The sequence below is a fragment of the Vidua macroura genome, chromosome 6 (assembly GCF_024509145.1).
Source record: "Vidua macroura isolate BioBank_ID:100142 chromosome 6, ASM2450914v1, whole genome shotgun sequence".
NCBI lineage: Eukaryota > Metazoa > Chordata > Aves > Passeriformes > Viduidae > Vidua > Vidua macroura.
Genome location: NC_071576.1, coordinates 14,609,922 through 14,898,279, shown reverse-complemented (window position 1 = coordinate 14,898,279; position 288,358 = coordinate 14,609,922). Strand labels below are relative to the sequence as shown.

The window sequence follows — 288,358 nt, the reverse complement described above, 5'->3', positions numbered from 1 at the left end:
TAGTGACAGCAACATTACCCATTTTCATCACTAATTTGGTGCTCTATCTGAAAGGTTATCTACTTGTGTATCTTTAAATATTGCAAAACCTATGACAGGTGTCATGTGAAGTTCCTGTGTATATTCATTTTGTAACATACATAAGACAAAACTTTTAAAAGTTTGGGGTAACTTTCAGAATCTTTGTAACTCAACCAATTTTCCAATAGACACATATATTCTGAATCTGCCCAAAGCAGGTAGTGCACTGTTTCGGTTTCTTTTGATTGAAAAATATTTTCTTTGCAAAGACATCTTAAGGCATCAGTCATCAGATGACTAATGCTTTAGTCTAGCCATTAGAGTTTAAATCCCACTAATTTTAGGTTTTCCTAACCTCAGCCTGCCCTTTTTCAGCAGAAGGAGACTGGCCCATGTTGAAACATTAACAGGATCCAGGGAAACCAGAGAGTAACTTTAAATATTTTGTACAAATATTCCCTAGTCTATACTCTGGCCCCAACAACTGGATTCCTAATTCTAAAATGATTTAAACATGAGCATCAAGTTCTGGAAAGAGCTATGTTGAAAGAAATCTGGTGCACAGAATGCCTCGACTTCAGAACTGCCTGTGGTTAACAAAAGCATTAGCTTGACATGCCATTTGCTTGCTATGTCCTTTAAGAGGGAGTGATATACAAACAATCTTCAATCTGTGTCTTAAATTTTCTGGGCTATATTCCACACTTGGTTGTGTTGCATGTTGTGCAGTCAAAAACAAGGCTCAAGGAGGAAAATTGAAACATTCACTCTTAAGCAATCCAGGAGTTAGACTGTGCACAGTAATTCCACCAGCACACTTATTCTGAAATCATTGAACTGGTGCTGTCTCTCCATTAAAATCCAGATGAGAAAATCTAGCCATTGCAAATGTAATACCTTTAATTCTGAAAATGCATTTGAATTTTCTGCCTGCATGTAGAGCAACTCTGTGCTGAGAGTGACTGCCATAATATACTCTTCATAAAGAGAAAGAACCATGGGACATAAAGTTGCATAATTCTTGTATTTCCTGTCCTGTGGGTTGCTTGAGTCCCATTGACCTGTCCGTCCTATACAACTTCCCTCTCACCCTCCCTGTGCTCTGTTAGTCCTGCTGCTGTCTATCTGTCACTTGAAACTGAGGGCTGATTTCAAACACCCTCAAGCCTGACTGGTAAAACACACGCTTTTCTCTGATGTGTCATTCACAATATTCATTTAGAAGGATTTAAGCGGAGCCTTGCTCTTACAGATTGAAGGAAAGTAAAAATACAGGAAGAGTCTACTGTTTTGGCACTTGGCTGCATTTTGCAGAGTGGTGCAGAGTGATGCACTGATAAGAAAAAATGCATGCTACCAGAAACAACTCAGAGGTTTTTCTGTTAAAACCACTCATTGCTCTGTGGCACTCTATAAACAGGGCAGAGTAAGGGACAGTAAAAGGCATTCAGAAAAGGAAAACACATTTGATATTCATGCCATCCTATACAGGACTTTAATATATAAAAACATGCAAATATATATAGCAATCACTACATTTCAGGCAAGAAGCAAGTGTCAGTGCATTCAAATTTATAGCACTAACAATCCACTCAAACAGCAACCACCACAGATTTCCTCGGATATGTCTGACTTCGTGTAATCATGCTGTGCTTACAATACACACAAACTCAGAATGCCAGCTGCAGAAACTCACAGATGCAGGCAGTAATCCTCAAGGGCTAGAGCGAGCAATGTGACTTCAGATACGATCACTTCTACAGCACTGGTCTATAAAATCTGCATTTTTTTTGCAAGATTAAAATGTGATTTGATGTTCCCAGAGGCAAGTAGGAAAGTTTGTGCCACTGCCTAGCCAAGGTGAGAGCTGAGCTGACCTCTTCCCCTCTCTTGTAGCTTTGTTTTCTAGGACTGCTCTGAAGCAGGGTAGGTGACCCCTGAGTGACAGGGAAGCTGCAGCAGCTCAAGCCCCTAAACAAGCTACACTGGCAACAAACAGACAGAGAGAGAATTTCAGCAAATCTACATTAGCTTTGGTTTTAACAGGAGTTGGATTAGGTTTTAATTCAGATTACATTGCAAATACCTTCCTGTGGGATAACTGGCTAATTGCAAGTCTGGATGAAAACCACAGGACCTCGAGGGTAATTAAAACTCTCAGGAAAGCAGTACTTACTCTTAGGGAAATTACCTTGCTGTTGACACTGGGTGCAAACCACAGGTCCTCCTATTTCTCCTTCCACATGGCATTAAAATTGGTTGGCAAACATGAAAAGAGCTGAACACTTTTATACCTTTACAGAAAGTTCTGCTAGACATCCTCCTGTTCAGGGTCCAAAGTGTCACTTTTGTTACTGAATTCTTGTTCTGTACTGACCTTTTAGACCACAGCTACAGTTGTGGTGGTACAACACGTTCTCCAGTAATGTTTTCTGCCCCAAGCAAGTTGTAGATTATCAATATAATGTTAGTGTGATTTAGTTTTAAATACTATTTTGAGATAGCCTTTGCACTAGCTAAGTGCTATGAACCACTGATAGCTGGTTTAATTATGTTGGTTCTAGCTGAATTCAACTGAATTAAGAAAGATTCAAATCAAATTTGAACCAGCCCCTCCAGAAAGGAGAGAAATAACACTGGGCCCATACAAGGTTTTAGATCAGTTCGATTAATCTAGCATAGAAACAACCCTAAAATAATTTAGTTGTCAAGCAAATTGGGGAAAAGTATTTTTTATACATTTTAGAGAAAAGCTTTTGAGGGTTATTCTCTGCCAAGGTATCAGTGGATTACTTCTAAATGCTGAAAGTATTTAGAGCTACCTTTTATGAGAAGTGGGCCAAAATTGAAAGAACAGATCTGAACTCTTGAATTTGTGGGTTGGAATGTAATTCTCACACCTATTTATCCAGCCTTGCCAGACTTATTACCACTACTTGAGCCCTAGGAGTGAACCTACTTTTACAGCTTTGTTTCCTGATCAGATGCAAAATTGCAATCCATGTATTTTATAGTTTGGCACTAGGCAGAGCCAAAACCTTGAAGAGCACCATTCCACTCAAGCAAGACCAAGTATTCTCATCACAATCACCTAATATCTCAGGTCTTTTCTTTTGGTTTTGGGTTGTTTGTTTTTTTGGTTTTTTTTGGTTTTTTTTTTTTTTTTTTTTGTTTTTTTTTGAAGATGCTTGTGGGATTTTAACATGATGTAAGTGAAGCACAGCTTAATGCAGAGCCAGCACCAGGATCTTCAAACTCTGTCTCTGTTCCTCTCAGTAGCTGCAACTAGTCTGGAAAACTAGTTGATCTAGTGCCAATTGCTCAGGCAAACAAGCAGTGTTAGCAGTATTTGATTTCTGAGCTTTTTTTTTTTATTATTATTTTTAAACTAGCAATGCATCCCACACACCTTCCAGAAGTTAATTATTAAGTCATCAATTTTTTTTTCCCAAAATATATGCACAGACACAAAAGTAATTCTTACACTCTTAAAAACCACAGAAATTAGAGTGTGTAGGACTTTAAACTGCTTGAGAGACATGTGGGAAAAAAGAATACACACTCACTGTGAATAAAAGTGAGTTGCTAACCAATACAAACAAATGTAACCTAATCTATCTACAGCAGCACCCTACTGAACACCTTTGCCTCCTATTATACAATTCTGCCACAGCAATAAAATCAACTGTCTGCAACAGTTTTAGTTCGTTGTATGGTTAATACCAATAATGTACTCAAAATTGATGTTTAACAGAGTGAACTGATTTGTTAGAGTGTTAACAGCCACAGACTTTAACTAATAAACAGATCATTAACTGCTGGTAATAAACAACTTGCCAGGATCATTTATTATTTAAGAACATACTTTGTCTTAAGAAAAGATGGCCCACTTAATTCTATCTATGACACCTTTCTGGCTCCCATTCAAAGTGGGAGGCACAGATGAAGCCACAGAGAAACTATGCTGCACACACTAGATCAAAATTAATGAAAGAATGCTGGTTTTCATGAGAAAGTACTCACAAGAAATATATTAATTCCTTGCACTACTTAATAATATAGCCAGCATTTTTACCAAGCTCTTGTTTTTAATACTGAATCTAAAGGAATCTCTTTTCTACTTCTGATAAAAAACTTATTCATCCTTCTTTTACCATATGGGATGCCACTGCAGCAAACTTTTCCTTCTGGAAGTAGTTCTGAATGGGAGATACAATTAAGTATATAAAGAGGTTTCATAACGGAAGAAGAACGAAGTTAAAGGAAAATAAAACATGTAAATTTTGTTACAAAAGAGGAACAGAAAAAGCTATCTTGCTTTTTCATTCTCAAAAAACCTTTTAAAAAGCTGAAAAGTTGCAAATACACTACCTAATTACTCTAGATGATGACTGGAGATTTGGAAGGAACAAAAGAAAGTCCTTGTCTCCCCACGGCTTCTAAGACATTCCTTGTGTAATAAAAGGAAGACAATCACACAATATCACACAATAAGATACACTTTGCATATTGGAGTGTTCTAAATTTGTCAGTATTTGAAGTTCAACAGGGTGGTGCCACTATAGTTTCCTTTTGGTTCTCACTTCTGAAAGAGGTGATGTGGCACGATGCACATCTGATTGAAAAGCAGAGACACCTTCTAAGACTGATTATTACAATACATTTAAGTTACCAAAGCAGCCAGATGAAGATTTCCTAATCTTCTCCCTACATTGTTTCAATGACCTGGTAAGTCAAGCCCACAAAAATACAACCATATGTTCTGAATAAGAGTGAGAGATGAGGAGCTCAGTGACAGTTTGCTGACATCCAGATTTTAGAACAAGAATCACAAAATATCAATTTATTTTCTAGTATCTTAGAGCCACCAACAAAAACTATGAGATTGTTTTTTCTAGGCACTATGTAAATAAACTGCACAAATACTCCAAAGAAGTTACAGGCTGAATGCAAATGCAGTCTCAAGACTGCAGTGTCAACCTTTAACAGCCCTGCTGAAATGTGCATATAACACTTCAGTTGCAGACAGTTGCAGGATGGCTTCTTTATGCCAGATCCTTACAAGTGAAGAAATGTCATTTGAAGAAAATTTTTCGTTCCATTTTTTTTACATCCCCTTGCAAGCTCAGGAGAAGGCATTTTTAATATAATTGTTACAATAATTCTGACCTTAAACTAATATAAATTAGCTATTACTCGCAGTAAGAAAAAAATCCTGTATTTGCATGCTGGTTGGAAAAATGCTTCTATTTAATTGCTTGGGAAGAACCAATTTATTTATAGACATACTGTGCAGAAGGAAATTTGGCTCTCCTACTATATAATAAGATGCATGGCACTCTGCCAGGACGCTGGCTATCCCCGGACATTTGGTGTTCCATATACCAAGAATGTGGAATTGTACTGCCTATAAACAGAGAAGGCTTTTTTCCAAGGATACTGTAAAACATGTTTTTTCTTGAATGAAAAAATGAAAAATTAATGCAATGGTGATGAAGTTGCAAGAGCAGAAACTCTCTTTTTTTGTATTTATCACCAGTTGCATTAGTCAGCTAATGAGCAGTTAAAACAGATTACTTGTTACTCTTCCTTATCCCATTTAGGGAAGATGCCAAAAAAACCTCCTGTTTTGTGGGTTTTGAATATAATTCTTCTAAATCAGGGTATTACACAAATATTTCCACACAGCAGGATGACTCACATAAATAAGTAATGCAAGACTGGGATTTACTAATCTGTCAGCGACAGTGTATCCAATTAATTCCTCTGTTTATTTAGGTAGGAGTTTTTTGCACTTTATTATCTTCAGGCTGTTTGACCACAGGGGAGAGAAGGCCTTGGGAGGGGGAGTGGAAATAGATTTTTGAAGGGGAGCCATAATTAGCTCAATTCTTGGATTGAGCTCAGGAATGTTGTTACTGCTAAATAGCTCCTTAAATGGAGTATTTATAAACTCCAGGCAAAGCTGTAATATTAGAAGAGAAGAAAACCCAAAATCAAATATATTTAGATGTACAAGCCATAGGTTAATGCCCTGGCATGATGACATAATCCAGCTCAAGGGATGGGGAATGAAGAAACTTATTCCTGATGGCAAATCAGTGCATTGCACACGGCCCTGTTGGAGCCCATGGAGGGGATCTGGAAACCTTAGAATTTGGATCCACCCTGAAGGTCCCTTAAATAGTACCTGGCTCTCATGGAGGGGCCACACAGGTCCTTCCCAATGACCCATGTGCACAGCCAGATGGAATCTGCTCTGCCCTGCAGCCACAGCAATACTGGGGTTTCATTTGCCCACCTCTTCCCCTCCCTCCTGCCCTCCCCATACAGCTTTCCTACAGGGGATTCTACCCAAATGGGTGGAAATGAGAGGCATTTGCTCATGAGTGGCTAGGCTGCTTTCTGGCTCATTTTCCAGTCCTCTGGCAGCAGGCAATGGGGCTGAGCTCTGCCTCAGGGTATCTTCTAGCTGCCCTATCTGACCATAAAAACCTATTTAACATCACGCCACACAGCCATGCCCTATCATGCCCTAGACTCAGCCCCATTTATTCAAAGCAGACTTATTTTTTTTATCACACACAGACTACATGGTCCAAACCAACTCCCCTGGAAGATATTTGGACTTCAACAGGGACAAATTCAGGGCAAAGCAAAATAAATCATTAAGCTATGATGCAGAGGATTTGTGCCAGGCCTCCACACAAGACTAAGTTTAATCATTGCAGATCAGGGTATTTGGGGACAACATCTATTTTGTAACTTCATAAAAAAATTAAATAAGTGAGCCATGGCTTGTCCAAAATCTCAACTTATTTTCCACATTTAAGAATTTTTCAAATAAGAACTTTGCTTGCAATGTAATATCCCAATGAAGATTGTTAAATGCTTTTCCAAGGCTATATGATCTTTATTAAAAAATTATAACAGTGTTTACTGGACACAGGGAGAAAAGAAATAATCTCTTCTTCAGATCAAGTTCTTGAAAGCTTTCAATAGTGCTTTCAATAAATCTTACAAATTCTCTCTCAATTTCCACATAACATATCCTGTCCAAACACAGAGACAGTTGTCTCCTAGAGGTGCTGCAGTGCATTTATAAATTACAGCAATACTGTTTTCTTGGCAAATCCATTTCAAATACAATAAAAAACTTAATGGTATTAACCTCTTGGAAACGTACTTGGAAAGTTTAGTACAATGGAGCAAAACCCAGTGTGTTAATATATTAAGAGTGCAAAACAAAATAAGGGGAAATGAAAAACAAAGAAATAGATAAGCAGTAGACATAGAGACAAAATCAAAAGAGCAGAGAAATAGAGAATCAATGTTTGCACCTTGATGCAAGTGGCTGTGTAAGGCTTTGATCCCAAAGTGTGCAAGCCATGCTCCACACAGAGCCTGCAGGCAGGACTTCAAAGGGACCCTGTGATGCTGGAGCCCCTGAGTCCCCACAAGGGATAGCTGGGACAACCAGAGACTCTGTGGTTGAATCCCAGCATGGGAAAGAGCTTCCTCCTGGTCACACCAAACAGATAATCTTAAAAGCTTTTGCCTGTCTTTGCTGCAGGAGTTGGTCTGACCAGCACACAGAGGACTCTGGTGGCAGCCTGGCACACGCTACATCTTCACTGCCCCCAGCGGCCAGCGTTGCTGGGACCCCCATCACACCTTCCACACCTTTACTGGAGCCAGTGGGGACACAGAAGTGCAACTTTCCTTTTCCGAAATATATGTACGTGCAGGTGCATTTATGTATAGAGTCACAGAGTACTCTGAGTTGGAATGGACCCACAAGGATCATCAAAGTCCAACTCCTAGCACAGCACCATCCCCAAATGTCACACCATGTACCTGAGAGCATTGTCCAAAAGCTTCATGAGCTCTGTCAGGCTGGTGCTGTGACCACTGCCCCGGGGAGCCTGTTGCAGTGCCCAGTCACCCTCTGAGTGTGCATGCACATGTGTATCTGTGAGTGGTTTTATGTGTATGCCTATGGATTTGTGTATATGTGTGTCTATATAGATATACATATGAGGAAGTTTTCTACTACAATATTCCCTTTGACCATTTTTTTAAGATACAAAACTCATGGGGGAAGGAGGAAGAAGGGTGATGGGAATTGAAAGTCAGCTTCTTAACTGATGTTGTGAAACTTGATGAGTACAAAGAACATGGCATTTCTGACTTCCTCTGAGGAGCTATTGTAATAAATACAGTAGGTAGACCTTTGTGTATACCAGAGAAAATTATCAAAACCCTGTAGCCAGCTCTGTTTGGTTTGGCATTGCCTATACTACAATTCCAGTTTTAAAAACAAGCTATAATTATATTGGTATAAAAGAAAAACAGTAGAAAAGAAGAGATACATTTTGTTTGAAACCAATTCTACTCAGATATTTGAATTTCTCTATTTCTAGCAAGAAATTATTCTTAAGCCTTTTTTTTTTATTATTATTATTATTATTCCAGTACATCCCCTTCACTTGCTTAGTTCCTAAAGCAAATTAAAAAAAAATCAGAACTGCATGACTGGAATCCACCACATAGCTGTAAAACCTTTATCTGATATAGATACATGAGTATAAATAGAATGTGGCAGGATCATGAGCTGAGTTAAATATTGATTGGTAAAATATAAACATACACAGTTGAATAAATGTTGAAATAACACACTGTAGTAATTTCTGGATTTTTCAATCAAAAGTTATTTCCGAACTGTTTTAGTATTTGAAGACAAACACATTCCTGCATGTTTATCATTTGCAAGCATGTGCTTTTTTTGTGCTTCTTGCTGGTTGTTATTCCTCCTGGATGACAAACCACCTGTACATGGTATTGCTTTTATTCTCTTATTGGGGAACAGAAAACAAGTCCTGCAGGAACCAATAACAAGAGGGTTTTTTTGGGTTTTTTTTTTTTTTTTTGGGTGGTAAGGGGGCCAACCCTTTCATTAACACAGGTGATTGTGATCACATTTTGCTGAACAGGAATTAAAACATTTCAAAGCATCCTTCAAGTGAATATATTCATCACCCCTCCCACCTATTTCTTAGCTATTCCTATGCACTCTGTGCACACAGCCAAAATTAAAAGGTTTTCCTATCATGGTGCATGACTATTGAATTTTTCTATTAAAAAAACAATCTGCAAGCACAGATTAAGTATCAATTATCAAAATTATTTTATGAAAAATTCTGCTAGTACTTCTATATTTTATATTGTTAGATAGAGAAATATACCTGGGCTGTTCCCCTCTGGTTTTATGGATACTTCTGTGCAGTCCAGTCAGTAGTATATGACTTAAATCTGAAGCAGCAAACATAAAGATCTAAAAAATTATGTTTTGTAGTTATAGTTGTAAGTGCGCACAGATATCTAAACACATATAACTATTTAATATATTTAAATCTATTAAATATTTTTTAATCCAGAATCTTTATAGCAGGTCTACTGTCAGCATCAAAACTCAGAAATTCTTGGTCAGAACCTAAGACAGTTAAGTTTAACTTAAAAACTGAATTTAAAAGTATTTGGCCTTTACCTTTGCTCTAAGTCTTTAGGGCTCCAACTTGCAAAATTTTCTCTCCCACTGCAAGATCTACAGGCATTGCTTTTCAATGAGAGCTGAGAATCACAGGTAATGAAATATCTCCAGGAGCTGGCTCTTTATGGGAAAACACTAAACATCATGAGACTTGTAATAAAATGATGAATGTTGGAAGCACTGTTGTAGTTTTGTTTTCAGAATATGATTCTTGAAAAACACAAAATAATTCATGCTAAACCAATTTTTCTTATTAATACCTCTACATTTGGTACTTACACTGGTAGGCTGAGATTTATCTGTCTGTTTTTTTCATAACTGAGCAATTTACCTAGCCATGACAGCAAACCTCAGTTGCTAAAAACTAATTATAAATCAAAGATTGAGGAAGGGAAATGGACTATTTTTATGAAATATTATTCTTGTTCCATCTTGCTATGGCTTTGATCTGACTTTTCATTCTGAAGTCTTACCTTATGTGACCCTTATATGGTAGAAGCACAGCATTTCTTCTAAAAGGAGAAAAGTGCTTTGTGGGTGGCAATATTTTCCCAGAAAGGGAAAAAGTTGCAAGCATCAAGCCAGGAAGGAAGGAAAAGACATCACACATTTGGAGCTCTACAGGCAATAAATTTATTGTCAATAGTCAGGTTCAAATAGCATCATCCAGGGAAAAGTTCCCAACAGAACCACAGTGTGGATGAGAAAATAATTTTGGTCAGTCATGTTCTGACATTTTTATGAATTTAATTTAAGGTGACAAGAAGAGACCTAGTAAAAATGGCTGAATGCCTACCAAAGGGAAAAAACAAATAACCTAAAAGAAAATGAAACACTTTTTTTTCAGAAGGAAGTCTTTCATGGCTGTTGGTGTATTTCTATGTTCCAAGCTAAAAGTATTCATACCAATTTTCAGTAGTGGGACAATAAGAAAAAACAGTCACAGAAACATTCTGAATAGTCTGATCGGAATTACTTTTAGATTAAGAGTGACATTGAAGTCTGAACTGAAAACTGAACAAGGTAATTTGGACTCTCAGTTTGATAAAGTTCTTTTGTGATTTTGGGCAAGTCAAGTGATTTAGTATCACTTGATCAAGTTTAGATTTATTTTTAAGCCCAAATTTGCAAACAGAGATAACATACTTCTGCATAGAGAAGAAATCTGATGCCTTCAGAAGGGCATCCAGCCTTCTTTACCAGCATTGCCTTTGTGTCCTTAAAGGAAGCTGTACTTCGAAAAATTTTATTTCCCTTGTCCTTCCTTTTTCTCCCCTCTCCTATTGATACATATTTAATGGGATTTTGCAGGAAGGAAAAGATCCTAAGTGGTGTATTTGAGATAAGGGGCACTCCTTTGGCAAGGAATGATAACCACATGCTGGGCTGTGTTAGTGAGTGCAGTGTGCAGCTCTGGGTGTGATTATTCTCCCTGAGGCAACAAGTGTGATCAAACAGAGGGTGCTGTGTCCAGTTTGATGACCAGCAGTATGAGAAAGAATTGGAAATAGTTGAATGGAGGGCCAACAATATTATTAAGGAGATGAAGCACATGATGTACTTGGAGAGGTTAAAGAAATGGATTTATTTAACCTAGAGAGAAGAAAGCTTATAGGAAATCTGTTTCCTTTAGCTTCGTCATAAAAGAGATGGAGAAAGAGGTACAAGAGATGGAGAAGAGGTCAAAAGGCAGCAAAGAAATTGCAACAAGAGAAATTTCAGTTAGAAAAAAAAAAACAAACCTGTTGCCCAGAGAGATTGAGGCATCTGCATACCTGGAGAACTTGATAAAACCTGAGCAACAAAATAAGCCTTGCTTTGAGTAGGGATGTAGATCAGATATGATTATGATTAATAAAATCTTCTTTTCATCCTCAAGATAGATGTTGGTTGTTTGCTGAGGGTTTTGTTTTTATTTCTATACCATTAGAACAAATTAATTTCCACAATTTTTTTCTCCTTTGGAATTATCATGATGGTATTTGTTTTAAGTGTTTCTACTGAATTTATTGTGCAACCTTCACTGCAGTCCAGGGTGTGATTACGGTTTTTACAAATACACATAAGCAAGCTTTAAACTACAGTGCTCAAGATCTACTAGCTGATTAGTTCCATCAACACAGAACTACTAACCTTCAAATATTTGGAGTAATTCATGATACTAGGTTTTGCAAATGGTTTGTATTGCATGTTACCAAGACTATGCATATTACCTAAGATATCTGGTTTGTAATCACACCTTTTCACTGACAGGTGTTAACAAAATTTTCTGGCACTACCTTCAATAAAGGTCTCCCATGAAAAGTGCCTAGAAAATGGGTTCCTGTCTATTTGTGCAGAAGCAGGCCCTTAGGTATCAGGAACAAATAGGTATCTGGTCTTGTTATAAAGCACAGGCAGTGCTGAATCTTTGTGTGGAGCCTTCAGTTTTGCTTGCTAATTCCAGAGGCAGCATATGCTGGGTACTTACTCAACAGTCCAGTTGCCATCATGACACTGCTGTTCTGCCTTCTCTAAGGTATCAAAAGGTATCAGAGGTACCTTCTCAGGACACTTGGAAAGCTCTTAGAGAAGGCACAATAGCCACTGAGGATCTGACATTCCCCAAATCAGATATGTCCTTCAGGAATAATGTCCTTAAAATTTTGAGAAAAATTAACAAAGAAAAATAAATTAAAGCATCTGAAGAACTTGTGATCCCCTCACTAAGAAGCAGAGATTATCTCAGGAACATGGTAGGGATTGCTCTGGACTACCCAGCCTACCACATTGGTATTTTTATTGCTGAAGTGATATACAACCTCTAGATATAGCTGTCCTTTGGTTTCCACTGGATAGAGCACTGGATTTGCATCTTTACAGCTTCAGTGGGTGAGGTCTGAGGTGCTTTTGAGCTCCTAGGTAAGCATCAAATGCATCACTTTTGTAGTAGGACATTGACCTGTGACTTTTGCAGTGACTGCTCTGGAGGAGGCCACACACCCAACCAGAGGCCAGCACTGCTCCCAGTGATATCAGCACAGTAATGTCAGACAATCTGCAGCTCCCCATCTGGAACCAGAGCTCTTGTCAAACAGCTGCCAAGTCCCTGTGGCCTGCTGGTGGGTCAGTCACCCACAGATCTGAATTCATTGCTGTGTGTACCTGCACACAGGATTCTCCCCTAGTGATTTAGCCTGAGCAAGAAGCCATTCGAAATCTGAAGTCATGACAGAGATGGGTTCAAAAACTGTCAGATGAACCAACTGAAATTATCTGGTGGACAGAAATTACTGGTATCATGAGAAGCTGTTAAAGCCCCTTGTGAGCACATGCTGGATCTAGGAGGAAAATCTGGCTCAATCTCTCACAGATTGGCTAGCATCATTTCACACCAATTTTACCAAAAGTGACTGTGAATTCTTGATTTAGTTGGGGCCAATTTTAGGGCAAGGACTTGCAGTGCATTGCAATTGTATGAGCCACACTGAACTCTGGTCAAGGCATCAAGTTTCTGAGAGTTGTAGACAAAACCTGAGTTATGCTGATCAGACTGGATTTTCTCTTTTTTCTGACTAGCTGTCCAGAATTTTCTGAGTGAATGAATAGCCAGTCATTTTCTCAAGTGAATAAGTCAAAGCAGATTCTAAGACGCTCCACTTTAGAAATTACTATGATCACTAGATATAAAAAAAACTCTTTTCTTGGTAAATAGTGGCTTTTCTTAGAGGCATAATTCTGAATATCATTTTACTCTTGGTGATGATTAAATTTTCAGATTTCGACACCTTAACAATTGACCTTGATCAAGGTTCTGAATTGCCCGTCATGTGAAAAGAGCTTTAGACACCAAGCAATTATTTGGTGATAGCCATCAGGATAAATATTCACTGAAAAGAAAAATAGAATGAGTGCACATCTCAAATAGCAAGTGCAAAAAATATAATCAAAGTCAAAACTTAATTTGCATGTGTCCACAACTCTGCACTATAACTTTTCCCACCACAATTTCCCTGTATTGGAACATAGCAAAGGTAAAATTTAAGACTTCAAAATAAAATTACATCTTTTCAATAGCTATCATAAAAAGATGAGGAGATGAAATCTAATGTCAAATTAAATTAAAATACATTATAGTACAAATTCCATTTGCATTTTGCACATTTTAATACCTTGACTGTTTACAAGCTAAAGAGACAACATTCCACTTAGATACAGCTACTTCTGAAATCTGAGAAAAAGCACAATGCATTTGCTTCTTCTCATAAGCAGCTAGAGCCAGGATATCTGTTAAATTTGTTTTATTGGAAGAAAGCTGATTATAGATTTCATGTCCCTTTCTTTGTTAAAGGAAGGTTTATGACATCTCAAACTGAAACTCTTCAAGGTGAAACAGAAACTCTGAAACCACTTAGAAGAATTCATACAAATACTAGTTCAGCCCATGTGTCAAAGAGGCTTTCAAATATTCAGCCTAACAGCAGGAAAAGAAGAAAATATCACTCATTGGACATTATAGATCATTACAATATCTCTCCATAGATCAGTAGAAAGCATCCCCCTCTTGCAAGCAACAGCATATGGAATTAGAAATATGCTTTCATATTTAAATATGAGAAAGGCTTTTCTCATAATGTCTTCTTGCATTTCAATTGAAAAGGGCAACATCTCTGCTTATCTCTTTCACTGTGCAGGAAGTTTAATGAGTCTGGTGCCATATCTGAATTGTCATTTGCTAAGTGAAAAACTCAGCAGTACGTAATAAAACGTTCATACTTCTTGTGGCAGTGAGGAAAATCTCAAGTGCATGTCTCAAATATTTTGTGCAGTGACACATAAGAATAGATACAGCTTAAAGAGGGGTAAACTCCTTGTGTCAGTGAGTTGCTGCTTGCACCCTCTGACCTAAGAGGACAGACTAACATCATGAAGGGAGGGGCTGGGCCGCAGGGTCAGCCAGCATGGATGAGTTAATGTGCATTGTGGTCAGGGGACACTAGATTCCTTTAGTTCCACCCCATCTGCAAGAGACCACAGAGCAAAACCAAGCAAGTCTCACTCCTGCCGGAGAAGAAAAGAGCAATTATATAATTCTATGCAATGGAGTTCTCTATATTGACATAGCAGCACATAGCTCCGCTCAAAGTCCAGCACTGGAAGTCAGAAAAGTGAAGAACACGACAACATGTACATCCACACCCACTAACATGTGTGCATGCCTACAGATAGAGAGTATGCACCCACCACTGAGCTCCCTGCAGTGCTGAGGACACCTGTCCTAGAAAGATGAGGACAAGCACTTTAGCAGGTCCTGTAGGGACTGGAAAAGGGGGAATGTTTTAGACTTAGACAGTGATTTAGATTAGATGTAAGGAAAACGTTTTTTTACAATAAGAGTGATGAAACACTGGAACAGGTTACCAGAAAGGTGACAGATGCCCTGTCTCTGGGAACATTCAAAGTCAGGCTGGATGAGGCTCTGAGCAACCTCATCGTGTTGAAGATGCTCACTGCAGAAGGGTTGGAGATGTTTTTAAAGGTCCCTTCCAACTGACTCTAGTCCATGATTATATGCTTAGGTGAAGAGCAGGCTGTCTCAAGCCTCACACCTGTCGAGGTCTTTGGTACCTCCCCTTAGGTTGCAAAGGAACACTGTTTGGTACTGAGCTTCCTGTGCACATGCTGCACTCATTCTCTGAAAATAACATCATTTCTACAATGCCCCGCTTTCTTTCATCCCCCAGCAAAGACTGATATACTTGTGTAGAATCAGGCCTACCTGCTTCTTTTGGGAGGCCATGTTGCATATCTTCACCCTAAACTGCATCAGTATGACCAGGAAAGTCCATCATTTTAGGTCTCATTTTCTTGATGAGCTCCTTATATTCTGCAATGACAAAAACAAGTGATTACAACTACCCAAAAGGAGGTTGTAGCAAGGTGGGGGTTGGTCTCTTCTCCCAAGCAGCAAGCAATAGGACAAGAAGAAATTGCCTCACGTTATGCCAGGGGAGGTTTGGGTTGGATATCAGGAAAAATTTTGTCTTGGAGAGGGTGGTCAAGCATTCAAGCATTGAGCATGCTGCCCAGGGAGGTGTTGGATTCACCAGACTGAAAGTGTTCCAAAAATGTGTGGATGTGGTCCTTAGGAACATGTTTTAGTGGTGGACCTGGCAGTGCTGGGTCAAGAGCTGTACTTAGAGGTCTTTTTCAATTTTAATAATTCTATAATTCTCTATCTGTTGACACCAGTAAATAATATTTTCTCAAAGGCTCATCTTCAGTTCAGCTTTTTACTTTAAGCCCTTTTCCCTAAGCAATGATTTCAATTAAGCTGAGGTGTTTTCACTATGATTCATAGACCTACCCTTTGCCTGGGACTCTGAAAATGTCTTTTCAAGGTGTTTTTTTTAATTATCTCCCTTAGTCTAAAGACCAGCTCTGGATGACTGCATCTCTTCCTGTGAAACTGCAACATCATGACTGCAGCCAGTCATCCTGGCATTCCTGTGCTCCAAAGGTGTGCTCCTGAGCAAATCTATTTTCTAGAATGCTACGTGAGCCAGTGCTTTGCTGAGTTATTCTTCCCCTTCACAATGGTAAGACATTGCTATTTTCCTTTTCTGCAGTAATTCAACCAATACTCAGTGGTTACCCTTTCTCCTTGTCACCCAAGGCACTCCCAACAGAGTAATTTCCTCTTCACTTCTCTGGGCAACTCATATGCTTTCCTTTGAGTTCTTTTGGCTTGGATTCAAATAATGTGACCAAGAACAAAGACTTTTTTTGAAGATGAAGGATGAGAACGCTTTGCACTAATGTAGTTTTTTTTCTAAAACCTCATCATAATAGGCTACCTAATTAACATAACTCATGGTTTTTAGATCCCACACAAATCCTTTCTAACAATGTTTTGCCTGCTGTCAGCTGAGTTGCCCTTTGCAATAAAGTATCTCACTTATCAGTCCCAAGCAGTGAAAAAAGTTTTAGTGAAGTTTATCTGCAGGACCATATACAGCCACCAAACACACAAACTAATATTTATGCTTTGCATATGTTAAATCTTATCATCCATCTGTATTTATTCTCACTTTTCCCTAATGATTTGTTGTACTTGTAGGTTTAATCCACTTAATCTCTGTCTCTCAGAGTATGTGACAATAAAATAAGGACACAAGGACAACAATACAACCTACTACATGGTCTTTAAGACTTATGGAGAATTCCTGAAAGTGGGAATTTTTCTGCAGAAAAAATTGCAGGATCTGCTTATGATATTTAGCTGGATCCTCCACTATGCTAGCAATGTGCTCAGTTAAACTCTGTAAAGTTGCACCATTACAGGATACATTCAAGTTCAAGAGTTTGTCCTTCTAAACTGATTTGTTAGAGTTTGTTTTTGTTCGTTTTCACCAGTCATGAGAATTGTTTCTAAACATTAAAAAGTATGTATACTAACTTTTAATTTAAAACACTCCTGCAGAAAAAGTGCCCAAGGAAAATAGCTGCTCCATGCACAATAGTGACACAGTGACTTACAATGACTAATTAATGAGAACACCTGGAGTATCTTTCAGAGCTAAACTGGAAACAAAATACTGGAGATTAGGTTTTCAAGCTACTGGTGGTCCCAACTAATCTCTTTCAGGTGTAAACCACAGTGTACGTGGAAAGCAAATTCTGACTCATTCCTGCGAGACAGGAGGTCTTCGGGCTAATAATTGCAGTATGTAGTTTCCATAAAATTTACGAGGTTGGCTTTAAATTTTAGTAGTGGCAGGCCTGCAATAAATGCCAATGAGGTCCATCAAAATGAGTATTTGTGTGTGTCCTCATAAAAATAGATCAACCTTTTTAACAGACTCCATGCAGAGGAATTTGTATAATTACAACACATATCTACAGCTTTAGAGTCCTTTCCACACCAAAACCAACATGCTAAGTCATAAATGCAGAGGAAAAATAAACACAGGAACATAATAAAAGAGATTTGGTTGGGTTAAGTCGCTCTGTCTCAGCTGCCATGTTGTAGCTAACAGAATTTCCACAAGGGGTGGGCAAAAGGATTATTTTCCCTGTTTGTCAGCTCTCCCCTCACCTTTGCCTCTTGCACTCTTGGGGATGGCAAACAAGTCTGCTCACATAAAGGAAAGGAAAGGGACAACCAAAAAGGAAGAAGGGTCCCACCACACATACATACATTAATTTCCAGACCATGCATTAACTCTTATCATGCTGGTCTTGATGGAAGTGCTCAACAAGGAATGAGAGATGCTAGGCATCCCAAAAGAAGGGACAAATTAAATTTACAACTTGTGCATTGTGTCTATAACTCACCAGTTCCATGGTCACAGTTGAATTGTCAACTCCAACTAATAAAATATGGTTTATGTCTGAGATTCCCCACTATGCCAAGTTTCCACAGAGTTCAGCTGAAGTGGAAAGGCAGTTATGATTCGCTGATTCTCTCCCCAGCCCAGCCACAGCTCTCATCCTCATGAATTATCCACCAGCAGGGAAGAACTGGAGTGTTATGTGTCACATACACTCCTCATCCAAGACTACCTCTGCTGCCAGGGACAAGACCCACAGAGCATGGAAGCAGGGGTGCCTGGAAGGATGAGGGGAAGAAGCCAGGGAAAATGCTACTTGGAGGCCTGGATGCATTTTAGGATAGTGCTCTTCCTAATAAGAGTGGGACAGGGGTTTATAAGTGTTTATACACCTAAAAGCACAGATGGGCATTTTGTGAGATTTTCAAAAATTCCTATTACTTTTATAGGAGTTAGAAGATGTTAAAAGAACAAGAGGCACTTCTCTACACCTTTAGTTTTCAAGTATTTTTTAAGGGTCTGGTCTAAAAATCAGTCAGTGCTTTCCAAATTTGCCTTGTTTTTAAGCAATTTCCATTGCCATAGTATTGCATTGTTTTAAATGGACTTAATGGATTCCACTTTTGTGTAACAGCCAGAAAACAGAGACCATGTGTGGGACACAGTTTGATTTATTTTAGGCATCTGAAAATGAAGGGTCAGAGTCTCAGTTAGTTGCTGATCTACCTACTGAGAAAGCAGACACATTGGAAAGGGATGAGTCTACCCCTGGAGGTTCCCGTTTCTCTCCCTTGACCACAGAGGGAGCAGAAGCTCAGATTAGACCTCTAATTCATAACAGCTGAAGCCAGATGAGATGAATTCCTCCTCCTCCTCCTCCAGCGACTCAGCCAAAGGCACATAGAAAACAATGGGAGAGCAATACACTGAATTCAGCCTCCCAAACCTCTAGACAGGGTTTAATCACTGTACTGAGCTTCCCTGAGAGGAGATATTGGAAACTCTTGCCAAAACAAATCCAATTGGTACACAACAGAAAGCAATGAAAGCTGTGCTGACCAATAAGTACAGAGTTGGGAGCTGGAGGGAACAAAAGGGTCATACCCAAGCTTAAAGGCTTTCCCCACAAATTAACCAGCTCACAAGAGCCGTGGCACCACAGATATGCAGAGGCTGCAGCCACCCAGGGAAGGACAGAGCAGCAGGACTGCCTGGGCATGGGACCTGACAACGGGAACCCAAAAGCAAAACTAGTTTCAGCCAACCAGCTGTGCTAGTTTTCTCATCTCTCTACCCTGATCAAGGTCAAAAAACACACATATTTCTCTTAAAAATGTAACTGTTAATAACAAGGAAGAATAACTGGCAATACTTCAAAATCCTAGTGAAAGCTGAAGTCTTGCAACACAGCACAATGCTAAATCTCAGTGAGGCACATGAAGGAATAGCTCTTAAAAACAGTGCAGAAAAATAGTATTTGTATTAAAATTTTCTGTTTCATTTGAGGTTTTAATCTTTTTTTCATTTCAACAATTTGCTACTCATTCTTATGAGGAAATTGCTCTCCCACTAATGAACTCTGAACCTTATGACAAAAAGGATTTTAGATAAACTTATGAGGAAATGTTCTTTCTTGAAAGATTTCTTACACTGACTTCCAGTTTTTAAATAATAAAAAATAACCAACAGCACAACTTCCCACTATAAAACCAGATGATTCAAAAAGTAATTGCTTCAAAAGTCATAGTAGAAAGATGTAAACTACTTCTAGTGGCTATGAAAGGCAAGTGAAGCCTTTTAAAGAGTCTCCTAATTATGCACTGTTTCTTGCTCTCCTTGCACAGTAGATCTTGTCATTACACCCCCCAGGCTCCTCCCCCCTCATGCCTTTTAAATGACATTTGAGAATAAAAAAAAGTTAAACATCTACAACAGACACAAACTTTTGCCTTAATGATAAAGTCCTAGTTGGTGCCAGTCTGGCCAGGCCTTTACTCCAGCCATGGCTTGTCACATCCCAGGCAGAGCCCAGGCACAGGCTGCAGACATGTCCTTCAAGACTGGGGTCTGACAGCAGCTAGATGACTTTGTCAATAAATTTATTATGATCTTCTGAATGTTATTATGGTAACACTGATTCTGAGATGCTCAGTGTGATGTGCAATTACTCTTATTCCAATCACAAGGCCACCAACAAGCAATTTGATGTTATTTGTGTTTCAGTTTTCCTTGTGCTCCTATACAGCTTTTATGCTGTTGGTCATGTAGTACCCCATCAATGCCTCTTCAAGGTGCAAACCCCTGTCTCCAGTGCAACCTTGCAAACAGCTGGAAAATTAATTCATCTTTTAACTTTCTGCAGGACAGTTTGCTACACAAAAGCTTCAGCAGAGTTTGTGCTAGCTATTGTCAACATAAAAATGGGCAGTACCCCAGAGGGTTTATGAAAAATTAGACAAAATGCTGTCAAGTAGACAAAATAGCATTTCACTTTCAGACCCAAATAGCTAAACAAATGGTATGGTCTTGTGGGTTTTTCCATAAGAAGGAGCTGGCACTCGTCAGGTGTTTCCTTGACCGACCTGAGGAACATATAGCACCATGCTTTGAGAGGCAGCTTTGGGAGCTCTCAGACTGTTGCCCGGTTAGCACTTCACTGAAAACCTTGTTCTTTTTCTCTGCTTCTCACAGACCTTACCCTGACACTCATTTTGGCTGACAAAGCTCTGAATAACTTTGCCTCTTTTCCTAGGTTATTTTCCCTGCTTCTCCTTCCCAGACACGAACTGTCAGCAGCACCTTAGACCAGCCCCAAGTGATGTTTCAGCAACCTTTGTTCACATCTGTTTCTGAGAAGCCCTTAACTTCTGCCACCATGGCAGTAGTGTTTGAAGCAAAGCTTATCACAGAGCAGGATTTTAGCCCCAGTGTCTGTCACCAGCAAGACAATGCCCTGGTGTCTTTAGCCTGAGCAAACTGGATGGTAGGGGAGGGTGAATTCTCCCCTATTTCACTCCCTTGTTAACCTACCTTTTCATAATTAATAATAGAATTCTGGGGCAAGGGGGCATATCCTATGTGTGTGTAGAGAACGAATCTACTTTAATTGCTATATATCTAGAACAGATTTGGCTTAATTAAATAACAGTGTTGTAACTTTCACATCTCTGCACCAGCGTAGCCAGTTGTGAGCTGCAGTGATTTCTGTACATGAAAAACCATCACTTCTCAGTACCATTGCTCCTTTAAAGTGAAATTTTCTTTCCAGCATATTCTGGAGCTTACTGGTAACTCAATAAAACAGCTTGCTGTGTCTCCAGATCCTAAATTTATTTTTTTCTTTTATGTACTCATACAAGTAACTAAATATTTTTCTGAATTTTTGATTTAAATGCCATGTCTTTTTCAGGAAATTTGAAATCTTTTGAAAGATGCCTGGCAATAAGCCTGACAAGAGCCAGCATATTGTGTCTATAGAGCAAGGCAGAGAGGTCAAGTGCTTCCACTATCAGGGAAAACCTAGGTAAGAAGGAGCCAAATGCCAACACTCCAGCACTGGGTTTCCCCTAGAGCTGCCATCATAGTGCCAATGCCTATGGCCCTTTTAGTCCCACAGACTTTGCATGTGAAATGGTGTAACAGGGGAAGGAGGAAGAGAAGAGACCGGGTGTCACGTCTAACAGGTTGTACCCACAAAGATGTCAGCACCGCTCTCTCACAGCCTGGACTGCATTTTAGCAAGTGAGCCAAGGATGAAAGTTTTTCTGTTCCCACTGGAAACCCTCAGAGCCATCCATTCACCCTATCATATGTTCACTATCAGAAACTGCTCTTCAAAGCTGAGCAAAAACTACCGTGCTGCATATAATTGACAAAGTTAATTGTATGCAGCATATTTCCTCTACCATAAATATTCCCAAACACCATTTGTTTCTGGATTTCACTGTTCTCTTAACTAAAGAACAGCTACATTATTGTTTCATCTGTAGCCCAACTGTTTTCTTTACATTTTACCACTAAATTGAATCTACTGCCAGTAATCTAATTTACATTTAAAATGCACAATATGCCAACATGACCAGACTTCAATAAAATTTTTACTAAAACTCATAAATGCCTTGATTCTGGTGTTTATAGAAATTTTAGACTGTTCATTCCCTGAATGTTATGTCGCTAGCATCCTGAAATCATTCCCATATGAAGTAAGAAACATTCTTAGATTCATGCTGTGTCAGGAAATACAAAATATAATGTCACTCACCATTGCTCTCAAAATCAAAGATTTGTTATCTCCCAACAAAATGGTTTGGATGGCGTGTCCAACCTGCAGTAGCATGGCATATTAGCTCCACTCACCTGCTTTTGTTATTGATACAGCACATCTTGTTCCCTGCATTTCAGATTACAAAGATTTCTTACCATCCTTACTTAATATATTTTTTCTTCTTGTGCACACAAGTGCTTGGTTTTAAAATATTGCAGAATTCTTCAGGTGTCTTATGAGCACTCTCCACCACCACTGAATCTCCATCACCACTGAACCCAGAGGCATCTTTCCTGAGTACCTACCTGACAGTACCAGAAAGGTCATTTCCTAGAGGTTTAGATTACATTTCTCAGTTGGATACTGATTGCCAAATTTGTAATTTTAGCAAAACAAAAATTATCAGAGGCTCAGGTAAAACTGGAACAAGATTTCAGGGTGGTCTTCCTTTTTTTGTTTGCTTGGGGTTTTTTTTGGTTTGAGGTTTTTTAATGTGAAAATGGATTATGTAGTAGACACAGCTCATTTTTGTACTTACTAAACATTTTGATTTCTTTTTCTAAACAATATTTTCAGGGGTATTAGGCTAAGTTGAGTTTTTAAAAGAAAAAATTGAAAGCAAAGAATACATTTGCTTCCTATTAAAACTCTTTTTTCTCTTGCTTTGAAACAAAAGTGGTGGGATGTGTGCAGGCAGGCACATGTTCATACAAAGGGAATGAAAAGGGTTGACTTTTTTGAGTCAAACCCTCATTACAGCCCCAAGCCTGTATGAGTTCAAGAAGCATTTGGACAATGCTTTCAGACACATGGTGTGACTCCTGACTCGATAATCCTGATGAGTCCTTTCTAACTCAGAAAATTCTATGATTTTATTATTTTCCTTTTTTGTTTTGTTTTGTTTTCATTATTTTACTTCAGCAATCAAGCTAGCTATAAATCACTTCTGAAATTCTACTCACGGTACTTATTTATATCCTTCAGCTAATCTTTGATTGTCCAAATCCATTCTTGTTTGATTGTCTGTGCTTGTCAGAAATTCACAAGCTACAGCAGTATGAGGATCAGTGGCCACCTCTTCAGAGCAGTCATAGCTTCAGTCACTGTTCATAAGCTGTTCTACAGTGTGGAGATCCTGATCCAAAGACATTGACAATTTATTTATTGTAGAATCATAGGATCAGGGACCCTAGAGATCTTCCAGCCCCTCTGCCACTGGCAGAAATACCTGTGACTAGATCAGGTTGCTCTGGGCCACATCCAGGCTGGCCTTGAACACTTCCAGGGATGGGACACCCACAACTTTTTCTGGGTAACTTCTTGTAGTGTCCTACCACCCTCACAGTAAAAAATTGTTTACTAATATCTAATCTAAAGCTCTAATCTTTTAGTTCACAACCATTCTTCCTTGTCCTATCACTATCTACCCATGTAAAACATCCTCTCCCCCTTTTTTATAAGCACCTTTTAAGTAATTAAGTCTCATTTTGCAGTTAGGGCCAAATACGGATTCTTGCCTCCTTACTATTGGCTGAGAGATCACACTGGGCCATATTTTACTTTACATGTTATCTCATCTTGAAAAGTTAGGATTTATATGCTGTTATTACCGTGTGGAAGGGGAAAGGATAATCAAGAGTTTGTCTAATTCTGAGTGGCAAAAAGCTGAAGAGATGTGAACTAAGACACAGGCTCCTCTGTGCTTCGATAGTGAGATTATAGTTGCTTTAGGTAGAAGACAAGGTTGCAGCTGTCTCTTTCAGGGATAAATCAGACTCCTCTAGATATATTTGCTATTTCACATCTAAATGCATATAATCAGCTGGCAGGAAACTGTCTGTACATTATATTGCTTTGAAATATCAGTTCAATTATAATTGTGCTTTCACATATTTGAGCTGAGCATTGGATTCTAAGGGGTCAAATTCTCCAATTGGGTGCATGCATCTAAAATACACAGCTTGGTTCTGAATAAAGAAAAAAGTGAAGACAGTATACCATTGCTCAAGCTGTATTCTTCTCTCAGGAAATTTTAATGGGATTTTTGTGTACAATAGGATTGTTGTACTCCAGGGTGCAACTATTTATGTAAATATAATCATGCTATTTATGTAAGAAATTCAAAAGTTTACAGTAAGAATCAAGAACAATTTCATCCTGAAGGAGTAATCATTTAATTGAGAATGCAGAGTTAAGGTTTAATATTTCCTTTTTTCCTTTTCCAAGTGGTTTTTGCTAGCATTCTTACTACACTCAGAGTTACATAAAGTAAATATACATTGTATCCAAGTCAAAACTGCTGGGCCAACAGAAAGCAATACCCCACACCTGCTGAGAAAATCTCCCTCCCTTCTCAGTGCCTTATTTCTGCAAAAGCCTTTGCTGGGACGTGGAAGCCCTTGATTGTCCTGTCTGATAAGCAAGCACCACAGCCTTTCTGAAAACTGAAGCACTTTGCTCAGTGCTGGGAGAGCAACACAAGACACGTAAATTCTTGTTTAGATTTACCCAGGAGATGGCGATTTGGGGGGCTTCGGCCAATTTTTAAAATTTTAAATTAATACTTCAAGTGTATGCTCTTATCCATCTAGCCTATGCAACAACAGCATGAACCTGATCCTGTTTATCTGAATCACAGTGTGAACATGACACAACATACGGGGTCCATTTGCTCAAAACCCTTCACTTGCTCCATTCACACCCTGGGGACCAAGCTGCCCTGCTGTGGTCTATGTTCCCTCTGCAGGATGTTGGTGGTGATGTCCCTGCATCTTAAAATGGTACCCTGAACAGAGGATTGACAACGGGACATGGCTGGCTACAAAATGGAGACCTTCAAGTGTCTGGGGAGCATAGCAAGGCAAAAAAACTTGAGGGTGTTAAACCAAAAGAAAAAGTTCCTTGCTTTCTAACCATCTGCAGACTTCAGTCTTGATATAAGTTTTCCAAACAATGCATTGAGGAAATATTACAGTAAAAGTTTTAAGAAGAAGTGTGATAATCCCACCAAGGGACAGAGACAGACAATTCTTGAAAACAGAGAATTAAACTTAGAGGAGGACTCTATAGTTGTCCATTTACTAAGGGGTTCTTGAGAGAAAATTGAGTGAACTTAATGCATTTAATAGAAATGCATCATTAGAAAAAAACTCTTTTTCGAGGATCTAGACTCCCACTTGGGCATGAGTATTAGTAGTAGAAGCACCTGCTGAAGATGACTCCAGCATTAATAAACTATTGGTTGAAGGACAACATGTGACAGAAATGTACAATAAGATTGGTTTGGAATTTTTTGCACAGACTGTGAACCCTAGCAGAAACATTTCCTAAAAAAAACTATAGCAATAGTCTAAATTTCTGGGTAAATTTAACTAAATGACACGTTTCAGTACAGTCAGCTTGAAAAGTCAGATGTCCAAACTCAAAGTGCATAGGTCTCATTTACGAGCCTGGGAAATGGTAACTTTGGAGGGATTTGGGGAACATTGTGGATATTCAGAAAAACAATCTCCACCACTGACTCTAAAGGGCTAGTCCTCTGGAATGAATAGTGGTGGGGCAACTGAATCAGAGGTTGTAAAATCTTTTGCCTGGGCACCCAGACAGGACAAAGTTATCCAAGCTACTTCTGTCAAATACCCATGCAGGCCACACACATATGATAACAGGCTTTGTCAGTTTTGAAGAGGAAAACTGTACAAGATGAATCCTGACATTTAAATCTCAAAATGAGACACCTGTTCACCTTGTGAAGGGATGCAAACTCTGCAAGGGAAAACGGATACGGGAATGTCACCATGCTGTGGGAGGCCTTCTAACACTGGAAACTGAAAACCAAGATTAGAAGGTTGGGTTTGGATTTTTTTTCCTAAAATATATGCTGTAGCTCAGCTGGCGTTGTTACTGGTCTTGGAACGGCAGTCAAGCAGTCACAGCGCATTATCACAGCGGTCTCCTTTGGCTAGGGAAATCTCTGAAGACAAGCAAAACACAGACAACGTGCCAGAGGCTTATTTTGTTTAAAACCCAACAATTTCAATATAAATATCCCATAATTAATTTGACTTATAGCATAGCACACCTCCTTGTCCTGCTGTCAGTCTATCCTAGGGCCAGGGGCAGAGACACTGGCATGCCCAGCATCCCATTCCACTCCAACACACTTTCCCATCTTGACAGAAGAGCTTCCAGCATCAAAGCCTCAGACTGGGGCCATTTAATTGAGCCAACAATTTTATATTATTATGAATTCTATGACTGCTGTTTAACCTGCAGACTGAGAAATTCACCATGAGAGTCAGAGCAAGATTTAGAATTGTTGTCTGTGAAAAGCTGGTATCCTAAGGAGGTAGAAAAGTCTGTCCAGGTCATTGGTGTTAATGAGCCTGACATACAACTAAGCACTACTGGCTCTATCCAGCAGAGGGAAGCAGCAAAAAGAGAGCTATATTGGTTGGTTTATAATTTTAGCAATCATATAATAGAATAACTAGTTACTGCCTAAAGAAATATATTCATAAAAAGTAGCTACAGCTGAAGTCCCATCAGGCAGATGTGTTCACTTCTATCCAGTGACTAAGATCATGTAAAAGTGGGACATTTCATTAAACAGAGATGCTTCCTCTGAACCTGTTGAACATTTTAATATAACCTCAAAACACTGCAGGGAACAAATAATCCCTGAAGATGATACTAAACCTACACTTTTTACCTGCCCCTGTAAAACTGAATGAAAAAGTAACAGTACCACTATTGTGATTCACACATAATTGAGTGTGCCAACTAATAGTCTTTAATATCCACTGCTGACAGGATGGAATTAACTGCATTTTTCCCTGTCCAACTTTCATTTTTTTCCTTGTGGTGTAAGCCAGTATCTAATCCCATCCTTATATAATTTTGGCTATATTAACTCAATTGAGGAGAAAGTACTTAGCCTAAAGCACGTTAGGGTGAGACCTTGAAATAACAATGTTTACACAAGCTAAAGATGTCTTTTATTGAAGCTCTCCACTGATGCTTGCCAACAAAAGCTTTTCATGTGCAAAAGAATCAATACTGAATTATAGTTAAGCCATGTAATAATTATCCTCATTAGACGTAACCAGAGCATGGATAGGATGAATTCAGTTATAAACTCTGCTAATACTCAGGAAGCATATTCTATATGTAATTTAATAATCTTGGAAATAAATACACAAGTCTTTCTGTCTTTTAGCACAAGATCTATTTAAAGTGGAGAGGCAATTCACAGTGAGAAGACCAATTTTTTTCATTATTTGTTTTTTACTTAATCTGGGGGAAGTTTTTGAATGTGGTATTTATGTAGGTAACAGGGCTTCCTGAGAGCAAGAGAGCTGGGACATGCTGGCCACCACACCTCAGGTGTATCATCCTGGTGGGAAGATGGGCATGGGTAGGAACTTCTATCCTGAGCAGGGAGTGCAGATCTGGGTTGGCATTGTCTTTCTCTTCTGCTGAAGTAGGTGGGAGACTCCCCATGGAAAGATGCCTTGGTTGCACTGAAGTTTCATCTTTTCTGTCCCCAGCTCATAATTCCCTTTTCTTTTTGACTTATCCCTGACAATTTTTGGAGATCCTTTGAGTGCTTTTATTAAGGTGGTTTTAGCACAAATTTCTAACATTCAGATTCTGGCTAGAGGCTGCCAAACCACTTCCCAGGCAATTTCTGCCCATGCTCTTGGCAACACAGGGGTAAGGGACCACTCCTCCCATCCCAGTCCCAGACCAGCTGCCCTCCCTTCCTTCCCCCAGTTCTACCATTCACTGTCTGCATGTTTTTCAATTGACATTCTAGGCAGGTGACCTTAAAAACTTCATCTCAAAACATATATTGAGGGAGGAGGATGGTAGAAAGCCTTTTTATTTACCTGTTTTACAATAACTCAACAAGGTGAGCAGAAACAGGACAGAGGGATGGTGATCCTCTGGCCTGTTTTTGCTTTCAGCACCCTCATATTGGCAAGCATGGGAACCATCTCATTGTGTTATTCACCCTGTGAAACCCCTTGATTCCACTGTGGGAAGTATGGCTGCTCTTTGCCCTGGGATTTTCTCTCCCAGGACTGGAAACCTGGCTTGTCAGCCTGAGCTAAGCATCAAACCTAAGCACAGGCTGGAGTCCCAGAATCAGCTGGGGCTTTGATTCTCTCTGAACAGTTTTCTTGCAACGTCTCTGACTTTGCTGTTTCTTCTGTTACAAGGGATAATATTACTTCCCTATCACTGAATTAACCAGCTGTGTCTGAAAGCATGAAAACATCACGTTTTTCTCTCCAACATTTAAACCTGATTACATTCTGTGAACCAGACTATCCAGAAAATTAGCTTTTGGAGGTTGAGAAACTTTGAGAGACAGGAGGCTCCTTCAGTGCTGCTTTGATGAGTCCTCAGGAGAGTCCAGCAGACCAAGGGGAGAGAGCAGCAAATCATGTCAGCTCCCATCCAAACCCCACCTCATCTGTCCCAAGCCTGCAAGCGCTGAACACAGCAACAGGCGTGCCAGTGAGAGGTCCATGGCAAAGGATACTGGGTGGTGAGACTTTCTGTACATAATTATTTCTAAATAAAGGGGCCAAAAAATGGCAGCAGCACATGCTCACTAGGAGCTACAGAATTAATTCCACAGATGGCACAGTCCATGGGCAAGAACCTGTTGTTTTTTATAAGTCAGCCTCCATTTGAGGCAGTGGCAAAAATCCCATAATCACAAAGAAATGAAATTCTGCTCCTTTCTAGGGATGCAACACTGATGTAACTATCAAAGCTGGTGACAGTATACCAATGTGGCAATAATACAACTCTAAGCCTACCAAGGTAAAAGAAAGCAGACAGGATGTGAAAAAAAAAAAAATTGGTTAACGGATTTATTTTTCCAAAGATTATTTATTTACTTTTGGCAAATTGCAGAGTTATTCAAAGAAGACTGATTTTTAACTATTGACATGGCTCACAGTGAAAAAATAATCAGCATTTCTCAGAATATTAGGAAAAAGGCCTATGGTCCGTAGAAAAGTCATATTCAAAACAACTGGTGTAAGAATGTGTTTGTGTAGAATGAACATTTTTAAGCAATGAGGCCAGAACACTAAATTTAATGTCCCATATTTTAAGTTTTCATTGCAACAGATTTTGTAGTTACATTCAAAGTTATCAAATTTGAGGAATGATATAAATAAGACCTAACCTCCATGCTATTAAATTAAGCTGCTGCCAACATTATTATTGGGAGTAAAATTACCTTGATTGCTATCAGCTATAATCAAATATAGGAAAAGCTTGGAATGCTGATATGTTCCACAGTAGTATGTTCTGAAACAGTCATTAGAAAACAAAGCTCTGACATGACATATCTATTTAAAATTATATTCCACAGTAGCAGATAAATAGCATAATGAATTCTCAGGTTGCTGCAGCCTATGTGTTTAAGCTCAAGTTATTATTTTATTTCCATTTGTCTTTTTGAACAGTTTAATGTTGTAAGTAAGCCACAGCTCAATATACTGAATTATTTACAAGCCTGCGGAGTGCAGATGCCTAACACAGCAGTTCTGGAGAAATCTCTCCCAGCTCTAGCCAGGACATGCATGCTAAAACAGAGAGGGCAGTGCTCCAGCGCCCAGATCAGCCTCGTCCATCCAAGTCCTGCCTGAGGACAGGGTGAATCTCTGCTCACAGCCTGAGGGTTCATTCTTTCCATGAGGAGCCACTCCAAAGCACCAGCAATGAAAGGCAGAGCAGTGCAGAGCAGAGCAAAGCTGCACAGCTTGAAGGGAAAAATTGGTGTGTGAGCAGACCCCTGGGGTGGCTGCTCAGTCACCACGTAGTCAGGCTTCAGGCAAAAAGTGCACACAGACCTTGGGCTAAGCCTGAGGTTTGTTCCACTTGTGGCTTTCATAGAAACCGAGAGAACATGGGCTGAGACCATAAACACAGCTGGATACCAAGGGCTGTTCCTTCCCTGGCAGGAACACCACAGCATAGTCTTCCCCTAGCCCCAGGACATCCCCCTCCCCTCCTCACTGGGACACTTCCCCCCAGGATCTCTGAAGGCACAGAGCAAGAGCCAGGACACGCTGGGGATGTTCGAGTTCATTCCACACTCACCCTACAAGGGAAATCACAGGGCTGGGTCACTTCCCAGCTCTGCAAAGTCACACTACTGAAGTAACAGGGGAGACAAAAAAAAAGTCTTCATAAAACAAATCCTACAGGATTTCCTCACAGTAATCCTCTACCCAGAGTGAGGTACCTGCATTGCTTTAGTCACCTGCTGTTTTGAGGGGCGTAACTGCTGGAAGAACAGAAGGGCAGACTTAGTTATTTCCCCCACGTATTCTGGAGAAACAAAGGGTTGCCTCCAGATACCCTGTCTTACGTAGAAGTGGAAGCTAAAATTCTCCCCAAGGCTTATGCTTTGTCATTGAATTTCAGAAAGAAGCAGAATTAACTGCTTCTTGCACATGGATTACACTACAGACAGCTTTTTGCCCCTGCAAATCTTACTGTAAAACTGCTGCAGTGACAGCTGGGATTTTCAGAGGGGTTGCATGAGACAGTGCCTCGAAATGCCTTGGAAAACCTCAGTCTAAATATCAACTAATTTGATGTGAAAAAAAAAGTCCTTTACAAGATATGCTTGTGCCAATTATGCTCTATAATCTCACCTCCAGAGGTAAAATAACTTTCCTTTCCCAGATTATACTCAATGTATGCCATAAAATTTTCATCAGATAGTGGAAATTCAACATACTATGAGACAACATATATGTCAGAGTGACCCAAATTCGGTCTCAGAATAATTCCACAATAGTAGTTTGAGATAGAATTAGAAACAGCAGGTATTTTTAATAGTTATTGCTGTTTACTAAGAGTAATCAAGAATGTTGAAAGAACAAGTGTTATTTTATATGTGTTAAGGGAAGTGATAGATAAAATGTTACTTCTAAATTAATTTTATCAGTTGACCCTCTTCAAAATTATAAAAGGTTGAAACACGAAGTTGCATTTTAAGGATCCAGCAGGTCTTGGGCACAAGGTACAGTGGGAGCAGCTGGACCCTCCTTGCCAGCGGTGGTGTGGGAGGGGCCGGCTCCCTGCCCCACGGCACCCCCAGCCCTGCAGCCCGGGCATGCTGGCAGCTCCTGACAGCTCCTGACAGGGGGTTGGACAGGCTGCAGGCAGCGCAGCCTTCTGGCCCTGCTCACCCAGCTGGACCCAGCTGATCAGCTCACAGCACCCAAGCAGCCAGTCCCACTGCTGTAAAGGATGGGCAGAGATGGGGGAGCGGCCAATGGCAGTATGTTCTTTGCACTACTTCATATTAATAGATTTTCTTTGCATTTTGAAAAGGCAGCTTATATCTGATCTCATCACATGAAGGACAAAATATGCCACTTTCAGTTATGTCACTGCATGCTATGTAGGAAAGCACAGACAGTAACAGAGCCACAGCCAAGCATCGAGTGCATCTGCATTCTTTGTCTGCAGCCCAGGCTTTTCCTGCCTCGCAGTGACAGGATCAGGGAAGAATTTTCTGTGACTAATTAGGTTTTAACTTGCCAGAGAGAACATGGACATTGGCAGTCTATGGTATAATAGTGAAGCAAAGTTTGAACTAGATTGAACTTAATTTCCTTTTCACTGAAAGGAAAGAAAGATTAATGAAATATCCCCAAATCCATCCTGTTAGCTTTTATTAAATCAGCAAATGAAATTTAACCTCCAATTCTGTTATAAAATCTTTTCCTGTAGATTAAGTTTCTGCAAACATAAATGAAATAGACATACTCTTCCCTGCAACATTTTAGATATGAAAATTACATTACTTCAATCAACATCAGTGTTACTTTAGGCAAATGCCATATTAAGAAACAATTATTTCTTGTGTTTCTTTTCACAATGTTACCTAGATTTTATGAAATGGCAGAACTTTGCTAGTCCTTTCTGAAAATCACTTGCTGATATTCCAACATATCCTTGTTCTTTCGGCCAATAGGACAGTTAACTCCTCAGGAATACAGTGCTTTCTTTTATTAGTGTTATACTTTTTGTCTGAGAGACTCTAAGCCATGCTCCTCTCCCACCTTTTTACTGTTTTTGGAGTCTAGTAATTGCATTAACAGCCTGCCTTACCACTCTTCTCCTAAACTTCTCACTGAAATCTTCTCCCAACTTCTCACAGAGTGACAACAGGAATACCCAGCACCCTTCACCTCAGCAGATGGGGACAGGCACTCAGGTGCTCTTTCAGGAGAATCAGTAAAGTGTGGTCTCTAAACTTGCTTCTGGTCATAACCTTGAAGGACCAGAGGAGGTCACATTGGTCTGGAGCATGCATAACTGCATGGCCAGGTCTATACCTTAGAAGCTATTTACCTGCAAATGTTAAAACAAATGAGTTGGGAAGTGGGGCTCTGCTATTTCTCACTGGTGAGTAAGGCAGAGCTGTAAAAATGAGTGTAATGAGCACATGCTGCATGGGGACTGCCTCTGTCCTGCTGCCTGCACACCAGGCCCTCATCCTGCTGGGGGGTCAGACAAGAGGCTCTGAGGGCTCTGGTGTGCTGCTGCAAAGGGCAGAGCCATGCAGAACCTTGCCTCTGAAAATGGGGTCCTGTACTACCCCCAGGTGAGTGTTTCCACCATGCCAAATGAGCCCAGCCAACTCCAAGGCTTTGGCAAGCACAGGGCTCTGCAGGGGGAGAGGCGTCGCTGCCATAGAAGTTAAAACATTAACACTGTTTACGTCAAAGCGCCAGCGCTTGGTACTGCACAAGACAATATGAAACTGTATGAAATATTTGCAATGATTGCCAAGAAAGCAGACGCTGCCAATACTCCAGAGCACATCCTCTGGAACTGATTACTTCTAATCCTTTAGAAAATGTATAAATAAAATGATGCCAAGACGGATGGACAAGCCAGGGCACCTACTCATGTTTCTAACGTACTGCTTTCCCTCCACCCCTTTCCCTTCTGTGTACAAAATGCTCTCCTTTTTTAGTAACTTAAGTTGACAATCATCAAAAGAAATCAAAATGTATATAAACGAACATTCTGAAGCATGTCACAGTATGTCAGAAACTATAGAAATCTACTAGAAGTCTGCAAAACTAGTATTTAAATCTTTTAGTAATGCTTTAGTAGAATGATTATTTAACTTACTAGCAAGAATGCATTTAACAGGAACACCAGAGGCGTTTACCCTTAGTATTAGCTGCTCAATCACATAGTCTAATCCCAGAGGCCTAATCTGTGTGTTAGTGGGAACACAGCAATTATCTACATTCATTAGAAATTAGAAAGGGGGAAGGTGGAGAGAAAATCTCAATGGGTAGATAATTAGTTTCACATACTCTCATTGTTTGCATGCGGCCAAATCCATATTGCCATTGAAGTCAAAGGAGCTTTTACTAGCCTGTCCTGCCTTTTCTTGCTGTCCAGACCACCAGCTATGATCATCAGAACTGCTTGTCTTAGGCAAGGAGACACAAGCTTGTTCTAGCCTTAAATATATTAGAATGGTCTTTCTTTCTCATAAGTGTCTAGTAAGCTAGAGTAAGTGGCTTTCAATAGCCTGCTTGTTGGTAGCTGCAGCTGGTGGCTGCTTTGGGTTCTTTATTTTGTGCTTAACACAATACTGCTTTAGAACAGATGGATTTAGCAAAGCTTGCTAAGATACTAAATAAGAGTAGGGTGTTCCTAAAGCAGCTGGACACAAATTGAGTAAACATATAATGGAAGACCGGTTCTTTCATTCTCCATTCCCTAATAAAGATGTAATGATTTATCATATAGCTGGAGAACTGACATTCCTCTCAATGAAAAGGTAGTGTTACGCCTCACTATGAGTCATTTATGTCTGATCCCAGGCAGGGGGAGAGAACAGGCTACTCTTGCAGCCTGATTTCTGCAAGCTCATTATAATTACAGCTGTCCTCAAGCTGAAGAATTCGGACATATTTCATGTCTCCAAAATTTTACTGTAGCTCTTTGCAGCAGTAGTTCAGTGTTCATTCTCAGTCAGCGTAGCAATAAGATGTTCTGTGGTATTTTGTACCCTTATAATCCTATTTTACTAATGACAGAAATTGGTGAAATCAGTTTTATTGAGGGTCTTTGGACTTCTCCAGTCATTCCAAGTGACCAGGAAACTGTGCAAGTTCCATCTACAAATATCTATTCTAAGTTCAGGTCAGAGATTGCTATTTAGAGATGTTCTGTCTTCATTAATTCACACAGATATAAATCTTGGGTGATTTCTAGCATGAAAAGCATGGCAAATGCTTGCAATTCTCTTTGCTTTGAGAACATACATTGAAATAAATCTTACTTGCTGGTTAACTGACAAAGTCTGTATATAAGCAGCAAAAATGCTGCTTGAGCACAACTGATCCTGAGTCTGAGCCATGAAATGGGAAAATTACCTCCTTATGATATTCATCTTCTCTGCTCAGTGAACTTTGAAGGCCTCTACTACACAAGGTAAAGGACAAGTGCTGTGATGAGAGGAGTTTAGAACCAAGCAGGTTCTAAACCTAAACAAAACTATGTTCAAGGAAGTGTTTAATGCTGGCTGCATTGTGACTGCAGAAATGGAAGTGTCTGCAGAGACCTGGAAGTGTCTCTGAAGTCATTAAGTGACTTTTGAGGATAGAACTCCAGCTTCTAAATCCATCCATAAGAGAAAGTAGGGAGAGATGGAGGAAACAAAAGGTTGCAGAATGTTGCTGCGCTGCACAGAAGCTGAAGGATCACTTCCCTGGGTACTGCACTGCCCAGCAGGGCCCTCTGCTGTGTGAAACCTTTGTACACATCTCATCTCCAAGTGCTTGGTGACAAAAAAATGTAAAAGAGGAAGAACCAGAACAAATTCTAAATTTGAGTTCATTTTCAGAAGGAGATCAGGGGGATTTTTTAAAATGCGTGTAGGATCACAAGATAATTTGGTTTGGAAGAGACCTCAGGAAGTTATCTAATCCAGCCTCCTAGTAACATCCTTACTACACAGACATGTATCCCCTTTTACAGAGAGAAACTCCTTGTAATAGGGAAGCAAATAATTAAAAGAAGTGTTACCCAAGAATTACCTTTTCCTGGTGTGATGTTTCTACAATTAAAACAGGCAGTAAAAGGCCATTCTGTGATGACAAAGAGGTGCAAAAGTGTCAAAGTCAGGGACTGAAACAAAAATGTATTGGGGTGAATGGTTTGTAACTGAGTAATCAATTCATAAAGAAAAATCTGAGTGATGTAATTTCGGAAGACCTTTAGTAGGAAGCTACTGGAAACAGAGCCACCAAGTAGGAAAACAAACTCTTTCCAAGGAGCTCAAAAGCAGATACCATCTGCATGGCAGAAAACAGAAATTGAATATGCTTCCTGGATAAATGTGAAGAGCTCAGTGAGAGCTCCTTTCCAAAATGTGTGTTCTTCCTCACTTTCTGGGTGGTGGCGGTTCTGCTTTCTCATGTATCAACTCAGCCTCAGACAGAAACTCGTTATTATGTAAAATACAACATGCAAACTCAGAATCTAAAACCCTATAATCTTAAAATCCAGCATATGGAAAATGTAAATGGGCGGTGTGGTGTGAGAAGCCGTTTTCATCTCCTTCTGCCAGCAGTTGATGCCCAGAAGAAAAAAAAGAAAGCTTTGTTTATGTGCCACCAAAACAATTTCCATAGAGCCATTATGTGTCTCAAGCCAGGCCACCGATTGTTTTATTCAGCAACCTTTCAAAGCACAACTTCAACAGTGCAAGGAAATGAATTTAAATAATTTTTAAAAAATAGTTTTGTTCTTTCTATGGACATGGATACAAGCCCACAGGCACCCATCTTGTCTCTACTGCCATCTTGTAACAAAAGCTTATTCATATGTGAGGTGGGAGTGAACTGGGGTGAATCCTGGTTCCTTCTCCTGACGGTGTCTCAACCTTAAGTGAAGGCAACAGGGGAGGGGATGACAATTTTCAAAAACCACGAATCTGAGCAGGGCATGGGGGTCACCTCTGAAAGAGCTTTGGTCACAGCTAAACAATGGCCAGGGAGAGGTTCTGGGAGCAGTGCAGGTGGTCCTGCTGCATGGGACCCAGGGCCACGGGGCACAGAAAGACGGCAGCATACGGTGGATTTAGAGGAGCCTGTGGGGCCAGGGACTGGCACCTTGGGCAGAAGGAAGGAATTTTGCAGGACAGCTGGAGAGAACTTGGTGGAGACAGCGAAGGGTCTTGGAGTTAAGGTAAGAGACACCTCTCTTTATGAGGAACCTCTATCCCTGGTACACAAATCTGCCCTAAACAGTAGCATTATGAGACAGCTATTGTTTCAAGAGGATTTAAACTGCAGCTGCTCAACATATTTAAGTAAATTCTGTTGTAAGCATACAAAGTAGTATACTTCAGCCAATATACTACCACAAAGAGCCTGGGCTCTAGCAGTAAAGACACTGGTGCAAAAAGCAGTTAAAAGTATCCATAAAATTACAAATGCAGGAGCCTCAGACTTAGGCTGTTACAAGACACGAAGCATTACAGGACACAGACCAGGATTACAAATATTGTTGCTGTAGCTATGACAACATTTGATAATCAATCTCATTTCATGTTTAAAAATCTCTCATAGGTTTTTAATTAAACTTTAGAGGATCCAAATGATAGGTTTTGCTGTTGAACAGTGTATGTTTACCATGAGATTAATTCTGGTTGATTGATGTGCGCTCAAGCCAGTTCAGAAATATGCTGCTCACAAGGCATGCAAAATCTGCTTGTACTGTAGCATACCTCAGCCACAATTAGCTGTCATGAATTTCTTTTAATGGAAGGGATACCTACTTTAATAATCTTTATAGTGGCAGGTGAACCGGTTTAGCAATTATTACATTTCACTCAAACCTTTGTCCATATTAAGATTTTAACAAATTTTGAAATTAGCCTAAGAAAATGAGACTTGTGCAGTCATACTGTTTCTGTGTTTATTTGTGTATGTTTGCATGTCCTGCCTTGCACATTTTGATCCCCTTTGCACTTGACAGAGGTTAGAGGTCTCTAAAACACCACTTTTCTGTGTTTCATGCAAACAGGCAATCTGGAGAACCAACACTCGACTATTTTCCTCAGTGTAAGAAAAGTTGCCTTATTAGATACCAGAAAATCTACATATGAAAGATAATATAAACATCCTCAGTCACAAGAAATATTTCATAGGAATATAGGGCATTTCAGGTGGGCAGTGCCCCCAGAAGGGGTCTTCTACAATATGCGAGGCAAAGTCATGGAGTCAGAACAGATTGCTCAGCGCTTTGCCCAGACAAGCCTGGAGAACCTCTGAGGACACTCCAAGCAACCTGTCCTACCCAAAAATGCTTTCCTGCGCCCAGTCTGGACCCCTCTGGTTTCAATGTACACTGTTGCCTCACGTCTTCCCACCCTGCAGTGCTGAGCACAGCCTGGCTTCATCTTCTCCATGACCTCCCTGCAGGTACCAGGGGTTGCTGTGTGGTCCCCTGAAGGTGTCTTCTGGCTGAACAAGCCCTGGTTCCACAGCCTCTCCTCAGTGGGTCTGTGCCCAGCTCGCTGGCCACCATCTCTACAGGCCTTTTCCCACAGAGCTGCTCTGCCAGGCAGTGCCAGCCTGGATCTCTGCCAGGGGTCTGCCTTGCCAGGGGCAGTGCCTTGTCTTTGCCTTTGACTGAAATGCCAGGAACCTTATGAAATACAAGCCACTGGCCGCCCTGCTGCTGGTCAGAGCCTGGCCACGTGGGATAGTCCAGCTGTGCTATGCTGCAGCTGGAGCCTGGTGGCTTCCCAGCACACCAAGACAGGACATCTGCTCCCAGACAGAATGTTAACTAGGCTGGCTCTCATCTCTGTGGTCAGAGCCACAGCATGGGACCATTTTAATGTCTCCTTACTTTAAACATATTTTGAAGGCAAAATTTTGCCTTCACTGCTTGGCAGAAGCTAGGAAATGGACTGACACAAGGCTCATCCCTTGCCAGCCTGCATTTGCAGGACAGGACACACACTAAGATGATTTTCACCATGAGCAGCATGTATTGCCCAGAGATGCAGGACAAGAGAGGAAAGAAACAAGTTCCAGATTCAGAGTAAACCAAAGGAAACATGCAGGTAAGTAAGTGCCAAAAGTTAACCCAAGTTCAGGCAGCAAGTGGATAAAAGAGAAAAATTCACAGACCCCATATGAGAACATTTCTGTTTCATGAAATCCCTGATCCAAAAATCATTGGTAGATGAGATTTTGTTCTGCAAAATACTTTTGCCTTGTTTGTGTACATGTTCTCCCTCCTAGACATCTGAGGCTGGCTGCCACACAGATGGGATACTAAACAGGATAGATACCTATGATTGGCCTGACAGTGTGATTGTGCCTAAACTAAACCAACACACAGGATTCACACAGACAGGACACCTTGAATTATCCATGCCACTGAGGAGTCCTTTCATGTCCTCCCATGCCATCTATTTTCTCTCCATCTCCCAGGAACTGTGACCATGCAGGCAGCCTCCCAGACCTTGTCCCATGATCAAACCACGCAGCACAAGATCAAACCCCTATCCATGTAGCTGGGGTTAAAGCTTCATTCCCATTTAGGCAGTAATTTAGGCCATAAAGATCCCAGAAGCTACACAGTTTCAAATGGAACCAGAAGCCTGGGTGTTCAGTGGGCTAGTTCTCACTCTATCAATGGTTTCTTTAAATACATGTAGCAATGACTTGCTGAAAAACTAGACTATTTGACATTGTTTTGAAGTTCAAGCTGTCTTCAAGGCCCTTACCTTCAATTCACATGTTGTAAGCCTTTCGAGTCTGGTATTAATAATAAATATTATTCCAAGCATCCTTATTTTTTGCTTAATTTAATTACAGAAAATGTAATAGCCTTATGAAAACAATAGATGAGTTTTCAAACCTAATTAACATGATACAAGTGCACAGGTCACTAAAATGGTTGTTTTATCTGGAAGCCTTCCATGCAAACAGATAAAAACAAAACTACATTTAATTCAGCAACTTCGCTGTAAAGTTAAATCAAAGATGACTACTTCTTGCCTAGGGCTGCAGCCTTCCTGGTAATAAATGCCTTCCTCTTGTTATTATTTTAGAAAAATAGAAAGAGATATGAGAACCCTATCACAGAATTTAAAGTATGTCCAAGTCAGCCATGACCAAGGCTTAACTGTTAGAGCAGACCTCTATCACCAAGGAGAAAATCAACCCAGATGTATCGTATTATTTTATTATTCTTACAGCAAATTTTATGTTTAAGGTAAACCCATGCATTTCTCCCCCTCCTCCACCTTGGTATACCTTCTATGCCACCCCTCAATACCCCAGGGTTGATTCTACAATTTACTTGTGTCTATAATATAAGTTAGCAAGAGCTGTACATCCAGTGAGGAAAAAAATATAACCCTAAGATTTTACTCTCATTTTACATTTTCTTGAATATTGTTTTTCCCTGAAGGAAAAAAAAAATAAAAAACAAAGTAAGTTTGATAATGGCTGAAGAGCCATTTGTAATTCAGGACTGGAGACCTGCATTCAACAAGTGGTTTATTACTCCCAGTTGAAGAGAATTGATTCCCTCATTTCTTGGAAAAGGGAAAAAAATTGCTCTGGTGTCCAGGATGTCGCATATCTGCCTACCCACAGGCATTTTTGTCTGTCCATCAGCCAAGGAGAAAAATTGCCCACTGGCAAACAGACAGTGCAGTTTGATAGACAGCAAGGCTGATACATCCAAGGACTAAAGCAGGCAAATATTTTGTCTATGGCAGTTGAAGGAGTTCCTGCCTGCCACAGCCTTGCACAGTGATCCTGCTCCTGCACAGCTGATGAGTCCACATCTGAATGCATGGCCATGCTGCCCATCATGTCCTGGGAGAGCTGAGCTGGACAGCCCTCAGCCTCAGAGGGGATTCTCTCGGGGTTTCCAAGTGTTGTGTCAGAACAGAGGGCCAAGAACAAGGCTGGAGCAGAAACTGAGCGAAGCGAACACCTGAAGTCTTGCCTACCTTTGGTGCAGTTTGGCAACCCAGCTTGATGATCGTGTGAATGTGCAACTCCACCCTCTTCTCCAGGAGCTTCAGAAGAGGTCAGAGGGGTATGTGAAGATGTTAAAATCCTCATGTCTGTATTCTCCATGTCTCCATAACCCTCATGTTCATAACTTTCTCTGTGCAACAGTCCTTTAGCAGATTTTTAGAAACGGGCTCACAGATTTGTGAGCATACAGCCAGTATCATAACACAAAGGCTATATCCATCCTTAAACTAAAACCATCACATTTTTATTCAAAGAGGGGTTCCAAATTTAATGCTGTTTTCCTGCTTTGTTCAAACTCTTAAAACATTGAAACATGCTACTCATTAAAATCATTACCTCTGAAATTGTCTCTAAAAAAAACCACCCTGTTTATTTCTATACCTCAAAAACAGGACTTTCATTATTTTTAAAATTCCATGAAACATCTACACCTAATTCATAATTAAATGACCTTTTCACAAGACTCAATAAGCACAAGAGCAGGTTCTGGATAAGTACAGAATTGCACAGTGAAACCAAGTAATTTGGGTTTCCCCTAAGAAAGGCTAGTCATGTGGCCAGCAGCTGTGACAGAGCAGTATCCCTATATGCTGTGAAATGTAGTAATAATTACCTTTTCCTGTGCTCCCCAATAAAATAACAAATAAATTGTAATTTAGAAGAAAAAGAAAGTTAGTGTTCCTTTGCAAAGATTAAAAAACAGTGAAGATTCAGGAAATAGAAAAGAATTTGAAGAATGAATGAAAGAAAAAATACTTCAAATAGACAAAAAAAGCTTTTGTACAATCATATGCATGCACAGAGCACAGATGCACAGAGCAGCTTGCAGTTTAGAATTACTAGGAACAATTAAAATGAAACAATAACAAATGTGTGGTCCAAAAGCTAGACAATCCCCTTTCCTCCCCTCTTCCATCTCTCTCAGCCTGCAGCCAATCCAATGACCACAAAGAGGCTTGTGCCCTGCAGGCAGGTAAAGTTATGAAACATGGGAGAGAAAGCCACCCCAAGTTCACACCAAAATGCATCTCACTGCAGGTTTCCCAGAACAAGCCCAGCAGGGATTTTGTGGTCAGCATCAACACTGCTAAAGATAGGTATTACTTTCATTTGCCCTCCTGAGGTACACCCTTCTTGAGTCTAGAGAAAAAGCAGCAACCCATCCTTGTCACACACAGGAGAAATGGTAGAGAATGTTTGGACTGATTGAATAATTAGAAGCAATAAGGAATAGTTATCAACACCAGGAGACTCCTCTGGAACAAGGAAAGAAAGATGTGACAAGAGCTACTAGCTGGAAGAGGAGACAGAACGAGTGATGACAGGACCTAAAATGGTTTGCAGTTGCTTCTGGGCTGCTGCAGCTACTCTTTGCTATATTTAAAGAGCCAATGGCCAGAACAGCCTTTTGGAAAAATATTCCCCTCACCAAGGTGCTTCTGCACTAGAGATGTTGCTGTTCATCAGGGGAAGGAGGCCTTGGGAATCCATTTTAAACTAAAGGGCTGCTACTCTGCAATAATATAACCAGTGATGAACCCCAGCAGATTTATCTTGTCATTTTTTTTTCTCTAAGCAGCATAGTTTGAAGAAACAGCTCCTAAATTTTGGGTACAGAGAGCTACAGATGTATTGTCATACATCACCAGTGGCACTTTCCCAGCCCGGTCCTGTGCCAGTCCCGAGGTGTTTGTAAACTTCACTCAGCACTTTTCTGTGGTACTCTCTGGCAAGATCTTCATTTCCACTGAGCACCCCAGATCCACATGGCAGCTCTGGAAGCACATAGCTTTTAGCTCTGGAGTCCCTCAATCAGTTCCCACTGTGGTCAGTAGGGCAGGTGCTATCACATATACACAGAGCAGGACTTTACAATCTTGCATGGAGCAGTTTGCTCCTTCATCAGGACAAAAAATGTGTGAGATGAAAGCATGTGTTCCTCTGCCTATGGCACATCCTCATTTCTACTGGGCATGTGTGAAACTGAAATATGAACACAACAGGGCCACAGCTTTTCTTCCCTTGTACCACTTCAGTTAGAATAAATCCCAAGGCAGCTTGGTTTTGGCAGTTTCCTCTTCTCTCCACTAATTTTTCTATTTATTTTCCTAATCAAAATCTCTGAGGCTGGAACAGCAGGAAGGAGTGAGAACTGTGGCAGTTCCAAATCTCAGCTAGCGATGAGGAAGCAAAGTGTAGGGTGAATGCTGTTTGCTATAATCCATGCCTGCCCAACACCCATAAAAGTTCAAGGATTCAAGCTGTGACCTGTTCTGCTGAAATTTTAAACTGGGGTGGCATGCTAAAGCAGCATGAAGGGCTTGAATTTGACAGCAAAGAAACTTTAGAGAAATTTAAAGAAATTTCTTATGAAGGTTGTGCTCAAGATGGCAGAAACCTCATTCTTTTGGCCGTCTTCCCAAGAGGAACTGGCTAAATTAAGGCCCCTTTCAGTTGTGGATATAACCCTAAACCAAAAACCACAGGGATCAGATTCAAAATCTGCCTGCCTGAAATTGAGGCAGCTGTAATTCAAAGCTGGAATTCAAAGACTTTCAAAAGGAAGGTTCGGGCTTGCAAAGGAAAACCTAAATTTGTCAAACTCAAACAAACACACCTCAGCAGCGAACTCTGAGCCCATCCTCTGCCTTTCTAGGCCTGCATTCCTCAGGCCCCTCTGAAAACACAGAGTAGTCTTATTATTCAAGTGCTTGCTTGCATGGAGACAAGAAGTTTGGAAGGAATTGATTGTGGGTGTCATTTTTCTTTCCAGAGACCAGCACTGCCCAGGCAGCAGTGGCAGGTGGACGGTGCACTGCAGAGCCGCAGGGATGCCCCTCAGCTTGCTCAGGCACTGGCAGTGAGCATCCTCTAATCAGAGTGCTTCATGGGGAGCTCAGCTGCTGAACTTCTCCCTGAAGTCTACAGGTTGTAGCACAGACAAGAAGTGTTCTCACTCTCCTGAACTCTATAAATTAACAGTGAATTCGACCCAGATTTCTTAGTCTTGTTCATCAGGCATAGCTGGACAGAAGAGAAGGGAAACAAAAACAAAACAAAACAAGACAGTAAAAAAAAAACCCTCTTGCTGCAGCTTTGTTAAAAATGTACTTTGGAAGCAGTTTAGGAAAGGGCATGTGGCTGCCCTTACAGCCCCCTAGGGATGCTGTGCTTGTGGGAAGTGCAGTGATGTTGGATGAAGTCTGCATAGCTCTAAATCTGCTGCAAACACCCTGCTGGGTCACAGCCAGGTGAGAACCAGGGCCGAGGTACAGAGTTGAAGGCCACATCTTTATATGCACACAGGAGAGCATGGAGTCCTCTTTTTATAATCTCAAACTGATGGCTCTGACATCGAATGTACTGCACCCTTATTTTTCTTAAACCAAAGTACTTGCACTCCAGAAGGCTGAAAATATATCTCAGTTGTAAGTCTTCATTTTGCCCTATGGAGACCATTACTAACAGCAGTTAGGGATGGACCTGCCCCAAACCTGCTGTGTGTATTTCAAACACACCCCAGGCTCTCTTTCCAGAGCTGCAGATGCAAGCAGGGTGAGAATATGGGTTCAGCCTCTATTTCAACTTGGACTCATTCCCTGCATTTCCACTTGAATCTCTTTCTAATTTTAACTACATCCATTATAACATTTAGGGTTTGCTTTGCCTTTTTTAAAATAGTGAGACTCAGCCCCACAGACAGCCTTTGACATGCCTGAGTTAATGTGAAAGGTATTTATGTCTCTGCAGACAAGGTTGAAAAGGCCAAATGCAGCTGCTGAAACTCTCACCCAGCGTGAAGGGAGTGGTGCTTCAGTGACCAAGTGACTTTAATACAGGACCTGCAGTCCAACAACCTGTTGCAATTCTCTTTAGCCTGTTCTGATCACAGAAGAGCACCCAGGGCAGCACCAGCTCCTTAAGGGAATCACAGAAATCAAGTGGCCAACATGCAGCATCATTAAATGAACAAGCATGAGGGAACATCCCTTCTGGGGACTGTATTATGATCATTCCCCCTACCCAAATTCCCTAGGGCTGCAAGACTGCACCAATAATGATTCAGTCTAATTAGAAATCTGAGGCAGAAAATTACTTAAAATATTTTATTTTTTTAATGCAAGTACGTGCACTAAACACATCCAACATGCACAGGAAACTACAAAGAACTTTATATTCTTCATATTGTCTGTGCAAAGTGTTACAGAGACTTTGCTAGGATACTTCCCAGCAATTTATAAAACAAATGAAAATACTTGTAAAAAGAAACCCCAGTCCTGAATAAGAAATATGATCCATTATTATACAGCTCAGTAAATGCAGTACATATATACAGTAAATATAAAGTGAATGTACCCATGTACTGTCCAGTAACCACTCAATATGGTCTGATTGATCTCCTAACTTTTCTCACATCTCTTATCTTCTGAGACCATGTCTTTAGGGCAGGGGCCACCTCTTTGCTCTGAATTTTTTCAGTCCCTTGCAGTTCCTGTTCACTCCTAAGCACTACAGTATTGCTATTGCATAATATTGAACTACAATATTGTTATCGAGTAATATAAACACAGATACTTATTTAGTCTGAAAAACATATATTAGTACCATCTGGCCTGAAAAACTGTGACTCTACTACAACTAAAATACATTAATTTGCCCACATGTAAAAGCACTGATGCGAGCAAAATTCTGAAACTGGCTTCAATTTCCTTTAGTACTACATTGACCTCTCCCTTCAGCCACTGGCTTCAAGTTCTCAGGCCCAAAACTTTAATGTACTTTGTCCTCTTCAGTTCCTGGAGCTTCAGCTGTCACACAGATAGTAAGTGTTGTGTCAGGAAACAAGTTTGCTTTCCCAGTTTATAATATTCTAGACAAACTGAGAAATGTCCTGGACTGAGGTCTCAAGCACTTCCACACTTTGGAAATTCAGTCTTGTGTCTTCAGATGTGATTTCTTGACACCAGGTGGTAATTGTATGTATTTCCATACATACAGACTGTGTGCTACTTCCCTTAAAGATAAAGGCTACACAATTTTTCTAGGTGGTCTGGGCATCTCTGCTTGTATGTAACACATACCACACACTCAGCTTAAGTCAAAAGGCATTACCTGTCATACACACCAACCTGCAGGACATCTAGAACTTACAATTCTTAGTAAAAAAAAAAAAAAAAAAAAGGGTATAAATTAGATTTTTATAAGGAAATAACAGGAACACAGTCAGCAACTTTAATGGGACCTTCATCTCTGTCACACCTATTGAGGAACGAGTTATAAATGTCACATTTCTTTGTTTTAGAGGACATTATGAGGCCATGAGAAGTGATCCAGGACTTGGCTGCATAAAGCAGTGGATTAAATTATATCTCAGTTAAAAGTTTTACTCTAAAAATAGGGTGTGAGAAGTGCTGAGAATTGATAGTGGTCCAGAAGTTTTGCTGATGTTGATTCAGAAGTTTTGGAAAGAATCTGGGCTAAACCCACCTCATGTAAAGAGCAACCATACCTTAAGCTCGAGCTGTAGCCTCTGCAGGGACTGGAGCCACCTTGTGCTCAACATCACAGAGCTGGGTGCTGGCAGCTTCTGCAGTTCAGATAATCAGGAACAGTGGGAAGCTGAGCCATGTGAGTGTTTCAGCACCATACATTTCATCTATGCATTAGAAATTATCATGTGGTCAATAGGACCATGACATGGTACCCCTTCATTCATCTGTGGAATGTATGTGTGCATCCAAAACAGGAGTTTCTAAAATCTGAATTACTGGAATTACTCCAGTTTCATACCAGAGAAACTGAGCAAATAATCTAGGCCTTCCTATCCCAATCTCCCAGGGAGATGAGAGTAATGCTGGGCCTGAGAAATCCACTGTATTGAATAATCCAGGAAGTGGTCAAGTAACTACATCTACACCTTTGTTTCTTAATTTATTGCTTCTATTCTTGTAGTCTGTTTGTATTCTGACCCTTTCTGTCTCTGAAATTATAGATAAATATTAGCACTTTTTTAAGCAACAGGAATATCCTATCTAAAAACCTGGCAAAATTGTAATTTCTTAACCTCCGGGAAACATTTTTGCTGTAATGTCAAAATACTTAAACACATCAGTTCCAAATAACTTCACTTGTACTGTCAGTTTTTCCTGTTGGACACATGAAGTCTTGGGGAACACATGAGCAGTTGTGGTGTTGGGATCTGTGATATTTAAATGCTCCTGAGTTTGTAGAAAGTCTCTTTCAGCCCCACTGCCAAAGAAGGAATCGTAATTCGTCTGTGCTGGTTTTCAAGGTTGTTTATTTCTTCTTATCTAAAATATTTTCTCTCTGCAGCAGGTCTGTCTTGCAGGACAGCGTGCGGGGCTCTGCCCCTTAGTGGGATGTTACAAACATTATATACTAGAAACTACGTGTGCTATATTTACAGTAACGTGCCAATATCTGTCACCCATGTTCAACATGTGTGTCCCCAGCCTAAACCAACAGAAAAAAGCCAACACCACAGTGAAACATGGAGGGCATGAAGAAGAAGAAAAAGGACAAGGCACGCCCAGTTTCCTCCATCTTGCCTCCTTTGAACCCCTTATCTAGAATCCTAAAATTCTACTTTTGCACCCGTGCCACACTAATTACTACTTATAGCAAACACTCAGAGCTTGTAATTCATCCTGTAAGACTGAAAACTTTTCCATGGACAGAGGTCAGAGACAGTGTCTCTTGGGGCTCTGTACAGGGGGGCTCCTGACCCCTGCCAGGGTCCCAGACCTTCCAGGGCAGCCAGAGGGATGCCCAGGATTCCCACATTGTGGTACTATAGTACAATGGCATAATCTAGCCTAAAGGAAGGAAATATTTTTGTGCTGAAAATCAGTGTGTTGTTTAAGGTCTACCAAAGGCAGCAATGATCAGTCCATTGAGGATTTACATTTGGAAGGCAGTGAAAAGAAGGCATTGGCACAGAGCCTATATGGCAATGTGGCTTTTCTGCACATCAGCAGGTACCCGCTGCTGATGCATATGGGGTTTGCTTGGCCTCAAGGGATTTCAAGGCTGCTGTGGATGGATGGTGTGTGTAGGCAGGTTGGTGGTGAAGGGAGGTGCCAAACCTGGGCTGTGGAGTGCAGAGCCACAGAGCTTCCTGCTGCCTGGCCAGAACTCTCTGGACAACTCATCTGCTGCAGAGCTTCCCTTCAGAAGACGAATAATTGCAAATCATGGAAAGGTTTCCTAATAAAGGAAAGGAAATAAATCCATCAACCTCTCTTCTGTCTGGTTTAGAAGAGTCTCATGGCACTTGTTAAAGTTTGTGGCTGAAATGGGACTGTAGGTAGGTTTTGATTTAATCTTGGCTCTGCTGAAGTAGATGACAAAAAACTCACTGAACTTGAGGAGGGGAAAGATTAATACATTAAACCCCTTGTCCCTTAGCAGTTCTGTTTTGCAGATGACAAAGTATCAGTACTTGCCTGACTCACAGGCAAGCAAATTCTTGCTGACTGCAGTTCATTTTCTAGAGTAGGTAGAAAGACTTGCTGCTCTGCCATGTGCCTCCCAGCTCCTCCTTAAAATCTACCATGAACTCCGCCGTGCCAAGTTTTGAAGGTCTTAGTGCGGAAAGTGAAAATAATTCACACTGGTCCTAATTTCCCATTAGAGCAGTTTTCCTCCTCTGGATCACTGTGGAGGCAGCCTGGCCTAGTGGGCATCTTAAAGCTCCTGTACTGGTAAAACCGACCTTGGCAGCCTCCCTTGCCTTGTCCTCATTTTACAGGGCAAGCAGCAAGCAGAAGAGGTTCATGCTTTTTCCAGTCATGCTTTTCATCAGCAATAGGGGAGTTGCCAACACTGTCTGCTCACCATTTTGTGCTCTATGACCACAGATACCAAGTCACTCAATTGCTTTTTTCACCAGTAGTAGACTCCTTTTTTGAAGAATATTAGAAATACCTGCTGGATAAGCTGAGTTGTTAGTAGGTCATGGAATTCTGTAATATTCCATGCACCAGTTGGTATCTTTAACCCAAGGATTTTCAGACTTTGGCACCACAAGCACTAACTTATTTTTTCAGACTTTCTTTCATGATATTTGGAAAAGCCTTTTTATAAGACTTGCCTTGAATGTATTGTCTTAATTCTCTATTTGGGTACAGTCCCAGTGGATAGTATTTTCCAGTACATACAGAAGGGGCCGAAATGACTTTTAATTCAATAAGCTCAAAAAACCCTGTATAGATTCTACTGAAGAACAAAATTCCATAAACTGAGTCTTAATTTTCATTGTATTCAGAAAAAGAAATATATTTTTCAATATTAAAAAGTCCTGAGTTGATCAAATTGTTGAGTATTTCTTTCTGGATAAGTGGTAGTGAGTAGAGATCTCTGACAGTTTTATATTAAATGCAGGTGGCTCTGTGAATGCTATTCCTGTCTGATACACTACATTAACCATAACCTGCAATTTCTTCCAAAAGAACTGGAATGAATTAAATTGTTTAATAAAACCTTACTTACCTGGATAAACTCATTTCTAGTTTGCATTTACGTTCCCCTAATACATCTTACTAGATTAGTATTTGTAACATAAAAAGCTAGAAGTGTTTACTTAGAAAACCAAACATCGAGTATAATTCTGATAATTGTCCAAGATTTTCCTTTTTAAGATGGACTTTTCTTTCATACCTTTACTTGTTATATTCTGAATTGCTAAATTAATTTAGCATGAATTAATAACTTCATTCCCACTTCACAGCTAAATTCAAGACTCAAACACAAATCCTTCTGCATAATTTACATTCCAATGCAACTCCATTGAGTCTGCCTATAAACATGGATTTGGGCATTAAAGACATCAAGAGATTTGGGGATGGACATACTTGGATGCAATTTTTTTTTCTTGTTGCTGTTGTTCAGTTTAAAGCAAATCCATAGAGTGGGAAATAAAATGCATCATCACAGATCTATACCTTAACAAGACCACCTCTTATTGAAAGCAAGGATTTTAACACAGAAGCAATGCAAAGCAGCCACATTTTATCAGGAGTACAAACCAAAAATATTATTTCACTTGGTGCATGGTGAATACAGTAAAGTTAAAAATTTTGCTTTTCCAAAATTTATTTTAAATGCTGGAAGTATGACTGGGAGAAGATAACAGCTTTATTTTGTTTTCATGGTTAAAGCAAGCCATAAAATTCTTTGTAACTGAGTGTTGTTGAGGCAAAAAATGCAGCCCCATGATTCCAAGTGTAGCATCATTTATATCCATAAGCAGATTAAATTTTAAAAGTTCTCTCAATACCACTGACCAGAGGAACAATGTCATTGTTAGAAAACACACGCACTGGTTACCTTATAATCAAATTTTCACTGCCCTTTCTGACAGGTTTTTAAGTTACTTAAGGGATCTATTTATATGTGGAAGCATCAACATCATGCAGTAAATCCAACCACAACTCAGTCACATATTTTATTAAGTTTAAGTTCAGTGAAAGTGCAGAGTAAACTAGGGCCCTATGTCTCTCAGTTACATCTGATTTGCGGTTGCTATAAAAAGGCCCACATGCCGCTCTTTCAGATGTGTTTTGGATTGAAAATAGGATTAATGTGCTAAAGTGTGATTAGAATGGTTAAACACGATTAATTGGAACAGACTTGTATTGCCAAGGGAGCTCCGCTGTTACTGGCCAGCCTCCAGTTTACCAAGTGAACAAAGCAGGCCAACTGTCCAAGTTTTTCCATGTCTTTGCTTATGTGCCTTTTCCTTTGCATTTTCTCATAGCCAGCTTGTCTCAGAGCAGATTAAATACAGCTGAGAATGTTGGTCTAGGTCTGCAGCAAGGATCCTCGGGGAATAAGCAGGAACCTCAGGCCCAGACTTGGCTTTTCCAGTGCTGGTTGAAAACTGCCATGCACCTAGGGCAAGGGTCCAGGTGGATCGACTAGGGAGTGGGAGTAATTTGGGGTTTTTAAAATGATCTATTAAACCCCTGAACTTTAATCAAGCTGCTACCATACTGACAGCTGTGATTTACTCACACATGGCTGCGAGGGGTAAAAGGGGCAAGGACTGCAGAGCTCAGGCACTTGTCCCCAGCTTCAGTGCACATGCATGGGCCACACGTGCATGTCCCCCCCCCCCCCCCCCCTCAAATTAGCACACTGGTGTGCTTTTGTTATGGGCAAATTCATATGTATCTGTGCCATAGAAAATCTATTTCATTTTTTTAGTAGATACTTGGCTGGACATTCAGAAAATGCTGCCCCTCTCCACTAACTGCCCTTCCCTCCCCCCTTGCCTTTTCCAAGCACAGATTAAGGATTTAAAGCTTAGGTAATCAAAGCTTTAAACTGATCCTGCCTGGAGAAGTCAAAATGGTTTAGTATATTGTTCTAAAAACAGAAATACCTCAGTGGTTTATTGCATGAAGATATTAAACTTTGCACAAATTAAACTCAGGAGTGCAGACATTTTGAGCTAAATTCCTGGCTATAAGCAACTAAAACCTTCACAGCAATTAAAACCATGTTTGATTTTTTTTAATAACTCCAGGCACAATTCAAATCACAAAGGGATTGACTTTCTCAATAACGAAATCATTGGACAGCTTGTGGAGTAATGGCATTCTATCTGGGAATGGGCTTGGAAAACACATATGCATACACAATCTCTGAGACAGCATGCATGTATGTATACAACTGTCTTTCAATATTTAGTACCCTTCTTTAAAAACTATCTAACCACTAGGAACAGAAGAGTAACCATATATTTATCCTCTGGGATTTGAGATCCTGAAGCAATTATTAGAGAAAAAAAATGGAAGATAAATTCAGGGATATTTCTTGCTGCACTCTAGTTCATTTACGTGACTGTACATAAATTTCCATCTCTCTGAACAATGCAAACAGAGAGGCAAACAGCATGTGCTATCTTTGCTCATAATTTACAAACTTGCCTTGGAGTCAGTTCACTGTCACTTTCCCCTCAGGGGCTCAACAACAACCTCTTCCCTTGCTGCCTTCTGGCTTTCCCTTCCCTGCCTTCCTACCTCATACATAATACTCCGTTGCATTGGGTAGGTGATACTGCTTCAGGTGCAAAATGGATGTCCTTCAATTTTTCATTTGAAAGGGTGGTAGCACATAAAATCAGACCTTAATTTCTGTTAGAAGGCACCTTGAAGATTATGCTATGGGTTCTTTTACTAGAGCAAGTTTATCAAAGCCCCATCCAGCCTGGCCTTAAACACTGCCAGGGCTGGGGCACCCACACCTTCTCTGGCCACCCTCTTCCAGTGCCTCACGACCCACATAGTGAGGAATTTCTTCCTAATATCTAATCTAAACCTAGCTTCTTCCAAGGTACATCATAGTATGCCAGAAAAAAAAGGGAGACTCTTGACAAGCCTCTTCACAAGCTTTCTACCTTCCCTTCATGTAAACACAGCAACTTCCTCTAGTGCTGGGCAGTACACACTGGTGGCAGCAAATACCTTGCAGAGGTTTGATTTTAAGCTGCTCCACATGTTAAGAACTCCACATGAGTTCTAAGGTTTTCTTGTATAATTAGATGATCAGCACCTTTAAAAATTAACTGCATCTGCAGAAGAGTTAATTACTGTTAACAGCAGCAATTGCAGAAGTCTGACACACCGTAAGCTCGGTAGCTATCCAGGGGGTCCTGCTAACCTGTTGTCTCCATGCTTGCAATGAGTGACCCATCCCAATAAAGATACTCTCAGAGTTTCCTTTTGTAAATGCTGGACAGTTATTAATGCCTTCCTGGCAAGCTGGGATTACATCTTTCACTGAGCAGAGTTCAAGGTGTGCCTCTGCAGTTTATCAAGCCTGCTGCACACACAGGTACTCCCAGCAGCCCTCCCTCTTTGAACATGAATGTAGTCAAACTTGTTAGCCCCAAACCCAGAGCACAGAGCTGAGCATCCACCAGGAGAAGAACACATCCAGTATCGAAGGCCAATCTGCCCTGCCAAAAATGCCAGTTGAAAGGAAGCTCCCAAAGCCCTCTGCGTGGACAGTCCTTTGGAGTAGTCCAGTTTGTCTCTGAAGCAATGAAGTCATTATCCAGGTGCTTTGAAAACCTCTCATAAGGACATGCTTCAATCAAAACACACTCAGTTAAAAATGCTCCTTTCTTTTGTGGTTGCAGAGGCTGTTTCTCCCTCCAGTGCATGGATGTGGATGAGATGTGGTTCAGCAAAAATAGGAGCAGCCTGTGCTTCACAGGTTCTGCCAATTCAAGTGGTGGCAAATAAAAGCTTCTGCTCCATACCTGGCCAAGCTATCTACCCAAGTTATGGTACCCATGAAAAGATGGGAATATCAAGCAGCTTTCCTGTTCAGAAGCCTTCAGTGTTCACAGCCTAGTATACAAACAAGAATATCAACATCTATTTCAGTTTATATTACTGGGCTGGTCTGGGAACTGTCTCAAAACTCTCATCAGGTGTAGCTGTTCTGGCTGACAAAGGCACCATTCAACTGAGTTCCTCAGTCAGCACAGCCTAACCTGACAGTGATTGTGAGCACTGAGAGGGCATTGTGTCTTTTAAGACTTCCCTGGAAAGGAAGCATAGGTGACGTCACATAGAGAACCTCAGGTGATCTGAGTTATACAGCTGTGTGGATGCCCCATCTTGGTTAAGAGCAAATATTTCAGTAACATCTCCCAGACAACTATTGTACTTCCAACTCATCAGAAGACAAAATGTTTTAAACTACTGTGGCAACAAGCTAAAAAGGGTTCTAGGAAGAGAAATTCCACTGTCGGATGGGTCTTCTAGTTCCTCACCAAGGAAAGTTGGATGTGGCAAAGTCATCAGATCATAACAGTATCTGTAGCAGTTCCAAAGGTCCAGGCAGACCCATGTCCTATCTTTAGCACCAACTAGTTACATTTTTCATAACCAAAAAGTTTGCAAAGACACTTTTTAATTGAAATTGGATTTTTGCATTCTTTGTGTAATACACTAAGAAAGCACAAGGTACAACCTGCCCTCCACACCACCACTGTGTATTGGCAGCTGCTAGGGCTAAGAAGCAGAAAGCTGCTGCTATGGGTCCCAGGGTGCCCAGTGTAAGTCATGTGACCATCCACACATTCTGTGTTTTAATCATACATTTGGAGACCTTGCCTTAGGGGAGGTTTCCATTTTTGCTATTTTGTCAGATATGATCAGTGTTTAGTGCATGTGCTGACACATATGACACTGCTTCCAGATTTGTGTAGAACAAAACCATAACTCTCTGAGAGAAGGCTGTTCATTTGTGTACTTAGGGATGCTGTAAGCCTTGCTTTAGTTATCCAGCCTCAGTTTAGCGGAACTAATCTATCATCTCCTCACCAAACATGAGACATGTCAGCAGAGAACCTGAAGCTGAACTATAAGTGTTCCTACAAGAAAATAGAGCAGAGACATGTAGATGGAGGGGACAGAGATACAGGAATGTATGTGGAAGCAGAATTGGGACCCAGCCTATTTATAGCACCAAGTTAAGGCAATTCAGAAGTTACAGCCTGAGTAGGACACCTGGGTCTTTGCATGGCCATTGATTTTTTTGTGACCTATGGAAGCTACTTAGCTTTCCTTAGCCGTACATCCATAAAGCTGGGGTTACTAGTGTGACCTTGCACAACACAGTGAGAATAATTGCCCAGAGACGTAAATGAATGATGGTAGCAGCTATTGTGCAAGTAGAATTGATACATCACATTTATTTTTCTACTAACACTTCCCAAAATAATACATTAACATTTATAATTCACTTTCCTGAAGTTTTCTCTTGCATAATGTGCAGCACTATAAAATCTTTACAGGCTGATCACCATTACATGCATATTTACAGTGAAGGAAAGAGAGCTGGAACAAAATCCCGAAGGACTGGATGCAATAAGGAGCTGAATGCTCAAACCTTGTTCAAGGAAAGCAAAAGCACTGGTCACACTGAAGCCAGTGAGTCCTTCCTTTGATTTCAATAACATGCTTAAGTGTTTTGTCAGAAGGGGGCCAAGAGCCCTCAGCACCTAGCAGGGCTCCACACTCCCTGTGTTGCCTGAAGCCGTGCAGTGAAGCAGCAGCAAAGTGGTCATATTGTGGGAATATCTTCTCTGGCTTCCTGAATAGGACAACTGAGAAATTAAAGCTAAGAACGAGAGTCTGTCCCAGGTTTTACACAAAGCTCTGTGCACTCCAGAGAAGAATTTGGAGAGCTTAGTTACTGCTAGCTAAATACATATTCAGAGCAAAATTCTTTTCTGCATGCACCTGGTTTGCATGAATGCCAGGCTTGTGTATGCAAGGGAGGTGTGTGCACAACTGAAAAGAGAAGTCAGAATAAAAATTATCCCTAATTTCATATGGCTCAGCAAGGGGAAAAGAGCAGTTCTACACAGACAGGTGTACATGACTTTCTTTAGATTCAAAATCTGAATAGGACACTGAGTTCTGAATATGGTCTCTCTGGTTAACTGGAGTGAGCCCTTTCAACTTGAGAGTGATTCTTGTCCCTTTCAGCAACACAGAAGGAATAGATTGCCCACTCTATCTCTTAAAACAGAGGGAGGAAAACAATCAGTCATCAATTCTTTGATTTTTCTGTGTAGTCCTGCTAAATCCTCCCACTTTTGGCTAAATCATACCCTTTTGGGGAGTAGAGGACTATCATGACACATGTGGAAAACACGCAGAGCTGGAGAGCAACATTTGGAGATGAGGAGAGCTGACCCTGGGACCAGCAGTCCTTGGAGCCGCTGACAGCCCCAGTCAGGCATCCTCTCCTCCAGGGCTCCCCAGAGCAGAGTCAGGTCCTTGAATGGGGCTGAATGTGACGTGCAGGCATTCAGCAGCTTTTCATACATCTTTATCTCTTCTGTTGTAAGATTCAGTGCACTACACAGATTTATGGGAATTCTTTCCATGTTCACAACTTATAAGTATTAATAACCCGTCCAAGTTGGAAAATAATACACCATTCCTAACTCTATTAACTACAGAAAATCTGGCTTCAGTTAAAATAAGATCCCCTTTAGCAATGCCCAATATCCAATAAATATTATATATAAAAAAAGCCAGGCCGCATCTTATCTGACGTACAGTAACAGCAATGTTTTTGCCTGAGGCACTGCAAACTTCAGGCTTAAGAAGTCAAAATGACAGGGTACAGATGATCACTTGAAAGTTATAAATTTTAACCTAAAGAGTTACCTTTAAGTCTTTTATTTTTTATCTAATAATGATTGCAGACAGGCAAATTCAGCAGGCTCACAAATCTAAAAAAGAGATATTAAAGTTGTAGATAACATTCAAAAACTATTTTCTTAATACTTGTGGTTCTGCCACTGACTTGCAAGGAAAAATGGCATTAACATTTCTGTCACTGCTATATAAAAGTGACTCTGAGCTTTCCAAACAAGCTGTTCCATCCACTTAGTGGTGGTTTGAAAACTACTTGCCTTCGAAGTTAAGACTAAATCCTTTGGTCCTTACTCTGACAAAACTCCTGTTGCTGTTATTGAAGGTCTTTCATTCAGTTAAGTCTTCTAGTTTCAGGTTAAGGTCTTCTGAGATACTTAAATGACAGATTTACATGTTTTCAGTAGATATTTGGTACTTGAATACCTAGGTCTGGTAGATAAAAACTACATTAGTGTGTTACACTATCTCAGTATCTTTTGGGATTAAATAAGCCAAGAGATGTCCTCAGAGTTATTCAGTGAGTCTTGAAGCTGGAAGTGCTTCAGACCAGCACAGCCTAACTAAAGCTATAACTCTCACCCCGCTTTGAACTAGCAGAAGTGACTTGCAGCATACCCTACCTTAGCAGAAGTCACTTGCAGTCAGTCAGCTGCCAAATCTGTCGTATTGAAGGCTCTTGGAGAATGCAAATTCCTCCAAATATTTACTGAGAGGAGCCTGTCTCTGGCCTCAGAAGTTCAATTAACCTGATAGACAGTTAATTAAAAGTTAAAATCAAATATTGTCTCAGGTACTCCTCAGATGCCCCTCACCGAGTCCTGTGACTGTTACCACATTTCAGCCTTTTCTCTTCCCCTTTGCTCAGGGAACCTGCAATGCCAGCCCCAAGGACAGTGCTGGGGCAATGGCCCATCCAGGAGCTGTGTCACAGACCAGTCACAGAATCCATCAGTAGCTATGATTACTATTTGCTCCATTTCTGACATCCTCAAGAATTTGCAGCATACATTCATTCATTCATTCATTCATTCATTCATTCATTCATTCATTCATTCATTCTGCCACTTTCTTGTTTTACTTTGTGTATTAGTCTATAGGCTAGATGCCATTTTGAAGAGTTAGGACCAAAATTACACAAAATTTGCTTTTATTTGAGAGTGTGGATGAAACTTTTTAAAAAAGGAAACAAGCTAGTGATGCTATTCATGGCAGATCATGGACCCTTCTGCATCTATGGATGTTGAATCCAGAACATTATTTGATTACATTTTTGTTAATAACTTTGCAGCACTGGCTATCTCATTATTGCTTATTTTAAGGAGATTTTTTTCTGATTAGAGAAAGTCAGAAAACTATCTATTCAGCAAACTTCTGTTATTTATCATCTTTGTCTGAGGGAGCAGTCTAGCAAGCTTAGAATGGCTGAAAATTAAAGTCAATTGAGAAACTGAAAGGTTTCACATGCATACCAGAAAGGAAACTCATTTTCAGAATGAGATCTGGACAGTTATCTCACTGTGAACATGACCTCATGAATTTGGCAGCTCCCAACTTTCAGCAGACTTTGAACTCTTTGGTGGATCAGTGGCCTAATCTTTGACTTTCTTTTCTTTGCAAGAGTGAGGAGGAACCCTCAATAAATTCTCAGGATTTTGCAAGAAACTGTCTAATCACTCATTCATCAGACTTATAAAGAGCTTAAAACTGCTGGGGGTTTTATCCAGTTAATGTCTATTCTTTACCCATTTTGTTTCTGATTCTTTTTCTCTGTTTTTTTATCAGTTTTGTTTCAGTTTTGTTTTTTTTTGTTTGTTTGTTTGTTTCTGTTGGGTTTGTTTGGTTGTTTTTTTGTTCTTTTTTTTTTGTCTTTTTTTTCTGTAAGTTGAGTGAGGAATTTTTTAGGGTCCCCATGAATTCAAAGAGAATAGCACTTTGACCCTAGAGACACCATCTTGGCCAGATTTCACTACAGCTGAAGTCCCCAGGGCCAACATTTTTAGTTGAATGATGTCCATTTGAAGTATCAGTCCTGTCACTGGCTTTAGCAGTGACAGATTTGCACAAGTTACAGCAGGGAAGTGGGCCTCCACAGGTACTGCACACATTGCTCCCCCAGTGGTGCTGGGCTTTTCTGCTGGTCCAAAGCTTTCAGACTTAATGAGAAGCAAGTTTAGGATACCCTGGCATGGGCTCAGACACACCACACTTTTCCCATATGAAATCTGGCAAAGAGAAAAGCCTTATGATGCTATCTTTCCACCTTTGCACCATATAAGCAGCAGCCTAGAAAAACTGGTATTTTTCCATATGACAAATGGCAGATTTCCAGTGAATATCCTAAAATTTTGGTTGGTATTTCCTCTCACAGGTGTGCCACTTGGGAAAATAAGAAAAGCCTCTTGCAGCTTTTCTGTGATGTTGTGGCAATGGGATACAACTGCCCCTCCTGTATGCCCCACAGCCAGTTCTGCTACACTGCATTGGTCACTCACACATTTCAGGGCTGCTGGGCATCGTGGATAGAGGTCCTCACACCCCCAGCCACTAAGGGTCATCATTTTAACCAAGGGAGCAGGAGATTTGAGGGGAAAATGATTCCACTGTAAATTGGATGTTCTAGAGTGTCTTGGGAAAGAGCCTGACATCAAGTTACAGGCAGGGCCAGGGCATGGTGGGGGTTGAAGAGAATCTGTTTTCCTCTTAAAGTGTTTGAGGACAGAAACAAAGGGCTAAATGGGAGTCTGTCAGGGTGGAGAAAGCTCTTCTTTTTATTTCCCATTATAGCTTTCATCTGTGAAAGAGGTTTGTCCAAACTCATTACTTTCTGAGCAGCAGCAGTCACAGTTAAGGAAAAGATATTGTGAAAACTGTAAAAATTGAAAAATATATTTTTTCATTGAAAAGTCTGAACTAATGGCTTATTTGGGTCTCAATAAAACTGACATAAATCTGTAAAAGACATGAAAAGCAGTAAGAACGGAGTTTGCTTTGATCAATAAATCTTCTGACATTTGTATTTCTAAGTTATCCTAGACAGTTACAGCAGATTTTGAAAGTCATGAAAGGCTCCTTTCACAAGAAGGGTTTGGATTGTCATTTCCTTCAAATAGCTTCCTTTCGCAACCAAATGAAGTTTTAAAGAGTGTCTTTAATTATGACAGTTATTATTGTTATGGAGGCCGGACGTGTTTCCTGTTGAAAATGGCAGGGAAGTATTTTATAGTTTTCAGTTTGGACTCAGGGAGTGTATCTGCAGAGTATTTTAGGAGTAGGACAGAGCTGGCTAAGCCCAGTGACTGCCTGGAGCCAAGGCTGGTGTGGGGCTGGTAGCAGAGAGATGTTCTGGCACAACCCATGCCTCAAGCTCCATGCTTGAGGATATCCCACCTCCAGGGATATCAAAGATATCCCACCTTCAGCCCCACACTGACCACAAAGCCCAGGGCCCCTTCTGCAAGAGCTCGAAGAGCACCTGCTCCCAGAAATACCCCCTTTGTAGAAAACGTGGGTTAAAGATGGCTCCCTCCATCCTTGTCCAGTCCTGGTTTTCCCTTGGGAAGGAAAGCAGTAGCTTTCACATTAATTTTGGGACTCAGACTAATAGTATTTAACTCACATACTAGTTCCATTGAAGTGAGCTGAAATTATTCACTTGTGCACAGATCAAATCTCTTGAGAAGCTGTAGAAAAAATAAAGTCATGCTCTTAATAAATGCTAGAAACATACAGACTCCTTAAGCACAGCCATTTTTAGTAATTAATTTGCTATAGATGTAGCTAGCTGATTTAAAGAGTCAGATTTATTCTGATTAAAGCATTTACTTCTATGTCAGCAGAAGGAAAATTTACTGCCTCAGGAAAACATAAATGTCAAATGTGTGCTTGAATATACAGAGTATGGTAGATAGAAAGAAGATGATGTTTTCACAGGTCATGTGCTTAAAGGTCAGCAGGGTTAAAGAGTACTTTTTGTGTTGTTTTAAAGCTGCCATACATGAAGAAGGAGCTGTGCAGCTGAAGGGAAAATGGCAAGACGGAATGTGCTCTAATGTCCACGGGAAGAGCACCAGGCACTCAAAAGAGGCACGTGCATACAAACAATCGCTGAATTGGTCTCAAGACCCATAAAGAAGACTTTTATATAAAATTGTTCTGGTGCCAGAACTACTGCTTTTCTGTTCCGATGCACATTGGCACTTTTGCTTTTCTGCCAACAGTAACCATAGGTACTCTTCTCTTCACAGACTTGCACACCATACTTGTGTGAAAAATTGCTACATCCAAATCAACTCTTATCCAGGGAGAATTCCAGTCTCCGGAAGACTAAGCCAGGAATATTTCACCTGCACAAATGCAGTGGGGACATTGGAGAGAAATTACTGAAATAAGTTGAAACCAACTTCTTACAGCCAGAAATTCCTGTTGGAACTATGGGAGCAGTCCTGGAACCTAGCTGTAGGTACTGAGTGCCATCCTGGACCCCTAAGGGTGCCCAGGACACTAGCAGAAGACCAGCAGCAATGACAGAGGGCTCCTGCAAGAGACTTGTGTCCTTATGGAGTGGTGTCTGGAAGCCACTTGTATCTGGGGACCTGAATGTCTCCCTAAATAACTCTAAGAATGGGAATTTTTAAAGCAGAAATTAGTACAGAGCCTATGACATCCAGGCAACTATAGACAGAAACGTTAATGGGACAATGATTTCCTGGATTTTGTGTTTTGGAGACCAGATCTCACTTTCCCACCACAAGTGCTGTCAGAGACTGAAATCCTGCTCTGTATTCTCTGTAACTTCAGGCCTTATCCCATCTAAGCTGCTGCTGCTGGCTCTGGTCAGTTCTGAGGCCTCTCACCCAGCCCCTCAAAGAGGTGCTTCAGGATGAGGCCACTAGCCTGTGTTTACATTGCCTGGTAATGCCATCAAACATTCTGCTTCCAGTCATTAGCAATCCATCCCTCCTGCCTTTCCTCTCCCTGAGGAAGTGCTCACAGAACCTGTCTCATGGATTGCTGTTTTTTCATTATTGTTGTAGTCTCCCCAGTTTATCTTGCTCTTCCATGAAACAACAAACCACAGATACGGTTTCAACCTAACAGCCTTTTTGCAAGAAACTAACCATCCAGGAGCAGGAGCACATCCTTCCCACATTCTTCAAAAATTCACTTAACATGATTCATTGCTTTATTCTTTGCTTGAAGCATGTTTCATTTACATTAATAATATTTTACCTTTCACTTACAAATTCAAACACAAAAGTGGCTGCCATTCTCCAAATAATCATATACATAAAATATTACAAGACCATCACTTTCCAAAGGTCAAATTCTCTTCTTTCCCTTAATTAGGATTCAAGACTTTCATCAATAAGCTGTTGCAGCAGCAGTATAGCTCTTTTGTGTTCATTAATTCACATCTCTGCTTTTTCACTTTGCAAAGAGGAAAAAGGAAATGGTTTTAAGTGGGATAAGTACATTTTTTTCTAAACAAAATAAAAAAGGAAGTTCCAAATATGGAGGAAACAGAAATTATCTGATTCAGTAAGAATTTAAACACAGTTTTGAAAAGTTAGTTTTTAAAAAGTTTATCACACAGTCCTCCACACTGGTGTCAGCATCTGATGTGCTGTGTCTCATGTGCCTGAATATGCAAGTCAGAGTTCCTTTTTAATACATTTCCAGTCAAGAAATGGGTCTTACACCTAAAATGGCAATAGCAATATCTTAACTTCTAGGTATTTTTTAATGTTCTTGCAAGAGCAGACTTCATTTTGTGACTGTTTAAAATAAAGTGTAATTTTTTATTATGAAACTATACCCTAACTTTTTAGATAATACCTGAAAGGCAGTAAATCTGGAGTGAAAAAGGTGTGTTAAGTCAGCCAACCTGTCTGAGAGGACAAAGATAGACATAGTGAGCAGCGTGAATTCCTGTAACATGATTTTGCTACATCTAAATATAAAAAAGTCTCACCTAACAGGAACCAAACCTTTTGTGTCCCACAAGAACCTTCCCAAGGGGCCAGAGAAAAAGTTTATAAATGTGCTCTTGCAAAAAATGTCTGTTTAAAAATTAAAATTCAGTAACGGGGAAAAGAACAACAGTCCCCACAAAATATAATACCTTACCATTAATAAATTTTCTTTATGAAATTCCTATTTTTCTGATTTTATTTATATATGTCTCTAATATTTCCTCTAAGCTGGCTGTGCTACAAATAAAGGGAGCTTTTGTGCTTTGGTTACATACCTGGACTTCAGGATCTGGGCTAGATGCCCACCTCTGTTGGAAATCCTCTCTGTGTCCCTGAGCAGGTGAATCCACGCCTCCCATGTCTTCATCAGTCATTTGCAGGATACATGGATTTTCCTGACACATGTTTCCTGTGTAACACCACTGCCACATCTGAGGAAAAAGTGTCTATAAAGTGGGACTTGGACCTTGTCAACAGTTCAGGGCACATTAGCCCTTTATCTTCCAGCCTTGCAGACACTGGTACCCTCAAAAAGCAAAGTTCTTGCTGGTGAGGTGATGGCTGCAGCTTCCTAACGCCGATGCCAGCGCTTTGTCTGGGAGGTGCTGAGGGCCTCAAGGCGCAGAAGGCTTCTCAGGCAGTACCCTGGAATTTTGGCTCCCCAGTGCCACTTCCATTTCGAGGTTTTCAGTCCTGCTGAAGAGATGACTCAGCTGCCTGTGCAGCTGTATCAAACCATGTCATTTTACAGCCCAATGTAAACCAGCTCTGTCTTCAATTTACTTTCATATGCCAGCCAAAAATGGTGCCAGTTCTGATGCAAGTCAGAGTTCTGAGTCATTGTCTCATTAATTTCTAGATACAGGTTTTAGGTGCTTTAAAACTTTCCTCAAAATCCAATACCCCCAGATTCCCAGTCACTTTAACATGTCTTCTTTGAAGTCCTTCCAGTTTTTCTAGATATTTTTGGTAGTAGGGTGCCCCGCACTGAATGTAATTTTGCTTCCCTATATATTTTCTAAATCCTAACTCTTAAAGCATTAGGGGTTTATGTGTGTGTGTATATATTGTATTATATATTATAGTATATCATATAATATATAATGTGAAGAATTTGCCTTCATATGAGTGATACCAATTTTATTGGAAGAGAAATATTAGCAGGATTTGATTTTGAGTCACCAGCTGTTTTTTCTTTAGGGTTATTTCTTTTTTATTGGTGTCCCAGTGAGTGACTAAAATGTAAACTAAGACTTAACAAAACACCAGGATGATTCATACAAGCATAAAATTATATTGGTCCAAATTTTTCTGAACTCTCTCCAGAATGCTTTGAGTTTACTGGACAGATTTCAGGTTGCCATCACAAAAGTGCAAAACCAGACTGAACACTCTCAGATATCAAAGCTGCCAGTGCCGTTTCTCCAATCAAGAGAAATGCCAAGCTTGGACAGAGGATAAACAACAGCAATGGTTACAGTAAAAGTTCAGTTTGCAAATCTGAGCAAATCTTTACTCCAGGTCAGTGATATTAATGATGGAGCCTCAGCTGATTTCAGTGGGAATTTGCCCTTATATTCACAGACAAGGAGTGTTTATATCAGCAGATATCCTCTAAACTGCAATGGCTAACATGCATTGACTCAGCAGATGCGAGCGCCTCTGTAAGAAAGCTGTGCCAACATGTGTAATGGTGGGAAGGCTTAAGCAGAGCTATTTCAGAGAGTTGAAGAAATGCAGAAAAGTTTTACATGAGATATGAACTTCAATTCTGAATACCACAGACTCCTTGATGATTCTGGGCAACCTGCTTAGTCTGTCCCTGGATTCTCCATCAAAATGGAAGTCTTCCTCACATTTTCCTAAGAGGAGAGCCATAGAACCCACCAGTGACTGGTCACCTACCGTGACCTTCTTGATTGTTGTAATAACAGTAATTGATTTCAGTGTCTTTGTTTCTGTGACAATTTGTCAGCTTTTTTTTTTTCTTGTTTGGACATAAACTTTCCCGGAAGTGGACAGCTTTTTTGCCAAGTGAGACAACAGCAAAGACCCCTTGCTTGTAGCTCACTTCCAGCTGGAGGTTAGAGGATCCACAACTCCACAAAGAAAATGCCAGTGAAAGCATTTTGAGTGTGGAAACGTGCCTGGAAAGCAGAGACTGCCCCTGAGCTCCATTCACAGTCAGAACAGGCCTCATGTCCTCACACCAAGTGGCATGCTGCTGCTAGCCTGGAGCTGGTCTCAGCTGTGCTTTGTGGGTACCAGGCAGTGAACGGTGAATCAAAACCATTCACCACAGCACGGACCTGCAGTTTTCCCATGCTGCCCAACACACCCAGAATAAAAACAGCTTGCTATAAACTTCTTATATGAACCTGGAAAAGGACTTAACAAACTTAACAATGTGTTTTAAGATAATAATATTTCATTTTCCAATTAGCTAAAAAAAAATTTCTCTGCTGTCCCACACCTTGTGAAACAGCCTACCTTAAAAGTTCACACTACTTTTGCACTGGTGTAAATAACAGCAGAGAGTAATTTAAAAAAAAAAAAAAAAAAAAAAATCACTCTTTTCCAGGCTGAAAACAGACAAAATTCCATCCTTCCATTAAACAGCCATGACTGTTAGAATGCATTCAAATCACCTCCCCAACCCAGTAAAGGGCTGCATGGAGCCTGTTGTTCAGGCTGAAAGTCTTTGTCTCTACTAGAGATAACAGATGCTGCTGGTAACATCCCGAAGATCAGTCAGTGGTGAGGCTAGCTATGTTTTTTGAACACAGGATTTGAAGGTTTTAAGCAATTGCATCTTAAAAATCCAACTTTCCTTTGTAAGCTACACAGTTACATACTATTGCAACCCACTCTGAAACTATTAAGCTAAAGGCAAGAAATAGGAAAACATGAGGACTTTTGAATAGTGAGAATTTGCACAGGGAATCAAAGAGGTTTCAAGTTCACTTAGTGCAGATGTTTCTATAATTGAGACACACTAGAAAAATGCATTAATGCACAAATCAGTCTTTCCTACAGTTATCTGAACCATAAAAAAATGTCCATAGCCAGGATATAATTCCCTATTAAATCCTATAGGATACTTTAAAAAAATAACATAGGTTCTTTTTTTCCTATTAAACTCTTCAGGACTTTTTCAGTAGGGGAGTCCACAGGGAGCACAAACAAACCTAAAATCTGTTGACCAATTCACCCCATAACCCCTTTTCATACACTTGCCCACAGATACTAAGGATCTGAATTTTAATGAGGCCAGCTAAGTGCAGCTGGTGACCTGAAAGATTTATTACTCCCATTTAAACCAGTAAGACTTCCTTTGGAACAGGCTCGAGCTCCCTTTACTGTATGTGCCCAGCCATCCATCCAACCAAGCACAGACTCCTGCATGCAAAGGCAGGAACTTGCACCTACACATTTGCTGCTGATGCAAAACACGCAGCCTCACAGGCAGAGGGAGAACGTGGAGTCTCACAGGCTTTTGACTTCTCAAAACTGTAATGGTTGAAGCATTCAAAGGAAAGAAAATGTCTAGGACAGATCTGAGGCAACCTGACAAGAACGTTTTTTCTGATCTTTCTAAGCATGACATAATCGTCTACTTTAAGTGTCCAACACACATAAATAGAGCTGGCGTGTTCTTCTCAGCAATAAACTGTAGTTCCCTAAAACTGGGAGGGACCAGCTGTACCCTGCTGTAACATCCTTCAGGAAAGTTGTCTTGGATGGAAGTCTAAACCCACAAGAGTGACTCCTACCTCTGCACATGTTTGTTCCCCTCAGGCACACAGCCTCCTGCTGTTATGCTAAATTTAAACAAAGATCTCCCAACCTCAAATCCAGAGGTCAATTAAGATTATCAGGTGCGGGTTCCCAAACATACCTGCTTGTCCGGGAATGCTTCTCTAAAAGAACAGCAAGCGCTACTTTTTTTTTTTTTTTTTTTTTTTATCCAGACTTGCCTTGATTGCCGTGATGGCTTAAAATAAGATATAAACAAGAAAGAAATTGTGTATCTCTTTACCTCAGCCCAGCAGGAGGCAGATAGGTAAGTATGAATAACAAATTACCTTGCAGTGGTTTCCACTAATCAGCCTCAGGCCTGGGCTGGTTTAGCGTGAAACCATTCTTGGCCTTTTTTGACAGTGCCGGTTCAGGCGTTGGGCAGAGGACTCTACCCCCTAATTAAGAACCTGAAACAAATTGAAAACAGCTGTGAATAATTAGACAATTTAAGTGCTGTTAAGAAGGAATAATTTTTGTAGCTATCGTAATAAATCTTATGCTGTCTGAACCCATACATTTTATGTGAATTTTTTTCTGCTGGTGGGTTAGTGCATTACTCACAAAAGAAACAGTATCCCTTTTGTTTTGATTGGGCCTGCTTAATAACAAAAGAGCATATCACTATAAGTGGAAGTGTGATGACAAAGAGAATAGCCTTTACTTTCCTTAATTTTCAATCGTTGTGGTTCAGATCCTGTGTCAGATTCCTGGCATGTGAGTTCGGTGAAAAAAAAAAAGAATTCTTGATTTGCACTGTAAATAATACCTGAACCCAAGCTACTTAACGTTTTTTAGGTTTCTCTGGAAAAATACATGTCAGAAAAATACTTAAAAATTCAGCAACTGAATTTTAGCTTTATGTATCAGATAAGGTCTTGAAGTATTAGCTAAGACTAGGGAAATCTATTTTTCTCTGAAATTTTCCACCTTCTTTTTCAATCTTCCTACTTGTGTGGAATCTGGTTGAAGTGTTTCACAGAAAGTAATTTACGGATGGGGAGCTTTCATCATGCACTGCCAAACTATTCAGGGCCTGATTCAACAATGCATAACTGGCTCTATTATAAATTAGTGCTATGAACACCTAAATTTATATTTAATTTTTGTGTAGTGTATAGCTTTTCTGAAGGCAATGTATCTGCTCATTCACTTAATGACAACACCATTCTTAAGTCTTTGTAGGATCCAGGCTTTGCTTGAATGATGGAATTACTTGTAAATGGGATATGGAAGGAACTTGATTATTTAGAAGCACACTTCGTCTTTATTGCTGTCTTAGAATAGCATACATTCCTCTGTCATTTTGGTGGACTTACATCACATAATTCCAATCTGGACACAGATTCTGAACACCCAGTTTTTTGAGGATTCATAAGGTGCTCTTTTGCTTTTCTTACATTTTCAGAGAAAAGAAAACAGAGCTCACTGTGCCAGCCATATGTTCACAGTGTTGCAAACCAGCCAGCAGAAATGACACGGTGAGGAAATTCCTGGTGCAAAGTACTTGGTTCTGCACTCCAATGGCCTAGACTTAAGTACAAAGAAGGGAAACAAGGCCTCAGAAAATGAACCTTATGAAGGTGGTGGGAATGGGAGTAAGAGTTGAGATCTATCTTCTCCCTAGCTCATAAGGTGAGGTCCTAGGACAACTCTCGCTGTTCCACATCTGCCTGCACATGAGGTCTGTGGCAGTGGTTCCTGTACCTGAAGCTCTCCCCATCCTTGACACTATTTAGCTAAGGCCCTGGGGGGCATTTCTTCAACTCTGAATTAGCCTTTTTATGGCTTATGCCCGAAGTAGTATGACTTCATCAGGATGTTGCTACGGGATGACTCCTTACCGAGATTTCCATGACCCTACTTCTGTCCTTACATTTGGATAATCTGCATATGGAAACAGTGGCCTCATTGGGTTCAAGTGTGTATGAGGAGCTGAAATTTAAATTTCAGATGTTCTATCATCTGACTAGATGTAAGAACTATTAATCTGCTTTGTACTAAAATGCATTTTTTGAACTTGTTTTGAAAAATCCAGGATGCCACAAAAGCAGGGCAACTGTGCTGAACCAGGGCAAATATTTCACTGAAGTAAATCACTGAAGTTATTTACAACTTTCAAATTCCTTTAGAAAAAAAAAAAAAAAAGAGAAATAATGATTTAGGTACAAATAATACTTTAGAAATAATAGCTCTATAAATACACTATCCTTAATTTTCCACCCTTCATTTTTAATTCGCCTACTTGCAAGTGCATGTATTAATTTTTTTCAAGAACAAAGGATGAATATCTTCCCCAGAAAAGAGATGCAGCACTGATAAGGATGGAATTAATATATTTCCTCTGCATCCAGCAGGAGCAGCAGAAATACCAGCAGAAACATACCTATCTATTCATAGGTGCTTCTCCTCTTTCCTCCCTGACTGCTGCTCTCTTTGGAGAACTAGTGACTAACTAAGATTTCCCGTGGTTTCCTAATTTTGGCCTAGGATGCAGCAGGAGTTTACAGTAGCCAAAAGAAGAATTTGATGTTTCAACAATACAGCCTTTGGCAACATTGACTTAAAGAAGAATTTGGGCAATATTCTCAGGCACGTGGGGTTTCTTGGAGTGTCCTGTGCAGGGCCAGAGTTGGACTTCATGATCCTGACTGGTCCCTTCCAACTTGTCATATTCTATGATTCTGTGATAATCAGTTTAGGCAGGAGTCATCAGTCACATCCATGCTTGGGGCTTGCTGTTAACCCCCGGGATGACTTCTGGATGGGTCAGTGCAAGTCTTTGGGGGCAAACAGCCAGATACAGAGGGAAGCAGATGCAAATTAAAACCAGCTCCTTTGGTTCCTGTTGGCCTTGATGGAGTTGTGGCAGGGAAGGAGCAGTTTTGGTCACCAAAAGAAATGCCTGTGTGTCTCCCACCAGCAGCACCTCTTGCCCTCAGCTTCTCATTCCATAAAATGCAGCTAATAGTTCCTTACCCTGTACATGGCTGCAAGCTTAATCGACTGAGGTTTATAAGGTGCTTTAGGAGCCTTGACTGCAAGTTGCTGCAGACTTGCTAACTACATTATTTCAAAATAAAATAAACACATTTTATACAATCAAAAGGAAAAGGGGAAAAAAAATACACCACCCCTTCTCCCCTCCAAGTCAGCTTCTCAGAATTTCTCCAGCATAAGTTACACTGAGCTCCTTGCTCACGGTTTCACAAATAGACATAGCTGGTTGGCCAAGAGATTTTTTTACCCTGGTGTTTATAATTCCAATTGGTGTAAAATTTCCTGATGGTTAACACATCCCGTTACAGACACTTTTGAATGAATGACTCATTCCCAAATAATTGACTAGCTTTGTAATTTGGGAAGTAAAAATCACATTTATGAGTCCCTGGGGGGAAGGCCTATAATGTTGTGCATAAAAAGTAGATAAATCATAAAACCTGATTTTTTTTTTTCATTTGTAAAAGCTTCCATTAGCCTTTGTGTGCACATTAAAGCAATGTCCTCTAAATGTGTGCAGCTGCTTTAAATCACTGGTGCACTTTAAAATCAAGTCTTTTTATATCGTGATGTTAAAATTACATGTTGGTTACTGTAATTCTGTCTTGTTTTTTGTGGGACATCCTTGGATCAGATCTGCTTCTGGGAAAACCTCTCCCTTTGCACTAAGTTTTCTAATCCCTGTAAGCAGAAGCCTAAGCATTTTGCAGCCAGAGGAAATGGTGTTTATCAGGTAAACAAGGAAGACAAACAGAAAGGACCAGTCAGTGCCAGTGCAAATACGGCCCCATCCTCACTTAGCAGATGCATGAATTTCAGACTGAGGTTTCAAATAAATGTGCAATGTGATTTTAATGGGATTTGACAAGGGTATTTAATGGCTGCAAGGCAAATCTATTATTATCTACAGAATATCTAGTTACAAATGCAACCCCCCAAAGGTGGTACTGAAACTACATAAAATTTAAACTCCTGAATGAAATGGCCATGCCACTTGCCTTGCCTTTGCAGTCTAAAAGTCCCATGCACCTTTATCCTAGCAAGGCCTTTTCCCACATTTTCAGAGTACTGTAAATTAGTTTAGTATGCTTGAAAGAACCTGTAATTGTAACTGCTCTTGTTGACACATCAGCTTGATGCCACACAGAGCACGACTGGGACCATATCCTTTGGTTTTGCAGCTACAGTGCATTTCAAGTGCTTGACAGGTCCAGCGCTAAGATGTTCTGAATTAGATTTGAATTACAACCGCTAAATGCCCTTGTCAAAGCTTGTTATGCCTGAAACTAGCCATATACATTTAACTGACTATTCCTATGGAAGATATACTGCTTAAACAAAGACATACTCCAAAGTTTCATACAGAATTGTCAAAATATAATTGAGTTAAAAAAACAACTAAAGCATAAGAAGAGCAATCTTTACTGCCTTTTCCCCTCTTTTCCTTCTTTGAAATAAATCCAAAGGACAATTTAGTGGAATCTTAGTATAAAATAAAAAGAGTGTTTGCAGTTCCTGCAGAGACATTGAAATTTATACAAACAGCAGATTCATCCATACATTGATCCTAGTGTCAGGAAAGGCCATAGCAGAACTTTAGGATCTTACCCTGTGAAAAACATTTTACATCACGTTGCTGGCATCGGAGAGTATCTGGTGCTTCAGGAAGAAAATGAACTAAAGCTAGCACATCGATGAGAATCAGGATCAAGCCTTGAATTCCGGACTCCAAATTCACGCTTCATCAAATAAGGGAAGCACAATATTTATACATCTAGACATGTGTGTGGAAGCATATACCTCAATGCCCATATGCAGTATGTAATGCACGTATGCAATGTTTATACAATTTAATAGAAACATAATAGAAACTTCCTTCTAACTCACAGATGCGTTTGTGATCACATACTGGTTGTACAAGGCCATAATCATACCTTCTTAGGCTGGAAAATAGCAACCAAAGAGCACAAATCTGATTTTGACAGTGTTTGAAACTCAGTTGGTGCCATGGAGATGTCAGTAGCTCACAGGGCCTGCAGTGTGCTGCTGGTTGTTAAACCATGACACTGGCTGTGTGATTGCTGGAGTGCCCTGCTGAGGCTCACCTGGCTGCAAGGAAATTGCTGGTTGTGAGCACCGCAATGGGCAAAGGAGACGGCCTAAAGCTGAAGGCTGAGAGAAAAGAGTGAGGGCTTCCTGCAGCCTAGCTGACTCTCTCAAACCCTTTCTGAGCACAAGAAGCAGGACAGATTTGCTTAACCTAAATCCACCAAAGCTCAGGCAGCACAGAAGAGGAGGAGCAGGCTATTCCAACTGTTGAAGAGAAATCAACCACAGGCCCGCATGTGTATGTGAGTTAACATCATCAGCTTCTCTTCCAAATTCTCCTGCATGAATGAAACAAAACATCTTGGGAAAATATCTGTTGCTTCATCAAAGATTTCCTGGTTGAATTTGAAAGTCACATACTTCTGGAAGTTTTCTAGGCTGGAGGGCAGGTCTACTATGATGTGCTCCCGGGTCTGTATTTGCTGACCCGACTGCAGACAGTGCCCTCGCTTGCTGCTCCTCCCTTTCTCACAATGGGGTCTGTGAGCACACAGCATTTTGGAAGGGCTTTCTTGTCATTCCCCAAAAGGGAGCCAGCACATGGCAAAGGCATATGTTCTGAAGGATCCCATGCCCTTCCACCCACAGTAGATGTAGATGTAGACTCAACATCAGTCCTGTTTTTCCACAATGAGGATAAAGGTCCTTCCTGTGTGTGCCTTGGCCTTTAGGTCATAGCTCTTCTGGTGAAGAGACTATCCACCCCTGGAGAGTGAAGGAAACACCCGGCACAACGGCATGCCATTTCACCCGGGGCCTCTAGAAGGTACTGTAAGACAAACAGAGAATAATCCTGCTTTACAATGGATAAGGGCTAGACAAAGACCAGGACACTGCTCAGGGCTGTGTTCCCATCTCTGGTGGAGCTGTGGTGCAAACAGATTGGGAACACACAACTAAGATTTCTCCCATCTGAAGCTGCCCTAAGCATTACCTCAAAAGATGAATTCTCCAGCAGCAGCCACTACAAAAAGGTTTCTAACCCCATTCCAAGAGCAAAATGTGGCTTGAACTGGTCAAAACCTGCTGACAGCCTTAAGCAGCATGAGAAACCTGTTTCATGATGGCAGTTGGTTATTTTAAAACCGAGCTGAAAGATTAATGGTGAGATTTTCAAAAAATGTAGGCTCTCAATGACAGGAACTGACAATTTGCTCATGCAATTTCCCATCGCTGTGTGTGCAGTAGGGAGGAACGGGTGGGCAAAATGACACACAGCCATTCTGTGCCTACACTTTTTCTGGAAATCCTAGCCCTGAAAAGGCAATAAGCAAATAAGAAAAGCATTTATATTAAAGGCAGAAAGACTTAGGCTAAGTAATACATTTATATTCTTTGTTAATTTTTTTATTCAATTAAAAGGCACATGCTGATTATTTTTAGCAGTGTCCCCCTGATACAATTCAGATGTAAATCACATTTCTGTAGTCAGCTGCTGCTGTTTAAGCAGAAATATTTTGACACTATAATTATAGGGTTGAAACTATGCTTTACATTAGTGTATAAAACACTCATTAAATTAAAATTCCTCCATGAAATCATGAAAATAAACAGTCTGTCTGAACTAGCATCAACAAATTCACAGGATGCTTCTGCGTTTTCTCAGGGCTGGCCTTCAAGTGACTGTGTTACAAGGCCCTTATTTAACCGTGAAGTGTTAAAGGTTCACATTCTTTTGAAGGTCCCATTCTGCTTATTTTTAAAATTATTGCTTTAATTGTTTTTACAACTTGTAAGATTTTAAAGCTATTAAGCCTCAAAGTTGTGGGAAAAATTAAAATTGTGATTATTACAACTTGCATAAGCCTGTGAGATGCCTGTGGCACTGCATTTTTTTCCAAGGTGGATTAAATAAAAGGTGTCCGTGGCACCATATGGGGCATGTCACATTAGTCTATTATGGCTGAGAAGCAGGATACATAATGTATACACAGCACCTTGAGGGATGGAAAAAAACCCAAAACTTGGGATGGTAATGTGTTAGGGGATCCTTCTTGTCCTCTCCTTTGCTCCACACCATCTCCTTGCCTTTCATTTCCCTCCCATCCTTCATGAACCTGATAGTCCTGAAGACAGCAGGTCCAACACAGGTCTGTGCCTCGGAGCAGGCAGAAGTTTCTGGCAGGATGTGCCAGGACAAGAGCATCGCAGTGAGGTTCAGCCACATTGCAGGAGTGGGAATGAGGGAAAGAGTGCCTTAGCCCTGCCCTACTAACAAGGGGATTCATTTGCTAGTCTGTTTTCATTTGCTTTGCTCCCCAAGGATAAGAAGTCAAAAAGAGAGGTCATTGACCATGGGAAGAGACAGTCTGCTCTGGCCTGATGGTCTCCTTAGAGGGACCCACTGATGGGCAATTGCATCAGTCCAGGTTCCTCCACCACCCACCATGGGCAAAGCTTCCTGGGTGGGACCACGGTCAAGACCCCTGAGCCTCACAGGCATTCCCTGAGAATGCTGGAAAATCTGCATATATTGGCACACTAATCCCTATAAGTCCTGACTGAGTTTTGTTTGTTTTCTCTTCATCTGTACAGTGTCACTGGTCTTCACAGTGCACTGAGCAAGCTGTGGCTGTGCTGGGCTTGGGAGTGAATGCACGGGATCTTCAAGATGCAGATGATGTAATCACAGCGGTCTGAGACATTTTTGCTACATCTTTATTCCACTGAAATCCACAATTATGGTTGACTTTTCCTTGATTGAAGATATTCCAGAAAGATGGACTGCAATGGTAATTGCACCATTTTATCTTAAGATATGAATCTGAGACTGATCCCTCTGGTCTTACGAAATTACAGTCAACATGTTATTTTCTCCATTTATGCATGAAACGTATATGCAATGGTGGTTGCTGCAATGTATATTTAGCCTTAACTTGTCAGAGCCATCAGCTAGAAAATATTCAAGCCCTTCAACCATTTTATTAATCGGGATTATGCACAAGAAAATCTGTTTCAGAGTGTAAGTTTTAGTACACATTGTAATTTAATAGCAAAGATTTTTTTTAATGCTGCAGTTGTTTTCTTTCAGCTGCCGCATGGATGATTGTTTCTTCTGTCCAGTATTACTAGCATTATGGTTAGCCCTCCTCTACCACAGGATGACATTTTCCGAGCTAGATAGGAATAACCTTCTTTTCAGACCCTAGATATTACAACCCAGTGAATTAAATTAAAGAAAGTAAAACATTTTACCACTGGAAAACATTAATATATTATTCTGGCTTCACATTATCATGATACTTGTGGGGTATGTTCAGTGTGATTTTGAGAAATCCCACTAATAGCAGCAGACGTTATCCTTCTATTTTTTTTCCAGATCATTCCACAAAATACATTTAGTTTGCAAATTAGATAACAAATTTAATTTTTTTACTTAATATGTTTATTCAGATGAATTATGGGAACTCTTGGTCACTGCATTTTCAGGTTCTAAACAGAATCTCATGATGATTCCTTCAGATTTTTAAACACTTCATGCAGTTTCATTGTTGAACGAGGAAAGAAAGCCCAGAAAGAAGCCCAGAGAAACATTTCTTGGCTAATACAGGCTTCTTCAGGAGAAGGACAAAAAAATTTTAAAAATTCTAGAAAAAAAAGAAAAACTAGTCAAAAAATATTTCTAGTAAGTTATTAAAATTATCCAAGTAAGTAAGTAAGTAAGTTATTAAAAATATCCAACATTAAATTTCTCAAACACGTTACTTTTACTGCCTCTGTTTGGATTACCACAGGATAGGTGTTAATGAACCCTTCTACATAGTTATGGTTTGCTTTCTGTTGATATTTTCTAGTGTCTGCTCACCACTCTTTTTTCTTAAAAACATCACTGTTAGCAAAGTTCCTCTCTACAACAGTCACAGAAGACAAACAGCTGAAGTGAGCTCAGGACTTGTTTTAAGAAAAATATTTTTCTAGAAATTTTTTGCTGGGACTATCTCTTATTAAAGACATTACATACATAAAATTTAGTGAGAAGTAAATGATGACACATTTGTGTAAGGGTGAATGTAAACTCTGAGGGCAGAGTGACTTAAAACAGTACCTAGTGATGGCAGCATAAACAGACATTAGTAAACACTTGCCATGACCAATGCCCAAATGAATCAGATTACTCTGCAGTATATATGTTTACAGAAATAGTCATTTTGATGAATTTAAGGCACCTAAGATATTAGTCTTACATTTCTGAGCTGTGTGACTGCCCACTGATGTCAGAGAATTTTAACTGCCTGGTCCTACCTCTTTGGGCACAGCTTTTGGAATATTTTTGAGTAACTCCACATACACAACTCCATAATCTCCATTTTCTCCTCCCTCTTGATAACCAGCTGTGAGGCAGGAATAAACAACTCAAGCCTTGGAAGCATACCCTTAACTGCCACTGTGTCCCCAGGGGTTTGGAAGGCGCTGGTTGCAGGGAAGGTGCTAGGCAGTAACTCCTGAGCATGAAGGATAAAACCCCCGGGGCAGCACCCACAAAGGGGCATCTGGCTGCCCTTCTACCAGCAGGCTTTTGGCAACTGGTTGTTAATGGCCATCTTCACCTCAGCTGCCTGTCCAATGATGAGGTTAGAGCATTAACACTCAGACTGACACAGAAAAAATTCGATGGAAACATTACTTGGCCTTGCAGGCAGCTAGAACTCCCCCTCTCCACCACGTCCGCCTCCCTCAGCCTCTCACTCACATGTCCCCAGGCACACTTGCAGCCTCTGATCGCTTTATTGGTTCCAGGGGAAGAACATTACTTGTTCTTTGCACAGACCTCTCTGCCTTCCCCTACCTCTCTCTTTCTTCCCATCCTCAATTCCTGAATATGTTAGTACTACTAAGTAAGCAGCACATCAAATGGTTTTGAAGCTTCCTCTGGCAAAACCATAAAATCTGCACTGGTAAAATATATGTATATTTCTGTCCCAGATTCCCAATCTGTTTCCTTTAAATCCAATAAAATTTATATCATAGGGCTTAAGGGCAGAGAGCTTCATACAATTGAAACTGATTCAGTAAATGCAAAACATAAAAATAAAGTATTGGCATTCAGTATTCCTATGTTTCAATACTGCTTTGATATTTCACTATGAAACTTAAACTGGGCTGGGGTTTTATGCATTCTTTTTCCCCCTCTTTTGTTCCCCCACTTTTTCCTTTGAATTTCATCTCTTTAATCACTGGACCATGGATCAGAAATTCTCACAACTTGTTTGTGGATGGCCAGAGTCTAAAGCAACAGCTTGTTTAGGAGTTATTTCACCATCTGTTCTTGCTTTTTCCATTAGATGGCTGGTTTTACACAGAGATTCATTTTATCGTTCTCTCTGTAGTGCATCATCTTGTTTCACTCATATACTCACACAATCACTCACTTATCTTTCTGTTTGTGCACAATACCTATTTGTACAGGGAGTGAACATACTTCAACAGGCAATATTCTCCACTAACTTTCACCAGGACCACATGTAACTCATGGGAGCCAGGGCTGGGATTTCCTAAAATTGTATAATAGATCCAAAGTTCTGGTGGCTGAAAGGGGCTGTTATGATTATCTAGTCTGACTTTTGATATAACAAAGGCCATAAAACAACAAAGACCAAGAAGCAATTCCTGAGCCAAACAAAAACCCTTTGGCTAAGCTGGAAAATGTTAACAGAGATCTCAAGTTTGGGTAATCCACTACAGCTTTGGAGAAGTTGTTCCAGCAGTCAGAGGTAGCTGGCCTCTTTTTGTGAAGAAAACCTCACTGCCTTCTAAAGTTTCCCTTTGCAGACACTGATTTGTATTCCCTCTGCACTGATAAAATCAAGACCTATCTGATACCCAAAATTTTCTCCCCATAACGGATTCTGGGTGTGCTGGTGGCCCCCAGAGGAGAGAGCAGGCACCCAGGCTAGCCTTCTGAGCAGTAGTGAGCTGTTGGAGTTGTTCCTCTTTCATCTGCAACCATACTCAGTTTCTGTCTGACAAAATAAATAGGTTGCATTGCTTTCAATTTTTGCTATAAAACAGGTTTTGAAGACCTTATCAGCTCATACATTTCTGAATATTTCTCAGTCATAATCCTGCAACAGACCTGCAAGAAATAGTGTTGCAAAATACTCTCAGTTCTGGGCTGAGGAAGCTTTTTCAGCATCAAGGTGAATCATCTGATTCCTGTCTGGATCACAGCAAGGCATGTGCTCTGCTGTCTGAAAGCAGATGACCATGTGCATGAGCCACACGCTTCTGATCACTTCACCTGCATAGGAAAATGCAGATTAGACTCCACATGACACATGAATTTGATCCCACCTTAGCAGAGAAAGTTGGAATAACTAACTCTTTAAATTTCTTCCCAGCCCTGTTTCTCATGTGTCTAAAATACATTTAATTCACAAGGCTGTGTAATTAATGTTTATTTTCCTACCATCACCTGCATTCAATGAGTTAAACATCTCCCTAAGGCTTCCCCAGGCAATTTCAAACAGGCATTTTAAATACTTATATAGATAAACTCAAAAAATCTTTTCTTTCCTCCAAAACCTGGGATTCTATACCAATATGAAAGTTTCTTGACAACTTCTCCTTTCAACATTTAATATAATATAGTGACACCATTTCCACAAGTAAAACTACCATAAGCTGAGGGGCTGACAACTCACAGCTTGAAAAGTGAGCGACTGGAGCCTGGCAGTGCTGGGAGTTTGACTGGAGCTGGAGCATGGCAGGGTCAGCCAGTACTTGCCCCAGCCTTGGGCTAAAGAAGGAATTAGACATAAAAACCTGAATGGTTTTAACTTTAGGAAAACTATTTTTGACACAGCTGTTTATCTATTACTTGGTAAAATTTTCCACCCAAAAATTGGCATTTGTCAATGTGCTTTTTCCAGAACATCTAGTCTTAGCTTCTCAAGAAGGTCTTTGAAAGGGGAAAATTTGTGCTGTTCACTGAGGAAAGCAAAAAAATAATCAGAAAACTTTATAATTTCTTTTTCTTGATAATCTCTTTACATTCCTTGTTTATTTAATCTTATGAACTATCCTTGAAGTTGAAGAGCAGCACCCGGACTATGATTTCCTCTCCTGCAGATGATGTGTCACCTTTCTTGTCATACTTGGTGGCTCATGGAATTTTTCAGGGTTTTATCTGATGTAGTTATTTTCAGAAATTCATTTTTTCCTGTATACAGAGACATTTTGCAACAGGGGTCTGAAAGAGACAGAATTCAACTGGAGTATCACAAAATCTGAAGCATCCTTATAATGGCCAAATAGCTGAGCCCTGATTATTGGGAAGGAGCCCTGGATAATTCAGCCTGTTCTCTGGGGCGACTGCCATTTTAAGTCATATCATGCCTGTTTGTTAGTGCAAATTGCTTAACACATCCAACTCTTTGAAGACAGCAAGAAATCAGTTTAACAAGCATTCATTATTCTGAAATCACATATTAAAGAGAGTAACATTTGCAAAAGTACCACAACTATTAAGGGAGAAGAACTTATATGAGGTATAACCTTACTGTGGAGCGGGTAACAGAAGCATTAATAGGGAAAACCTAAGTGGAAACACTTGACAAAATAAATTAAAGCACAGCCTTCCCCTGAAAAGTGACTAAAAATGGCATCCTAGGGTCCCATGTTTATTATGTGTTACCAAGTCCAGATCAGATTTGCTCAGTGTACAAATAAGGGGTGAAATTCTAGCTGGGTTGAATTCAACTAGAGCTTTGCAGATTACTTCAATGGGGCCAGGATTTCATCCGAGGAAACCTTTTTTTTTCCTTTTTGAGCAGTCTGTGGAGACTTGGCTTGGAAGATCACAAGACTGGTTGAAACGTGAAACAGAAAAATCCTAAAAAATTTTAAAATTGTTTCCATTTTGTAGGGATGAAAATAGGCCAGTGTTTCATTTCTGTGTTTTATAGCTGAAGATTTTGCATATGGTGTTTTTTATCAATCTTCTTATCAAGGATATCACTGACATGTTTATTGGCATTCTTTTCTGCCAGAAACACAGAATTTGGAAAAATGAAAAATCTAAATGATCATGCTGGCATTGATCTTGATATGCTTGTCAGTAGAAATGTCAAAAAAAAAAAAAAAAAAAAAGAAGCCAAATAATGATGTGAAAAAGTCCACTTTTTTTCTAATGATCTTTGTCTTGAGGAAAATTGAGCTTTTTGAAAGAGAGGAGGAGAGAATAGCTTTCCCAAAACACGGAATCACATTCCCCAGTGGTTTGTGTATGTGGACTGGTTTTATGGGTGCCTTGGGTGATTTCTCAACCTGCAGCCCATGAAAGCTGGTGGCTGCTTGCCCTGAGTGCTTTAAGATGTTGTAGAAGCCTGTGGAGAAGGATGGCCCACTGTGCTTCTCTCCTCTCTGGCACTGATGTGGCTGTGGCTCGGGCTGGGGAAGGAAGTTTGTTTTGCCATTTCCCATGCTGTACTCTTTCTGTGGTTAAAAAGAGGCTCCAGACTCCAGAGCTGTCAATCTGGCACTTTTCACTAGCACTTAAAAACAATTTCAGAATCTATTAAAAAAATGAGATCCCAAACCTGCTGTATGCAAACAGACAACGGCAAGAGCCATATCAAGGGCTTTGATTGCAGGCAAGGCTGGCTGGAAAGAGCTGGTGCTGTGCGGATATTGCATTTTATTCTTGATAGCACAGGACCTCGCTGGGCTTCTGTCATGTTTAAACTGTCTGTTTCCATCAGGGAAAGGTCTTACAAGCACAAAACACATGGTCAGCCTTTCAGCCCTGTTTCAAATTTCTGCAACACAATAAATCCGTTTGTTTTTATTTCTTCTTTCTGTAAACATTTCTCCATCTAACATAGTAACTGCTGTTTATACAGTGCAGTAAAAGCACAGGTCAGAGCACAATAAGATTATAGTCTTACTTCAATATGTCCAATCCACAATAAAATAAAACCTTACAAAATATCCAGAGGAACAGTTTGGGGTTCTCTTCATATTAATGTATGTCGTATGGGAGGGTTGTATTGGGGCATAATATTTTCCACAGCTGTCAGGACTTATTTAAAAGGCAATATCCTTTTTCTGGGATTTTATTTAGGTTCTGTTTATACCATGTGTAGGATTGTTAATCCCATGATGTATGACTCAGTGGTGTATGATTACTTAAAGGTAATATGTACAAAATGAGCTAAATATTTTGGGATAGATCCTTGGGATTAAACACACCGGGCTCACAATAGAGGGGCAGTATGATAAGGTGGGGATGGAAAGGTAACTGCAATCTGCTTTTGTGTCATGTGCCTGGCCCAAAGGCAAACAACATCAGTCCTGCTCAAGTGCATTCCCCATTCTCTGTGGCCCCTGTGCTCCCTTCCACGGGGAGGCTCAGATGCTTTGAAGGTCTTGAATCCTTTTCCACAACTCTCTGTGCTACATCCCTCTGGGAAGGAAGGTGCATTTATCCCCCTGCCCTGGCTCTGTTCCATTCACTGGGGCATGCCTGAAGAGGCAGAAATCCTAAAAGGCCAGCTACCTCAACTTTCATGGGTGAGTTAACCATGAAGGTTGATACAGCATTCTGGGGGCTATTTGAGAAGAAATACAAAATATATAGTATGTCTTCAGGTTTAGAGAACAAGAAACGTGGGTTCATTTAATGGACAGCATGAATATCCTGAGATGTGTTTCCGATCAGCTGAGAGTTCTTTGAGATGGAAAACAGAGGCATACCTAAATCCACTGAGCTAAACTTGTCCCAGGTGTGAATTCACTGGCCTTACACCAGGAATGTGTTTAGCCCGGTGACTCCACAGGTACTTATTTTTGCCATTTAGTCATGTTCTTTCCAAATAAATGGAAATGAAAGGACACATTAAAATGCCATAAAGGAGCTGTACTCTTAGGTTGCTAATTTTCTCAGTGTGTTTGGTAACCAGCTTGTTTGGTTAGAGAATTTGCAGAGACACCAACTTCAGTACTCCCAAACTCTGGGTACCCCTGGAAAAAGATGAAATATGAAGAAAGATAGACTTGTTAAGGTACCAATAAGCACCAGAGCAAAAAGGTGCAACAAGGCCAGAGCCTCGTAAGTATTTAAGTGCCTGGAAAAGAAGACAGACTCCCAAGGGGATTGTTTTACAGTGCCCATATGCCTGACTCCCCCAGGTCATGCAAGGGTGGTTGAGATGGAAAGGAAGAGCTCAGACATCTGAGTAAGATGCCAGGCCAAGATGATTTAGCAGCTGAGATCCAGGTAAGTGTTTTTGCCTTTTTAATGCATAATATAGTCAGCTTTTGAATTCTCTTGAAGGACAGGACCTTAAAAGGACTTTGTTGCTGGGTGTATCACCAGGAGACATCAATGTGAAACCTTGAAATCTCTGAAACCTTGGCTCATCCCACCTCTGGGCACCGCTCTAATCTTACACAGCTGCATAAAACTACCAGGAGCAACCTGCACTACTGTACAATGTTCAAGGTCTCCTACCAGAAAGGACACTGAGAGAGGTGTCTCACCAATACAAGGCTGCTCAGGAGGCTGGGAGGAGGCTCCAGCCCCAGCCACGGGCAGGCAAATACAACAAGACAACAGTAAAGTAGGAGAGGGGGTGACCCGCCCCCCAGCAGAACGGGCCTGCTTTGCTTGAGATTTAGGAGGCCACCTGGAGAAATGCTGGGGGGGGGGCTGGAGGGTACAGTCCCCTGCATTGCTGCTTGTCCTCGCTGCTGGGTTGATGCACAGAGCAACATGGGGACAGAGGGAGAGAAAGCAGCTGGGAAGGGTCCATGAAATATTGGGAGAGCCAGTATGGGACAGCATAGGACCAGGACACTCAGCTGTTTTACCTCAGCATGAGGGAGTTGGGAAGTTTCTGTTTCAGAGAAAATAGATAGGTTTGAGGCGCTTTCATCACTTAAAGCCAGATTCAGAAGTATTTACTTATCCCTAGGTAGAGATCTGAAATCTGATTAGAGGGAAAGGCTGGAAAGTATTCAGTGCAGCACAGCTGTGGCAGGCTGTATTTGTACATTCCCCAGGTGGAAGCTCATGTTCAAACTTTGCTCTTACCATGGAATCAAGTATTAGTTTGGGTTGGAAGGCACCTTTGAGATCATCTAGTTCCAACCTTCTTGCCATGGGCAGGGACAGTTTCCACTAGACTAAGTTGCTCCAAGCCCTGTCTGGTCTGGCCTTGGACACTTCCAGGGATGGGACATCCACAGCTTCTCTGAGACAACCTGTGCCAGTGTCTGATCACCCTCATAGTGAAGAATTTCTTCCTAATATTGGATTTAAATCAGTTTTCTGCAACAATTAACTCTTTTCAAGCTCAAAGAGGCTGTACGGCAGCCTTGGCACCACAGTTGAGGGCAGGAACTGAGAGGAGGTTGTGAAGAACTGTGGGGAGAAGTGGGGAGATGTCTAGGACAGCAGGAAGGGTGCTGAAAGTACTCCCTAGGCTGAGCTAGGTGATCCAGGCAGTCATTTCACCACCACACCACTGCACACACTTACAGACAGTCTTCCACCAGCAGTGCAAACAGCAGCCTTGGTTACAGCTGAGCAATGATGGAAAACAGTTCTTAATGGGATGAATTTGGTAACTGCAATTTTCCTCCAAACTGTCACTTGAGACTTATTCAGCAGGGAAATGGCTCCTGGGGAGAGTGGCAGAGTTTTTCTCACACAGGATGTTAAACACAGCAAGATGCTACTCAAACATCTGTAGGTGAGATTCCAACCAGCACACATTGTGCTGGTCACTGGCAAACCAGGGGGCATCTGCTGGTTCCTGACACAACCTCTTCTTCCCTCTAATTCCCAGATGCTACCCTGCATTTAAAAAAAATTAAGAAGCAAAATGGGTAGTAAAATTACTTTTCTCATGTCAAAGTATTTGCTGGAAAATTACAGGGAGACAACGTGATCCCAGAGAGGGGGAAATAGGCAGTGAAATGCATCCTTCCTGTGCAGGAACAGCAATGAATCCTCACAAAATTGGGACGGTGACTTCAAAATAATCTGTGTGTTTCATTCACTTAAAAATGCAGGGCAACTGCTGCCTGCTCTCCTGCTTTTCAACCTTGAATAATGAGCTTGCTTCTAGTTCCAAAGTTTTCTGTGTCACCATGACATCTAGAAATTTACATTTCTTCATTCAGCAGTTAAGAAATATTATTGTTCAGGCTTTCCTTTTTTTTTTTTGTTTTTTCCCTACCAACACAGTGGGGCACTATGCAATATATTGGATATCATGATGTTGGGTAGCTTTTGACATTGTGTCTCCACTGATGTACAGCCACAGTTAGAAAAAAAATTGAGAAATCTTATGTACACTTCATAATCTGACAGACCTATCCCATTTATCATTTCTATGGGCCAAATCCTGAAGATATTTATTAGCTATGGATCAGATTCTTGTTTATTTTTCAGTGCAGATAAAAGACCTTGTCTCAGAGCAGGACCTTCTGCTGGATGCTGTACAAGCCTTCCTTTTAGTTTAGGGAAAAGAACATTTACACAGTGTTTTCCAGGCAAACATTGCCTTGCTCTGCCCATGCTCATAGCAGACTGAATGCAATGGGGCTGTGTTAGCACAGTGTGGTATCTGTGCTAATCTACATTTCAAATAATTAATAGGGCTTCAGCAACCATAAGTTCTGGTCAAGACAGGCCATAGCAAGAGAAAGTTTGTGTTTGTACAGTGAGAGGTTAAACCACTTCAGAAAATGGACAGAGCAGGCTCAGATATAGGCAAGCTCCACAAGCAGCTTGCAGAAGCTGTTTAAGTTGGTGAAAGATGCAAGATTTTCTGCTGCAATTTAATATTTTTTACACATAACAGAGGTTGAAGACCATCTGAAGCCATAGATGTGTCTGGTGAAAACCATGGAAATTAATGGAAGTTTTGTCTAACCTTCCTGTAAGCACTATTTGATGATGAAGGCAAAGCTAGAGTAGTACCTGGTGTAGCTAACTCTTGTGGTTAGCTCTTTGGAATTCCATCACCACCAAAACCACATGGTTTCTACAAAAACCCCAACACTTCCTCATGCCCCATGTTCCCCTTCCCACTTTACTCTGGAGCTGACTGACCTCTGAAGAGGAACTTGCCTGGAGAGCTGATATTTGGAAGCCGACACTGTGACCATGTTTTAGGCCCAGTCAGAAGATGCAGTCTCCAATTTTCTGCATTGTGCAGCACAGAAAGAAAATTAAGCTTCAATGCTGGCATTCTTGAAGCAAAGAGGTTCCATGGTGTGCCTGGTATCCAAGGGCAGGGGCTTTCCTCTAATTCTCATTACTTGTGACAAGCTCTGCTTGCATGTAAATAACTCCTGCACACAATAATGCTATTACCCAGTAGTGTCTTTTTCTTGCCTTTCAATATCATTGTCAAGTTTATTTACATGGCCCCTTGCTCTTCAGTTAACACCCTTCCAGACATACTATTTTCTTGCTCTATAATTATCTAGCCATTGTAAAGCTGAATTGGCAGACACTATATTGTAATTCTGGCACTTTTAGTCTAATTGGGGATAACTACATCAAGAAAAGATGGTCAGTGGCAAATGAACACTTTTTTACCCTGAAAAATAATAGTTAGCTGCTGCTTCAATCATTTTTTTTTTGACAGCTCAACATTTTTATATTTTTTGAATATATATTTCTACAAGGAGAAAGCTATTACTAATACACCATACAAGCATGTCCTGTCCATAAATCTACTTTTTTTTTATCATGGTACAGCTTCACAACTCAAAACAGTGTGGGTGGATTTCTGCTTTAATTTCAGTAGGCATGTCAAGCAAGAACTACAGCCTCTCCACCTGGTGAAGCAGGACCAAGAACTGCTAGATATCCTGTGGGCCACTAAAGGGGTCATGGAACAGCTTAATGGACAAATCAGAGAAATCACAGACTTCTGGGCTCAAGAGAAACATGTGATAACAGCAATGTGAAACTCTGGGACTGCTGCCCCTGGGATTAAAGAGGTTTTTCTACACTTTGCAAAGCATTTCATCTCATTCATGACATATGGGAAGTCAGACAAGTCTTGTGAGATATTAAATATGCAATACCTTGTGGTGACAAATGTACACTGCTGAACAGAGGGTAACAGGGGCCATGTTTTGGGGCAGCTTGTTTTGTCATCTCTTTGTGGGGGTCAATGTGAGCATGGAGCTCAGTGCTGGGACATTCCAGTGCAAACATTCTCCATGACCTATCCAGCATCCCAGCCAACACAGATTCCCATGGGCTGTCAGAAGGGACTTCAGATCCTCCAGAAAACTTCTTATGATACCACAAGGCCCACTGGGAGACAAGAGACCTCCTGCCCCTCCAAAGTCTTTCTTCTCACCTCAGGTCAGCTTCAAAATCCCTTTGGTCTGTGGGAACCCAAAGCATTCTCAATGAAGCACTCTTCATTTCACTCTTGTGTTGATATCTAGTGCAGTGCAAGAATAAAATAACTCAAACCTTTTATAGGCCTTTAATTTAAGAGTTTCAACCTACACATTTGTACCTCTACTAAATATCTCGCTTATTCCATCTCCAAATTTCTGCATTATCCATCCATTCAATACACCCTATACCAAATATTTTGCCCTGTCATCTCCTTGTAAAGAGCGGGTGTCAAATACACGGCCACTTCATTGGATGCAGCTAGGGAAATAGTTTAGTCTTCCCAGTGGTGTAATTAGAGAAATCATCCCACCTAGCTGGTCAGCTCGAGCCACACACCTAATCAGCGGGGCTGGAAGCAGGAAACTTGTGATGCACTGGACTGAAGGGGAAGGACATGCAGCACATGTAGTCATACATGGAGAATTCATGTTTTTGGCACCTGTGCTCTCAAAGATCCTACAGTGGGACTCAGTCTGAGAAAAGTGGCTCTGAATACTGGGGAGCTGTTAAAAGGCCTGTGATGGACTCTCCTGGTAACTCCTCCAGGGAAGGCAAACCTGTGAGCTCAGCTGTGGTTGTATACATTGTGTCCCTGGTTGATAAAATTGCTATCATACTTTGAGCAGCAACACTCCAGCTGCAGCCACAAGCAAAGAGTCTTGCCCACCCAAACAAGAAGAAAGTTATCCATGAAACTTCTTTTGGGACAGTATTTGTACAGTACAGTTCAAAAAGCACTATGCCGCATTGTATCCCAGCACATGCTGCTACAAACCTTGAGCCAAAAGGATCTGATAACCCAAAGACTGGAGTTTTCTCCTTTCCTCATTTTCTTGAAGTTTCTTTTTTGTCCTACTTAAATTTGTGCTGCATGTCAAAAACCCCAAATTCTCCAAAACAACAATTGTCTGTTGTGACAATACTCTTAACTCAGTAACAAGCCTGGAATTTAATTAAAATCTCTTATTTCAGTCCTTCTATGTACAAGTTAGTAATCCTTGAACTTTTCATGAACTTTTTCAAAGAGCCAGGCACTTTGGCAGAGGAAAGAATGGAGATGAGTAAACTTGAGAAGTGCATTGGCATCATTGTTCTTGCTGTGTCTTCAGTTCTTGAAAGGGAGACAAGAAAAGGAACTTGACCAATATTGACAGACAACACTCATTTTTGCTGTGTCCCGTGGTGGCAGGGCAGAAATTGTTTCTTGCCTTTTTTATTTTGTACTAGGACTTTAATGGGCTTTCTTATTTTTCTTCTTCATCTCCATGGGGAAGAATATTTCTTTTCCTTTTCATTTTATTTCCATTTGCCTCACCAAAGGAACTCTTCATAGAAAAAAGAGAAAACTACAACAGAATTGTTCATCCTAATGTGTTTCTAGCATGGTTCCACATTTATAGATGAGACTTAGCTGTGCTTCTCTAATGTGCTTTAATTAAGTCAAAGTGCAAAATCCCACCATATCCAATAGAAACCTTTGGCTTGGAAGTGTGACTGGAGGCATCAAGGGAAACAAAGAATTCAGTGGAACAAGGTAGTCAGTGCACTAATTAGTGACCAACATCTGCATTAGAAGTCTGAAAAATGTGATTTTGAGCCTGCGTCTGAAGGGGCATGAACTGTTCTTTCCTTTGTGCTCAGACACGTGTACCTGTCCCTCGCTGTGCTCACAGCAGGACTCAAGGAGGTGAGGCCATTGGATGAGGGAACTGATCTGACTGACCTAAGGAAACACAAAGCAAAAGGATAGCAAAATCCAGTACAATCAGTATGTCTCTGGGATGACGAGGAGGCAACAGCTTGCTGTAAAACTACACCCAGTATATGGAAAATAACATTTAAAACATCTGATCTATGATTATTTAATGCTACGCATCAGCAGAATATCCTGTTAGCATAGAATAAATTCACTCCAGAATTCTCCTGCCTCAGCTCACCAGAAAATTTGTATGTTTAAGTTCTCAAACTCAAACACAAACATGTTTCTTTGAAGAGTGAAGTCTGCTTGTAATTCATAAAAAGTGTTCTTGTATTATGGGTTTTAATATTTATTTTAACTTTCTGAAGAACCAGAAGAAAAGGCTCATTTATCAATGGTGCATTTCAGCAGGAGAAATTTGCTTCTGCAGGAGTGTCTGTCAGCTGTTCTTAGGAGGAGAAAGGCAGCAGGTTTCCAAAGCTTTACCTATTTGTACCAGAGGTCTCATTTAGGTCAGGGTACCTTGCTTGCTGAAATGGGCTGCAATGAGATTTCCAAGCTGACACTACTAAAATGTTGTAACAGAAAGAAAAACTATCTGACTTGTGAACTGAAATGAGAGTTTTGATAACTGCAGAAGTAAAATAATACATCCTATTCATCAGTGATGTTCAGATGGGTCACAGTGTAAAACACATTTCAGAATCATTGATTAGACATCTGCCAGAGAAAGGCAAGCAAACCTCATAGAGAAGATATTTTTCAATCAGTAGTACTCATAACACTGCACATGGAATCTGTTCCATTACAAACAGCTCTGTTTCCTCTGCTGAAGGTATAGTGGAAACATCTCATTTTTATTTAGCTGATCAGACAACCATTTCTTTACAAAGTGGAGTGTGCTATAAAACATGCAGAATGAGGTCTTTAAGAAGTTATACATTTTCTTGGACAGTTTTTAATTTTAGACGTCTGACTCTTATTACTGTCCAGTCAGAGCTTGCTGGCACTTGGGGTGTGCCAGCTTCCTTAGTGTTTGAAGTGACAACTACATGAACTGTGACATTTTAAAAGCATGATGTCTGCTAGGCATGTCTCAAAAGTTGTATGTGTTTGTTAAGTCCATAAATCTTCATGTCTACTTGTTGCATTACAGTTTTAAATTCAGATTCCAACTTTTGCTTCTTTTTGCCAAAAAAAATGTATATGCCAGTGTTTAATATTTCACTGCAAATTTATTAAAACTGGGAGAACTAATGTAGATTAAGACTCTCAGACAGAGGTGGTGTCTATACTGCAGCCTGGAGGTGTGACTGTTACTTGAGCAGAGAGCAGAAGCAGCTTTTATCTGGCTTGCTGGGTACTGATAACAGTGCAGTGATGGCAGCAGAAGGCTGAGTAGCCCATGGAGATCTGTTGTGCACCTGTCCATCATTCCCAAGCGCTCTGAGGCTGCTGGCTTCAAGCTGGGTTGGAGAGTTTTCATGAGCTGCAATCCTCTTTGGGTTTCTACACATGGACAGACAAAAGCAAAAGCAAACTATGTTAGAACTTCTAATATACAATATTAGTACTTTGGACTTCCTTACTGTGCAGTGACCACACACTGGAACAGAATATCCAGAGGCTGTGGAGTCTCCCTCACTGGAGGTATTCAAGAACTGTATGGACACATTCTGTGATTCTGTGTCTCTTGCTGAGCCCATCCGATTAGAGGTACTTCAGATGTCTTTTGGAAGAGGAGAGTAAGGGAGCAGCAGAGGCTCTGAGATGTCTCAGGACCTGCTGGGTGAAAAGCTGTGAGGAGGCAGGAAGAAGAAGGTATAAGAAATGTGCCTGGGGCCATAATATCTTGTATATAGACTGTTCACTCTACTCCATCGTATGGGACTGGGCCAAGCAAGCTCAGAACAACCAAGAGGAGGCGCCTTCTTATCCAGAAGGTGAGACAACATAGGATGGCACTGCTACAGCATGTAGTGATGGCCAAAATATAAAAAGAATTCAAGAAGGAATAAAAGTTTTAAGAAGTGTGTATTAATCCCTGTGGTGGGGACATAACCTGAAGCTCCACTAGGAATCCACAAGATATGAAGCCTCATGATTAGATGGTTTACCAGGAAGGATAACTCTTCACTAACTCCATTGCTTATGCTCTTTCCTCAGATACCTACAGACAGCTGCAAAGGTCCCTCCTGGCAGGGCAGCCTTCCAGTCTGATCTGTTCTGACAGTTGTATGTAGTTCACCCCCTGAACAGACTGGTTTTCTCCATGTATATGTTTTCATTTCTAGTGAACAGCTTGCCAGTGAGACAAAGTGACAATGAACCATTCCTATAATGACAATCTACAAGAGTGACAGATCTGGGATACAATAAAATATTGTTTTTACATTGTTTGAATGAGCAGTTATTTTCCAGAGCACAGAAAGAAGGAGGGTGAGTGCTGCTCTAATAGCTCTAGAGTACATCTGCAACACTGTATATTTAATAGGAAATGTGCTTGACAGAGTGGATCAGACCAGTGGTCTACAGTCTTCATCAGTAGTTATTCCCAGAGAGTTCACAGGAATGTGAGAGACATCCCACAACAGACCACTAGAAAATAATCTATTCATAAGAAAACCATCTTCTTAACTCACTTTGTTTAATGATGTCCTCCCTACTTTGAAGGCTGATACCTTTTCCACTTTGAACCTCTTATTATTCATATAAATTCCTAACCCTGCAGAGCAGTTGGCCTCAGTAATACTTCCTGGCAGAAAGTTCCACAGGTTAATTATGTGCTAATTATTTCCCATGTTCCCTTTAAAATACCTGCATCCAAGTCAAAGAAAATGCTCACCTCCCTCTGGTTTCAGTAGACTCAGGGGCTCTCGGCCTTGGCAGTTGGGGGTGGCACTGACAAGGTGGTAAGGAATCCAGCTATACATGCAGTTTACATTAAATGGAGCGTACTCCAGCTGCCCTCGTTTTTGATAGAGATCTGAGAGCTGCAGAGATTTAAGGTTCCCCACAGTGATCCATCACGGCTCTAGACGCAAACAGAGCTGCATTCTGGGATGTGCAGCTCCCCATGGAGCATTTTTCCACTCCAACAAAGAAGTCATTGTGTGTGTGTTTGTGCGCGTGCGTGTGCGCGGTGCGCGGGGAGCAGGGAGCTAGCCACAGCACACAGACTGCTACCTGTAGAAGTACTGAATAAATTGCTTCTGTCCCATCCTCAAGGTAAAGTGCTAAATGTTCCCTTGTGTCTGACGTGAGGATGCTGAGCTGGTGCTTTGATTCGTGCCTTCCAGTGAAGGTCCAGTGCAGGTCCAGTTTCCCACCGCACCTATTCTGACCCATTGTCAACCTGAAAGAAATGGCCCAGCTCTCCCTCACCTGTCCACTGTCAACCTTTCTAACGAGTTCCTTGTGCTGGGACCACAGGACCACTCTCTATACTGACACATCAGGTCACTGGGTAACCTGAGCACCAGGGCAGCAGCTGGTCCTGGTGACGCTGCCATGGCTGGTGTGATGGGAGACACAGGTTGGGAGTACACAGCCGGAGGTCTCACAGAAGCTCACAGCCAGGGGCACGGGAGATTGGTGTCAGCTCCTGAAATTTTTATGCAGTAGGTCAGATGAGGAACCTGATCCAGCTTAAAGCTAACATGACCTTAAAACAGCAAAATACCTAAAGACGGGTTGTGATAAGAATAGTTCCCTTGCCCATCTCAGTGTGCAGGCTGCAAACACTGCTGCTGGGGTGGCAGGGGCAGGAACACAGTGCTGGGAGGGCAGGAAAGCAAGGCTGGATGTCAATCTACACAGTGATTAGATTACAGGGATTGAAAAATGATAATCTTTTTCACCTTTTAGTCCTTTCAATTTGGGAAACTCTAAACATGCTACCGACACAGCCAGCAGCCTTGGGTTTGCACAGCATGTTGTGCACAGATGCCGGCCCGTCAGTGAGGCTGAGTGCTCCCAGCACAGGCTGCGCTGATCCCATGTGCCCTCCACAGCACAGGGGCAGGATGTGAACGGGAACATGAGATCCAGCAGGAGTCCAGATAAGGGGAGACTTGCAAAGAAAAGGAAAACAAGCAGCACAAGAGAGTTTAGGGACAGAAATCAGAAAAGAACGAGGTGAGCAAGAAGCAGATTTGCTTTCCAGGGTACTCAAGTTTATCACAAGAGCTCTGAAACATCTTATGTTCGCTTGTTCTCTCCCTCTGGGGACAGTAGCTGCTCAGACATGGTGGGAGGTGACATCTGATAGCCTGGAACCTCTCCCCCAGGTCTGAGACTAGACCAACACAATGGCCCTGCTAGACAGGATGGGCATTTTTTTGCAGACCAGAACACCAAAGCTATTATAACTGTGCTTAATGTCACCAGAGTTTCAGTCTTATCTTAATGGATAGGCTGGCCCTATTTTTAGAATCAGTCAGGAATCTAAGATCAGCTCAAAACCCAGTTTCCTCCAGCACCCAGGTTACATTGCTCTGACTTTGAGGAAAGAGAATTAACCCAGAGTCTGAAATTTCAAAATAGAAACACATGAACAGGGATATTTTAGGATATAATTTTCACAGGTCATGGAGTGCTTGATGGATGTGTCTGATGTCTGTCAGAACTGCTGGCTCCTGATCCAGTAGCCATTTCCTTCCATATTTCCAGATGCGGAATATTATTTTCCATAGTCTTAGTGATACATTAAGGATGGCAGCAAAGGGACAAGGACCTATTGGTGCTTTCCTAGGGAATGGCACAATGACAAATTTACCCATTCCAGCCTTAAAGACAAAATCTGAAAACCTGGCCTTCATTCTTTCCCTCTGTAAATGTTGGGTTTTCCTAGCAAGCCAAAAATCATAGCACCTAAATACTTGGGAGAGAGCAGTCATCAAGAACAGAATAAGCACTTTTGCTACACCTTGGCATTAGCAGTGACTGCACTGTTTTCTTTAGAAGCTTCCGAGTGGTAGGAAAGTGGATATAAAAAAAGAAGAAATAGTTAGAAATTGTACAATATTCAAGCAGACTGTAATAATGTTAAATACCATTTTAAAGCCCCTAAACTACTTTAAAAACAACAAAAAAGGGACTGATTTACAATCTGCTTCACAGCTGAAGGGTGGAGTCCAGTAGGAATATTTGCCTTTGGATATGCTATTAAAATAACAAACGTATATTAATCCAGTCTTGAACCTAACTGCCAACATTTTGAGTGTATCCGTCTGTTAACAGTATAGCAGAACAGTCAAAACAGACTTTATTTTAAAAAGGAATAAAAAGATGAAGGCACCACTAAGACAGAAGTCAGTTATTCATTATAATACTTTTTGCAGCAGTGCTTCACTTCAGAAGCTGGAGAGCTGGTGGTTTTCATTGCTTTGTCATCAGATGTTTTTTCATGCAAGTCATAGAGGAACAAGTCATGTACACACCCACTTACCGTGTATATATATATATATATATATATAGTATACATATACATATATCTGTATATAATATACTTACATATATATCTGTATATATACAGATAAATATGAACTGAAGACTGAATTAGTAAACTTTTTTACTTGGGAAAGTGGCATGAGGTATAGACGCAAGTCCCAATGCACAGAGAAAATCTTATTTTGACCACGGCTCATGGGCACCGTGATAGAATTAGGTCACCAATCATGTACCCTCTTGTGACCAGCTTATCACAATGTCAATAGCTCATGGGCATGAAGGAAGAGAGCAACTACCTTCAAAGCCATTGAACAGAACAAGCCAAGCATGTTTGAATTGAAGTATTACATGGTGGGGCACAATCATGACTGGCAAGCAAAAGGGGGAAGAGCTACCTAATACCAGCAGTTCCCGCATTACACTGCCCTGTAGGAAGAGATGAACTGCCAGAGCAAAGTGACTGTGAGAGACAGAACAGCTCAGCAACATCTCTGCAAAACTCAGCTGATCAGCTCATGGTGCTAACAGCCTTGCTCAAAATTGCTAACAGATTGCAATTGTTCACCCCACATAGAATATTGGGAGTGAGCCGAGATGTCTCTTATGGAAACCATTACAGAGCAAACCACTGGGCCCTATCTTGTCTGCATAAACGAACAGAGCTTGACTGAATCAGCAAAGGTTCCCTTTTAACATGAGCAAAGAATGTGGCCCCCCTGCTTCAAGCCCTCAAAACATGCCAAAACTGTCACCTTTAAGGTCTAAGTGATCAAGATTTGCTCTTTACTTCCCTAACAGTTCTTTCACCAAGTCCCTCAACACAGAAGAGCAAAATAAATTGAAATATTCCAACCCATACTTGAACAAAAATTAAATAATAAAAAAGACAGAATTGCGGCAAGAGAACAGGTTGTGCTTGATTTTTGGTACCAAACTCTGCCTCAGTGAGAAGTTTGATTTTTGTCTGTTTCGCAGGTAGTTATAGACAACATGGTGGAGACACAGCACCAGTACCTGGCAGATAACACAAGGCACATGTCAGGAGGAAAACACCTTTCTGTGATGTGCTGGGATCTTGAAGAACCATGCTGCTTATTGCCCTCACCATTGCCAGTAGTTTGTGACTAAATAATAGCATCCAGAGATGTCAGTAATAGCTTTTCACTGTAGGGATTACTCTAAAAATTAGTGAAGAAACTTCCCTTCACCACGTAACTTCAAACACAAAAAGCAGAAGTCTAAGGGCATAAGCATAGGCAATTCTAAAATAAAACAATTTTTTATAACAAACAGCTCCCCTAGACACCTGTCCCAAAAAGTACTTGTTGGGAATCCCTCATTGTTCATGGAAGAATAGGAACATTTTGGGTTGAAGACAAGTGCTGTCACCATTCTTTTGTTTTGCTTCACTGTACTGAAAAGCATCCCTCCACCTCAGCGCCATTCTCCAGTTATCTTTCTTCTGGTACGTCCATGGTAAATTCAGGATGACACTAACACCCCAGCTATCTCGGTCAGTCAGCTCCAAAATGACAGCTCTCATTTTAAGGACAAAAGTTTATAATTATGCGATAATTATCTGAGACTTGAGCTTCTGGGTACTATCCTTATGTAAAGCAAAAGAAAATGCTGGTGAGCTCCTGAGCACAATGAAGCCAGTGGGTCTGATGAATCAATGGACTGAGGCCAACAGGATGGGGTTCAGGCCAATTGCTGAATTTGGCCTCAACAACCCCAGGCAGTGGCACAGGCTGGAAAGCTGCCTGGGGGAAAAGGACCTGGGACTGCAGGTTGACAGTGGTTGAACATGAGCCAGCTGTGCCCAGGTGGCCAAGAAGACCAATGGCATCCTGGCCTGTGTCAGCAGGACCAGGGCAGGGATTGTCCTCCTGTACTCAGCACTGGTGAGGCCACACCTCAAATCCTGTGTTCACTTCTGGGCTCCTCACGACAAGAAGGACATTGAGGGGCTGGAGCACTGAGGGCAACAGAGCTGCGGAAGGGTCCAGAACACAAATCCTATGAGGAGCAGCTGAGGGAACTGGGGCGTTTAGCTTGGAGGAAAGGAGGCTCAGAAAGGACCCTGCTACTTTCTACAGCTACATGAAAAGAGCTTCTAGCCAGGAGTGGATTGGTGTCTTTTCCCAGGCAACAAGTGATAGGACAAGAGGATATAGTCTCAAACCATAGGAGGTTTAGATATCAGGAAGAATTTGTTCTCTGAAGGAGTTGTGTATTAGGCTGTCCAGGAAGTGGTGGAATCATCATCCCTGGAGGTACTTAAGAAATGACTGGACATGGCACTTAGTGCTATGGTCTACTTGACAAGGAGGTGATCAATCCAAGATTGAACCTGATGATCTTGGAGGCCTTTTCCAACCTAAATCATTTTGTGATTCTGTGACTTTCACCACCAGTATCAAAGGATCAGAATTTCAATCCATACTCTAGCTCAATCTGTAAACTTGGCTGGGCAAACTACTTAAGCAACCGTTTAACAATTTATTGCTTTTGGGAGAGTTACTTATTTTCCCCTGCCTTTGTTTTCTCCTCTTTTAGAACACTCAGAGCTTTATAAACCATAATTGGCAAATTTTGAAAGAACTTAGAAATCTTGATATAACAGCACTCTACAGGTGCATGGTGTATTTATTCTTAACACTTCAGGCCAGCAGTCCTCAACCTAGGTGCTGCAAAGCCATAGCTTACAGAGTTGGGTTGCAAATTCATTGGAAGTACAACGGCTCACAAGTAGAAACCGTGACATGAACCTAGAACTGGTATTGGGAGTGAGGTCACGAACCTGGTGGTGAAATCAGAAGAAATGTCCATCAGTTTTGCTAGTTCCAGAAGAGCTTAAAATAGCCGGCTTTGTGCTGATAAGTATGTTTCTACTCAAGGCTACAATGCAAAGTCCCACAGATGTGCTTTTCTGTTGAGCTCTCCCTCAAGAACAACAACGGAAAGTTCTGCCTATGCCAGTGATCTACTCAATTAGATTTTACTTCAATATGTGTTAAGAGATTGGAACAAGATTTTAAACAAATGTTTACCCCCGAAAAGAGCCTTAACAGACTCAAACCTGTATTTCCCATGTGTATACATCATCCAAATAATAATAATAAAAAGTCTCTGGGACATACTGTGAATATCAGTTTGGCTACCAGCTTTACTGCATGGAAAACTTCCCAGCAGGTGGTTGCAATCCTTCTAGAGAGAAACAGGGCTGGGGTGTTAGATGCCCATCTCTTATTGGATTTACACTGATAATCTAAGCACAAAACCATTGCTTCTTGGGTCACTTCATTAAAAATCTGACTTTTTGGTTCATGGAGCCATGTCTAATCTAAGCGCTTGGCTTGCATTCGGTTTATCAATGCTAAAGAACTCTTGTCTTCAGCTTTTACAAAGCTTACTGTTTTATCCTGAGCATTGGACTCTCTCTTTATCCTAAAAGTATATTTCATTTTCCAGGAACATTATGTCCTGGAAAACATTTTTCATAGGGCAATAATAAATAAATAAATAAATCCTCCTCCAAAGGGTTTTCATTTGTCACATATAATTTATGCCCACATAAGATTCATTCCTTAAAATAAATACTGAAACCTCAGAGAAAGCCCTTGTTCAGGTCTGCAAAGGGAAAAAGTGCCGTGTAAATGGGAGTGGTGGTTCAGCGCAGCCTGAGCCCCACTGGTACCCTCAGAGAGCAGAGCAGCAGACCAGGGTTTTTACTGGCCTCTGTTGTGTCTGTTGAACTGTTGCTCCGTCTTTAGTGAAATCTCAAGCAACAGAAATCCTCTATTAAAACCACCTGCACAGCTTTGTCAGCTGAGCTCCGTGCTGTCAAATGACTTAGCTTCTTAAGCCAATACAAGTCATTAAGAAGAAGGTGAATTAGAGATTTAGACGTTGCCGATAGTTACTATCTCTGATCAATTGATATCTTCCTCTGATAAAGCGGCGCTCCCCGGCCGACCCCCTTCTCTGCCTCATCCGCGCAGACCCCGACCACTGGATCTAATTATGGGTGAGGAACACCAGGCCCTCGTCAGCGCTGAAAGGCCATCAGTAGGCCTATCCATTAATAACTCTCCTGTGCGCTGTACATTGTAATTGTCAGACTGCAATTTACAGTAATCCTCCAATGCAAAAACTTAAATAGCTGCAGCTGATTTGAAATTCATACAACCAGTTGAAAGAGAGAAAAACAAGATGCACGGGTTAAAAGGCCAAATTGTGCAAGTGTGTGCGCTGAGTGACAGACATTTTAGTACTAGCCTGGGACCATATTTTAAAAGGTCACTGAAAACTTTTGGCTTGGGCCCTCTGACAAACAATGAACTTTCCATATATTTATTTGCCATCTCTTTGTTTTTACAGCAAGCAGAATAAATGAGTTAAATGACGTTGTGCGGGTCTGCACATTGTCAGCACAGGTTATAAGTCATTATTAAACTCCATCAAATCAGACCAAACCCGGTCTAGGCAATGAGACTAAAAGTTATTTGCATTCCTTCTGTCATAAAAAATCATATCCCCTTACCCAAGACTTTCGTTTCTTTATTAAATGCAGCCACAAGAGTATTTCAGGTCTGGCAATGTGAGCTCAGGAAAACCTACTCTGTATAACTCAGTGTAACAGCTTAGAACCGATTCCACTAAAATGTCCCAGTTGAGTGTATCTGGGCACTCAATCAAGACACACATATTACTTTTAAATAAGATTAGCCTTTATATTTTGCTGCTTAAGTTAAAACTTTTCATGTCATTCTCTCATTTTATGTAAACTCCAACATAATTCTGTTTTAGAGAATACTTCAAACAAATTAAAATCCTCAACTTGAATGTGTCTAGCAAAACTCACCTAATGGCATAGCAAGCTGTTTGGTGACACTAAAACACTTTTAAATAAGATGAATTTTCCCTGCGTTGCCCTGGCTTTGTAATTACTGCTGCTGAACAGCAGACGCCTTTGGTTACAATGGCAAAAGCAGCGGCTTGCGCTCTGAAACTTATTTGACAAATAACTTACAAGTGACCTGCAACATCTGTTTAAAAAATCGTCCTTTCGTATCTGCCTCAAGTCGAGTTCAGCATCAATTATGAAATGCAAACATATCATCTGGGGCCAAGGGCAGCTTTTACACATACACAAGGCACGGTGTGGGGAGGGGGCGGGCTGCAGGCGCCTTCCTTACACCAGTCAAGGGGAAAGAAAATGTTTGAGTAAGAGTCCATCCCACTCCATGCGATGGAGCATCACACTAGTGAGATCCAGTGACACTCAGCCATGGGCCTGACTGCAGTGATGCTCGGCTCCTGGGCACTCAGGAGGGCATGAGCCACGGTGGGACGGGACTTGGAGAGGTGGGCAGTGATGACCAGGATTTTCAGCCACCCTGGACATCAGCTGGAGCAGCAAGACCACAGAACCTCCAAAACCCAGCCATGAGCTTCGCTCATCTGGAAGGTGCCAGCAATGGCTATGGAGGTGTGTTAGTCACATCAACCCCTCTGGAGCTGAAAACACCTACTTAGCAAGCAAAAGACTCCATACTCCAAAGAACACCAGCAAAAGGCTTTCATAAAACTAATGACAGCCTGGTTAACACTCACAAAATCCTACAGTGATGGAGATGATTCTCTTCAGTCTCTACAGCTCTCCTCAACCCAACCTCTCAATAGTTTAATACTGAGCTGCTTGGCATAACATCAGCTCAGGCTGAGATTTAGCTCATGGTACAAAAGCAGATGAAAGAGTGAAATAGAGCACTTTTCTTCAGAGATTGGAAAAATTTTTCAAGTTCTTATAAGTCTTTTTATGTGGAAGTCGGTAAAAAATAAAAATAAGAAATTCTGACTGTGTGCAATCCTGAATTACATTATTTTAGATCTGATTTAAAAGCTATACTACAAGGTTTGATTCAAGTAACATGTGCAGTACAGATATCCCTTCACATCAATAAATATAAATAGTTTAACTATTGGATATAAACTTTTAGAGAACTATTTCATTATTGCAATCAAAATAGTCTGCTTCTAACTTATGTGAAAGCATATGTAAAATACAGGTTGAACAACACTGAAAATATTGATTTCTGCAGCTTTAAAAGATATTTGCTTGTAAGAGATCAAAGGCAGATCTAAAAGTTTACTTGTGCAGGTCTCTTTTTCTCTCTGCTGATTTTTTCATTTACCTTCTTATACATGAACTTAATCAGCAACCAAGCTCAACCATGAAGTGATAACATTTCTGCAGCTAATTGTAGCATATGGGAGTCTGGTGAGGAATATTATTAAACTGTCCTATAACTCACGTTTTGTGTGAAAAACTGGGACTTGAAAAACACCTGCCCAAACAATTCATAAACACACAGCACAGCAAATACCTATGGTAATTCACTGGATTTACAACCGTCATATTATATTAAACATACAGTATCAAAATTTATCACCTATTACACAGATTCCTGTTTTAATAATATCTTGTTCTTGTACAATTGCACCTTCTCTCCCAAAGGGTCCCAAAGCACTTTAAAATCATACATACAGGAATTGCTTCATTCGCTGTGGAAATACAGCTGCCTCTGGGGTGGAGCGGGGGTTAGGGGAGCAGAGGAATTGTGCACGTTGTGCACAGTCATTATAAACACTGACAGAGAGAGATGATGGCTGGGGACGGGGAACAGAGCAAATTATACCCAAATCTCAGGAGCATCATATAAAAGGCATGATCACAGTTGCAGGTGAGGGAGGTGCACAGGCAGCTGTGGCAGAATTTAGCACAATTTGGGGCATTCTTGCCCTAGCCATCACTTGTAAGCAATCCTACCATCACTATAGGGCCAGCCTTCAGCTTCAACACTCAGGCAGTGGGTCATGGACAGGGATGAGCTCCCTGTGGTGCAGCTCTGGCTGGTGAGGGAGTTGAGCTGAAAGTTTGAAGGCTCTGTGTCCAGTATCACCACATGCAGTGCCCAGATCCCCCAGAGATAACCCCAGCTGTGTCTCTAGGAAACCACAGGAAAATGGGAGCATACTGATAGGTATCTCTGTGGTGAGCAACTGGATGAAATTGTACAAAAATAATGCAATATTAGAACAGATCAGGAAACACATGGATGTTTGCTAGGCTGTTTACCCAGTTAGAAGTTGCCTGTCAAAGACTGCTGCTACCTACACCACTGAAAAATGTTTGTGCTCCTCAACTGGCTTCAACTGCAGCTTCATCTCCTTCATACCTACCAAAACTGCCAAAGTAGTCTCTTGTGCCTTCATGTTAGCCCCAAATCTCTCCAGGTCACCCTCATTCAGGTCCATCTCTAATCTTCTTTGATCAAAGCAAGAAATCAACTTCTGAATCGTTAGATTTATCTTTACAAGGAAATCAAGTGAGAAGCTTAAAACTGGCTTAAAACTGAAAATCACTATCAATGGATTTACTCCTGCCTACTGGACTGCTCTGGTTCAGCCTGTTTCCACCACTGCCCAGCTCTTCCCCACAATGCACACCCCTTTCTGGGGGTGTAATTTATCTGCTGGGTTGCCCAGGTCTGTTTCCTTTCCTCTGTATATTTGAAGTGTCTCTGAATATTGGCATTTCTTCCAGCATATTTTCAGTCTGCACCTTTCTCTATTTGTTGATACATTTCAGGTGTTTATGCAGGTCCCCCATCACTCCTTGCCTCAGTCATTGCAGTTTCTGGGATTTCCTGACACACATCAACACAGTGTATCCTATAGAAGAAACAGCTGCTGTATATCTAGCATAGACTATGTACTCACATCTAGTTTAGTTCCTACAGCCTATGTGCCATAAGGCTCTGCTGTGATTTATTCAGCTGCTGCATTAAGTAACCCTTCACCTTAGCTAACCTGCCAATAAACCAACATCACTTTACAAGAAACCTTCCACAGAGGTTGCTGTATGGTAATTTTACACTAAATTCAACAGCTTGCAATTAAATGTTGAGTAAAATAAGGATTTCCCTCTCAATGTGCATGCACAAGGATGTGTGTTTGATTCAGCCCTGCAAGGTGGGTGGGGAAGGTCTCACTTGCCTTTCCCTGTCTTGCTGTACCTGCTGAGAGAGGGGCATTCTTTGGGAATTCAGCCCTCCATGGCAGGCAGTATATTCAGTGCTCCGTGCAGGAACCCTCCTAGCTGACAGATTCCACAGAAAAAGCAACTTTTTAAAGCCCAACAAAAGCATTTGGTCCAGCAAAAAATGGTTACTAAATCTTCCACAGATCCCTTCCCATCTCCACCACGAGCAATTTCAACACCATTGTTGAGGCAGAGTCCTTTTGCCCTTGTTCTGCGTGAGGTTTTTGCTGGCACAGCCCTGCACAGCAGCCACTTGGCCAGACAGGGAGTACAGCTGCCTATGCCATGCTTGTTTGTATAATGAGCTCTCTTTTGCCTAGAGCACATGTACTATGTAAAGCTGGGAAAAAGGTGGTGAGTGTTGCTGGCAGGAACATAATGCCCTGCTATTCCAGCTAGAATCACCCTGAAAGCAATAATTTCTTAACTTGAAATTGGTGCTGCAAAATAGCATAAATTGGTATAGTTGTGTGAGAATAGGGCAGATCTTGGAATAAGCAGAGAAGTTGTGGATGTCTAGTCCCTGGAAGTGTTGAAGGCCAGTCTGGATGGGGCTTTGAGCAAACTGGGCTAGTGGAAGGTGTCCCTGACCATCGTGGGGCAGGGTGGAACTACACTTTAAGATCCCTTTCATTCCAAACTATGACTCTCAAATCTTAACCATCAAGCTCCTGAGGCTCTGCTGAATTCAGGGAGGGTTCCATTCAGACACTTTAGACAGACAGGTCTTGTCTAAAGTCAGGGGGTGACTGGAGAATGAATAAATTAAAGTAAAAATAACTAATCTAAGTGGCTGTAGTATAAGAACATGGAAGTAGATGTCTGTGCTTAACAAGATGTGTTTGCTGCTTTTTGTCTAATGATGGTAATGAGACAGGCAACACACACATAGCTCTGCTCTTCTCTTGATGTTGCTGTATAGATGAGAAGCCAAGTAAAGTTAAAAGCCTTATCCTAAAAGTGATGTGAAAGTGCCACTCAAGTAGTTCTATGATACTTTTTTAAAGGAATATACAGTGAGGACTGGACTGGTGATTCTGCAGTCTCCTCATGGAACTCAGTGCCACAGTTAGGTAAGTCTGCAACTTAGCACCAGTTTATTACAAATGCTGGCACAGCTGCAGCAGTTCATCTTCCCTGCTTCAGGCCAAGTGACCATAAAGAAGAGAGGATCACCCTCACCTTGGCAAGAGATGAGAGTGGTCCTGGAATAACAGGTGATTCCCTGGCCATGCTGCACTCTGATGAAACCTTCTTTTCTCTTTGTTCCATCACTTTTCCTGGAAGAACATTTCCAGCTTCAGATTACTGTGTGAGATCCATGTCATCAGCTGAGTGCCATCCTCAGGTTAGGGTGGAAAGGGCCTCTTTCTCATTCACCTCACCTCATTTTGAAAGGGTGATCTGAGGGCAGGAAAACCAAATGGTGCCCTGCAACTCCACTGACAGCAGAGAAATGGGTGGGAGTTAGCCCCAGTGCTGTCTGCAGAGGGCATGCCTGAATCATCATGGATTCATTTAGTTGTTTAGCGTAGAAAAGATCTCTAAGATCATCAAGTCCAACCATTAACCCAGCACCACTGTGTTCACCACAAAACCATGTCCCCAGGTGCCACATCCACATGCCTTTTGAACACTTCAGGGATGGTGATTCTACCAGTTCCCTGAGCAGCCTGTTCCAGTGCCTGACCACTCTTTCAGAAAAGAAATTTTTCCTAATATCCAACAGAATGCACAACTCAAGGCCATATCCTCTAGTTCTGTCACTTGTTACTTGGGAGAAGACTGGGTTATCTCAGAAGCAGGCAGCTAGTGAATGTGCCACTTTTTATTTAAAAGCCTGAAAAAATAGAAGCAGAACAGCAGAGGTTGCCTTTGCACATCCCCGTTTCTCACCTTTTGCTTGACATCTGGAATTTACACTTATCATGTCTGAAGGACTTTTGTGTTAAATTCAAATGCACACAAGTTACAGACCCCAAGTGGATGTCTTCCCAGTGACTTCAGGGAGAGCCAGACAGGAACTCAGAACTACAGGAAATTTTCAAGCTAAGAGAAGAAAATTACTTCAATTTAAAAGCTAGCATGAGACTTCCAATAAAATACACATAAAAAGTAATGTTAAAAATACAGTATAAGCCAGGTAAGTGGAGATGGTTAAGCAGCAAAGTAAATGATACTGTTTTCATAAAACTGGGAAGGTTCTTGGTTATTTTACTCACCAAAATGAAATTATTGTTCACATTCTACAATAAGGAAAGACCTAATCACTGCTATGAGGAAAATAAAATGTACTTACATGTCAGTACTGCCTCTGTCCACTGACATGGAGATTTCCTCTAAGGAACAGATCCTGCACCTGGACTCTGGCAGCAGTGTTAAGGGAAGCCCATACATACACCAAACCCGCTCCTCTGTGTTTCTGGATTTGAAGTTATGATTAGCTTTGTTACTGCCTCTTTTCAGACAAGCATTGTCCAAAACTTACTCCCCTCAGTTTTCAAACTCCTTTTTTGGTATGATTTTACTTGAGAGTAATAACAGCTAACCAAATACATCTTATTCCAACTGATGCAACTATGAAACATTTTTTCTTGTAATAAGGAGATGAGAAACCAGTACCTGTAGACTCTTCCACAGATAGACAGGCGTGTTCTCCCTTCAATTCCTGTGAGGTGAGCACTGAGGATTGTCAGAAGGACAAAGAGCAGAGCTTTAAACTAGCACTGAAAGAGGAAAGGGGCAAAACCAGGCTCATCAGTGATGAGTGATGAGATGATGTGCCAGAACTTGAGGAAAGGAGCACTAATGGGATTTCTCAATGTTTCACCAGGCATTGGCTAAACTGCCCTACAGCTGAAATGTTTCTACACTAATGCACATATCATGAGGAGCAAAGGAGGAGCTGAAGGCTTTGGCTTAGTCCCAGAGATTTGACGTCATTGGCATAAGTGGAAACTGGTGGGATGAGTCCTGTGCCTGGAATGGCCTGTTGGAGGGTTCCAGGCTCTTCAGGATGGACAGGCAGGGCAGAAGAGGCAGACAGTGGTATTGTAGGTAATAGAAGGGATAGTAGAATGTATGGAGATCACAGCTGGCAATGGCACAGTTGAGAGCCTCTGGGTAAGAATCAAGAAGCAAACAAATAATGTGGATGTCATTGTGGGAGTCTCTAAAGGACCTCCCAGCCAGGATGAGGGCAATGACAAATTATTCTCTGAGCAACAAAGTGTCATTTTCAAGCCAACTTCCCTTGTCCTTATGGGAACTTCGACTTGCCAGGAATCAATTGGGAGCATCGCACAGCTGGTACAACCCAGGCCAGAAGATTCCTAAAAAACCTGGATGACTTTGTGAAACAGGTCCTAAGTGAGCCAACTCAGAAAGACGCCCTCCTTGATTTGCTGCTTGTCAGCAGAGAGGATCTCATAAGCCAAGTGGAGATTGGTGACCACAAAGCGATCAAGTTTGAAATCTCTGGTGACATGAGGAAAAGTGCCAGCAAAACCTCAACTCTGTATTTCAGGATGCTCACGTTACTAGTGAGTAAAATCTCCTGGGATGGGGCAATGTCTTTGCAGGTGCTGGGGTCTATCAGTGCTGGTCATTTTTGAAACATCACGGCACAAGAACACGCAATTCCCAAATGTTGGAAGTCAAGCAGGGGAGGCAGAAGGCCAGCTTGCCTAAACAGTAATCTCTTGGAAATAAGGCAAAAAAAATGAAGGTGCATACCCAGTGGAAGCAAGATCAGGTGACACAGAGGAACACAGAGATGCTGCTCACCACTGGAGGGAGAGAATCCATGTGGCCAAAGCTCAACTGGAGTTGAAGCTGCCAGAAATATGGGAGACATTAAAAGTTTTTTCAAATATATTAATGGCAATAGGCAGTGTAGAAACATCAGCCCATTCCAGGATGAGGATGGTCACCTCACAAACAGGGACAGAAATGAGGCAGAGGTGTTTAGTGCATTCTTTACCTCTGTCTTCAGCATTAGCGATGGACTAAGGGGGTCTCAGGTACCCTGAGCTGGAGGACAATGACTGTGAGAATGATCAAACCCCAGTCAACCCTGAATTTGTGTGGGATCTGCTGCTCCAGCTGGATCCCTATAAATCTATGGGGCCTGAAGGCCTAAGAGTCCTCAAAGAGCTGGCTAATATCATTGCAAAACTTCTCTTTGATAATTTTTGAGCAGTCTTAGGAACCCCGAGAGGTCCCAGCTGACTGGAAGCTGGTGCACGTTGTCCTTGTTTTCAAGGGCAAGGAGGACCCTGAAAACTACAGGCCTGTCAGTCTCACTCCAGTGCCTGGTAAAGTTACGGAGATTATTCAGGGAGGTATTGAAAAACTCCTGAAAGGCAACACTCACTCGCTGTTCTTGCTGTGGAGCCAGCACAGCTCCATGAAGGGAAAGTCCTGCTTATCAAACCTGATTTCCTTTTCTGACAATGTAACCCACAGGAAAGCCAGTAGATGTAATCTTTTTGGGTTTCAGTAAAGCTTTTGATACAGTCTCTTGAAAGAGTTCTTCTGGACAAAATGTCCAGCACACAGGTGGATAAACACATCATGGGATGGGTGAGCAACTGGCCCATGTCAGGGTTGACATCAGACTGGGGAACCTGTCACTAGTCAGGTTCCACAGGGCTCATCCTTGGCCCTGTGCTCTTCAACTTCATAAATGTCTTGGATGCAGGACTGGAAAGGATACTAGTTTGTCTGCAAACTCCCAAGTTTGCAGACAAGAGACACCTTTGAAGCAGAACCTCTACTGATCTTACACCTTGAATTTCTGGAAATCTCCATCTACTTCACAATGCTACTCAGCAAGGGATGGACCACTTTCTTGCAGACTCCAGCTGAGAAGGCCATCCCTCACATCATTTTGCCACAATTAACGGGATATAATGGCATCCTCAACCAATTTTTAATATTATTTTCAGACCAATTTTCCTGCAGAAAAGTTGGGGTAAGTTTTCTGATTTGACTCACTTGCTAGAATGGGGAGGTGGAGGTTGTGTTGTCATCTGTACTAGCCTACACACTGGTACCTGAAGGGCTTTATCTTTAAAGGCATCTTTTCCAAATCCCAGAAAAAGCTACCACCATGCCTACCAGCAGCCTCGCAGGATTTTCTCTATAACTTAAGACAAAATGCCATAAATCAAAGACAAAACATGCTCACTGTAGATGCCAAACCAGTGACTGCTACATTGTGAAGTTTTCAGAAAGGAAGACTCCTGATCTTTGTCTGGCAGGTCTGACTTGTCTCCATGAAAGATACATGACACTACTGTGCCAGCCAGAACATTCTACAAACACACTGCCAATATTCAGGATAAGCAAAATACTAACAGAAAGCCAATAGAAAAATAATGAAATTGACATTATTAATGCTGAGACTATTAGCTCATCTTAACATATTATTCTTAAAACATGTGCCAGTCATGCAAACCTGCGTTCCAGAACCCTTGTGCTCTGGGGCCTCTCAGCTCCAACAGACATTTTGCAGGTATAATGGTCAACACAGAGATCAAATCATACCACATACACCATCATTTTTAACCTGAGTGTCCCTTAAGAGTCTTCACATAGCTCTGAAGACAGTTCATTCATCAGAGGAAGGAGACAAGCAGACTTGTCTTTAAACAAGGTGAAGAAATATTGTTTTCACAAATGTTTTCACATTTTTTTTTAGATTTAGACTGAAAAGCAATTTTTTGTAAACTCTAGAAGATTTATGGAGATATTAACAGAAATTTAAAAAAAGCAAAACGACAATACAAGGTGAACAGACCATAACTTTATTGGAGATATACTCAGCTACAATTATTACAAAAAACTATTAAAGGTAATTGTGATCCATAAGGTGCAGATTGCAAACTTCTGCAGCATGATTACAGTATGAATGAATTACATTTTATGTCCCTTAAAGACAGCTGCAGCATGTGATGGTAAATATTTTATTGTCCATCAAATTATATTTGTTATTCTTTCTACTTGATTTTAACCATCTTTTCAGTCACACTATTTACAATAAAAATGCCTGCAATTTCCAATTATTGTTCACAAACATTTTTCTCCCCAACTTGCTGCTGCAGTAAATTCTGAGTGCATCTACAAAGCAATTAAAGTAGTCTGTGGTTGCCATTCAAATAAAAGAGGGAAAACCCCAAGGATTTCATTGGATGAAATTTATTTTTAAGAATTGTAGTTAGCTTTGATAGAAGTTAATTTTAACTGCTAGTGGAGTATACTACAATGACCTCTAGATATTTGCTAACATAATTCATATTGAGTTACAGCTGATATTTAGATTACATTTGATGGTCATGAACTGTAGTGTTTAAAGTTTAAAATCTAATATGAAAGTGATTAACTTCTTGAATATTAGAGCAATTGAAAAAGGATCAATGTCAGTAATTAAGTACCAAAAATCAAAATGCTTCTTGCTTCATTCATATAAAAAATACAGAGATTTCCATGAGAATGTGTTCATGGGGAGCCCCATCCAAAACAAACCCAGAATACTGTCAGAGTCAAGTGCAGTATCACAGCAGACCACAATGCTATTTGTCATTTTGGACTGCATGTGCTGCTGTGACTGGGATACAAAGAGTTAATTTTCTGTACAGATAAATGCATAGAATATGTAGCATATGCAGTATGCCATATGCAGTAACATAAACCCCCCCACATTTTCCAGTTGATGGTTCTGTATCTGCTCACAAGGAGGAAAAATGAAACTCTGAAACATACATACAAGCACTAGATCTTCAGATATGTAAATGAATGCAGTTCAATTGACTAAAATGATACAACATCAATTTGCACCAGCTGAGGATCCAGCACCCCATTCCTGGGCCACCACTGTACTCCTCTCCAGCACTGAAACTGGTTCTTGTTCAAGTTCCGTACTCGGCAGTTGCAACACACTACTGTGTAATGAGACTTAAAAATAGTAGGCTGGCTTTTTTGTATGGACTTTAGCAGCATCAAGCTGAACAAACACTTCAGAAGTCACTACTGAGCACTCAATATTCAGACTGGACAGATTTAGTTGAGGTTGACCAAATTACTAGGGGTTGTCTTCTCCCAAAAATTACATTATATGTGTAAAATGTTGGTTTGTTCAGAGATAATTACTGGAGTGTCAGTCAGAGGTCATTCTAATTTTAATTACTTCACATAACAGTAAAATGATGTAGTAGAAAAATAATAGCTTTAAAATACAATCAAGAGTTGTTGCACATCTTTGTTGTATTTTTTCCATGTACAGTAAAAATGCCACAGACATTACAAATGACCTATTTAAGTTGTGCAAGTAAATGACACATTGCAGGCATTAAAAACTATCTTTTTCAAATTCATTAAATCAGAACAGCAGCAAGGCCAAACCACATTTTTCCTCTCTGTTAAGCATTTTTTCCTTGAAATGAGGTAAAGCATGGTACCAAGTGCAATGCTTATTTGTGCTACATGAACAGAACAGCGCAAAAAAAAGCCATAAAAATAAAAACGCAGCATAGTTAGGAGGACTGTTTAAAGTACAGTATAACAGGACTTAGATAAAAAACCTCAAGGTTCATGCCAATTAACCCCCACACCATTTATGATGAGCCTGTGTGGTTGCTTTTGAAGATGGGCTGCAACAGTCCGCTTACACTTGTGCTTATAGCATGTCAAGTGATTTCTATCCCAACCTTCAAATGATCAGATTTAGGTCTTTAATAGCGTACACTGTCCAGTATCAAAATCATATCAGCTGTAGGGTAAAACACACAGATGTGTAACATGGAAACTAATATGGATTTTCTGCCTCAAAGGATAAAAAGTATTTCAATGAGGTCACACTGGAAAAAAATCACGGCATTTAAAACACATTTAAAAATGCATCAGCAGCAGAAACTACTTTATAGTCAGCCACTACACATTTCAGATGTCCAATTCATACGCTTTATCTAGTAACAAAGTGATCATTAAACTGTTCTGAAACACAGAGTAGGTTCAGCTGATTTTGTCTACACCCAAACACTCCATAACCACTTCACTGCTAACAATTACCTGAAACCCCTGAGAATCTATAACCTTGTAACAATCAGTAAGAATTTTAGGCATTCAAAGAATAACTGAAATTTTAGCTTTTCATAATGCAACTAAAACTACTTAAGACTTTCTAGATGGTCTGATTTAATCTGCTGATTGATGTCTGGCCAGAAACACAGAATTGTTGACATGAGTAATCATGTATTTTCACTAAGAAAATTCAGTCCTACTATAAAGAGCAAGCTATAGCTTAAATCAGTGACCTTTTTGAAACAGCTAACGCAAAGCAATTTACATTTGAGAATTTAGACTGCATGTTTTTATTGTTCCATACCACTATATAATCTACTTGCTGTTCTTATACCTCCTTTCATGACTGAAGTACCAAACAAATACTAGACTTCTTTATAAGCTAGTATTTTAATTCTTGGTTTGACTCCTATAACAAGCAGCTTTCAAATACAAGAACAGTCCTTTTTCACAGACTGAAAAGTGACTGAGATAGCAAATATACGAACTTTTGAAAACTGTATTTCAGAAAAGCTTAATGTCTGCCCCTTGTCACTAAGGCATTTACTTTATTTTTTTTGTTAAGAAAGCAAGAGCTGACAGTTTTTGTTTTGTTTTAGTGTGCATTTGTGAGGAAAGGAATAGGGTTTAAAAGCAGGAAATACAGTATTTGTTTGTAATTTAGTTCATAAGACACAGCATCAAGTTCAAACTATTGTGCTGGAAAACGTTAAAACACCTTGCTCTGCTTTCTCAAACTTCAAGCATAATTAACAGGGCAAAATTGCAGCAAACCTCTACTGATACTGGTGGGAATACAAGACCCACAGCTTTTTTTAAAAGGTAAATTAAGAGGTATTATAGTTACAGTGCAAAAAATTAAAATTTCAAGCATAATATATAAACATAGCACCAAAACAGAAAAAACCCAATGCATGCAAAAATAAAAAGGAAAAGAAGAGAAAAAAAAGAACTGAGGTATTTAAGTGAAGAGTGCCTACAAAAATCTAATTAAAGAAGTATAGGCAAAGCCTAAAAAATACAAGTATGATTTCCCCCCCACGCTCCCAGTAGACCAAAACATCAATGAGCTAGTTTCTCTAAATTAAGGACCTAAATCACAGATGTATCAAAAGTACGGCAGTTATATCTCAAACATCAACTTTCATGTTATTTAACAGCACAGCTTTGGTAGATGAAATATGCATGCAATTCTGAAAAGTACAGTAAGAAATTTACGTGGAAATATCTCTAAGTGTAAAGGTGCTCTGTTTGTTAAATACGTAACCAATTGACTATAAAATCTGCAGCATATCTTAGGTGTGATATGTCTAAGGTTGTTTTGTTAGTGACAGTTTGCACTGTGCAATTATTTGTTGCTGTTTCCAGTATTGGAACTATCTAGCTTGCAGGTTTGTGTAAAATTGGAATTTTAGCCAAAGACCATATTTCGTTTATGGTATAAAAAAAACTGTAGACTAACCACCTCCTCAGAATTGTTAAAAATAACCTAATTACATATATATGAATATAATTTCTATTATAATCCTGTAATAAGTCACAGCTATAGTAATGAGTTGTACTGTAAATATAGAGCTGTATCATTGTAAAATGCATAAGAAAATGAAGGGAATGTAAAACAGTTTGTTCCAAAAAAGATCAGAAATTAAAGATTATTAATGAGGGTTTATTTATTTTTAAGGCAAGAACCTTTTTTTTATGCAAGACTGTGTGGCATAAGGAAACCGAAGTTTCACTCTACCAGTATGCCAGCCATTTCAATTAAAATCTGTCCCTAACAAATAAGTGCAATAATGATTGGGAATGCCATCTTAATGTAAAAAGATGACATGGAGAGAAAAAAAAAAAGGAAAATAAAAAGGAGAATACTGGCACACTTAATCTTTCTTATACCCAATCATCCAGTACAGTTTATCAACTGCTTTATGACTGGCACTAGTGCACAGATTGAAGAATTCCAAGATTACTATATATATAAATCTAGCAACTGCATTAGGCATAAGCTCCCTGGCCTTCTAATACTAAGCAAAGCTGTACTGACAAGAAAAGTAAACCAAAAAGACCTGACAACAATTATTCTGAACACTTGCTAAATGTCATCATTAAAGCACTCTCGTGATTAAACAAAGCAGAAGTGAGGAAAGAAGACAAGATTGTGTTTGCGCAAAAAACTATAACTACAATTAGTTCCAAAATTTTATACATGTTAAATGTTTTGTTATCTATTCTGTTATCAAACTTTAAATTCTGTCTTCCAATTTGTTCCTCTCAACATCAACTTTTAAAAATTTGCTTTATTTGTATGTTATTTTTTTCCCCATTTCATTTATTTTTATGAGGAGTCTCAGCTGTTTGGGACCTGAGGTTGATTTGCTTTGAGGCTTCGTAGTGCTCTTCTCGCAGCTGCAGATTTGGCAATCCTGTAGCTTCTGCCAACACCTTTAAACTTTCCCTTTCCTACAACTTCCACTGTAACTCTGACCTTTCCATCGTAAGTTCTTTCCGCAGGACTGCAAAAATATACACAAGAATTACTTACTGCCAAGGCAAGGTAATGTGAAATAAGAGACCAACATTCTTTTACAGAAGTTAAAGCAGTAAAATTAAACAGAAATCATTACATTTCTCAGAAAGCTATGCAAGAAAAAAAAAAAAAAAAAAAAGAACAGCTCACACAACGATGATTAGGTTAGCTACTTAGTGCAAAAGAAATTACAAGTACTTTGTGACATGTAAAAATTCTCTGTAGTTCATGAAGCACAGTTTAGAAACGCTTTCTGTCAGTGTGTGTGGAAGAAAGCATATTCTTACCTAAATTTGGCTGTCTCTGGCTCCATTTCCAGCAGCTCTCGCACTGGTGAACGGGGCACATTAGCAGAAAATTTTTCTATTTGATAAAAAAAGTGAAAACCAAAAATTAGCTTTGTTCTTTTCATAGCAGATGGCACTTTATTAGTAGTAATTTTCTGAAAGTTGGCAGTACCTATTAGTGGCCTCATCATTGGATAGTACACTTGCCAAACCATTTCCAAAGACATTCCACTATCCATATAAATGGCACCAGCGAGGGACTCAAATATATCCCCCATGGCCTTTGGTACTTCAATGTCTTCCTCTTTTTCTTCATCTTCTTCAGATCTTCTGAGCTGTTGGCAATTAAAAAAAAAGACAAGAAGACAAGGGTGGGAGAGAGAGAAAAGGGGAGGGGAAAAGAGAGAAACAACTGCTTTACTTACAGTAAAACAAAGATCTTTAGAAAGGTAAGCTCTCCTCCATGCTATATCCTGTGATACTTCCTTTAAGTTTCTAACTGACAAACTTCCACAGCAAAACTGTTGTTTTATTCCCCAGTGAAACCAAGCTGCTGGTTACATCATTTTTCAAATATGGAAAAAAAAAATCCCAAACACCATTGTGTACAGGATACTTTTATACTTTGTGAATTCCTTCTGTGATAATTCTGTAGGATTTCACCATGGGTCTGTTCTTCCCAATTAGAACCAGACTTCCATCTAGTTAATACTAGAAAACTACCTATAACAAAGGAAGAGTTCACACATCATCTCCCAAAAAGAGACTTTCAAAATCTCTTTAAGTCCAGTCTCTGGATGAAAGTTGCATGTAACTCTCCTTACCTTATTTACCCCTGAAGACATGCATGAAACAAGCACTAGTAAAATAAGACATTAATAACTGAAAAACACCACCACCAGACTGAGATAAAAGACACATTTAGGTGTTTAAAGCAGCAGGCAGTGTTTTCTTCTATGCTATCAATTTAAGACAATAAACTATGCTCATTATCAAAAATAAACTTTCAGTGTCTATCTTAAAGGTCTTGAGCTCATCTAATCCTTTACTAAAATACTTTAAACACATGTAATATAAATTTGCCTAACTCCAAAAAAAAAAACCAAAACTTGAAAACCAAGATTTTGACCATCATACTACTCTGCCTGAAGAGAAATAAGTTTCTGTCAGTATTCTCCCCCAGCAGCTACACTCTCACTCCGTTTGGGGCTTAAAATCCAATTCAGTTCTCTTAAGAGTGACCATAATACTTCATAAACATGTTCCACCCAATAATTCTACCTGAAATAAATCAAACAAGTAGTCAGACCTGACGCATACATCAATACAAATGGGAATTTCAACATTAAAAACCAAGTCCAACTGTTTTGAATAGGGCATTTCATACCAAGTGTTAACTGAAGCACTTTTGCATTATACTGAAGTAACAGAAGAAGAGAGAAACTAAGAGCTGTAAGGCAAGGGACAGATGTTTCATGAGTGAGATTTGAAAAAACAGAAAAGCAGATGACGTGGAGATACACATGGAAACCAGTCTAGCTGGCATGAACTGCAGAAACAAAGACTCTTACATTAAACGATGAAATAAGTTTCAGTAATTCAGTGCCAGACCAAGATAGGGAGCAGGCATAGGGAGAGTGAAACAAGGATTTTATTTGAAACAGCTATCAGACAATTTGGTTGCAACTTTGGTGAAAGTTTCTTTTTGCATACTTGCAAAAACTGAACAAAGCAAAAAACAACACAGTAAGCTCTGAAAATAACTTCCTAGCCTTTTCATTCATATTGTGGAGAAAGCAAGAGAGATAAGAGTTTAACCTTCTAATATAAAGTAATTTATACTATCAAAATTTCAGTGACATATTTATTATTCAATGTATAGTGCAGGAACATCTCCTCCAGTAGAAATCATAAGCAAAAAAAGCAGAAATCCCTTGTCAGTGTACTACATTTAATAATCCCAGCATTGTGCCAAGGTAACTTTGTTCATGGTGTTGTACAGATATCCTACCCTGAGTCAGCACTACATAATTTAGCAACTCTTCACCACAATTTCATGTTATAGTAATGCTTCCTATCAGTTGGTGAAAGCAGCAAGCTAAGTGTGTGCTCCATATTGTTCTAACAACACAAGAGCAAAACAACTAAAATCAAGTGGCAGAAAAACCTAGAGGCAAAAAGCTTTCAAATTAACTAATTTCTGTAAATTCTAATTGATTTTATACTTTCTGAAGGCTGTATTTTACTTTGCACATTGCATCCTTTTATTACTGGGAGCCTGCTTGTTTGGCTGCTGTGTGCACAAAGCATTACAAAAATGCTAAGAAATCCAGTGACATGCTTCAAATCAGATACTGAATATATTTCTTCTACTTCCACTAACCTCAGAATCCATTCCTTGCATTTCATTCTTTTCCATTTGAAACTGCACAAAGTCATCAATAACATGAAACAGTTCAGGAGAGACAGCTTTGAAGTACTTGTGGTAGTCATACTTTACAGCTAATGATGCAAAAATGGTATTATTGACTAGAGCAGATCGTAGGTCAGTAAGAACTCCTGGAGAGTGTTGCCGCGGGTCTTCATAAAGGTGCTTGGTTATGAGGTAGTCCAAAATTGCATCTCCCAGGAATTCTAAGCGCTGGTAACAATCTTAAAGCATTGGAAATAAAAGAATGTACAACACCACAATTAAGTTTAACACACACATTTTTCCAGGTTTTCTGGATAAGAAGTTTGGTACAGTGCCATGTAAATTCTACAAACTAACCAATGGTCAGAGAAGACAATCTGTTTTTTAAAAGAAGTATCCTTATGTTTAGAGAGCTTGCTAATGAATACTAAAAAAAAAAAAAAAAAGAAATCAGTAAAAGCAGGAGCTATATCTAATAAAAAAAGCATTTTTTTAACAAAACATTAATTTGGTAGGCTAGAAAAACAGCTGTGTTTATAATCAATTAATGCTTTTACTCAAGATCTTCACACGCTGAGAAACATCAAAAAGTAAATTTAAGATATTCTGCCAGCAGGCTGATCTGAACACTGTAACAGTTAAAACTTAAAAAAATATTTAAAAAGCAAAACCAATTAATATAAAAATCAATGTATTAAGAGCAGGGGAACACAAAACCTGAGTTTTTTTGTCTGATTTGCCACACATTAGGACACCTTCAACAAAGATCCCTATTTAGAATATGTCTTTTAAACTGGAAATTAAAATTGTCAAGCCTTTGCTTTTTTGACAGTTGACAGGGGCCATGGGAACAGACAGCTAAGAACATCTATTTTTAGAACCCTCTTTTAGAACACAAAACCCTCTTGAATGCAAATACAGGTTGAGAAGGAAGAAGACAAACTACTGAAGAAGTTACCAGGAGAGTAAACTGACTAGCACTAAGCTGAACCTATGACACTGCCAGATCTCAACTTCTAGCTACACACTAAAGAGAAAAAGCTACAGGTAACAGCTATTTACAGTTGTCTCACTTCGTAAACAGAAATGAAATCACAAGTTTTCATACAGTTTCAACAATGTAATTTAAACTATTTTTAATGCTTCAAGGTTTCTGGTGGTGTGTATATATATTTATGTATGCTAAAAATAAAGAAATCATTTACTTTCAATATGCTTTGTGAAATATTTGTAAAAAGTAAAATACATATGTGGGTAATATCCCTTACAACGAAAAACCAAAGGAGCGCTTCTGTGTTTTGTCAGAACTGATTCTCAGTGTAGTAGCATTTAAAAATTACTTGTTTCTTTAATGAAAGCAGAGCTTTCTCATTCCTTGGAATAAGGGCCCAATTCACTGTGGGGAAAAATTCAGACTGCTGACTGCAAAGAAATTTGCCAATCACTACAAATAGGGTTGGAATTTTACCATGGTTTGCTTTTGATTGCATATTTTTGTAGGAAAATGCATGCAGGTTTTAGAATGAACAAATATTACATCAATTAGTATAAGCAAGAGCAATTAAAGATCACAGAAATACAAAATTCTACTGCTGTAAAATCTTTTATGAGATCATGTACAGAAACATTAAATGTTAATCTGAAACTAATATTTAGTCTGTTTTAGTCAATTACTTCAAACTTTGACTTTAAATATTTACTCAATAAAATGCCCAGACTTATATTAAGACTTTGAATTCACAGCTTCAAAGGGAAGTCTCCACATTCTGCACTCCTATAGATTATTCAGCTAATAAAAGCTGTAGTCTACAGTTCACCTTCAGAAGTACAAAGTATAACATTCTTGAGATTCAATTACAGAACAAATTTGCTAAATATATTTGGAAAATATGACTGCTATTTCCTGAAGTACATGGCAGTTTTCCAGAGTTCTACAAGAACTTATTTCCATTAAATGAGGATCTAATGTCATTGATACACAGCTAGTGATAGAGCATTTATCACTGATGCTGTTTCTTGAAACTTGGTTAGGCCTCAGTAAATATACTTTATCTGCATCAAGTCAAAATAGGAATAATCACTGAGATACAAATAGAACAAGTATCCCCCTCTAAACAGTAAGTAAAATACTATTTTTAAGATACTTTATTCCAAGACTATTGTAACATGTGATGTCTAAAAAAAGTCTATACATGGACATACACAAGATACTACTTCTCTTGCTTTTGCAATATGGAGAAAAAACTATAGAGCTTTTTGAAAACAACTTACCAGTAATGGTATTATAATGGTAAGAGGCATGAGTAAATGCCTGAAGAAGATAAGCCTTGTTCTTAAAACTGTAATTTATTTTCTTCTCAAAGTTTTCAAAACCAGAAATAAGGTGATTTAGGGTTTTTTCAGCATCTGGGTGATCAAACATACACCTTGGTGGAATCTTCAAACAGCCATACTCCAGGTCTTTACACAGAGAAGGCTCTGAATTAACTACAGAAGCAGCAACAGAATTTGGGGAAAGGTTTTTCTGCTCACTGTTACAGTTCTCTCTGGTAGCACACAGAGTGCCTTCCCAATCAGCCTTTTTAATTACAGGGAGCACCTTCAGCCCCAATGAACACAGGAAAAGCTGAGCAGCTCTTTCACCACAGCTGGTCAGATAGCAGCCCAACAGGGCTTCCACACAGTCTGCAATGCTCTTGTCAGCAATACACTGCTCTGTATGCAAGTCATAGGAGATCGACTGTTTTCCTGCATCAACACCACAGTTTTCTTCTGATGGATTCCAGAAGCCCACTACAAAATCATCCTCTTCAACAGCCTTGCTAGGATCCAGATAGCACATAGCATCCCAAGAGCTATAGTCAAAATCATCAAAATCTGATGAACACTGAACATTACCCATGGATGACTTTTTGGGTGCTTTCCATTCATAGTTTGAATCAGTGGTTGAAAAGTGTGAGAGTGAAATTTTCTTCACAAAAGCCCCTGATCCCATTAACATATTATCAATGAATTTGATATGCTCCTGATCATACTCCAGAAAATCATCTTCAAAGTCTGTTTCTTCCTTGGGCAACCTCCACATTAGGTCTTCATTCTCTTCATCATCATTATAATCATCAAGTTTACCATTAGCCAACATGTTTTCCTTTGTCTGTGAAAGAACACAAAAAAAGCAGTGCTGAAGAGGGAAACAAGACACTTTTACTGCAGAAAGATCAGAAAAGCAGGATTTGAGAAGTATCTTCTAATAACAATACTGATTTTTTTATGTTCCTAAGTACATTGTCTGATCAGATGCACAATACAACCTCAACTTCCACAAGGATTGGCATAACTGTCCTGGAATACAAACTCCTTATTACTAATTTTGTAGGAACCTGTGCTTGTACTTGAACGTGAGGCACACACACTGAACTTTATACTCGCTAAACATTATACACTTGTGCACCAAAGTAAACAACAGAAAATTCTAAATTAACAAATTTTAGGAAGCATAAGAAAGGTCCAGGTGCATCCTTCTCTCAAGCTACTAAGTAAGGCTAGTACAAATGTTGAATGAATGCAATTTTGAACATTTTTTCTACATCTTTCTACATGGAAAATGCATTTAGTAGGGTTTTTTCAGTTTGTCGTTGGTTTTTTTTTGTTTTTTTTTTTTACAGGCTATACTACTAGCCCTAACTAATAAAAGAGAAGGCAAAATTGTCATCAATTTTCTAATACTTACATATACACCCACAACAGCAAAATTAATGACATCTTATGTCTTTTCCCTCCTCATAATGAACAAATTGGTATGGATTGACATAAATTAAAAATTGAACACAAATATTCCCAAACTATATAAATCTTTGCAATTTGCCATGGCCCCTATCCAGGAAAGTACTTAAACATATTAGTTAAATGCACTGGTAGTCTTCCTAACATCAAAGGACTATTAACAAGCTCAACACTGATGTCAGCAGGAATTCTGCCCCTGAATTTGATAGGAGCAAGATCAGATTGAAAGCACTTTCCTGGACTGGGTCATGAAAGCCAACAACATTTTGAATCAAGTGAAACAACAACATTTTGAATCAAGTGAATTTATCTGCCCTGAACCTATGGATGTTGTATTGTAGGGCTCAGTCACTAATCCTGCGAATCTGTGAACCAGATGATACCATGGGGTGGGGGGGGATGCTTCCCTTTGGGCAAAATGCACACCCATCCAGAGGTGCGGATGGGTGGCAGCTGTAAGGGGCACTGCGCAGCTCTTAAAACTGCCTAAGGATCAAAGAGATCTCAGTGTTCCTCATCAGGATGGACCAGGCTTAGTCAAGTTTAGTAATCACAGGAGAGGAAAAAAAAAGAAGCTATAGAAGTTCTTAGTTTAGACATTCTGCAGAAAGAGTTCCTGCTGCTGTAATTCCCTATCTTACATACACACAGCAGGGACTTCTGTAACTTAAACTGATCAGAAAGAGATATCAAAACTGGATCTGAGATAGTTATTTTAGATACTTGTAGTAATATAAAACTTAAAATAAGATTAATTTAACCAGTCCCAACAAGGACAAGCACTGCTTTCTTCTTGTTACACACCACCCATCACATTTACTATTGAAATAAAAAAAGTCTCTGAATGAGACATGTCTATATGGATGCTCCAAAACAGATTTTCGCATCTGTTTTTACAAAGATGGAACAAATTATAAATTTTTACTGTGGTTTCATTCACAAGTTTCTTAGAATGAAATTTTAAGTAGCAGGACATGAACTATCCTAACATTGTCTGTACATTACTTCTTGTACATTAGAAAAAAAATCTAAGGGATAAGGATGAGCAGTGGCTAAAGGAAAAAGAAAGCAATTCTGATCCTTAATTATTTAGTCATTAACATTTAAAAAAAAAACAACAATGAACCCCAAAAGAATGATTTTTTTCTTCAATAATACCTGACTAACTTTCAGGAAGTTATTGCCAATTAAAAAGTGACTCAAAATACACGTTTAGTTCTTTTTTAATGCTCTTTTGGAAATCAGCCATCTGATAAAATGAATGAATAAAGATTCTTCCTCTTAATAAAACTCGATAAATACTAACATTTGACTACTATATTTTAGTAATAATTTGTCATAATGAGATCTCTATTTTCAGTAATAGATCATCAGCCCATGGATGGAGAATTAAATTTACATCCAGGAAAGCAAAATATCTACTTGGCACAACCCTCCCCACCCCCACTATTTAGTTGCATCATTCTCTGCATTTTTGTCTGAAACCCTACGTTTTATTTACAAATAAACAGCAACTATCACAGAGGAAGCAAACACTGAAATGTTGTCGAAAACTGAAACCTTTTAAAAAGCAACAATTAGCTCCAGTCCTAAACGTACTATCTCATTTGCCAGAAAGGTACAGCAGGAAGTCTCTCTGAAATGAAATCTTGGCACAGTACAGAACCACAATAATCAGGTTGTTTTATTCTGCAATAAACATTTATTTGCACAGTACATCCACCTAACAGTACTCTCATGTGCCCCCTGGTGGTTCTACAATCTGAGTGTGGTCTTCAGAATGGGGAAAAAAGAAAGATGTCCTTCCACTTCCTTCCCCTGAACTCCAAACCAGTCTGAAACACTTCAAGGTCATGTTACTGACTGCTGTGATTGCTGGTATTTCTGAATATGTCCTTCTACTCCTAGAATGTCAGAAAATAGTATGAACCTTTCCTCATTAAGATTTGTCATTGTGAAGTGTTTGATAAGACAGTGAGGATGTCAGTGAGAGAGCTTAAGCCAGCACTGTATTTGACATGAGAAGCAGCTCTCAGTCATACCCATGGTGTAGCCACCAGCCATCAATATTGAACATTATCTCAAGACAGTTCTACTCTTCAATCTGCCTCAGCACTATGAAAAATAGCAACTCTTTTTCATGTATTCTATAAAGGTGGACTCATTATTAAAAAGCAGACAGTATTCTTCCTGAACATATTACAGCTAAAGTAGTGATGATAATACCATTTAAAATTTTCAACAGAAACTTCTGAAAAACTCCTGGGAGCAGGCTAAATATCAGCAGAAAAGCTTTTCTTCTCTGCTTCTCCATTAATATCTACGCTCAATACTGGATGATGTGCAATGAATTTCCTTATTTCGGGTTCTGGTTAGAATCAGTTTTCCTCTCATTTTCTTACTGAGAAGTTTTAGAAAGAAAAGAAATATACAGACTTATCTTTTCTTTGCTGAAAACGGCAAAATAACTGGGAGTGGTGGGATGAGGTAGGGGTGAAAGAATATAGATACACAAATAATTACTCATCAACATAGTTAAATAAATTCATACCATTTCATCTTTCTCCCACTTCTCAGTGTTGCTCTTGTCCTGATTTACTATGTAACCAGGAGGAAGCCAATTGACTGGGGGATCAAAAATCGACACCACCATGCGACTTGGCAGTCCCTTCTTTTTTCCAAGACGATACAAGTTACAGTTGCTGACCTTTAAAAAGAACATTCTGATAAACCTTTGGACATATATTTACATAAATAGGCTAAAAGGCAAAAGGAGCAAAAAAATGTTACGTGTCAAGCTGAATCTCATATTATTATGCATTTTCTCCCACTCTCAAAAGGAAGTTCAGCTTTCATAATACAGTAGAACCAACTGAAAGCAAGATACACATCTTTTTTTTTTTTTTTTGAGGCCAAGCATATTAGGCGTGACTGTTTCAATTAAAGAAATGTAATATATTACATTCTCCTCACAAAACAAACTAATTGCTACTTTTAAAATAATAGTAAATAATAATAGTAAATAGAACCTGTACATGTGCCATTTATTATAAGTATAAATAATCATCATTCAGACCACATTTGGAATGAAAAATTCTTATTTATATACCTATTGACCTAAACCTCGGCAGCAGAAAGTGCTAAAACAGTTCCATATAACACTTATTACGTCATAATCCAGATGCTATTTTGATAGCCTCTAAAATGATTATAAGTATTTTAAAGGGAAGGGAAAAAAAGCATTCTCAGATACAAATATATTTCCTTTTCCTTTTTAACTATCAACCACTGATCTTTTTTTCTCTTTTTAAATGCACTTTGCATATTTTAAAGTCTTGAAATTTGAACTTTAATATTCAATCACTTCTTTAATTTGAACTATGCAATTTATTTTCCAAAGTTAAACTACACAATTTTTCCCTCCTTATTTTCCAAGATTAAACTATACAATCATTTCATTTTCAGAATGATTCATTTTATTAGAGGTCAACAGTCAATGCCTTGGCATTTAATTGAAATTATCACATTCATTTGGAAGTAAAAACAAAACAAACAAAAGTTTTCACGGTTGATTTTTCTAGCAGCAGCAGAACTAACAACTCTGCTCCTTACTGTTTACATTTACTCTAAAATACTTTCACAAGTTTTGTTGCAAAAAAATTCTATAAGATTTCTTTGTTTCATTTTTAAGTAAGACGCTAAAAATTTCAAAGGGAATCTCTTCTTGAGGAAACAAAGGAAAGGTCAAGTAAAGATGCAAACTAAGGCTCTGTGCTGCTAATTCAATCCTTCATTCAAGCAGTGCTGTTAAAGAGCTTCTACTCAATACAGCTCTAGAAGTTCAGTGCACCAAATGTTCTCACAGACCAGAACTTTTAGTTTCATTCAATCCGTCATCAGCCGGTTTAGATTTCAAATTGAACTGCAGAAAACAGTTTCAATCAATCACAGTTATGGCAACATTAAGCCAACAGACCTGCATTTTTATTCCTAATATGCATGATACTCAATGTATAATGAACAAAGCTGTGGAATTAAATCAACTTGTTCACATTCAACCTTCTGGCAAAAATTTCATTTATATGGCTTGTTACAGCATGCCTTTCACACAGTATGACTGGATTGTTTCTACTCACTTTTTTGCTTCTCATGTACGACAGCCGTCCCTCATGAGCATCAGGGTAAGTGCAAAACAAGTACGTAGTGATGGCATGCTTTAAAAATGAATCACCAAGCATCTCTAGCCGCTCCAGGTTAAATCCATCACTAGCATTTGAAAGAGTCAAAGCTTGAAGAATGAGACCAGGATTAGGACCGAGAGTTTTTGAGGAGTACCCACTGCAAGGGCTCTTTTCAGAATCTGCTCTGTCTTTTGAAAGATTAATAGCTTTTGAAGTACTGGTGGTCACTGCCATTATGGGGCATCCATCTGAGGTAGATCTGTTAGCATTTCCATCAAGGTATTTATTACTCGGTAGAGTACATTCATTGCTGGGCTTGGGCTGGTTCTCACTGTTGTATAAATTCTGAATGGGATATGAGGTAGTTGGTTGTACAGGTATGTCCTGCCTGCAGTAATTCAGCTGATTTCCTTGGCAAAAGTCTCTGTTAACTAAATCACAATTGCCATTGGCAAGATTTTTATTATAAGAAACACCATTAATTGCTGCAAGTTCTACCGAGACATCAATTTGGAGTTTACTGGGTGACTCATTGAGCAATGTTCTGTAACTCACAGACATTTGGTCATGGTTTTCTGCAGAAGAGGTTCTATTAGCACCTTGATGTGCAGCATTTTCAGGGACTACAATTGTGCTGTGCTTACAGTAATTTTCATTCTCTACTACAGAGGAGTTAGGAAGAGAGATGAAGGACTTGCTGTCAATAGACTTTTTCCATCCAAAGTCCAAGTTAGGATATCTGTAAAGATAAACAGGAGGTTTGTTAACAAAAAAAATTAGCGGAAGACAATGCACATACATGTTTAAAAAGAGCCACAGCCTATTGAAAAGAACAGCGACTGCAACATGTAACTTCACTTCTCACAGTCAAATATTTTTAAACCATGTTTCACTGAGAAGTGCCACGAGTTAAACAAGAGTTACCACATTCATAATTCATGCAGTAATAATTGTTTCCAGCTTGTAAATTAGACATCATATTGAAAAATACCTATTGAAAAAATACATGCCTGAAATCTGCAGGAAGTGATTTAACCCCTACACCAGCATCAGTGGCTGTTTGAGCTCTTAGTTCCTCTGCTGTCAAAAGGCAGTGCAGGCGGTAAAGGATGCTGGGGAGGCAAACTGCTTTCCTCCACAATGATGCTGGAATAGGATGTATAGCACAGAGCTCAGGAACCAGTATCTGGGAGAGAAGGGGGAAGAAAAGAATATTCCTTGTAAAGGTAGCCATCAGATCACTATTAAGAGAATCCACTTGAATTAGATGCTTCTATTTTACCTGTTTATTCTGCAAACTTTCCCACTTTGCTTTCCTCTTCTCAGCACTGCTTAGTGGAAGTGCTTTTCCCTTCTGATTCAAATGGCGAGGAGTCAAAAGATTAAGTCTAAAAACCATGTGAAAATACTGTGGTGTAAGTACATAATTAGTGATTAAAACTTACTAGCCTAAACTTTCTTAAGTTTCTTAATAGTCAACTTCAAAGCACTGTGAAGTGACAGCACCATTACCCCTGGGAAAAAACAGATTCAATTCATGGTTCTTGTTACACAAGCTAAGTATCTCTCAAGAAAAAAAAAAAAATCAGTAATTATGTTGGAAGACAGACACCCTCAGCTTTATATCATATTTTAAATAAAAAAAAAAGGCACTTTACTGTCAAACTACAAACATCAGACACAAAATATCACTGTTGTTACCTTGAAGATGTGTGGTCCACATCCAGCAGTGGCTGGTTAAGATTGGTAAGGTCAAGATTATACTTCGTTTTATAATATTCAGCAAAAGTTTCATATTCAGGGGAAGGGAATTTACTGAGTGGAGTAAGATCAGTGTATACATCAGCTACGTAGAATCGATGAGGCTGATCAAAATTTCGGTATCTAAAAAAAATAATATTTTGGCATTACAGTAAAGTTTTTGTTAAGTTCATGTTCCAACATGGTCAGGAGATTAACATTTAAAGAATGCACTTGAGATTTTTAGTTAATGAGGGTTCTTTTTGTTGTAGAAATCATTTATCTAGCTAACACAAATGCTAAATGAGAAATGTGCTTTAAGACAAAGATGAATAAAGTTAACCTATGATCTGTGAAATTCCCTCTACAAAATAAACATTCAAATTAAATGGAGGATTTAGGTCTTCAATATATAATACAAAATCAAGCTCTGGACAACAGAGCTGCTAAAAATGATGATTTCTTAATTCAAAACACCTAACAATTAAGTTTGATAATTTGGCTTTTTAGCATCTGGTCTCCAATGTGGTATTCTACATCAGTAGAAACTGAGTTCCTCTGCATACAAAGATTGTACTACCTCATGTCTAAACTGGCATTTTAACCAAGTCATCCTCTAAATAAAGTTAAAATACAAAACCTCAAACACATAGCAAGGTAAATTCACAAGCCTTTCAAGGACATTCTTGAATTACAGGCAGAATATTAAAATTAAAGCCAGACTGTGGCAACATCTTTTTTGTGGCTACAAAGGCTCATTGGAAACTATGGTGATAAACATGCCTGGAAAATAATAATAATAATAATTTAAAAAATAATGAAAACAATATTGAACAATTAGATTTGCATATTAAGTTATTTCACACTTTGACCTGCTGCATCTATCATTCAATTTTCTACTGAAATATCTAAATAGAAACTCTAAACAAATAGTATCCCTAAAAAATTTTACACACTAAATTTTTTTTCAAAAAAAAAAGTCTGAGACAGATGAGGCCAAAAAACAAAGTTTAAACTTAAATTTATCCTCTCTATATATTCAGCAAGTACCATTGTTTATATTACACTAGGTATAGCACAAACCAGTTGGTCCACAGGGAATAATTAAGCTGCCACAAAGCCTACCAATTCTTGAGAAACTTTGCATATCCAGTCCATAAAATGACTATCACTCAATATAAAGATTCTATTCAATGGTCTTCATCACTTGTAATTCTCCCATCTACCAACCTACCCATGATACCTTCCTTTAGCAGGCCTTTGGTGTGCATAAGCAGTAACCAGAGAACAGGACTCCCATGCAATCTTCCAAACTAAGAATAGTTTCAGTAAACCACTTCTTGATGAAGTTGTGGTGTTTTATCAGATACTTTTTAAGTTTTGTAGTGAGCTCTGCTATTCCTTATAAAAACATAATGAATCTTGAGATACCTAAACACTTAAATCCTACTAATATAAGATTAACTACTGATTTAAAAAATCTTTAACTTATTTGAAATGCTATCACATACCTTCAGACTAACAGGATACAGTTCTTAAAAAGCAATTCTGCTGCAGCTTTAACATGCCCTTATTACAAGTGTTTGTATAAATACAACAGGTACACACCTACACTATGTAGACTACTCACCGTGGAATGATAACTGCATCCTGGTAATCTTCTAACTTGAAAATAAAAGGCATTTCTTTTGTATATTGTGTACTGGGAATGCCTGTACGTGCCTCAGATTTCTCAATGTCTTCCATAAACTTAAAGTCAATGTCCAAAGTGCTGGAGTCATCAACTTAAAAAGGAAAATGCATAACTCAGTTTTCTAGGCTGAACTTTTCTGACAAGCTGTGAATTACAAAATTTTTGTTCTTACCAACATTTAGAGGTAGAACACAATAGGCTGAATCAGCTTCTGTAGGTTTGAACTCTAGTGCAGGTTTCTCAAGACGAAGAATATGTGAAAAAATGTACTGGTGGAGTCGTGTTATCAGCTCAAGCATTTGCAGAGACAGAGTAAAACCAGATTTCTTAAGCTCAATGGATATTGTAACCTCTCCAGAGCGAGTATACACAGGAAAGTGAGGAATCTAAACAAGAACAAAATCAAAAGAAATCACAAAAGAAAATCCAATGTGGGATTCCTTTACAGAGTACTATCTGTTTAGTGCAGATTCTGAGGTAATGCTTGACTGACCCCTACAGCAAATCGGAACAAATAGGATCAGAATTTTGAACTGTGATGACCCTTCAATTACAGATGAGACTCTGAATGTTAAAGAGTGACGGATTTGGTTTTTTTAATAGTTCTCCTTGTGTTTTACAGCTCTTCTCTTTATAAAAGCCAAGTAGAAAAGGAATATTTTCTATTATGAAGTAAGAAATGTGAAAATCAGCAATATTCCTGTAACATCTTCTTATGTGGACAGCAGAAAATACAATTTGAAAAAATCCTTCTCAGCTGAGTCTCACCAACAGAAAATGCCTATTAAAATTTTTCCGAAGAAAGAGGTGCCGATTTCAATTAAAACAGCCCACTTTTTCTGCTGCTGCTGCAGACTAGGAATGCTAAGAGAATTCGTTACATTAGCTTTTGTATAGATAAGGTAATGCAGTGCAGGCCACCTCCATAGCTGTATCTACTCCTATCATACCTCACACAAAAAAGGAGGGAGATGTTGAATTTGCCAATGCAAAACACTAAATTTCTAAACCGAAAGTTCAGCAAAAATAGATGGTCCCATCCCTAAAGACAGAAAAAGAAGTGGTGACTTGACTGGATGGATTGTGTTGCTTATTTTCTGGAGGTTACTTAATACAAGCATAATTTATGGTCATTTCCAACTCTTCACTCTGTTGGGTAGGGAGTAAGTGGAAAATAACAGGTTGCAAGGCATGCAGAATAAGGAGAGGAAATAGGTTTCTTACTTGAGGTATAGGTTTGGCTGTCAATATGCCAAAACATCTTGTTGTATCCTCAGGAGGATATAGCTTTCGTCTCCTGAAGTTGAGCTCATCAGGTAGAGGAGTCGTTAACACCATTCCTATTACATACAAGTAACAGGGCTGATCAGGTTTGGGATAACTATCCCTCAAACACTCTGGAATCTGAAAAAAAATCAAAAAAAGAAAAAACATTAACATTATAAAAATCAGCAAAGTTCACCTAATTATTATTCTTTGAGTAAGTCCTCTTAGGTTTATTTGGAAACACATTGCTAAAAATAAGGAACAAAAAAATAATATTCTGAGCTCAAGCAGTGTTTTCTTTCTTAAACAAAAATGTTTGGCCAGCAGCCTGGCATGGCAGCCATGAGGTTTCCTTTGTCCTCAGTAGGTGAGCTGGGGGACAGAGGGTAGCTTTTCATAAGAAGACTTACTAACAACCTATTCTATTGGTCCCCATAAAGTTCCTGTAACTTTTCTAGTAGATACTGGAGCTCAAATGTCTGCCCTCAAAGTTGAAGATGCCTCTTCATGGAATCATCCCCTCAAATAAAGGTATATTGGTGGTGGGTGCTTTTGAATATGCCCAGCCTCAAAAGATTGCTAAGGTAATGTGCTGGTTGCTGGGGAAGGAGAAAGAGATTGAAACTCTAATACTTCAGGGACACTTCCCTACAAATTTATTATGACTGGACCACCTGAGAGACAGTCGTGGACTGATGAAGAAGGAAAAACCTGGGCGTTTGGGAAAGAAACTCACCATCCGTGCCTATTAGGTAGGCCAACTCTTCCTCCCTCCCTTGTAACCAACGTCAAGCCTTAGCCCTTACCCTTGGGAGCAAGTACGGATCACCCCAGTTACTGACTACTTGAAAAACAAAGGGGTATTGATTCCAGCATGTTCTCCCTTGTAACTGAGTGTCCTTGCATTACCATCCATAATGCCTCATCCTCCATTGAGGAGGCATGACCTAAGATGAAAGAAGTAAGTGATCAAGCTGGAGAAGTATTTCAGTCTATGCAAACACAAGACTGATTTGATGGATCAGAACCTAGATCATGGGTCACTACCCTCCTAAAGTCTTTAGAGCTTACAGGATGGGGAAAGTGGTTAGCACAAATCAGGAGTTGCAGCTACCACTGGATTTGTGTTTTTAATTGTTGGCACTAGCCTGGTTATATGCATGATAACATGTTTATGCATCTTGCTTTCCCCCTATGCTTGCTGTACTTGTTCCTCAAGGCAATGGAGAACCACAGGGTGGCATGTCGTGAAAAGTAAGGAATGTGTCTCCATTGCTTCTTTAAAGATTAAGGTTTGAAAAATCAAGTTTAAAATTGCCTCTAACAAAAGCCTGAGAAACTGCTTTGTTTTAGAAAATTAAGTGCCTTTTTAGAAAATTATTAAAAAGCTTGTAATTGATACATCAAGCAAGCAAGTAGCAGAGTTTTGATACATCAGGACAGCTAGCCAATGAAGTTTATGAGGTGGACATGTTGTTGCCAACTCTCAAAATCCTCTATAAGCAAGTGCCCAACCTGCCACAGGCGCTTCCAAATCTACATAGTGCTGGAATCTTTGCTGTCTGGGCTGTCCTACACTGCCCTGTGACTGCTTGTGGCCCCTACCACCCAGTGCTGGTCCTGCTGCCATGGCTCAGCTGCTTCACTGGAAAGACTGTGAGCTCTGGGAGGGACTTCACCAGAGAGAGACACATTGCACTCCGTAAGCCAGCATTGGACCCAAGGTAGTGGTAGCCGCTTTCCTGTGCTTCTCATAATTATTCTGGGCATTCTCCTACTTTTCTATTTTCTCTCTTTCCTTCCTCTTTTATAAAATATAAACTTGTATTATTGCTTTGGATCACACCATTTAACCTTGTTTGTACTTTAATCTTGCTTTCGGGTATGCTTAGAACGTTCCTTTCTGCTGTAGTGGATGGAGGCAAAACATGCCTGTCCTCACTTTAGACAGATTGAAATAAACCTTTTTTTTTTTAAATGCAAATGTCTACAATTAACCAGTTACAATAGAGCACATTTTATGTCCAAGACCTTTGGAACTTAACAGTAGAACAGGAAAAAAAAGGTAAAAGGGAAAGTGTGCATACTCAAAGAAAAAAAAAAAAAAACTTGACTGAACTTACAGCTTCATTAATACAGATTATTTTTCCAGTAGAATTATTTACAAGTATCAAAAATGTTTTGATACACTTGGGACAAACACATAAATACAATTCAATACACTGTCCCTTTGCCCAGGCACTACACTGTATGAATTTTGTCATTACAGCTCTAGCTGGCAGATGTGAATACTCCCAACAGCCACAAGCACTTTTAATTCTGCTGCTCGTATTTGTCATAGACATTAAGAAACCATGCTTTATGTTTGGTAGAAGTTCATTACTTTGCAGGTCTCAAAATGATCCTCCTGTTTATCTAAAACTAAATTGCAACACATGTAGTCCTGGATTTTAAAGTTACACTGCAGTAAAACTATGGTCTTGGCTTAATGGAAAATTACTCATAAATTTAATAACTACATTAAACCCAAGAGGATCTTGCAGACCTTAAACATTTGCCAAAGCTTCTTTTCCAGATGTGAGAAGCTGGGATAGAGGCAAGGGAAAGTATTCTTAGACTCCCTATTAAAAAAGAAATAACTGAGAAAGAATGATGCATCACTTGACAAATCAACTCCTCTGAATGAGATACCATAATCTCACATTTTATGAATCACCCCTATTCCAACAATCACTAGTGAGAGAAAAGGACAGAGAAAAGCCCTTGTAACAAGAAATACTGTGCAAAATTGCAAACTGTGCATCTTTGTAATATGTAAAGATTATCAGATTCTATACGAGTTACCTGTCCTATTCAAAGGACCTTAGACAGAACCTGTAATAACTGCAAAGGAAAAAGGAAGGTTCCAGAGTAGTTGCAATATACTCTTACAAAACTTCTTTTCTCCATTTTCTCTTGAAGTATTTCCAATTCCCCCACAAACACCATTTAAGAAGTTAAATTTTACAAGCTGGTGTGGTTGAAACCTGTTGAAACAGACTGTGACTACATTACTTAACATAGAGCTGTATTTTCTTGTGTGACCCTTTCAATAGATCAAGTATAATATTAAGTATAATATTTAGAAATTACAGGTACACTTATTTGATATTCTAAGATTTAAGCCAGGAATTATGAAATTTTGTGTTCAACCACTAAACTTGCCAAACTAAACCAGGCACCCAAAAAAAAAAACCTCCAAACATATTTCTGTATTTAGCCCAGGGCACATCTTCAGTGTTCAATTATTTATCCTGAAAGCCAGTAGTAAGGTAAAGATTTTACAGATTATTAATGCAAGACTATTTTCCTCACAGTTATTTTCATACTAGGTAAGTAAGTATTTGCCAACAAGCCCTACAGAAAGTGAATGTTCTCTGAGCTTACAGGCATGCTTCCAAAGCATGTGGTACCATAAACTCAGGTAGCACTGCAGGCTTCCACAGAATTAGAACACCAAAGTAAATACAGGACTTCTAAAAATTTCTCATCAGCTAAGATTAAGAGTTGGCAATTCTGCCTTATGAGTACATAAAGCATTAGATCAGAGATCTGGACAGCAGTAAGTGATACTAACGGCTTTAGGATAGCACTGTCTTCGTTTTGTAGAGCCTGGCCTTCCTGGAACACTGGTTTCTTCTTCATCATGTAAATCGAGTTCCTCCTCATATTTAACCGTTTCTTTACCAACTGGCATCAAATGATCATCCAGTTCACCTGAATATTACGGAAGAGTACAAAGAAATAGCATTATGAACAATCAGATCTTGGTTCCTTCAGATACTGCACAGCAGTGAGACTGTTTGTGAAAACACCCACATGTAAGGTTTTAAAATACATGGACCACTGCAAGGCTCCAAAAGTACAACTTTGGGGAAAGAGTGATAAAGACTGAATTTTGAGAAAAAAAAATGCTTATTTGTAGTAATAAAAAACCTCTTATATTTAATTAAAAAATTGAATTCTTTAACCAAAATATCCAAGAATTCTTTTTGCCCAAAAGTGATCTTCAACTGAATCACTCCTATGGAGATATACAAAGGAAGAAGGAAAATTTATATCTCTCTATCATTCTAAAAACTAAATTACTGCTGTTGAATGTACACTTCCAACACTAGATTGAGCCACCATCAGGGTGCCATTCTTGGGTATATTTGTTGGTATGAATTCAGTGTTCAAAAGGTTTAGCTCAGAAAAAAATAAAAACTCCAGACCTAAAATTCTTTTTTTCTTAAAAAATACTTAAATACTTCTGTACTTAATTAAAAAAAAATAGTAACACAGAATTATCTTTAAAATGTTCCACAATGAAGAACATGCTCCATCATCCTTACTAGAAAAAAGAACTGAAGTAGTCCTGCAATGCCCTATTTTTGGACCATGACTTAGAATACAGTGGAGAAGGCAATAAATTTAGGGTTGTGTATTTTATATTTTGTCACAATTCAGTTTAAAAACCATGTTCTTTTGGCTGTAGGATGCATTTCCTAACCTATAATCAGTACCTTCTAGAGAACAATACTCTTTCCCCTATTAAGTATATTCAATGCCAAAATCTTTGTCTCTTCTACTAAAGTTGCTTTTGCTGTTTAATACGAAATTTATTAAATCACCAGATTTCCCTGGGAAATTCAACTTCAGCTTACACGGTGCAAGCTAAATTAGTACGTACATGACCGCATCACAAAACAAGGCAAGCAAAAGAAAGCTGCAATAGATGGCTACAGGAGAAGGGCATGTACATATACAACATCTATAGCATATGCAATTTCTCAACTAGAAAATATACTTTAACAGAAAGGTTGTTTTCCAGTCCTTACCAATTTTGTGCAGTTTTTCACAGCAAATAAGAGCGACAACTCTCTCAGCCAGTCTTGCACAACTCATTGGAGGGCCCTATAAATATTTAAATACTTCATAAAAACTTTGGTTTACTAGCAAGTTACTTATATATGTTTAGTTTAACACAAACATTTGAGGAAAGCAAAATTTTTGTAAAAGACACACTGATGGCAGTTTTGTGAGGATATTTAGGCTTGTTTTTCCAGGGAAACTAAAACTACAAGAACTCAACTATACTATTGATCAAAACCAATAAAGGACAAGTGCATGAAACAACAATGTACAGAGGAGAATATCTAAATATTTTTTGCCTTTGGCATAAACAGTAACTGATGGAAAATGAATTATAACAAAAACAGACAGTGATCTAAAACCAGATAGAGAGCACAATACAGAAAAAACTAGTTTTCATTACCAACAGTGAAACTAAATCTAGAAATGGCACAGACCATTCTTAGCCCAACATATTTATGTATTTCCATGATTTTCCTTGCCCAAATACCTACAACAATTGAAGCTCGAAGAGGTGAGTTGATTGGCAGGTAGAGAGTAGAGTAAAACGTATGGTCAGGTAGTTCCCAGGTCTTACACTTGGGAGCCAGGTGTGTAAATGGATCACTTGGTAATCTAGCGCAGTACCTGAGTTGACAAAATATTTTACACATCATCAAAACCTGCAAATCGAAACCTAAACACGTTTCAGGGGAACCTTACCTTCCTGATATGAATTCAAGAGAAGATTATTTCAGGCACACTGAGAACTGTAAAGGTACACTACTGACTCATATTCAGCTAACTTCTGAGCAGACCTCCAAGTCCTTTATTATAAACCGTTCCCTGCCAGGTCCCAGGGTTCCATTATGTCTCTTGAGTTTACTCTTCTTATTCCTCCTGTTTATCATGGTTTCCCCCTCCCACCTTTCCTCCCTTGTACTGACTTCCTTCTCTCCCAACTTGGTATTAAATGCCAACATCCTGATGGTAAACTGTGCTGGACCTCTTAACAGTCCAGAAGTAATGCCACATATACCCAGCTGCCAGATGGCCTTTGAACCATTCATGCCATTCATGCTTCAAATCTGACTGCTTTGAGAGGCTTTATTTACCAGGCAGTCCATCAAAATGGTCTGCATCTCAAGAATTTACCTACTAATGTAGTACTTTGGCAATTGTATCACAAGCTTTACTTAAGTAAAACTTTTCATACAGTCAACCACTTTATGACGCCAGAGATAAAAAGCACTCAGTAAAACTTGGCTGGTTTCTGCCAACCCCCTTTTCTTTATGGGCCTAAAAACTGTTGCCATGAGGACTTGGTCCATAGCATTCCATATGACTATAGTTAAGTTGACTGGTCCACAACTCCCTGGATTTTCTTCCTTGCCTTTTCTGTCTTCCTGTCACTGAGAAACTCCTCTAACTACCATCCCCTTACAGAGTTGATATTTGAGTAGCTCCCATCCAGTCTGGTGGACTTTAGTTACTGTGGTTTTGTTTGTAAAGATGACAACAGACTGCTACCACAAATGTGAATATTAGAACTAGAAGATTTAACTACTGTTTTAACAGTTATTTATTTTTAAAACTAGCTTGACAAGAGCAAAAATGCAAATTTACTACACATTTTGAAGCTGAATATTTTCAGAGAAGCTTTTAATTAAACAGGAATCACCATCACTACATTTATTATCAGAGCTAGAACCTCTGGTAGGATAAAGAAAGCAAATAATCCCTTCAAACCTCTGTGACCACTTTCACAGGAGAGAAGATTGTCAAGATGCCTAAGAAGAAATGTGTATAATGTGTATAATACCCCATGCATCCATGCTGCAAGACAGAATAAGAAATCTTTTATTCAATGATATGAAGGAAGGAGTGAATATACCTCTTACCTATTTATGTGTCCAATAGCAGTGTTAATAGTAACCCTTGGACTGTTCTCATCTGGCCTCAAAACATAGGGTGGAAAGACATCATCATCATCAACAATGGGTTCAGTTTCAGTTTCATTGGCATCAACAGATTTTGAGCATTTGTTTCGGAGAATCTTAACATTTCAAGAACAGAACATGATGAGAGATTTTTCCCTGAAAAAGTACTAAGACACACTTAAAAAAGCCCAGGCCCATTCCTCTGACCTCATACCTTCTCAATTGCTTTGTATGTCTTAAGATCTTCTTCAAAACTTTTGATTTTGTCTGTATCTGCTAACATAATGTAATTGGAAATTGGTGCTCTAGCTCTTCCTTTTGACTGCACATAGGAACGGTACTCTGTGGGCAAATCAAAACGCACCACCAAGTTGCATTTTGGTATGTCAACACCCTCTTCTACAATACTAGTAGCAATAAGTAGGTTGGTCTCATGTGCTCGAAATTTTCTAAGAACCTGCAAAAGTAACGAAGACAAATTTTACAGATTAATTTTACAAGATCTGCTTCCATCATGAAATTCAACAAAAGGCAATAAAACCAAGATGAGAGTGACTCAAACACCCCCAAAACATGTCCAGACATGGAAATACAAAACTATTACAAAGAATCTTTTCAGAAACACAACAAGACTATTTTATCAGAACCAGCAGATTTCTAAGAATAAAATCAGGTATGTGGAATCACATGTGTCTAAGAAACTACTATAACCCGCAGCAATGGAGAGGATCCCCCCCTATTTACTTACAAGTTCTCAGTTGTTGTATTAAAGAAAAAACAAATAATGCTTTCAGGACACCATCTTTTCCCAAACATTCCTGAGGTTGAAGCATCCTCAGGGGGTAGAGCACATTCTAGAGCTGGCACTTTTGATATTTATACTATATATGAAACAATACTAAGGAAAAGTGTGGAGTCTGGAGCACAACCCAGCCAGGATGAGCTTTAAATGATGTAAAATCAGGGGTTTTTTTAAGCATTTTAACACTCAATAATTAAGCAAATTCACACTTAGAAATATTAAAACCAGCTTAACTACTGAAAATGTCAGTAAGCCTCACATTCTTAACATATTATTATATTACCACTAACACAATGCAGAAAAATTAGATAATGATCTGACTAGATATAAACATGATTTTACATGAAGTTTTAATTTCTGTTTGTGTAATGTGACATAGCAATGTCTCCAAACATACTTTTATTGTTTTACAAACAACATCTGTATCTCCAATAAGTAAGTATATTTGTTAAAACAAAGCTATAAACTTCCAGTGACTGTGCCCCAGATTCTGCCTGTTGATTTGTTTTGTTTTCAAAGGCACACACACACACACAAGAAGAGTACTGCCAGTTTAATTTTTTTTTTTCTTGAAGTTACCTCTTCCTGTTTTCTAAATTCTACTTCCATCTGCTTGTTACGAGGCTGGTTCTTGCCAATGCCATGTCCAGTTATAAAATTGCTACTGATGTAAGCGAGTTCTGGATCTTGCTTGCCAGCTTCTTTTATCAACCTAAAAATATTACACGTGTTTTTAGAAGTTACACAACCTACAAAATGGAGGAAAATCTATTATTTGTAAGACCTATATTAAAAGGAAAAGTGGAAGCATGACAATTAAGTCATGTTAACACATAAATTGACTGCAGCTTTCTTGAAAACCTCTGTAAGGTTACCACAAGACAGACTGCATACAGAAACACAAGGAGTGCTCATGCCTCATACACATTTCAGACCTATCACGGTAAAACTAGATATTTTTAAACGAATCTAAGGCTCTAAGGCTCTCTGTTGTTAAAGAACTCTACTCAAAATTACTTTGTTAATCTTTTTCTGTAGGCTCTAGCTGATTTTAGAAGAAAGAACTGTACCTGCTTCCTCAACAAATGTTTCTTCAGTATAAAATGTTAACTTCTAGGTTAAAATGTAAAATTGTAATTCTACTAAATATTAGAATTTACATTCTGTTCAAGTTCTACTGGTGACAAAAGGTTGGCCTGTTTTTCTCAAGAGTGATGCTCAGCCTACACGGTGTGATGTTCACTACTTGTGAACATCTAACCCAAACAGAGGATGTAATACAATTCTTTAAAAGGAATAATCAACAGGGATGTGAGGAACTTTTCATGCTCTCACTTTATTTCCACTCAGTTTATTCTGTATGTTACAGAAGTAGAAAAGGCTGGCTTCTGCAGTGTTCTGATTTCACAGATAAGGCAGAAGACTGCTCACCTAAATAATGCATGAAATCTAAAAATGAGGCATTTATGGATTTAAAACCACAATTACAGTGTGCAATCAAAGTAAGTATGCTGAAGCATCATTAGTTGATCAGTTTTCAGGATGAACAGAATTTGGAATTACTCAACTGCAATAGGCTTTTGAACAGGAGAGCAAATAAAAACCAAGGGATCACATACAACAAATAATCCCTTGCATGGGTCACTATAGCCATCCCACTACTACTCGGCTCAAAGCACATCCATCATGTCCATTACCAGGTGCTCCCCACAGCCAAAGAACAGCATGTCTCTCTATACCTCCAGCATAACTCAAACTTTTCCCCAAAAAATCTCTAGCACTTCTGCATCACAGAAGTAGATGGATGCCGTGCCAGTCCCCAGCTACACACCTACCATCTGCCCAGCAAGCTGCTGCCAAACCAGAGGGAAAACAGCAAAGTTCTCCCTACTCTTTCTACCCTTGGGAAACTACTGAAGTCTGGCCCCCTTTCCTAGTCCCCATTTTAAACAAAATTTATGGGAACATGAAACACCTTGAAGGCTTTCCTCCTCTGCAAAATCTGTTAAAACTAGAATGAATAGGGAGATAGGCAAGAGGACAGAAGACAGGCATACAGCTTGCCATCCTTAGGGAAACAAGACTAGAAGGATCCTCTTGTGCTGAAGTGCAAATGTTATTTGTTAGTTCAAGGCCAAATGGAGTTACATTTCTGTATGCAGTCTAGGTTCTTGAGACAGACAGTCTAAGAAAGTATGGGTTAATAACTGGACAGAAATATTTTTTTATTTCTTTTTCGATATGGCATTTCTATGAGGTCATACAAATTGAGTACCTACTAAACATCTCAAACATTCTTACTTTAGTTTACTTGCATAGAAATGGACAATTAAAAGCATCTGAATAAACACTTCATTGCAAATCTTTGCCAAGTTCCTGAGAAACATATAGGACTTCAAACCTGTGACTAAAAAAAACCTATTTGTGGTAGGTAACAGGTGGTGTTTTTCAAACAGATAACTTCTGCTTTTCAAACTTCTGCTTTCAAACCCTTCTCTTAAGGGAGCTAAGAGGCACTGAAATGCAAATGGAAGGGAACTGGGCTTTAGAAAATGTCTTCTATTCTGAAAAAGAGCTCATAGGCATCAGAACTGAATTGCATACACCAATGCAAACAGTGAGTGAGCCACTTCACCAACTGAGTGCAATAATAAAGACAGAAAGTACAACTCATGCCATGAATTTTGTCCTTCTTTAGTCATCCTAGAGTTCATAAAATGGTATTCTAAATACTACCATAATAATTGTGTTTTAAGAAAAGTTGTACTTCTGTTTTAACTCAGTTCCATTACTGGAAGCAGCTGTGATACACTAATTCGAAGACTCATGACTTGCTCATTCAATAGAGAGTCTTTCCCCTATATACAGCCTAGGTACAGCTATCATCAACAGAGGCCCTTGAATTAAACACACTCTGCTGAAGAGGGCCTACAGTGAGCTTCTTCACCAAAGGCTTCCAGTCTTAATTGCAACAGCTCCAGTCTGATGGTCAGTACAATATCAGGTGTTCTGAAATCAGGTGCTACATGAGGTAAAGGAGCATTTTGAGAGTCTGGCAGCAAGTTTCAGAAGGGGATAAAAAGTTACATATAGTTTTATATTTTGCCACCAATAATCTCTACTCAAGATGCCTAAAGCTCAAAGATGGCAGAATTTGATCACCTATTTAATCTAGAGTCTGTATTCTGTCAGGTTCAACAGCAGTTAGGATATTGTATCGTGTATAAATCACAGAATACAAGACTGAATGCACAGTGGAAAACCAGTATGATTTAAATAACATTCATAACTGAACAGAGAAGAAAAAAGTTTTCAGAATTCTATTCATTCCCTGTAGGGTAATGAAATACTCATTTCAGTTCAGCAAAAGACCGTTAATGTCATTTCTTCAGGACTTATTAACAGAATATGTTCATTTTGCTGAACAGCTTAGTTTGCCTCATGCTGCAGATTTATGTGAACATATTTAAAATGCAAAAAAGGAAAAGAGAAAAGATAAAAGCTGACGAAAGTTGACATAGACAAGTCTGCAGATCAAAGGATATATTATGCACTTATTAACTCTAGCAAAAATGTACCAACAGAGGGTCAGATTTAGAGGTATCCAGAATGCAATGAACACCTGGAACAGGACATTTGCTACACTATCAAAGAAACCTATCAAAAACCAAAACCAGCATAGGTGAATCAATCATGTCATTCACAGTTTGTGGTAAATGGCTTTTAACAATTAAGTGTTATATATAACTAACATATATCACATTCAAGAATAGGAACTGATAAGGAACTACAATACTGCCAGTTGGCAAATACTCCCACATTCATATTTTTCTTGGTGGAGCCTTTAAGAAAGCACTTAGTGTTTGACTAAATAGGTGCTTTATAAACATCATCTGTGAAAGTAGTACTGGTAAATTTTGAGAGGTAGTTGTGCAAGGGTAAATTTGATTTTCTCTAGACTTGGATCATATAATATTGTGATTTAGTAGGGTAATGGTGGGATTTCCAGAAGTATTGAACACAGTAGGCTAGAGAAGTTTCCAACATCCATTAAAAATATAAATCTAAAGACCAATTACAACAAATCAGTATATGCTTATTTTACAGGTTTAGTACATATTTCACATTTTTGCCTTCTAAAGGAATCAAATTAAAAACTCAGGTCTGAAACAAGTCCTTGAGTACAACTTTCAAAGACATATGCCCTTCTCATATGCTTTAGAAATATTCTGTATGATCTCCTAAATCAACTTTAGGAATAGAGTTCTGAAAATACAAGGCAATCCCCTACAAAATCATTATATTAACATCCTGGCAGCTAAGTCTGCCTTTTTCCTTCAGAATATTTTTTTTTAAGTAGAAAGCTTTACCTATTTAGAACAACTGCTGTGTATCTTCTTTCCACAAAAATAATTCCACATAAAATATTAGTAAAGGGAGATGGGAAATTAGTCTCTGGCTTCTCTTTCTCCTCAATTTCTTCATCCTCATCATCATCTTCAGAATCACTCCAAGACACGTAATTATCCTGATTCCTATTGTTATACCATTCAACACTTTCAAACTGCTGCCGTTCATATGGTTTGTATTTGCGCAAGATTTCAAGCAGCTTTATTACTTTTGGGGTCACAAATTTCAGGTCAAGTGAGGCAGGCGAGAAGTGCTCTTCACAGAGTGCATGTATTTTCCTTAGGAAAGTGTCTGTAAACAATAAAAATTTCCTGTGCAGCTCCTCTTGTTCATGTTTGATATACTTCTGTAGCTCTCTCACCATCATCCCAGCTACCTTATCTGCACACCACGGTCCCAGAACAACCAACACAGCTCGACAGTCTGACAATATCTACAACAAATGAATTCAAGTATCAGTTCAAAGAGTACATTCATGAACAATTCATTTAAGACTAGGGGCTTTTTTCTCTTACAGCACAGTCTTTGTCAGGATTATAGCAATTTTTCTACCTTAAAAAATACAGAAGTCTGCTTTTCTTATTTAGATGACCTTGAGAAATTTGGTTCTTCTAATGGAGCAAATTCCCATCTCCCCCTTAAATTACTACCAATCAACATCAAACTGTACATTTCTGAATCTCCAAAATACCCCAAATTTAATCAAAATTTTGCCATTTTGTAGAACTGCAATTGGAAATTTATACTAAAAAGAAGAATACTTTTTGAAGTAGCTAGATAAACAAAACAAAAATTCTTATATTTACTATATAAAACAGAACTACAGAATAAACATTTTACTGGGCATTTTTACTTTATTTACTCCTGACAGCTGGCAGGGTTTCAGAAGTATATAATCAGAGAGTTGCACAATGGCCTTAAGGTAGTCTTAGGAAGTCTATCCTAGGAAAAATACAACACAGTATGTGTGGGTGGAATAGTAAAAAGAGAAAACAATATCCTATTCATAGAAAACAGACATTAGAGTACCATCATAATCTTATCTTATGAGAAGTTGTTTCCTCTGGAAGAGTGAAGCTGTCAGACAAATTAGGAATTCAGAAATGGAGTACAGTGATAACACTATTAAAAGGATTTAACATTCGGATGTCCTATAATGTACCAGAAGAACTACAATGGTACTGTAACAGGACACTGGTTTTCAGCTGCTGCTTTAATTTCTCTTCCTTCTTCCCTTCTGTGAGGAAATAAAGAACAGGCTATCATCCTCTTGATGCTGTCCTATCCTCTGTGAAGTTTATTAGTTCTAAGACTTATGGGCAAAACTATCTGGACTAATTGTAACTGCAATACAGAGGCTTGGTACTCTACACTGCCAAGACATAAAGCACCTCAGTCTGAAACTCTTTTCTTAATATGGGTGTCTCCATCTTCTCAGAGAGCTACTGGTTTAGAACAAGCATAAAGGGTTACAAGCTTTAGATATACAGCAGTTAATCCATTCTTCTGGACTCTGCAAGTCATGAAGATTGCTTCCAGCCAGTGTTCCTTATGTATTTTAGCCTATTATGGTTGAAGTTTAGCACAAAAGTAACCAGGACTTCCAATTCCCATGCACCGTGATAGGTTGCTTTATGTACCATCTTTCCCTCTGGCACAAATAATATTTTGTAGACAGTGTCAGAGTCCTCAGTTTCTAAGAATGCTAAAGGAAACTGGAATATTTTCAGCTGAAGGAAGAAATACGTTCTTCAAATTTCTCATGGACTATTACAGGAATAGTCACACAAATGACTCACTACTGACTTCTTGTTCAAAGACTTGCATCCCTACACAGTTGCAGCTTAGGAGGCAATTCCAAACCAGGAAGGCCAAGCAGGGTTAAAAAAGGTACCTGGACCCACTGTGTGAGGGGTCCTTGCTAAACACTCCACACCTTCTGGATCATCTTCTGCCAAAGGTCAGGACAACCACAGGGGTAAATACAAGCCTGAGATTCAAATTCTGTTCCAGCAAGGTGTGGCACTAGTCCAATATTGTTCTAAGATAAATTAGAGACACTGTACATCTCTCTGGCTGGAATTTTTGCCTAAATTCTTTCTTTACCAGCTTTTAATACAATAGGCAACAGTCCAAATTCTTCCTGAAGCATTATTTCCTCTTCTGTACTGGATTATTCAAAGGTCATAGAAGATTGTGAAAATGTCAGATTCTTAACTTCAGAGATAAGGGCCTACAACATCAGGGTGCAGAATTGTTTTAGTGCTTTAGGCAAACCTGAATCTCAAACTAAATGGAATTCTAATCAATGCCTGACATTGAAGCCCCACTTTTTTATGAAAACAACTGCATGTTAATGAACATAAAAATCAGAAGTCTTTTTGCTTCAGAGAATCAAGGATGGCTAGAAAGAGGTTTCAGTTATGTAACATATATGGCAAAGAAGAACAGTAGTAAGATTTCTATTCCCCAGGTTTCTCACATTTCTTGATAGACTTACCTGCTTAGAAATTAAGGTAGAATCTCTTTCTTTTGAATGTACAGATATGTTGCAGTCATTTAGAAAAGCAAGTGCTTCATCCAATTCCTTTAATAATCTTCCATACAACCCACTTTTGTCAGTATATGGTCCACAGTCTACAACAATCTCACACGGCTGAGAAGTATATCTTAATGAGGGCAAAGATCAAGTTAAACACAGCTTCTGAAAGCCAAAGCTATTTCAGCTCTTAAGTTTATACAGCAAACACAACAGGAACATGATGTGTACTCAAGAACACAGTTATTAAAAGTTACACAGTTAAACACTTCAGAAAAACCTCCACCACCCGAAATACTTAATTCTAGATACTGTTCTAATGCACTCCTAAAAAGAAGGCTAATATTGCTATCCTCATTTCAAATACCTGAAAAATTAAGCAAATTCTAATTACTTCACAACATCTTCACTTGTTTTTGATAGTGCACTCTCTTGCTATACAAAAGAAAACCAATCTACATAATGTAAATTTATGTCTCTATATGCGTTTACACAAGTATAATTATTATTCTTGAATGGCAAGAAATTCTTAAAAGGAAATGGTTTAGACAAGTTCAAAAAATGCATTTAAAACATTTACACATGGACAAAACAGCTGTTCTATAATATGAAAAAAACACCTTTACCTGAAACTCAACAATACAGGTGGTAGAGGAAAATATGCTACATAGCAATCATTTCACCCTAACTTCCCTTACAACTAGTCATCGCATTATCACCACCTTTAGTTTAAACAACATTCCCAGAACTCTAGATTCTGTAACTCACTTGCTCTGTTATTTAAGTATTTATTACCTCCTCTCATCTCCATCTATCTTTCATTAGCCTTTAAAACCCAGGCTATACATTTGGGGGAAAAAAAAAAAGGCAATTTCTCTTGCATTAAGAGCACACTGTACTGTGGATGTTGCCACATTTTCCTAAATAGTGACATTATGGCATAAACTGGACATGAAACAGTTACACTCCACACAAAAGAGAGCATTTTAAAAGTTCAGAAGTATTTCATGAAATGTCAGGTTTTTAGCTTGGTGGTGTGTTGACAGGTGTTTTTGGTTGTTTTGGGTTTTTATGTTAGAGGATCTGTTTTGTTCTATCTTTTGTTTTGTTTTTTAACTACAGAAAATCCCTCCTACCAAGGCCAATCAGCCTTTATACTCAAAAGCCTTTTAACACACCATCTCCACCCTAAATGGAATATCAGCATCATATACACACAAACTTTTCTAAAATTTAGAAGACTAAATATTGCTACTGGTTTATTCCTCTGTCCAAAATGAAAATGCAGGCATCAATTTACCAACAATCATTATAAAACACACCTGTCCAAGACCACCAAATCAGTTGCAGTTTCAGCATTGCTCTTCAAAATTTTCTCCAGTTTCTGGATCTTCTCCTCTAACTCAGCAGGATCACATTTCCCATTTAAAATGGAAGCTGTTAATCCCAAAATTCGAGGACATGATGGATAATCCTCACAGATCTGTGAAATAAAATAAAATTAAATTATTTATGAAAGGTATCCTGTTAATCTAGCTGCAAACTTATGATGCTTAGGCTGTAAACTTTTATTTCAATAGCAGGTGTTGCAAAAGGAACCAAACACTGAATTACTATTTTTCTATTCTACTGACTGAAGTTAAACAGCCAACACATTTAAAGGTAAATATGTACAACATGAAAAATGGAAACAGTTAGCATTAAACAGAATATTCTTGTAACAATTACATACCATAGTACTTCCACATCATATAAAAAGGCACATGCACTTGAAAAGAGATTTGGAAAGATATTTATTATGCAGGTATCTCTCACTTTTATACTTATTATGCAGGTATCTCTCACTTATAAGCCAAAAATGACATGGAGTTAATAATATTCTGGGAAGAGCCCCAGAAACATCTTTAGAGATCAGCATTTTTAAAAATAATAAAAACTGATCAGTATATCCCATTCCCTAACTCAAATATTTTATTGATGATTTTTAAAAGTCCCCTAATTCAATAAATATAGCTTCTCTGATAAAAACAGATTTGTCTTTAATCCCCACTGTAAAATACATTATTCTTCTACCACATTGTATCACTGAAGTCTTAACTCAATACAGTAATTCCACAGTCCCAGGAACATGCTAACATTGGTTCCACTAATATTTTTTTTGGTAGCAAAAGTTGCCTTAAATGGTTTCCAATTCTCCAGCTCTCCCTCTGACTTTTCTTCCTCAATCAAGTATATCAAGGATTCACACAATAAACATACCTTCATAATTTCACGGTATGGATGATCCTGGATTGCAAGATGGCACTCATCAAACACCAGAAGATTAATATTTGACAGGGATAAATACTCATTTCTCAAAACAGTCAAAGCAACATGACATGTCATAACCAGAACCTAGATTGAAAGGAAGAAAATGTCAATATAAGACAAGTACAAGCTATCAGAGGTCAAGGTGAAGGAGGAAAAGTTTTCTGCAGGTCTTGTGAGACAGCACTGGCAAATATTAATCCCTATTTCTACCTACACTCAGGTAAGGACAAAAGAGACCAAAACATTCTCTACTGGAGAAAGCCATCTCTCTGAATGGGGGGGTATTTATACACATGTCTGTATCTCTCCAGGCACATGCCTAGTTAAAAAATGAATACAGAAGACAATCTCAACAGCAACCAGACCACACAAGAACAAGTATGATTAAATAATCCTAATAAATTTAGTGTCCTTATATCATCATGTCTTTGTCAAGAATGTTAGTTTTTCATAAGCTCTTAACTATTTGCAGCTGTAACATAAGCAGGACATTATCAGAATTCTTTGTAGAGAAAAACTTATTTCTTGTAGAGTAACACAAAAATTGAGTTTGTTGATAAAATTATTACACTCACTTCGAACTTCACTAGTATAGTAACACTTTCTTCTGTCAGAGGTCCTCAGACATATTCCATAAAGCATTACTAATCACCAGAAAGTAAACCCCCAAACCCTAACATTTAATAAAATTTTAATAGCATTTAAAGTACAGTATGCGCACTCAAAATTTTTTTTGCAATCAACATAATGAACAAGTCAGGGAGATAGAAAACAAAGGTCTTAGAGGATGGCTTTTTAAAAACAACCTGAAAACACCTACATATATTTGCCTCAAAATTAACATAGAAATATAACCAATATGCTGGATTTCTTTTTTTAAAAAGACTCAACGTATAATTGGAAGGAATTACTTTTGATCCAACCTAACTTTCTGTATGCTTTGCTTATAGTTTTTACTTAATACATTACCTGATGCTTAGAGAATTCCTGACTCCATTTCTCTTTTGTCCATGATTCAGTTATCTCCAAACTTGAATACTCTCCCACTTTAAGGTCTGAATGTGTCCTGACAGCTGACACTTGTTGAGCAACTTGATTCGCTTAAAGAAAAAAAAATCTCATTTACATAAAGGTCTTCTCATACTTTAATTTGTAAGATGTGTGTCATATAACCTAGCACCACACTTCATAATGTGTTCTTTAGCTTAGACTAATGTTAAACCATGTGTACATGGCAACTGCCTCTATGCAGAACCACATTAAGGAAACAGATTGCTAACTAAATTGCACTTCAGATTCAATGTCTTAACTTTAAACTAGAAAACAGAACATGTTATATATATAAACAGATTACATTAAACAGACAATAAAACAAAATATGAAAGGCATCACATCCTTGCTGTTGCAGGCTTTATGCAAAAGTTTCTTCCAACTTTGATTTCACAGAACTTCTGTTACAGAATATTCCATGGAAGCATTAGCAGTGTGTTTAGCAACTTTTCCTCTTACCCGAGTTGACCAAGAACACAGTTCTCTTTCCATTTTTGTTGAAATCTCCCCTGATCTGATAGGACAGCTCTTTAGTGAGTAGTACTGCAATAAAAGTCTTCCCTGAGCCAGTGTTTAAGCAGACTATTGTATTATGATCCAAAGCTGCTTCAAGCAGTTCAACCTAGATTTAAAAAACAAGAATGTCCTTACTTGCAGCAATGCAGTGAAAAAGCTGACAAAAAATAACAAAAGTGATAAATAAACTATAGACAAGTACGAGTCAATAGTATCGCTTGAAATCTTTCAAATGCCATAGAATTAAGAAATCTTTTTCATAACAATGTATTTTCACAATACAATCCTTCAAAAATATTAACACACTATATATAGCCCAGCTTTTAAATCTAAAATCCTTCAGTACTACAATTTACTCTCAGGTAGCTTTCTGAATGGATCTTTTTAATAGATGATTCTATTGCTATATACATGGTATGAAGAAAGAAACTACAGCTTTTAAATCCAATTGCACGCATCAACTCAGCCCAATAAGCAAGTAGACTAGCTAAAGGTGATCAAAGTTTCTCAGTAATGCTAATAAAATGCTTCTGGGCAGCTCTGCAGTGCAAAAGGAACTGGTATTCTAGAACTCAGTTTTCCTTAAAGTGAAAAATCAGAGTACCCTGATGGGGTTTCTGACTTGAGAGGACTGCTTTGACCAGGATGCGAACCAAAAATCAAAATTAGTATACCATATGGAAGACAAAGCGAGAGGTTGAAGAAGACATGATGTATGCATAAAATTGAGAGGCACAGTTTATTTGTCTCTAGCAGCATTTTGCAGGGAGTGGCAGGAGCTTAAAAGCTGTTCTGCTCATTAGAGCAAACTTAAAGAGGGAAGTGGGATATAACAAACATCAAAGCCAAACTAAATAATTAGCTCCCAACAGGTGGAGCTGTGAGAGACATGTCCTGACAGTGTGCATCACTGTCACATTCTCCACCTGCTCTTGTTCTTTTTCCCTTAATTAATGGATTTAATTGTACTTTTTTGATGTTACTGTATTAGTACTTTCACTAGTACCTGATATTTTCTTGGCGTGTAAATGTTATCATGAATTGCTTCTTGTTGCCATGGTAGTCCAAAAAATGGACCCATTGGGGAGGAAGCAGGGGTCATGAGCTGCAGTCCCGCCATGCTGAGGGATTGCAAAGCAGGGCTTTTCATTCATTCATCCAGTGTTTCTTTCATTGCATTTTTGTTCCAGCACAGCCTACTATGAGAAGAAAATGAAATGGTATTAGATATACTTGCAATCTCAAGAAAGAAGAGAAAATTTTCATCAAGAGAAGGACATTACTTGATTTTACTTGCAGAAGTGTTTCTTCTCATACTATTTTCAGCAGAAAATGTTAATTTTGAATTTACAGGCACTTCTGTACTTGAAGATGTGTGCTTATCAAAGTACCCCAGAAATTCCAAAGGAGCTATACTTTACAGGACAATGCTCACTCCAAGCATTTGGATTTACACACATACATTTTAATATGAAGTTCCATTTATGGTCTGATAGAATTTCATTTTAAATTTAAGCTTTAAAAAGTAAAGCTGTCTTAGCTTTATTTCAGGAAAGAAAAACACTGCATTTTACAGCACAGGCACAAGTATCAGTTTTTCCATTTTTCTTTCCCACAAAAAAGGCCTTTAACAAATTAAAGCTTTAAATACACGCAAACTGGAATTTTATTCTAATTGCTAGGAAAAGAACAGAAACTACACAAGAGTGTCAGTATTTCCAGATCATCAGAAACTGGCAGAAGCATTATAGATAATTGCTGATGACTCTGGTAAGGACTAATAGAGAATGGAATCTTTACCAGGTTAACCACCAACTTCCATAAAGAAACTGTCATTCATAAACAAACAAAGCATTCAGAACTTCATGACAACTGAGCACTGCAGAACACTTTCCTACTGAAGCTATGAAGTCCTCATCATTGGGGTGTGTGTGTGTTAAAACATTTGCTATTTGTCAGGAATTATCAAGGTTACAACAAACAAAACTAAACAAAAAAAATACCAACTAAAACAAACAAACAAACCCCACAACATAAAAGCCTTTAGTCTGGGAAAGTGATTATGGCCTGATGATACAGAAAAATATTGCTGAAGTATACAGAAACATATAACATGAAATCTAAGAAATTTTGAGTACTCCCTCCTTAAACTGGCTACATACCCTATTAAAAACCACTATCTTCAAAAGTTAGTTTTCCTCAAAATTCCTACAAACTCTATATTAATTTTAGCATCAATATGGGTTGAGAAATGAATAAAATTGATGATGCATTCATATTTAATAATTCATTAAAAAGGCACGAGTAAAAGCTAATTATCATTTTATTGCATTGAAATGTTCTTGCTTTTCTATACAATAGGAAAGTTGTTAAAGTTTTGCAAATGTGCAGTAAAGAATAAAAATAAATAAGAGAAGCATAACACACAACCTAAGAGAGAACCAGTAAAGGTTATCAGAAATAACTGAAGAGAGAGAGTAAAAAAAGGAAGCAGTACATTTAAATCAAAAATTGGGCACTGACTAGATTTCCAGAGGTCCCTTCCAACCCTAGTAATTATGTAATTCTGTAATTAAGAGAAGTGATCATTTAGATTTGTTCCAACATTGTTTTTCTGTTATATGTTATTATTTTTAAATTAAACATTATAATCTGGACCATGTCTAGACACTGATATTAAACTAGTATTAAATAATTATAGGAAGCTCTGAAAAAAGAGATTAAACCAATTATCTCACTTTCCATTTCAGTTATATATTGTAAAATAAAGAGAAGGCAATACATTGAACTACATGATCACTCCTCCTGCAGAGTCAGAAGTAATTTCACTCTACAGTAAGTGCTCAGATAAAGCTTTGTCTCAATTCCTTTAACTGGTAGGGGAAGCCCTGAAGGACAGTGTGGTTAAGCTGCAATAACATTATACACACAGCTCCATTGTAAAAACGTATTTATCTTTTGTAGACAAACATTCAGTAATAAATGCTACTTAGTGAACAAGGATAAATGTAACTTCTTGAATTTAGGATCAGCAATAAACATACTTCCCACTCCATCAAAAATGTCCCTCTTTAATATATAAAGTGTGTTGACACCACTGGAATATTGTCTGATACTTTTATTTGGGTGTTACCAAAACTGTGATAGTGAGAGAAAGAAAACATGTCTTAAAATTCTAAAAAAACTCAAAATTAATGAATATGCATTTCCACAGAATGTAGTAAAGAACATGCCTGACATTTTATGTTTTTACAGTTGCTTTAGGATGATCTCCAAACTCACAGCAACCTTCTCATTTACTTTTCACTCCTGTAACATAAGTTACCATTTGAGCCCAAGTATTTCAGATTACCTAAACAGATAAAACGGACTAATACTCCTTTATTTAGCTGTAAATAAAGAACAACAGTCTACACAAATCACAAAATCAGTGTTATGTCATTATTAATTTCAGTTGCAATACAAAAAAAGACTCCTGTAGATTCTTAAATTGTTTCTACACAGTTCAAAGAATGCATGCAAGCACATTCAGGTTCTAACAATGCAACTATAGTAATAGTTTTATAGAGTGTTCTAATCTGACAAAACTAAAGATGTTTTGGTTCATTCCCTCCTTGGAACTAGTGGCTGTTCCTCCACTGGGACTCAAAAGCTTTGGGTCATAGGATACAGCTGGCAGGAAAGATACAGTCATCATAGAATGGTTCAGGTGTTATACAACTGCATGTAGCAATCTGATCATTCTTGACATTCTGATCTACTGAGCATTCACACATTAAATGTACTTGATGTTTATCAGTATGTGACAGATAGATAAAATCAGTCACATGGCAAGGACAGTAGCATAACACACAATCTTCCACAGACACCAGCAGAAAACATCAGAAAACTGGGCACTACTAACCTTAGTGAAGCTTTTGTATGAACTGACAGCTTAGGTGCAGGAGAACAAGGAAGAAGGGAGAAAAAGCAGGGAAAGGTGTCACCCCCAACACCCCCTCCTCCAAGCTTCTAGATGAAGCTCTCCTTTAATATACCTAGCTTCTCTTTTTGTATTCCAGTGAGTGGAAGCACGAGTTAGTAACACAAACAAAAAAATCCTTAGAATCACAGAATGATTTGGGTTGAAACGAACCTTAAAGATCGTACAGTTCAAATCCCCTGTAGTGTTTGAAGAACACAAAGGTCTTTTGCATGACTGTAGTATTTCACTGAAACAGTCTCAATCATGCTTCTCTACTTACAAAGAGCAACTAGTGAAAAACAACCATGTTTCCTTTGTTTAAAATGAGACCTCACTGTGATGATAATTGCTAGAACGGACTAGAGAAAAAAAATCCAAACATTTTCTATAGTAAAAGCTGAAGCTGATTCCTCAATCATTCTTGTACATAAGTCCAGCCACTTCAGTTATTTATAAATCACTTTTAGAAGAGCAGCTCCTCCTCTTTGTTTACTCTTCCATCTGTCATGTGTTTCTTTTTCAAATGATAAATACAACTTTGGGAACATATAAAACAGCTATATAACATCACCAGAAGGGAATTAAGGAGAGAAAACCAACCTTATTTTAAAAGACTGCTAATAAAAGACATGTACAGGATGCAATATTACAAATACTTCACTTCATTTGCTATGCACCTCGTAAGAGTGATACCGGTTTAGCTACCCTCCTGTAAGAAGCAAGAGGATTCATGCTTACATATGGCTCCAGCTTTATCTGAAAAGGCTGTGAAACAACATATACTCTAAACTACAGCTTTGGTTTCTGTGTACCAAAACATCATTGTGTGCCACTGCAATCACACTTGAGTTGAGCTTGCATGAGACAAAACATATCTGAAAGAACATATAGACCAAGGGAATTTAAGCTAAGTCAAGTAAAAAGAAAGTTATCTTCCCAATTCAATGTTTCTTTCTGCTATACTAAGGTTTCCTAGTCCTGGCCCTCATTTCTATGATTTGTACTGCAAGTATATAACATCTGACAAGACCAATGTCAACATTATTATGGGAGTAGGCCAGAATAATGCAGTAATTGTATCATTCTAGAGTCTCTATTTCAATAGCAAGGAAAAATATTAAGTTCTTCAATAAAAGAAAAGCAGAGCAGGATTATCTAGAAATAAAAAGAGAAAGAACACATCTACTTGAAGAACAGATTTTAAATTGAAAACATTTGAGATGTAAGCACATATGTTCAGAATCTGTGGACAGAAAACTGAACATGAGCTAACTGAAACTAGCTAACAGTGAAGTGTAACAAAAAGCCAAACTAGTCCTACTCAGCCAGTGTTGGGTAATAAAGATACTTGCTTAAGATGTCCCACCTTTGTCCACTGCATTATTTTGAAATCTGATAGAACAAGAAACTAAGAACTTGCTGAAGCTGAATCTGGAGTAAGAAACACCTGAAACAAATCATACTTCCTGTGACTCTAGACTAGTTATGGAAGTTGGATAAGGCTCAAGCTTATTTGTTCTACTTAAATAATAGTGAAAGTTCCAGTTTCATGGCCACCAATCTTGAGAGTTTTAAGAGCAGAATTCACAACCTAGAGTCCTTATTTTAATGCACATTTATATGAACAGATAGTGAACTGTAGGGCTAAAATTAACCCCTTATTCCATCATTTGAAGAACTGCTTGTCAGAAAAATATACAATGCTGGAAATGAAGTCAGCAACATGCAATAGCAATTTTTTCCAGTCTTCAATAAATCTGGGACTGTGGTGTAGGTTTCTCAGTCACATGACTATATCCAATTTGAAGCCATCCTCTGGCACACAAAAAATTCAAGCTTTACTACACTAAGGAATACAACCAAACCAACCAGAGGCTTCACCTGGAATGAGACATCCGGGATCCACTCGTGCTTGGAGGACAGTTTAGAACATTTATGGCACACAGAGAAGAGAGTAGTATCCTGGGGATGCAACTTTCAAGTTTTTACCACCATTTGTGAGCATAGTTTGTGCTGTATTCACAAGTTAATGCAGAACTATAATCATCTCCAATTAACAACAAAACTTTCTTACTGCAATTTGCAGTGTATTTAATTTGCTTTCTCTACTGATTTGTAAATTTGTACCTAATGTAATCCTTGTCGTATAAACATTATTTCTGATGCTTTAGGATTTCATCTTTGTCCTGGAATGTCTAATTTATCCTCTAAAAACACTCTCAGCACCAGTCAAAACAAGTTAGCCTCAAGAGGTAAAAATAATCCACTTACTCTAAAGGAAATAAACCACAATTTATAAAAAAATATGAATAGAACCTTGCTGCTTGAATATTCTCTTCCATGAACACTTGAAGAGTCGGAATGCAGTTTCTTTATAGCACTTTCTATGTTCAAGTGCTACATGAAATATTAACTTGCTGAATGATCTAACACACAGAATTCTTACATGGGTAAACAAGGACCAAATAAAAAGAAAAATGTAAAATATTACAAACATGAAATACAGAGTAGAAAATTAATGTAAATGTTAATATACAAAATGTAAAATGTCACTAAGCATGTTCCATACCAGCTTACACTGTAAGCATTCAGAGGCAAGAATTGGTTTTGCATCAATTTAGGTGAACTCGCAATATTTCTATGTTGTCCGGTTTCTAAGCTTTCTTTTAAAAGAAGTGTACTTTTTAAAAGGATTTGACTTTTTCAGTAACAGCCAAGATGAGCACACTACTTCTTCCAGAAAAAGAAGTAATATTACTCCTGCAACTTTAATTCTCTTAAGAGAACTTAAAAATCCCAAACCAAACACCCTCAGTTTTATATGCCAAAAACAGAAGTCCAAAACTTGATCAAACAACTGTCAATATTACTGAGTAAGATGAATCAGAAATCTCTTTTATATTGTGCTCTCTTTAACACAGAACATATCTTATGAGACATTCTTTCTCTCTCATCCTTCAAAGATCTTTATCCCAGGCATTACCTAACAGCAATTTTTACATTTGGTTTTACAATATTCTAAAATAAAAAAAAAAAAAAAAAAAAGTATTTCAGATGTGCTCCTTTCCAAGAAGGGAATGAGTAGACACTTACAAAGCTCAAATGTAAGTATTCCTTTAAGGACCATCTTCCCCGGTTTCCCTAGCACAATCAGAAATATACTTTGTGAATATTCATTTTGACTACAAGAATTCTATTTTTTCTATTCTTCTGATACATAACCAGTCAAACACTGGTCTTCTTTAATAGCCTACCAAGGCATACCAGCACAATGATAGCTCCTTTCTGTTGTCCAGGAAAAGTTTCATTATAGAGCTTATTAAAACGAAAGTTAAATTGAGGGTCTGCATTTGGATGAGCTGATTCTGAAGCACTTCTACAAGCAGTACAACAGTTAACAGGTGAAATCCCTGGCAGACACCTCCTAAATGTCTGCTTGTAGGAGAGAAATGGAGTACAACATGACACTTAGCAGACTCAGAAAACCACTTAAGTCCTTCATGAAGTGTTCAGTATGACCAAACCCGGACTTAGGGCAAAAGCCTAATAAACACTTTGTGTTGCAATCAGTCCACCTCAACCAACACAGCCAGCAAGTCATCGTTCATGTAGCAGTTGAGCTGCTGCACACTGAACAGTCAAATGCTAAAGGACTATGCCAATATTTATCAGCATAACACACACAGGCTGCAGGGCATTTACAAGTAAAGCAATACAAGGTAAAAACAAAAATCAGTTTTGTAGCACATTTCTAGTGACACCAGTGCATGAGGCATTCAGAATAAACATTCAATAAAGGGATGTTTCTCTTTTAGAATACAGACATGCAGTCAGATTCTGCAACAACCTTTCATTTTTTAAAATTATGTGTACAAGGCCAGTGCAACAATCCTAACTATGCAGCTGCTTGATAAGCAGTGTAGAACTGGTGCTATGCAGACTCTTTTCACCTCCCTAACACGATGACAAAAGATAAAGCATGAAGTATATGAATCTCAGATGTAAGGCAAGGTGAGCACAGTGGAACTAAATACATTTCTGTCTTCCCTATGTTATCAAAGCACATTTTTCTGCTATGTAGTTTTAATCAGATAGCCTCTTTCCCTATTTTTGCTGACCTTATATTTCAAACTGAAGCGTACCATTGAAACTAAGACCTTAATTTACCTGTCATTTCTTTTCCTTACCATTTACTTTGTATCTCCTATCTGGAACAACATATGAATTCAATTCTAATTCTAACCCCTTGTACCAACCCCCCCTTTTTTTTTTTAAGCTGATCATATTTCACCAACACAACCACATTTGAATATAAGATCCACAAAAAAAGCACACACAGATCCTTATAAAAAACTGAATAAATTTCTAATCATATTCAGCTTCATAAGAAGTATCAGGGCAAGAGTTTCATGATAAACATCTAAACTTCTATGAATAAAATGAAGTAGCTACTTTCATTTTTCTTTCCAAAGAAATTCAGTCAACTTCTATAAACTCACATATGGAAGTTACTTTACTCTATGGCTCTAAAGCATCTTTAAATATAAAAGAGGAGAACACAGTGCAGTGATACATCAAAACCCGCTTCTCCCATACTATAAAGCGCAGTCTTACCGTTTTAATTTCCGCAGTCTCTGTGTTTATGCTTCCTGAACTGCATTTTGACATCATGATATCAGCTTGTAGATTAATCACATAATTTGTAAGCCTTGACTCTTAGAAAGAACAAGAACAAAAACTTATGAACTATAAAAATTATTTGAAAAGGGAACTACAATAGCAAGATTGTGGTTATTCAGTTGCTTAAAAACATTTATATGTGTTGAGCCTACAACAAAACTCGCTGACAGAAACAAACTATTTAGGTTCACTCTGAACATGAATTATTTTAGTTTACTATCAGAGCCTAAAATTTAAAAGATAATTTAGTTTAAATGTGCACGTACATCCCCAGTCCTATTTCCAGGTTACTTTCATTAATTACTGGCTCATGTGGGAAATACATGAGTAGAATGCTTGATATAATTTTGCTATGGTTTGTATAATTGTACTGCTTTTTCCATTCACATGTATTTTCACTTTGAGTTAAGGCATTGAAAAAAATCAGAGTTCAAGCTTCTTTAAACTATTTCAATTTAAAACTGCAAGAAATACAGTCAACTCATGAAAAAGCAACACCCATTTCTCTCGATGTACACCAGTCTTTTTAGTGGTGATTTAACATAAATAGTAAAATAGTAATAGTAAATAAAATAGTAAATAGTAATAGTAAAATAAAATAGTAAATAGTAAAATAAAAGTAAAATTCAGAAAGATACAAATTCATGACAGTGAATTTCTAGATATATTAGCCAAATACAGATATTATATATCTATACTGAACATATATATACACACGTAAAACTACAACTTAAAGCAAAAATACCATATTTCAGCAGATCTAGAGTGTTCTTAAAGCTATAAAATAAAAAATTTGCACAATACATACACCTAAAAGTGTGAGTTTTGCCAGACCTAAAAAGAGATTGTGAAGTCCAATTTTTTAAAATCAATACTGAAAACTTAAACACAAAATGGATCTTGATGAAAATTTCTCCTCCAATCAATTCCATAAAGTTAACAAAGAGGACACTCCCAAGATTAGTTCAGTATGTTCATTTTTACCTCAAACGCTGATGCTGAGCTTTTCCAGAGTCTCCAATCCTGTAATTTTGTTTCACCCTAGGTAACCTAAAAGGCAACATAAAGAGAGAGCATTTTACCATGAACTGCCATTAAAATCAACTGCGCCATGTGGTAGTCTGCTTTCTTGCATTTTAATATTTAGCTCTGTAGCAAGAGCACATGGTCCTTCAAAAATCTAACTATCATATGCCCCTTTTTGGCTAGGGATACAGTCAGTGTCTGAAAGATCAGCCTGAAGTGCTCAGGAGATGTTTGCATGTTTTGTTTTATCTGCTAAAATAATTGCTAGCTAAGGCCAACTAGATTCACAGCTTTTCTCCCCTGTGCCCCATGCATGTTTCACCTAACACAGTAGGGAAATCCAGAAGAAAATTATTATTCAACGCATTTAAGAGAGAGATCTGAAAGAATGTATGTTTTTCCAGAAAACAAAGTAAACAGTTCTTATTTTATTTTACAAGAATACAAAAGGAATGCAGCACAGAAAATCTGATGGATACTGCATTTATGTACAAAATAGACTGACAAAAAATTAATTCCCTGGGCTACATTTAAAATTTGTGTTTGCAGCATACATAAATACATCCTTTATTTTCAGCACAAAATACAGCAAATTGCTTCTAAGATGTAGTAAGTAGAACTTAGATTTATTATAGCATGTTCCTGTTATGTCTAGGTTATTCATTTATTCACTGCCTCTAAACATGAACCAGAATATATATTCCATTGAACCAGAAAATAACCTAATAAAAGAAAACGGCCACATTCACGGTAAAAATATAGAAATACGCTCCACTCTCTATATATTTGCAAGAAAAGCTGAAGGGAAAAATGCAGCATTTGGATACCCCAGCAAAAAGCAAACACAAACAGAAAGAAAGGTTCAACCCTCGTCAGAAAAGCTACTGACGCATGTGTGGCTTAACAGAGCAAATGTACTTTACTGCCAAATCGCAGATGGCAGTAAACACAAAGCACAGAGACCAGCAGGTAAGATCTGAGAACCAAAAAAGTATACAAATCTAATTCTCCACCAGCACAACCGCTTCCTTCGGCACACGGAAGCCAGAAGACCTCGGCTTGAAGCACTCGATCGGCGGGCAGGATTTACAGTAGGCCGCTTGAACGCCAACCTAAAACCAGACAGGCCACATTCCTGAGATGCAGTCAAGGTCTAGCACAAAACAGCAGCGTCTATCACATTAGCATCTAAATGGCGCTGGTGCTCCCACCCAGACAAAGCCTGGGGCGATCCCTCCCACGGGCCACGGGCACCTGCCACAGGCGACAGCCCTCGGGCAGCGGCACCGCCGGGACTGCCCGGCGCTGAACATCCCCCGTGCTGCAGCCATAGCCGGCAAGATACTTTATACCACATTAAAAAAAAAAAAAAAAAAAAAAAACCACTTTTATTTTGCTCTATAGTTTCTGAGGATCTTGTTAAAAACAAGAAAAAAAAAACCAAAAAAAACCAAAAAAAAACCAAAAAAACAAAAACAAAAAAAAAAAAAAAAAAAAAAAAAAAAAAGGAAGAATTAGCGACATTTTTAGAAATCTAATTTTTAGGAATGTCAATGTCTTCTATGAAACAGCAAGGCTTCCCTCTTTTTTTAAATGACACCTTTTCTTTTAAGAGCTCAATATTCATGTATTTTATCAATAGGTAGAAGGAAAGAGTTCTAAGATAAGCAGACACTCTGAGTGTCTAACTGCAAAACACACCACAAACACAATGAATACTCAAAGCACTAACATAATAAAAATCAGTTCCTATAAAGACATCAAGAGAAGCATCCAAGAAGTGACACAGCAGGCACTTCTGCAAATCTCCAGGGCTCTAGAAATCTGCAAGCAACCACAAGCTACTTCTGCAAATCTCAGCCAAGATCTTCAAGTATCTTGGCTATTTGCTACTGAAACATTACCAATGCAAAAACCAAGTATCCAAATATATCAGAGAACACAGAATATATCAACAGGTTTTATTTTTATTTTGTGGGTTTGTAATTCAGTCCTTGAAAATAATCACATTCATATGATACCTAACTTACTATTAAAAAAGGATGATCAGAAAAAGGAGAACTGAAATTTACCGTAGAACACTTTTGTCACACTATAAGCAACAGGCTGAATCCGAAAGACTACGAAGGTTCTTGCTCTTCAACATCTTTGACAATTTGAAATTAAACAACTAGTCCCTAGAGCAATCAAATCATTATTCAAACTGTTAACAACTTCAAAACGAAGTTATTACATAGTAAGTTCTATGCAACTGGACTCTAATTAATCACATTGTTTATTTAGTGAATAATCTTTAGGCAAATACAACTGAATTCCAGCATGAACAAAGTCCTGCATGATCCTTAGGGGGTAAGGTAAAAAACTGCATTTATGATTGGGAAGAAAAAGTACATCTGGCCTAGCATCCTGCCTCGATAATCACAGCTCGTCATAGATGCTGAGGACAGGGGGAAGAGGTGACTACAGAACAGGACTTATCCTCTTCTTCTTTTCGTTATTCCAGCAACTTAGCATTTCAACTATTTTTCTTTGGTTTATTATGGTACAAACAATAAAGTTACATCAGAACCATAGTACAAACTCCCTACTGCCTCATATTAATTTGAAGGCAAAATACTCTTTGACATCCAAGGACCTAAGCCTTCATGGAAGTCATGAAAAAAAAATTACACTCAAGACACACCTCTCTAAATATAAAAATATCTGAACTATACAAACAGTCTGAAACACATTTATTAGTTTTAACAGCAATTAGAATTAAATTATGCTACATATTTGAGGGTTTTTTACTGCATAGGAAAATTGTAGCTCGATGTGTAATTTATGGGTAACTATAATATCAGTATCACAAGTAGGGATAACTGACCATATCTGTGAATTATTTATCATTTGGTCATTTACTTGGGTACCAAATTATTTACTTGTGATGGTTTAGTTAATTTAAAGGTTATGTCCAAGCTTTTCAGGCACTTATGGCTTTCTACAGGAAGGCAATTAAGCAAACATTAGAGCAAGGATTTCTCTCTTCCCCAATTTGGGGGCAAGCTGTGAGGCAAGTACAGTTCCAAAGCATTAATTATTCTTGCTTTGGATAAGTAAAAGCAGCAGCTGCCCCCTGAATATAACCCCATGTGGAGACTTCAATCTCATTATTTGCATAAACATAAACCCTTTCTCTGCATGGGGCTGAAAGTCAAGCTCCTCAAAACATGGGTATTCAACAGTTCACTGTTACCACTGTGCCACAACATCCAAAATTACTAAGTTCCCTGCTTTACAAAAGGCTTTCTCTGAAGTCAGTAATTGTATGATGCAAGGCCAGCAGACATTTGGATTGTAAATCAAGCTCTAAAACTTCTACCAATTCTAAAATGAGAGTTCACATCTACTGCAGTCAGCCATATCGATTTATGTACGACCCAAGAACCAGTGTTCAAATTTTAGCCCTAGTTTCAAAAAAAAAACCACCAACAAAACAAACAAACAAAAAAAGTATTTATTATCAATGGTGAATCAAACCAACTCTTCCTAGTGCAACCTTAAAATGTGTACTATATGTTGGGTAGCACATTATTTACTCCACATTTTATGCTTTGTTGTTTTTAATTTCATCCTAAAAAAGAAGAACTTCTCACCAGTTACACTACTTGGCTTCACATGGTCTTTCCCTGAAGCAAATAGGCACACTACTGAAATTTTCTTTAATGTGGAGTTGGGATGAAGTTAGTATTAAATTAATAAAAATATGTAGTATAAAGAAACTTTTTTCCTCCCAAATTTAGAAGACATTCAAAGCTCCTTGACTGTCACAGATTTCACCAAAGGAGAGAAAAAGAAACCCGCAACAACCAAAAAAACATACTTGATTATTTTATTGAAGGAAAATATGTAAATAACTTCCAAGACATTTCCACAGGCCCACTAGGTTGTTCTTTTTTGTTTTGTTTTTTGTTTGCTTGTTGTTGGGTTTGTCTTTGTTTTTCTTTTGGAATATGTAACAATACGTAAAAGTGAAGATGCTACCCAGGTTGAGTCAACACCCCTGGAGGTGTTCAACAAAATGTGTAATGTGGCACTTATGGACATGGTCTTGTGTGGACTGGGCAGTCTTACATTGATAGCTGGATTTTAGGGATCTTTTCCCTAAATTATACGGAATTCTACAGTCCTATGAAAATGCTCTGTGGTAAACCAAGAGTGTTGCAAGGGCTCTCATAAAAGATATGAGCAGAAAAAATGTGGATCATGTAAAATGATCTGACTTAATTCCAAAATGGAGAAGATAGTTATTTCCCTCTGTATAAATATATGTTCTTGGACTAGAACATGAGCATTCCTTCTCATTCTTTACAGTTAAACTAGTATAAGACTTCAGCAGCTTTTATCAATTAACAACTTTTATCTTTTAATGCAATCTTTATTTTTCAATATTGTCCAATAAAGCAAACATTTGCCTACTGTTTGGGGTTCAAAAGTGGTGAGAAGCCATAAATATTACATTTTACCAGTATAATGCTTCAAGCCTCATGTAGCAATTTCGTATCACATGTTATTGTAGCACTGCTGACCTTCCAGAACAACTGACAAAATACTGAAACCGAATCAAAAATATTCAACAATTTATTTGGTAAAAAGGTAGTGACAGAAGAGCTGAAGTCCTTATTTAAGGTAAAGTGGTAAAAAATACCTACGAGATATGTTTGTTCTGTGTACTGTCAGTCCTGAGCTATCGGTAGAAAAAACTGGAACAATTTGCACAGACTTGAGGACTTCCTCTTGTGCTAAGTAACTCTAAAGGTTTTTATCTTCAATTAAAGCTTCTTTTTTAATAGATGTCTTAAATCAAATTCTTAGGTTTAGGAGTAAATATGGAATCCCAACTGAATTTGAAAAATAAAAATATTTAAGATCCGCAAAATGCAATGCAGACAGTTTCTTTTCCCCAATATGTGGGGTCATAGACATCTAAATATTGACTGAGAAGCTTTGTATTTTCTTTCCTTCTCTGAAAGCTTTTCATATTATGATCAAGCATGAAAGCTGGAACAAGGTCAAACATACTTCACTGCTAGCAGAGGAGGTGGCTTAACCAGTTCATGAAGGTCCCTTAGCTCCAGTCCTGTTGCAACAAAGCACCACTAAACTTTGCAGTACAGAGATCCAAATCAGACCCATTCCTGATTCATCCATCAGTCTTCCACAGTAGCAGAACAAATTCAAGATGAAAAAGAATAAATTGAAATAAAATAGGCATCCTTGAGAGAGTTCTCTAAATGTATATTCTTCATAGGTATCTTTCCCTAATGCCAAATGTAGATTACAGATCACTGCAGCATTAGTCCAATTTTCCAAATTATCCATAACATATAGTGATGGATATTCTTGACTATGTGGGTTAAAAAAAAAAAAAAAAAATCTAAGTTGTTCCTCCTCGCTGAATGGTAACAAAAGCTTCAAAACTTGAAATAAGCTGTTTTGCTACAAAATCATAAAGGTAGAGAGGCATGAAGGTGGAGGTAACTTTTACCCTTTCATTTTCCAGAATGGAGTGAGAGCTATTCCTGCATATATACAAAAGCATTCCCAGATATGCAAATAACAGGATTGCTCCAGACATTAAAGAAGTTGTGGTTTACTGGATACAGTATTGACTGAATACTCATTTAATGATTATAGAGGCAATTTAGAAGGAAAGAGAAATTAAATTATTGTTAATTCCATTTTTATATTATTATCTAAAATTACTCAGGCCTGAGAAATAATGTTTTAAAGGCATTAAAACCTCGTAAATTGTGCAGTTGAGGGTTTCTGACACTATGTTGGGTTCTGGAAGCAATATAACTAAGTTAATATAATACTAAACCTGTCAATTAACTCTCTGCTAAGCACAACTCAGAATTAGTATATTCCTATATTTGTTTCAATTCCAGTCCCTGTTTGTATTATTGACACAATGTTACATTAAAGAAGACACACGCAAATGTACATGACCCGAGTCCACAGCCATCAGTTGAAGATAGTTCCTTTCTTCTGTAATACTAAAATAGACAGTCCCTTAATTCAGTCAGTTGTGAACTGCATTTTCAGAGCAGAACACAAACATACAAGTTTGAGTAGAGACTCTTGTCTAAAAACAACACAGCAGATTTTGCTTTATTCAGTATTACCAGCTCCACAAATCCTGGTTATCAAAAAAATAGAAAATACAAAGCAAAAGAAAGAATTCCTTCCTGTTCTTACCACATTACTTGTAGTTTGCATCGATGTTGCCAAACCACCAATTATTATGCCTGGTATCATCTAATTACCAGAAATACAGTAGCTTGATTGCAGCAACATTAAGTAGCCAACATCAAGCAACTATGAGCAAAAACTCTGAGATGTTTTCTTAATTCAATAGTTCTCAATTTTCAGAAAAAAATGCAGCCAAATTCTCTGAGGCTGACTGGCAGCTGCACTGGCAGAGCCTGGACTACCTCCCCTTTCTGCTGCTGCTGTGCTCAGCTTCTACTCTGGATATATTTAAAGACCTATCAGAAGAAAACAGTAACAGCCTGGCAGGTACATTCCTGGTGACTGACGAGGAACGACCTGGAAAGGACAGAAGAATGAGATGAGCAGTAGAACACATCTCCACCATTCTGAATGGGGGAAACAAAACTCAGATTCCCATACAATCTCTTGCAGTTATCACTGTGTCACTCCTCCAGTCTGGGCAGCTCTGCACACGCATCAATTCTTTCACTTAATGATGAGTACTTTCTTACTCTCATTTATTCTTACAGTACCCTGCAGATGACCAATTCCAGCCGGTCAAACTATGTTTCTCCAGAGGTCAATCAAACCCAGACTCTCCGAAAACATCCATAAAGCAGCACAGAAGTAAAGGGCAGCTGTAATAAACACACAGTCAGACTGGCTGGATCAAAAGAAGCACTGGGAGCATGCAAGTGACAAAGAACTCGACCCAGCTATGAGGGAATTAAAGGAAAGGTGCAAGTTCCTAGAAGCAAACCAAAAGTGACATGAATGCAATCAAAGATTTGGAAAAGCAGAGATATTTCAGATTTTAAAAAAAAGAAAAAAACAAACTGAAAATCCCCAAACCTTACTAAAAGTCTTTATATACCAAATAATTTCTTTAACAAGGAATAATCAAGCATTTTAAAGTTAATTACTCCACCATTAACATGCCAATACAGCAAGTCCAATTAAATCAGAGGCATTAACATCCCCAATTTTGATGTATACTGGTAAACATCCCAGATTTATAGTAGGAAAGCTTACATCTAGGGTTATTACAAAACTACCCTATTACTTGGGAACTTATATTGTTTTTATAGTTTTCCTTAGAAACAACTGCATCCATATTGGTATCATTTAGGCTGATTCACAACACAGGCATCTGACTAATCAGAAGAATAGCATCACAGCCATCAACATTGCAGTAATCACACCATCATCCTTATTAATTGTTTTACTGAATTATGTAGAACAATTTTCCCCCTGCATACTATCGTGTATTTGGAAAGTATTTATAACTCAATTAATGCAAACATACATTACATTTAAAAGAATAAAAGTTGAAATTATTCAGAATATTTAAATACAAGTGACTTTCAATTTCATTGACTAATCATTTGCTTTCATCAGTTAATGAGCAGCTTATTTGAGTAGGCATACATAGATGCATTAAGATGCCTAAAGAGGCAGATAATTGATGACTTCCAGAATGACTTAAGCAGATTACATGCCTAACTTTCAATGGAGATTTCCCTCTTCTTCCTCAGCACTGCTTTCTCAACCCTGAACAGGAAGAATCTCACTTCTCTTTAAGTAATGAATTTAAGAAATTACCTTTTTCATAATTTCCTAATTTGCAATTCAAGCTACTTCAAATACATACTAAGACTGGTGAAAAAAAACACCAAACCACTAAAGCAAATAAAAAAAAACCAAAACAACCAAAAAAACCAACATCTAGGCCTTTAAGACTCGTAATAGGAAAGTAGCTTTGAAATAAAATTTTCAAGGTATGTGATTTTTAAGTCTGACCTTATTGCATAGACAAGACGTTAGAGAAACTAAGACTAATCAACTAAAGCAATGAAGTACATTGAAAAGGAAAAGTGCCTTAAATCCTTATGAGCAAGCTGTCACTGAGAAGAGTGACCTTATTACTCCTCTTAGTAGGATTAAGCATGTGGCATGTGCAGAGGTTTTAGATCCTATCATTTCACCAGATCAGTATTTCACTTAAGCTTTCTCAAATATGCTTATAAAAATCTGTAGCTGGTTGTACAGTCAAATTTTTCTAAAACAATCAGACAAGAAATAAATATCTGATGCAAACAAAGCACAGGAAAGATTATTTTCATTTTATCACTTTTTTTTTCATTTTCACTCAGCAGCAAGACAAAACATTGTATAATAAAGGCTTCCTGGTCACAGTTTACCATGCATTTAGTACAGCACAGTTAGACATCCAAAGCATCACTCTTTCCCTCACTCCCATTTACCTGCTGCCTTCACAACTGTTTCCAACTCATCTGTGACCACAGCCGAGTCAGACCATAACAGAATGAAAGAAATCACAGAGAATAAATTGTTTCTTAGATGAATTAGTCTTGTTAATTCACTTTACCGTAAAACTTCAGAAATGCTTCCTCCAATGAAGTTTAACAACAAACACCAGGACCTGGGGGGAAAAAGTGGGGTTTTCTAGGCAGAAATGCCATCTAAAATGCATGTCAAACTAGAGCCCAAGATACAGCCTATGCTCCTCTGGTGCCTAACAGGAAAAAAAATGTTGCTGTTCTGAGTAGCACCTCTGTGATCATGTACCCCCTAATTAGAATGCAATTTTTTTTTTTTAATCATCTGAAGTTTTCTTTTTAATTAACTTTTTAATTAACTCTCTTGACAGTATCATAATATTAATTGAAAATACACCTGGCCTTAAGCATTGGCTACTACTTCATATGAAAATTACACATACACTCAAACAATATTCCTGAAGTATGCCACTAAACTAAAATTTGTAAACATTGTTTACCTTTTAAATCCAACAGGATACAAGAGTTTAGCCCACACTTAACTGGTCAACTCATAACACTGAAAAACACATTGTTTACATTTTGGACACTCTTACTTAAATATCTAATATATCCATTTATGATATCCAATGACCACAGGTGCATGGTATCACCATTCAATTACATGTTTTAACAAAAACTGCAGTCAATTTTTAACATAAAATTGAATTTAGCCTATGGAGAAAAAGAAAAAAACACCAAAACCACGGTTTGGAAAATCTGTATAGCCTAAGCCCACCCCTAGTTCTACTCTGAAAGCAAATTTATGGGGTGGGGAGAAACATCTTACTCTAGCTGGGGAAACAAAAAAAAAGAAAACCAACAAAGTTTTCCTCATTTGCAAAGGTAACCCACCTCTCTCAACTACTCTTAACTTGTTACTTTTGAACTTCCCACATAATTACATAGCAAATTCTGCTCTGTATAGTGTGGAGTCCTAAAGCTCTGATTTCAAGTGAGTGATTACAAATCTCTACAAGGTTCCTGGTAAACAAACTAGAATTGTTTGGCTTTGTTTGTGGACAATGATGGTTGGCTTCACGGGCTTTGTTTCTTTTTAAATTAGGACAATGATTTCCCCTTCCTTCACTAAAATGGAAACACTGAGTTTTGAAGAGTGTTTAAAGCTTATAAATTATACCAGAGATATTGAACGTATAATTTTAAAAAAAAATCTCACCCCACCACTTTCAAAAGGATGGAAAATTGGATTGAGGAAAATATTCATTTTTAATAACATTTAATAACTTTAAGTTATTAAGTCATTGATTTGTATCTAATTGTATTAGTGTCTCGGAACACATACTCACTACATTTGAGGCAAAAAATGTAAGTCCTAGAATTTTAAGTAGTTTCTTATACAGAATCCTAACTACAGCTTCACAACTACATGGTTTTGTAAAAATTAGAGGTTTTAAACTAGGCATAACTTCAGATGTGAATTTTCCAAGTCAGTAACTAGTCTAAGTGCTCCATCTTGATTACTGAACTGATTATAGTTACTTTTATTAAAAAGTTGTTCATATCTCAGAATAGTACTTGCTAAAGAAGTGTTGTTAAATCCAATTGGTTTTTTATTTAATTTTCATAGCATAATTTTCCCCTCACTTTGTTTCTTATCCTGGATTTACCACAGCTGATTTTTATACACAAACCCACAAAACTACTGTCATAACACACTTGTTTATAACAGCAGCTCTTAACAGTAAGTGAGAAAATACAAAGTCGAGAAAAACATGGTACATTTATTTCAATTAATTGGTGAGAAGTAGTAGTTTCAGATTAGTTTTCATGAGACTGTAGATCCAATCTGATGACAACCTAATGCTCAGTGAAGGAACCCCACTGCAACTGCTCCTTCCCTTCTCTAACAGCTATGACACTTGTCTGACTTTCTGGGAGAAAAATAGCTCATAACAATATAACCAAGTATATAACTTGCCTTGACCTAGGCAAGTTTTCTACTGGCTCAGCAAGCTGAATTAAGTAGTTGATATGGATCAGAGAAGTAGTAGAGCTGCCATGAGGAGGAAGTTGTCATCCACTTTGACAGCCACTTGAACGCCTTCATTACAGAAAACAAGGAAATTCGATTCAACAGGTTTTTGAGTGTGTAATTTAAAATCAGACACCAGCTTCTCTTCTCTCTTGCCAACTGCTGCTGAACTGTGTTACACTAAGATCAATGAAAATTCCAAACCCAAAACTTCTTCCTGTGTAGTCCAAAATTATTTAAATGGTGACAGAGGAAACACCTGCAGGCAGCAGACTGCAGTAAGGTTAACCGATAAAAAGTTTTAACAACTCCTAGTAGCTGGCAATGTATATGTCAGTAGCATTACTGGCACACTACTCCAAATGCCTGCCAGAAATCAGCACCTGCTTCATCATTATGCCAGTCACTACACGCCCTAAAATCATCCAATAATTCCTTGCAGACCCTCATCAGCTGAGATAACAACTGGTCAGTAGACAGTTTCAACGAATCATGAATTGTGTCACTAAAAACTTATCCTGTATTCAGTTTAGGCAACACACAGTCATTAGAAGACCATTTTCCAGACAACTTACTATTAATCAAGGCAGGTTTAACTTCTTAACTTCAACACAGAAAAGCATTAAGTATGCAAGGATTACAACAGGGAAAATTGCTCATCTCCTGGAAGTTGATCATACCTCTTTCAAAGACCCAGGGAGCTCATAAATGTCTTTGGCATTCTTTCAATTATTTTTTCAATTAAATACTTGAAGATAAAAATGCATTACTTTCCTAAAACCTACACACTTTCTCCTCCAGAGCTTCATCACCTGTCATGCCTCAAACCTGTTGCTTTCAAATTGCTCAGTAGGTGGTACAGCCACACTTCTGTAGTGGAAGATTTAATTAACTCAGAGCCTTTGTGACTGATTGCACAGGAAACGAATCAACTTATCTATTCACTATATAAACCTATAGATATACTGGGTATACATTTCTGGAAATACCTGGATGTATTTTTGATTGATAATCTTTGAAAGTATACAGACAGTTTCTTGTTGCCCTATCACTTACAGTTTGCTATCTTTCTTTAGTGTCAGTGAAATCCTGAGGCTAATGCTGATAAGAGTTCAATATTCTTTAGAAACAATGAAGAAAGGAAAAACTTTCCTCACACACTTTTTTTACGAGTTGTAAAAAATTGTGAGGCAGTCCATGAGACCTTGCTGGCAGTAACTGTAGAAATAATGAAAAAGATACAAAGATAATCCCATGGCTCTCAGTAACAAGCTTCTGTCACTTCCCCCTTAGTCTCTGCCATTCATGCTGACTCTGTTCATTAAACTGGCAGAAAACATTCATATTCCAATTTTCCTCTTACTTTGTTTCACACAAACAGGAAAGTATAAGCAGCAAGAACAAATGACAAAAACACACACATCACCTTGGGGACTCAAAAAACATGCAGTAGAAACAGAGGTTTGAATGTGTGCTTGTTTGGGGTATTTTTGTTTTAAGAAGCAGTATGCTTTTTAATGCTCATTAACTATCTCCAACAGTAATTTCGTTTCTACAGTCTTGGAGATCATTGAGATAGCACTATGTTGGACAGTTAGAACCATGAAAACTTATCTTCAGTAGCTGGAGGGGAAGGGAGAAGGATAGATTTTTTTTTTCCCCAAAACAAATTTCAACAGAGGTCATATCCCTTCTTAACAACTTTATGTAGCAAGTTGACAATATAGGCATTTAATTTTACTTGAAAGATGGCAAAGTTTGTGGATCAGTAAAAAAAATTGACCTGACTTTTGCTTGTATTCTAAACACTTTCATTTTATGTCTTCTTCCAAAAACAAAAGTCTAGCAGCCACTGACCATAAAGATATAGCAAAGCACAAGTTTGCCTACTCAGAAATTCACAGCTTCAGCGAGGAATTAAATGCCTTAACATTGATCCCAGACACTAATATCCGGAATAAAGAAGATGTACTATCAATTAATATTATTAATTCATAAAACCCCAGTTAATAAGTCAGATTAAATACATTTAAATGTTTTAAGGTATGTAGAATATAAATACCTGAAAAATGTCTTTTATTTATGCACTTGAAAATTAAACTCAAAAGAGGAGGTGAAAACAAAAATACCTAAATTAACTTGCCAAAATGTAGTAAGAGAAGTTAGGCATTCTACGGTTTGAGTGCTGTCTAGAATTCAGATCACCTCTAAAAGTATTTACTACAAGCTACATGGCAACTTCACCTTAGCTATCTAAGCCTTTTTTATTCATTTCTGCTTGACCAAAAAAAAAAAAAAAAAAAAAAAAAAAAGACCAGAAATATCATAAAAGGCCAGTAACAGTTCACAGAAAGCTGTAAGAAACTTGGTCCAGATCAGAAACAAAGCAGACTTTGGAAACAAAAGAGAAACATGAATTGCAAAGGTAGCCAGCCCAGACATGCTTGCATAGCCAAGTCACCTCAATGAAACCAAACAAATTAACCTTAAAAAGCAAAATGTATTTACCTCACTTCCTAAGGAAAGGAGATTTATGCAATCAGTAAATGGGCAGGTCTAAAACTCCGGTTTCCAAAAATAAAATTCCTAAATTATTATATTTAAGACAAATTTCTTTACTGCTACCCAGCTACTTACTACCATTTCAGCTGAGGAAAAGACTGCTACATGGCTTGACAAATTATCAAGAATCAGAATCCAAAAGAGGAGACAGGGACCAGAAATAAGGTTTTAATAACTAACAATAAGGGGTTGGTTCAAACGTACATTTGGGGTTGGGGTTTTTTTATGTTTGTGTATGCATTTGCACAAATGAAAAAACACAAGGATACTGATATTTAAAACAAACAAAAAAATCCCAAGGCCACCTAAAACAGTCCCAAACTGACCACCTCTGTTTCCAGCAACCAATCCTTCAAGTCAGTAGCTACCCTGCTGCTTCTCAGATCTCTCACGTTCATTCAATGAACCCAAAGGAATTAATCCTTTATGAAGAATAACAGAATATTTAAAACATGGCCAGAAACTGATCCTGCCAGCTTACATCACAGAAGTACTGAGTCACTGACATAAAGAAAAGAAAGCACAGCAAAGCAAGATTTTCTACTACCATTTGCAAAGATCAAGAGAGCACTCTTTTAATTTTTTTTTGTCTTGGTAAGAAGGAACTCACTAGTAACACCCAAGCCAACCAAAACACAGATCACAGACTGATAAGTGTACTGTACTTCTAGGAAGGGCCACAACAAGCAGTACTGAAGTCTCTTGGATTCAGGAGTATTTACAACAGGAGAAAGTAGAAAATATTATTCTTTCTTCTCTTTTCCATCAGAGAACAGCCTTTCAACACCTCCAGCTGTGCAACAATGCAAGTAAATTCCTCGACACGTGTTTCAGTCCTCTGTTTCTTGATGGTATGATTTTGAAGGTAATAAAGATAATGGAAAACTGATTTAACTAATGCAGTCTGCAATATACAGCAGAAATAACAAGGGAATTCCAAATACACTGCTCAGCACACAAACCTGAAAAATTATGCTACTAGATAAGCATGCAAGAACTATCAAAACCAAGAATTTACCTAATATAATAATATGGCACACATTAAAGTGGGCACTAATTTGTTCTCTAGATTAAGTCTTCTAGAATGTTTATTTTAGTAACAGTCCTAAAGCTACTATACCCCCAGTCAATACACCAAAACTTGAAATGTCAACAAAGACTGCAGCTTCAGCTAAAAAAAATTAACTTCTAGTTTTTACTATATATCAAGTTTCTTCTCTTCTGGCTTATCACAATACATATGGTACTCACAAAAGGCTAAAGGCTGAAAAAAACAGATGTCAGAAAGGTGTAAAGCAAAATCATGCTTTCTGATCTACTCCCACCTATTCTTAGCCTTCAGGACATAGCATTCTAAAAGCACATTCCAAATATTTTATAGAAACTCCTGTTCCACACAACGCTATAATGATACTTTCTTTAAAAGTAGCACTTCCTAAAAATATCTATATAAATAAAACCAAACTTCTGCCATCAGTCTGAAGAAAGTATCTGAACACATGAAGGTGATGGGATATAGACGGCCAGTGGTTGATTACAGTCAGGCACCAGGACATAGGAGCCACCTTGCTGTTCTGCCAACAACTCATCACATTCAGTATACTCCCCAGTTTGTGTTACCTACATGAGAGGGAAAAAGGTCAGAGAGAATTATGGAACAACAGAACAACACATCTCAATGTTCTGAAGTTCTTCCTGCTGCCTGATAGTGATGCCTTTTCACTGGCCCTACAATCATGAGCCAGACATAGTTAGGTGATAAAAAGGCGTTACCTTTAAAAGGATCCTTATGGTGCACAATATGCTGGATGCAAAGTGCTGAAGATGCATACGTAAGACAAAGCAGATACAATTTTTGTATGTTTAGAAATTAGCATAACCTACAAGAATCCCCAATTAGAGACATAGGTGATGAGGCAATTCCCCCCTGGTTCTACCCTTTTCTGAAAGTCCCCCTAGGATAATAGCTAAACTTTGTTCTTGAAAATGTGTCTCAAGAAGTCATTTTGACCACAGCTCCCTGAGGACCTAAGCTTGGACCCCCAGGGCTTGGAGCTGCTGGGGAATTTCTTTTGTCTTTCTGTCCAATGGAGTAGCTACAAATACAACAATAGGCTACAGAGCTACAAATATATATGTAAAGACTATAGAGAATATATAAAAGCAAAAAAGGCAAAAACCAATTTGGTATCAATCGATTAACCTATGCCCCAAAATAAAAAACCTGTCTGTAATCTTAGCACTTGCTGTAACGCTCATTGTCCCTAAAGCCCTAGAATCCTTTTCAAAATATTCCTGAATTTTTGCTCTCACTTATATTCTAGAGCTTATCTAAAAAGAAATCAAATTACTTCAGCTCTTTTATCCATTTTGCTAAATAACTCCTCGCTCTTTTAAGAATGGATGTGTCTTCATTTGGTTTTGCCAGTAATTTGCATTCAATACAGATCAATGCACATCTAGTCAGTTCATACTGAAAGTCAGCATGGGTCAGGCAGAGATACTCAGCCTCTGAGCACCTGCGCTGAAGCAAATCCATACACTTTGCTGAAAAAGTGGCAAAGTACTTTGCACATTTTTGAGGTGGGAAAGGACAAACATCTATGGACAACATAAAAAAAATCCATGAAAATGCATCTGTTTTTAAACTGCAGGTTTTAGGTTTTTTCCATTTGTATGCTACAGATGAACAAGGTATTTTAAAAAAGAAAGAAAAAAAAGTATAACTTCTAGAAAAACATTAGTGTAATATAACAGACAAAATAGCTTGGTTGGCTTCCCCCTACCAGTAACCAGTGGAGGACATGTATGGAGCTGTATAATTGCAGGGCAGGCAGAGGTACCTTCCACAGACCAGCCACCTTGGTGTTTGCCAAGACTGAAAAGATACTTTTGGTCTTAGACCCTTGGATGAATTTCACTACAAATTAATTGTTTCAACTGTCTGATAAACTTCTGGCATTCCCAATAGACTGATGCACCATGTCTTTTCAGTTATACACAGTGTGAAGGAGTATCACATTTGTGTTCAGTCTGTAGGATACAGAAATCCTCCAAAAACAGGAGAAACAATCAAAAAATCAACACTTCCCTCTTCTATTTTCTTCATTACTCTCTTTGTGATATTTGTTATCCCTTCACTGATATGTCCTTCCTCATGTGAAAAGCCCTTGTCAATATTCCATTTACACTTCTCTTAGCCTAATACAACCTTTCTAAAGTAGAAGAAAGATAAACAGAAAATACCCAAACTGCATTTAATATTAAACATATGGACTGAGAACAGGTTTATACAATGACATATTGATGTCATTGCCTTCTCAATTAATTGTTAATTCTTGCATTAATCGCTTTGTGGCTGCCAAGTACTGACCTGCCACTTTCACGGAACTGTATTATCAGGATGCTTTGTAGAACAGCAGTAGCTAATTCAGGGTCAACACTTCGGAATAAATATATACATATTTTTAACCCTACCAATTAATAAAGTAACAATCCAGTTATTAAAGATGTAAAAAAAGCACCTTCCAACTGAAAACTGCTAGTGGCATCTTCAAAGCTCAAGGACACAGTGTGGAAATAGACAATAAGAAAGACTCTTTTAAGAGAGGAACTCAGGAAAATAGTTATTAAATGAATTTCAGTTAGTGTCTGTATGAACTTGCTAAAACAAGCACCACCCCCACCTACAGAATATGCACGTGCAGTCAGCATTTCAATAGAACATCCAGAGTGGCTTAAAGAAAACGCATAAAACACAGTACAACAGGGCAAACTGACTGTCTGCAAAGTTAACTGTTTTCATTACCACGTTAAGGGAAAGAAAACGGAAGACAATCTTCCGACCTACATACTTTCACCACTTGAGCCAACCACCTAACTTGAAGACCAAAATCTCAACATCCAAAATACTCAAAGCTGATCTGAAGTGCCAAACATCCTCCAGACTGTTAACAGTTAACCGAGGTTCACTATTCACTTTGAGAGTCACTTTTATTGAACACTAATTTCTGATTAAGCATAAAGCACACAAAAAGTACCTTTTTATTTTTTGGTCAGGTATCAGAATCGTATCATCCCCCATTTGCTGCTCATGCGGCCTACATCTATATTACCTAACACAGCAACGAAGTCCTGTGCAAAAATATATGTCTTTTAACCTTTCACTTTTCAACGTACATTCACACAGCAGAAGGTCTGCCTTTAATCACGCTGCCTTAATTTGCCCTGGAAAAGGATGGAAAGGAAGCAAAGAAGAACCAAGACATTCTTATCTGGCCTTCAACATCAGCACTGCTGAGTTTAAACTCCTTTACTGTTTTCCCTGACACGGCCGGCGGCCCCGAGCCCCCGGCGCGGCTGCCCGGGGGGCGCCGCTCACAGACAAAGCCGAGCGGGGCCGCAGCGCGGCCCAGCCGTGCGGGCCCCGCCGGCGCCGGGGGAGCTCCCAGGCCGATCCCGGGGCCCGGGCGCCGGCGGCCGCTGGGGCGGAGGCGGGGCAGCACTGCCGGGGCCCCGGGAGGCAGGGCCGGGCTGCCGCCATCCCTCCCCGCTGGCCGAGGTGCCGGGGCCACGGGAGCTGCGGCCAGCGGGCGCGACACACCCGCGTTCGGCCGCCATGCAGCTCCCGGCGCGCCATCTCCTACCTGCTCGGCCCGGACCCAGCCCGGCGCTTCCCCCTACTACAGGCCGCGTCTCATTGTGCTCCCGCCGCCGCCATTTCCCCGCCGCCGCCGCCTCAGTCCCCGCAGCTGTCAGGTCCCTCCATTCACCTGGGCCCAGGACGGCCTCCCCCTCCCTCCCTTGCCCCTGCGCTACGGCCGGCGCTACGCAAACGGAGCGCCGCCCCCGCCCCTCCCGCCCGTACCAACGGGGGCCGCCCAGCGCCCGCGGCGCAACCCCGCTCCGAGAATTCCGCCCTGCGCAGTCCGCACGCTCTGCATCCCCCCACGCTTTGAGAGGAAGCAGGCGATTGGTGGCCGCAGCCGGGTAAAAGGTGAAAGGTTCGCGAAGCGGCCAATGGCACGGCGGGATACAGCGACCGCCGGAGAGCCCCCGGGCGCTCACGTGCGTGCGCGCTCCCTCCCCTCCCCCGCCGGAGCAGCGCGAGCGCCCGGCCGTGCCCGCGGCGGGCGGGTCTCGCGCGCCGGGCGGGGGGCGGCGGCGCGCGGAGGCGCTGAGGCGAGGGCGGCGCCCGCCATCTTGGGAGGGGGACGAGGCCCCGGCCTCGCTCCTTGTGCCGCTGCGGGTCATGGGGAGACGGATCTGAGGGAATGGGGTTGTTCTATCGCACGGCAAGCCCTAGGGGAAAAAGGTGATTCCTTTTGGCAATGCGGATAGAGAGCAGCCCTGAGCTGCTCTCTATCAAAAGTCCCACCTTTCCGCACACAGGTGACCGTTTCCATAAGAAGTCACTTTCCTGCCAAAGGCAAGGTTCTACTTTTCCATTGAGGAGCCTTTAGTCTTTGCTGGTGCAGGGCCCAGAAGGTGGAAGAAGAAGGGACAGCTGAAGGTAGATGAGTTTTGTGGACTCCCAAGGCAGCATCTCCTTCTGTCACTGCATGAGGCAGATTGTTGCCTGGCTGGAGCACTGGTCTCACTCCAGTACTTTGGCAACACTCCATTGATCTAGTAGATGTTACTGCTAAATATTTTTAGAAGTGCCCTGAAATGTCTGGAATTAAACAGCTGGTGTAGGGTAAGGGTTTGCCACCACCAAAACCCTTCAGCCAGAGGTGAATGAGTTACATTTGTGCTAAGCCAGAGGACCAAGTGAGAGTCTCCTGTGATCTCATGTGCTTGCACAAGGACTGGATGGTGATCAGCCTTGGTGCCTGATAAAGAAGGTGACCATAAATGCGATGCCACTTCTGGCCAGCCACTGCCCTTGTAAGCTGTGTGGGAGGCAGTGTGTTTTCAGTGGAAGATCTGTTGCTGGACATCCGGCTTCCTCCTTCCATCTGCTCTCTACCAGGGACTTGCCATTGTAACAACTGCGCCTGCAAAATCAGTATGAAAAAGATAAAGCTGACTGGAGCACTTCTAAGATTCATTTAAATCAACCCGAATAAAATTACTGCAGATTCAAAGTGATCTAGAGGCCTGGGGTATTATCAAATAAAGTATTTTCTTGGCACAAACCTCTGCTGCCGTTTAGAGCAGAACTTCTTTAATGCCTGCCATTATGTTGCTAAATGTTACAGTACTGGGAATTTTTATAGGATTGAAAGGGCATCCTTCTGATTTTTTATGGATAGAAGAATAATTATATCCCATGACAAAAGCTGAGGAAGAAGAGCAGCTGTTCAGTCTTATCCAGTGGGAACTGTCAGAGCATATGGGTCTATTTTTCCAATTTTAGCTGAAGTACTGAAGGAAATTGGCATTCTTGATTCCTTCTAACATGAAATAGAGCAGAAAGAAACCCTCCTTAGTGCAGGCCATGGTTAAAGAATGAATTTTATCCATTTCAAGTAGGTTCAAAGAGAAAGCAAGCAGAATACTTAGAAAACAAAATAGACAAATACCAGGAGAATTCTGGAAGTTATTTTCTTATCAAATCGGGTGTCTTTCTCCACAGCTCCTTCCTCCTTGAGCCTGCCTGCTGACAGGAGTTTTTGATTTAAAAGCACAGGATACAATCTGTGCTGTTCCTTACAATCTTGTCCCCACTACCCTCTCTCTATTCTAAGAAAAAGATATTTGATGTCATATATTTGTGTAATTAGACCTAATCTTCAGAGTTTAACCCCAAATTAAAAATTTACTTTTATGTTGATTTCACAAATTCCTTGCAACGATTTTAAAAGTGAGATGAACTCGTCAATGTGAGATGCAACTGAAAATTCCACATATTTCAAACTGGTTGGCATTCAGAATTTGGTAAAAAAACCACACAACCAACCATAAAAACAAAGCAAACAGGTTGTGAGATGAAAAGGACACACTACCCAACTATTAAAATCTGGAAAAGAATAAGTAAAAATGTACCAAGTAACAGCATTCCCCATATCTTTAGTACTATAAATACTGATATTTACTCTATGGGGTAACTGCCGTTACACAACAAGAAAATACAGACATTTATCTCCCTTTTTAAAAAAAATTAGTAAGGGATGACAAGTGGAGGCTTTTCTGTTTTTTTCTGTTGACTAAGATTAAAGAAAGATTCTGTTTGGGTTAGAAAAGAGGAAAACTGACATTAAAAATCACTTTGTCACGATGAATTGTCGTTGATCATGCTATAGAACTGTCCAATCACACTGGTAGAAACGAGGCATTTCGGCTCCAGGGTCTAAAATGGGCTCTGAAGAGATTCCATCCTGCGAGACAACGGTGACCTCTGTTGTTCCCTGCTGTTGGTACCAGCCACGATGTCTTCTGGCCTTGTGTCGCACTGCTTCAGTAACTGTTACTGGTTCAGTAACGCACTTTGGAACAAGCTGGCAGTTTCCCAGGAAATATGTGCCCAAGTGTTGCATTCTAGTTTCTAGCCAGGAAAGGATGTGTCTATTCTGCGCTCCACTTGGGAAATTTTTCCTTGAGGCTTTCCTCTCAAGAAGCCCCCAGTCTGGCTACCAGGTTTTCCAGCTCACAGCTGTGAATCACTGCTGGAAAGAGCAGTTGCAAACAATTTAAACTACGTTGCTAATAATAACACCTGTAGGGTATTATGAGAAAAAGCTGCAGGTATGATTATAGAGAAGGAAGTTGGAAGAAAGAAAGAAGATTCCATTTCTAAAACTGAAGCTTAAATTTTAACAAGGTGTTAGGTTGCATGAATCTTTGTCTCACCCTAAAATACATTAAAAAAGAAAAAAATTGGCATGCTTTCCCAGTTCGGTGACCCAGACTTCATAATTCCAAGGATATTTTATTTAGAGCAAGAGAAACTTCAGTAATATATATATTTTTTTATATCTTTAAATTACTGACATGAGGATATGAGCTGATGTAGTTTGGAAACTGACCCCTCTCTCTCCTGGCAACATTTCCCAGGCAAAGTTCCCTGCTTTTTCCTTGGATTTCTCCAGACTGATAATCTCTTCATCATCTTCTACTTACAGTCTCTAGAGTGTCTCTATCACAGTGACATATCACTAAAGAAACTAAACAAATTTAAATCACTGGTAAGGAAGAAGGATGAAGAAAAATAAATGTTCTGTTAGGAAAGAAATCCATTTTTGACCACATATAGCTACCAGTTGCTGAAAAAAAAAAAATGGGGAACAAAATTTATGTCAACCACAAGATTTGTATTGAACTCCAAGCTTGTAATTCTGTTGGCTGTTCTGGAATGCCTCACAGAGAGAGAATATTTTTAAACCAAAATTGGCTTTCAACTCCTCTAGAAATAATTTTTGACTTTTTTTGATGCCATCAAAGCTACAATGGGTTTGGATACTGTGATTAATTTTCGTATAAATTTAGAAATACATCAAAAGTAGAAAAAGGAGGTAGTCACAAAAGAATTTGGTGTGACTAAAAATATCTCCTGAACATGGGCAGCAAGAAGGAAAAGTTTTGCTCAGGTTTACTGATGATGTTAGCCCTTGAAGAACTGAGCACTGCACTGTTTCCTTTCAGGTTTGTGCCAGTAGGAAACCAGAGGAGCAAGGGGGAAAGGCTCTTCCTTTCTGCCTTTTCTAAAGATGGGTGCAGGGTTTCCTTTTTCCAGTCACCTGGGACTTCACCTGATGGGGTTTTTTTACTGAAAAAGGGGAGCAATTTCACAAGTAGCTGCAATGGCACAATGCACAAGATAACAGAAGTTCCTAATGTCCTTGAGATATACCCTTGGTAATGCTCATTTATGCCTGAGAACCAAGAAATACCACTTTACCATGTATAAATCTATATGTATGTCAATTCTTGATAACATGCAGAAAATACCTATCAGCAGAGTGATAAATCTGTTCCCCAGGGTACAGAGCTACCATAAAAAAGAAATGAAAAATAATAATTTCAAAGTATTTACAGCAGATGGAGGTATAAATTTTGCTTTGATCATATATTATATGACATTCCAAGATAAAGTGTAGTTTGCCAAGGACTGTGGTAAGCCAGTGGTACTGTCTCACCAAGGAATGGAGTTAGTCACAGAAGGCATCTCATAAATTGCTGCAATTAGCTCTCCTGGAAATAATCCTTGTAACACCAGTAGAAATAGCAACTCAAGGAAAGATTACCACCGGATATTGGTGTTGTAGGAGAGAGCACAGCTGAAGTCAAAGGCTTTGCTATATCCACTCACCAGTTTGAAGGTTCTCCTGCTCCTGCTGGCTTTTGTTTACCAACCAGGTAAAATGAGGCCTGAAGAGAGGATGAAGGTTTCAGTTTACACTACCAACAAGAATATGTGTGATGGCCACAGGTTATCTTTAGGAGGTCTGGGTCCTGCACAACCCAAGTGCATACTCAGGGTGTACACATGTGCAGGGCTTCTTATCTGAAATGAACCCTGTCCTTGTCTTTGTTGCTGCTAAGGTCCAGATGGATCCAGTGTGTTTCCAATACTGCATATTCATCATCTTCAAGCTACAATAACTGTGATTACACAAGTATAAGGGAGATTATTTTTGAGTTTCTCTCGGAATTACTTTTATCCCAGAGTAGTTAAAAGAAAACCAGTCCAACAGTTCCTGTCTTACTATGTTTCAATTTGATCTAAAGTTTGGATCTCATACCATTGTAAAAGTTTACTCTGCTTCCACACACTGAGATGACCCATCTTACCTATTTGAATTTTGCATCTTCCCCTCCCCAGTGCACTTGCAAATTTCTAAGCACAATGTCAGTAGCAAAAAGTGCAAAGTGTATTTAGAGATTTTAAAGTTTTGGTAATGAAAAAACATTTGGCCAGACTGGACAGGTCTCCGAGCAACCTAATTTGATGAAAGTGCCCATGGCAGAGCAGGTAGACTGGATAACATTTAGAGGTCTCTTCCAGCCCAAACCATTCTATGATTCTGGAAATCTACATTGCTAACAGGACTGGGCCCAAATATCCCAAATTCTCAACAGAATCATGAATATTCTCTTGCTATGTACACTTAGGTGTGGGGGAGGGTGGTCCAATAGGCAGGTACAACTACTGCAGGAGTGGTTAGAAGCACTTTGAAAACATGTGAGATGATTTGATTTTGTAGAAGGATTAGAGGAATATTTACAAGTCCTAAAGTGTGATACCCATGAAACTTTTAGAGAGGAAGCAGTCCTATACCTTTCCCATATGCCGTTTCCTTTCAGTGTGTTTATCCAATTTAGATATATTTTTCAGGACACACATCATGGGGCTAATTCTGAACTGTATTGCAACTCTATTGTACTATATTTTCTTTTTCTCATATACTGCAAAGGGAATTAAGGTGTAGGGGGAAGTACATAGTAAATACGAAATGGTACTGCAGCTAGTAATTTACTAATCCCCAAGTCTAAACATGTATATAGAAACAGCCCAGATAAACAAATTGTAGGAACATAAATAATTAAGCACAGCTGTTTTTGTAAGCTTTCCCATGGCTTCCCTTTATAATGCCAGTTTCTATGCATTAATAAATTAGTAATTCTTACCCTTTATAAAATTTTTGAATCCATTTGTTTGTTGACCAGAAAAAAAGGCCGGATTCTTCCTCCAAAATGAAAAGTCACTTTTTGGGTAAGTGGGAAACAATGCACTTTATGAATTTGCAGTCTTTACTGAGGTCTTCCCTCCTAGAACATGCATTTAGTTTCTGGACATGAAAATGTGTAGATAAATAAAAAAATAATATATATAAAAGATACTATATATAATAAAAACAATAAATTCAACAATTAGAATCCACAAGGACAAACCCACAGGTAACAGATTAGATACAGGAAGCTTGTCCATTTATTTCAAAATTGGAGATTCTGTAAAATAAATTGGAGCTATTCACTAGTAAATACTATTCTTATTACAGCATAACAGTTTCTAAAAACATTTTGTTTACCAGCTATACAGAAGAATTTAGTTCTTTCTCACAAAAATTAGCTTTGATCAACTAGTGCAAACACCCAATACAAGCCTCTGACTGAAAGTATTCAAAAGAAATGTATTTGAAAGTACATGAAAATGCATTTCCTTCAGTATATCTGGACACCACTCAAATCCTCCCAGCATTTGTTCTCATTTAAAAAAAAATCATCATTCCTTACCACTTGCCAAAGGAAACATGTATTTTAAATATTAGATTCTTTACTTACAAATTATTTATTTAGGATGAAGTCCCTCATTAACTCTTTAGCCATCTAGCACTTTACAGTTTAAACTAGAGAACTTTAACAAGAAAGGTAAAACCATTTATTCAGCTTTTTACACAGCGGTATACAATAGCACAAGGTGGTATGCCTACTAAAATGTTTTGTTCCAAGACAAAAGTACAAGTTGAATTTTTCATTACAGTAAAAATACCTATTTGACTTGTGTAACTTATTTGGCATTAAAATGTGACTGCATTGTTTCTCTCAAGAACTCAGCAGCATATACGTTGAAAGTTAATTGATTCACATCAGACCAGTCATTTTGAAATAAACAAGAGTGATTTTCTGTTACAGTCTTAATAATGGCCATGGACCAAGGACCCCCCTGTACAAACTAGTCCCTGGACACAGCATATCTATTCTGTGAATCAAAGAGATTCCAGGAAGGCCCAGTGAAGGTAATGAAACTATGTGGGGAATAAGATATTACCTGGCCTTAACACAGCAGTCATGACCAGGAACTAGCCTTTCTTGGAATGGTAGGTTATAGTATTTCTTACTAGGGTAAAATAATTTTTATTGGTCCTTCTAACCTTTTCATGAAGAAAAAATATATTAATCACTCAGGGGCCAATTTTATGTTTGTTCCAGAGACATAGACTTAAGATATTTCCCCCCACTATGGGGAGAAATAACATGGGCCTCATTTTCCAATATCAACAGTAGCAGCTGCTTGGAAAGGAATTGTCAAAAGTGCCACTGGAAGGAGGTTTTCTATGTCTTACATTTAGTGGAGGAAAGAAATACTTCAATGTTCCAGAATTTCAGTTAAGATAACCCTGAAATGACTATGGCACTTGAAAAAATAAGGATTAATTTTTCACCCTTTGTGAGCTCTGGAGTTGTGTGAAGCTATGGACAGAGGAAGTGAGTTACTCCACAGAGAACATGATTTTTCCATCTCATTTAATGTGCATGTATCCCATTCTCCTGCATGAACGGCTTCATGATCTCAGGCTGGTATGGGTGAGGACAAGCCACACTGTGTGTCCTGTTTATATACAAACCTGGAACATGAACAATGGTAAGTTGGGTAGCTGTAAATTAGTGTTATCAGTAGTGTGCCAGGGGAAGTTATTTACCTGACAAAAACCTGCACAATGCAGAAATACAAAGGATTTAGTGGTTTTTACCTCCATTCAGATCTGCTACCTATAATCTCAATGGAAACAGCAGGCAACCTATTGTCATGGTATGAGTTTTTATATAGCTGTAGCAGTTTGGGAATTTCCATGGCCATACCCCAGCCTGAAACCTCACCCTTGTTTTCCAGTTATTTGTTCCCTGCTGCTGTTCTCTTAGTTGAAGATGGAAGTAGATGTTAACTTCCTCTCTTTGGAGGGTTGATTCTGCAGAATTTAGGCAAACAAATGCTCTGTGTAAAATGGAGGTAACTGAAGTGAGTGGTGTATTGTTGGTGTACATTGGATTTGCATGGGCATTGCATAGGCTTCAGTGACTTCCTGGCCTATGTGGTTGATGCTGATTTAAGTGCCCTCAGGGCCAGATCTTGTAGTGTGTGCTTAGCACACAGATGTGTTGCACTGACTTCCACAGAAGTAGAGGAACTGAACACATCACTGGATGCATTCACGTTTGTGCTTGGCAAGAAGGGACTCCCAAGTATTTAAAGCTAGCATAAGTGATAATGCACAGTTATAATTATTATTGTGTTAGATGACTGTATGTGATACCACATACACTGGCCAAATGAATCTCCTAATGCTCGGATTCTTTGAGGATTAGTGCAGAGAACCCTAAAAACCCCCACTGGGTATGGCATGGTACCCTTGTAAACTCAGTGGAGCACTACTTGAATAAAGAAGTTACAGTCATACCGAACAGGAGTAAACTGAGAGTGTCCAGAAAGTGTGATTTAGTGTGTTTAGACGCCAGCTATCAACATGTAGAATCTTCAGCCTCAGGAAGTTTTAACGGAAGAAAGTAGCTCAATCACTCAGTATATTTTGCAACTTTAGCTGAAAGTTTAACATCACAAAATGACATATTGCTATGCAGCTTTAAGAATCACACAAATGTATTCAATCATTTCCCCTGCTTTTCAGATCTGCTGTTCATTAAAAGCTCTTCTCCTGTTTGCAGTTTCCGGTTTTCAAATGGATGACACAACCAATGCATAGCTTAATGTTCATTCTCATGAGTCATAATTAATAAATAATCATATCACATACATAGAATTTTACAGGTACTCTTAAAATGGTTTTATAATTCTATTAAATATAAAGATAAAATAATCACTGCTATATAAAAAAATCATTTTAAAACAGCTGAACTCTCAAGCTTTGCATAAAATTCTGTAGACACATTCATTACAAACTAGAAACTCAATAAAAATACATTTTCGAGCTCAATCTTTCAAAAATATTCATGGCGTTGAAAATTGATTGTCGTTTTTTACTGTAGTCTGTGTTTGCCCTGCCTTTGCACTGATAATTTTCTGCAATTTGGCAAAAGCTATATTCTGGTCAATTTGTAGATTATGTGACTGTTTTACTCACTTCTTCAACTCTAAGTCATCTGCCCCATAAATGTTTAGTGGGGTTCTGTCTTTAATGGTGTATCTTTCCTTGCACTTTCTATAAAGTCACGATGAAACACTTTGTGGTTAAGTTACATGACTACAATGACATTGAACCATCCTACATCCAACAGTTGCCACTTTTTAATGCTGCTTCTGTGAACACCAAACATCCTTTATCCAGTGATCCTCAAGGCACTTCCTGACACTTACACTTCACAATGCTCTGCTACCCACATTTGCTCAAAATCAGTAGGTTTTAGAAAGAGTCTTAACAGATCAGTACCCCTAGGTACCTGAATGCAGCTGCCATATCAATATACCATATGTGGTCAGTTCAAGCTTAGCATTTTTCAACCCAGACAAAAGTTCAGCAAAACCTCTGTATTCAGACAGTGCACATACCTATTGGAAAATGGGTAGACAATGGATTGCCCACCAGAGTTTAAACCCTCCACTATCGCCAGCCAGTCCTCTGGGCAGCAACTTAAAATAGGCTTTGCCATAATAAATGTTTTATAATCAGGCTTTTAGGCAGTAGCTCAGAAAAGGCCACAAACCCCAAAACCAAGCAGTGTTTTCAGAACAGGGCACTTGCATTAAGGAATTGGATCTTGCACTGTAGAAGAAGAGGTGCAGGCTCACGAGTCAGTTTAAGTGGGGGAAGCTGCTGCTTATGCAGATGTCAGTCCTTACAGTTCAAGGTAAAGGCAAAAGTCTTGAAGAGTTCAGTTTTTGTAAGCACAATTGACAACACATTGGTATAATCACTCAGCGCTTCACCCTGGATCTTCTCACCCGTGGAATGACTGGGTAAGGTACACTGCTTCTGTTATAGCACACCCACAACAAAACAAACCTAAAAATTGAAAGCAATGTAATACCAAGTATCATGGAATGGCTTAGTATTTTTTTCCATCTATTTTGGATGGAAGAAGCAGTCTCTGACTCTCAATGGGACAGGCTTGAAAGCGTACCTCAGTTAAAACACTGGTGGAGATGACCAGTACAGTGGGGATGTGGGATGCTGTTTGACATTTAAACTGCTCACTTCAGTGTATCAGTCACTGTTCATCAGTGGCAGGTAGCAAAGAAAATCTTGGGTTTTCTCCTTCTTGGAGAAAAATACTGTGTAATGATATTTCTGGCATCAGCGCGTTCCCATTCACCTTTCCATTCTTCATGGAAGTTATTTAGCTAAGACATCCAAAGAGCTCCTCATCCTGATTCATTTTCTTAGGAGGAAGGAAAGAAGAAGGGTGCATACTTCACTGAACTTTGATAGCTGTAAAGCCCTATAAAGAGACTGTAAACCAACTCCAAATAGCCTTTGCTGAAGTGAACATGGAAGAACCAGAGTAAAGATACAAAGGGTCAGAAAAAGTTATCATAAACCAAAGAAGCCTATGAAGAGTGGAACATAATGAAAAGCTGTCAACATTTTGCTCCAAACTAGTGCAGTACACTACTGCTTGCAGCTATTAAATAGATGCCATATCCCAGCCTGGTATTCCCTGGTTTTCAGGATAAGCATAAAATGTTTCTTGTACTAAATTTTATTCTTTCAGAGTAGAAAGCACTAACCCTTCATATTTCTATTTAGTCTACTTCCAGAAAGCACCTTCAAAAATTCTCATATAGGTTTTCTTTTGGAAGAAAGTATCACTGTCTTCCACAACAAGCACAAACAGGTTCATGGATCACAAAATCAGCTGACTCAGAATCTTGAATGCTTTCATGAACAGGATGAAAGAAATTTAAGCTGATTTAAACCAAATTAAGTTGGGACATTTGGATCTCTTCCTCATCAAGAACAATGGATCTTATTTCTAGGTTCATGGGGTGAATCCAGCTGTAGTCAACAGTGGCAGGGCAGAATACAAAAGATTTCAGCTTTGTTGAAAGGGCTTCAGAATTTTATCTTCAATGTTTAAGATCTCCTGTCATTCCTTACTTCTATTGAATTCTAACTACAGCTCAGAAGAAAAATCCTAGGGGAACAAAAAGCTTATGAAGAAGAATGAAGTGTGATGGATGGTTAGGATTGCCCCAGCAGATAACATGACTACAGACAGGTTTTAAATACCTGTAAATAAATTGCTGTATATTTTGATGTATCTTGATCCCACGTGCTATTAGTTCATCTGAAAACTTAGCCAGGGTAGGGATACATCTTATGCTACAACACATTATGTAAAACTTATAGCCATGTCATTTAATTTTCACTCAATGTAAAATTATAAAACCCTTCATTTTAGGAAGCACATTGCATTCTACCTTCTGAATTTTCAGACGGAAGCAGCAATGTCTCATAGTCTCATAAAGCATACCATGAAACTAAAAATGTGCCAATTAGAAGTAGTGACTTCACTAAAAGTCACATGGGGAGAAGTTTCTGCTATGAAATTGAAGACTTCTCTTTTGTCCTACAAAATGGATTACACCTTCTCTGGCTAAAATCCTATATGAAATATCTTAAATTGATCATTGATGTGGACAAAAACTACAAGTGGCAGAAGTAGCTCAACTGTGCCCATGGATAAGCCTCAGGAATCTCTTCAGTCGCACTAGGAAGTCAATACTCGTTGTCAGCATTTTTCTGTATTTAGTTTTACATCTGTCATTTCTTTCTCAATTGATCTGGACACTTAAAAGATCTTTCTAGTTCTTTTACCATGCCCTAGTGCCTTAACAGTAGCCTTAGCAAAACTGGTTACCTGTTATTTTTTGTATCTGCAAAAGAGAGAAATCTTTATGTGATTTGTTAATAAAAGCAGCAAAGAAATTGTAGCAAAAGCAGACTCAGAAGCATTGAGGTACTTTTAAAAAACTTTAGTTTCTGGCCTGAGATTTCCCATATAAGAAGCAGCTAGCATGTAGGTTCTTCACACTTCTTCGTACCCAATTTATTCCTAAAAATCAAACATACCAAAAGGTACAGGATAAACATTACTCTAAATCCTAAAAAAATCAAACTTCCCTACCCCAATAAACCCTCAACCTGATTTTGTTGCTCCACTGGATTTGCTGCTGGAACTGTAATCAGTTCCCAATGTGTGTTTCACTACCTGTAGCTCTGCTCTGCCTCCAACTCTTTCAAAAGGAAAATGTAAAGAAGCATTTCTAGCCTTGCCCTTGCAGGTAGTCAGATCCAGAGGTAAGTCAACACCATCCCTCTTCCATAGCTATCAGGCCCTACATAGCAAAGTGAAGCCAGAAGAATAATTTTTGAAGACTAGAGCTCTGAATTGTTCATACTTCTACTGATAATTATCTGGTTTTATTGAGCATCTTATAAAGCAAGGCACAAATGTACAAAATCGCATCTACTAAATCAGATAATTTTTATATATATTTACACAATTACCATAATATAAAACGTGCTTTGACACTGTCATAGCACAACAGTAGTGGAATTGAGGACAACCTGATAATAAACACAAATACCAGGTCCCGGATTTCTGTTTGTGCTTCACCTGAAGGAACATATTCATATCCAGATACACAAAGCAATCCAGCCACCATCCCTTTATTTTCCACACCTCACACAGATCAAACTTTGTTGCTAAGAAGCTGTGGAAGGAGTAAAAGGCAGTAGACCAGCACCCAAAAGAAAATAACAAAGTAGAATAGCTCTGGCTGCTCAAAAATTGTTATCTCACGAGTTGGTGCTGGAGTCTCGCTTGCTTCCAAGTCCTTTTTCTTCCTGAAAACAGGAGAGAATTCAGTAAGAGGCAAGGAAAAGAAGAAGAAACCTTCAGTGTTAATAATTACTGTGAAGATCAGAGGGTGGTCTAAAAGACAGCAGTTTAATGAACCTTTTCAGTCTAGTCAGTTGGAGGGCCTCAGCTGACTAGGAGGGACATATTCGGCTTTAGCAGTGTGTTCCTTCCAGAGTCAACATATGTAAGAATCAATCTTCTGAAAACTCAGACAAATTCTCAGGTAGTTTAAGTAAGTGCCATTACAGCACAGCCCTCTGATATAAGGAGACTTCCACCTGTCAAAAAGATGCCCTTTTATTTTCAGAACAGTAAACATAGCACTGGGCAACACATCTCACACTTACACAGTTTTGCTTATACACTGGATCTGACTTGATATACTTTCCCCAAATCATCTACTTTCAGAGTCCCTCATGCTAGGCACTAGAATATTAAACAGAAAAAGCCCAAGACTTCCAACCAAGAAACCAACTAGAAGTTGGGGGTTTGCAGGACAACTCCAAAATTTCAACTTCACAACTTTCACAAATTTCCACGTGGTTCATAAGGACAAAGCCTGATGGATTCTGCCAGCACCACTGAGCTCTTACAGGAAAGACAAGGAAAAGGTCTTATTTAAAGGCACAAGATGGTACAGTCATTTTATAATTTTCTAGTAGTGTAAGAAAATCATTCCAGTAAACTGTTTTTAACCTACTTTTGGAGAAAAATGGTGTTTTTCTGCTTGGGGCCTCCTACTGGATATATACCTGAGTATTACATGAAATTCACTTAATATCATGTATCAAATTGTACAACTGATACAATTGCAACAACTATTTGTGTATTTTTTTTTAAACAGAGAGAGAGAGGCCAGTGGATCCTGATAATATTTTGTGTGTTTTCTGCATCTAAATATAACAATCATTTTACCTAGAAGTTCAAAGAGGTACTATTCAGTATCAGCAAGAGGCAAAACCTAAAGCGACCCTTGTTTCTTATAGATATTTAGACCCTAATACCAAAGGGATGCACACTCTGTGTTCATGACCAGTCACCCTAAGTCTAAACTAAACACACATACAAAACTCATACATGCTCCAACAGAGGCCAGTCCTCCACTGAAGTAATTGACTTTCCCTGACACTGATCTCACTAAATATTGTTTTGACAGTCTTCCAAACCTGGAAAGAGCCGTTGCTGCCAGAGGGCTTAACATTTGAAGTTGTCTCACTCTTCTCTCAGCCTGAGATATTCACCACATGGGGAAAATGCTCAAAATCTTGCTTAGACAGCTGAATCTTTCAGGTCAAGAAAAAGCATTTTAGTCAAGAGACAGACTGAGCAATAAGGAAATTTTGTATCTTACACCTATGGGAAACGTGGACTCTGAGCCATTACAGAAGACAGTTGCTACCATTATAATTAATTTCCAGCTCCCTTTGTATCACTTCTAGTAGTGCCTAGGAGTTATGGCTTCCTTGCAAAAGTCAGTCTGAATAAGAAACACTCACCCGATGATTAATGGATTTTCACCCATATCTGTCATCTTCGGCTCATTTACACCATAGGTTTCCTTAAACAAACCAGGAATAGATTAGATAACAAAAATAAAATTCAGCATCTCACAAAGGTGGTAATTGTGTATTTTATGCAAATCGTACCTAATGTTTGCTTAAATAAAATGAAAGCATGCTTATAAACATATTTTCCGTCAGCACATTATAATATAATACAACTGCTACTGTGAGGAAAAGGGACGAAGCCCAGTTTTTCAGAAACAGTGCTCTTCAGGAGACACCCAGCATTTTTGCAGGGTTGAGACCAGGGCATCAACATTATACAGAGAATGAAAAAACTAAAAGAAACTGGAGCAGCAAACAAAAGCAGCTTCAAACAAGCAAAATGTTGCAGCTATACAGGTATGATGAAGTAAGATTTAAAGTTACAACAGATTTAACTGTAGTATTAGGTACTGCTTTGTGAATTTGCTTAACGTTCAGTTTACTGTTTTTAGGAGGATGTTTGCAACTATGCCTGGTTTTAGCACTAAAATTATTAGAAGTCACCAGACTTTCATACTGTTAGAGGCCTTTTTACAATGTGTGAACTTCTGGAGTTTGAGGGAACCAGAGAAACAGCAATAAATAAATGTCCACACTTACCTCCTCAGAAGCATTACGAGAAAACCTTTTTCGGAGATGAATGTTGGCATCACTGTCACTGCTTCTGTGTGTAAAAGCAAAGTTTTTAGATTCATAAAGTTTAGTTTAAAAGAGACACTGCAAATGGATGTGACAGGCTTAAGCTACACAAAACCACAAATATGCATTGCTGCATGTATTAGAATATGGACTGGAATTTATCAGTAACATGATAAAAATGGATTTGGGAAAATCAGACCCACAATAAAAAAATCATATTCTCAAAAAGGAATCTTTTCTGAAAAAATGTATCTGAGATATCACTGACATTTAACTGAGAGTATACCCAAGTTTTATGGCCATTGATATAAAAAAATTGGACTGACAAGGAACAGCAAGCTTGAAGGGGACAATGGGTTTTTCTAAGCAAAATCTCAAATGCATTAGAGTGCTCCAGTGATAAGCATCAACAAATTACAATTCATGTCCCACTCAGATTACCTAAGAATAAATTAGAACATAAGAAAAACCAGGAGTAAATGAAGCAAAATTAGCTGAGTGTCTCTGTACTGGGCCTGGCTGGGCTGCAGTTAAATTTCCCGAGAGCAGTGGGCTGGGGCTGGGCAAGAGGCTTGGAGGGGACACAGCTGGGAGAGCTGACCCAAATTGACTAAAGGGCAGTGACACCCACACGCACACTTGTTCTTATATCTGTCTTCTGAAGCAACCACTACACCCTGCTTCCCAGGAAGTGGTTGGACACTGCTGTGCTGATGGGAAGTAGACAATAAATACATTTTTTTTGGTCTTCTAATTTGCTTCCACGCATGGCATTTGTCTTTTCATTAAAATGCCTTTACCTTGACCCATGAGTTCTTCATCTTATTTTCTCTCCAACACCTCATTTACTTGTTCATAACCAGAAAAAACATCCAAAAAGTATCTACTGAAATCAATCTGTGTCATGCTTCCACATAATGTCACAATGTACATTGACTTTTTAATCTACATTACAAAATAATCTCTCTGTTAGAAAAGCAATTATAACACTTCCATGTTCAAAATGCACTGGGCTTCCACTTGGGTTTTGTGTGGAAAAGTTTGTAGCACAATCAAATCAAGTCCCACTGAATCACTTGACATATTTAAGACAAACACAGGAAGAAGCCAATGAATCCCAGTACTTCTTCCTAAAACAAGACTACAATAAACATGCAATGGACAGGACAATTTCAAAAGACCAGTTAAGTGTATTTAAGACAAAGTTAATGTGAAATACCTGGTAAATTCCTGGAATTCAGCGTTTTCTTCCAGGTCATCTTGTGATAGGGTAGTAGTGGCAACTTCTGAGATCTGCAAATCTTCTTCAATCATATTTTTCTCTTCCTCTTCTGTATTACTATTTTCGTCTGGTGTCTTTATGGCTATTGGTAAATCTTCTAGATGTTCTACTATGGCCTGTTGAAATTAGGAAATGTTCTGCTTTAGACAACATGACTGATTCCCCACCCTTCTAAATATCTTAGTGGTACAACATACTTAGACACTCAATTGCAGAGAGTATGAGACTGAAAGTCTCACTGAAGAGAATAAAAAAGCAATTAATTTCTTGAAAATCTTTGCAATACACTGAATCATCAATTCAGCATACATACATACATACATACATACATACATACATACATAAATACAGTTGGAAAGTCAGTTCTTTATATTAAGAAGTCATGACATGACATAGCTCTTTGAAGCAATCCACTAGACTTTTTTAAATCTACCCCCAATTAGTCCTTAAAGTTAACAGCAAACTGACTTCATTACTGTAGTTAGAGTCAGGACCAAAACATGTTCAAGCAAAATGTTTAAGCAACATGTAGAGCAGCATTAAATAGACACTCATTCCTGAAAAATGCTGTCAAAAATTACTATGCTGGAAAACATGTAAGGTACTTCAAAAACTGGTGCCTGCAAGAAGAGATGCAGGAGCAAACTGCCGAAACCAAATACCCCCAAAGTACCCACTTCTTTCTCCTCCTCCAGTGCAGAGAAGCCTTCATTTCACCTATGTAACGTATCCTACTCAAATTGTTTTTGTAAGTTTTTGTAGGCAAACTTACTTGGATTGAGACAAAGTTATCATTGCCTGTATCCTTTCTTTAGAAGCAATACTAATTTCTGTTAATCTCATTACAGATTATTAGAAATACCCTCACTGGTAATCTATTATGTCTAAGGATTATACAGAAACCTCTATTTTAAAACATAATAAAAAGCCACATTTTTGCTGTACTTCTAGGTAATCTTTTATGCTTAGGGATTACAGAAGCCTCAAATTATTTTAAAACATAATATAAATTCACATTTTTGCAGTGCTATTAGTATTAGGACTTATTTTCTCTTTTAATGTCTGACCTTCTCAGGGATCTGCAATTCCATTCTTTCCAGTAGGGGGCTGTGGCAAACAGTGTAATGGAACAGGAAACCAAGTACATTTTAAGTATTACTCCCAAACAATGCAAAATGAAAGCAAATGAAAACTGCTGGGATCTGATGCTAAGTCCACATATATACAAAAAGAAATGCTGATAATAAAATAAAATACCTCAGGATGTTGTGGAATAGTGGAATCTTCATGGTTGGTGGCCTTATTGCCATCTTCTATTTCTAACTCTTCTACTAGTAATGGCACTTCTTTTTCATCGGAAGAATTCACGTGACTGCTTGTTTTTGTAGTTTCCTCCTCACTGTTCTCAGTATCTGTTTCTGACGGAGGGGTACCTAGCTTATTCTCCAATTCTGACTCTGGAGCATCTTCCTTGTGGTCCTGTTCTGGTAAGCTCTTGTCATGTAAAACATCTGTTACTGTTTCAGAAGAAGCTTTTTCATTTCCTGTATCATAACCTTCGATACAAGGCTCGAGGTAAGCGTTCAGAACTGCTGATATGGGAACATTATAATGTGGATAATAAAAGAGATCATGGGGTATCACAGATACTTTTGAAGAACTGGGTAGCACTTCAGCTGCAGATTCAACTTCATCACAGCTGTCCAGGTCCTCTGGAGTTTTAGGTACATCTGAGAGAGAGTCATCAGATATTTCATGCTGTGTAGACAGTTCTTCGCTTTTGAGATTAGAACCATTCAGTGAACAAGGGGTTGTTTCTATTGTCTCAAGGACAGGTGATTCTTTTGTATGTTCATCTTGTGGAAGTATTTCCTCATTTAGAAGGTGGAGAACGTATTTCTGTGTATCTTCTTGTTTTGATGTATCTTCTGGTAAAAGAATTGAAGACTGAGGTTTACTCTCTTCGACTTTATTAATAGAATCATCTGTAAGTATGCCTGAAGTCCAGGATAATGGACTCAAAGAAGAAGTATTGGCTGAAAGGCTCTTGGTTTCATTGTCATATTCAGTAGGGGTCTCCTTAGTTAATTCTTCAGAGTATTCTTCAAAAGAGTCGACAGAATTTTTCTGATGTGTCAAAACAGCTGGAGAAAGGTCATCATTTTGTTTCAGTGGATCATCAGAGATGCTTTCTTCACCTGACATGAATTTATCATTTAGAACCTCCCAAGAGGAATTGGATTCAAAACTGACAGGTTCTGTAATTTTCAGTGAGGTAGGCCTTTGAGGCTCCTCTTCAGATGTTCCCTGTAAATCACCTAACCCTTGACTCAGTTTCCCATTACAATTTTCAGAAGTAGTTTCTGATGGGATCCTCTCAGGGATATCATGAATATGGACCTTTGGAGGAGCCGGATGACTCCTCTCATGATTAACAGTATACATGTTTTCTTCATTTTCACTTAAAATCAAGATTTTGCCTTCCTTTTCTGACGGTGTGTCTTTGATGTGGACATATGTGGACTCAATTGGAAGCTCCTTGTCAGGATCTGAAAAGTCTTCCTGTAAGTGATGATACACCATTAGAAGACAAATCCTAGCTCAGATACCATTTGACATTTCCCAAACACAAAGAATAAATACCTAGTATTTCAGTCCATTACCTTATGAATGGCCAACTAATGACTCACATATTTTGAAAGTAGGAAAACTAATTTGGCAAGTCAAGTACCTTGAACAAAGCTCAGTGTCAGGAAGGCAGTTGTACAAGATCAGAATGCAGACAAGCCTACTCCTCAATTGTTAATGTATTTATCTCTCCCTGCTGCATCTGTGGAGACAACTGACTTGGCTTTTTGACACAATCCTAAACCCTGGGAATAACATAAATCTAACAACTCCAATAAATCCACTGTGAAATATATTGATATACCAGATTATTTCCTTCCAACAGACTCTATTAAAATAAAGGTAGTTTTTAACGTTGTTCATAAAAATGTCAACAAGTCTTAATGTCAACCAATCTTATTGCTCATCTAATCTAATAATAATTATTAGATTGCTATAATAATTTTAATTCCAATTACTTTAGTAATGCCCACCAATTTTATCAACTACAAAATATATCCCAACTGTAACCTTCAGCCAAGAAATGAGAGAAAATGCCTGTTTCTCCACAAGGCCTTTGCCAATTCTTGACACTGTCAACCCTTGCTTAATCTTCAATTCTTTATTTTTGCATCAAAGTCCTGGTCATTTAAACTGCAGTTTATTTCATGCTTATAATGAGTGCTTTTTACTGTTGTATTGACAGGATTCAGCTTTTGGTTTCTTGTGTCTCATACCTGCTAAATTCATACTAATCATGGCCCTCAAGCTTGAGAAGATAGAAGTAAAAATTAAATTCTAAGTCCAATGAATCATATAGATAAAGGAATAAATTTCAGCCTTATTTAAAACCAATATAGCAAAGTAGTAGATCCCTATGAAATCAATTCTAACCTCTGAGAGTTACAATTGGCTGTAAATGTATAAAAGCACAATTCAACCTAAAACATTTTAGTAATCACCAATGAAAGCCTATTTCACTGGATTTAACAAAAATTTGAAAAAAATAAATCCAGGTTTGTTGTTTATTTTAAATAGCTAAGAAAGAAACCGAGAAAATAAATGTGACTTTATTACGTACACCAAGGCAAATTAAAGAAATTACATGACATAGCAGTAAACACATACCCCTTCCAGCTCTGGGAAGTGCTCCAGAAATTGTGCCACATATGTCACAATTGACTGTTCATCGGGGGACTCCACCATGATATCTGTGGAGACAGACGTGAGGGGCTTGAACACACACAGCTTTGAAATGCTCTTGCAGAGGAACAGATTGTCAGACATTTATCCTGCCATTATGGGCACAGAAATAATAGCTACAAACACTTTTTTTTTTTTTTTTTCTGACAGATAAGAGAGATGCTCTTCACTGTTGATGGCACTTGACAGAGTTCTCAACATCCTATTCACATTCATTTTTTCCTATTTTCAAACATATACTGAACCCCGATCGGGGTTCCCCTTTCATTCACTTTTATACTGCCATTTATGCTGTTGTCACTGGACAGTTGGCTGTTGTTGAGCGACGATACAGAGGTTTATTTTTAGCAGAATGGCCCAGTCTTCTAACTATCCAGGTGATGAAAGTGCAGTTGTGCTTTCAATCATGACACCAAGGCCTATCACCAGTCTAGTAGAGTTCAGTAAAAAGAATGACAAGAAATCAATTTATACATATTTTATATACACATACATACTTAGGTTTACATGTATAAATACTTGTGTGCATTTTGCACTGTAAAGGGAAAACTGGGAGATGCAGATGCATTTGAATGGGTATCTCTCCATTTGCCTGGTATGGCAGCCTTGTAACAGTTCATCCTGGAGTGACATTTAGTTTCTGCAGTCTAAGTGTTACAGAACAGTGCTAATGCACTGACACCCCCCTCAGCACAACAATTAATGCCCTCTAAGAATGCAGACGTCACAGAGCATCTAAGCATGAACCAGGACCAGTGTACGTAGCTGAAACCACAGTAAGCTCTTAGACCTCAAGGAGCTTACAAATATGACTGGAAGCATACAATTACTAGCCACTGACTGTTTTTATTTTTCTTATCAAAAAGCTCAGCACACTGATCCCATCAGCAGCCCAATCACTGTGAGGGTTTTGGTATGTATCACAATGCAATATTCATGAATTCATTCTACTCTGAGTGTTACCCAACAAATTTGATGTGTTTACCTTCTGGTTCAAGGAGCCGAGGGACACCCAGTTTATTCTGTGCTATGCTGAAAGCATCCTCCAGGTTTTCTCGTGCTGATTTCTCCAGTGCATGCTTCATGTCTACCAAAGTACAATCTATGGCTTTTATGACGGCTAAGAAAGCAAGGCCACTCCTCCAACTACTTGTGAAGTCCTGGACTGCAACGCCATACCTAAACAGAATTACATACATTTTACATGGGTGGTTTCTTACAAAATCCAAAGTAAAGGCATCATCATTTTCAGACTCCTGAAAGTTAAAACGTAAGGTTGCTGAGTAGCACTTGTCATATTTGAGATATTTTTGGATTTCAACATCTAGAAATACATTCAGAAAACACACGGGCTCACAAACTGAATTGGTGTGGCTAACAGCTGACACCAACCTGCTTGTAGGAAGTAGTTTGTAAAAACAAAGCCCTTAAGAATTCAGAAACCACATTTAACATTCACAAAACCAAATGTCTCTGTGATTCCTGTTTCTGTTGCTCTCCAGCATTTTAATGCCATAGCTTGGGAAAACTTCCAAGATTTAAATATTTAAACACATAAGCATAAATGATTCACATTCCTGTGTACTTGGCCTTCTATAGCAGAAAATCTGCCAAATGCAAATGGTGTCAGCATATGCATAAACCACAAGAGTGATAGATGCCCAAAGTTTTGGAGGAAAAACAGCCATCAAACTTGCAATGGAATACAGCCCCAGAATAGAAAATTCTGCATAGATCATGAGATAACAGGATTACAATGATGTTATTATGTTTTAAATACTGCAGTTGCAAGAACAATTTTCTCTTATTAGATCTTTTCAATTTGCACTCTTTGACTGGGCTGAAAAGTCTGTGGCACTCATTTCTCAGGTCCTCACTTTCTTTGTATCACCTATTAATAATGACAACATTATTTTGGACTAAAACTGTACTTCCTCTATGGTTTGCACTGGCAGCAGTGAACTACAGATCTCAATGGGACAAGTTTATCTGCTCAACAAGCACCCTTAGCTTCACTGGAGATAACCAAGGGATGATGCGGACCAAGTACTTAAGATGTAAATTTTTGTCTTCAACACTAAACACAGAAAATTTGTGTTCAAAGGCACAAATCCAGAGACAAAAATGCCAAATATTCAGCTAACCAACCTGTATAAGTAACTTTGACACATGCCCTCTTTAAAACTCTCTGCCAGTCACTACTTCAAATAACAATATATGTAAAATACACTCCAAGCATTTGCACGTGCATGAGACATCTTACACTGCAGAAGCAGAGCAAATGTCTTCTGTCCAGCAGAAGCAAATACCACTTTGTTCAGAAATAAGCCCATGATCCAACCAGCCCCAATGTCCCTTCCCATGTGAAAGGCTTCTGACAGTAACTCTGACAGTAACTCTGCCAGGATAAAGCATTACTACACAAAATGCTTTGGTGAAAGAACCACTTTTTATTAAAGAGGAGAGAGATGTCTTGTGCAGTGGAAATCCACTCAAATGTTACAAGTTACAAGAGAAGTGACTTAAGTTTCACCCCCTCTTTAATACTGAGGAAGGAGGGAATGTGGTAGGGGCTCTGTCCTTCAAGGCACTCTGCAGTGCACAGAGATGCTTCCTCTGGGCTACTGCTTAATTTAAAAGGCTGCTGATAAAGTCTTTCAGTACATTTATTTTTTCAGTTCACCTCCTGGTTATACCTTATTTTTAATCAGCAAAGGATGTCAAATTGACTGCATGAAAGCTGGGATTTGGGGAGTAGAAAATGATCCTGTTTTAAACAGCACCAAGCAGGTTAGTGCAAGTTAACATTTAACACTCAAACGGTGGAGCCAGCAGCGCCCTTCAAGGTCAGATGGCTGCTGTAAACACATGGTCATAGTGAAACACCCCCCTGCAGAGACCCTGTGCTCCCAACTTAAAAAGCAGAGGAAGCCACAGCACATGGTAACACACCCATGGGGCAGAACAGAGAACAGAGACTCAGCTTCAAAGGGGCAGGTGGCAAGACACCGTTTTGTTCAAGGGTTTGTTAGCTTACTTTCTGGTTTTCCTCTGAACCCAGATTAGAAGGGCCCTGATGGCTTTCCGCTGATCCTTCACTGTAATGGACATGTTTCTCTCCACGCTGGGAGTGCTGGGGGATGTGTCTGATTCTGGACCACTGGGCCCAGAGGACAGGCTGGAGGAGGAGGAGTTCCTGTTGAGGTTGCCTGTAAGCTCCTTAATCTGTAATAAAAGGTGAAATACACAGTGTTCTGCTTTATCACTGGCTGCATCGTGTCCTTGTTTTCATGCAAACTTTAAAGAGATCAGTGCCATAACTGAATTTTAGGTGATAATTATAAACCTGTTCATTTTAACTCTCAACTTGATTTTACAAGCATGACAGCCAGCAGCAGCCCAGGCAACAGAAAGGGCAAGCTCCCAATAGAGGCCGAACTGCGCAAATTAAACAGAAAGCAAAGAAACATGTCCTTGAAAGAAAAGTTAGTTTAACTGAAATTGTTCTCTTCACAGGAATTGCTTGTGTGAAATATTTTTCGTCAAGAAATGGTGACCTGCAGCAGCACTCCTGCCCTTGATCAGCACTGACATTTGAGACTCTGCTGCTTTTGGGTTGCCCTCCCCACTCCGTGCCCTCTGCTGCCAGGGTGACAGGTTCTGGTCACACCATCTTTGCCTGTGAGTCTGCCTGGCCAAACTGGTTCTGAACAGCACTGTTCAGCCTGAGGAGCTCAGCCAGGGAGAGAAGCCCCAGTGCAACTTTGAGATCTTTTTTTTAACCTTACAGACATTTTTTAATTCAGACCAAGAGAATGAAAGGGCCTCTCAGTCTTACGAGAGTTGCAGAACCCTCCCTCCATCTCTCTCTGTCCATTAGAATTTGGGAATGTCTAGAAGGCAATTTTCAAACTATGTGTAGGTTAGGGAGCAGTTTAAATCTAAGCCTGGGGATAAATAAATTTTCAGGCTCAAATATGTGTTATCAGTTCCAGGTCCTTTGAGATCTTTCATATGACCATGTATATCAGTTGCAAATTTTTGCTATGTTGAGTAAGTCTCCAGAGACCAGTGATTCTAAATAGAATTTCCCACCACATTGGACCAAATCCAGTAAAGGTTATTGAAAATAAACTGTGACCTGGAACCATACCCAGGACATTGGTTCAGATCCAGGGAATCTGGAACAGAACCCTGAGAAGGCACAAGAAAGAAGGGAAAGTAGTAATCTGAAGCTCTAATTCAGATCCAAGTTAAATGAGGGCTTAAATTGTCTCCAATTTACATCAAAATAGGTCCAATGAAGTAAAATGAAAGCAGCTGCAAGTTTAAAATTAGTGTATATTAGGAGGGAAAAGCTCAGGTTTAGCAAGATTAATTATGTTCTTTAGGATTAAAAACCAATTTAAAAATCAGAATTCAGCTGGAATAGATGGATGCCATGAAGACTGATTACTTATGGTTAAAGTATTCAAATTTTATTACCTGAAAAAACAAGATTATATTCCATATTAGTCCAAGTACCAGAGAAGAATTGCCATCTGCTATTTCTGCTGCATCGATGCTAACAAGCTTTACCTGTGGAAGAGATCATAAATTCAGAGCCAAATTCAAAGCAGCAAGGTATATGCAAAAAATGCACTGAGACTACTGGATATGTCCATACCACTGCTGCCACTGACAAGCCAGCAAAAAAGCAATACTACAGTCTTGTATTAATGAAAATTTGCCCTGATCACAATCACCCTTCTCCTGGAACTCCTATCTGAAACCCCCAGCATAGTCTGCAGAACAGAAGTGAATTCAATTCTGCATTTTTGGGACTACAAATGCGTTTCCTCCATACAAAAATGGAAGAAGATGGGGCCCCCTCCAGTGGACCCCACCCCTAAAAAGTAAAGAGTCATTTCTCATACAAAAATCTAAAATCCTAGTAAGATCTGCTTACTTCTTTTTTTTTTAATGCATCTCCTTTCTCCTTCCTTATCCCACCTTACACAGCTTGTCACAGAGTTCTGATTAAATCAGTAAGCAACAGATAGGGTTGCCTAATCCAAGCAAACTCTAGACTTTCCCACACTGAGGTTTTTTCCAGCTGATAACACCAGGATGTTATTCTCTTAGACAACACAGATTTGGTTTTGGCAAAGGTCACGGAGGAGGGAGGAACCAAGGAAGCTGTCAGTACTGCACATGGCACCCAGACCGAGTTAAAGCCCAGCAGCCCATTTATCACTGAGAAGTCCTGGACATGGTGACTCACTCAGAGGGCTCTACCCTGCTGCCCCAGGTCCACAGACACTGTCAGGTTCCACCCACAGGGGTTTAATATCTAACCCTGAAGCTCTTGGCAGCCAAGGCATTTTGCCAACACTTTCATCACCACCCTTCACTAACCGGTTTGGTTAAGCTGAAAAAAGGAAAGGAAAATAACTTTAGTGGTTTGCACAACATTTTCAGTCTTAGCAAGAAGACACCTCTAGTTGTCGTATTTCAAGGATCAGATTTCTTGCTAGCTCCAAGGTATTTGGCATAGGAAAATCTTTTAGACTTAGTACATTTGAATAGCAGTTTCACTAAAATGGGGAGCAAGTTGCATTTATCATTTCACTGCTTAGTGTGAGCTCCATCCTCTTACTGTTGCTTATGTTTGTCACCCAGCCCAGAAGGGATACTCAGCTAGAAGATACTGACTGCTTATTTTTAAGGGAACAGGAAATCCAGAGGAAAGTGGTTTTTAGCCCTACTAATTAAAAAGCCACCTGCATTCAAGGTTCCTTCTCCCTGGCCTTGCTGATTGAGGATCTAGTGAGGTCCTGGCAACCAGATATGCTTCAGCTGCAGCTCTGCCAAGCACTGGTACCAACAGAGAGAAATAATCTCATCTACCAGTGGGCCTTAGCTGGATTTGGGTAAAAAGCATCATCTGGGAAACTGTTAAGAAATATGGGAATATATAAAATATTTCTTAGCAGTTCTACAACAGGACATGTAGATGTACGTATTCAGGGCCAGATCAGCCCCTACTGATGGAGTTTCCATAGGGAGGCTGGAACACCTGGAAGTTACTGGACAAGTTCTTGACCTTTCACATCCTCTCCTGGGGAAAAAGGCAAAGGATATTAAACCTCCCACACCTACAAAGTCACAAGAGATGTGCTGAGACCTCATATCATTTTAATTCCTGCACTGGGATTTGCAGCAACTTTTCTGCATGACAAACACTGCTGCTGGAGCAGGAGCTAAGCTCAGTGCAGGGAAGCAGCAAAGTAACACCAGTTGCTTTTGGAGCATCCCGTACAAGACATGGTTTTGCACACACTGATCCCTCCTCAGCCATAAAGTTTAACCTTACTGGAATCCTTTATAGGAAATAGCCCATTATCTGTTTACTCTTTCTGGAGGATCTAAGTATACCATGTATATGGATTGTTACATGGCTGGGGTTTCTCTTGACCCCATTACTCTCAACAACACACAGGCCACTTCCACAGCACTTTGGAATAAACCCTTCACAGGAGAAATAAAAAAAAGGAATTAATCTTTTCCAGCTACAGGGTCTGATCACACTTGGTCACTTATAACTGTAGGAAGTGATGCTGTGGTAGTGCACCACTGACTATGAGGGAAGTTATATCCCTGTAAGGCTTTGATCCCTGGAATTACGCATTTATATAATGTTTCCAAATTTCACTTTCTCTTGGTTTTGACTCATGATCAGCTGCTGCAGAAATCAGTTTACCAGATAAATACATGATTTCTATAAGTGAAAGTATTTCTGAGAAAAGAGTCATCTACCATCAGTGTAACTGAAGTAATGCCACTAAGACCCAGATCATAAAAATTACTTGCATTTCTTTTTATTTTCTTTTAATATTGAGTTCCTGATCCTTTAATCCCATTGAACTTTAACATCTAAAATGAGCAAATAATCCTTGCTTTAGACTCTGTAGGTGTTATTGTTGTGCATTTTTATGTGGCTTTTCAGACGGTGCTAAGGCAAATCACAGTCTCTTGAGCAGTACACTCCTCTTGCATACCTGCAGCACATCAGATTAGCAACAATTACAACTTGCAGCATACATCAAGAGAAAATATTAAGACGAGTCTTTGAAAATACTCACATTACTGTCCTCCAAGAACTTAAGTGCTTTGGCTATGTTGTTCAAACGAAAAATTCGATGGGTTGAAGATTTGTATTCATGCATCTAGAAAAAAGAAGTGCCACACTGTTTTTAAAACTGGTGGAATCATACAAAGCTTAAAACACTACAAGCACTGAGGCAAAATAAAGCTAAGGAAATCTATCTATGAAAAATTATTGCCATCTTTTGTGAGCAGTAAAATGCTTCAACTACACAATTGTAGCAAAACAGGGTTAGCAACCAGCTTTCCTGCTCTCCAGATGTTACCACGCTCTTGGACCTGCCACATTGATTATTTATGTAATCACTCCCCAGCCATGTTCAGTCACAGGATCAGATTTCCCTGAAAATTCATAATAAAAGGTTTTCTTTTGTCTTGAATTAAATGAAATTATCCTAATTAGGAAGCAGGAGCAATTTTAATAGCAGGCACAGGCAGGTGGGAGGCAAAAACCTTCACTTTGGCAGCAATGAAAGATTTTGCATGCCTGTCTCCCTGCAATTCCATTTTGGCACACTGTTGTTATCCCATATGTGCAGAAACAGCTAACAAGAAATGCAGCCAGCTGACTTTACCCCTTTCTCTCGCCTCTTCCCTGACCTCTCAAAGCATAGCCTAGGTTTTACCATGTTGTATCTCCCCCTTCAATTCATTTCAAGCCTGGCCCTCAATGCAACCTCTGTGAATGCACATAGAGACATAGAGCTGCTACTTCTGCTGCAGCTCTGCCAACCTTCAAGAATTTTTAAAAAAGACTATTAAAGAATATTTAAAAAGAATAATAAAAAATATTCTTGACTCTGTATGTGTGAGCACATATTCGGGGGCATTCCTGCTGCAGGATATGCAGGTGGTCAGTCACTACAGAGCATCACCAGGTGCATCTGCAGTGGTGAGACAGTTGCTCCTCTTACCCAAGTGTGGTAGCCACACACAGGAGAGTTCTGATGACAGGATTGATGGAGAAAGAAAACATTAAAGTCAACTGGGCATTTATATTTGCATTGGGTGTTCCATCTCTGGTATGTGGAACTATACACAGCTCTTACAAAGAAAGGAGGAGAGAGGAATTTTCTGATTAGTAAAGCTTTGCCCTGCTGATTTAGATCGTATTAGTAAGACTAATGAAACCTGAGTCAGGATACCAGAATGAAACTCAGACCTACAGCAGGCATCAGAAAAGCTACTGAGTGTCATAATGATCTTAGACAAAACAGAAACAGAACTTAGGGATTAAAAAAAAGATACAGCAAATATGTGTTTTCTTGGTAATGTAACTTGGGTAATCTCCAAGTGGAATGTATGAGCATTAAAGTATTAAAGCCTTAAAAACCCTCAAGGATAGGAACATTAACACTGATCACACACCATTTACACCTCATTGTCATATTTCCTTGAAATCTACATTATAGCTCAGGACACCGACCTGTAACATAAGGAAATTACAACAAAGTTGCTGAAATTCTTACTACATTATGCAAGACATGGGGCAAAATTCACCCTTATTCCTTGGATATCCAGGCACTGTTGCTTGTAACATACTGAGCTCCTAGGTATGGAGGCTTCTCCCTCTCTGTACATACCAGCTTTTGTCCTGACAGGACTTCTAGGAGCGCCATCAAGATTTTGCCATCTTGTATATCAATAAACAAGTCTTTCACTTTCAAAGGAGGCTTGCACTGTGAAGAAAAGAAATCAGGTAGTTTTTAAAACACTGCTTTTTGATAAATCATCATGATTTCAGAGAGATGGAAGGAGAATTTTACGAGACAGAGATACAAGAAGTAAATCACAGCCTGCTGTAAGAAAGAGCTGATTGTTCTTCACGTCAGTGGCAATTCTTTCCTATGACTGTTGAAGCTAAAACTGAAAGCTGACACGGACTTATTCCTGATTTCCCACAACAGAATCTAACCCTAAATACTCTGCCTAAGAAATAACCAAGCAGGTGTTGGGTGCTGATCCCTCAGACTAAGTCATGTCCAGCAGAAGCAAATACCACTTTGTTCAGAAATACGCCCAAGATCCAGCCAGCCCCAATGTCCCGTCTCATGTGAAAGGCTTCTGGTGATGCCATTCTGTATCCCAGGATTTTCTAAGTACTTTAAAAAGCAACTTGTGTCTCTTTCTCAGCAAATGCCTCCAAAGGGAACCATCTCCTCACTTCACTACAGTGTTGGTAGATGTGTGCAGTTAAGGCACACAGCCAAGTCAGCTCAGCCCTTAGGGGTAGTTCCAGCTCCAGCAATTACAGTCTGCTCAGGTGCCACTCACTCACGTGTCCCTAAAGAGCCCAATCTTTTCATCTTCAGTTGGGCAACACACTTCTGTTTGATTCAGAACTGCTCCTGGCAAACTGGGACCACACATTTTCATTCCTGGTCTTTAATCTAGCCAAGATACTAAACAGTGCTCCATGAAAGAAAGCAAAGTACCTTTCCTTTCAAAATTAAATAACTTATCTGAAAGACTAAAACCCAAACACTTTCTATTCTTTCAGTACTTAAAGCAAGAACAAACAGAACTTCAAAATTCAGACTACTCCAAATTATCCCATGATCAGCAGAGCAAGATCCTCTCAAGAGATGACTCAAGTAGGATCACACTAGAAGTCTCCTGAAGAAATACAAGAAGACTTCAATGCTGCCTCTGAAAAATAGAAGCCACTTTGCAAGAAGTGCTTCTTTGAGGAAGAAGGCAGAAAACATCTTTCTCAATGAGTCTCCTCAGGGAATCACCTGTAATTAGAGACAGCTTTCAGTGAAGCTGTCATTGTTTACATGGTTATGTTTATTACACCACTTTCAGGAAATACATTAATAAAGCAAAAGGCTTTCACCCTTTGTCCAGAAAAGCATTTCTATTTGTTGAATCAGAGAGGAAAAAAAAATTATATGTACTCCAGAGAAAGCTGACCTGCCCATAAAGGTTTTAAGACTTCATATGCCTGGCACACAAGAATTAACAGCACCCTTTCAGCCTTTTTCAGCCTTTTCCTTCTGTAAATCAAAGACCTTCTTTGCAGCCACATATTTGACAACCCTTTCTGACAAGTTCCAAAACTGCCGTTAGTTTAAAGCCCTAGAGCCTGATTCACGAAGGCATCATGTAACACTGTCTTCGTTCTGAGAGGCCTTTGGGAGCAATTGCTAGTCAAAACACTTCCAACTAGCCTTATTCTCATTTTCCAGTGAGATTTAAGAGGATCCCTTTATGCCTTCAAAAACACTCACTGCAGAGTAACGGACTTAAGCAACTATATATGTGATGCCTTTCTTCTAAAACCTCTTTCCTTTACTGTGTCTGGAATGCAATCACTTTTCAAGAACTACTAAACTGAGAGCCAGCCCAAACCTAGTCCCAGTCTGTACTTTTTGAAACTTAGCTGCACATACTAATGCATTGTGAAGCTCCATCACCAGTCTGAGTAGATCAGGAAGCTGGTCTCATTCCTTGATCCTGCACTAAGTATTGCTGCTGTCTCAGTAATACCAGGATGATTTTTTTCTCTTTTCAACTTCAACACCAAAAAAAAAATTCTCTGCATGACAGACTACTCAGGAGAGGTAATACTTATCTACTATCAATAAGAACAGTATCTTAGGTTTAAGAGCCATATTATGGTGTCATTAAGAAACAATTACAACTTAAAGATATGATGTCCAAACATCAGCTGTCTGTAAGTGGATATGTGAAGATTCTATCATATTGCCCCCAATAACAAGACTGACAAGGAATTACTGTTTTCTATCTTCAGATCTGGGATAAAGACAGGTTCTGAAGAACAGCTTTCTTTAGCCATGATTCCTCAAATGTTCAAACTTACAGTTTAGGGAAGAACATAGACATCATCACCTCAGAGCCTCAACCACATTTGATTTTATGTGGGTGCATTCTGTGGGAAAATTCTACCCTCATGGTAACAGGCAATGGCATTAAAGATTTAAATGCACCTGAGATGATAAATGCCAGCCCAGTATTCATTGTGCCTGGAAATGAAGTTTAATTAATCCAAAAACAGGCTTTGAGCTTCCACTCATTCTCCTCCAAATGTGCACAGATGTCAACTTTGTTTCTAAATTTTAACTACTTTAGAGGAGTTAACTGCAATCTGTCTATGGCTATGTCCTTGTATCCCAATATCAAGACTGCTTGTCAGTCTTACCTTTCCCAAATGCAGGTTTATCCATCTGGTAAAGGTCCTCTTCTGTACATTTTCGCGTTCAACTAGAAATATCAGAAACAAAAACAGCACTTAACTTTCCAGAAGAGGGAAAACTGGTAGTAAATTTCAGAAACTGATGCACAAAAGAGTTAGAATTCATGAGAACTAGGTGTATAAAACAAATATATTCTAAATCAGGAGATATAAGGTCCAGTTTCAGTGTTTTATTCAATTTCTTTGACCAGACATGAGCTATACATTTGTAGATGCATTTAAAAGGCAGGAGGAAGGAATTTCTTAGTTTTGCAATCTTGAGTGTTCAGCTTCTGAGAGGTGAACATTTATGTGCTGTGCACAGCTCTCCAGTGTTGTCACCCTCTGAGCAGGCAGCTTGACCCTTCTGTGTCAATTTATAGGATTATTGCTCTGACACCCTCATGCAAATTGGGCTGGCGTGGATTCCAATGTATTTGCATGCACAGGGAAACAAGACTAACACAACCATTTTGTCTTCATTTTATGAATGGAAATGCCTCATGACATCCCATCTTCCCAGTCTCCTAACTAGTGCATTTAGAATCAAAATTCCAAGTCCCTAGACTGAAGAATCACTTTATTTACATTGCAATAAGACTAGGAGTGCTTGTTCCTCGCCAGAAGTGCTGTGCAGTGGGTGCTGTGCAAACAGCTCTTGGGCCAGCTGAAGAGTTTTTAATCACATCTGCCATTTCCTGAATCCATTTCCATAGTGAACTATGGCAAGAGTGTAAGGGGAATCATATTACTGACCAGCTTTCATTTACCTTCTAATATAAAAAAGTAAACCATATATTTAATATAAATGAAGTAGACTGTCAAAGCAATATTTCACTTTAAAGACATTTATTCTCAAGTGGTTACCAAGTTTCATTTGAATTAAGGAAATCTGGCAATTTATGAACAAAACCCATTAAAACTAGTTATATGCTAGTATTTCAATTTACTCATAGAGCATATCAAATATATTTTAAAACAATTTTGTGTTTCTTCAGCCCTACAAAAATAGCTAACCTATCTACTGGGAAATCACATTCTGAAAAAGTCTGGGCTGCTTTTATTGGTCAGACTGATTACAAGCCAAGCAGTAGCTTCTGTAAATCAAATTTTAATATTGTTCTTTTTGATCATTTTAACCAAAGGGTCAGCAGCCTCTAATCATATGTATAGCTGTTTTCCTTATTTTGATGCAGTGGAATAGAGCTTTTCAGCATGAAGTACATCTGTCACTGATGTCCATTCAGGCCTTTTAAGTCATCTTATTCCATAAAACCTGATTTTCTCTAAGACTGGTTAAAAAAAGTAATTACCCTTTAAGTGCTTTAGAAAACATAGAAAATGCCAAACTAATTATTGCTGTTGGCTTTTCTTTTAAAATGTCTTAGAAGAATGTGCAAAGATTTGAAACAGCTCTCTAGAAATGAAACTGTAAATTATATTAGGACTCCGGAGTATCTGTAAAACACCCACAGCATTTACCACCTACAAATCTCAAAGTACAATAAACTGAGAGATGTGTCACGTATTTCTTGGGCTTTGCTTTCTTCAGCACCTCAGCTTCAGAACTGGGTTTCCATGCACTCACTCCCACAGCCATGGCTGAGCAGCTGAAATGCTGTGTGTCACCCAGGGTGTAACTTCGACAATGGAGCTGTTAAAATTAACCTTTGACAGTGGGCGGAGGTTAAGCCAGAATTGTTCCCAGATATACTTCTTTCTGTTCAAATACAGGTGTACAGAACAGGCAGAGGAGCTAGCAGCAGGCAACAGGGCCACCTATTAAACTTTCTGAAATGCTGAGGAAGGCTTGGATGGGCACCAGTGCCAGGCTTCAGAAAAGAAAAAGGAGACTTATCAAATGGGCTGGATATACAGATTTCTGATGTCAACCAAAATCAAAAAGGAAACACAGAAAGGTTCACAGGAGCAAATACAGTGTTTTCTGGCCTCATCAGAGGCTTGGTTTCTTGTCGTACTTTTCACCAGTCACTTTGGCAACCTTCACTTTCAGTGTAAATAAAGATGCAAAAGAGAGCTGTGTTTATTTACAGATCCTCCATAAAACTGAGCACACACTGGCTCCTAATTTTGCTGCAGAAATTCTGCCATGATGCAAATCAGGAGTTGCACATATGCCTCAAAGGGTGGGTGAGCCAAGCTGGTATTACTGCTTCGGGAAGCTCACACACCAAACAGTAAAGAAAGGCGCATTCAGGAAAGCACTTGCATACACAGACAGGCTTCTGAGATGAATTTGTCTCTACGGCAAACAGCTTCTTTCCAGGAAGAGTGATGACCCCAGAATGGGCACTGTTTGATTCTGTAAAATTCTAAAGCAACAGTAACTGGAAGGGGAAGAGGAAAGGAGAGGAAATGTGTTTATAAAATCCCTAAGGCACACAAACCCCTAATGCAGTCCATATGCTCGATGGCAGACTTAATGGGAAAAGTTCAGCACAGGTATTTACTGGTGTGTGCCTTTAACTGTTATTCTGCTCCAGTGTTGTGGACCTCCCAGTTTCAGTACAGACCCTCCTCTCCACAATCTTTTCATTTAAGATGATTGTAGAGACTCTATAAACTTTATGCAGTTTCTATAAATTAAATAAAACATTTTTTTCTCCTTCACACCTAATATTATATGAAGGTGAAGAAAATCATTCAAGTCCAAAGTTCCTATACATATGTATATAGTTTACTAAAACTGCACTGTGTTTACTGGGCAGCTCGAGAGCAATAACACTATTATAAAATAATAATTACACCCACCATATGGCTAGCCTGTAAACAAATCCTATACTGGAAAAGAAGGATGCCTGCTGTGAGGGTTGAATTGAAAGATGTAATGCTGGCAGGTAAAAAGTCAGGAATGTCCTTTTTGATTCAGCTCAGCTCAGCCCTTGATATAAGAGAAAAATTATAGAGACAAATTATGACTGCTCACAGAAGCTGGGTCTTCCACACTCTTCCAGTAAGCCCAACTACGAGATGCTTTCACAGGAGGGTATAAGAGGCACAGTGTTTGTATCAAAGGGCATGGGTAGGGCACTGACAGGCATTAATTGCAATAATTTAGAGGGAAAGAAGCCACTGGAGAAGAAAAAGTATACTGTTAGGATTGGGTGTACCCTATTGTATAACCCACACAGTTCTCTGCCCCACAACTGTGTCCTAGAGGATGGCAGAAATTGGCAGAATTTGGCTCAGCCCCAGTAACTGCAACCCAGTCAGTATTCAATACTCACAAAGATATACTGCTTCATAAAAATCTTATGGCAAAGGCAACTAATTCCTCAAAGAATAAAACTAAGCTAGTTCAACAACCACTTGGGCAAAATTCAAGGTTAAGCTGCTAATGCACAAGGGAGTTTGGCTGCTTTCCTGTGTGGCACTATTTCCTTCCCCATCAGTCTAGAAATTCCTCAAGCATTTGCTAATGCCATTTCTCTCCCTCCCAAATCTCCTCAAAGGTCACTACTGTTTGCATCACCTGCAGGAAGCCAATCCCTTAGAGCCTCTATGTTTAATAGTGAATTGTAGATAGCAAATATTGATTTGCTTCTAAATACTATTTATTCTGTTGTTGTAGAACCAGTTATGAATAATCCTCTGAGGCATACCACCATGGGGCTGGGCACTTCAAGGAACTATGAAACATGGAAGCTGATTTGAGTAGAACACTTGTCAGTGTATAATTACATAATTTCAGGAAACTGCTTGATTTGCATGTATGGATATTACTCCCAAAGTAAAGCAGAAGGTCACTTAAATTTGCTTCCAAACCTATTCGCATTTCATCTAGGATATCATCATCAAATGACATTAAAACCTTCAGAACAGGCCAAGCTGGCTTGTAGATCCACTTACAACTTACCTTCCGGACATCTTGCCAAGTTTCAGTTTTGTAATAAGCACAAAATCCACGTTTCTTCTTTCTACCACAAGCTCAGCCTCTATAGATACACTCGCTATTAGCAAGAAGCAAATCTTCAAGATGGAAATGCTGGTGTTGGCCATCTAACTGTGACAGAGGATGCTTTCACCAGCCTTGGCTGCAGAGGCGAAAACTTGCCAGGATAATCACCCCATATTCACTTCGTAAGTACCCAGTGGCCACCACAGAACCAGTTCATAATGTGCATGGCTCTGGATGTATCCCAGCATTTGCCAATGTCTTTGATCAGGAGAAAATGACACTTCTTATTACACAACAAATATAGATGGGGAAATGTATGATAATTAAATACTACAGCCTAACTCCAAAGTGGAACGTGGTTCAGACACCCTAAGTCTTGGGAAATGCAAATTCTTCTTCTTCTGCCTTACTCACCCCCAAACTCACGTTCATAGAGTTAAGCAATCAATCAGTCTCTAATGAACACACATTGAACAATCCACTTTTGAACTCCAGGCCTCTAAATAAAATGAGAACTGGATTTTAAACTGGGCTTCATGGTGTTCCTGCACTGTGACACAGCTTAGGTATTTCTGATTATTAGGCATCATATTAACAAATCTGAATACTCCTTTCTCTGCAGACGGTGTTCACAAAGGAAGCCAGACTGACATCTTAGAAAATGGATTTTACCTAAAAATGCTCATTTGAGATGATGATAGATGCAAGTAATTGCCTATGGACAAATAAAGACCATGCCATTAGTTAGAGTACGTGGTCAGGCACTAGACACAGGATGCTGATGATAGATACCGGATACGGACACCCCTAAGGAAGTACGGATCCTTGTCCAGGAGACCTTCTACTGTTCAAATACAATACATGGGACAAAGTTCAGGTGCACAGCCCAAGGACAGAGCACATGTAAGCAACACATCTGGCATGGGGAGGATGATTAAAGGTGTACTGTAACAAAAGTGAAAGGGGGGTGAGCAAAAGAGATTGGGTGTGGGGGTAGCAAGTGACAGCAAAAAAACTGGAGAATTTAAGATTAAATGTGTAAACTAGGACAGGGAAAAGTGCAATTAAATTTTGTACTTTTGTTTCATGTCAACACAGAGTTACATTAAACACATTGAACTATGAATGCTCAGAGACATAATTTCTATTAAATGTTTTCACTAGAGGATTAAAAAATAGCTCAAAACATTCCTCTCCTGTATATGGTGCAGTCCAGCAACAGTGCTCTGTGAATACTCAGTACTTGCACATAAAAATCTCTATATTTTTAGGAGTGTGAATTTTAAAGGCATAATCAAAATATAAGGAAAAATTTTAGCCAAATTGCCCACAAAATTAATTTTATAAGCTTATGAATTCCTGCGAATTCTATATTTTCCTTGTGCTTAAGAAACCCCCAAACAGCTTAGAAGATTAATATAAATTTTCTGTTTGATCTATACAGGGATTGAAGGCTTTGTTGTGTACCATATGCCAATTTGATGTAATCTGGAGCACATGAAATATTAAATCTTAAAAATCCTGGTTTTCTAAAGCAAACATTAACTACAATATATAACATGAGTCTGCTCTCAAGTTACCTCTTATGAACAGGGCCTCTAAGCCCTCCAGATGAAGTTGTTAAGTTAATTGTTTGTTGAAACTGACCCATTTATTAGGGTCCTTATTAAATTTCTATGGCAGGTGTTGAAAGCTTGAGGCTTTTCCATTCCATAAAAGTTGCGGAGTCCAAATCTTATTGGTTCAAAATTTTTTAAAACTCAGGTTGGTGCTGCAGAACACAAACATTGTAAGATCCCAAGCATTACATTTTCATTAGCTGCAGCTAAACAGGTTTCTTTTGGACTTCAGTGTCTGGTTATGGCAAAATATTTACTGCTGCAATTGGTATATTAAGATTACATGCACCAGACAAATATTACAAGATGAATATGAGATTTCTAAAAAAACTCTTACTGCTTCAATCCTCATAATGTCTGAGACAGATGTTTCTCTTACCAAAGAATTAGATGAATTTACTTGTAAATTCTATTGGGCTTTGGAAGAAAAATCCTACATAAAATATTACTATTAGAGCTGATCAAAATAGCTTCCAATAAGAGGGATTTATATTTTCCCTTGAAAACTAATTTAGTAGTGGCAGATGGTAAAGATTCCCCTCCATGTACCCTTCAACCACAAAGCAAACATCTTTGTTCGCATTACTCTTTATATACATGGGAAATGTTATTGAACAGAATAACAAAATTTCTCATTTACATACCAGGAATGTTATGAAACAAAATCTGACAAGGTTAAAAAAGAGAAATGCAATTCTGTTCTGAACACTGAATGAAACAGACATCAGTGTTTACCATGAAGATAGCTGGACCCAAATAAAGTATTAACTAAGTTAAATTCAACTGGTTTGAAATTGATCTAAAAAGTGACTTAAGTGTTGATCCAGCAAGGGGCTTTCAGGCTGTGCAGAACACCTCTTGTGGTTTATTACACACTGTTCAAGGACCATAATACCATCTTCTGCATATGAAGTGAAACTGGATTTGCTGTTACCAGCAATTGCCATTAGCAGAAATGCAACAACATTACAATACATCGTGGTTCAAGAGTTGTTCCTTGCCCAGAGTTCATGATGTTCCAGTACTGTTTGCTGCACTAGTACTGGCTTCTCCAAATGGTTCACCTCCTGGGACTGCTGATGTTTCTTGAAGGGACTGAGGTCCCCAACTCTGCAGTGGGCAAAATATCCCACCCCTGTCATTGCTGGCATATTGAACTCTGCTTTAAAGCACAAAGCTTAACTTTAAATTCAAACTCTTGCACCTTTTCTACCCACTTGAGTATATTCAGTCAGATTCTCTGTACTTGTTCAAAAATAAAATCAGGAGCACCCTTCTGAAACAAACAAAATCATAGTTGCCACATTCAGCCAGGTACCAGTTAGCCCTATCTTCTTATCAGTTAGAGAAATGGCTCTTGAATAAAGTTCACATTGACATGGTTTTACCAGCACAGACCTTTCCCTCTCACATGGAGAAGGAAGTCCCACAGCCATACCAGTATCTGCACCAGTTTCTCTATATGACTTCTAAGTGATCCCTGGCAAGATCTCCATTCTCATCCTGTGGCATCTAAAATGAAAATTATATTATCCTCCAGAAACCATCCTACATCCAGCAAGTAAAGACTAATCACGGAGTCCAGTCCATTCCATCTCTGCTCTGCATTTACCTTTACTTGTTATGGCAAACCTAGAAAGCTTAAACTGTGAAACATTCCTTATTCTTCACATTTTTTTCATTTCTAGAGAGGAAAAAAAATCCTTTTGGCTGGTTAAGTTTGTTGAGACATCAAAATCTGAAATGCAGTAAGATATTCTGCTATACATCAGATCTGACAACAGTGCTAAAGCCTGAATAATTTGAGATGAGCAAAGAAGCCAAACAAAACCCACATTATGTGTCAGGGTTGTTTCTTGACACTCAGAATCAGATGAGAACTAGCACGTGCCCAGAGTCCCACTGTTACCTATATTTGTCAGTTAATGTTAACAGGTTGATATTTAACTGTATTTTTATGCATTTGAAACCACTGTAATTAAACCTGCAAGTAGAAAGAAGAACACACAGGAGCAGGGGACTGGCAACACATCCACTTTCCACAGGAGAGTCCCAGGCAGTTTCCTGAGCTTCTTTAGACAAATACAAAATTTGAACTCTCCCTGTTATTAACCAGGATCTTTGAAGCACCACAGGATAGTACAGAAAGGCTGAGAAGAAAACTGCCAGAGGTGTATCATCTTCTTTGGAATTTGCCTTTACCTATGGGAAACTTAAAAGACAGTAGTTTCATTTTCTAAAATCAGGTAAGGAAAGGCAGCCATGAACATGTCACAGAACTACGTTTCAAAAGCCCTGAAATCACAACCAATTGCTTGTTGGAATGCCAGTGGCTTCTGGATTTCTCTCTTCTGCTTCCCCCACTGTCCCCAGACAACTCAAGATTACCTGGCCAAGTAATCATTATCCAAACCAAGGAATACTTACAAAGCCTTCTGGGCACCACTGCACTAGAAGGGGCTCAGAAGTAAAACTTAGTCTATATGTCTGCAGAACTGAAAGAGCAATAAGAAAAGCCAGAAAGAGTAACTCAGTGCAGGAACCACCAAAACCTATGGTGTGCTCAAGAAATGGAGCGGCCTCGTATGGATATGCAGAATCTAGAGCCACGCTGCCTACTGCCTCTATCCCACTTATTCTTCCTTTTAATGTCTCTTATCAAAGCCAATAAGCAGCACAGAAGAAATAGAGTGAGGAGCATGGTAATCAGGTTAATATTAGAGACATGCAGAAATATGTGCAACTCTAAGAGCAAAAGATTGAAGAGATTTACGGAGATTAATATTTACTAGAGAAAAACCCTCTGGCTTTGGAGGAATAAGCAGATGCTTTGTTCATTGTGGGCCAGACACATGATCTGAAGTAGAGGGTACAAGCCTCTTTTGGAGGGTCAGAGAGGAACACAAAACCAAAAACAGTGTAAGAGGTGGGAGCTACACTATATAAGTTGCTGTACAGCAGGGCAAGGCAACCACCATTCAAAAATGGATGAAGGCAGACCGTAGGTTGCTAGAGTTAGATTAAAATGGATAAAAAGCTGAACTACAGTAGAAATCCTTTTCAAGATGCATTTTATAAAATGCAAGAGCATAGCAGTGACCAGTACATACTCCTGAGGAGTTGCTATTTGACTGAAATGATCTGTTGGGAGGTATTCTGGGAGGCTTCAAGAGAGTTACTCCTGCTTTTCCAGACAGGGTGGCTGCCACAGAAGTTACAGGCAGATTAAGGATGGCAAAATTCTAAGTGTTCAGCGAAGTCAATCATGCAGTCTCCCCCACAAGCCCCCAAGCCTGGCCCCTCTAGCACTAACACAGGCTTTGTGGGCAGCACGGCAGAAAGCCTGGTCCCCTCTGCACCCTGGTGAGCACTGCTTTAGGCAGCATGGGGAATTGTGAGCTGCAACTCCTGGGTATTATTCTGGGTGATGCTATCCAGCTACCAAAAGTGAGCAGAGAAATTATTTCTCTGAAATCAGTAGCAGTCTTTCCTTTGCTCCAGCAGGCTATAAGACCAGGTTATAATGTATCAGCATAGTTCAGAAATAGTATTGGCACAGCTTGCCAATTAATCAAAACTAGAAAGTATCAGACAAAGTCTTGAACTGGGTTTGGATTAAGGCCTACAGTAACACTCAGAATCCCAGTTTTTCCTGAGTCTCCCAGAATGTGGAAATGCAGCCCTCAAGTGACTGACTGATGCTCTTGGTGGAGCTGCACATTTTTAGCTATATGCCTGAAGGCAGGTTTGAACAAATCTGCCAGGATGAAAACCCAAGGAAGAGCAATGTGTGTATGAGCTCTCTTGTTCTGAGGATCCAACAGTAAAATAGTGCCATTTTATGGCATTAAACCAATGTCATCAAAAATCACAGCACAGTGAGCTGTAGACACTTCATGCATCTTCAACACTGACCCTGACATGCCTCCTCACTTTGCTATTAAATAGCTTACCTGTAGCTTCCAGGACAGCCACCACCTCTCTACCTTGCTAATTTTTGCAACTATTTTCCAAATTTCAAATAAGAACATGGCAGGAACCATGACAATTCCTTCATAGCCAAAACATGGAACATTCACTCAGAAGGAAAGGAATTTGGATTTAAGTGCTGAGCAAATATCTGTGTTATTTAAGGACATTTCCAAAGACAAAATTTACCAGAGAGACATTCCCCATGTACAGTATTACCCATAGCAAGAAAATCTTCTTTCAAGCAAAACCCCCATTACTACATAACTATACTGTGTGTTTGCACTGTACCTTCAACCCCATCAGCTCTGTCATCCTCCTTATCAGACTTTTTCATCCCTGGGGACAAGACATGGCAGTGTCATCTGTTACAAAGAAGCAAATGGGGGCAGCAAGAACTTCAGGGACCAATTTTCATGCAAGCAACAAGCCCTTCCTTTAATACAATCTGCAGTGCTCATATGGCATCATGACATCTTTCCAAAAGCCAAGTTTAAAATTTAAAAAAAAAAAAAGCTCATGGAAAGAACATGTATTTCGTTGCTTTGAACTGTGTCCAGCATGCGTAACAATCCCTCCTGAGATATGTTCAAGAGATACACTTCAAAACGAGACGTAAGCCATTTATTGGTTATATTAGCTTGTAATCAGATGAAGTTAATCTGATATTCCAGAGAAAGGCAGACCTATGACTATATGTCATAGTCCTTAGCAGAGGAATAAAGGCATTTTGGCATGAGAGGGAGGGCCAGCACAAGGGCAGGGTCAAGCCACATTTTGGCAGCAGAGCCAGCCTACTGTGTACAGCAGCCCTTGGCCCAAGAGCACTCACATATACAAACACTATCACATGAGCTCACTCTTGCTCCCCTTGTTGCACTGCCTTGCATCTCACCCCAAGCCCTAACAACAGGATTATGGTTAGTGCATGGTCCTCCTGGCTTTTCATCCATTTGCCATATCAAATCAGGAATGTTGTGCAATGGGAATAATGCAGAGCATGAGGGCTGACAGCATTCCTGCTGCCGTAAGAGTGAGAAGAGCTTTAATCAGTCAGCTTCTGTTCTGCCTCTTCTTCCTCTCTCTGACAGGCACACCTGGCAATTTCAGCCCAGAGGAATGCTGGCATGTGCTGAATATGGTTAATAGGTGATACCTCCACCTTCTTTAGGCCTCCAGTTACCTTTAGAGCTGGAACATGCATGCTCCCCAACAGGAAAAAATCAATACCTTAGCCTCCATTTTTCTTCAACCATAGGAAATGAGATGGATGGATGGATGGATGGATGGATGGATGGATGGATGGATGGATGGACAGCAGAAGAGGACACCAATGCTGTCAGGACCACACACTCCAGTTCCTTATGGCAACCCTTAAGGAGCTGAACAATCCAGTAAAATAGGAAAAGACACCAAAAGCATAAGGAAGACTGCACTGCACACAGGCCCTGATGTCTGAACACCTTGCCACCACCACTGAGATCAGGTGAGCTAGTACAAGCATGGGCATTGGCACTGCGGGTAAATGGGATCACAAAATCTCCTCCACTGGCCCCGTCTGTGCTCAGACCTAGAGATTTCAAAGCTCTTTAAGACTGTTTGTATATGACTTGTACAAGATTCTTTTATAAGAAGCCCAGGTATCTCACAGAGCTGTGCTAGAGCCAGGACAGAGCCATTTTGCCTTTGCATGTGCTTTCAGCTGAGAAGCTTTTGCTTCAGGTCATGGTCCTGTGCAGCAATCTGCCTTGCCTGGCTCATGCCATCCAGCAACTGCTTCGTTGTGAGAGCCTGGTTTGAAGTTGAGAAGCTTAACTCTTGTGAGGAGTTTCTACTCTTTACAACTGTATGAAATGACTTAAACAAAACATTTCAGAAATATGAGCCATGACTCATGGATTTTGAGAGCCAGAGTTCACATATCCCCATTGTGTGTCATTTTGAGGTCATGGAAAGACATTATTAAGTATTCCAAGGACTCTGGCAGGCTTGAAGTGTGCACGGCAATGAGCACCATAAAAGTACTTGCAGCACCCATAGTACAAGCAAAGTCAGACCAGAGAATTAAGTAATCATGACTAAAACATGATCATACAACCAGCTCCCCTCAGGATTAGAAACACAATGAAATCTTCATAGAGAAAAAAAAAATCAGGAATGCAACAACCTGATTGCAGCCTCTTGCATGGCAACAGGGAAACACCAAGTCTTTAGGGAAAAGATGCTACTTTGAAACTGAGGTATCATTAAAAAATAAAATTACTCTCAATGCAAAACAACATTTAGAATCTGCTACAAAATATTGCTAAGAAGGTCATGGATACCAGAGTATGACCTCTATCAAAAAATCCTATGTAAGGTATGTTAAGGAGAAGGCTCAAAATCTTAAATGCCTGTGGGAATTCCTTTCAGGCCTTGGGTAAATTTTCATGCTCTGTGCTTCTCATCTGTAACAGTGCAATCATTCACTCTTTGAAGCTAACTGGAAATTGAACCCACAAACACTGACTGCAAAGTCAGGCCCTAATGTTTAGTAAATAAGGAATTCATAAGATGACTTTCATGATTCATCTACCCAACAATACCAAAACTGCTAATCAATAACATCATTTGCACAGCCAAGGAAGGAATGCCAAGAGGACTTGATACAACAGTGTGCCTCTCTTGTGCTAGCTTTGTTTACACCTGTATATTGACCCCAGTGCAGTAAAGTTGTAAAGACAGAAACACCCTTTACCTACTAACCCTGGAAGTTACGGGTACTGGATGTAACAGAGGAGAAAATGTTACAACTGAACTTCATCACCAGGCCATTCCTCCTTTGCTCGCCAACGTGACATTCATAAGAAAGTCACCAGAAAAGTCAGGATGGGAATTTTGTTTTAGTGTAACTTCACAGACACTTTTCATGGTTACCCTTTAGTTTATTTTTTCCATTAATAATTATGACTGCAATTTAGCTGTAAGAATGGCTTTGCAAATATACCTTCTCTATTTCAGTTTATTTCTACAGCTGCAGAATTACATTGTTTAACTTTTTTTCCTTAAGTGGATTTCCTTTGGCTTTGGCTCCCATTTAATAAAGTGATGAGTTTACAGAAAACAGCTTTTGCCGTTTCAGAGGATTAGTAGGGTAAAGCCTAACTTGATTGAAAAATAACTTTGCTCCATGTTGCTTTACTGCCAGTCAGCTCACACTATTGCCTAGAGCTGTGTCTGGCTGACAGACCAATAATTTCACTTTTTGTTTGTTTTCAAATGGTCAGCAACAGCCACACCAATAACATGAACATTCTTCATTTTCTGTGGTGTGTGCAGAGTAGATGGGAATCCTCTAAGTGGAGACACATTGTCAGAAGAGGTCTTTGCTGCTCTGCTGGAGATTAGCAGTTGATAAATGCAAAGAAAGCATGTATGGACCAAAGACAGCAATATAATTACTTACAATTCCATGCCAGATGAAACACGTGGGTGGCAATTAAGTACAAAAAGCTTGTCAGAAATCCCTAAGCACATAATTTAATCAGGATTTGATGCTATGACACCACAACTTGCAGCACACCCCTTTAAGGTCTGCAGAGCCTTCATTCCTCACTCATCTCACATCCTGCAGCGTTCTGGCCACAGCTGTGTCCCACAGAGGCTCTTCCTTGACAGCACCCACAGCTCAAGATAAGCATCAGGATTTAGCTTTTATTTGTCTTCTAAAACAAACAGATTTAATCTGTAGATCATTTCATTATAAATAAAATTATAAATAATAGTTATTCTGTTCTTTCAATATTGAAAAGGTTTAATTTTATAGCTGTTTTTGTAGGATGGTCACATTAAACCTCACATGTGTAAGCAAACAAAGACACTTTGACATTAACAGATGAGAAAAAAGAACCATGGGTCACTCAAATTCCCAAGACAAATCTTGTCTTCCTCTCCTACCTTGGCCAGAAAATTTAAAAAATGGAGATAACTGGTGGCTTTTACAAATGCCAGTATTGTTGACTCATATGTCTCCGCTGGAGAAACAATAATCAATTTATTTACTTCTATGACCATTAAACATAGGATTTTCAAGCTTAATTATATAAATCATTCCACTTAGACACTTCCAGCCAACTCTCTCCATTAAAAAAAAATTAAAAGATACGATCAGGTATAGAAGTACAACTATATACCAAAGGACATATTTTTGTCACAGACAACATGAAGAAAAATAAAAACTTTGAGTTTATGAACAGATTAAAATTTTCAAAATAATGACAAAAAGTACTTAGATAAGTTCATAGTATTTACAATTTCAACAGAGAACTCCTTGCATAAAGAACATAAACTTTGCCCACTAAGTGAGATACAGCAGTCTTCTAGAGAACTTCACTGGTAAGGAAGCTGCCAAGGGGTTAAGAGATGAAGTCATCTGGTTTCAGAAGGAATTGCCAGTCAAAGGAAAAACCTTCTGCTGGTATAAACTGATACTTTTCCTCTGGATTTTTAGACACTTATAAAATTGATCCATGCAATTTCAGGGTCAGACATAAGAAATTATCACTATACTGATTTTACAAACAAGTTACATCTGATTGATTTGTCTGATGTCATACAAGAAGCCAAGTTACGTCTCAAGCCTTGCTCTTTCAAATCACACTTTGCATGGTATGCAAGGATATGCTTAGAAAGCGCTGATTTGATTTGAGTTGTTATGCAAGAGATGGATCTTTGAAATGCAGCTTGCGTGGGCCCTTTTCTTAATGAAATCCACTGAGATACTGAACTCCACAGTTAAAATAGGTTTTTCCATACAGGTTTGAAGCGAATGAATTTGGAGCAGAATGTACTTGCTATAAAAAGTAAGGGGAAGAAAAAGTCTTCAAACTTAACATTTGTCCCAAGAGTCACATAAAATTTCATGTCTCAAGGTTGTCTTCCAGGGAAACTAATGTTTCCCTGGAAACATGTTCTAAATACAGTTGCTCCTCTCACATCTTGTACTAACAGTTTGTTCTTCAAGTACAGAGATAGGCTAATCAATGCTGAGTTAGTATCCCTGAAACTTGCCCACTCGAGTTAAATCCCCCAATTTCTCAGGATCCACCTACTTTTAATAACATAATGTAACAACGTTATGTAACAAACCTAACCTGTGGTTCAAGTTACTTCCAAAAGTCAATGCATGTAAGTCATACTTTAGCAGTAGCCCTAAAACCTTTTTAACCTTTGGCACAAAAATAGATGCACTACTAATTACTCTTCAAGTCTGACACAGCTGGTTCTCAGCCAGGTACCAGAGGCATTCCAGGAGAGACACTGTATCCTGACTTCATATCATGCCTGGCACACTGGAATACCAATCACTTCTAGAAGCAAGATCCAGTTAAGCTGTACCAGCTAAGATAAGATGAATTACACATTTCTGAGGAGCTCCTGGGAACCAGTGGAGGAAATCTGTGAAGTCACCATGGACTTCCCTCCTTACCCAGGCACTAATGTAAGCATTAGTCCCAGTTTTCCCATGGATAAAGCATAAATGCTGGTGAATATTTCACTTCTAGAGTGCAAAAAGAAGGAGTTGCCTATTTCCAATACTCCTTCTGGTTACTCTGCATTGAACTTCTTGCCAATATCCACCTACAACTAGGAGGCAGTGCTGGTCCTGGCATGTTTCCTAACAAGATCTCCAAGTTGCAGTTGGTTTGGCAGAGTGTAATTGCTGTCTTGTGTCTCTGCCTAGGAAGAGCTGCCTCTGAAAAAAAGTTGATGGGTGATACCAGCTTTTGCCCTGTCATCTTTATGCTTTACCAGAACAGAGGTGCTGGAACACGTGATGTTAATCTCTAGTGGCTACTTATATGGCAGATGGATATTTCTGGTGACAAACAATTCTTTTATCTTTTCATACAAGAGTGGTGCCAAGAGTAAGATTATTTCATCTGAAGAAACAAAGACTTAGAATTTGACAGAATATTTTTTTCTCTTTGTGTGAGGTGTCTCATGAGTGGCACTGAGAGACTAATATGCTGTCTTTCCCAGCAAAAGAACTAAGGAACATCAAATGAAAACACCAGGGCACAGGTTTAAAAACAAAACTAAGGGAATTGCCTTTTCACAGAGTTGCACTATTGAAGTCCTTACAGCCAGATGCTGAGGATTCAACACCTTTAGTGAGAGCTTAAGGGGAGGTACAGTCACGGAAGGAAAATTCATCCATGTTGTTCACCAGCAAATTCCCTCCTGGCTCTGGAAGGCCCTGTTTTGCAAATGGTTGCAGACTAAATGAGGAAATTGTGAAAACTCTTGCCCTTTTCTCATACTAACTAGGCACCCCCTTTGGCATTGTCAGAGAGCATAAAGATGACTTGGCTGGGCAGACCTTTGTGTGAGTACGTGCCTCCAGCACGTTCTCCTATCAGGTACTGCAGTGGACGAGTCTCAGCTGTGGGACAGGTCAGACAGAACCTGGGCTGAAGGCATGCTGACATGTTCTAGGCTGAAGAAAAAGGCCACTTTGGATAAAAGGCCCTGGGAGGTAGAGGAAAAAGTGAGAAATCTTTTCTTTTTCATGTTTGTACAGCAGTAGCAAGGAAAGAGCCTTGGGTTTGGTTTTCCTTTTTACTATTGCCTGCTCTGTCCAGTCTACATTAGGACTTTCACCACTGCAGATAAATAGATTATCATTACCATACCTGACATCAATTTAAAGTCTTCTTTGCAGGACCTTGTATGGTCCCACCCTTAGATGGACTGCAATATTAAAAAAACAAATCAGGGAGAAGGAAGGACCTGGATAAAACAACCCTTTTGGCTTCCTGCTCCAAGAGCCTTCCTACTTTTACTGGTAAAGACTAACACAGTTTTTATTAAAGTCAACTGCTCATTAAAGTCAACTGCTTTAACAAATTACTTTATTAATTTAAAATATACTAACCTATTTATAAAACAGCTGGCCTTGTTAAACCAGGTGTCTGTTAATAAAACAGTTGTGAAAAAATTCTGCAGTGTCTTAGACAGTGTAGCTATCACAGAGCCTATGGGTGGGAGACAAGTATTGTCATCCCAAGCTGGACACACAGAAAAACCCCTACAGGAAGCATAAGAACCAAAGTAAATAAATAGGTCTCCTGTCACACCCTGAAGGTTGCCACCACCCAGTGCTTGCCAAGGAAAGCACATTCCAGATACAGGGCCCTTCCTGACTGCCACAATTACTCCCAGAAACAGGTCTAATCCATCAGGCTCCAGATCTCTGTGGGAAATCAAAAGCCAGAAATAAAGTCAGGAAAGTAACACAAAATTATTCTCAGACAGGTCACCACAGAGAATATTTTTAAACCAGAAACAGTCTGCTCAATGTGGACTGGAAGCAAAGAGCAGTTACTTTCTCTTACCCTCACAGTGAGCACTATTTCACTGATGCCAACAACTTCTGGAGATTTATTTCTCCATCTCCTTGCAGATCTGTTTATCTTAGCCTGACCCCTAGTTCCTTCCTGGAGATCAGAAAATGACACTTCTGCCTGCTTTGCCTAGGGCTGTCTCTGCTTTCCCTTGGGTTGACTACGGTGTATGAACACCTCTCTTCTTTCCTTCCCTTCATCAGGAGAGCATTTTGTAGTGAAGCAGGTTTGCTAAGCAACTAGGGATACGGAAAATGCTACTATTAAAGGTTTTCCTAACAATGCAACTGCTTGACAGACAAGGCCACCATTGTATTTACTTGCTTTAAAAAGAAAACACCACAATATCAACTGAGTGTTTGTAAAGAAACCTGCTGCTTCCAGGCATGTCAGCACCTACTGCCCAATGTTCTTGCCTTGGGCCTGTAAGAGCATCCTGGCACTTTTGGAATAAGCTCTGGGCAGAGAAGTTATCAGTCAAAGACAAGAAGAAAGAATTTTAAGCACAGAATTTGACTCTGATAAATTCTGTGGGTGTGGTGATATATGAGAATGTTCTTTCAATTCAAAGCATCTCATTGTTGCCTCTGTTCTTTTCTGAGAGGGAAAAAAAAAGGTGTTTCTTAACTGGTATTTCTTTCAGGAATTGTGCCTGGAGCTAAAGAGAATACCATAGTTATCAAAAAGGACTCTGTGTTCTTTACTGAGGAAGCAGCTCAGTCCCCAGGTGCTGACCTACACACAAGGTGCATATCCAAGCACTTTTCCCACAAAGCCACCTGTGCTGCACTCTCAAGGACACATTCCCTTCAGTCTATCTGCCACCCCTTGCAGTTCCTGGGCAAGAACTTCTCACACTGTAGTCCTTAAACCTGAAATGATCTGCACTGCTCTGGACATACTCATCAGCAGTTTCTTATGGCTTGGAGGTTTTGTATTCACTTCTGACATAGAGGTGAGAAGGTAGAATTGTTTTGCATTAAGGAATGCTGTCAGCAATCCAATTTTGGAGAAGACCTTTCTTTAAAATGTTTATAGTTTCCCAAGTTGCAACATGGATCAATGAGAAGCTGATGGCCAATTATGGCACACCTGAATTTTTGCTTTCAGTTTCGCAGCACCAACTCATACTTACCTTTAAATGCCCTTCTGGTTCTTGCTTGAAATTGTATAAAAATGTCCCTAAAACCAAGTTATACTGTCTGCAGTTGTCTGTACTGAAGAGGTCCACAGGTGTTCTAGCTAGCTCCGCACACCAATATGCTCATTCTGGGTGAATGCTCATTCCAGTGAAATCCTCTGCCCTGAACGGAGTTTGTGGTTTGAGTAGTATCAGACATATCAGTCCTTGGAAATGGATAATTTTTGTCCTCTACTCTTCTGCTTTAGAAAAAAAAAAGGGAGCTCCTTCCTCGTTATGAAGTTACAGGCCCAGTGAGCCCTAATTCAAACCCACATGTCCTCTGGGTGCCTGTTTGCAGATGCACATCCTTGTGCTCCACATGGCTCCTGTCAGCGTCCCACATCACCGTCCCAGATTTGTACCCTCCTGCCAATTCTTCTCAAAACTGCAGAGGTGGTCATAGCAACCCAGTTCTGTCAAAATGATCCCCATTTGCTGAATCCCCTGTGCAGTCACAGTGGCTGAGCCAGGGCAGGAGGTCCCAGGGTGCAGCAGCAGAGCAGTGCCTGGTGCAGCAATGCCACGGCTGGAGCACCAGCCTGCCCCCAGCCCAGCACCCCTGAGCCTGCAGGGCTGCCCCAAGGCACCTCTGCCAGCCTGGGCCATGGGGGAACTGCCCTCCCTTCCTCCTCCTTTGCCCCAACCTGCAAGGAGGAGTTTTACTCCATACTTCGTGTGCCACTGTCTAACATATGCACACTGGATAAGATGCTACTTTTTATGTCTTCATTAATCTCTTTGAGCTCCTTTAATTGCAGCCTGGAAGCTTTTTCCAGACTAGTGGCTGGCATTATTTTATCCTTTCCCTGAACAGTTCATCTGCCTTTGCAATTTACAGGCATTTCTCTAGGGGTGAATTTCAATTTTTCCTGGGGTATGAAGTCACATGTTCCACAGATTATCCCACCATCCATCCTCCTTCTGCTTCATGAGTCAAGTCAGAGAAAAAAAAAAAAACAATATGCATACTTTTCTCTCCCCAAAAAGTACATTCTATCCCATTAAAAATTGATGCACCATGTACTTTGAACAGCAGAAATAAATCCTGCAGATTCACCACCTTGTCATTTGCTCCCCCATGCTACCACTAGACAATAATATTAAGTGAGGATTTTAAATTTTTTTTCCTATGGTCCTCTCTGCACTCAGGCTCTGCATTTTTTCCACATGGAAGCAAGCATTATTTGCTTTTTCCAGGTAGTTTCTGCTGGATGTACAGCCCTTCTAGTTATTGCTACTTTGCTTTCCTGTTCTATTCTTTACTTGTCAAATTGATTATTTGATTCTATTACACATACCAAGTACCAGAAAATATAATGTTTCAGAAACACCTCAGCTAATTCCAAGACCAGCTTGACTTATGTCTCACTAGGTGCACATAGACCCTTGTGGGGCTCTCCAAATTCCTGCCCTCTGTAACCGGAGTTTCTTCCTCAAATTTGAATGCAAATTGCTCCATGTTGCTTTTGAGCAGTTCTTGTGTTTCCACATAAACACACTACATCTCTGTCTCTTCTCCAGGCTTGATAATTTGACCTTCAGTAGGAACATTTTGAGGGCATGGAAAAAATGTAGGTGCAAATCATAGGCACTTTCCTTTTTTCTTCATGCATATTAAAGGCAGATGGAAAAGCAAGCACAGCAGACCAATATTGTAAATAATTCAAGGACACGAAAGGTTCCTCTACAGAACCATCATTATATTTTAAACTGCTTTCAGTTTAAATGTTTTCAACAATTAAGAAACAGCTGTGCAGGCCACTTCCTTTTAAAAGCATCACTCTCAGCAATAAGCAGAGTGTTCCACTGCTGAGTAAATGCTATTTGTTAGGATTTCCAAAAGGACCACTGACTCCTGTTGTATAATTTGGGTACAACTCCTTAATAAGATTAATCAGCAGCTCAGAGCTTGTGGGAAGTGTGCAAAGATACATCAAAAAGAACCATGCAACTGCAGTGTGATGGAAAATAACACTTTCCATGCCAAAAGGATTCTGGGTGAAAGGAGGCAAGAAAGAAAAGGAAGGATTTCTGCACATTATTACATAAAGATCAGTCTGTAGATTTTTATCATTGGAGTAATGTCAGCACTTCAGATATTTTTGTAGCTCCTAAGATGACTATCCAATTCAATTCACTGAAGCATTAAGCTTCTGTAAGTTTTGGTTAAAGTTACACTGAGCTGTCAATTGTTTTTTGAAAATGCAAAGTGTACTGAGTTTTACTGAATCATAATCCATTAGATCTGTTGATTTTTAAAATTAGTTCATTCTCTCTACATATCAGAATGAACTTTTTTATTACAACCCCCCAAATCTAAAACTGTTATGTGCAAAATATCCTTAAACTGTGACTAGGATATAAGACCTGCAGCCACATCTGCAGAGACACACCTGAGACTCCCCTCCTGGCACAGAAGCAGAAAAAGGATAAGGAGTGCCACAGGGAGACTGGTGGTGCTACCAGGAAAGCACAGATATCCTGGTGCACCTCTGGAGCTGAAAGCATTATTTGAAGATTTCAGGTCACCTACATGTTAGGAGCCCAAGCAACATACCTGTTGCCTAGCAAAATCATTGATATTACTCACTGGATATTTCTTTAGTAAGCTGCCAGTGTTTTCTGGATGTGCTTATTTAATTTTTAAAATTATAATTCCTTTCATCATCTGCTATTCCTTTGTCAGTTTAGCTTTTATGCTGCATTCTGAAAAAGCTGAAGTACTTGCTTAAAGCTTTCAGAAATATGTGCTCCTACCCTTTCAAAAGTGTCTTTTTAAACGTTTATTGATGTTCCAAGACTCGTGACAAGAAACACAATTAGAGACACTGTGATTTTCCCCATATGTATTCAATTTCTCTATTCCCCATGGTAGCTTGGATCCTAATTGTGAGTTATGTAATTTTCCCAGAAAATCATTCAAAAATATACGCGTAATGCTGGGTTGAGGCTGTTTTCCCTAGTCAAGAGTTTGCCTCCTAAAACCTTTGCAAAGCAAAGTAAATTTTTCGTTCATTTTCATTATCTTTAGAGATAAACATAATAACATAATGCAAAGAACATAACATAATGCAAAGCAGCAAAGAACAACACTGTAATTCAACACTACAGTAAATCCATCCAAAATTGTTGGAACCAATTTTTTTTTAAACCCACATGGTAGAAAATGCCGAACTAATATAATCTTAACCTAGCAGCTTTATTATGTAAAAAAGTTGGAAGTTAACTTCATATCTCCAAGTTTTGCATCACATCAGTTACTGTCTGGTGTTCTGCAGCCAGCAGGTCAGTGCAGAGCTGTCAAACTCTTCATTGCACGTTCTGGCAAATGCAGAAGAGAAGTAAACATGAGTCCACGTGTGCTCTCGATTATCTCCACATTGTTTTCTTGTACAGTAACAACATATAATCAATATTAACAGCAATGGGCTAGGTAGTGTTAAAATAACTCCTGGTTTTACTGAGCTGGGGCAGTAGAATACACTTCCCTCATGAGTTAGGTTGTCACCCATCAGACTGTGCATCACATCCTGGCACTCACCGAAAGGAGGTGATGCCTTGAGAGGATATCTAGAACAGAGACTAGACAGTGTTAAAGGAATAAAGTAGGGATTTATTAAAAGGTCTTCAAAGGATACACTTTGGGCAGTACAAGAGCCCAGCCACAGCTCCACCCCAGATAGATGGTGGATCACGAGTTTGCACACTTTTGTAAGTTTTGGTCCATTGGGTTAATTGTTGGGGTTAATTGTCCAATTAGAGCTTCAGGTTATGAAGTCCCATCCTCCAGATTGCTCTCCCCAATTCACTGTTGCTTTTACTTTTTGGGCCTGAAGCTGCAACAATGTCCTTGGTTCTCAGGCTGAAAAAGGATTGTTTTGTCTAACTAAATGGTGAAGAGAACTTGCCAACACTTCATATGAAGTTCAGAGTTATACACTAACGCAGTACAGAATCTGGAAAATATGAAAGCTAAAACTTAAAGCATCAGAGGGAAACACTTAATGACGAGTCTGTTCTTGGCTCATCTTGTATTTTAGTACAGCCAGTTGCATCCAACCCAGGAGAGCCTCAGACTTCCTTTTACACCCACTGAGGGGACCTGAATGTGCAGCAAGAAGAGCAGATTCTACCTTTCCCATTTTGACCTCAATTCCTTCCCCATGAGGGTTTGGAACCAAAATAAGCCCTTATAAATAGGGTGGCTGTGGAATGCCTGGATCAGAGCTTATTTGCAAGGGAAGGGATATTCTCACAGTCTTCAAAAGCAAAAAAAGTTTTGTTTGCTACTTTTAATGTGACTCGTATTTGAATATGTTTATAACTCAGTCATGTAATTAGTTATAGCCTACTCTTGAAAACAGAGGTTGTAACTAAAATACTACTACTTCTTTAACTTAGAAGTGTTCATGTAGCTGGATTCAAATCTCCATCCTAGGAAGCAATCAAAAGCAGAAATGGAGAAATGCTTGCCTACAGGAAGCTTCATCAGCCACATAACTTGTATCTCATGACAGAACTGCAAGTCTGCAATATCACATCAGGTAGAAAACACCCAGAATAACAATTTGCTTTCTTCCTCATCCCTAAGTGGTACGTGACTAAATGTGACGTGTAGTGCCATACCTGTTTTTCCCTACCTTTATCACAAATTCCTGGTTTACATACCCAGTGAGCTCTTGTGGATGGCTCTTGTGCAAAGATTTGCCTAATGTTCTCTATCAGCTCAAATGGCTGGAAGTGGGGGATAGGGAAGAGCTGTCTAAATCCTTCTGTAATTCTATGGGAAACCAGATGCAGTATTTGATGCCAGCTAAAGTTAACCTGATGGACAAAAGGGTTTATTTTAACTTGGTCACTCGATCCAATTCACTGCACAGTCACACAAACACTTGTGCCTGTATGAGCCAAGGGAGAAAAGGGTGTGTTATAGCTCTGCCTGTCTTGGCAGCAGCACTGGCTTATTTCTATTTAAACTGTATGTTAAAGTATGTCTTAACAGCCCTTGAGCCATTTTATTTAGTCTCTTGAGTCACACATACATCACAGAGATTTTTGCTGCTGTCCAGACTGGAGACACTTCATAAACAAAGCATGAGTCCTCATATAGGAGGGAAAATTATGGCATGTCTAACAAAATACTCTGTGATCCAATGGCTACATACAATGGTTGTATTTTCAGAAATAGTTGTAGTTTGGTAGTTAAAGCAAAGGATTGTTGAGGTATGCCACCAACATGAGAGAAGCAAACAAATTAATTTGATTTCATGCCCTAGTCTCCCTATCTTCCATAAGCACTTTGTAAGGTCTCAGGATGAGAACTAACATTTTGATTGTGTGTCTATGAAAAAAACAGCTAACAAAACCTTTAGATTTTCAAGATTCCTAAAAGCATTCAAAAATGTAACACAGAGCTGTGATAGAAACCAGGTATGTGTAATGTCTGTCAATAGGCTGACTGTCTATTCTCTCCTGTGTATTTACAGGGTCTGCACTACAAGACAAGTCCTTAACAGTTTCTTCATTTTCTCTCTCCCTAATATATACCTTTAGCTATCTAGTCATAAGCCACAGAAAAAAGTACACATACTGTTGATTTACAACATTTAAATTACACATTTTGTTAGCTGCTCCCAATACTACTCTCAGTGATGTGAATGGATGACTTTGCTTTGCACACGTGGTTGGAGACATAAGGATCAATAACTATCTTCCTCCTTGCCTGCTTTGCATTTATCATTCCTACCTCTCTGTTTTGCTGGTGCTGATTTCCCCATTCACTCTTTGATCTTGGCTGTAATCTCAGCACACGTTATCTCTTCCTCTTCCCTTCCCTGTTCATTCTTTCCATCTCACGGCTGATAAAGTGGCGCAGCTCTATAGAGATAGTTCCTTTCCTTACCAGACAACAATCTGGAAAACCAGAGCAATCATAACCCACTTGTGATGCTGCTCTGCGATAGCTGTGGTTAGGGGAGCATTACACATACCTAGTCACTCAGCTATAACATCTCAGGCCAGCACAAGATGAACACAACACCCCTCAGGCATCTCTGCATTATGCTGCCCAAAGGCAGCAGCTGATGCACCATCTCAGGAGGCCTCATAGCAACATTCAGTCCTTGCTCATGCATTAAATATCAGATTCATAAGGGGCTGCTACCTTTTAAATCCAGCTCACCATAAAAGGATCCTCTCTGTTGGTTATTTCATAGCTGAAGGAATGAATAATTAAAAGGCAGCAGGTATTCTCCACCAGAACTAAATCTTTAGTTAGGAGCAGAACAACATCCAGCAGACCCAGATTTTCATGTATAAGAAAAAGCTTAGATGAGTCAAAGGTCCCTTGGACCTATGCAGAGCAGGCTGGCAGCAGAGGTCTGATGTGGAGAGCACACACCCACTGATCCTGAGATACTCTGGCTCTCAGCTAGGGAATGTGCTCATCACACAGGCATCCCTGCCTTCTGCAGGACTCACACAACTGTCCTGTTTTCACCGTGCTGGTGGCACACTACAGTCAGATGAAGATACCCTTCTCTTCAGTTTAATTTTACAAGCTACTCTAGGATGAAATGTGCCACCTGGTTAAACAAGAGCTGGGCTCAGGGTGTGGGATTTGACTGGCATTAGCTGCAAGATGCCATATCAGTGGAAATAAAACAAACTCATCTTGTTCCAGTGACTTAATGCTACACAAACAGAAGCTAGTTAAATATAGACCACGGCTGAAGAATCATTTTCCATAGGTAAAGCCTACTAAAATCCCTGCTCTCAGCAAAGCTGCAAAGCCTGCTGCTAGCTGACATCCCTGGCAGCTTCTCCAAGGGGGCTTGGTTCTGCCAGCTGTGCTGGGGCACAGTGGGACGGACTGGGCACACATGGCATGATCCACACCTACCCAAGTAGGATGGGAACTGCAACAAATGCTTCTCCAGTCCAGAAATCTCTGTGTCACAGCCCCACGATGGAGGCTGGCTCTGCTGCCCACAGACACGTGTGAGCTCTAGAGTAGAGCTGGCAGCTGCACTTTCCTCCTTAACAGCCTGACAGCTCTGAAGTGCCAGTGGCACAGTCAGAAGTCCTCTTATCCTTATTAGTGCAGGAAAATTACTATGGATATACATCAGGCTAAGATGTGAATCTATCATTTGAGGTAAGGATGTAAAAACAAGAAAAATAAGAGAGCAACTTTTGATGACGAAGTCTCTTTGAATAATCACTTTAATTTCCTCATTCATTTCTTTTTAAAAGCTGGGCTATTTTAGACAAAGAAAAGCCATTGTTTTAACAATTGGTCAATACTCAATAGCATTTTTCCTGCCTTAGCATATTTATATTTTTTCAGGTCTCCTATGGAAGTGCAAACAGGCACATTTCAAGTAAAACTTTAGGATAAAAACACGTTGCACAAAATGCAAATGCTCAGACAAATGCAAGCATTCAGGAATGTACCATCTCTCAGGCAAGTCCCCTTCCACACCCTGTAAATGTCAACTGCACTATGATAGCTCCTTGGAGAAGATTGGCTGTGACTAACACTGAAACACAGAAGGCAATGACCTTCCCAATGTAACCCAGAAGATGGCTTCACTTATTTACAGTCAAGGTGCATTGTTGGGTTGTTTTCAACTTTCAGATCTACTGGCATCTTTTGGCATTCATGGCAATACCCACGTCCATATCAGCTGGACCACAAGTCACACAGCTGCTGCCCAGCCTCTACCACTGGCAGGAGTTGGTCTCATCAAGGTGCAGACCATTTTGTTTTCTGAATTCCACGAGCTTCAGGTTGGCCTAGTCTCCAAGTTTATCCCTGTGGATTTAGGCTCTCTCATTTGCTGTTGCCACCCCTAATTTAGTGTCGTTCACACATTTGAGGAAGGCACACTCTGTGCTGATCAAAATGTCGAGCAAGGTGGGCTCCAGCAGAGTATACTGCTCACTACTTGGTGCCAGCTGGATGTCAGCCCTTTGATCTCCTGGAGTCCAGCTGAAGGTGGTCCCAGCAGATTTCAACCCAGCTAACAATCTGTTCTACCAGATTGTGACTGCAGTACCAGAAAGGCCATTTCCCACTGGCAGAATTTGGCACCTTTGAATCTTTCCTGCATTGGCAAGGATGAAAATATGCAGATGGAAAGAGAAGCCGTGGTATCTCTGAATTAAATTTTTCAAGTCCAAAACCATCTGAGACTTGGGGTTGCAAAGGTCAGCATTGAACTGTACCACAAATTTATCAGCACAAGCTGCCTTTGTGGCCATTAGCTTCTAAAAAAGGGATGATGTTATTCACAGATGAAATTGAGATCCAGCAGAAATTCAAGTGCATGTTATGCACAACTTGCAAGAACTAATTAATTCCCAATCTCAGTGACTGTGTTTTATGCACTCCTCCAAAACCAAAGAACATTGCTTTAGTTAGGCCTCCTTAACAGTTAACAAGATCATGCTTTCCAGAAGATCACAGAACTTGTGAAAGAGGTCTTGTAGCTTTCAGTGGAGACATTAAAAAGAAAGACTATCATACAATCCAAAACTGAAGTAAAAAATGGAAGCAAAAACACACTGACTGACTCCAGTGAGTACTGGATGTTCAGATGAAGAGATTACCATTTTGGGTGTACATACACAAATTAGCAATTAGGGGTAATTGCTTTCAGCTGCATTTTTCTGTTTTAAAAAGTATTAATAACTTGTAATTAACATTAATTTAAAAACAGATGAAAGCCCATGTTGGTGCTGAGAGCAGACACGCCTGACAGAAAACAGCTACCTCATATGCAGTGCTGGTGGTTGTCAACTAGAATATTTCTTGTGTGTTCCCAAACCAAAATTACAACAGCAGCTTTAATCTCTCTGTCTTCTCAGGCAATTCCTGCCCACTAATCCCTCCCCTTAACCATGGTCAGGTCTTCAACAAAAGTACCACAGAGGAAGAAACTCGTTGTGCACAGGCTGCCAGGTATCAGCCAGACACTGCTCCTCGGTACCTGCCCAGACCTCACGCCGTGGCACCGGGCCTGCCGTGGCACCGGGCCTGCCGTGGCACCGGGCCTGCCGTGCCCGTGTGAGCTGCACCACCGAGCTCCAAGGGGAGGCCTGTGAGCCACACTGCCCTGCCATGCTCTTCTACTGCCACGTGCAGAGATAAATGTAGCCAAGATTTAAGACTAAAATGAGTCTGCTGGAAGATTTCCTCATAATTTGCCCTGACAGCGTTTCCTGCCTGGAAATAAAATCTGTCCAGCCCCAGGCAGACCTGGTTGTATTCCTCTGCACACCACCACAGAGGCAAGCCTATGCACAGGCCACAGGATGGGCAGGACAGCACCTCGGCCAGCCATGCCCAGGTGAACCTGTCCTTGTGCTTCCAGGGCAAACCAGTGAAGGGCCAGGGTGGTGCTGGAGAAGAAGTTATGTGGCCATTACAGAGGTGTGGCTCTGTGGTTCTCCCGAGGTCAGTGAGGAGGCACATGGCACAAGGCACCCTGCCTGGCCAGCACTTCAGCCAAGTCCATCTCATGAGTGCCCCTCCCATAAGTTATAACTCAAGAATATAACTTTGACGTTATATTTTCAAAAGTTATTTCCATACTTCACTCTGTAAAAGTACATGCCTGTTACAGGCTTAAATGCATCAGGCTTGTAGACTTGTTCCAAAGAATTGTGCTCCCAGCATCTGGTTACCCCAGCTATAAAACCTTTGTGCAGAGTGGTTTAGTACACATTTTTCTGGACAGAATGCTGGGTCACACCTAAATGTCCATTTGACAGAGAATCTTATCTGGGTTAAATGGAAGTGGACTTGGTGTCCTCAACAGTAGCCAATAGCACATATTTGTCAATAAACAGGACAAAGGCCAAAAGGGAGAGTTTCTCAGTTGAGCTCCAGATTATAAAAGACCAGGCAAGGCAAAAAACCCCAAACCTCAAGACAGTGATGCACCTGTCCTACATGGCATGTCCATTTCTATTAACTGTATTTCCTCCTATTGACTACTGTTGAATTCCCCCCCCCCCCCCCCGCCCCCACTCTAACCAGAATTTCTGTTTGGTCAAATGGGCAGCCTTCAACCAACAGAAACATTTCTCAAGCTACTCACCACTGCTTCCCTGAGCAGAATCACAAAATATTCGGCATTGGAAGGGACTGATGAAGATCACTGAGTGTAACTCTTCTCTGAATTGCCTGTTCAGGGATCAAATCTGTGACCTTGGCATTATTAGCACCATGCTCAAACCAAATGAGCTAATTCCAGGGTCAGGTACTGACCTTCTCCACTGGGGCTGGAGCTGTGACTAGAGTTCACTGCCCAATTCCTGTCACCATTCCAACACATCTCTGGGTTCAGCACACATCACCTTCAATGGTGGAGCTGAGCAGATTGAGGTCCCTACAGTATAACTGCTTGTAAGGGTCATGTGACTAAAAAAAAAAAAAAAAAAAAAAGCCAAATAATTCCAAATAATTATTATTATGAAGCCTCAGCCCAGCCTCCATTCTTCCAAAAGTGTAGGAGCTCAGAGATCTCATTTCATCTCAATTTCCTGTAACTCCTATTTCTATAGTTTGAGGTCTGAGGCTCAGGAACCTTTTATCAATAAAAGGCTAGTTCCTTATAGTCACTCCAAGGGGCTCAAACAGACTGAGAATAGAATTCAGTCATTTCTATCACCAAAACTTAACAGCAAACAGGTTTCATTGTAAACAGGACTGGCAATACACTATTCAGATATTTTTAAGCTTCTTGGAGCACAGAGCCCCTTCCCCCTCCCCCCCTCTTCTGATTGTGATTTTCAGTTTAGCTCTGGGAAAACCATTTAAACTTTCCACATTCCCTCTATTCTACTGATTTTGCAAGGAACACCTCCTTACCTGTTACAGACCATTAACATAGTGCCCTTTTTGTGCTTCCTCACCCTCCCCCACAGCATTTGGTTAAAGGCTGCAAAGCTGTGACCCTCCTCAGACTTCACTGCCTGTTGCCCAGAAGCTGGAGAAGGCAAAGAGGAAGGTGTCCTCTGAGCAGGGGTGCAGGAAAACAGGAATTTCCCTTTAGGGATTGGCTGCAATTACCTGGTTGCTTAGAAACATGAGATTAACTACAGCTCAGTTTCCCTTTCCTTCACACATGTACTTAAGGAGAGGCTGTAAATCAGCTTGGTGGGAGACTCAGGATGGCTGGTCTGCGGGGTGAGACTCAGGGTCACCATGCAGGGTCGCACAGAGGGGAGGGCACGTTTTCTGCTCCCCTTCCCAGCCTGCCTGAGCTCCCTTTGGTTTGCAGTGAAAAGTTTCTCATTGCTGAGGATGAGGTTCAGTCATGGAGCTCTGCAGCCACATTGCCTGTGCCAGGATTTCAGCTTTGATGACAATCAGGTAAGGGAATGCAGTTAGGGCAAAGCATCTGAGAAGAAGAAGCAGAAGATATTTAAAGCAAATTATATTTTAGGCATAAACAAAAGTTACGTTAATTCCTGCACCTCTTAGTAATATTTTCAATATGAGCTGCCAAAGCATCAGTGATTGGCAGCCATAAACACACTCGCTGCCTGTTTGCATCCTTCATGCCTTAAGGAATTGGACAGAAAGGGTGATTAGCAACACAGAGACCCAACTGCTGCTTTGCTTACCCATCATCACGTAACACAGAAGAAGGAAAAAACAATCTAGATAAAAGAGATGTGGACTTAATCTCATGCAGTTTATGGTCAAACCAGTTTAACATGAAAAAGCACCACTGCTAACACAAACATGAGAGCACAGCCCACAGTGTGTGCTCAAGAGCTTTAATGAAGTCTTTGCAAGAAGAATACTCTTCAAGTCTGACATAACAGGTCAAAGAACAGATGAACTGGTATCTGTCTGTAAAGTACTAGAATCTGGGAAAAGATACTGGCAAGTGTGCCTAATTTAGAATCTTTCACATTCATTCACATTCACAGACATCAGCTCCCAGACACAGCGTGGAAGGGATATGCTGTGCAGCACATACCCAACAACCCTGTGGACAGGAGCCAGCAGTGTGGTTATCATTATGCTGGATAGTTACTACAAGCTGAGGGTTAATTATTAGTACAACTTAAAGAGAGTTTGATCCAGACTGCATAGCTACACACACACACACACACACACAAAGCTTCTGCCCTGAAGCACTTCCCGTCTCTTCACAGACAAGCTCAGCATAGTTTAGACACGTTCAAGGTGGCACACCATGCCAAGGTTGCAGTGACAGGGAAACTGTAGCCAGGTACCTCTAGAAGAATCAGCACCTACAGGAATGGGGTGATGGGGGGCTTTTCACTGGTTGTTTTTTTTTTTTGCAATACCACTTCAATGGTTCTTTAAAAACAGCATGACCACAAGAAAGTTATGTTTTGAGTATTATTTGTAAGTTCTGCACACAAAAATTCTCTTCTTGACTTTGGAAATATTTTTTTCAGGGAGAAAAGACTAGAGTTACCTTCTGCTGCACATTTGCATCCTTTACAATGAAAAGCAATGACCTCTCTGCAAGGGCAGGTTTGCAAATATCAGCACTCTGATTTTTAGAGATTATTTAGTGATACTTAATAGTGAATTCAAGCTGGTGGGATGGGGAAGGCCAAGGGAATGAAGCAATAATCAAAAGCTGCAATCATCTGACAAATTTCTTTTGTAGAGTAACAGAAACTCAGATTTGGTAGAGTAGTTCTTTTTCCACAGCAAAATGCTCATTGGGCCTACATGAGCAATCATACCCAAGAGTTTTTTTTTCATTTAATTGTCCTGTTAATTCAGCATTAACCTGATGGACTCAGTTATGACAAATAGCTTTACCGGTGCATAGGCACTTGATATTCAATCTGCATTTAGTAAGAAAACCAGGAAAGTGGATAAGCAGATCAGGTTAAGTTCAGAATATACAGTGATGGGGTGGAGGGGGGAATCACCTCTTGCAGTCTTCACCTGGGATGGTGCAGATGTATAAACCTGGAGGTTTCTAAGGCAGACACAACGAGCAAATACTACATGCAACTAATAGATGGAACACAATCTTCTACCAACATCACTGAAGAATAAGAAAAGGAGTTAAGCTGCCAAAATGAAATAAAAATGACGAGCCAAGCTGGCTAAACAAGGCAGTGTTTGTATAGGGCGGGAGGGCTCAGCTGACAACACTGCTCTTTTATGTGCTCTCATACTGTGTTTGGTGCATAAACATGGGCTGACGTGACCAAGGACTCCCCACGAGCGAACAGAGCAACTTTCCCCTGGCAGAGAAGGATTAGTGTTTGCTGACCCTGTCAAAAGGAAATCAGGGTGACCTCTGTCTCCCCCCTGCTAGTCCTGCCACCTCGGTAGCTGCAGGGCTTGCACTGTAGCCTGCAGTGTTTACATCACTGGCTCCAAACCTTTTTCTGTGTCTGCGGAGTTACAGCAGAGGCTGAAATTGAGCCTAATTCTCTCATAGCAAATGAGAGTGCTTTCCCAGACTGATATTTGGCATTTCACATTCTCATGTACTGCAAACAACCATCAAACCCAGGGAAAAGTCACGGCTGCAGAGGAAATCATGACCAGCTGAGAAGGTCCAACTTCCAGTTAGGGCTTAAGGGAAATGCCACCCAGTGAGCCAAAATTGTAAAGAGAGTCCTGGGACTCTTATTAGACAGGGCAGCTAGGTTCAGGGATCACATCCAGCCCCTGAAAAGTGCCACAACTCAGTGGTTGTCGTTCAGAGTCACAGCTGTGAGAAAGGCACAGCTTTAATGAGAGCTAAGTCAACAGGAGGGAACTTCCAGGCATGTAATACCAGCAGCTACGGTGGCTGCAGATAGAAGTGGACTGTACTGATCAAGGAAACATTTGCTGAACTAGTTTGTAAGTGAGCAGTTCAATCTTCCTACTGTTTACACCAGTGTCCTTCCAGACGTGGGCCTTTTGTACCTTAAATATTGCTTTAGTAAATTAAAATATAATTCAACTTTGCTGTGCTAGCCATTGCAAGAACAGAAAAGATGAATTAAATCCTAACACTGTTTTTGGGAATGAATGATCCCGGGACAACGTCAACAGCCTGGCAAGGGCTGAGGAAACACTCAGGCATCTCCCAGCCGTGGCTTGTGCCTCCTCCCTGAAGTACTCCTCAAGGAGTTTCAATGCGTAAATAAGCTAAGGTGGGATGAACTTTAAATAGGCCTCGCCCTACACAGTCAAATAAACTAGGGAAAATGTATATATGATTTGTAATATTTGCATTTCAAGCAGTGAAACTTCTTGTTTTGATACATTATACATGCTGGGATTACTAGCAAGCTGCAGACCGGATAGGTATTTTTATGTGTTCCTTTTTACTATGAAGCACAGATGGTTGACTTTGTTCAGGGACTGGGCATCGCTGGGAAAACTCAGGTTATGGCAGTACAGCTAAACAGTGCTCTCCTGCTTACAAGTGTAGTTTAATTTATCCACTTACTACCTCTCAAGGCCAAATTTCACATTTTGCATCTGCAGTCAGGCTGGGCCTTGGCTATGTTGTTACTTGTCATTCTCAGTCAGTCACTGCTGTAACCTCACTTATTTGTAGCCAGGCTGTTGAAAATACAATGATGTATTCATTGTACTGATTCAAGAGATTACCCTGTAAAAATGAAAGAACTTAATTTTTTTCTTAATGGTCACAAATTAGATTTAAAAAAAAGCAATATAAGCAAGACAATAAATAAACTGGGTTTATACAAATTAGCATTGTATTTATTTGCTTGGTTCATAGTCCAGTCTGGAAACATGACCACTTGCACTAGGCTAATGTCATTGATTTCTGTTGCTCAGATAAGCATGCCACCAAAAAAAGTCTGAGATGAGGTGGGAGCTTTTATTAGGCCAACAAACAGGATCAGGAAAAACAACAAAGTAACTTATCAGCCAGCCTTAAAAAAAGGCATTACCTCTCCCTACAAACCTTGCCTTGCTTATACCATGGCACTAAATTCAGTACTGAAATATTTCTCATCCTAGCAATTAAATTTTACATTTACTAGAAATCCAAAAGCAGCCTCAGCTTATAATTGATTTTGTTAACTAAACAAGATTTTCAGTGCAGGAGGGCAAAGAAAGCATGAGAACACTGGTACTGGGAAACACAGCTTGTGTAATTTGACGAGCACAGGCTTTGAATCTGTGAGTTCCCCACCCCCACGTGCTGCAATCTCAGCATCCATGGAGAATCCCCAGCAGCAAAATGATGGGCCTTGGGACCAAATTGCCTCCCAGCTGACACTGCCCAGAATTACCATTTAGAGTGGGTAGGTCTGTATCCCAAATAACTGATTTAAGAAAAGAGCTGGCTCCCTTGCAGGCATACAGGATTCCTTAGGGACTCCTGAGAGGAGGCAGCAGCAAGCTCCTGAAGTGGCTGAAAGTCATCTTTCATTCCACACTCACTGCCACGGCACTGAATTAGGAGAGCATTTTCTGTGAGCCTGGAGGAATAATTGCATCCCATGGATCAGCAGATGAACAGGTAATGTATAGCTATGGGGCCGTGTAGGCATTTTCCCTGGAGCATCCTCAAAGTCTGGAGAGGCCTAATAAACTGCTTACAGAAACCACTATAGTTATACAGCTATTAAGTATATAACCCTGCTTTGTCAGCTGTAGAGTAAACATCCCCACACACATGTGGTCATTTTCCAGCATCCTTGTTATTAACAGCAGCTCAGGCATCCCCAGTGAGCTTTTGTTGAGACAGAAAAGCAGGAAAATACTCTTGAAATTAAATCCTAGCCTATTTTTGTTTAGAGTAGCCACACAACTCGTCCTCCATGCCTCAAGGCTGTGTCAAAAGCAAAAACCAGAATTACAGACAAATGAGCCTCAGCCCCAGTGCTCCAGCAGGACAGGGCTCTGTGCTCAGCCCTTCCAGCTAAAGCCTCCTCTGCCTGCCCCTCCCAGCACAGCCTCCAGCACCAGCAGCTGTGAATGAGCCCAGATATTGATCCTGGTGCAAAGCACATGCTTGGTCCAACTGTGTGGACTCAGGCTCCCCTCCTCTGCCACACTCACTGCTTTCTCTGCATCCACTTCTGTTGTCAGGACTTGGGTTGACTTCAAGGTGCAATGGAAGATCCGCACTGCTAACACCTTGTCTCATGTAGAACACCAGCAGAGGAAAAAAATATCTGTAATTCAGTTTACATTTAGCTATGAACAGCTGAGGCAGAGCCCCCTTCATTCTTCAGGGGAACCAGCATCCAGGCTGACTTTCAGGAAAGTTAACTCTCATTAACTTTTGAAGGTACACATGTTGATACAGCCTATGTTATTCCTTAGCTGCCCCAGACCAGAGTGGCAGTGGCCACGTTGATGGCTCCATGGTGCTGTAAATAAACTCTAAACATGTGTTTTAATGGTGGCAGGCGAGCAGCAGGCTGCTGAATGCCCTGCAGATTGGTATTGCTCTCAGAAGGGAAGGCACTGAATAGCCTAAAGATATCATTGTCTGCAACAAGGACTTCCTTTCATAAACACTACCTGAAAAAAATCAACCAGCCAACTAACTAAAGAAGTTGTATGTTGGAAATAGATGACAAAAAGGCTTTCCTGTGCCCCTGCTCTGGGCACCAGGCTGTCAGATTTTATGGGAGTGGAAAATAAGACATTGCATGATGAGAAAGAGCATGTTAGAGAAAGGAAAAGCAGGATACAGAATAAAATGTATAATTCATGGCTTGTGAAAGCCTTGAGGCAAGACCTTTAGGACTTGCTAATTGCTTTGCTGAGAAATAGGCCAGAAGCCATAAGAATGACTCCTACAGCCAAGCAAATGACTGCATAAAGCATTGCAACATCCACCCAGGGGCTTCCACATCACCCCTCTTGCACAGGTGTGCTGCTGGCTCACCTGGCAACATGCCAACCCAGGACAAGTGTATGGGATATCAGGCTGATCCGAGGATCTAGATTTAATTCTGGTACATAGTTCTGTACATTCAGGTTTTTGAACTGCAGGCAGATACATTTATATAAACTGCCTCCAGCCACATTGCAGCCCTTTGAGGACCCTCACTGTGTGCTCAGAGCCTTAGCATGCAACTCTGTGCACATGAGACAGGCAGAGATGAGCAGTTCCCCCACTGCAGTAGCCAGATTTAGCCTCACTGAGCTCAATGGCAAAAAATTCAGTGGGTGCAAGATCAGATCCCAGCTGCAGGCAAAGAAATTCATATGACAAGTAGGAAGGATGAAGGCAAGCTTAATAGCTTATAGTTATTGAAGTTTGCCCAAGTACATGGTTTGGTGGATTTAAGTCATGAACAAAGCATCAAAATCTTTGTGCTTCCTATATTATAACTACCTCCTCCTCCACGTCCCCAGTGAGCAGCTTTGGATTTTTTCATCCCAGCAGGCAAAATCATAGGATTTTGTCTACCTACATGTTCAAGTCTCTCCTACTGATATTCTCTAATTTCAGAAAATACTACTCCAGCCAATTCTATGATAATATCCTTCTGACCATCACCAGCCACTGCTCTTCTTTGTAAACCTCACCAGAATTTTGCCTTAAGGACCTAAGAAAGGCTTTGCTATTGCTGTTTCAAATTTGTTACCAAATCCAGTAAGTCATTCACTGTGTCTGAAGATGGACTTGCCCCCAAAGCATAGGGATCAGGCACCTTCCCTCTACACCAGCTTGTCCAGCTTCCAGCCCCAGCATCTTCTTGCTGTCCTGTTTTAACTGTCTTCCCTCACAGTGCCCTTAGAGGAGTCTAACCCATCAACTGATACTCTGAATCAATTTACAAAAAAAAATCTTTTTTTTTTTGCCCTTTCCTGCCCCTTTGGTATTATTTACTGATGTATCAAAATTACTATAAAAACTCATTAATAAAACACAGATCTATATCTTCCATAAAGCAACTTATCTCCATGAGATTGCAGAAGTAAAACTACCGAAAGCACAAGAAAATAGAATCTGCCCCTTAATTGTACTTTGCTCAGTCACAGTACATCATTAAATTTACTGACGCAGATTAAATTTTTAGTGCTAATATACTTATTTTATTATTTAAAGATGTTCCATCTATTTCTCAGTGCCAACAGTAGGAAAACAAAGAACTTGACAGAGATGAAGAAAGAATAAGATGATGAAAGATCCCTAGGCTTGACAGGTTTCATGGGGAAACCATCAGTACCATCTTGTGAGTATGAATGAAGCTATCCGTTAATATGATAGTGGTATAAAGTTTCAGAGCATATAAACACTTTTTTTGTAATACTTCAAATTGCATAATGGTAAAAAGATTGCTTTGCAATACCTTCTTTATAAGAACCTTAACTATTATTCCATAAATATAAAAGGAGTCACAATGAAGGCAGGAGAATTTAAATAGCAGTTCAGACATCAATGATAAAGTACAGTGAAGCTGAGGATCCCCAGCCTTAGATCAGATGAAAACACCATTCCCAGCTGTATAGGCAAATAACCTCTAAGCTACTTTATAACTGATGTGCAACATGATTCAAACCAAGCTGCAACACACTCAATGGGCAACTCTCTCCTACACCTTTTATGAACGTGCCTGTAACTTTTTGTTTCTTAATGCTACTGTCCCTTAGGTTTTGACATCTCCAAGGGGCATACAAGGAATTCACAGTTTCCCCAAGTCCAGAGGTTCCAGCCCAAATAAGCCAATGAATGTCAAAGCATAAAGAAATGAAAGTGGGAACAGCAGAAAAATGTCACTTAATCTGAGAGTTCCACCTTTAATAGCTCCCACGTTGGATGTAAGGTAAATAAGCATTAGCAGTAAGTAGTGTTTGGTGAGAGGTATTTTGTTCTGTGACCTATTCATTTGGTCCAAGAGAGAAGGCAGTGAAAGCAGAATGGGTCCATTGCAATCACAACACAAAGAACAGGCTTTCACTTCATGCAAAGAATACTAGCACAGATGGTGAATCCCCATTTTGCAGGAAAATCCATGTGCTTCCACATTAATGAGACATGGGTTAGAAGAACACAGTATTATACACTGTCGTCATTATGTCAAAAGTGATTTGTTGTCCAAGCTTAGGTGTCCAGATGGCAGCAAAAATACTCCAAACTTTCTATAAGTACATAGCTTTCACTATAATTAAAAAATGGTTTCAGAAAATATACCAGTTTCTCTGAGTCTAATTCTCTTTTAAGTGCTGAACAGTACTTGCAGTACTTTAACAGGAAGAACATATATGCATTGGAAAACCTCAAAAGGCAGAGCTGGGGAGTGATAGCACAGGAGAAGGGAGGTGGGCAGAACCATCACATTCCAAAGTGCAGAAAAGAGGGAACCAAGAGGCCAAGAGCTATATGATGCTTCCTTGGTGGATATACTAGCAAGGTCTTCAGAAAAGAGCCGGTCTCTGGTCATGCAGGATGGCACAAAAGCAAAATTACAGAACTAAGTGTTCTACATTCAAACCGTTAAAATTAGCTCCAAGGAGGAGCAATGGCCCTTTCTGATTCAGATCAGGTTTAACCCCCTCTGTCCAGAGGTTTATCCATACTGGGACAAAAGAAGCTGGATTTTGTAACTAAGTTCCATTATTAGCACACTTTGCTTTCTGATAGCAGCCTCAAAAATCTTCATAAAAGCTTGCAGTGAAACAACTGCTTTATTTTCACTTCACTCTAGCTGACTCCCACAGGTTATACTGTATTTTTTCTCTTCAAATTAAATTGTACAGCTTCTCTTAAAAAGCTCGTCTTTGAAAAAACAGCCTAGAAAATACCAGGCTAAATTTGACAGTTTTTCCTTATGTTTCAAAGCCAGTTTTTTCTGGAAGAAACTGATACTTTTTCTACTCAAGGAGACTGAAAATCTGCTGCAGAAAAAAAAAATGGGTGAAAAAAAAAAAAAAAGAAAGAAATAAACTGCCAGGACAGTATGTGGGTGGCAGGATTCAGTCTTTCATCTGACAGGTGCATGTCAGCACTTCTTCACAGTCAGATACCTATAAGGGATCTGATTGCTTTCCTCTTGTTATTGTACTGTTTCCTAATGAAAACCTTTGTTTTTTAGGTTAGCTTCCTGCCAGTCTCTTTGTCTGATGTCCAAAAAGTGAACAGATTAACAAAAAAAAAAAAAGCTGACGCCTTTCGTCATCGATGTTGCTCTTCTAAGTGTCTCAAGTAAATTCATCTTGAAATTAAAAATCATGTTGTCAACTATGCAGTAGACAATGTGGTCCAAAGACAGATTTACAGACTGGTAACTAAGGAGGAGACAGAGGAGGTGGCTGCTCAGCTGATGGATATAAATAGTAAAATCCTAGTCAACAGGATATTATTGTTCTTTGGGGTTCCCAAAGAAGCCTTAAGTGATGGATCAGCTCCTACGCACATGCTGATCACAAGCCAGTGCCTGTGTGCAGTGGGAAGAACCTGCCCAGGGAAGACTTGGGGCTATTTCAGGACTTACCAGGCCTCAGCACTTCCCATGCTCTGGTGGAAAAAAGATTGAGAAGGTGGGGGGAAGGTGCCCAGCAAAGCAACTGTCATTTATTCATTCCTCTTAGTATTAATAACTCATCTCTAAGAATGAGACTAAACAGCAATGCTTTGCTCTGCTCAGGCAATGAAACCAAGCCTAGATGGAGATGTCCAAACACCAAAGAGCTTGAGAAACTGGGAATAGAGAACAAAGAAGGAAAGGAATATTCCAGGAGCAGGCCAGAATGGCTTATTTATGAAGCTGTAACTGCACAATACAGCAGCTGCAACTTGCTTCAAATCAAGGCAGCTTACGCTCTCAGATACTGCAGAGCTTCCATTATAAACCACTTCTAAAGGTTAGGCAATTAATTGCCTCATTCCTCTATGACCTTTGCAGTAAGAAAATACAGAATCTGACTGCTGTCCTATTTCTAATTTTGTTTTTATTAACTCTCTGATTTCTTTCTCTTGCAGAACATATGATCATCTTCCTATGATCATCCAGGGCAGACACACATCCTTTGATAGATATTTCCCTACATTCACACAAAATAAAAATGCCTTTTCCATGCCCTCGGCAAGCTCTTCCTTAGTCTTCCTCTCTACCCCACCTAGCTCTTTCAGACCTGTGCACAAGGCAGACAGGGTTTCAGGGCAATGGATATAGCACTCCTCTCTGTTAAAATAACATTTGGATGATTCTAAGAACTGAAGAGCATGAATTGACAGCAAGTTCATGCTGGGATAAAATTTAATCTGATTCATTTATGCATGCAAGCAGAAAGCTTTTATTAGCATACATTTCTCAAAGAAAACAAATTATAGTTCCTGGAGATGCTCGTCATTAATTACCCTCTTCCATCTAGCAGGAAGTTTTCTTCCTTCCCCAGCTTTACTTTATCTTCTTTCTAGAAACACATACTCAAAACAAAATAAACAAAACTTCTGTAAGAAACTCAGTGAACTGAAAGCACAGTACAAAGGACCAGAGGGAGCACAGCTAATTTGGATCTTAACTGAGGTAACTCCAAAGCCCTTGAAGAAAAAAAAGAGTTTCTACCTGAAGATGATAACTAGTAACTCATAGAAATTATCAAAATGAGACATCAAAAAAATACATCTTCACAAATGGGGAAAAAGTAGAACAAAGCAGGTTTATTCCATTCTACAAATATTTTGTTCTTCGTTCATTTAAAAAAGCCCAAGTCAAGCCAAACTGAAATCTGATTGCAGTTAACCTTCACACCAACTGGTGTGCACTGCACAGAACACCAACAAGCACATGCAAACCCAGAGGGGAACCACCTGCCACCAAACGTGAGAACACCACATACTGGGGTGAAAGATGGGTCTGTAGCTTCATGGTAATTATCAGCCTTACTATGGAGAAGGCAGTATATATGTGTTACACTTCACGTGAATTGTTAGGGGACATTGTTAGCTTTTGCTGTAACATAGTGAAGGAGAGAAGAAGATGTGAAGAAAGGAATTTGGTCAGGTAGTTCCAATGGTCACGTTGAAAAGAGAATACCAAGATTCAAGGCCTGCTCCACCAAAATTTTCCATGTTCATACATAGAAAAGCATGTCATTAGATTCTCTGGATAATTTAAATCAATCCTCTGGCTTTCATGTGTCTTATCCTCAAGCTTAACTTAAGGGTGTCATCTAGAGAAATACATTGAAAACATGAGAGACTCAAACACTAAAAAAATAGAAATAAATCCCTGCTAGAATGCAGTAGGAACACATTTCAGCTTCAGTTAAGACAAACACAAAGCAGTAAGAAAGAAAGCATCAATATTATCTGAGTATCAGAAGTCGAGTTTGGACCCTCTCTGTAAAACCAGAATTTCTAAATCCTACTTCCACATCCATAACAGCCCCTTCATTCTTTAAGGATGCTGCATGCATGAATAGACATGTGTAGCAGGACCAGAAAGCCAAGAAGTGAGCAGCCCCCACCAATCTTTCTGTCATGTGGCCATCACATTAGCACATTACGCTGTATTTTCCATGCAGCTCCTGTGTTTAGGCTCCAAATCTGATCATTAGTATGATAAATTAAATGAGTGGAAACTTTGGCTCAAAGAGGCCAAACTGCTGCAGCTCTGAAGTCAGTCACTCTTCCTAAGCTTTGGTTCATTAGTGAAATGAGAATATAAGAGGTCAAGTGAACATGCAGTTCATAATTAAGTGCCCAAATGACAAAGCTGTTTACTGGCTTGAGTGACGCAGCAAGGGGGTCTCATCAGCACTTGCTGTGGGCATCCAGACTGCTTCTGCAACTGGCTTTCGTAATCAGCCTCAACATAAAGCAAAGGACTCACTGTGCATGAAAAAAGCTGAGATCCTGCGTGAAAAACAATTGCTCTAGAGCCATCTGTGGGATGGGCAATGAAATAATGCTTTGACCTTTCCCAAAATTAAAGGGTGTCAAGGACTTGAAATTAACTAAGATCTGACCAGTTAAAACAAGATCTGAATATAACTTGCTGTGTTAATTAGTTTCCAGTTTTGAGACAGATGGATATCAGCTTCCCAGACCTCCCCAGCTACACTGGGATCTCTCAGCACCTGAGAACAGCCCCTCTTGGCTGGGTGTGGACACGAAGCATGCACCGTCCTTCTCCTGCAGAAATGGGCTCCCATCACCAGGGTCAACCCATCCACCACTTCCTGACTTCACAAGAGTCACACTGGTGCAACCTTCAAATTCTTAAATTAAAACAAACTCATGATGACTGATAGTGTCAGCTGCAGCTTAGACAAAGGATCTTACAGCATCCCTTAGCTGTGCTAGCAACCAGAACATGGTGCTTCCTCTCTTCATACACACAGTTGTTGAATGAAGATCTCCTATCTTCTTTAATCCTTCTGATAAGGAAACACATAATGTTTTGAAATTTTGAAAGGCCAGCACTTAGTATGTCAAAAAGACTGTCTACCTTCACAAGAAGAAATGCAGTTTAGCCAGTAAAAAATCATACTCTGTCTTCTTTCCAATGTCAATAACCAAACAACTTCTGTCAGAAGACTGAGCACAAGTTCTTTTAACCAACATCAACTCCCTTAACAACTTTTTTTTCTATAATGGGAAGAAACAGAAAAGCTCAGGCAAGAATCTAAAACTTCAAATAATCCTTTGTCCTGTATCCAGAGAGATCTTAAAAAAAAAAAAACCAGACAAACAAACAAACAAAAAAAAAACCACCCAAAACCCAAACCAACAACAACAACCAAACAAAAAGCAAACAAGAAAAAAAGAAAAAGAAAAAAAATGAGAGAAACAGGAACTAAATGTTGTTCAGTGGCACTAATTATCGGGCCAGGAAGTCCCTTACACAGCCTGAAACCTGAGAACAAGGAGAGGGACCAAATGTTTCCCAGCTACTCTTACCAGTTACTCTTGGAATCTCTCAGGTTTTGTACCAGAAATAGGCCTTATCAAAAAGCGAGAGTCAATGAGAATTTTGTCTCTGAAAGATCATCTTCTCATTTGGGCAGGATTTTTATGTTTCACCAAGTTCAAGTAAGACATGAAAATACTGGCCACAGTCCCTCCTGCACTATCTAGGTTTCTGAGGACCACACTCTTCCCCATGGGCCTGCTTCTGTTTGCTTTGTTACTCTCCCTGGGCAAACAGCCCAGACAGATTTATGTTTCATTCCTTGTATTTAAGACAATAAGTCTGAAGTGGACATTTCATACTATGTTATTTATAAATGCTATATCTTTATTAAGTTACAACTGCAGTTCATGTTTATCATGAACATCAGTAAGAGCCAGAAAACTTTAATCATGTGTCCAGATGCAGTCATATGAAGGATCATATTTTAAGTTATCTTCATTGGCACTGCTTTCATTTGTCACAGAGCCAGGTCTCTCTTGCCCTTCCTATTTTTCACTGAGCCAAGAGAAGCATAATAATCCCTCAGTTGTGAACTACCCTGACAGCATACACCAAACACCAATTGACATACATTAGGGGGTTCTTCAAAAGGACTGAAACAAAATGGCAAAATACTTTATCTGGCCATTAGTGCACAACAGAAAGACAGCCTGTGCACATAACTACTCCCTCTGCTTTGGCCACGGTTCAGAGCTTCAGCTGGAGTCCTGTGAAATGGACACTTCAGGCTGTGATATGGCTCTCACAACATATGAATAACACATGGCCTCCCAGTCGTCAGGGGGGTTAGTGCACTGTTACGTGCATCTCTTGAAGAAAACTTAGGACAAACAGGCTGGAAGAGTAAAAATGGATCTGGGCCATTCCTTGCGTGTGGGTAAAGCATCTCTGACCTTAGCAGGGCTCAAGAGGAACTCAGACATATGGAGCATCTAAACAGACGTGTTTCCTGGAAATGGACACTTACATAAGAGCAGCTTTGGACACTACAAAATGCATTCACCTCCACAGTCTTAATTATGATAAAATGAAGATCCAAAAGGATGAATGCATTAAATATAAAGAGGATTGGTATATAAATCTTTGTTTTTAAAATGAACTCTGTGACAACATATTTAATGAACATTTATTTTGTAAACAGCTGGAGTTATATTACCAATTACACTACAAAAAGAGAAAAACATAATGAAGTAAATCAACACTAGATTTGCTAGAAAGTCTAGAAAGGTCTCATTTCTCACTGCTAACAGTAAGAGATGCTAGTATTAAAAGTATAAAAAATAAGGTAACTCATTCCTCAGAAGTATACTAGGTCTGAATTACATTGACCAACATCAGGAGTAACTTTCAAGATACTACGACATAAAATATATTTTAATTTATGTCTGAAAATAATTAGTGGAAAATTAATAGAATCCCTCAAAGTACTACATTATTATAACAAATATGTCTTGAATCATGCTACCAAATTAAGTAATGGGCACAGGATTAGAGTTATCTTTTAAGTGTTTTTGATGACATCTATTCAGATTCAGTGGGATTTCTGGTTTTATAAAGAAATCCTCTGCTTAAAGCTTACAGGTCCACAGGCACTCACTCTGTAGCTATCCAGGCTGTTGCTATTACAACCATCACTAGAAGATGCCAATTTAAACTTTTGTTCATGGCTATACAGCTTCAAACTACAGCTAAAATACAGCTCAGCTCTTTGCACAGAAATATGTAGCAATTATAATGAAGTAAAATTCATCCTGCAATCCTCCACCTACAGTTCCTTCATTTAACTGGCTGGGGAGATATAAAAATAGAATAACAGGTACAGAGACATGTAGAAAAAGACACTTATTTCTTATAAGGTGCTGTGATGCCCTTCACCGTCCCAGCACTGACACACATCTCACTGCCCATCAGATAATTTCTGCTCCTAAATACAGTTTTGAGATAATTTTGATTTCTACATGACAAGACAGATATTTGGCTCTTTCCCTTTAGACATATGCCCTTAAGAATAATTCTGAAACAACAGTAAGGTTCAACAACTTCAGACATAAACAAATAATATCTAAATGGACACTGACAAGCCAAAATGCCCAAGATTGCTTCTTCTAGTCCAAGAAAAGTCTGTCTTTAAAAGTAAGAAAAAGGAAATCAAGTCATCTCTTTGTAATATTTTCAAAATAAATGCTACACATACTTCAGAAGGCAAGTGACATAACCTTGAAATTATCCTTAGGAGAAAGAAAATTGTTTGAATTTCTGTCCAAATCATGTGGGCAAAACAAAAAACAAGCAGGAGAACTATGAAAAGTCCATTATATTTTAAAATCATCACTAGTTTTAACACAGTATTTTGAAGGCTGTCATTTTTAAACTATTACTTCAGGCAAGGGATATGATCTGAGATCTCACCAGCTTTCCTAATGCTGAGACTGGTCGGCACTTGAACAACAGCTCACCCAGAAAAGACAGAGAAGGTGATGTTGGTAAGTGACAGCACATCAACCCCATGCCTCGAGTCAGGTCCATGCAGTTGCCAAACAGAGTCTCTCTTAAGACAAGGTGTCAGTACACAAGTGAGTTCATGTGACTGTGGAGCTACTAGGCATGATTTGAATTTGGTGTCATTTCATCCATTCAATGGGACAGAGAGCCCAGACTTCTAATTTGTTAGAGAAATCAGGCATTAACTTTGTTAAAATTGCATGCTGAAACATGCAATCTGCACTTTGTCTCACCTCTTACTGCTCCTTTATTTCAGTGCCAGGGTTTCCTACATCTGGAGCAGGTAAGTCTTCCTTCCATGGCTGACAAATACTGTCAGGTAAGAGACTGCCCTTACACAGACCATACCCACTAGGACACTTGGGTTTCCAGCATTAACTTTGGCTTCTTATGCCTGGATCTGAATCTTTATTTGGGGGGTTCCCATTTATAATTCTCAGGCCTATTTAACTTAACTTTTATATAGAATAGGATCACTTTGTAGTTGTACAGTGCTTTGCCTAAGGCTCTCCAGACAATTTAATCTTTCCAAATGTCACCTGAATCTACTAAGAACTCCACTAAATGAACATGCCTACAGGCAGAATGAAATCCTGCTGAGTATGGTGACAAGTTATAGAAGAGTTAAAGTAATGAAGTTACAGCACCTTACTTTTGTCAGAATGAATGGATACATTAAAAAGGTTTCCTTGTACTTATGAAATTTCCATGTATTTGAAAAGCATGTCAAACTACAGCAAACAAGTTGAATGCTGCTGTATCTCGTAATTAAAGGAAAATTATTACTCTCTGTAGTTAAGTGCAAAAGTCATTAAAAATAAGCCTCATACATAAATAAAAAGTACAGAGAGAAACATTTTCAAGACTGACTATAGTACCTGCCTTTGGTCATGCATCAGTGATGCTTAAGCCCCCACAAAGTAAAGATATTCTCACTGCCAGAGTTAACTTGTGTGAGTTAGGCATTTGTATTACTTCTTCAGACAGAGGCTTCAGAATCCGTCGCCTCATAAGATGCTGAGATTCATGTTAGTGACAATTATAGTTTCTACTACTGTCCAAAGCTTATGAAGTCTAGATCTCAAGGATCCAAACAGGTAGTCAAGCAAAATCAGAGAGTGCTGGGACTTTATGACTGAGTGATCCACCCAGAGATATAAACTATGGCAAGGAAGGGGAACCAATGGGGTTGATATTGTTCACGTTATTTCTTCCAGTCTGTCACCCTTCTTTTTCTCCATTATTTCTGTCAATGCTACAATATACTACTGTGTAGCCCTCCAAATACTTTTGAAGGCCATGTACCCCTCAGCAGAGCAAGAATGAAACTCAAAAAAATATTGAAATCTACAGAAACCAAGGAATAAACATGTACAGGTTTCTGTGAGTTCTGGATCAAACCCTGAGTGAGTAGTGAAATAAGGAGCAGCAGGACCTTGACAACCATGACACCTCTGATAGCAGAGTGGTAGAGTTCTACCATCCCAGCCCATCTACTCTATTAGAAATATACAAAATGAATATTAAACCATAATTATTTTACATTTGTGGTAGCAGCACTTGTTTGCCAGAGATGATACATCTGACTGCACAATTATTCATCTCTACATATTTCATTCCAAGGAATGGAAGAAAAGATATGTACTACTCAACACACATTTAGACTATTGCAAAGCACACAACCAACACATGGTCTAAAAGGGGATGAGGATGTTGCTTCTTTCTAGCAAGTGCAATTCACCACACAAGGAAGTATAATTTTGATGATCCTAAATCAAGCTTACACTACAGAAGATTTTAAAATATTCTTGTATTGTAACAAAATGTTCCCAGTGGTGTCGTAATGGAAGAAATAAAGAGGAAAAAAACATCTCCTGGCAGGAAATTAATTATTGAACATTCCCCTGCTTGATGATGTGCTCGTACAGTCTGTGCAGGCTTTCAATTTTTCTCTCTCAGTATGTGGAGAAATCCACTATGGAGAATATACAAACAGAACAAAGAGCACGAGGGTATCAGTTTATTAAATGCATTTAGAAACCGAGCACACTGGGAGGGAGGAACTTGGTTTTGTGTATTGCCACACCTAGTGTTTATTCCTTCTTTATATTCCTCTCTCCTCTTCTCCATTAGATTGTCACTTCTGCTTCTGTTCTCTGAAATCACCTCTGTTGAGAATGGAAGAATTGCGCCTGGCTTTTAGCATCACTTAGACGACACAGTTTTGAAATGTCACTTCCTACTTTTAAAAAATAAAATAGCAAATCTCTTGATGGAAAGGGAAAATAGAAGCCCATAATTACATGCTTAAATATCAAGATGTAATTCCATTTTTAAACTCATTCTTTTTTTCCACCCCCATGGTTCAGCCAATTTAGTAAATTTCACCCCTTGCTGTCAGTTTTAGTCTCCCTATGAAAGAGCTGAAAAACCCACAGCAGCCATAATTTCACCCATGACAGAACATATAGTTCCTGAAGCTACTTCTGCAGCCAGCACATGCACCAACAACATCTCAATTTGGTGGGATAATGCCACCAAACTGAGATGCAAGATGCAAAAGCATCTTCATGTGAGCAGACATTTCCCAGCATCTTGGATTCTTCCTGGATGTGGAACAACCAAGCTAGAGAGGGAAGATGCAACAGACTGAAATAACATATGCTGTCTTCAAATAGAATTCATGTCAGAGATGCTCTATAGCTTAGCTAAGACATAATGAAGAAATTTGCAAAAGAAATAAACAATTTTCACTTTTAAAACAGGCAGAAAGGGTATGGAAAACTACTACAGCAGATGTCTGTATGATTCCTGCAGAAACCTTTATATCAGCTAGGCTGCTCAGGACCCTTTCTCCCTTGAGTCATCAGCACTTGGGCTTTTCCAGCACTTCCAAGCTGGACAGGATGGCCCGGACACAGCATGACTCTACTGCCTCTGTCTGCCTTGCACACCTCACATTTCTCTGGCTCTGTGGCTCAGCCCAGAAGTCTCCACCCCTGCATGCAGACATGCCAGTGTTTGCATGCATTGTTCATATCTGCAAATATTTAGCTGGTGCCTCCCATCTTCTCCTTACTCCTTCTTGGGTCTGTATTAACATGATTGGTTCTCCAGAGACCAGGAGGGACCTACACATATGCAAAATATCCCTCTGAATGGGAGCATTCTGGAATAAGACAAACCATCCACTTGATACTCTAAACACAGCTGGTGTTACAAGAGAGCACTGCAAGAGCTGGAGATGCAGCAGCAGACAGGGACCTTCACTGCATGAGGTCCTTCATGTGGCTCTGGGCAGCAGGGCCCTGGGGGGATCTGGTGATGCTGATGGAAACGCTGTGTTGTCCTCACCTAGTTTTTCAGCCTAAACTCTTGACTTTCTAGCACATCAAAGCTGTTATTGATTCTGCAACTGATAGACAACGATACTAGCAGTTATTCAGATGGCATTGTTTTGAGAGGAGAGAATGAATTTTGAATTATAAAGCAGAAGAAAGTTTAATTACTTCATATGAGCATAGAGCATATGCTGCTATTTTACAAGAAACTGTTCTGAAGAGAAGCACCATGCTCTGCCACCAAGCTCCCAAGCGACAAAAATCACACTCTCACGAGTATCAGACTCACCATCTGTAAAATGTTTTTCATCTCTAGAAGATAATGTGAGAACTATGTGTTAAAAATCATATTTTTTGTGACTGCTATTATCACTTGCTTTGGAGCAGCACCTTAGAACAAATGTTTTTTCTGCCCTATAAGAGCTCGTGTGAGGCATGAAGCTTCTTAAAAACCTATTTAGTAGTGCAAGCAAGGTGATACATGTTTCAAAATTTTTCTTGGATGATAAGAAGAGAACAGGAGGTTTTTTCATGAACATAATGTCATTCAAAGGAATTTGCTCTGTAGGATGACATTCTCCTACACAGCTACAGGAATTTTAGATAAGGCTGTGTGCATCTGTACACATGCATTTTAAGTTCCAGAAAGAGAAATTAACCATTCTCTCACAAATGACTGAAAGGCAAAGCCAAAACATACTGCTCTTTCTAGGAACAGATTACTTTTGTATTCCTTCTCAAAGATGCCCATGAATTAAGGATTAAACTTGGCTTAATGATTACAGTTTTGAGCAGCAAGAGATCAGAGGCAGGCCGGCCATGTTAACACAGAACCGAACGGGTCTGAGACAGAAGCCAGAAACATAGAGCTACAATGTAACGAGAGACGGTCAAAACCCGAGGGGAATGAAACCTACAATCAACGGCCCTGACTGTACTCACAATCTGAATTTCAGAGGTTAGGATGATGCAGTCAAAATGATGTGGAGTGACCCCATCAGTAGCTAACTGCATTAATACACCAGAGCTGAAAGAATGGCTAATTTGACTCTCTTTTCTGATAAATTATATATCTTCTATAATCAAACCAAACTGAAACTAATTTCCAGCAATTGTACTGCTCTGCCAGTAGACAGTGCCTTAATATAATTATGCACAGCCAGGAAGAGATAATGACCTCTGATTCAAGTCTATTATTTTTATGGAACATGAAGATACATCGCAGTATTATGTGAGCTATTGATTAAGATCAGTATGTTACACTGAACAAGTTGTTCTCCCATAAACCACTGCTGTTTTTTTCCTCTTCCATCGAATCGTGCTGTCCTTTCTTGTCACGAGGAGTTACCTGGTGAGGGGCAAACATAACTTTGGAGGATCTACTACTACGGCTACATTGATACCGATATACATTCAGAGCCAGGTATTTGCATCCCTTCCGCCTGTGGCAGAACAGGAGAGCGTCTCGCAGATGATTTATCCAAAAGCTCTGCCCATGTTTATTCAGCAGTAGCTTATTAGAAGATACATCAAATTTAGTCCTCTGATAGTTAGCGGCTTCGCTTCAAATCGCGGAGCCGTGCCCTGACCGCGGCCGAGTGACCCCAGATGTGCGCTGGGGAGCGGCGGGCGGGCTCTGCCCTCAGCTGGGGCGCCCCGGCCAGGCCCCACGGGGACCCCGCGGCACGGTGAGCCCCGGCGCCCCCGGCCACCCAGATCTTCCCCGAGCCCAGCCGGAGCCCGCAACCCTCACCCCGACGGCCCTCGGGGGAGGCTGTGGGTGGCAGCAGCGCCCAGGGGAACAAGACAGTGCCACCCCCGCAGCATCCCCAACGCGGCGGAGCCCCCGCGCCCCGTCCCTGCCCCGGGGCCCGGCGCCGCTCTCCCCAGCGCCGGGGATCTCCGCGGCCGGACGGGCAGGCGCCGCGTTCGGGGGAAACTTTGGCCCCGCCGACCTCCTCCTCCCCCGGCCCCGCAGCCGCGCCGCCCCCGCCCCGCGGAGCTGCGGGAGCCCGCGCACGGCGGCCCGGGGGGCGGGCGGGGGAGGAAGGACCGGCGCGGGGAGAGCAGGGGCCGGGGAGCGGGGCGGCGCGGGGGCGGAGGGAGGGGTTTCTGCGGGGGTGTTGGTTTACCTTGGAGGTTCTGCACTCGGATGTCGCTGATGTGCCCGATGAGCTCCTCGCGCTGGAACCAGTCCCACTCCTGCCCGGCCATAGGGACGCGGGGCCGGGGCCGGGGCCGGGACCGGGGGGGCGGCGGGAGCCGGCGGCACCGCCACCGCCGCCTTCACCGGCACCGACGGCGGGCGCGGAGCGGGCGGGGGAGCGGCCCCTCTCCGCGCCGGCTGCGCCCCGCCCCGCGTCCCTCCCTCCCTCCTCCCTCCGCTGCCGCTCGCCACCTCCCTCCCGCAGCCCGCCCGGCCGGGGGCGGCGAGGAGCTGGCGCGGGGCGGAGCGGGCGGGGGTCCAGCCGCGCCCGCCGCTCCTTCCTCCCCGCAGCGGCGGCGGCCGCCGGGCCCCGCTCCGGCCGCCCCCTCGGGCGCAGGCGGGGACCCCGCGCCCGTCCGGCCGCAGCGCGCCCCATAAAAACGCGTTTATTGCCGAGGCAGGGGGGCCGCGAGCAACGCCGGGCGTGTGCCCGCGTCCTCCTGCTGTACCTGGGGACCGGAGGAGGGTCGTCCCTAGAACAAGTGTCATGCACCCACGACAGCAATGGAAGAATCAAAGTATGAGCAGCAGAGGGGTTTTCCTCGAGGGCATGAAATCAGTGCCACTATACATTAAAAACGCTAATAGCTGCATTATGATTTAGCTTGCTCTTGGTAGTCTGTTCAGGCTCTCAAGTTTCCTTTGAGGTGAATTCTCACATTGACTGTCTTCATGTACACCGTTTTTCATCCAGCTTGGACAGTAATTGTTACCAAGGCCCTTCGGTGTCACTGAGATTTGTTCTCTACAAACCTAATGAACAGCTTGAGCATTTCATTTGCATACAAAACATTTCATTGCAATATACCACTATTTGTACCTTCGTGCAGGTAAACAGTAAATTTTGACATAATCCAGTCAGACCAGTATAGCATCAAGAGTTAGACTAGCAAAACATGTAAGCAAAATCTACAAAGTTAAATATAAACAAACTGGGATCTAGAAACTGTGGTTCTTTCAAGTCTGAAGTGTTTATGTGATCCCAAGCAAACACTCCACACAACCAGTTGTTTCACCCAGCTCAGGAATGCATCACTCTTCCCACAGCCTGCTCTTCCCACAGCCTGCTCTGGTGATTTTGTCATTACGCCTCAAAATCAGATGGAGATGGCAAGAAAGCAAAGTCATCCCTTAAGCATCTAATAAGGATTTGTCACCACTATAACATGCAGCAGTCAGCTATCCCAAAACGCAGTCTTCAAGAGTCCGAGGCAGTCTTCAGCTGTTTACATATCAAGGCTGGAAAGTTTTGCACAGGTGTAAGGACACATGAATGCCATGACAAAGAGTTTATAAACCTCAGTGTATGGAGCAGAAAAAAACAGTTTGTGGAAAAGAAAAAGCATCTGAACTCAAATGTATTTGCACAAATCACAATACTGGGCTTTGCCTTCATTTTACACTGGGAAGACCTGTTTTTTTTTCCAGGCATTAGCCAAGTGGGCTGAATGCATCAGTACCACATTTAGAGGTGGAGCTGGAAACTGAGCAAATGTGGCTGTGGGAAAAATAGGTGAATAACTTCACAGCATCAGTTGAAATACTGTCTGCCAGAGATGGCTGGAGATCCCTAGTCCACGCTGCAGCTTGAAGCAGGACTACTCCCAGTACCGGATGGGGACAGCTGAGGCTTTGTCCCATTGTGTGTGAGCATCCTTCTGGAGCTGGGGTGTCATGAGCTCTCTAAATAGCCTTTTCCATTCTGCACTGGCCTGCTTGTGAGACCTCCAAGTGGCCATTTACTATGGTCAGCACACCAGCTGGACCAGGGAAGGCTGTATGAGATGCAAGCAAATGAATGAGGAGAAGCAAACCAACCTGCAACCTTCAGCTGCAGAATCATAGACTCACAGATTTGGAATTGTTTGGGATGGAAATGACCTTTAACATCATCAAGCTCAGCCGTGAAACTAATACTGTCAGAGCCACCACTAAGACACGTCCCTAAGTGGTACATCTGTAAGTCTGTTAAATACCTCCAAGGATGGAGATTCCACCATTTCCCTGGGCAGCCTTTTCCAATGCTTGACAACTCTTGCAATGAAAAGAATTTTCCTAATATCCAATTAAACCTCCTCTGGCACACCCTAGGACTATTTCCTCTTGTCTTGCCACCTATTACTTGTGAGAAGAGATTAACCCTCACCTGGCTTTCAGGTGGCTGTAGAGAGCAATAAGATCCTTCCAGAGCCTCCTTTTCTCCAGGCTAACCCTCCCAGCTCTCTCAGCAGCTCCTCACACAAGACTTGTCCTTCAGACCTTCTTCGTCTGTGTCTGGAAGTGCTCCAGCTCTACAATCACCGCAATGTCTTCCTTGCAATGACGGCCCCGAAACTGAAAAGGATTCAAGGTGCAGCTGCAGCAGTGCCACGTACAGGAGGACAGTCGCTGCCCTGGTCCTGCTGGCCACATTTTTTCTGCTGTAACTCCTCGCTGCCAGCCAGCCCCACCTGACCTGTGATGTTACAGATGTGATTCATTGTTCTTGCAGATGTCCCTAGAGCTAATTACTGCCTTCACCCTCCTCCTTATCCTCATGCAAGAGCTGCCCAGCTCCACTCTCAGGGCGGTGGAGGGTGCAGCCTACGTCACTGACATCTCCAGGCCTGCCAGGCAGCTGCACTTGACCTGCACAGTCTGGGTCTCAGAGTCAGGCTGGGTTTAGGATGTAAATGATTAACAATGTGAACACAGGGAAGTTAAAACTTCCGCTTAGAGAGAGGAGAAAGGCATTAAACCATTCTTACTTGGGAAAACACCTGCTCTATTGCCCTATACTCTAAAGGCACAATAGCAGAGGCTGGTGTGCTCAGGCAGCAGCACAGGCTGGGGGTGCCAGTTCCTCCTGTGCCAATGGAGGCAAAACCATCAGCACAGCAGCCTTCCCTTCTCTTGCCAGCGAGTCAGGCAGGACTTCAGCCTGGGGTTGAGCCCGTCTGCCAGGTCTGATCACTCCAGTTTCTAGCCCAGCACATCAATAGAAGCTGCATCGACCTCATCTTACATTAACAGCATGTGCCATGAGGTGCTGTGAATGAAAACCCTGATCCAGTTTCACTTAGCAGGTGTGTAGCTGTGTGCAGGGACCAGTAGCCATGTCACCTGCGTTTGTCCATACAAGACTTTCAGATGGCTCTCCAGCACCTTTCCCAAATCAGCTTTGTGGTTAGCAAAAGCCCTCATATGTAGAACCTCCTTTGAGATAATTGTAAAAAACATTGCAATATATGCAGAACTAAGTGCTCCAAAATAGAAAGGTAAGCTTCTAAAGTTGTAAGGACATTTAAAAATTGTGAACCAACAGGACACCCTGTATAAATATTTTTCTTTAAGTTTTTTTAGTTCTTCCCTGCAACCTGGGGTCTGTGAATCAGCTCAGCAAGAAAGTATGAAATCTGAAATTATCATATAAAGCTAGAACACCAAAATTTATGTTAGTTGTTGTAAACTCTGTAAAGGCTTGTGGAAATTACCTGTGAAAATACTATATGCCTTCTAAGAAGTAACTGATTGTATGCAGTGAGGAGTAAAGAACTTCCCTTAAACAAAAAGTGATTTCAGATTTTATTAACAAAGTCCACTTGCCTTTTGATGTTAAAGGACTATCCTATAACTGAAAAAGCAGGTTAGATTTAATTAAGTCCCTTGGCTCAGACTTGTTACTTAGGGCAATGCTGTAAACATTTGGCAGAGACTCTGAACTATAATAGGCAGTTTATTAAAAACAGAGTTTTGTCACATATGAGAAGGCAGAGAGTCTGATATGAAGTTCATGGGGAACCTACCACTCTTCTGTATTGCCTTTATCTTTTTTTTTTTTTTTTGTGTATGCAGAATAAGGATGTTAAAAAGCTTTTAGTTTCCCATCCTTTGCCTATCTTACCAGTGAGTGATTTAATGAGTTGAATTTTCATTTTGAGAAGAAAATTTACACTTGAAGATCGTGTAATAGTAGGGACAAAGCCATCAAATTCTACAGCTCAGCTTTGTGCCTGTCCAGATGGAGAATCCTTGTGATTCCTGCTAAAATGGCAAGGGAAGGTATCTGACACAAAGGAAGCTATTTCTGAAATTAAGGAAGATATTTATTCCATTGTAGCTAATTTGTTTTGCCTTCATAAACAGAGTTCTCCATCTGAACAGTCATTCTAGGAATGGATTTTTTTCCTGTTTTTGTTTAAAATAGTTCCAGACCAATGGTGACTAGAAGAAGGTGTTGTCTATCTTGCAATAGGTGAAAATATTTGCATTTCAACCCAAACCTCAGAGAAGTGTAACTTCCTCTCCAACCATGCCTCAGCCATCCATGGCTGCTCCGACCAAAGAGTTACAAAACCTGATCCTTTCTAGACCTCCCTCTGCCTACATTCCCAAAACATCCTCGTTGAGTGCCATGGTCTGCAAGGTGTTTCTCTGCCCATGACAAACAGTGTTTTGGGAGAGGTGATGGGCATTTGGGTCCTGCCTCTGCACTACTGGCATTGTCCTTGAGTCTTTGCATGTGCTTCTGCCTTGTTAAAGGGGCTGCAGAGTATGTGAGGATCTCACTCAATTTTTAACCCTTTTTCGGAAGTCTTACAGGAAGAAGACTGAAAATGGTCTTACCCTATAGCTGAATGAGAAAAAAGGAGGAAAGTTAAAGTCTGTAACACAGGAAAGTAATCCATATTCTTATTTAACTCTTGTATTTTACAGATACATTACAACCTGACTTGAGTGGTCACTCCATTTTAAGGCAGTAATCATGCCACTGTAGGTCTCATCAAGATTTTATTTTCCTTGCTTACCCATATCTGAAATACCAAGGAGGGCCAGCCCAGAGAAAAGACTCATTAGCTCTCTCGGAGGAATAGGTAAGCAAAGATTTTTTTTCTATTACCCTGTCTGACAGCAGCCACCCCATAGTCTGGCTCCTCTGCCCACACACATGTAAACAACGGGAGGGGTACCATGTAAAACAGACTTTCAAAGCAAAACATGAAAAAAAGTCAGGAGAGGAAAAGACAGCCTAATTCAACCAAGTCAAGAGGAGACACTCAGATAATATAAAAAAATAAAATGAATACCAGCTTAGAAATAGGAATGTTGTGCCCCACTAGACCCATCTTCCTCTTGGTCCCTTTCAGAAAGTAAAAGAAGATGGGTTATGGCACTTGGCCCTGCCTCAGTGTACCACTGAGTATATTTACACACTCTGGATGTTGAGCAGCCTCCTTCTGCTGTGTCTTCTCCTTCCTTGACTCCCAGGAGTCCACCATGTGGGCCACACTGATGAACCACAGTGATTCACAACAACTGGTGCCACATACTGGCAATAAATAGACTATGGAAATTGCTGGAAGGTCTTTATGTGCTCTGTAAGAGTTTCATCACACAGTCCATGAATAATGCCAGGAGTTACAGTGGCTTCTAACTTGGAAGGTGAATTTGTTTTGTTTACTTGCTACCAAGGTAAAGCTTGTTTGGACCGACTTAGTAACAAAATCATTTGGGTATTTTCAAGTCTGGGTCTTTTGGGGTGATGGGGTGGGATCACAGGGACAGCTTTCATGTGCCAGAGATGTGGAGGTGAGCTCCTTCTGATTCTTCATCAGGACAGGTGGTGTGGTGGGAGCAGGGTTATGTGGGTCACTCTCAGTCCTCCTTCTTTTGGTTTTCATATGCTTTGGTAAGTGTGGTTTATTTTAAGGTGTGATTTATTGAGAACATATGTGCTTTATTTGACAGAGGCAGTGGGAAAGGCTGTTTTCTGGCCTTCAGGCTGGTTTTCTTACATTCAGTTTGGTTTTCTGCTGTTCTTTCATGCAGATGAAAGTTGGAAGAAAAGGAGAGTAGTTATGTAAAACTCATTTGAATATTATGTACTTGTGGAGCTGATTTCTTTCTGTTGCCATAAGCCTTTCATTTCAAGCCTCCCCTTACTAGGGCAAAACCCTTCCTTGATTCAGAGAGGACTTGACACAGAAAAAGTTCTATCTAGTTTTTGGAAAATTGTTTGTTATTTTTTCCCTTTTATTCTGCTTCTATTTTCCTTCTGTTTCTGATGGATGTGGGATGCACTTGTCTCATCCATGTGACAGCATTGTGTAATTCTGCCCCTTTGAGCTTGACTTGCTCTTACTCGTCTGTGACCAGCTGAATTCAGGACCTTCAGATTCCCTTCTGTGTGCTCCAGCATGCCATGAAGGTTTGTTTCCCCAGCAGATACTGAACAAAGGTTGCAATGTTCACCAGTAAAGGGATCATTTTTCCAGCTCTAGAGGTTGTGTAGCACCCTAAAGGCCAGGAAAAAGACCAAAGAATGAAAGCTTTCACCTTGAGAGCATCTGAGCATCTGCTAGGAGTTTCCATCTCTTTAGAATCCACTCCTTTACGTGAGTTTCATGGTTTCATTCTGTATGGTCTCCATGCAAAGGTAGAGATGCCAGCCTGGTGCAAGCAGTGCCTTAAACAATAACCCAGGAAACTCAGGGGCCAATTCTGTGTCAGGGCTTACTGACACAGAATTGGAGAGAGGGACAACAAGCTTGGTGTGTGGATGTCTCTGCAGATGATGGTGGTGGCAGAAGGGTCCTACAGGGCGGTGTAAACTGGTGAAGTTGTGCAGGAAGAAGCAATCCAGCTGGATGCTGCTCAGGGGTGGCCATCCCTGCACAATGTTCAGCTTCAGGTCACCCTGGCTAGGTGGGTCACCCTGGTTACCTTCTTCTGCCTGAATTATCTTGGTTAGAGAAACGTGTGGTACATTCATTGTAGACCCCAGAGATACAAGGCAAGGCCTCTGCAATAGTACTTTCTGGCAAAGACTATTTCTGCACATAACTGCAAATATTTAATATAGGGTAAATTATAAATCAGCCTTCCCAACACCAACTAAAAGTAAATGCTTCAAGTGAAAATGGAGATTACCTGGTCTGTTTCTTACCCCATCAATATTAGGATTGGAAGCAGGGCAGCAGATAATTATATTAGTGCTCAAGCACTGCAGTTGCTGTATAAACAATGCTAACATTTCTGACTTTTATACACAGCTTTCCATCTGCAGATTTCAAATCTCTTCTATATTACAATTTTCTGTAATTTCCTAACATAACCTGTCTGAAACAAAGTCTACAAGCCCTGAAATCATATTTGATATTACAGAAAACAGCCAGTATATTTTTGCAATAAAATGTTTCTGGAGGAATGAATTATGTGTGATCTATTCTGCGTACTTCACCATAGTAACAAAATGAATTGGTTTCTTAGAAGCCAGCAAGCAAGAAGGCTTCTTTTGAACTGCCTGACCTCTTTCACAGCACTGGAGATGTCAAATATTCTTCAAATGCAACATTCAGCTAAACTGCCTGTCAATGCAGCACCCTTCTGAAGTAATTCAACCTTTTCCTATTTGTTTGTTTCTGTTTGAAGAAGGGGTTTCAATTTTACATCCAATGTAAAGTCAGTTTGATTGTGAAAGAGATGTGAGAAGAGCTTCTTTCCCTGACCTTCCCAAACAACATTAGCTTGGAAAGTAACAGAAATATATAAATGCTTCAAATGGAGGGGCTGTACTCTATAGCTGACAAATAAACTGCTAATTTTTTGAGGTAAGAAATGGATTATTCCGATGCATAACCTTCCAGACAGAGACTTTTGCAGTATGAGATGCACTCACTAATGATTCCAAGCTCTTTCAGAGCAGGCATTTTCAAACCTTACTTATATTTCACTGAATATTTAATGTCACAGTTCTGCCAGAAGCCTCCGAAAATAAGGAGAATTAAAACCCATCAGTCATTCCTTAGCAGAAGGAAGTTGATGATTTAGAAAGTTTCTCTTTATCATGTTTCAAAGTGTGACCTTGAGGAGTGCTAGGAATGTCCTTGTGGTGCCTGTAGAGGCAGTTTAGAAGTCGTGGTTGATGGTATTTCACCTGAGCACAGCTAACCGCAAACACCTCTCAGGGTTTGTCATCCTCTAACCAATATGCCCTTAAAGACTAATCACCTTAAAAGTCATGTTAGAGATCACACAGTGGAGCCTTTACTTCATCAGGTTTTGATATCCTTGCTTTACTGCGGTCAGCAGGGTTGGTTTAGAGAGAGCAGCACCCCAGCCAGGAAGTGTGTCTAGTGAGAGGTGGCTGCCTGGTTCCTTCTGATCTATTCTTGTCCTCTTTTCCAAATGCATTTTCCAAATCAAGCCCTGGATTTCAAACCCATCATTTAAACAGAAAAATCTGGACTCTGGAGAGAAAACAGCAGCAATATCTTGTAGGTATGGAGTACCAAAAAGAACTTTCTGTCCTCAGTTTGTAGGTGTTGGTGTGTACATGAGCATAGAAATGCAGGCTGAAATGACAACTTGCCTGTGGTTCAGTACAGGGATTTCATTAATGTTGCCTTTCCCTCCCTCTGCATCACCCCCCTCCTGTATCACAGAGTTGGGTTGAGGGATAAAAAGGGATGGATCTGTATGTATTTATACATTGTTTTCCCTCTTATAGTAACTTCTTTGCAAAAAATGAACAACAGTCAATAAGGAAGGCAAAAGTATGAGGCATCCTCACTTAAGTCAACTTTGATGGATTTGTACTTTGCTTCTGAGAGAGGCTTAGGAATACATCTATTTATGTTGCAGCTCCCTTGACTTGAACTGGCAGATGATCATAGACACCACAATACAAAATTCAGCTGGTTTGAGAAGAAATTTTGGAGATTGAAAATACCCTTTAATTCTCCCCTTCAAAGAGCCCAGAAAAGGCATTTGGTGCAATCTCCTACCTCTCAAAACCAACACAGTTGCAAGTGAGGGGTTTGAATGGAACTCCCAACAGCAATATTTATCTTCAGTACTGCAGAACTGTTGAGATAAAAACCAGACAAGTTTCCCAATTTTGTTAAATTCTAGTAAGACTGCCACAAGGCACAAAACTTGAAAATCAAGGATTTTCTTTCTTATGTTTTTATACAAGTCAGTGACTTATCCCACTTGATCCAAAAAAACTTTTATGGGAGCATTTTGAGATTCCAGGATGAGGTAAAATGTGACCACATGTAGGCATGTTGGAGAGCTCTGCCTTTTGTATTCAGTGGTTTTTCCAGGACTTACAAACTTTGTTGCATTTTATTGCACAACTGATTTTAAAATATGCATATGTCCAGGAGCTCTTTCCTATGATCATTGGTGAGAAACATCCCTGAAGTGTTTGATGAAGAGGCAAACTGTTCAAGGCTCTTCACATACACAGTTAATTTTCTTCTTAAGAAGATACACCAGGCCTTAAGGGGTTTTAAAATGCATTGGGGACAAGAAAGACAAAAACCAATGGCCAGAAGCCGAAGCCAAGATGAATCCAAATGAGGAGATTTTAATAGTGAGTCAGTCATCCAGAGAAATGACAATTTGCCAAGTCTTAATTTCTTCAGAGAGAGACCGTGCCTTTCTAGAAGATGTGCCATACTAACAGTACAGTTTATTCAAAAGTGGGTTAATTGTGTGAAGTATAATGACTTGTAAAATAAAAGCTGCATCAGAGGATCTGCTTAATGGTCCTTTGCCTTTATTTTCATGAGGTTTATCTTAAAAGATTATTGCTTTTCGTTTTTCCAGCTCTCGCACAGACTAGGTCAAAGTATTTTAATTCCATTCCTTACAGGTTTCTACCTTGGAAAATGAAGCCATTGAGCAAAGCAAAAGTCATAACAGCAACTGTGAAGTGAGAACAGTTTGCAGTTAGTGCTCAGCCAGTGGGAACTAATTCACTCATTCACAAAGCTACAAAGCTGCCGTCAGACGCATTTTTTTGGTCACTATCAAATGGATTGTGATTAGATCCACTGACAAAGGTGAATGGTTTGATAGTCATAATTTAATCCTCTTCTATCATTTCAGCAAGATAGTCACCAAATCCCACAGCCCATTTTTGCGAGGTTATCCTGAATTTATTGTCAATGCCACAACATTTGAAAAACCATGCTGGATGGTTGCTGCACAGTTCATGCCCGTGTGTGTGCCTAACCTGAATGGCCTCTCTGCCAAAGGTGTGTACAAAATTCTTGTGTATGTACCTGTATGTACACGTGTATGGAATTAATCAGTATGGGAGTAAACAGAAGAGTGTTGGTGGTGGAACATGAGCATGTGAATGTCTGGTTTATTCAGCACTGTTTCTGCGAGTCATACACATCTGTGCACAAGAAGCTATTGCCTCCTGCTCCTCTTATGTTACCAGGTGATCCTTGTCAAAGCTCATCTTCCCCATTCAGATATGTTCTGAGAGTTAAAGCATAAGTTACACCTAGAGAACATTATCAGCATCATTCACTCAACTCAGAGCACCTGAATTTGAAAAGTCTGGATATTAGTTTGGCTTTGGCTGTGGCTTAGGGCATACACGATTATATGTAAGTCACTTAATTTCTCTGAATTCATATTATGTATGAATTGATTATTTATTTATTTATTTATTTATTATTTATGTTTATGCTCATGGTTTGCTATGCCCTACTTCTCCCAGCTCTTGTGAACTGCTACACTCATGTGTCTTCATGTGGAGGTAGTTTCAGGAAAGCTATGTGGTTTCATTATTGCCTGTATAAACAGAAAGCAATGCCTGTATTTTGGCTGGTAAAAGTGAAGCAACAGTGATCAGAGTTTTTATTTGTGCATGTTTAAAGGTAGGGTATCAGATATACCCATGTTCAGTTCTCTTTTATGTCTTCTTTTTGAGTATCTCAGTTGGTACTGCATGTGCTTAACCCCTCTGTGATCACTAGGAGTGGTTCCAAAGTTCTTAACTTAAGGCTGTCAGTGCAGGGAAATGGTGTAATCTCCCCAGATTATGGAAAGGGTTACAAACCCAGTATCAGAAATTCTCACATTTCTTCACACTGCTGTTGCAAAAGATATTTGCTTAAAAGCCCTTTCCCTATCAGGAAAAAAATTCTGGGGAGAGATGAAGTACGGTTTTGCTCCAACAATATTGGAGGAAACCTAAGAAAACATGCTCCAGTTGTATCCTGGAGGTGAAAGGGACAATAAAACAAACAAACAAAGAAGCAAACTAAGTAGTGCTTATTGCTTTGAGACATTGCATAATTTCTGAACTGATTTCAATTATTTTTCAACAGCTGCAGGCACAGGGATGCTCTGCCTTTCCTGAACAGCTGAATAGATGATATATCAGTTTTAAATCAGTTCCCAACTGATAGGGAAAGGACTGCAATCTGCTTAATAGTGTCATTGCTGCAGACAAGGAGACGTGATTTCTGAAGGGAAAATATGGGCAAGGCTGCTGTTTCCTGAGCCTGCAGGAGACAGGCCTGCAGCCAGCGGTTCTATCTGGGAGCACCCTGCCGTGTGTGCAGACTGACCCCCACAACAGCGGCCGTGAGTGCACAGCCACGGCCACTGTCAGCTCTCACCTCATGCATTTTATGTGTTGTAAAAGCCACAGCTTTATTCCCACCCTGGTCCTCACTTCTGGCAGCGCCTCCTTCTCAGAAAGCTGGAGCAGAAGCACACAATGCACAATATAACACCTCTCTCCCTGTTTCTTCCCACAGACCAGCCACTGAACACTGGTCAGGAGCCATTAGCACCCAGCTCAAACAATGTAAATTCTATGGGAGCTCATTGTTTTTATAAAGATCGCATGCAATCTGTTGCCAAGCAGCCTACACAAATATTTAAAGCCTGCCTCTTTCTTCACACAGTTTAAAAAAACCAAAACAAAACAAAACAAAAATAACAAGAGCTTTTACTTTGTAAAGGCTGAGGCAGAATTAACCTCTTCCTGCACAAGTACCAAGCACTGGCCTGATGAAATTATTGACATGGCCATTCATTCCATGGGGATGGAGCTGGAGAGGACTTGACTTGGAGGCTGGCTATGTATTTATATATGTATTGTTATATATTTTACCAGTACAAGATAGGTCTTTCCAATTCCCTCTTTTCTTGAGAGGTAACATTTTTCTGGCTGATCCTAATATAACTACCCAATTTCTAAGGATCACCTCCTCATCCCAAATATCCCCAGGGTCCAGGCCCACATAGGAAGAATAGCCACATTTAATCATGTTTTCTCTCTCTCTCCATTCCTGCTGTCATTCATATCTAAACACATGCTCAGCTGCTTTGCTGAAATCATCAGACAGGAACAATGTCCATTCTGTAAGAGTGTTATAGGAGTGCCAGCTCTAGATTTCTGTGTAGAACCTTGGAAGTAGACACATATTTAAAAATACTTGCTATTATTTTTACTCCCATTACACTTCAGTCTCACCAATATGAGTTATCAGGGTAGGATTTTCTGTCTCTGGGAACAGTGTCCAGGCACAGAGCTGTCTAGTCAGGCAAGAATTATCATCGGTATCGCACTGGATAGACTTCATGAGAAAACAGGCCAAGTACAAATATAAGCAATGGCTCGAATCCCAGCAGCACTTTTCCATAGAAACAGGCCTTCATACAGTATGCACCTTTGTGTGTGCAACTGCAATACTCAGGACTCATTTCCCAGCCAAATGAAGCCTTTATCAGTGACTCCAGGGTCTGATTGCCAAGGAGACATCTGTGATCTGTGAGGAGTTGGGATTATGAAGGTAATCAACATGCCCCCAAGATCTGCCTCAGAAGTTTGCCATTCATTCATGCCAGACATACCTATCCCATAAGAAAAAAACTGTTTTCAAGACATTTTCTGACCACCTCTTTCTTGCATTTGATTTCTGAGGTTCACTTATTATTCTGCTTTTTGAAACCAAAGTTTCATGTTCAGAGTAGAACCACATAAATGTGATCTGAGCTCCCTGAAGTTGTAAAATTTCATTATATTTCTCATATAAGATCTAAATCAATTCCTCCAAACTGATTTCATAATTGCCTTAAACACCATTTAGTATGGCCTGACCTATTTTTGCTAGACAAACTTTAAAACTGGTTGGGAAGTATCCCCATTTTAGCAATGACCTTGTTATTTATAACCAGGCCTTGATCCTATAATATCTATTAATTATAATAATTTCCTTCAAAATGTCACTTATCCACATGTTCATAAGGACGTAAAATCCTGAACTTGCCTAACTAAGGCAGAGTGGAAAGACCTTGTTGTGGTTTCTTATTGTGGCTTTCAATAAAAATGCAAATACCTACAGCTAATGTGCCACGATGGGATTATCTGGGATTATCAGTTACTATGCATAACTATTTTCTGCATCGAGACATTAATGTGTAAAAGCACAAACAAGTTTCAAGATTTATCTTACTTTTAAATGTATTTACTGACTGTGATTTACTATATTCTTTCTGTGAGAACCATGGACCAGTAGACAAGTTTTTCTTTTGTCGCCAGTTTGCTTCACCTGTGGTTCTCATGCATTGCCAGTGAGATCTGCAGTACACACAAATGAAAAGGATCACTTCAACTCAGAAGAAGCAACTGAAAGTAACCAAGTAAGAATGATTTAGAATAACTTGTATTGGAAGTGACCTTTAAAGGTCATCTAGTCCAAACTCTCTGCAACGAGCAGGGACAACTTCAACTAGATCAGGTTGCTCAGAGTCTAGTCCAATTTAGCCATGAATGTTTCCAGGAATAGGGCATCCACTCACCTCTCTGGGCAACCTGTGCCAGTGTTTCACCACACTCATTGAAAAAATTTCTTCCTTATGACTGTCTAAATCTACATTCTTTTAGTTTGAAACTATTACTCCTTGTCCTATTGCAATAGGCCCTACTAAAAATTTTGTGCCTCACCATAAAGGTCCTTTCTGGCCTTAAAACCTGCATCCCCTTAAGAAATGGCTTGCCCTGCAGTCGGGGGATTGCAGAGGAATGCCTGTGGCTCCGATGGATCGTGTGCCGTCTGACCGGCACGGGCAGCGTGAACCGCAGCAAAGCAGCACATCCGAGTCCCGATGCTTGATAGAGAAAAATCTCCTTTCCTGCCCTCCGAGGTTCGGGGGCTCCGCGGAGCCGCCTGCGGTGCGCGCTGGGCGGCGGCGCCGAGCCCTGGGCACCGCTGCCCTCTCCTGGCGCCTGCCCGCATCTCGGGACCAGCCGGGGCCCGGGCACGCTCTGGGATGGTGGCACCGCGACAGCCCCACGGCGCGGAACAGAATGAGGTTTCCTGGATACAACCCAATTTACATGTAACTCCAAGGGGGTGTGAAAGACTGTGGCAATAAAATGGTTTCAGTGCTTCCCTGCCTCGGGGGACCAGTCCCACCCCTGCTCCCCTCCCCACCCTCTCGCACTCCCCATCGGGACGTGCCGGGGTGCCTGCAGCCCGCTGTCCTGCATCGAGGAAGGCAGTAAATGGGAGAGCCTTTCATTAGTTAGAGCCCCTAATTTTGGGATTGTGTAAAGCTTATTCCCATTCCTGTAGTTAACCTGAAACCTCTAACACATGCGCTGCCAGTCTCAGTGGAAAACAAATCAAATGTTGAGTGTTGCAATGCTCCACAGAGACATGGGGGAGAATTTGTCAGCCCTGGACCCAAGAGATACAAAGCACCTTTTTATTATTTCAACTTTGAGCAGTCATTCGCGACTGAGTCAAGAGAGCACAAAACTGCCACATTTTCCAGGCACTTTGCATAAGCACCTTTGCCTGTACAAGATGCAGAGAACTCAGGGCAGGGTGCTGCAGATCAGTCCCTGATGCTCATCCTCTGAAGTTCAGGACTTCAATTTTTACCGCATCTTTTTTGCCACTTCTCTCCCTTTTCTCATCTGTCTCCATTCCTGGGGAACTCCTGAGGGTACAAGAATGCTGCACACCTGCAAAACACTCATTGACTTTCTCTCCAGCCAAGCCCGTGTTCAAGGTTCCTACCCTGGCTGGGGCAACTTTCCCTTGCAATACAGGGAATAAAACAAAGAGAGAGAGGAAAGTCCTTCAAGCCTTTCTCTGCCCAGGGGTGGAATCACAGGAGGATGAGCAGCCTGAGCATTCAAGAAAGATCAGAGGAGAAAGGGGGAAAAATTCCAAATGTGTACATGGCTCTTGCAAGCACCTCACAGCCCTAACCTGCTGAGTTGTAAAAGAAATGTTCTCCATTCCCTCTGGTTTTATTTTCCTTCTCACGGAACTTTGCATAGCTGGAGGAGGAAAAGAAAAATAACTGTCTTAGTTATTATTTCAGTACTTTAATTTCTGTTTCAAAGAATCCAATTTATTAGCAGCAGTACCTGAGATTATACTCACCAAACAAATTCTCAAAGGAAGCCTCACCATCTAGGTGTATTTTTCATTATACAATAAACTCTGAACTCCACCAAAGGTGTTTTCTCGTAATGTTAAATTCAGTGCTTGACAATTATTGTCCAGCTCCATTTGGTGCCAGAAGTGCATTCAGTGGAGAAGTAATAAATCCTTTCATGCTGTTTAATAAAACGAGAAAATGTGTTGCTCACACTTGGATGCTAGACTTTATTACACAAACACAGCTAAAAAAATAAATGGAGTATTTCCTGTTTAGAAGTGCCTACAAGTCACATGATGTTGATTTTCTCCAGGTGTTGCAACTCTAAATGAAATTTTCACTTAAGTTATTCTTAAAGAAGTGAGCTATTTCAAAATGCAATAATCAACATCTTGTTAAAGGTGCAAAAACCATTGTAAAAACCCCCAAAACATTCAATGTGCTGTAATGAAATTAGATGTGGAACAGTGCAGTTGCCAAATTATTCAAGATATTTCTAAGACACTTTGCCATTCATTTGAGTGCTTTTCTGAGTTTCCATTGAGAGAAAAAAAAAAAAAAAAAAAAAAAAAAAGCAAGGAAAAATCCTATGAAGTCTGAGAAACCCTTTCAACTCCACCTGATTTTGTCTCTTTGTAGGGAGCTGGGGTTATTCTCTGCTCTGATGGCCTGGTCTTGGTTAAAGGTGCCACTGCTATTGTAAAGTAAATGCCTGATATAAATAAATATCTTCAAGGTGAAAGTGTGAAGTGAAAATCACTCCTTAAGCAGGATTGTCTGTTCTTTCATTTCCACTAATTTAAATGAAAGAAAAAGTCAGCCACACATTGTCTTTTAATAGATGAATCCTTTGGGTTTGGATGTGTTCCATACTGCTCATACTTCCACAACCCATGTGAACCTCATCCAGTAATGCTTTGAAGAATGTAATGAATATCTGTCATCCATGCCTCATTCCTCCTCTCTCTTGCCTTCCATATACAGACTTGTGTGGGTGAGTCTCTCCCCTTTGGGGACTTGGTGGGGGGCATTTAGAGGTGCTCAATAGTCTGTATTTCTGGGAGACATGGAGCAAGAAGCACTGAGCATTAGAATGGATCTAACATCTTGCTGGAGTTCCTCCCACAGCTTGTGAACAACCACCAGAGTGGAGACCCCTGCCCAGGGTAGCTTTATGCACAGTGAAAATTCCCTACACACTTGAGAAGGATGGACCTCACCCCAAAGCTTCAGAGACATTTAGAAAAATTCTGAGTCTCAACCATCTATTATTCCTATCCATAATATATTTTTATAATCCATTATATGAATTTAGCATTGCCTCTTTTGTAATTAATAGCTGAAGTTGTATCTCCCTTCTGTTAATCTCTTGCTCAGGTCATTCCCAATTTAAAATGACTGAGCACACTTACACCACTGGAGTTACCCCAGTAATTAACCACTGGGGTTAACTACTCCTGTTGGTGCTTCTTACAGAACAAAAACAGATCTCTATCATTGGGTGGCTCACGCATTTTCTGTAGACTAACATTAACCTGAATATCTGTAACAGGCACTGACACTGCATCTCTATAAATATCAAAGAACAACATCTCCTTTGATACCATCCAAAAAGCTCTTGTACCTGAAAGAATGACTCAAACAGCCACGATTTCACACACAATTATACTGGTCAGAAGTGACTGCAAATACTTTCCGAATGACGTGAACTTTGTAACAGGCCCTCAGAGTACATGAGTTTCCTTACCAGCTTGACCAGCTGATGGCTCTGCAGCCACCAGAAGAGGTGGGATCACCCTATCCTCCCACCCCTCCATTTTGCAGGACAGCACCTGCAATCAAGGAACACACCCATGTGACAATTATTGGGCTTTTTGGAGGATTGTTTTTTGTCCAGATCAGTTTGCTGATGCAGTTGGCCAAACAACATGGTTGGTTGCTGCGCTGGGGAAGCATGGCAGGGGGAAGAGGTGGGACATGCCTTTTTCATAATAGCACAGTCATTAGAAGGCTGGAAGGGCTCGTGAAACCATCTCATAGGGTTTTGCAAGCCTGGTGTGGTGTGCATCTCCCTGGGGTCCTTTTCTCCCAGAGGCCCCAGTTCAACATTGCAGTTAAATGACTGAATTTCAAGCTCATGAGTAGTTCCCAAGGCATTTCATATTTAATTTCAATTTAATTGTATTCTTAACTCAGATTTAATGATAAGCATAGATTTACTCGTATGTGCAGAGCTAGGTATGTGTTCATGTCCTTCTCAGGAGGAATATCACAATTGCCTGTATGGAAAGTAATTGATTTTTCCTAATGGGTGATTCCAGTTATGAATTTATTTGGCTCATTAGTTGAGAGCTGATTTATTCACTCTTGTTCTTTACTGACAGCAGCAAGTTTCCTTCTACCTGGGTGTAACTCCAGGACTCAGAACTTTCCACTTAACTCCCTCTGCAGATTTAGCCAAACTCTCTCTTATCAGAGTTGGTTTTACAAGAGGGTTTTTGCTGCTTAAAAATTTCCAAACTCAGCAGGATCAAATGTAGGCTTTTAAATCTGCATTTGAGCTGCTCCATACACTTTGGGGTCTGTGAGTTTCCCACATTACCTCCAGTGGGAGATAAAAAAGAAAACCTCTGAGTGTCTCCCTGTGACTCTGGGAAGCAGAAGGAGCACTTTGCAGCAGTCCATTTTCTCTGTTGGGCAGCAGGGTCATGGCACAATGCAGAGAACATCTCTGTAGCCTTGTGAGCTCAGATGAGCACAAGTGACGTGGGGAACAGTGATAATAATAGAAAAAGAAAGGTGAAAATAGTTGGGTTTTAAAAGGGGTTTCAAAGACACTCCAGGAATACTAAATATTGGTATTACACAATTTAGTGAAACCTTCTGCTGGTCTAAAATATATATTAAAAAATCGGTCTGTCTGAGTTAAGTGTGATGCCATGCTGCTTACATTATATATGAATAGTAATTGGAAACAGGACATCTGCAGAAATTAACCATTAGCTGTTGAACACTAAAATCTCTAATTGAGTTTGTAAGCCCTTAATGGCACAGTTAACCTTAAACATAGCTCAGTGCACACACTACCTGGTTAACACTGGTTAATAACTCTAACAGCTGATAATATTTCACACCCATGAGAGCACCAGATTAGCAAGAGACTTGGTGGAATGAGCTCAGCACACTGCTCTTTTGGACCACAGACATAACAGCTTAACCTTTCTGAGTTTAACTTTTCTGCTGTAACTGGTCTTTTTGGGCTTTCTTCCTTCCAGACCTGCACGTGATGAGAGCACCCCTGCACGTGTGGCTTGGTGAACTGCAGACACCTCTGTGTCCTTGGAGCACTTCCTGGCATAGCAGCAGATGGAAGCTGCATGGATATGATGGATAAATGCACCTCAGGTGGGCTGGAAGAAGTGTCTGTAACATGAAGAGTCCTTGAAAAGGAGCAACACTGTAAATTACACAAAAAGGGCAAATTCTACCCCAAAGTATTGATGGGAACTGGAGAGATCAAAGCTGTGAGGAACAGATCATTACAAGTTCGGCTGGGAATTCATTCATAAATCTTAATCCCACATCCTCTACCATTGAACCCTGTGCCCAGGAAACTCTAGGACTGTGCAGCCCAGGCAGACCAGCTCAGGAAGGACAATTTCAAAAGTGTGGGTGGTTTTAAAGTGATTGCTGCAAGGCGCAGAGCTGACAAGCAGGTGGAAGAAGTGTTGTTGAAAAAGCACATAATTCTTTGTCACCAATGAAAAGTTAACTTGACAAGTGGATCCAAAGCGCTATCAGCTTTAGGTGTCTTAATTCAGAGGCTTATAAAAAAATACTTTGTTACTGCCAACTTCCAGCACATATCTAAGCAAATTAATTCTGCAGCTGTTCCAGAAGAAGCATGTGTATGTGTATATATATATGTGTTATATATATATATATGTATATTTTTTCTTTTTAAAGAAGCAAAACCCCTAAATGTGGATTCAATAAATTTTTGAAGACACACACAGATTTCTGCTGCAGACCTGTGTTGTTATGTGTGCCACAGTTCCTCTGAGGCTGTCATTTACCTGGAGAAAACCAGGTGAAGTCTGCACCTTGGGTTGTCCTGAGGGCATCCCTACAGAGCCCAGGCAGAACTGCCAAATGCTGCCCTCGCCCACTGATGGTAGAACGAGGGGCAGTGCAGAAAAAGCGTGTGCAGACCTGCCCCTCTGCAGCAGGGTATGCTGGATTGTCAGCAGCTGAGATGTCCTGTCCTGTCCCGTCCTGTGCTGTCCCCTGTCCTGTCCTGTCCCATCCCGTCCTGTCCCCTGTGCTCCCCAGGCAGCGGTGCAGCCGCGGCACAGCCTGAGAGCTTCACCTTTCAATGGCAACTGTTCTTTAATGCCTGAGACCTGCAGCGTGTGACTGAAGCCAGGAAATGAAAATCACCTTCTTTTCCCAATTTACTCACTTGCCTTAAAAAATTGTGCTTGTTCTTACAAACCCTTCTTTTATATAATTTTCATTAACAGTACTTAACATGACAATGACTTTGACAATCATTGCCCATTTTTCTGTCTGCTTTTGTGGTACGCAAAAATTCACAATAAGCGGGTACAGATCGAACCTTTGAACTAGCAGATGTCTCTGAAAACTATTTTTCCTGTGCACTTATGATAGAAATTCTCTAGCATTTTTTGTACTTATCCAGAAGTTTTGCTGACCAAGAGAAATAAACCAAAACCGCAGCTCCGTGCAATATGGGGTTTGGATTTAAAGTAAATCTTTCTCCAATGCAGAGATTTAGCCCCTCCGAGACTGCTGTTTTGTCACCTTTTACAGCCTTGTCTCCTAGGCACCCTCAGAGTTTACTGCAGCTGACATGGCTTCCTGTGGACTTTCACCTACGCACTGCCCTTAGGTACCTGCAGGAGTTGATCACTTTGCAGCCATTACCCTTTTCCTATTTTCCCATGTGTTTTACAGCAACTTGTGGTGATTTTCTAGACTAGCCGGGGTATCTGGGGCTTCTTTGTGCCTTTGTTAGATGTTTTGTTTTTCTTTCTTTTTCCCCAATGGCAGCTATTTTATTACATCCCAGCCCGTGTCTCCAGGCCTCATGCTCTGGGATTCTTGTTTGGTTTTCTCATGGAGCAGCCCTTTTCCCTTACTATTTCCCTGATGCCTTGTATTGCATTTTTATTACAGCAGAGGCTGTGTCTACAGGTCCTTCAGGCTATTTGTTCTGAGACTTTTATTGGATTCTCAATAAATATGTTTGCCATTGGGGGTCCTTAGCTGGTTTCCTTACCTATTTTTATTGAAGCTGTGCTTCCAGACAAAATGTTAACCAGCTATTTCAACAGCAATCTGGTTTCTCTTCTTAGCCCTTGCAGAGTTTCTTACATGTTTGCATTGGCTGAGCTACATGTCCTGCTTTTTTTTTTCTTTTTTTTTTTTTTTCTTTTTTTTCTTTTTTTTTTTTTTTTTTATGTTTCCCTCATGTTTAGGACCTTTTGTTGATGCAGTCTGGGTGTTTTTCTGCAGCCGTCTCCATTTTACCTGGCAGCACAACTGCACCTTTGTGGAAGGCAGCAGGTGGAATGAAAACAGTTCTCTGCAAAGCTGAGAAATCCTAGGATTTGGGTAAACAAAGACAAGCAGGTCACATTCCTACAAAAAGCTTCTGTTTGCTAAATTGACCTGATGGTTTTTGCTTGGGTAATCCGTGCTTCACTGAGGTACATGAGCGCATCATCTTCATTAGGAGAGATGGATTTGGTGCCCTACAGGATGGTGGGTTTGTTGTCCTGGGGAAGGTCCTGTGAGGAAAGACTGACAAACCCTTGCAGGTACATCACCAGAGTCCTAAAGCTGGAGGCTCTCGGTGGGCACTGCCATGAGGATTTTGATCCAAATTTTTGCAGAAGTTCCGATCTGAGTCTTGGTTTAGTCCCATTTACATGGTTATTTGTGATATCAATATATATAAGTTAGGGGGCAGTGGCATTCCCTGGAGACAGTCTGTGGAAAGGATGTTGTGGCAGCCTAGATACAAGGGCAGGACTGGCAGCTTTTCCTCCCCAAAGGCAACCGTTGTACCCCTGTCCTAGTCCTTTCAGGAATGGGGTTGTGGTGTTCACATCAGAGAAACCACTGCCAGGGCTGGTGGGTTGTGGGTTACCCTGCACCCCATCAGTGTGCTGAGCCCAGTCAGCAAAACACTGATGGGTAATACTGGAGAGGGGAAAAAAAGCCTCTCTCCAGCCTAAGCCTAAGCCTTCATCTTTTAAAGTAGTTTTTGTTTTTTTCATTGGTTTTCCATTTTTAACTTTGGTGAAAAGGCCTATGTGGTCAATGTATATGTGTGTGTTTGTGCATCTCTAACTGCTCTTCTCATAGTAACTTTTGAACTTATGGACCAGCTTCAACCAGATTTGATGGAGAGGGAGAAATCACAAAGATAGGATGGTCCTGCAATTTCTGTCTTAAATAAACTGCCAGGTAGAGGAGAGACTATCAGAGAATCCACACAGGAAAGAGCCATTCTAAATACTTTAATTGCAGGAAAAGTTTAGATCACAGTTAATGCTTTATTAGACATAAAAATACAGCAATCATTGAAGTTGTCTTTCCTGGATGGAGACCATATCTCGTGTGTAGTAAAAGGTAATTCTGATTGAGCTTTTTCTGGTGCTGTGGACATTCATAAAGCCTTCTCTCACAAACACATGCTGTAGTTTTTAAAAAAGAGTCAACTACAAGATGCAAATTAATTTGAAACCAGGATCTGCTCCTTATGATAGACATAGAAATTTGCTTAGAGGTAGTTATAAAGCTGTTCTGTGGCATTTATTTTATCAGTACTCTAGAAAATATCAATAGATATTTTCCATTTAATGTGACACACAAATTAATAGCCCTATTTTTTAGAGGGAGTATTTGTATTTTGGGACCAGAGGATTTGTCTCAGAACAATAAGACACTGATGGCAAAGAAATGAAGACAGTCCATATCAAACAAGTCCACTGTCTTACCTTGGAGGACTATTTCTCCTTCAGCATGAAGCAGAGAAAGGTGGAACTATCTAATTCTACACTATATTTTACCTCAGAAAAGGAAAACTGGGACACAGTGAGACTGATACCCTTGACTTGTCTGCAGTTACAGGTGATCTGACTGAATCATTCCCAGGTCAGCAGTGAGACTAGAAAGACCCTGGGAGTCACATCCACACATACAAAGCTACTGGCAGATTACTAGTAGGGAAGAAGCTAATTTAAAAACCCATTTGCCTATTTTGGACACAAGAACTAAAACTTGAACTGAACAAAATAAATGAAACAGAAGTTATAAATTCTTAATTTTTATCCACTGTATTCAGATCAAGAGGGAGAACTCTGTGATGGAGACTTGCTTGGCCCATTAAATCAGTGATTCTTCAATGTTTTGCCAGAAACACTGCTCCTGCAGAAGCCATGGGAATTGCCTTTTAATTCCTTCAAGAGAGTCAGAAAGCAGGTTTGTTTTGCCCAAGGTTGGGGGAGACACAGGCTGCAGTGCAGCACAGGGGGCAGGAGGATTTGGCATCCAGGTGCCATATCAGGCATCTCCCTAGAGCATGAGCTGCCTCAGTGGGGCAGCATTGGCTCCAAAGGGATGCTGGCCTCGGGAAAAGCTCTCCCATGCCAAAAACTGGATTTCTTGTGAAGAAATCAAACCAGCTTGTCATTCTGAGACTCTTGAACTGCCAGGCAACCTTCTGCAAGGCAGCCCATGGCTTTGGGGATAGTGACACAACCCTTGAAGGGGATCTTCTCTCAAGTATTCATGATTATTTCCAGGAATATAAGGAGCTAGGATTTGGTCACTCCAGGATCTGCAAAAATGGGGCCCCTTCTGCAATGAGAAGTTAAGGGCAGCCTTAATCATGCCAAAGTCAAATTATTTGCTGCTGAAGTGGACTGTTCATCCACATCCAGCTTCATTTGTCCAGCAACATGTTGAACAACAGCCTTGACTTGTACTAAAACCTGATCAGATTTTGCCCTCTTTCCATGTGTCAAAAGGATGGGTGGGATTTGAGGCTGGAGCTGGGAAGAGCCATGAACTTCAGCCTGGTGATGACGCTGGACTTCTTAGGCCAACAAAAGCCTGAAACATCTAACGTGAGTACATGCAAAAGTTCAGCTTTCCCAGTGTCAGAATTTGGAGAAACCACAAAATGACAGCGACACCGTGACTTTCTCTGGAGCATGGTGCTTGTGGGACAGCCGTTGATCCCTGGTGTGAATGTGGGACACTCAGTATTTCAGCACACTGGAGAGGTGACTGTAACTCACAGTTCCCAGCAGGAAACATCTCTTTAAAAAATCAGAACATTTTCCTGGATTTTTTGGACTCTTTTATTGCAAACTCTGTTTCTTTTTTTTAATTTTCTTTTGTTGCAAACCTGCAATTGTCTGATAGAAAATGCACCACATATGGATGGTTGGTGTTCCATTCATGGGACTGAAATGCCTGAATGTTTTACAGCAACAATAAAAACCTGAGTACCATTATGACTGAATAAAATTTGGGACACAATAACAGTAGCAATTTAAATTTTTTTCTTAAATGAAAGCAAGTAGCTGTATTATTAAGGGAACAACTCCAATATATGAGTTATTTTGAGCAAACAAAAGGCTCACTCTCTTAGCCAAAACAGTGGATATTTGCTCATTCTTAACAAAACTATAAGGTTCTATTTTTGTATCACTAAATGTATAATGAAGCAAAGCCCTTAAAACCCAGTTTTGACATCAGAGGCCAACATACTTACCGGAATTTGGGATTCTGAGATGCATTTACAGTACTACTTTTTTTGTGACCATTCCCACTGCACGGTCATGTGCGTGGATAACCTGCTGGGGTGGTCCATGGCCTGGCTGTAGTTGATGCCAACCAGCATCGTGGAGCTGGGCTAGAGGGAGGACTGGTCACAATTGTCCCTGAAGGCACTGGGGTGCAGCCTCCCCATTTCAGAATGCTTCTAGCATTTGGGGGTTATTGTGTATCAGAAGTTATTGTTGTCTGATTTCAGACACAGACCTATCAGAGACGCAGGTTCCCCGCTCTACATTACAGCTGGCCAGGAGGACTTGAGCTATGATGAACTTTTGAATTAGTTTCTGCCTTTTTGAAGTGCTTGTCCCAAAAGTTTCTTTTCTTTTCACTGTTGATTTCTTGCAAAAAGACACTTCAGATGGTGTGAATTAGAGTAGCTCTGGAGAGACTTAGGCTCAATGAAATCAACAGCAAAGCTCAAATGTATTTTAGTGAGAGGAGCAAGCCTAACACTTCCCTCACTGGGGAACAGGAAAATAATTCTGAAAGAACTCTAAGTTTTGCTTACTGAAGTAAATTTGACATGAACTACTGAAAAAGCAGAGTCCTATGACTAAAAGCATCCTGAAATGTGATAAGGGAGACAGAAGAGAACTTACTGCTTTTCAAAAAAGCACACTGGAACTACACAAGCAGAAAATGTATTACTTGATAATGGACATGCTTTTTGGCAGGAATATCTCATGAGTCTACAAGGTCATTTATGTTCTGCAATAGTTGCTTCATAATGAAGCGGGGAAAAAAAGAGTAATTAGATCCCCATGCTTCAGGAAGGCAACAGATCCCTCTTTACTGGCAGATTTCAGATTCTTTTATCCTCTTGTGAGTGCCTAATATCCTCACATTTATATTAAGATTCTTCTCCTCATCCCTTCCACGGTTTTTCTTACAGGGCAATGCACACAGAACTTTTATCTGCTTTTGTCTGAGCTAAGCAACTTGATTTCATTTTTTGTACTACTGACAGCTGTGCGTGACACTCCATGGTTTTGGAGTGCATGGAAAATGAGGACTCCATCCCACAGATTATCTGTGACACTCTCAAGAATTAAAGTAAACACTGTTTTGCTTTGCTATTTCAAACAAAGGAAGAAATAGCAGCTGGTTTTGGCTGGTTGAAACAGAAGAGGTTTTTCACGTTGTAATGGAATTTAAACACAAATGTTTCAGGCTGTGGTATAAAAGGGGCAGAGGAAATGGAGTCTGCCACCTTCCCTTGGGAAGCGTGCACAGCCTCATGTGCATGCACACACATGTACCCCAAAAGAGTTTCCCACAGCAACAGTGCGAATTAGAGATGTAAACTAGGAACTCAATTGCATCCAAGGTCAGCACATGGGGCCTTCAATGGGGGTCCTATCAGACAAGTCCTCCAAACAAAAATACTTTAAAAATCAGATCTTATTCTGCAGATCACAGTCCATTCCCAGCTGCTCTCATTTGGCAGCCTTTTCCTGAGTGAATGCCCAACACTCTGGGATTACACCTCTCTGGAAGGGATCTGGGCTCCCAGGTGGGTGATCCCAGTACACAGACCTCAGGGACATCCCTGCTTGTGAAACTGCCCAGCTTTTCTCACTGCTGCCTGCCTGCCAGGCTCCTCACGGGTGAGATCTGACACAAATGGGTTTAAAACATGAAGTGATCCTTTTCCTGCCAGCTGCTGGCACTCCCACCTGCACTCATCGAGCAGAGAGTGAGCAGCATGGCACGCATGTCTGGCTGTGAATTTTGTTAGATTTTAGAGAGGTTTTAGGCACCAGAAGGTATGTTCTGGCTTTCTTCTCTCTCCAATATCAATAAATTTGCACAAATGCAGGAGCTGTCTGTGCTCTAACACAACTGGTGTCCATTTTTATGGAACCCAGATTTTCCCTCAATATAGCAGAGAAATCCAGGGCAATGTGACATCCAGACAGCAATAACATGACACCTGTGTTCATGCTAGCTACCTTGAGTCACAAGCTTGATCCAACACAGCTCTCCAGGATGCTGACTTCCATTTTCCAAGGCTGGGAAGAAAGTGGTACCAAAGAAAACGCTTACATTTCTCCTCCTGCTCATCACAAATCTTTTCCTCTCAACCCTGTTTTTGTCATAATAGTTTAAACCCTTTTTGCTGTCCTGGAGGAATCACCCAGCAATGCACACATTAACCATTCTCCTCCTGCATGACCCATCTGCCAGCTCACAGGGTCATGCACTCTGCCATGTGAGGTGAGTACAGGACAGCAGTACCAAACACACCACTAAATATTGTTGCACTGTGTGTGGTTCTATCTAATTGCTGCATTTAGCTCTTCCCACAGCAAAACCAATGTGACTGACTAGTGGCTAAAATGCTGTAAAAATAACTCAGACAAGGCGTGGCTCTTATCAAGGACAAATACAAACCATTTGTCACTGTCTGAAAGGGCACTGCACACAAGAGCAGGAATAGCTCTTCTCAAAATCTGTCCCCAGGAAGACAGCTGTGGCCAAGATTGGTCATTCTGAGATGAAACTTCATGTTTTGGGACTGCTCTGAAGCGAAACCCAGATTCCCCAGCTGCCCTTCCAGCACAGCAGGCAGGCACTAGCAGTGGTTAACTACTTCCATGCAGAAATTTATCCTTACTTTCTATCAGACCTTTTCCTCTAGCTTTCCTGAAGCTTTGCCAGGTGCCCCCTGGAGAGGACTGTGCTGCTGGCAGGCAGCTGTGTTGCCCAGCCCTGTCCAAGGTGGCTGGAGACAACCCCAAGGGAAAGACACAGCAAGTGGGTGTTCTGTGGCAATGGGCATGGCCAGAAGCTGATTTTGGTTGGTTTCTGCCTACAGTACAACACTGTCAAGGTGGTTTTGGAGGGAAAATGGGTGTAACTGCTGGTTATAAGGATCCCTGGGTAGGAGTTAGTTCTGCCAAACGTCTGATGGAGACCACACTCACAGGTTCCCTGCCAGCCTGCCTGCCCACTGGGCTGGGGACAGCTGCTGTGCAGCCTCTGGCTCCTCTGCAGGGGATTGAGCATTCCCCTGTGCCAGGAGCACTTTTCCCTTGCCAGCTGCCATAAGAGAGCAGGAAAGCCAAGCGCAGCAAGAGAGTGACAATGTGGAAGAAGATCAGTTTGGAATTCCTTACCATAAGGAACGTGACTCTTGATTGGAAGTGTTATTAAAAAGTATCTCTAGATGTGATTATTAGCAGAAGGCATTTGGCTTTTCTGGTCAGTGCTGAGGAAACAAACTGAGGTGTGGGCAGCAGATCCCTGGTATGGCTGTGCCCCTCCAGGCTGATGGCTGTGCCCAGACTGCATCCTCACTGCTTGAGATGCTGTCTTGCTGCCTCTTCTGCCCTTGGAAACCCAGCATGGCTTCAGGGGTTGTGAACTTCATAAGATCCATAGGCAGGTCTGAATGTAGAGCCCTGCTTATCCCCTTTTTGCAGATCAGCTCCTGGAGGTCTCACCTCAGCTGAACAGGATGGATGGGAGTTGGCATCAGCATCCCCCAGCAGCACCAGGATGCAGCTCCCACATCCAGTGGGTCACATGGCTGTGCCTCAGACTGTGCCTTTACTCCAGCCCTGCTTCTCATGGGTCTCCTGCAAGTCAGGTACCCACAGGTGGCCATGGAAAACATCAAGTTTCCCCCAGGTCCTCTCCACTTATTTAAAGCCAGATTCCCAAAGTGTGAATTCCCTTTGCACTGTGAAATGAAGGAAAGACAAGGGGAGTTCTGGCAGTGACTTCCTGCGGAGAGTAGGATTTGGCCCTGGTTCCCCTGTGACCAGAAGACACCCACGACCCAGCTGGAAGCAGAACAGGAATCCCTGGCCCGTGTGGTGCCTACACAAAGGGTGTGTTGTGTCCTCAGGCTGTCACTTCTGTGCCACCCTCCCACTGCACCAGCCCCGTGCTCAGAGTCATGCATAGCCCTATATTGGTTTCTTGGCCCCACCTTGGGCCCCTCCCTGGGGGTTCCCCTGTTGGGGGGAAACCCTCCTGAAGCAGTTATGTGTCAGGAAAAGGAGAAGCACAGGACTTTTTCAGTCTTCAGCTTCTCCTTTATTGTTATCTTATCTAAAGTTTAGCACGCCATCTATACCAGACTCTGTGCACTGGAAAAGCACTGCAAAAATGGCCAACAATCTCTTGTTACAAGGTCTTTTAGGACTAAACTATCCAATTAAAAAATGACACCTAGATTATTTTCCCTTTTAACCCAATAACTGATCCCTCAAAGCCCACAATGTGGACTTTTCTGTCCAATTACAAGACATCATCCAAACCCATAAAGAAGAAGGAACAAGAAGGTAAAGAAGAACAACCTACCTCCACCCTAAAACCTCCATCTTGTTCCCATCTGCAACATACTAAAAATCCCAAAACCTAAATTGCTCACCCAAGTGACATGCTATACTACTGTCTATAATCTATTTCACACTTTTGTGGACTCTAGTCTATCTTGAAGTCTTGGAAGCTTTCTCCATGAATGAGGGTCAAAGGCGATGCTTCTCTGGGGGTCAGGACCCCTCAGAGCAGACAGAGAAATATTCCCTGTGCCCTGGGTTCCCACAGCCCTATCCTTCCTGCCCACTCCCACTCCCACTCCCACTCCCACTCCCTGCCAGGTCCCTCCTCTCCCTCCTGGAACAGCATTTTCATCTGCAGCTCACCCTGCTTTCCTCTTCTCTTTTTTAGAAAACTGCCACTTCATTTGTCATTTATGTGTTTTGTTTTTTTTTTTTTTTTTTTGTACATAAATGATATTATTCTTTGCTTTTGACCTTACTGCTGCATCTTTCCTTTATTTTCATTTTCTCATTTAGCCTTGGAAAACTGGGTTTTGAATGATTTTTGGCTTTTGTTGAATTTGATTTTAGTTTTCTGGGACCAAATTGCCACCCTGTGTAAATTAAGCAACAATGCCAAAGCAATCAGTCACGTTTCTCACCACCATCTCATTTTTTGAAGGGTAGCAAGAAGGACTGAGACAGAGGAGCCTACACTGGTTTTACTTACTAACCTCCTGCCTAGAGTCTGCATTCACCAAGACAAGCCTGGCACTACAAATTTTGCTGTTCATGGGTATCATTATATATATATATATATATATATATATATACACACAGGCATGCAAAAAAAGCCTGTTGCATAGACATAATTGCACTAATAAAAGCATATTTCTGCCAACATCTTAGTCCTCCACTGGAAAAATGAATTGTTGAAAGGATACTGTTCTGCTAGTGTGTACCAAGTCCTCTCACTGACTGTTTTGCCAGTATTGTATAAAAAAAATACACTCAGCATTGTGGGCACTCTGCAAAGTATTTTATCTGCTATAGATGAGAAGGTGTGAGCAAAAAAGAAATACAATCATCGTGTACTTCATCCCTAGTGAGCTGTGATGGTCAAGCTGAAAGCAGCCGTGTTAGCAGTATTTGGCTCACTCTGTCCCCAGGCAAGCACACTTGGCTTGCTTTGCACAGCTGAGGAGCTGTGACTCCTTCTCCAGAGGCTGGAGGTTGCACTGCTAATGCTCAGCTCTTCCCAGCCCTTGCTCAGTTCAGGCCCCACAGTGACCACATGAGTCAGGCAAGGTGAGTGGATTTGCCATCCTTGGAAGAAGAAGGAAAATAAAGTGGTTGTGTGTGTCTTCTTCACTTCTTCACTTACTCAGAAGAAAGATATTTGAGAGGCTGATGCATTAGAAGGAAAAAGTTGATGCTCCGAGTGCCAGGGGCTGTAGGTGAAGGGCTCGGTGCAGCACATTCCATTGATTTCAGACTGATGGCAAAGTAAGCCTCTCCTCCTCTTGCCTTCTTTTCATTTCACTCTGCTCCAATAGAGCCCCCTAATTACTGCGTGGAGGAGAACATTTTCCTCCCTCTGCTAGAAATCTCAATCAGATCTCTACAGAAAACAATTTTTAGAAGTTTGCAGCATTTCCCTCCTCTGCACTGTATCACTTTATGAAGAAACACACGACCTGATGCAGAATGAAAACCCTTCTGTAGGTACCAGCATGACCTGCAGAGTAAACACAAACACTGCCAGCTGCCATGGACCAAATTCATTCCTGCTGCAGCTTCAGTGACATCCTTGGAATTACTCAGGGAGGAAATCTGATGCTTACAGCCACACAACCAAATGGCTGTTCATGAGGATGTGTTACTAATTACAATTACTGAATGTTAACAGCACTACAGATATATTGAGAGTGCCCTATATATAAAAATATTTTTGTAGCAGCTAAAGTCATAAATGAATGTACTAATTTCAATTTAAAAGCAGAAGCCAAGGGTCTGTAAGCTTGCTGAGAGGCCTCTTGTGGTCTAACACAAATGAAGTAGGGGCTGCTGGCACTTGGAAAATAACAGATGAAGAAGAAAGGTAATTGCTAGTTCTGACCTGTCAGAGCTGCTCCTTTGTGCACCAAGTCCAACTTCCCCTTACACTTCCAAGTTATCTACAGCAAATTTTCTTCCAAACTAAACAAAATCAGAGGCTTTTAGGAACTTAGAAATGTCTGCTTAATTTCAGTGTCGATAAGCCCCTGCTCCAACTCATTCTTAATGTATCAAAATTAAATGTTTTAAACATATTTATCTAGTTGCTATGGCTTTGCCTGGTGTGTCAGACACTTTATCCATCAAATATGACAATTGAATAATATTTTTACTTTTAGATATGGATCGCAGATCCTTCTCATCATACTTTTCCCTTCCCCCCTTTCCTGAGTTTTGAACTCACTGGAAAATCTGTTCCATAATACGGTGGGTAAATGAATTACAGTCACAGATGGCCTCTGGAGATTTCATACATGCTGCAATTCATTTATTCAGGAATGGAGAAAAAAATAAGAGACCCTTGTATTATGAGGGTATTATCAGAGACAGCAGATCAGACACTGTAATGCTGCCTTGCACTCTGGATTTGACCCATTTCCTAAGCTTTTATGACTCGGCATTTACTATTCCTGGATTTGAAAATTTTTAAGACGAACGTCAAAACGATAATGAAATGATGAAATGATAAAATGCAAGGAACTGTGGCCGTTACAATTTATTTTTACAGTCCTGAGTGAAACTGTTTTATGCTGTTGTAGAGAGAACAGCAATCTTTAGCCCTGGCAATAGTATTTCAGCAAAAAGAACTTAATGCAGAGATGACTGTTGAGAATTAGTCAAACCTTGCAGTGGGCCTTGAGATCCTCATACGGAAAATGCTAGAAGAATAAGAAATATAATATAGAAGGCAGTATATAATGTTACTGCTTGGGTGTCTTGCTCAGCGTAAGTCATAAAGCCTATTTGCAGGCAAGCATTAGGGTCAGGCCCCAAGACTCACTTCTGCCTCTGAATTCAGGCCAGCAATTGTGGGAAAAGGATGGGGTGGTTGATGCATCAGCCATCGGGGGAAAATTAATCCTGCAATAAATGCAAAGAATTTGCCTCAAGAGTGGATCAGACAAACTCATTTCTGTTTGTGCAATGATATAAAAATACTACTATGTGGTCAAATGTAGCATGGTGATTTAACCATCTGCACTGACACACCGGCACTCCACTGCAGGGTCAGGCTGCAACAGGCTGGAAGAAGGGACCATTTATATTTTCTTGATATTTACTCTGTTCTCATGAGACCCCACCTGGAGTCCTGTGTCCAGGACTGTGTTCTGGAGTGAGTTTAGAGGAGGGGCACAAAGATGATCTGAGGACTGGAGCACCTGTCCCCTGAAGACAGGCTGAGAGAGTTGGGGTTGTTCAGCCTGGAGAAGAGAAGGCTCCAGGGAGACCTTTTGGCACTTTCCAGTACCTAAAGGGGGCTTATAAAAAAGAGGGAAAGGCCCTTTTTATATGGATAGATAGCAATAGAATAAAAGATAATGTTTTTACACTGAATGAGGGTAGATTAGATATTAGGAAGAAATTCTTTACTCTGAGGGTGGTGAGGCACAGGAACAGGTTTCCCAGAGAAGTTGTGGATGCCCCATCCCTGAAAGTATTCAAGGCCAGGCCAGATGGGGTTTTGAGCAACGTGGTCTAGTGGAAGGTGTGCCTGCTCATGGCAGGAGCGGGGCTTGGATTGAGGTGATCTTTAAAAGTCCCTTCCAACCCAAACCATCCTATGAGTATTTAGCTCTTTCTGAGGGCCATTTCACACTTTCATTTCACCCTGCAAATAGGCCTTAGAGCTGACACAGTCCACTGGGTGCTCTAATGAAGACATTTGTCCAAATGTCAGATAAACCAGCCAACATGGCCACTTGAGTGGAACAGCACCGGCCAAGAGGCCTCACTCTGTGCCTGGCAATGCTTTGGGTTGGAAAGAAGCCTCTCAAAACCTTCTTCCAGCATGTCCACAGGCCTGAGAGGAGACTGCACATCCCCCAGGGGGACTCCTGACCCCTTCCCCACCTCTGCCCTGGGGATGAAGATCCCTGTGTGGAGCTGGGTCACCTACATCCATCCCTCTGGACAGAGACAGCACCTGCTGCTGGAGATGCAGAGTGCCCACAGGAATGCCCTCACTCATCCACTTCAGTGGGAGTTTAGGGAACCAGGGGGTTAAAATGTTGGCTGAATCCTCCCAGGGCTGCCATCCCCCTCCTTGTAAAGAAGCAGCAATTTAACAGACTTGTTGCCCTGAGGTTTAATGGATGGCTCTGGCTGCAGTGCTTGGGGACTCTCTGACAGGGCGCTGTGAAAGGGCAAAGGGGGACTAATAGCTGCTGTGTTTTCCAGCAGCCCCAGCCAGAGATAGCTCTGTATACAGCTGACAAGCAGTCAACGTCTGCTCCCTGTCTCTGTTTGCACTTCATCGAGTTATCTCCTTGCAAGCAAAGAAATCCCAGCTGATTGAACAGCACATTCATCATCTGGATTTCCCCCATATCTTTTCCTGTATCAATGGTGCCATAAAAAGCCCACCAGAAAAGTCGACGGAAATCTGCTCTATCTTCCATTAAAAGCTTTTGCAGAGATCTGAAGTAAGGGAAAAAATCAAAACAAACCCAAAACTTTTTTTCCTCCCTGAAATGTCAATCAACGAACATTAAACAAAAAGATTAGTTCTGCTCTTATTTGTTTGTAAAACAAAAAGCATGAAATATTTAGCAGGATTGTAATGAAAAGCAGATGGGAATAATGCTGGCTTTCAAGGCCGCTGGTAACCACCTCCTTTTCATGCCGCGGCAGCAGCAGGACGAGGCAGGCAGCCCATTAGGACAATTTATGAACTGGACTTCCACAGAGGGAGTTCTAGCAAGAGGTCCACAGCTCGTACAGAGCAACCCTGATAACATCTGTTAGGGTTATTCATTGAAGAGGATTATATTACAATCCCTCTTAATACTAGGAGTGCTACAGTAAAACTGGATGAGCCTTCAGTTTCATTTGCTCCAGCAATATGTGTTTATCAGAGCATTTTCCTGAAGTTGGAAACCTGGGCTGCATTCATGGTATGTCACAGAATGAAGTTTAGAAAGCTTGAAATATTAGCCTAGAAAAAAGCCTCAGTCCCTGCTTTTAATCTCTCATGGCTAGAGTGCTCAGGCTCTATGTGCAGCATCAACACACCATCAGCCTTTTTCCGTAGAAAACCACTCCCCATTAACTCTCCAGGGCTGAGATTGATTTTATTTAAATAGTTCTCACTCGCTAACCTTGCTCCATCCTTTATTTAAGACTTTGCTAATGATGTATTTTTTTCCCCTTAATTTACCTAAGCATATAATGAACGCTCACATCCGAAATGACCTCATTATACCAGAAAGGACTTTGTGTGGATACGATTTAGTGCACAGACATAAGGCAGAGAACTCTCTAAATGGAGAGTTTTTAAACATTCTTCAAAATCCCTGTTGACTACAAGCCAGGTTCTGCTGTAAATTGACTTAGTTCCAACAGCTTCAGTGAAGCTACACTGATTTACTCCACTTGAGGGTCTTACCCTATTATTCTTATTTATTGAACTTGCCACCTTTTGCTGCTACAACCTAAACTTCCATCCTCTAGCAGCAGGGTTGCTATCTAAAACAGGTGTTTCTGCAGTAATATATGACTTCAGAGATTTATAACTACCTGGAGTATTTCATTGTCCTCTAAAAGTGTTTATAATAATTCTTGCTGACTGTCTCAACTCCCACCAATCAGCTGCAAAGTTGTTTGCAGGCTGAACTTGATCAACAAAATATCCATTCCCCATACAAGCATGAGCTGTTTTATCTGTTCATAGGCCCTTTTCCTTCCTGCTGGACAAAGGCCTTTCCTGGTCTCTGTACAGTGTCTGGGACAAAATGAAGCCTCAAGTTTTTTGGCTGGTTCCAGAAGAAGAGGCCTAATAAACACAAAGCAGGTTCCTTTCTGGCTCCACAAAAAACAAACTGCAAGATGAAAAAATGCATTGCAAAGGAAAAACAAAAACCTGTAAAACCAGAAATTTCTTTAATGCACCAATAGTAGCCATAATGGGAATGTAACTGTCCCACCATGACTCTCTGCTCTTCCTACAGCCCTGGGCTTGTTTTACCCTGCTCTCTCCTAGGAGGAATTTGGGCTGCTGCTCCAACCTTGACCCAGCTACGATCAGCTGAAGTGTCTGCATTTGTACTTTTGCATTTGGGCTTAGCAGGAGACAGCTCATAGGAAGGCACAAGATCACATGGTTCAAATGCCTGAGAGAAGTCAAAGACCTGCATAAAGCCCCGTGTGTTCATAAAAGCAACAGGGAACCTAACCCACAGGTTCCCCAAAAAATTGTAGTGGTTTTCTACTTGTCCAGAAGTAACTGCCTGCGGAGCCCTTTGATATCAGGGCAGACTTTGTCTCATAAAGACTAAGGAAAGAAACCAGCAATTACCTGCTAATGAGAGTTGTGCATCCATACACACACGCTGCAGGGATTGCTCTTCATCAGCAGTGCTTATACTAACAAACTGCCAGCTCATT

General features: G+C 40.0%; 2 protein-coding genes and 1 long non-coding RNA gene across 5 annotated transcripts; 1 reads left to right on the top strand and 2 right to left on the bottom strand.

The window, feature by feature from the left end:
- Positions 1-105,753: 105,753 nt before the first annotated feature.
- On the bottom strand, positions 105,754-171,910 carry DICER1 (dicer 1, ribonuclease III). Its single transcript, XM_053979846.1, has 29 exons — positions 171,841-171,910; positions 154,001-154,066; positions 152,951-153,051; positions 145,379-145,571; positions 144,316-144,478; positions 143,776-143,906; positions 142,756-142,890; positions 141,819-141,979; positions 140,458-140,626; positions 137,918-138,390; positions 134,127-134,259; positions 132,960-133,202; positions 132,707-132,861; positions 131,321-131,453; positions 130,793-130,868; positions 129,550-129,689; positions 125,892-126,071; positions 124,840-125,053; positions 124,605-124,758; positions 122,936-123,118; positions 122,517-122,622; positions 122,245-122,420; positions 121,190-121,973; positions 119,605-119,760; positions 115,542-116,424; positions 113,241-113,509; positions 111,030-111,192; positions 110,858-110,933; positions 105,754-110,556 (listed from the first exon to the last, which is right to left on the bottom strand). Exons 4-29 carry the CDS (start codon positions 145,520-145,522, stop codon positions 110,391-110,393), a joined length of 5,766 nt encoding a protein of 1,921 aa, XP_053835821.1. The 5' UTR covers positions 145,523-145,571; positions 152,951-153,051; positions 154,001-154,066; positions 171,841-171,910; the 3' UTR covers positions 105,754-110,390.
- Positions 171,911-172,394: 484 nt separating this feature from the next.
- LOC128809101 (uncharacterized) lies at positions 172,395-173,287 on the top strand. Its single transcript, XR_008437610.1, has 2 exons — positions 172,395-172,508; positions 172,586-173,287. It is a non-coding gene; the product is annotated as an uncharacterized LOC128809101 (long non-coding RNA).
- Positions 173,288-178,049: 4,762 nt separating this feature from the next.
- Positions 178,050-253,448, bottom strand: CLMN (calmin). 3 transcript variants are annotated; one of them, XM_053980651.1, is made up of 13 exons: positions 253,282-253,448; positions 203,328-203,389; positions 200,746-200,841; positions 199,141-199,224; positions 196,502-196,594; positions 195,054-195,241; positions 193,002-193,195; positions 191,942-192,024; positions 189,464-190,768; positions 188,144-188,322; positions 186,886-186,949; positions 186,235-186,296; positions 178,050-184,722 (listed from the first exon to the last, which is right to left on the bottom strand). In XM_053980651.1, exons 1-13 carry the CDS (start codon positions 253,361-253,363, stop codon positions 184,569-184,571), a joined length of 2,646 nt encoding a protein of 881 aa, XP_053836626.1. In that variant the 5' UTR covers positions 253,364-253,448; the 3' UTR covers positions 178,050-184,568. The 3 variants fall into 3 exon arrangements, with proteins under 3 accessions (XP_053836626.1, XP_053836628.1, XP_053836627.1); XM_053980653.1 differs by having other exon boundaries at positions 186,886-186,946; XM_053980652.1 differs by lacking the exon at positions 178,050-184,722 and adding an exon at positions 184,731-185,326.
- Between the last annotated feature and the right edge of the window lie 34,910 nt (positions 253,449-288,358).

Bases quoted from the DNA above. Each gene is read 5' to 3' on its own strand.
- CLMN (XM_053980651.1), bottom strand. From the start codon at position 253,363: ATGGCCGGGCAGGAGTGGGACTGGTTCCAGCGCGAGGAGCTCATCGGG. The intron at 193,196-195,053 runs GTAAGCTAACAA...AATTCTGTTTAG, and splicing joins GTTCAGAGGAAAACCAGAAA to GTATGGCGTTGCAGTCCAGG. The intron at 190,769-191,941 runs GTATGTGTTTAC...CATCACTTACAG, and splicing joins ACTTCCCAGAGCTGGAAGGG to GAAGACTTTTCAGATCCTGA.
- DICER1 (XM_053979846.1), bottom strand. From the start codon at position 145,522: ATGAAAAGCCCTGCTTTGCAATCCCTCAGCATGGCGGGACTGCAGCTC. The intron at 134,260-137,917 runs GTAAAGCTTTCT...TAATATTTTTAG, and splicing joins ACAGCAGTTGTTCTAAATAG to GTTGATAAAAGAAGCTGGCA. The intron at 125,054-125,891 runs GTAAGAAACCTA...GTTCTTGTTTAG, and splicing joins CAGCCAAACCTATACCTCAA to ATTCCTCACTTTCCTGTGTA.